Source organism: Copadichromis virginalis, linkage group LG7 (assembly GCF_057382275.1).
Source record: "Copadichromis virginalis isolate Kocher_CV1m ecotype Utaka linkage group LG7, C_Virginalis_male_GT1.1, whole genome shotgun sequence".
In the NCBI taxonomy this organism is placed as follows: Eukaryota; Metazoa; Chordata; class Actinopteri; order Cichliformes; family Cichlidae; genus Copadichromis; species Copadichromis virginalis.
In genome coordinates, this window is record NC_140624.1 from 64,213,947 (window position 1) to 64,482,332 (window position 268,386).

Genomic DNA, 268,386 nt, shown 5'->3' on the forward strand with positions numbered 1-268,386 from the left:
AAAAAAGAGATGAGGCGGGATATGTTTTGGAGGGCTTAGAGTGTGGCTAAATTCTAGGAAACTGGATCCATAATGTTCACTGAATTCAGCCTTTTACATTGTTACATTGTTAGCATTGTAACATTTAATGAATAGCACCATTCACTAAATCTGCAGCTGGTAGGAAATTAATTTATCCAAGAAAACAAACAAACAATTGGTCCAAACTTTTAAAGCTAGCAGTGATAATGATGACTAAGCAAACCCATTATGGACTGAACCTCTGAGGCCCTGAATACAAATGATCACAACAACGCATGACTGTTTGCTAGCTTCGTTTTGCCTTGACAAAATTAAAGTATGAACAGCTCAACCCAAGATCAATGGACCAGGCTGGTGAGGCAGAACAGAAACACAAATAATTGCATGCAGTCAGTAGTAATTTGATAGAAAAATAAATTGGTTGCTGGTAAAGGGGCAGCAGAAAGAACTGAAAGTTGATCACTTGCTCCGTCTCCAAATGCCATCTCAATTATTCTATCTGGCAGTAGTGTTGTGGATTTCATACTGTTCAATCTACATTTGAAAGAGATTTTTGTTCTTATTAATTCTGTGAACTAAGTTATTATTTTTTCATGCCCACTCTCAACATCTATTCCAACACAATTAAAAGACTTAACTATGTTGTATTTTTCTCACGGCAGTCATTAATTGGCCATCAGAAGGCTTGGGCAACCTGAGGTGAAGCCTTTGGCTGGGTAAACACAGGATGAATATAAGCCCGAGTCATTACGTGCTTCTCTAGCCTGTGGTTACTTTAAGTCACTCCTTTGAATCTGTTTCTTGGTCTTTTTCCTTTTTCCTCTCGTTTTGAGGGCAGTCACCAGCACATTTCCTCCCCCACCTTCCTCCACCCCATCACTGCTTCCTCCATCTATAGCTTGTTAAATTTGATTGACAGAACCAGATATTTGTGGTGAGTGTCAGGGCGCCGAGGGTTTGGAAACGGAACAGAGATGTCCACGCATGGGGTCCGCATGAAAGTCATCTCCATATATGTTCTTTCACGCCGTTTTATCTTCACCATTTGTCATGAATGATTTAACATGAGCACGTGGAAATTACTTTTCAGACATTAAAATATTTTTGAATAAGTGTGGCTGATTGACATCTTATAATAGATGTTCAGCCCCTATAATTTGTTGGCAGACACACTGTTGCATAGCCATCAGCCGTTTCAGAGCAGTGATTTTCACTGGGCCCAAACTGCTGCAATCCAGTGAGAAGTGAGAGAAAAGAAGCAGACTCTAATATAGGACTGTGTGTGTCCCTGTTTCTGGTAGAACAGACTGGTATGTCACTGGCCTATCATCATCTTCCACAATTCCACATGAATATCATGAATTCAAACTTGTTTGCTTTTGGACAGGCAGTCATCTCCAAACAATTTCCATTTTATTTTCTTTCAATCCTATTTATGAAACCAATCAGTCAGAATCCTGCGCTGCAGTTTGTATTATGCATACGACTAATCACAACAGTGGACATTGCTTGAAATATTTGTCGAATTAATCTACATGCAAATGATCATTTGCTTATGTCCACAGACTGTAGCTACATCCACTGCTGCAGGTTTAGGTTTTTTTTTTGACGTTCTCCTTAAAGTTTGCTGTGGTGGGATTTCAATGCCCTGACTGATATATTTAATGATTCTCTTGCAAATATACCTGCAGTTTGGACAACTGATTAATGGCCTGGAAGACCATGAAAGAAAGCTAAAGCAGATAATGACAGAGCTCTAAAATAAATAAAAGTCAAGAATACATTTAAGGAGGTAAATAGTCAAAGTCTACAATTAAGACCCCTCCTTTGGTGAACATTAATACAAATAATACACCTCAACCTGGTCAGCTTGGTTAGCTAGACCAGTAGTTATGAAATACAGTAAGTCCACTTGTGTTGCAAAAGTGACCCTTCTTATGGGTTTAGCTGGAGCAGGGATGCCAACTGTTCCATTGCCAAATACATCATTCGGTAATGCTAACATGATGCTAAGGAAGCTGAAGAACTTGGGTTTTAATCAGAGGTGGCAAGACTGTTTAGTGGATTGTGTCTGATACACGGTGGGTGTCACACGATGTCTACATTCAGCAAATAGACCATCTGATTGTTGTCCAAAAAACACAAACCACAATAAAAAAGAACCAAATACATGTCAACTAACATGAAAGCAATTTTGTGCTACAAAGCATGTTCGGTGCAGCTTTCTTTAGCAGACCTGGCAAAACCAGAGATAATAGGTATCATGATTGGTTATTAGGTTTTTATTTTAACCCAGACTTTTTGCTTGAGCCTAAGTGGTGCCCTCATAAAAGAGGGTGTTTCGGTGCATCAGTTGATGCCCCCCCCCCCCAAAAAAAAACAAAACAAAAAAACAAAACAAAAAAACAACAGTAACAACCGCAACAGTATCAGGTACTATCTGCTGCAAGAGGAGAAATGCTTTATCTCATATTTGGGAAATTCTGGGTTAGAACAGATAATGGATGGGTATCCCAACAAAAAGCAACATTGGTGCCACAAATGAGGCTGGGGAAGAATGCCTTACAAAATCTGTAAGCTTGTAAAGGTTGTAAACTTCAAAACTGATGCATTTATACATGATATTCAATCAAAGCATTTAAGCCTGACGCTGTCCCACAATGAAGGAGATGCAGAAATTACTTTAGCATTACACAAAATCATTATTTTTCTTAATGTGATGTTCTCTGTAGTGCAGCATCAGTGGAAAACAGCCTCAGAAAGTACATCCATCCATCCATCCATTCGCTACCGCTTATCCTTTTCAGGGTCGTGGGGGGTGCTGGAGCCCATCCCAGCTGTCATAGGGCGAGAGGCGGGGTACACCCTGGACAGGTCGCCAGTCTGTCGCAGGGCTAACACACAAGGACAGACAACCATTCGCACTCACATTCACACCTAGTGGCAATTTGGATTATCCAATTAACCTATCCCCACAAGCTGCATGTCTTTGGACGGTGGGAGGAAGCCGGAGTACCCGGAGAGAACCCACACAAACACGGGGAGAACATGCAAACTCCACACAGAAAGACCCCGGCCTGATGGTGGAATTGAACTCAGGACCTTCTTGCTGTGCAGCAACAGTGCTAACCACCGTGCCACCGTGCTGCCCTGCTGTATATTTCCACTACACATGTATAGTTCCATACATACTGGGTAAAACACACAAACACACTGTCTGTCGTAATTATGTTTCATTGAGTCTGATCGTACCTGTTTGATCTTCTTTTATCTGTGCAGTGATACGATCAGTGATCACTTGTCAGTGCTTTGGTGGTGCTGATGGTGTGTGTGTGTGTGTGTGTGTGTGTGTGTGTGTGTGTGTGTGTGTGTGTGTGTGTGTGTGTGTGTGTGTGTGTGTGCCTGCACTCTACAGTGTTCTATCCTTATTAAAGACATCATGACACAATGATGAATGCCTCTCCAAGAGAGCTGAGATAACAGATTTTGCTGCTTGGCCTTGAGGCCAAGAGGTTACAAATGACATTTCAACTAACTTTATACAAGAGAAGCCCATAGTCCTCAGCTTTGAGGGTTGTTTTTTTTTTACTTAATTCAACTTTTTTCAATTTGCTTTCAGTAGTAGATACACTGGATTTCATCAAGTATTTTAATTTGATAAATAGATCTCATTTGTCTCTGATGCCTATCTGGAACCATCCACGGTTTCAATGTGGAAAGCCTGTGTCCTACATTATAGTGGGGCAAGTCATCATATAATCTGAAAAGATCAAATTGCATCGGAGTTTAATTTAAAAGCAAAGCTTTTAACCCTAAATTGTTGCTTAATGACAGCAATCATTAAATAATGTCACAATGCTTTTTAGGATTTTAGTGAGGTTTGTTTTAGACATTTTCCAGTATAAAATATTAAAGAAGGTTTTTAAACTTTTTTACATTTAGATACATAGTCTCCATCCTTCCCAGGTTATTCAATATTAAGTATCTGTCAAACAAAAGCATCACATTTCAATTAGACACACATAAATTAAATAAATTAAATAATTGCTGTCAATCCATGACAGTAATCTAGTGCTGTGCTTGTGCAGCTTAGCTCTGGAGCCCATTTAATTAAAACTTTCAGATACTGTCTTATTTCGCGGTGTAATCTTCATACGCTTTATCCAAAGCACACTCTGTGTTGAATCACCTACTAATTATATTCACGGTATTTAGGGATTCACTGTAGCTGACTCGCTAGCAGCATAGCCTCTTCACCTGTCCTTTCTGCACCTGCATGTGCAGTGCAGAGCAGCTCCCTGAGTCCTACTTATACAGAGGTCAATTATCTTGGTAATAGTTGTACATCTTCACTCTATACGACTCTGGATACTGTGGGTCTGCTGAAAAAGAAAGCCTTGAATCAGAAGTACTTGATGTGGTATAACTCTCAAATGTGGACCTTAAAGCAGATAACTCATAAGCTGGAGAGTAAATGGCATCTCACAAATTTAGAAGATTTTCATTTAGACTGGAAACATAGTTTGTTGCTCTACAAAAATACCCTCTGTGAAGCCAGAACCTCTTGTTATTCATCCCTGATTGAAGGAAATAAGAATCCTGGGTTATTCTTCATCACTGTAATGAGGCTTGCAAAAACTCAGAGCTATGTTGAGCCAAGAATTTCTTTAATCATAACGAGTAATGACTTTATGAATTTCATTTTTTTTTAAATTACTCATAACCATCTCACAGACATAAATGGCACTAGTGAAGGTTATAAATTATCTTCTTGTGGCTTCTGACAGTGGACTCATCTCTTTCCTCGTCCTGCTAAAACCTCAGTGCAGTGACAGGGACTAGAAAGAGAGGTTCCTCTTCATTGACTCCCTGTCAAATGCAGTTTTAAAACTCTTCTCATCACATACAAAGTCTTGAATAATCAGGCCCCATCTTATCCTAAATTGTACTGTATCACCCTAGTCCAGTACTTTGCTCTCAGACTGTTGTTTTACTTGTGGTTCCTACATGGGAGGCAGAGCCTTCAGCTTCCAGACCTGTTTTCTGTGGGACCAGCTCCCAGTTTGGATTCAGGAGACACCTTCTCAACTTTTAATATTAGGCTTACAACTTTCCTTATTGATATTTGTAAATTTAGAGATTCTTCCCTTACTTACGCTGCATTGGGCCTAGGCTGCAAGAGGCGTCCTATAATGCAATCAGTGTTTCTTTTTTACTCACCTTTTTTGTTCACTCACTATGTGTTTATCCCAAAAGGTTGATTCTGTTCATCTGCATTTAATCGTTGGTCATTATTTATCTGGCTCTCTTCCACAGCGTGTCTTTGTCCTATCTTCTTCCCTTCACCCCAACCAATTGCGGCAGACGGCTGACCCTCTCTGAGCCTGTTCTGCCTGAGGTTTCTTCCTGTTTAAAGGGAGTTTTTCCTTCCCACTGTCGCCAATACGCTTTGTCACAGGGGGTCAAATGATTTGGGGGGGTTTTCTCTAGTTTTTTTTGGATTATTGTAGGTCCTTTTCTTTACACTATAAAGCGCCCTGAGGCAACTGTTGGGATTTAGTGCTATATAAATACAATTGAAATGAATTGAATTAAATAAAGAAAATGCTTTCTATGTGCAGAAAAAAAGCTTTGTAAAATGATTAGAAATTCTATTACACACTTGAGCATGATATCAAGAGCTTTTTTAGAATCTTTATGGTCCATTAGAGGAAATGACTTCCACACTCTAAGATCAGTGCAATTTTCATATTTAATACACCCTTTTGGCCTATACTTCCTGCATTAGAACCTTATTACCTTCATGCAAGTCTTATTTAGGCAGGCAGATTGACTAGACAAGACAGATGCAGTGGCTACAGGACTTTTTACACAAAGGAGATATTTTACACTCTCGTATTAACTTATAGTCAGGAGACAAAGGAACTCATTTCATACTACTACTCTGCTGAATTCTTCTGACTTCACTGGTAAAACTTGCATAACCACATTTAATGTAAATACTTAATGAGATTAAACTGCTTCTTGCTATTCTACAGTATTAAGAAAAACATGTTCCAGAGGACCAGACTAGGACATTTTACACCAATACTCTCTCCTGAAAAGCTTTGTTTCACTGCAGGAATGTTTCTGGCTAGCATACAAGCAGGCTGTTTTCATTCTGAGAGGCTGATGAGTTGTTCGGACTCCACATCTTGGTCAAAGCTTTGCTACAGACGTCAGACATCCGTCAGATAGCTTATAAAGCAGAGTACCTCCAGATGGGCTCTATCACAGGCAATACCGTTTAATTTAACTATTTCCAGCTCTACTCTGAGTTAGGTAATACTCCCTAGGTATGAACACATGCACACATATTTGGCATGCAGATACAACATGTCAATTATAATTGCATGCAAGTTCAGTACAAGTTTATTTTGTCCAGCTCAATTCTGTGTGTCATCTATTATTTAAACACACACCCACGCGTACATTTGTTCTCCCAAAAAGCTGTCATTGATGATATCGGTTAAATAAAAGCAGAAATTAAAGTTACTCAGAGTTGCTTTATATGTCAGACAGAATAAAATGAGGGCTGTAAAATGTCATAAAGGAACAAGATAAAAAAAAAAAAAAAGGGAAATGGATCAAAATATCATCTAACTTAAACTTCTTGCTTCAGCTGAGTCCAAACTACACATTTAATATGAGCCCTAAAACCCACACCCCGCCGCATTTCCATAATCCCTCATACTTTTCTCCATACTATAATAAAACTTGACGAGATGGAAGAAAAGTGCGGTGATGAGAAGAGTGACAAGTTTACCAAGTAGCTTAAGGCGCAAAGATACTTTGGCGTCACCTGCTGGACGGAACAAGCTGCCTCCCGGTTTAACTGACTGGCTTCCATAAATAATTAGAAAGCGGTTGTGGTTAGTGTGTTTGTAGATGCAAGGGGAGATGAATTGGTGCTTTACACGAACTAGATGTGTGAGGGGGAAAGATGGAATAAAACAGTGAAATAAATTATGATGAGAATGACGCAATTGAAACGATCACTTACGCATTTTTACGGTTCATTGTTGTCTGACGGTCAAGCTTCAGAGACTTTAATGTTGTGTTTATGTGTCACATGTGTCATTCATATTAAACTACAGGCAAATGGACAAATACACAAAGTACATGAAAGAAGCAAATGATATCGCTCACATTGGGCCAATGTGGATAAAATGCGCATAGCATTTCAGGAAAAAGACTCACAGGTCTGTTCCTGCTTCACTTTGCAAGTAACTAGACTTTTACGGTTGTAACGACTTCCTGGTGTCTTTAAGAGTGTTTAAAATCTGTTTTTACATTAGACCACCAGGCAAAACATTTGTAATTTCCCCCACGAGAACCACACAGACTGAGTGTTACTGTGCGTATTTCAGGCGAACGGAGGAAGGAGGGTGGGAGGTAAACGGTCCTCATTAAGCTACCGTTTGGACTTTCCCTCAAGTCCTTCAAGTCTGCTTTCAGTCTCTCTATCAGCACCACTGACTGATTTAGGAACAGCAGCAGCGGCAGCAGCTCTTCATTCACTCTCCCCTCTCAGGACCGCTTTACCGTGGTGCGCCCCAGACGCGCGCTCTCCTCACTTCAGGATGGACTCGTCTCCTTCTCTTCACCTTTACCACTGACTGTGACGCTGCCGTAGTTCAGTGGGAGTTCCCGGGGGAGGGGGCAGGAACTGTTCTTCTGTCCGCTGTTTCGCCTTTCCCCTGCTGGGTTGTGTATTGTTTTGATTGAACTGCCAGCGTACGCTCCATCTCCGGGCTGCAGTTCCGAGATGGGGATGTATCTGCATCTGCTGCTTTTGCAGTACTATTTCGTCTCGAGTTTTGTGTGCAACGCCATCGCGTTCGTGGAGGAGCCCTTCGGAGGGAGGTCGGACGGGTACTGCGGGCGGATCCTCCGGGCGCAGACCCACGGGACCCGGAGGGATGGGCACCATGAGTTCAGGCTCAGAGTGGAGGGAGACCCGGATACCTACCGGCCTGGCAGCACTTACAGAGGTAGAGTTGGCTTGTTTTGACACTTTGCGCAATTAGCGCGCAATCCTCAGAAAATTTAGCAAGTGGATTGTTTGCCAAGTTGAAACAGAGGCACGTGTACTTTTCAATTTCTGCTGTGTTTCACTTCCAAAACCACAACTATGTGTAATCACATGTTCTCACTGGCATCAAGGTAATAACCACAGCAATCACATTTTATTAGAAAATTGTAGCCTGAAGGACGCAATTTTCCAAACCCAGTCTGCTTCCTCTGGCCCCTTCTGGGAGAGTACTGGTTTGATAAGGATACTTAGAGTTATAATGTCTGACCTATATTCACTTCCTCTTCTCTCGTTGCCAGGAAATGGACGCAAACACACACTAACATACAAGTATCCACAGGAAGACTCACACAGATCTGGCTCCAATTAAGCTGACCCCTACAAATTTAAACTCCTCCTATCAGATGAATATGAGCACGTTTCAAAAAAGGCCTCTTTGGCCTGTGGCACAGAGATTGTTGATGAGTTTAGAAGAATCACTAATCAATTGTAATCACAATTCACTGGCATGTTTTAAGTACAAAGCTTCTTTTTTTTCTAAAAATTGAAATGAGTCCAGTGGAAGAGTGTTGGATGTGACCTGATGTGCTGCAGTTTTGCTGCAGGCATTTAAAACACGGATTGAAAAAAAAGGTCACCTTGTTTTAAAATCTCCCTGCTGTGATCATACCCCTGATCATGCAATGTTTTTGGCTGTGACACCACATTTCAGCAATCCATGTCTAAATTTGAATCAGCTATCAGGGTCCTATGAAGGACACCACCAAAGAAGAAATATCCCCCAGCCTTCATGGTGCTTAAGTAGGAAATAAGTTGACTAAAAAAACCAAACAGATAAAGCTGATAATATTGACACTTCTCCTCAGCGCCAGGAGCAAATTTAAGACAAATAGTATGAAAGTCAAGGTAAGGCTGAGCCAAATAAAATTTCACCCACATCTCATTATCTGGCTCCTGTTCCTGACCTGTTCCCCACACAAAACTCCAAAAAGATTTATAGTTTTATAGTCTTTTTTTATTCTGCTGTGAGATGCTAAACTAGTATTTATATCCCTCACTCTTCCACATCAGTCCAATACTCAAAGGAGTGCTGCTTTCACATGTTTCCCTGGGTGACCCTCTGTAACAGCAAGACCCTGATGTAACAATGTAAACGCCTCTTTTGTGTTATTGTTGAGTTTCAATGCACACATCTTTTACAGTGGTCCTCCTGGCAACCAGCCCTGCTTATTTCAGAGGCTTCACTCTCATCGCACTGAAAGAGGGCAGAGAGGGCACCACAGATGACGACTACACCGGCCAGTTCCAGGTAAGGCTAAGCAGGTGTGGAGAGAAGGAGGAAGGAGGTGGGATCGCTGCATACCGAATGTGCTCTTTGCTCCTTGGGAAAGTTCCCAAAAGATGAACTCATTTGTATGCTTTAATGCACATGGGAGTCGACTTAGCTGCTCCCTGCTGTCTTCTGGTACGGAGGTTAAAGGAGGTATTGCTGACAGATGCAACACAGCTTCCCTGGATGAAGCTAGAAAGCTGTTGTGGTGGAAAAAGAAAGAGATTCTTGCTACCGCTTTGGTGCAGCTCTTTCAGGGTGAGGCAGACATGGCATCATTCCCTGCTAAATAGCAGATATTTCTTTCAGCGGAAGAAGGGGAAGGCAGAGGAGGAGAGAAAGAGGCATATAGGGACGGAGAGAAAAGAGATAAACAAGGAGAGTTAAGAGAGCGAGATGTGAAATGTTTGGTTCAGTAGTAACACAACTCCCACTGAGCGGCAGAGAGCTCCTGAAGAGAGGGCCAGACTTCCTCAATTACCTCCTGCTCAGTGTAAACAGGAACACACATCTGTAGCTGTGTTTCAACATGCTGATCCTAACCAGACTCTTACCAAACATGAGCGAGAGGCCGCTTTCATGTAACCATGGGTTTAAAGAGAGGACTGAGAAGGTTTAACCACTTGTTTTAGCCAGTGAGTGTCAGTTATTTATCAGTCTCTTTGTCCTAAACCACAAGCTTCCATTTCAATCATGCTAGGAACATCTGTGTTTGCTGGACCTCCATGGCTTTGGTTAAACAGCTTAGTGGAAACCCGATGATCCCAGTAGAAAGAGTGAAAGTTGGAATCTGGACAGCCAATCATTAATGAACTTTCCCACGTTTGAAGCAGTTATCTTAAATCCGTAACACTGTGCGGAACGACTTCTCTCTCTTTTTTTCAGCATTTGTCTTATTTACTTCAAAACACACTAATTAAAGACACCCCGAGGAGAGTTTGACCACAAGGAGAGCAATGTTTTTAAAAGTGGCTTTTTTTTGAGCTGCTATCAGACGGTGACTGAAATGAAAACAAGTATGTGGGTGGTGCGATGCTTATTCCTGCTGCTGGTTTCACACTACAAAATCAAACCATTAGAATATTGTGACTCCTGACCACTCCACCACCACCGCCTCCATCTGCCCATCAGGCCTAATCACCAGAGAGTTTTCTGTTTTTTAGGCACAAGCTGACAAACTAGCTCATGTATGTAATTAGATTACTACAGCCTTTAACTGTTATTTATGCAGCCTAACAGGCTGAAAGAGCCTCGAAAGTTAGTAGAACTAAAGACCTTCACAAGTAAAATTAAAACAGTAAGTTTCAGGCAAGTGCTATGACTTAACACAGTTTGCCTTAACTTGTTCCGCTGATATTCATCCACTACCAATTATGGTACGCTGAATCAGTCACCGCTTTCTCTGCTCTGGCAGCGGTGTATATGAAAACTGAGTCAGCAAAAGCTTGACCTATGTTGTTCTGGTTTTGACACACACAGTATGCCTTATGGTGGGCTATCGGTTGTTAACCCCCCTACAGAGGTGGGTCTAACAGCTTCTCTGGTGGAATCCCAGCTTCTCATTCTGTTGAACTTGGAAAACAGAGGTCTGTTGGTTGTGCTCTTTTTAAAAATGTATTTAAGTTTCACATTCAAATGCATTTTTTTGGAAAATTTTGTTTCTGTGATTGAATTTCTAGTATTTACTGACAGCTTTATTGTACATTAACATTTGTCATTGCAATGAATAAGCAAATCAGCGACACAGGCGACCAAATGTGCTAATAAAGATGGATGTATGCGAGGCAGTCTTTAAACTTCCTAAACATCACTAAGGGCTACATAATGCTTCAGCTAAATACAGTGTTTAGGATTGTTATAATAATCTTAACGCTGTCTGCTATCTCAGTAGCTTTGCATGAATCACAATCCAAAATAATTCTTATGAATTGGGATATAATTAAATTAAATACAATTTTATTTATACAGTGTCAAATCACAACAACAGTCGCCTCAAGGCGCTTTATATTGTAAAGCAATCATATGACCCCCTATGAGCAAGCACTTTGGCGACAGTGGGAAGAAACCTTTGGCAGAACCAGGCTCAGGGAGGGGCGGGGCCATCTGCCGCGACGAGTTGGGGTTAGCATCTTGGTGCAGCCCCTTAGTTCACTCTTTGTCTGAAACGAGCCGTATTTGCCGTTCTTCATTTAAAGACACTCACTTTTTCCAGCTTGCCTCACTTCAACACCCAAAAAAGTTCACATCAAACAACAACAAAAGACGGTTTCAAGTTGAACTTTACTTGAATAACGGTCAGGAAATCCTTGCCTGTTTATTTTCTAAGAAAAAAAATCCTTCACCTTACCTTTACTTTATATTTTCCACCTGTTTGTCCAAGCCTCACCTGCGGTGTTTCTGCACCCCATCAGTGGGGCTGGCCCTGACAAAAGGATTCAAGAGAAGAAAAAAAACACCTTTATTTCTTATACTGCAGATGCACTTCAAGGTGCTAAAAAATACAAATAATTAAACCTAGACATAAAAATTTCACTTATCAGTTCATCCCCCACATGCAACCTGGGTTCTTGGTTGCACACTGCACACTGTGGTGGGTCCCAAACACAGGTGATTCTGAACATTATTCCATTTGTATTTCTATATTTTTTATAGACAAACTTTAAATGTACTTTTAAATAAATCCATGTTGTGACATTAGTTTTCTTTTAAAGCATCTTTTTAAAGAAATGCATAAAAATGTCCAGGCTTTGCTGAAATATCCGTTTTTTCCAACATTCTTCAGGTGAATTGTTAATTCACAGTCATTTGTTCTGCCCGCAGAGACTAAAAGAGAGGGAGAGATTGAACTGATACTTAATATATTTGTTTACTGGTTCATTGGTTCATTTACTGGGCTGCTTTTGCTCTGGTAATTCTATATAGTGTGAAGTCTCACATGCCTGTCTTTGCCTCCTGCAGCAGAGTTGCCTCTAGGTTTGTTCTCCAACTTCTCAAACAAGAACATTTTTAATGAACATTCTTTGCAAATGATAAATGACAAACAGCAGCCAGAGGATAAACAACAACACACACCCCCAAAAAAGTCATCCATTAAAAACATTGAACACGAAAGAGAAAAACACCAACTGTTGAAACTAGCTGTGTGCTGGTCTGAAAAATTGAGTTCTTGAGGATGAAAGTGTTGTGAAAACCTCTTAAGGCAGAAAAAGTAAACTTTATAAATGTGGATTTTTCTTTCTAGCTCACTGTAGGAAAACAAAGATTCCAGAAACACCCCACATTGTTTGGTCGCTCCCAATAGGACCTTGGTTTTGTCTGAATTCAGATGAAGGACATTCGGTGACATCTAATTCAGCTGGGCAGTCATGCAGTTCAGCTAACTAGCTTTTTGGTTTAAACAGTTCAAACTTCTGTGTGATTTCTGCTCCTTGCACCTCCCTGTCTCAACCTCAGAGTCCCAGCAGAGTCTGGAGTGAAGCTGATACCAGGGAGTAGGCAGAGAGCAGAAACTGGAACAGTGTGGGCTGAGCTTGAACTGAATTAAAGTTGACAATCTGCCTTTGCAATCTGTTTGATACATATTGGTAGAATCCATCAGATTCTCTTTGTTCTTTAATTGACAGTTGTGATTTCCACTTTTCCCAAAAATGTGGGAAATGATTAAGGACCAATGAGATAAGCTCTTGTCAAAACCTTGTCAAGACTGCTTGGTTTGGAAAAGTTCTGAAAAGTTAATGTGGGGGTTGAAAAACGGATACCTAGCATAGTTCACTTGATTATCGAAATGCAAACTTTACTTTGGATTCACTTGGTAACAGAAACAAGTTATTAAGATGACTTCATTCATTAAATACGCTGTCCTTTGTGTCCCATTTTATAATAGTGGGTCGATAAGAGAAGATGCAGCATGACAGTGAGTCTGGCTTTTTATCTAAATGACCTAAATCCATCAAGCCAGGCTTCTCTTTATCATTGAGGTTTACATAATAATACTTGAAATGAGTTATGCACAACAATGCCTGAAACTTTATTTTCCTCAAGTTAATTATGCTGCTAGTTCTGCAAAGTCATGATTGTTATTGCGCATAGAAAGAGAAGCCAAATGAACACAGTTGTGTTTCCCTGTACGGCTGTTCTCTCTCCTTGCTCTCCGGTGCTCCGTTGTCTCTGGCAGCTGTCCTGGAATGTGCCCGCCTGCTGCTTCACTAAAACACCACAACTGAGAGCTGCTGCTCATAGTTTTTTTGCTTAAGCAATAATCTTCTCTTTGTCCCCATTACTACCATTAAAAGACTTCTGCCTTAATGTGTCAGACCTTGGAGAACATGTGCTGCCAGTGTGCATCTGTGAGGGAGACTCGGTATCGCACTCACCCGGCACTCATTGTCTGCTCTGAAATGTGTGCCTTTGTGCTTATACATGCGCTGAATGGGCATACGGGTATAAGAGTGGGACTGCGTGTGTGTTTTTCCCAGCCCTCCTTGTGTTACTGTGGGACGTGGGTCATATTTATCTAGGCCAGCAACGTGTTATTGCTCAGGGAGACAAACGGAGCTTGTTTGGATAAGCGAAGCGTTGAGCAGACGGGAGATATTATCTTCTTCTTTTTTTCTTGCACAGATTATCCGGGGTTCTGAGTTTAGCTGGGGATAAACAAACTCAATCCGTTTAAAGCCATAGGCTTGAGACAGAGGCAATTACACAAGCCAAGTAGAACTTGGAGAGCTATAAAGAAAAGGGTGTGAAGGATGTGTGCAGGGTTGGAATGATGGTGACCTGATATGTAGTGTAATCACCCTCTAAAGTAATCCTGCAGTAATTATTGCTTCTGTTAGCACCCAAAGCCCAAGCACCACCTCTAACAGCCCGTCTCTGTTTTCTGATGGGCAGAAGATTACAAGGACAACTGTGTGCTTATTGACTTCAAGGAACTTCCAAGAGTTTACACAACTTCTATTTATTATGCCTGGCAAGCTGGTTGCTTCAGATGCTTGAGGTTTGCATAAATAATGCGCGCTGCTCTGATTAAGACTTATTAAATACATTATGCATCAAGACAATGAGTACAGGCCTCTTTGATTCTTTGGGGATTCAGTTCTAGCTCTTCGAGTGTCTGACAAAATGAATTGTCAGAAGTAGGTGACATATCATTTTAGGGCATTTTATAGCCATCCAAAACATATAAATAAATGATCGTTATGCAAATCTGCATCGCAGTTTAATCTAACATTATGGTTATTCAAGCAATACCCAAATACTGAGCAAGAGCATTTGCTGCACTTTGGTGTCTGATAACTTTATTCTGCTGCAATGAATGTGAATTTTAAATATCTGTCTGCAGGAAATATTTATTTGGCATAAGTAATTACAGCTCCATCACTGATTAAACTTAAACAACAGAAAACTGGTTCCCAGTAGGTTAATCTTCAAAAAAAAAGAACTGATCTCATACTTGGTTCCTCACAACCATCACTCTTATAAGAACAACTAGAGATGGCATTGCCAGGAGTCGGACTTACAATGCACAACAGATAATTGAAAATTTTAAGATGTGTCAGTTCATTTCAATGACTAATGTCATCGATCAAGAAATGCACAAATCTGATGTGTCACCAACAAGCAGCCCTGATGAGGGGGCAGCTAATCTACTGAAAACACAGGCACATATTATTATTTGGTAAAATTAAAAGTAACAAAGTATCAGATTTTAAGCACTAAGAGGAAGGCGGGGTATACCCTGCAAAGGCACCATATGTTGCAGGGCTCATATTGGCAGACAACCATTTAGACTCACCAGCTAACCTAACCCTCATGCATGTCTTTGGGAGGAAGCTGAACATACAGAAAGGACCCAGCCTAGATTTGGACCCACGACCAATGAGCCATTACTGAGAGGCAACAGTGCTAACAGTCAGCCATTGACGGGACTGTATGGGTCCTGCGGCTATTCTGAAGATGAAAACTGACAGCTCACATGGAACATAGGATTCATCAAGAGTGTGTCTGCTTTATTACAAACGTTCCCGACAAATAAATATGGAGTCTGTTTAACAGCTGACATGTTTAAAACGTAGAGAACACAGGATTATTTACCTTCAGATTCTGATCCATCCGGCGTAAAAGATTTTATTGCAAATGCACATATCACTCTTTGTTTATGGATGGTGTGTAATGCTGCAGGTATGTATTAAAATCAAAGGCAATAATCTGATTCACAGCCAGCTATGGGCAACAAACAGGAGATCCACTAATGTTTCTACAAACTCCCAAATTACATTTAGTGAACGATGTTATTCAAACAGGTTCAAACATCAAAAACACTTCATATTAGAAGCTTTGTGATGGATATTTCAGTGTTCAGGATACAATACAAGAGAAAAGTAGCCTAAAAGAGAAAAAACATACATCACTGTCCTCTAACATATGCACACCCAAAGCGCTATTTTTTATTTTTATTACCTAAATCAAAATATTATGTGCTCATGCTTAGATTTTTGTTATAAGCAATTACCAAACTGGTAATATTTCCTTATTGATACATTGGTTGTTTTTGAAATTTTATTTGCTGATAAACCAGAAAAACATATTGGACCCCAAAACCAGTAATAGAAAACACTACTGCAGCAACACCACTGCAAAACAACCAGTGAATAGCTTGTTTGATGGAACACAAAATAGAGGTACCAGGTCTTGCAATGAAACTCTTCTTCTTCTTTTGAAGTAAAGTTTCGCCCTCTGACATTATACTAATTACACTGTTTGACTGACGGTCGATCGCTGGGAAGTTGTGTGCAAAAAATAGCACAACGAAGCTCCAAAAATGAAGACCAAATTAGGATCCAAAGATTTCCTCCCACTTGACAAATTCCTAATAACACAGTATTGTGTGAAATTGTGGTTTAATCTACATTACTGGAATAATAGCTCAGGCAAAATTACTTGCAAAAGGAAAAACTTTAGCCCTGCGACAGACTGGCGACCTGTCCAGGGTGTACCCCGCCTTTCGCCCTATGACAGCTGGGATAGGCTCCAGCGCCCCCCGCGACCCTGAAAAAGGATAAGCGGAAGCGAATGGATGGATGGATGGAGGAAAAACTAATTGCCACTGTTTGCTGTCACGGAAATTATCATCACTTCATTTTTAGTGTTTGGAATGAAAAAGTGATCGAGGGTGACTGCAGTGGTCTCCACTCTCTGTGACTCACTTTGGGTCTGTGCAGGAGCCTGTATAGTTTGTTCATGCTGTTTCGTGCTGGCAATAGCCTAAACAATCTCTGTGGGCCAAAAGAGGTTGGAAGACAGGCACATGCATACATACACAAAGGGACCCAATGAATATGCATATTAAACATGTTTATCTGTTAGAAAAATGACTGGATAAGGTATTATTCAAGTTAAATTGCTACCGTGGACTCTAGGCGAGGCTTTCTGCCATTTGGAATAAACCAGTAACCTTTCATACAGTTATTCACCTTTTATGTTCCTCCCATTTGAACTGTTTATATATGCTTAATGTTCATTGTACCAGAGATTTTGTTTGACTAAAACTAAGGTCAGCTGCTTACTGACTGATAGATAAAGGTAACTTACTGAAAAAGTCTAATGTTCTGTTTTTAAATGTATTTATTTAGTTATTTTTGTTGGTTTTAACTTCTCCAGATTCACGCATACACAGAATGAAACAGCTGGTTACCATGGAAGCGAAGCCAGCAATCTGGTAACCCATTGGTTATCATCTGATGACTTGTCACTGAGTGCTGTCACCAGAAGCAATGAGTCTTCCTGTGTAACTATCACATATTCAGATATTTGATATCTAACATCATCAAAGCATCCAGGTCAAGACTTCCTGTTTGTGTGCCGGTCATTGTTTACAGCCTGACTGTAACAATGCAAATACATTCTTCAAAATCTACTGTGATATTAAAGCCAAGGGTTTTTGTGGTTGCATTAAGGCCCATGATTTCAATATAGAGAGTACCCAGAAAGCTTGCAGTACCGGGATTTTGCCTGCTGCCTACAGATTCTGCACATTGATATGCAAATGTATATTTGTAGAGATCGAAAAGTCAGTGACTATATAATTAAGTTTGAGAAACAGGTTAAAAACAGTTTTCTGTCATACAAAGTCTTTTTACTGTGGGTCAGTCATTAAGTGTGCCCCCTAAATATGCTGTTTTGTCAAGGTGACAGACTTGTCTGATGTTTTCAGCGCTTTTATCACCACATGTCAATAATGTGAGAAAAGAGAACACAACAAACTGAAAGAAGGGCAGGAAGCAAATCATTTGAGACTTCATAAAAAACCTGGCAGACCATTTCTAGTGTGCATGAACACAAACAAGAGATGAAGACTCTTTGGTCTGATCTTTGTGACAGCAAAACGGTTTTAAGAGTTTCTCTGAAATGACCCCCGCAAACCATTAGTGCTCTATAAATGTGGATATCACTGTAAAAGAAGGAGATTTTAAAAAGAGCTTTGGGGCTTTTTTTTTTATATGAAATAGACCCAATGAACAATGCACTCCCTCTTTTTCAGCGTTATTTTGTGTAATTGAATGCCAAAAGCCACAGAATTGGCTCCATTTGCTAGGAAATAGAGCCACACACACACACACACACACACACATATGTCTGATTTTTTTCTTTTACAGAGTAGCTGTTTGGATGTGTGACACTTCTCCCTTGGTTGGGTGGCTCAGACAAAAAATGTAATATGATGCAATATTGGTGATAGCCCCAAGATCTCGGCGGTGTTCTGCAGTAATAGCACAGCTTTGATTGATGGAAAGCTCAAGGCAAAATGCAAAATGTCGGTGCCTCCAAGGTCTTCATCAAGACAAGAGAACTTTGTTACTTTCTGAAATAAGCTCGTCTTCAAGTGTTGACGTGACATTTCAATCTATCTTTCTGTCTGCTTATGTTTTTCCTCTGAAAAGTTTTATCTTTGCACTCAAGTCCCAAATGTTTTAACTGTATTCATTCCTTTGTAACTGCTTTGCATTTAATTACTAACTTGCAAAGTCTGTGCACACACCAACCGAAACCAAAAAAAACGCCAACACGCATAGCATTGCACACTAATATCACTCTTATTGTCAGATTTCTCTGGGGATCGTGGGTTTGCATTGTCTGTCTTGAGCTCTCTGTCTCTTTGTTTTGTGTGTGTGTGTGTGTGTGTAAGCACAGTTCTGCGTTTGCTTGTGCAGGGACTCTGAAGCATCTGTGTTTACTGTCTCAACATGGAGCAAGAGATTGAGAGAGCGAGATTGAGACAGACAAACCGTGGCGTGGACACTCGTAGACATCGGGGTGTGCAGTGAAAATAAATGCTGCTTTGCGAGTCTTCTCACACGCCTTCACTCGTTCTTTCAGGGTCTTTCCATTGCTTGCACATTTTGGGTGATTGAACAATATGGGCTGAACATTCAATGTGTCTGACTTTTTTAGTAGCTTTACTGTTTACAGAATAGTCATGACAGAAATATCACCACTGTGTAAGTAGTTGTTCTTCTACAAGGCTGTCCGTAATGGGGATTTTATTGTCTGGACTTAAAGCCTCACTGCGATTAGTGCAGTTGCAGATTTGCATACTTGTCTTAATTTAAGACTCGCCTGTCTTCAGACTGTTTTTCGTGCAGTGACTTTAAAGCCAGTGTTTCAGACTGGAGTCTTTACTTGTGACCTTAACCTTCTTGACTTCTAACATTAGATTATCTTGAAGTGGCATTTCATTTATCTCTCTTAACTGTGTCCTTTTCCAGACTTGGGACTTGCCCTTTTTTAGCATAGCACTTCATATTGACATGATCGTATCCCACAGTTGCTGCATGTTTTTCAACTCCATTACCATGATGTGAATCTGCTGGTCCACCAGTCCCAACTGTTCTTTATCAGGTTTGGACTTTGTTACATGGCATATTATCACGCTGGACGTAGCAATCAGGTGATGGGCACACTGTGATCATAAAAGGATGCACATGGTCAACAACAATACTGTCATCTTTAAACAATGCTCATCTGGTACAAGGGTTACCAACTGAGCATCACCTCCGGCCAGAACTGTTAATACAGGGCAGGATGGAGCCACGGTTTTATGTTATTTATGTCAATTTTTGACCTTACAATCCAAATGTGGCAGCAGAACTTGAGGCTCATCATACCAGGCAAAATGTTTCCAATTTTTTGTTGTCCAAATCTGGTCAGCTTTTTCAAATTGTAGCCTCAGTATCCTGTTTTTACCCGACAGGCGTGGCATCCAACGCTGTAGTTCGTCTGCTTCAAGATTTGATGTGTTGTGCATGCAGAGATGGTCTTCTGTATAACTCATCTGTAACCAGGGTTTATTTGTCTTACTGTTGCCTTCCTATCAGCGTAAAGCAGTTTGACCATTCTCCTGACCTCTAACATCGTGAAGGTATTTTAGCCTAAAGACCTGCAGTCACTGGGCATTTTCTCCTTTTCAGACTGTTCTCTGTAAACTCTAGAAATGGTAGCATGGGAAAATCTCAGTATGTCAGTAGTTTCTGAAATACTCAAATACTCAGAGAAGTCTGTCTGAGACCAACGATGTTCAAAGTCACTTAAATCACCTTTCTTCCCCTTCAATGTACAGAGTTGCTGCCATGTGATTGGCTGATTATATATATGTTTTACAAACAGTTAAAAGCATCAACTTAACAAACTGTCTGGTTAGAATTAATTTTTTTTTTTTAAGTATTAAATAAAAAAAACAAAACAAGACATGACCGTGATGCTGAGTAAAGCGCTGGGTCAACATGACAGCACTGTTCTGAAAATAAACACTGCTGTGATGCATTCATTTTTGATCTGTTCTTTAGGCCATAATAAAAGGCTCATTATGCAGTGTAAACGCTGAATAGATCAATGGTGGAATGAGTGTTTTGAAAAGTTTGCAAGGTAGTCATGCTGGATATTAAATGCTCTGAAAGTTGTATTTCAGCCTGGATAAAATGAAGTTAAAGTGCTACAGTTTCCAACTTGAGAAACAGTGAATGATGTCATTTCTGTGGATCAACCTTTAAAGTCAACTTGAAGATTCACATTTAGAAATGAGAAAACTGTATTCTTGTCTTTCTGACATAGATCTCGGGTAGCACCACAGCCATCCTTTGTCCAACTATGATTTTAGCATCTTGTTTTCACTTACACCACTAAAGTAGAAGGCAAGCAGGGACAAGTTCCCCTTATAATTAGAGCATGTGCATTTACATGCAAATTAAGTATCTGAAGGCAGTCTTCACTTTACTCTGCAGAGTTAGCAAGTTCACTCACTCTTCAGACAGAGAGCAGTCGAGAACTGCCATTATGAGTTACAGTTGACCTTGGCCTGAAAATTCTGTCTTGACATGGAAATTAACTTTCTTGACCCAGGTGCTTTTTCCTTACCTAAATTTGGACTGGGTCTTCCCTGTGTTCACTTTGACAATCTGAAATATCTATCTTGACTTGTTTTGGGTTGGGTTAAGACGTAACTGTCTTAAATATGCATGGGATATGTTTTAACCTATAATGTACACTATATGCCAAAAGTATTGACTCACCCACCCAAATGATTGAATTCTGGTGTCCCAGTGGAAGTGATTAGGCATGCAGACTGCTTCTACAAACATTTGTAAAAGAATTGGTCGCTCTCAGGAGCTCAGTGAATTCCGGCAGATAGGATGATACCTTTTATAACCCAGTTATGAAATTTCCTCACTACTAAATATTCCACATTCAACTGTTAGTGGTATTATAAGAAAGTGGAAAGACAGCAACTCAGCCACGAAGTAGCAGCCTCCTAGTTCAAGTGAAAGGAACTCTTAAGAACTCGCTTCAGCATACTTAGACAGTTTGGAAAATCGCCTCCTTCCAACTTTGTGTGAACAGTTTGGGGATGGACCCTTCCTGTTCCAACACCAGTGCACAAAACAAGGTCCATAAAGACATGGATGAGTGAGTTTAGTCTAGAAGAACTCTACTGGCCTGCACAGAATCCTGACCTCTGTTCGGAAGTCTATGCAGCTTCTGAACGAAAGGACAAAAATTCCCATCAATAACTCCTAAACATTGTGGAAAGTGAATTGTGCGTCTATTGTAAACAGACTGCAGTGCTGTCTGATAGGCAAACCAATCTGATATAACATGAGGAGGATCACACACTCTGTAGCACTGTTGTGCTCTTTCTCTCAATGTTAAATGTTCACCAGCACTGTTACAGAAATTAAGCAGAGTTTTCCTCATGTCTAGACTGCATCTTTGCGCCATCCTTGTACATGTTCTGTTTTGAATCCACCTCGTTATTCTTAATATATGTTTAGATTCCTCTGTCAAAAAACTCTGCCTTTCTCTCAACCCAATGAAGAAGAGAGTCTGTGACTCTTGTCTCCCTCTTTTTGTCCTCAGGACTTTGGGACTGGGTGTTAGGTCATTGTTATTGTTGAGGCGAAGCAGCTGTAGAATGCTAGCTACTAGGTCAGAGGTCATGTGTGGATGTGTGCTTTTGTTTTTTGTGTGTGTTTAGTCTATTAAAATGTCTGACAAGGTCCAAGTACCGAAGGGACTGTGCTAGACATGTCATGAATACACAAGTTTGTTATTATCCAAAGCCTCTCTCAGGGACTCTCAAATTGTCTGCTTTCCCACAACTTTGCTTTCAGCCCAAACTGGTGTCATTTCTGTGATTCCGAGTAGCAAAAAGCAGCAATTGTCAATGTCATCAAAACTGCTTCTGATATTGTCTTAAGATTAAGCATAAATGGTAAAACAAATCATATTAAAACTAAATTTACACTCTGTTTTCACCATCATATAATACATGAAACATTTCATTTTTCTTGCCGTGTGATGAAGATGAGACCTCTCGTTCTGTGCATCAACTTATACTATAAGCGTATTCTTGTGTTCTGGCTGTCCTGTAAGTATAGTTTTGTTTTTTTGTTTTGTATCTTTAGCCATCAGAATTGTTGCCTGAAGGCCAAGAAAGATGCCAAGCGGATTTACCAATTGGATCATCATGGCCTTGCCATATTGGTCCATTTGATTGACCTTTATTATAATTATGTATTTATTTTATTTTATTTTCGGTTGTTACAGATGGGACAGACATGACTGGGGGATAGGACAGGGAGAAAGAATGAAAGAAAGAGAGGGAGAGAAAGAAAAATAGAGGGGAGAAGAGACGGTGAGAAAGTGGGGAAGAAAAAAAAAGAAACACAAGCAAAACACGTGGATAACCTGTATGGAGATAAGAAAGAACAGAAGAGAAAACAAACAAAAAGAGCAATACAATAAATACAAAGCCATCACAATAAACTAGCTAACAGTAGATAACAGCAGATACTAAATATTACATGTTATTGTGCAGTACGCAAGATTGACAGCACACAATGTGCTTTGAGGCAGCAGCCAAGAAAGGTGTAGTTTGTGTCTGTGAACACCCGTGTGTACACCTGTGTGCACACCTGTGTGGATCAGCACACTTGTATTCAAAAGGTTTCTCCGTGTAACGATCTGCTAGGGAGTGTGGGGAGCCATAGCCCCGTCCCCCAGGCCATGAAGCAGGTATGGAGGAGATCCAGGCCCCAGACATCCAGAGGCCCCAGAATGCGAGGACCCAAGGAGGACCACCAGAGGGGCAACCGTGCCACCCTCCTGGGAAGAGCTGAGGAGAGCCCCAAACGAGAGGTCACCCAGCAGCCCCAGAGCAGAGGCCAGAGGGGGTTGCAGTGACGTGCCCGCGGGCTCTGCTGGCAGCCAGCTGTGCCAGAGAGGACCGGGCCTCAGGCCCAGAGGCAGACACAAACGTGCATTCCCACCCCTATATACACAAACAAATACTCGGCACTCACCCGACGTGGAGACAGACACAAATAGACACTGTACACACATTCACACTCCCCAAACATACTCTATATCCCACGTCCGGGTATGGTTTGTCCCTCTGGGGGTGGGGGTACCCGGACCCAGGAGATTTAACCCTTTTCTCTGTGGTGGAGAAAAGCAGACTGCCTCCTTATCTGCAGTAGCAGGGAGGCCCCGCATCCCAGACCCCAATCCGACGGCCAGCACCTCCTCCCAGCCCCCCAGCCCCGACGGTTAACAGAATGGGGGTGAGTGAAGACCCCAAACCTCCCTCCGCCTGCTCATATGTAGTGTTGCTGCGTGCTGTTCTAAAGTGCATTTAAAACACAGGAGGGCATGGTGCTTCCTGCCAGAGAGCAGCACGGCTCCTCCCGAAAACCCTCAGTGTCTATATGCATTTAAAATTAAAGGGTAGGGCACCAGCGCCAGAGGGGGGTTTGAATACACCGACCATCCTCTGGATGCTGTATAATGTACCCACCCCCAAGCCCCTATATGTATGTGTGATGAGAGTATGAGTAATGTGGATGTCTAGGTTGCGGAATAAAATTGACAGTGTTATTTTTAGAAACTCCCACCATGCTGTTAGAGAAGAGCTGATGTTGACGCTTTTAAAGCATTCATGTTGTTTGATGTTTGAGCTGGTAAATGGTAGGTCTGAAATCTCTAGATTATTACATAGTGCCTGTTCAACATCTATCCAGGGTTCATCTAAGAAGGTGTGTTTTAACCATCTAGAGATGAACTGAAGCCTGTTGGCTAAAAAGTAGTGATTAAAGCCGGTCGGAGGAGGCACGCTCCGTTTTGCGTAACTATTTTTAAATCCAGGTAGCAGTGCAACCACATAAGCTAGCGCAATAGTTTTTTTTTGCATATGAAACCGGAGGAGTTGTACTTACATGTTATGCCATCAGCTTGTCCTAAGTCACAGTTTCCTTCCATATATAGCTTTGCAAAAACTGCATAAAAAGCACTTGCAGCAACAAAAACATAATATTCCAGAAACACGCTTTGCCGATCTGATCAGCTGTTTGTAACACTTCCTATGTCCATCAGCGCGAACTATTGCATGTCCGCCATGTCCTGGAAACCGGAATTGACGCCATTTTGCAGAAATGTAGTTTTTTACCATCAGGGCCTTATGAGCCTGTACTGGTGTTTTTAAAAGTTATGTTTGATTTTATGACTTTCTGTGTCGTTTCTCGGATGCTTAGGACTCATATTGCACTGCTGGAAATAGTTTATTTTGATGCATATGCTGTTTTTTTTTTTGCAAATTTGCATTATAATATTTATTTTCTTTTTGCCTGCAGTATATAAAAATTGGTGTATTTCAAAAATAAAACTATGGCGACACTCAAAATAAATTTCCTGTGGTGGGAAACTATTTTGTGCAACTTTTTGTATTTACAGTTTTGAGGGATAAGCCTCTTAAATTTCTCTAACTAGAAACAGGGCTCTAGAGTGCGACCAATTTGGTCGCAAATGCGACCAAATTTTTTAGTGGTGCGACTAAAAAAGATATTTGGTTGCACCTGTGCGACCAAATGTTCGGGTAGCAAAAAAAAAAAAAAAAATCTGCAACCTTCCCTGTGGTCAACAACAGACACACATTATGCCCCTATCGTGGACTAAACCAATCAGAGATAGTAAGGGGCGGGACCTCTCTGATTGGCCGTGGTCCAGTTGAAAGTGCAGGTGGAAGTGGGAGGTGAGTAGCTTGAATAAAGCGATATCAATTCATTAAATCCTGAATCGACTTTTAAATATAACTGTGTTTTGCCAGAAACTCCAGATTCTCAGATTAAAGCTCACAAAACGATTTCAACAACAACCAAACAGCAAATGAGAGCAGGTACACGGATTCCACACAGAGACGTAAACACAGAGCGGACCGACTCATCAGAATCAACTTTGTCTTTCTCGGCTTTCTCACCCGACGGCCCGCAGATGGACATGCTGTCGGAGCTTAGCGATTCTGATGCGTCCGGTCCGCGCTGTGATTATGTCTTTTTGCGCTGATTCTGAGCTGCAGGTTTTGTCTCTCCAACCAAAATGTTTTGCTTCCACGACTATTAAAATCACACTTCATGCACAGCTAGCTCTCTCCCTATGTCTCTCTGTACTTCAAGAACAGTTTCCCGTCTCCAATCTCTGTTTTCTGTATTATTCATTCGCTTATTGCCTACCAGTCTACCGTTGTTTACAGCGCTGTCGGCTGCTGTCTTTTTCTTTTCTTTTTTTCACTTAAATGACCTCGGACAAGAAAGCTTGTTTTTTCTGTTGTTCAATACTGAAGAAATTTTAACTTTATATGCAGAACATTGTAGAATATTTTAAGATTATCTGCTATAAAAAGCCAGACCAGGAAAATCTCCTTCATGTTTTTCTGTGTTTTATTCTCAGTTACTTTCACACAAAGGCATCTGCTGTGATGTTCACAATTCTGATGAAGTCAGTACTGATAAATGATCAGAATTATAATATTTCTGACTGTATGAAGCTAAGTTGAATCGAATCGGGACTTTGAAAACCGGAATCGAATGGATTATAGAAATCAGTGATGATACCCAGCCCTAGTGAGCAGCCTAGGCACGACAGAAGTGGATGTAGCTGTAATAAGAAAGGAACTATTGCTAACTTTTCTGTTAAGTTAAGGCCTGATCCTTCTGAAATTCATAGCCAGTGCTCTGACACGGTGTCATCAATCTTTGAATGCTAAAAAAGCACAGTGTATCCAGAAAAACACATTATATTATATAAATTATTATAAAATTTGTGTGCGCCTAACTTTGGTGCTGGTACGCCTAACTTTTTAAAGTTAGGCGTACCGGTACGCCCATGGCAAAAAGTTAGTCTAGAGCCCTGTAGAAATATATATGTTAAAAAAACAAAAACGATTATGGAAGGAGCAATTAAGAACTGTTGATTTTGACCAGTTAATTGTCACGGTTCTGGGTCCGTTGGACCCAGTATTTTGAGTTTATTGTGTTTTGATTTAAGTTTGCATCAGGGATTGTGTTCTTGTTCTCTTGTCGTGTTATGGTAATGTTTATGTCTATTATTAGAGTTCCATGTTCTGTTTATCTGGGTTTAAGATGTGGGTTTAGTTTCATATGTCATTTCAAGTCTGTCTAGTCTTTGTCTTAGTAAAGTGTGTTTTGTTTCCTGTTTTATTGTGAAGGTCTGCGTCTCATGTGAGTGTGTTCAGTTTTACCTTTGTCTCGTCTTGTTGATTATTCCCAGCTGTGTTTCCACCCTGTGTCATCTGTGTGTTTCCCTGCCGTCACCATCTTGTACCGTCGTCCACCTTGCTTCACGTTTGAGTTCCGGTTTGTATTCAGTAGTTTAGTTGTCTCCAGTCTAGTTTAGTTCGTGCTCCATTTGCTGTTTGTCTATATTTATTTCGTGTCCAATAAACCACCTTCACTCCTCCACTACTGCCTGCAATTGGATCCTCATTTATTATTTTTATACGGCTCATCTCACTCGCCGTGACATTAATTGAATAATCTGAGACTCTTGAGAAAGAGTTTATCAATGCAATTACCACAGAGAGATTGGTTTGTGAGTTTTGGAGAAAAAGTAACACATCATCTGCATAAAGGCTGATTTTATGTTCTACATTCTTACATTTTATGCCCTTAATTGTTGTAGCCTGTCTAATTGCTGCTGCTAGTGGCTCAATAAAAATTGCAAACAGTGAAGGGGAGAGTGGGCACCCCTGCCTGGTGCCCCTCAGGAGACAGAAGCTGGAGGATGTTTGGTCATTTGTTCTGACACAAGCTGTTGGGGAATTATATAATATTTTTAACCAGCTTACGAAAGAGTTTCCAAAACCAAATTTGTGTAAAGTTGCAAATAGAAATTTCCAGTTAACTCTGTATAGTTTATTATAATAATAGAAAAGCCAGCACACAATCTCACTCCTTATGTGCTGCAGAAAGTCATTAAATACAAGGACAGCACGCAAAAGTGTTTTGCTTCTATTTCACATTTTGTTGAAACCTCAATTTCTGCTACATTTCTTTTATTCTGAAAACCTACAGAATATTTTATGTTTTGTGTAATTGTTCGTCAGTTTCAATAAACTTGAAGAGTGTAATCTGTTGTCACTGATGCCTGCTCTGTTCTGTGCTGCTACTCTACCTGCCTCTGGTTTTTAATGCACGCTCTTCTAAAATAATATAAGTAATCATTGTCTAATAAGCTATTGTGTGTACTGTGTTTGATATATTGTCTATGCTACTTGGCAGAGCATAGAGGTGCAGTATTGCATTGTGAGGCTTGCTTGTAACATTGTTTTTGAATTCCCTTGCCTGGATTGATCTGGGTTCTCTTTTTCCAGGGAATTTTTAGGAACACCAACATTATATGATGCCATAAAGTTCAAAGTGACCTTTTCAGAAGCAAAGCCATTTAATACTGAATGCTCATCCTTTTCTTTCTAGATCATTGATGAAGACGAGACACAGTTCATGACCAACTGTCCTCCCGCGGTGACAGAGAGCACGCCTCGCAGACGCACCAGGATACAGGTCTTATGGACAGCACCACCCAGTGGGACTGGCTGTGTTATACTTAAGTAAGTTTTTTTTTTTTTTATTAATCCTTTATTTATCCAGGTAAAAATCTCATTGAGATTAAAAATCTCATTTACAAGAGAGACCTGGCATCATAGCAACAAAAGTCACATACCACATAGGTATATAACATTTAAAACAAATACAATATCCCATACAAACATGTGTAAAATATACAATGACAGATCAAATTTTGCTTTTACGATTATTCATCACAGAGACGTTTAGTAAAGTTAAAAGAAAAAAAAACCAGCTGCTTCTTGCGTCAAAACAGGTTTAAAAGTTCAGATTGATAACGCCAGTTAAAGCTTGAATAGTACATGTTTATGGAAAATCAAACCTTAAAGATAACACATAGTGAAAGATTATTTGAACTGTGATAGGCACAGGTGTCTGGATTTAAACGCCATGATGGCAGATTTTAAATCAGTCACTGCTAGCTGATAGGAGTGTTTTGTCTGTGTGTGGGTTTTTTTTTTCTTTTTTCTTTTGTACATGGTGACAAAACCATAAAGGTCAAAGTGACAGATAACTTTACTCAAGCAAGTTTGAGCAAGTTGGTTTTCATGCTGCTGGAAATCAACAGTATCTAATAGAAAGGAGCATAAGAATAGGTCAGATTAACATCCATGTGTCATCTTAAATAATTCTACAACATCAGGAGCACTTTACTCCCTTTTTACTTTTTCTTTTCCTTCACAAAACAACCGCAAAGCAGAATCTCTCCTGTTAGTGAATGTAGTTCACTGGTGTGGTCATTGTTGCTTTTACAGATACTCGTAATCGGTTATAGGCAGCACATTAAGTAAGCTGATGCCAGGTGTTTCTTTAGTTGGTGCGCGCATTAGCTTCTGTAAAGGGACCAGCTCTACAAAGGAGAGATGGATGGTGATTACTGGGGGCAATTTGTGGTTTGAAGCAGGTGGGGCTCTAAACCTCTGTGTAATTTCAGGAGTGTGTGTGACCTTAGCTTTATGTGCATGTGTGAAATGGCGCCAGCGACTCTGAGGAGAAATGCTGTGAAACTCTAAAGAAGGTGCACGGTATCAGGAGGTATTATTTTGTCTAGACACGCACTGGAGGAACAATAACTGTTCAGTGTTGTGCCTTTTATTAGTCATTTTAAAGCCTCCATAAAATAAGAGCTCTTTTTTTGATAACAGTGTTTCCTTAAATAAATAAAAAAGGCGCGAAAATGCACTGTATGTGAATTCTAATGATAGGAAGAACATGCATCGATATATGCATACCCGACATATGCATATATTGGTTGGGGTGTAATATGCAGATGAGCCACAACATTTACACCACTGATTGGAGGATGAAGTGTGGTCTGGCTTTTTCAGTCTTGGGGCTTTTAGGGCGGATCCCTACACAGCTGATGCTCGACAATAAGAACTTTGTTTTTTTCATTGTGTTCCTAGAGTCATTCCTGAGCAGTTTTTGAGGTGTAGCAGAGAGTGTTGGCCGTCTGGGTTGACCGTTGCCTTTGGGTAATGTTTTTATTGTTCGCAATCAGTCAGTAAAATGTTGTTTTTATGTCCATTTTTACAAATGCATTAGCAAAATGTACAGGTGTAGAAACAAAAGGAAAGAAATGTTTCTCTCTGAGATTCAAACTAATCAAAGGCATTTATTCTTATTAGACCATTTTTTTTAAAGGCTACTTGTTTTTCTGGATTTTAATGAAAATTATGGGAGAGAAACAGAGCGGGAACATACAAAGCTGATTTTAGTGAACGAAGGGGATGATTGTTATGCACAATGGCTACACTTTATGCTTCTACAAATTTAATATTCTCAGAAAACAAATAGCTCTTCCCGTTAATACATGATGGAGTGTGACGTATAATTCAAGCCATGTGCGAGGAAAAAACAAATGATGTGTGGGCTCAGACAGCTACAGTGACTTATGGCAATATGTAGCTGTGAGCCACTCTTTGACAACTTGAGAATACAAATGATAAACTGAGATAACTCAGAGGGAGCACACCTCTGAAGGCGTCTGCCTCTCTCCTCTTCTCTCCACAGGTATGCCTTCTTTTTCTTAGCTTTCTCTCTCTCTCTCTCGCTTGTTTCCATCTCTTCAATCCGACTTCCCAAAGGGAATAACCTCCCTGACATGCATCTCTTCCTCCACTGAGCGAGTTGCTATAACTTGCCCTCACCTCCACCGTATACTCACAGCTGTTACTTTTAATTTATCTGCTTTTGCTGTATGACAGATGGCACATAGCCATCCCGGTGTCTGCCGGTTCAATAAATCTAGCCCTATGTAGTGGAACATCTGCTATGCAAATTCACCTCGTTTTTCTGTCACTTTTGTCTGTCAGCTGCGAGATAGAGATTTAGTATTACTTCATTTAACATCTTCGCCTTCCTCGTCTCACTTCGTCTTCTTTCTTAACGGTCTGCTCTCTGCTGTTGTAACGTGCCCGTCATGTTATCTTTGTTCGGATCTATTCTGTTTTTCCCGTGATGCTTTTCACAGTGTCGAGGAGCAGATTCACATCAGCCAGGAAGGAGATACTTTGCAGTAGGTTTGCGCTATAAAACACCGCTTTAGTGGACAACACAGGCAGCTGTCTTAAATCATGTAGCTTTACCCTGGCCAATTCTGAGAGTGGCAAAAAAACCCCGCACAACTTCACTTCTTCTAGCAATCTTCACAGCAAAGCTACACATTTTCATCCCACTGTGGGAATGCTCTTCTTCTCTCCGCCTCTCTTTATCTTGCGATCTGTTTCATCCCACTCAGCATTCACTCGCTTGGAGAAAAAATATGCTGTCCGTCCACAACGTCAAACACATGTCTCTTGGCTCATTCCAGGCACTTTCAAATACAGCTTCCTGCAGTTGGGAGCGTTCCAGTACTTCTTCCCCCCCGTATGAGCCCACTGGTCGTTTCAGTGCTGGAGAAAGCCTCTGGGATTGTGTATTTCATTCGATGCCAACTTCAACACCTGCTATTTTGGAATCATTGCAATTATAATTTTTTGCAAGGGGGGGTGATAAAGCTGTTAGTGACAACTGTAGCATTTAAAAAGAGGGTCTTGTTTTGTTTTTTTAAATTGCAAAATCAGCTGCAGGTTTTTATTTCTTCTTTTATTTGTTCTTATTGTAGTGTACTTAATTGCTATTACATCCACTCCTGTATTTTGCGTGCTTTGTTGCTGGGAAAGTGAACACCCAGTAAACTGACAGGTTTAGAAAGATCTCCAGTGTGTCCTGGGTCTTCCCTGCAGCCTCCTTCCAAAAAAGATGAGGAGGGGAAAAAATGTCAGTGTCCTCCACCTGTAAAACCACTCCTGTTTTGCAGGTTGTCTCGTTGTTGCCCCTCTTGTGCACCTGTTTTTAATTTAACACCAAAACAGCTGAAACGGATTAAAAACAGCCTCTGCTACCTAAATGAGCCGATCAGATTCCCAGAAATTTAATTGATTTGTCACTATACTCGGACTAAAAAGTGTTCCTCTGATTTTTTTGAACAACATATTATTTATTTGTTTTATTTTGTTGTCCAAAGTCTGTCAGACTGTCAGATTAATTTTAAAGAAACTCCCAAGAGAATAAAAATCGTGTCTGTTACTCAAACTGTCAATTATAAAACTCCATCAGAGTTTTGAGCTGTAGTGCATGTAAGGGATTATGTCTGAGGTTGTGAGTGTGCCTACTGTAGCTAACCTGATTGAACTGTAGGTTTGCTTCCTTTCCGTCTGACTTTTAGTGAAACAACTGCCAGATCTTAGCGGTTTCTATGGTAACTACAGTCCTATAATAATCAACATTGATGAATTACAGTTTGAATAATCAATTAATAACTAAACTAAACAATTAACAACTTTTCTGATTCCAGCATCTAGTTTTGTTTTATTATAAGTGATGGAAATTTAAAATGATATTATTGCACTGTTGACTAAACACCTCAGATGCACGTCGTGCCATCACAAAACAGGGGCTCAAAGTGTCGGGGTCAGTTTTACCCGTTACACACTACACACACAGACTCACGTGATAAAAACATTAGTAGCTACAGTGGCGTGGATAGTAATAGCAAACTCAGTCAATAATATAATAATACATTTTGAGAGTTTACATAATAAATGATAAGTAAAAACTGTACTGATTAGGCAATGATGAAAATATTCATGTTATCACGACTGCTATGTCCATACCTGACATCGCTGCTTCTTGGAAAAAGCGATTTTCTAAAGTTCACACAGTGAAGGAATGTGTGAGCTGAGAACACCTGAAAGAAGCCGGCTGTTAAACACGCTCATCGGTTTCTTGGCAAGCAGAACATGTCTGCAGCTTTTAAATAGCGCTCTCTATCATGTGCTATACCTGCTCAGCTCTCGCTGGCAGTGGAACTAACAACAACTGTGTGTAACTTCTCTCCTGGAGGCAGGTAGTGTACCGTCAGGCCTGCCCTCCTCCCCCTCAACTGGTCAAGTTGTCGTCATTCATCTGGCTTTTTTGTCTGTCTGGAAACAATGTGTAGCCTCCGGCTGAGGGAAACAAGCTGTAAAAACCCCTCACAGGCACTGTATGCGTTATTTTCTACTGCATATTTAGCTTCACTGTATTTATTTTTAATGCTTTGGCTCTAATACTACAAGTATAACACTTTTATAAATAAACTATTTGTATACGCTATATACTTAGTGTTATATAAAGCACAAAACTGTGTCTACCATCGTCAGTGTCTGAACGCCTGAAAAGAGGAAATGTTTAAATATTAATTTTGCCAACGTTTGTTGAGTAAGTTTGTTTTATCACTGAGCAGAATTAGCTCTGGTGGAAACGCTGCGTTTTTGTTTGTTTTTTTAGTGTTGGCCTAACTCGTGTTTATCTGTGATGACAATATGAGAACAGCTGTGCAGAATTTCAAAATCCGAGGACATCCTGAACTATGCTGTGACATCGTCCAAAGTGGCCCTTTCCTACATGTACACATCTTCCCATCAGATGCATTCTGACAAATGGAAAATGCTCTTGTTGGTCTAGGCGAGGGTGCTGTCTTGTTAGAGAGCGCAGAGAAGCTCTGCTGGGAAATGTAAGAAAAGTATGGGGCGGCCGTGCAAGTGTGAAAGCAGCTATAGTTAGAAATGTATGGGTGGACAAAAGCTTTACATAGCAGCTTCTACAGGCTTGCTCATACTATGATCTGCACTCAATGTGTGCTTTAAAATGTCTCACTTCTCTTTGTGGTCAGTTGCAGAGGCCGTGACCCTTTCATACATTCAAATCCAAAAAGGTATCCCTTTTATCATTTCCCTAAATTTAGGGATGTTTTGTTAAATATAAATAATAAATTTTTAAATGTACCTTACATCACTATGTTTAACAGCAAGTTGCTTACTTTGAACATGTGACATCTTCTGAAATGTCAAAAATCAAGATCCATTGGCAATAAATGAGAACAGTAGCGTCACTAGTTAGTAAGGTTTTACTACTCTGGACCTTATATAATGTCAGTGAGAGTGGACATCCCTCACATGCTCATCTCAGGGACAGAACCCTTACCCATCTGTTGTTCAAATCTGTTGTTTAGAAGGGGCAACCTCCCTTCAAGCCTTCAATGTGGCTTGAAGGGATCTGGGGAAGGAAACTAAAATGCTTTTTTTAGACAGAAAATGAACTGAAGAGCTGTGTTGAGGTCTAACATAAGAAAATAAAGTTTATTTGTTGAGATTATCATTTATTTTGAACTGTGATTCATCGAAAAATAGAGTTCATGAATGAAAATATGGCGCTGGGAAGGAGAATAATACGTGCCCTTTAAAAATAAAGCATATTCAATCAATATCTTCTACTTTCAGCTGCTTCCTTTAGTGATCATCTCAGTGGATCATCTGCCTCCATCTCACCCTAACTGTAGCATCCTCCTCTGTCACACCAACGCTCTGCATGTCCTCCTTCAGTTCATGAATCTTCTTTTTGGTCTTCCTCTTATCCTGCTGTTATTAGGAGGCCTATATTCACTATCCCTCCTTTGCACACGTCCAAAACCCTCTAAAACTTGTCTCTCTAACTTTGTGTGCAGGCTCAATATATAAATTGGTCAAATCTAAGAAAAGTTATGACTTGGCACTTGACTCTGATTTATATATAAAAATGCTGGAAAAAATAAGGTAACTGTGTAGCCCACATCTTTTTTGTGCTCATAATGCATTTTTGCTCACAAGTACAGGAGGAAACTACATGAGATTTTCAAGAATGAAAAACACATTTGAAACAACCAAAATAACCTTATCAATTTGAAACACTTTTTCCAAACAACTTTGTTATATAGCCAACTTTGAGCTTGAATATAAGAGAATATTTCAAAAGCAAAAATGCATCACTTTAATGTCTGAAATGCAGTGGAAGAGAAACGAGCATTGATTTGCTGCATGCCTTATCTGTTTTCTGATAATTCAGTGGAAAAAAGAGATTATAGCAACTGAATGATCTGCCTTTTACTTATATTTTGATAACAGGCTTATTCCTCTAGCTTTCATTTCTTTCATGGTCGAATAATTGGCTAATATAAAATATCAGATTCTATTTACTCAAAGAATTAAAACCATGATATTGCTGAGTGAGTCAGGGCTATATGTATATACGTAGCTTGTACCGATCAACTTTTACCATTTGCTGATGACATGAGCCACATGCTCAGTCCTGATAATCATGATGTCATAAAAATAAGATTTTCCCAACACCAACTTAGAGCAAAACACGTTGCGACAAAATATCATTGATTTGGAAACTTGAACAACTGTTGTTTTCACAAAGGAGATTTGCCAGAAAACTTCCAATTGCCAGAGTTTTCAACAAACCCACAGGCATCACATCCTGTCACCACGGCAACTCTTCTGATGGTCTAATTCACACATCTCTGGAATTACTCAGTTCAGTGTTTCAGCCAGTGATGTTGTTGACAATAAGACATCGCTCTCTCTGAGACAGTCCAAGGAACCCACAGCCCATCACAGCCAAATCAAACAAAGCTTACTGCTCCAGGTTTACATAGAATTTGAATTTTTAATTATGGTTTGAGTTTCTTTTGAAGTTGATTTGGTTATTTTTTTAACTGTTTCTCAGCCCTGAAATTTTTATGTTGCAATGATTTTTCAGTGAGCTTTAGTGATTTCCCCCGCTGACACAGCAAAAAGCTGTCACTACAACTTTTCATGTATGACATGTAGTTATTTGAGCCGCAAGCCGTAGTTTCTGTAACTTTTAAGGTTTTCGTCTTCTTCTTTTGGTGCTAATATTTCCATCCTTTGAACCAAAAAGCAAAGCTCCTAATCTACCCACATAAACTATCATCAACTATCAAAAGAAAACTCACAGCACTAGAGCACTCGTCGTTTCGAAGTGATCTTCAAACCTCAGTAGATGAAAACTCTTGGCTTTACAGGGTTTTGTTTATATCTTGAGACTGTAGTAAACATGACTTGATTGCATTTCTTTTTTTGTAGGGAAACTGTCAAATCATATCAGATTACTTTAATAATGGTGAGCCACCCATATTTCCCCTCCTTTTCCGCATCTTCAAAGCATCATCCAGACTCAACTGCTGCATGTTATGAAGAGAGCTCTGAGGAGAAAGGTTTTCATATTTCTGCCTTGTTAGGACTTTTATCTTTCAATAGAGTGAGGAGCCTGTATACTAATAACTGTGGATGTAGGATATGTGTTTGTGTATGTGTGTGTTTGTCTGTTTTCCACACCAGGTCACTAAGGTCCTTCTGTATCTCTGATGAGCTCAGCCTGAATCTGTTCTTTAATCTTTACGAACTCCTGAAAAAAATCTTTTAGTGTTGGGAGACGTTTCCCCCGAGAGCTGAGCTAGACAGAGAGATGGATAGCGATGAGAGAAAGTGAGTGTGCATGGGGGAAGATGGGGGGTTGATCACTTTGTTGATCGGGTTTACACTTAAACATCTCCCTCCTCTCTCCAATTCTGCCCTTCGGCCATCTGTTCATCACATTGTCACCTCACATTGACCTCCTGCCTGATCTTTCCATCAGTATTCCAAAGCCGTTAGTGGAAGGACTCCAGGAAGGGGATGAGGCCACAATTCATCTGCTTGCTCAGTGATGGCACGGGTCTGACTGCACTGAATCTGTTTGACAGCAGAGTTTAAACTCTTGTGTCCTGATTCTCTGAGAAACGAGAGAAAATGCTTTTTCACTGATTATAAAACTAGACTATTTAAAGTATGGCCAGCCTTTAAAAACACAGTTCTTGTTAACGTTGTGCTTCTCAGAATACTAAAACAAATACATTCATAGAAAAAGAAATTGATCATTTCTAGATTGATTTTTGCTTTGCCTGCTGTGAGGCCCAAACATGTTGGTGGGTTTATTCAACCTTCACACTTGTCCCTGATTCCTGCTGGACTGTTTGACCTCACATGGGGTTTTGGACCCCCCTGTGTTTAGCCAGCACCACAGGCAGGCAGTGGTGAATCCTGACATCACAATAACTCCCCGTATTAACGACTTGTATTAACAAGTTTTCGGTATAGGCTGCTACAGCAATTAGATGGACTGCAAATAATTCCCATTCAGAAATTTATAGTAAAAAATGGTTTATATAGTTCCTTTTGGTTATTCCCTGAGTTCACCAGATCCACCATAGTGCAGTCAAGGATCGTCTTCAGTTACGATCCTCGCTGTAATGTGCTTCGTGTAACACACAGCTCAAAAACAACACTTAATTTCTCATTAATACAATGGGCATTTAAATTGGCCAGAGGTCCCCAAAAAACATAATGATGGCATTAGAGTTGTGGAGTTAAGTGTATGAAATGAACTTACCCACTTTGACATGCCCTCCAGCGTTTTTCTTACCCTTTAAATTACTAAGTTGAACTCAATTTACAGACATGTTTTCTGCTTTCACTTCCACTTTAAACAAACCAACAAATGCAGCCTTATATAATTAAAAATGTATTCCTGGTGCACCCAATGCGATTCATAGTCGCTTATCTGCAAACTGTAACATAATTACTCTTGTACAAAACGATGTTTCGTCAAACGTTTAATAAAAAAGAACAAGCACTGAATGGTTAATTCATATTTTTATGGATTCGCTCTCATCCTTGTTCATCAATTAACAGCTTCCTATTTGCAAACATAAATACATCATTATGTAACTTATGCCTTACATTTTATTGGATTGTTTCCTGCACATACACAGTTTTTGCTTATAGTTGAATAAATGCTCAGAGTAGAACTGAACAGGATAATTGATTCTTGATCTTTTCATCTAAGTTGAGTTTCTGTGTTGTTTGTTATTGTTCTATCGAGCATTTATCATGCAGTGAAATTGATATTTTTGTGTGAATAGTTGCACAGTTGTATGTATTGGTTTTGCCACCTGGGGCTCTCCCCACATGAATCGAAACAGCATACCAAAGATTCAGCGGGGAGCGCCAATGAAAGCCTCCCAGAAGAAGAGTGAGCAGACATTAGAAGTATGATTAATAAGAAACCTGAAGAGAAGAGAGATGAAGGAAAAGGAAATGCCAGACAGGAGTATAGAAGGCTGGAAACTGTAGCAAAAATGCAGACTGTGTGCATCAGTGATTTTTTGCTTAAAGGTCAGCGGATGTGTAACCCATAAGTAAAACTTTCTCACTAACAGAAATGCTCACTTCTGCAGTATTCACAAGTGCCAGTGTGGTGTTAGAATCATCTTTCAATGAGCCACACGGAAGGAAGAAGGCAGACTGCCCCTAATTTCAAAAGGTGTTGAACACAACCTGCACAAAGGTGACGTAAAAACCTGAGAACAAAGAAAAACCAAAGAAAAACAAGAGAAATGACAAATAGGAAGCCTGAACTAAACTCAATGGGGAATGCAAAAATAAGAGGTAGTTCAGTAGACAGCCTATGGGGCTGCAGAGAACGGACAAAAAACGCACTAGGAAGAGAAAGGTAATAAAGAAGAGGTGGATGCCCTAAACTTCAAAATAAAACTGGAAGTAGCCTGAAAGGGAGCCAAGAATGAACAAAGACCCAACGTGGAAGACAAGAGAAAGGAAAAACCTTCAGCAACATAAAGGGAGAAAGAGACTGTTGATCATTAGAAAGGCTGTAACATAATTGCTGCAGGAGTCCAGACTTAAAAGGTCACTCCCATTAAAAAAAATTAAAATGTTTTATTCACGTAAAACGTATGACAAAGACTGACACTATTGTGCCACCTGCCTGTAAGGCGTGTTAATAATTGTGGTACGCAAAGAACAGCAGAACTACACGTGTTAACTAAACAGGTGACGTTGAAAAAATGTCATCATTCAGCTACCGACAGTAGTTTTAGCGTTTTGCATAAATTGTCCAGCAGATACGTTGCAACAGTTTTCATCCGGTGCCTATAGTGTGTATTCTACCATATAGCCCCTATTTGTACACTGCTGGAATGTTGTATTTGGTCATCTTTGACCTTTTTAGGACCAGCGGGAAAAGCAGCAACAGTGTTACAACTTGTTTCCACCCACACATCTCTAGTACTCTTTTCTGAGCTTGCACTGGCCTGAAATTGACAAAATTTTGCAACTAAATTGAATAAACATGCAGACTTGATTGCACTGAAGATGTACGTCTAGTAGAGGGAGGATATTATAAAGTGAGGAAAGTGTAGCTGGAGGCAAGTTAAAATGTATCTTTTCATATTATCAGATATATTGTTGTTTATACATTTAACCAACTGATAATTAATGCCAGTCAAACTATTAACACATTTACTTTAAATCTGTCAAGGGCGCCTAAATAATAGTCAGCATATTTCACTTTTGTTTTTCAATTTCATGCCCAGGCAGTCAACCCGTGTTGCAGGGTATATTGCACCATTTAGCCTGTGTAAGATTTATAGGAGCAATATAACCGATAACTCCTACTTAATATCGCCCGTCCCTCCTCTGTCTCCACCGTCACTGTTGTTCAGCTCACTTTCTTTCGGTTTATGTCTCTCTACAATATGAGGTGGAGTCGCTGTGAAATTCCTGCTACTGTGAGACATTATTTAGGATAATAATGGGTGTATGCTGTGTAATTGCATAATATCTGCAGAACCTTAGGCTTCATGACTGAAGCTTGATTACCTCCGTGTGTAGGGGGGAAGCTTGTATAATTTCAGTCCCATAATGCACAATCAAGTTGGTTCATTTTCTCAGGACAATCTATGCAATCAACATGTGTTGCTTTTAGAGATGGCACGATACCACTTTTTTATGTCCGATACCGATACCGATATCATAAATTTGGATATCTGCCGATACCGATATGAATCCGATATAATGTTTTTTAATCAACAAAACTGTTTTTTAAATATCTTGCTGCATTTTGTATAAGTTCATACTCAAGTTTAAAACAACAACTACACTAAAGCTATTCTGTTATACCTGTATGCAAAAAAAAATATTTCATAGTTCAGCAATACTGATCAATCTAATAAACTTAAACCTGCACCATCCTCCCTATTCTGGTATTTTAAAGAGTACTTAGCATAAATATTAAGCAACCTAACTAATAGGGTTCCAACTCCCAGCAACAACAAAAATAAATAAATAAAAAATAGGGAACCACCCCTCACGCTCCACCTCATGATGCTTAATCGACGTAATCAACCTTAATTTGATGCAGTGTGAAAAAAAATGCACAGAAATCAATTATTTTTCAAGAAATATTAAATAGATTCAACATCTTTCTTCAACAAAATTGCAGACTGCACAGATGGTACCTTCCCAAAGGAAAAAGTACTATAGCTTACTAGGGTATATATATTAGACGTAATAGTTACTATATACAGTAATTGACTTCTATTCATTTTACATCAAATTAAAACTTTGGGTGTCAGATAATTATTTATTAAAAGCTAGACATTTTAAATGAGAATAAGAAAGAAAAGTATGTCTTTGTGCCCCCTTTTCCCTGTTAATGCCCTATCGGCCCCCCTGGCTAAACTTTGCTAGATCCGCCCCTGCACAGTTACCAGCGTCAGCTACGTAGAAAAAGATCCTGGAGTAGAAAGTAATATTAAATACATTCTAACAACAGCTGATCAAGCTTAAACGTGCTGCTGTTGTTCAGCCGCTGGTTTCCTCTTTCTGGTGCAAAGTGGGCCAAAAGCAAACAAGAGACACGGACTCGCGACAGAAAAGCCGATCAGCTGATCATTTAAGCAGTTTCATGATTGAAGTAGCAGCAGGAGAGGCAGTCGCTTGTTAAGCTTAACGCAGGAATGCTTTACAAACATTCAGAGATGGACTTACACACTTGCTTTACTTCTCTCGGGGATAACTTTGTCGGAGATGAAATGCCGGGTTGCTAGCGAAGCTCCAAATGCTATCCAGACCACCGACAGGTCCCGCATGCCACAGCCGCTCTATCACGTGATGCATACTGCTCCGACTGCTAATGTTCTGAGGTGAGTTACGGTGTGTTGCAAGTTTTGCGAGGTGCTTTCGTGATATTTAATGGATCGGATTACATTTTTTATTTTTCTCCGATATCCGATCCAGTAATTTAGGTCAGTATCGGACCGATACCGATACGTAATATCGGATCGGTCCATCTCTAGTTGCTTTTATGAGGTTCTTGATGTGTGTGATTTTTGGCCTTTGAAAATCATATTTGTGGGGCTGTGGGGCGATTTGAACACACACAAAACAAATCTTTTTTTGTTTTTCTCAAATTCTGCACCACTTCTCTGTGTCTCTGTTGAAGCCTCGCTGGAGAGTACAAAACTATCCCTGGTTAGGAAGAGGTTAATGCAAAGCAGTAACATACTGTCCATTCGTTTTCTGCTAGACCTTTTTTTTAATGTATGAAAGAGGAATGAAAAATGGCTGCATTTAGTGTCAACGTTATGGATATCGAGTGGAAAGGTTAGAGGGAAAAATCCAAATCCCCAAATTGAAACCTGAATACCTACCTAACGAGCAGATATTAAAACCAAGACACTAAAATCAGACATTAAAGAAAAGACCCACAAACTTAATGCAAGTAATTACATTTTATAATTTAAAAGCCTCTGCATCCGATCGACACAATTTCCATTAAAATGTAGTCGTTCTGGTTTTTTTAGTCAGAGAAAAAATATGAAGCTTATAACTTATAACTAATCCAGTGATTTATTTTATGTGCAAGCAATACAAACATGAATTACTGAAAAAGCACTGCAAAGTCACAGGACTCAAGATCATCAAGGCAGTTCTCATTCTTTTTCCTGTCCTTCAAAATTTGACCAGGAAGATTTTCTGGTTTTCTGGCAGAGGAAGAAAATCAGAGTTACTGTAATCAAATATTTAAATGCAATTTGAAATTTGACATTGGTATTCATTACTCTGTACTTGTTAACAATGACCTGTTGTCAACAATATGCCTAATTATATATATATTTTTTATTTATTTGCCTCTCAAGTCAAGGGTAGTGTGTCTTAAATGATGTGTCTCATTCTTTTTGGCAACTGGTTCCTTCGAGTACATTTATTATATGTATGTAAAGCCATTGATGAGCAAAACTATAGTGATTTAGTTAATTATAAATAAAATTTATATAATACATAAACATTGTTTATTCAATTATCTGTTTGTCTGGAGAGATAATCAACCTTCTTATCCTCTCATAATAAACTACATAAAGCAGTTATGCTTCTTAACTTTTTGATATCTTTTTTTGGCTTTTTCTGGCAAGTTATGCTCTTTAGAAGGGTCTTGTGAATTATTCCAGTTAATGATCACCTTGGTCAGAACAGTTTCTTTAAAATGTCACTTGCAGGTTGTGTGAGAGCTTCGTTAACCATAACCATGTGTTGATCTGTTCTGACCTGTTCCTGCCTACGAAGATGTCCTTTTATGCTGCACTGAACCATTTCACAGACCAATAGTTTAGCTGTGTGAAAACACACCCAGTGTGAGATAGATGCCCTTCCAGAGACCAAGACATTGGAAAAGTAAGTTTAGCGAGTTTTCTTGGGAAGAACAAGTTTATTAAGGATAAAACGTGTCTTAACTCGTAGTTTGCAAATGTAATGGCAGCAGCTTGGTGTTCGTGATAGTCAATTTTTCATCTATGAAAAGCTGTACTAAATATATAAGAGCATAGGAATGATTTCGAACTCTATATAACTGTTGCAAATCTATTGCAAAAGTGTTGTAAGACCATCATGCCTTAGTGTTCCTCCAACAATTTCTTCATCCTATTTTCCTGTCCTTTTCCTCAGAGATTCAATAGCAGTGCCAGAGCACACAGAGTTTTATCTGTGCAGTGTGAGTAATGCAGTTCCTTTCTCCTAAAGAGAAATGTAAATAGTACTGGTAAAACAGCCTATTTTCACTGGGGGAGTTTCATTTTCAGCCAGTATTAGCTCATAACTTAGAACCGGGCTTCATCTAAAATCCATGGAAAGATCTATATTCCTTCTCTGACTGTAATCCCTGCTCTCTCTTCTTCATGTCCATGGGCATGATTGCTGTGATACATTTCATATTGCAGCAGGATGACTGTATCATGGGGTTTGGAGAATAGGACGTTGCTCCTGTGAAAAGATGTGTACTCCCTGTCTAACCTCGGGGAGCCCATCACCCTCCCCCTTCCGCTGAAGATTAAATGGATCATGTAGTGGAAAAAACACTTCGGTCACCTATTAACCATCTACTACTCTTATTGCACTCCTCCCACAATCAAACTTTCTCTCTGTTTTCTTTCACTTTTCTTCTGCTTCTTTGCCTTTCTCACTACATGTCTCTCTGTGTCTCCAGGGCAAGTATTGTCCAGAAGAGAGTCATCTATTTCCAGGATGAAGGCTCTCTCACCGTTCAACTGTGCGAGAAAGGTAATAACAGCTGCCCATCCAGTCTTTCTTTTCATTCTTGATTGCGTATCATGTTGCTAGTGTCCTGTGCTCTACGTGTAGTTTACCCCCCCTCCGTCTTTGGAGCACATTACCTCCCTTTATTTCATACTATATTTAAAAAAATCTCAAACCAACAAAGCCAGCTGGGGAAAATTGTGAGGACAACAAATCCTGGATGTCATGGGAATTTAAATATTGCTTTCTGTTTCGCTGCAGAGCCCAGCCACTGCTTTCATGCTACCTGTGATTTCATTGCAGAGAAAAATGGCACTCTAGCTTCCTAAAGCTCACAGCCAGCCTGATAAACACTGCGCTCTTGCGAGACAATAAGGCGTCAGGACTCTCTCAGCTCTGATGCACACATTTATTGTACAATAAAAAAAGAGAGCCTGGACGAGTGGTTTCTCAAACTTAATCTCAGGGGAATTTTACTTTCATAAAATCCTCCTTACCTCTCCGAAATCTAATTTTCCAGGCTATTATGCAAGCCAATCAAGCCGCCCTGTTTCAATTTGCTGACGTAAGTTAGGTCTTGTGAGTCATCCTGCTATAACTTAGTTGTCAAGTGAGGCTTTCTTTTTTTAATAATTTGGTGATTCATAAATATTCAAGAAATCCCCTTGACCTACCTTTGCAAAACATTGGTCCTGGGCAAAATCTGAATATTTATAAGCCTGAGTTAAAGCTAATGTGTCATTTTAATACCGGTTTATTCCGGGGATGTAATTTTGTGTCATTCTCGGTGATTCCAAATTGTCAGTTGCCAGGTAATTTATGCAGGTGTGCATTTATATCAAACCTTGCACCTCGGTGTGTCTGTTTGTTTACTCCAGAAATGTGTTTTTTAGGATTAATCAGGGCCCTGCGTCCCGATTAACCTTAAATTTTTACACCCGAGTGTCATTTTGTTTGTGCTGTCATCGTCGCATTCTGTCTCCTCGTAGAGGGTGAAGCTACACAAGCTCCTGCCATTGAGTGCTGTGCCTGTGGAACCGCCAAGTACAGACTCACCTTTTATGGAAACTGGTCGGAGAAAGTACATCCTAAAGATTATCCAAGTGAGTTCAGCTTCTCAACATCTTCTGACTGATGCATACATGTACACAGTGCACTGTGGTACCTGGAAATGCTCTGTAGGTCTGCATGAAAAATGTATAAAAGTATTGTAAGATGGCAGCGTGATGACAGAAACGATAAAAAAACTGTTTGATAATTTGACATTTTGACATTTTTTTAAGTTCAGCTCACAGTAAATAAATAAGTGAATAAATAGGTGGAAGGTGCTGGGTTTGAATCCAGTTTACATGTTCTGCTTGATAAAAATCACTTTTAGCTAGGTAGGTAGAATTAGCGCTTTCTTCATCTTGATGTCTGAAATGTGATTGATGTGTAGCCCAGATGGCAGCCACTGAGGATATGAAGTGTATAGCATTCCTATAACTCAGCTTTAGGATATGCTTGCCTTATACACTCACAACTTGGCAAGTGTAAGTACACTGGTATAGACACAACAAACAAGTCTGTGTTCTATGAAGGTTTAGATGACATATGTCTATATAGTATTTGGCTTATAAAGGTTTCCTCGTGGTAAATGACGAGATTTCACTAAGTCTCTGTACACAGTCCAACACATAACGCGTGTACAACTGTAACTTAACCAATTGTGGTAACTTCTGGTAACTGAAACTGCTAGTAGAAATAAATTAAAGATGTTAAACATGAGCACAGAGTCAGGATGAGTGAATGAAAGAACTGAAACAAAAGTTTTCTTTTAAAAAAATCATAAACATGTTGTCATAAGCTTCAGTGAGTTAAGAGTGTTCCTGACTTCCTGTGTTGTAGGACGTGCCAACCACTGGTCAGCTCTGATTGGTGCATCCCATTCCAGAAGTTATGTGCTGTGGGAGTACGGAGGCTATGCCAGTGAGGGAGTCCGTCAGGTGGCTGAGTTTGGCTCCCCCATCAAGATGGAAGAAGAGATTCGACAGAAGGTAGGATTACCATCATACGGATTCTCTGTGGGTTCTCACCCACTCCGTTTTTGAAGTGTCAGTGTTATTTTCCTATCTTTTCATATGATCCTTTCCCATCATGTTGGATTAAAAGTTCTAGTGGCACGACACATCAAAAGTATAAATAAAAACCACCAATTCTAGACCATAACAGTGTATATGGTATAATCATCATTTGAGGCGCTCAGGTTCGAGGGTTATTACAACATACTGTGAGATTAATGACAGGTTGCTCGAAGAACAAGCTGAAATATTGCTCACACACACCAACACGCACGCTGAGCAAACACGCATTTTCAAAGCTGCAGCTGATGAACGTGCAGCACCACAGTGACACTCCCATCTCCACATCATGTCTCGGCATTATTATCTATGATCTTTCTGCTTATTAAAACAGATGCATATTGACAGCTTTTAATGCTAGCCACTGCATGAAATCAGATTCCTTTGGAAACCATCAGCAAACTTCTTTTGACTGAACTATGCCTTTAGGGGATCGGATATTTTTGGAAGGCATTCACTGGATAGCACACTGGGAGGACGAGCTGTTGTCTCAGCTCTTCTTCTTCGTGTGTGCGTGTGGCAAAACTGAAACATAGCGCAGATAGAGAAGAGTGCATAACAGGACACAGCTGACAGGTTTGCTTGAGCGTGTGTGTGTATGTGTGTGTGTGTGTGTGTGTGTGTGTGTGTGTGTGTGTGTGTGTGTGTGTGTGTGTGTAACCCAAATGCTTGGATGTCTGTCAATATAATATATAATTTCCTATAGCTATATGCTGGACTACCAAAAGGCATTTTTTTCATACATTTATGTACTGCAATTCTTAAAGGAACAGTGATTTTTACATCTTGGGATTAGTCCCAGCAACTATAAGGTGGCGTGGAAGGATTCAACTGCAAATTGCATAGCTTCATCCTGAATTAGAATTCAACCTGCCGTCTATAAATGATATTCATTCATTCACTTGGAGTTTACTTGCTGCAATACGTGACTGAGAACTGCATTTCAGACATTTATAATCAGCACAAGACCTTATTTTTATCCTCAATTTTTCCATTCATCATGTAAAATCTTATATGGATGAATTTGTGAATAAAAGGTTCTGAAAACCAGCCTATAAAAGCCAAAATCTTTACCCAATCATATACAGACCAGATCATATTCAGACTTTTGTTTTTAGATTTTTTAGTTTCCGTTCTGATGACTCGTGCTTGTGTCTCTGCAGTCCACAGTGTTTCTGCTCTGTTGTGTCAAAACAAGTATTTAGCTTTGATTTAGTAAAGTATAGCTGAAATGTAGAAAAAGGGTAGTGTTTAGAAAAAAGACTTTTTAAATCACTGAATTTCTCAGTGGCTACAGCAGCAAAATTAAGCAAAAATTTGTGAATAAAATGTAGTTATTTGGAAGTTAGACTCTTTAATTACTCAAGAGATTCCTGGAGATTTCTTCCTGTTAAAAGGGAGTTTTTCCTTCCCACTGTTGCCAAACTGCATGCTGATAGGGGGTCATATGATTGTTGGGTTCTTCTCTGTATGTAGGGTTAAAAAGCAAATGCAAAAGTGTCTGATGAGTCCTTCTGCCTTACATGCTGGGACATTAAGGGTATTACTGGTCACAGACTTTCAAGCGCAAGAGAAAAGTAAAAGTTGAGTTCTTTTTATCTTATAACGTCAATAAAATTACATCATCTCGCTGCATCCCCCGCAGGGGTCCATCGACCACTCCTGGATGAACGAGTGCAGCAGCAGGTTGGGTCATTGTAAGGCACTAATGGTAACAAAGCCCAAAGGCTCCCTTGCAGGATCCTGCAAGCGCTGAACCCCCAGTCTAGATTAATTCTTCTTACCATGAAATTCCATTTAAGCTCCTGGTACAAGTAACTGTTGTGTTGGCTACACAGGTAGCTAACTGCTGCTGAATGTAAAGATTTAAAGTGGATTGCATGTGGTGGAAATCTGATACATTTGATTCTGACTCTGGTGAAAGGACCTAAAAATCTCGTTTTCCATTTCCCTGTTCTGTTTTTTATTTCTTATTTTGGTTGGGGAATATAGCCTCAGTTGCAGCGTCATTTGCCAATAATCATTATGCAGTAACAGAGGATGAGAAAACAGGATTAATGTTAAGAATATAACTTTATGTAATTATAACTAAAGTGCATTAAAGTTACATAAGCAATCCTGCTCTAAGGAGAATAGCTGGAGCCCATCGTTCTCTGTCCAGCACCACTACTATGAACACAATGCCCTTTCTTCCCCTTGCCTGCAATGCAGGTGTGACTGTTTAGGAATTTTGTGAAGGCTTCTCTTCGCAAAAAATGAATTAATAAATACAATTTTTAAATAATACAATGATATAGTTCTTGTTTATTTCAGCCGTTTCTTTCATTAATTCCTGTCTCCCTGTTTGCTTTCCAGAAATATAGAAGGAGCAAAGAGCTGATTTGTAAGACCTGATTATAGGATATTTCCAAACTTTAAGGGAATGTCAAACTGAATTTTCAGGTCTAAAGCACAGAATCACACGATGTACTGTGGAAACAAAATAAGGTTATAATAAACAGATGTCATAACAGGTAGACTGGGGAAAAATAAAATGATGTCAGTGATTGCACATAGCAAAAACGTTGGACTGCATTAAAAGAGCCTATTTTGCTGTATACCACTAACACTTTATAACGTGCATTTATTTTACACAGAAATATTCAATATAAATAGTATAAGCTCTCTTGTCCATCTCTCAAAAGAGCTGGCAGTCATTTTAGTTTACACAGTGTTTCAGTTTACATTAACATTAATGTTCAGTATGTTAGTGTGTTATAAAACTGTGATTACTGTGATAGTGCATTTTAGTCTTCTGTCTTCTGATTAAAATGTTACATTAATGTTGCTTGTGTGAACTGCTTTGACCTAAAGTATATGGATGTCTCTGCGTGTTTTCTTTCTGCCTCACGCTGTTTCTGTGGGCACTGATAGGTGCGTCCTGGCCATTTGCGAGGGAACAATAGCGTGGTGCTGGTGGGCTGTCAGTGTGGTGTGTGCCTGTCAGTTTAGGTTTGGGCTGTTGTGTGGAGACATTATAAGCTGACAGACAGCCCTAACTCCTCTCTTGGCTGGCTCTGTCTGTCTCTGGGGCTAATAACCACCCTGAGACAATGAAAACTTCAGCCTGTCTCATGGTAGAATGAGATGGCTTGATTGTGTACTGTAGACTGGAATGTTAGCTATTGAGCTGTTGGATGAAACAGCCCGATTGTACACTGGAATGTCAGCTATCAAGTTGCTGGACTTTGTACCAAGTCTTAAAAACTTTTTCTAATACGCCCATGATTCAAAAGGTTGTTTTTTTTTTTAATCGGTATGTCCTGTTCATGTGAAAATGTACTGTAGACCTGCAGTGTTTCAGTCTTTCAATATGCTAGGCTGGCTTATTTTTATTTATCTAAGATTTTTATATTCATATCCGTTAAGATACACTAAACCTATAACATATATAAGTTAAAAAATATATAAATACAGTATCAACCCAGTAGTTCAAAAATACAAAAAATGAAAATAGTCATATACAGTAAGAATATATTATAATTGTACTAGTAATGTATACTAGTAAATTTAATAATATGGTATAAATTTATGGAAATGTCATTTGGTTTCTGTACCTTTGTCTCTCATTTCTAAAGAGTTTAAAAGATCTGTAGAGTTATTTGGAGGAACAGATGCTAAATGCCTTTATTTACAGTGTTAACACAAAGCTGACATTTCCACTTGGATTTAAAAGTGTTTCCATACTTGTGTTATATGATTCAGTGAATTCAGGAACACATTATCAACATTTTCTTTATTTTGCTTTCCCCAAATGATGACTTGCCTTTGTTAGCTGGTCTTTCAAGCATGCAGTGGTTGAAGTTGCAGTGTGTTACACTTTGTTGACTGCCCATGGTCCATATCATCATCCTGTTTGAAAGCTACTTTTGCGCTGTTTTGGACTGGCAGCGTGTCAGTCGTATCCTGCTCCTCATCCAGTGTGAGCTTGGATAGCTGAGACAGAGCGGCTACACTACTTCAATAAGTGGCAGTGAAACGGATATTTATGTATTGTACAGTATTTAAAATTGATTCCAAAGGAAAAGTCCACAATATGTGCTGAATGCCAAGTGTCTGTTTCTGGTTTTGGCTTTTGTCAGCATCACAAACCTAAATCTGAAGTGCTGTAAACAGCAAATCATCAGCAAATGATCAGGATCTGGTACAGTTTTTTGGTTTTTTTTGGAAAACTTCTAACGCTCTCATTTATATGTGCACTGACTAAGATGAATTTTTATGTAGTTTTAAATGCACCTACTGACTGCCTCAAAATAGCAGCTTGAAATGTGTTTTGATGTTACACTGACGCATAAGAGGGAGAATGGCACCTCTTTCATGTTGCTCTTTTGTTGTTGTACTTTGCTTGAGGTTGTCGATTCGCTAGTTTTTAATCATAAGCCAAGTCAGCCCATTTTTACACTGCTAGAGATGTTGATGAAAAGAAAGAACATCTGCTTTACTCAGCTTGGAATGGAATTTTGTGATACTGGCGTTTACTATACATGTTAAACTGCAGATAAGTATGAATGACATTTTTCCTTCTTTTCAGTTTGAAAGAATGATTTCATATCCTAGTAATATCCTAAAGGTGAACGGTAAAGAGTATGGACAGTAATGGACAGTAAACTGATGATTTTGAGTTTGTTGCATGAGCTGTGTTCCAGATACAGCATCCTTGGCCCCTCAACAATCCTGGCCTTTATTGACATGACACCATCACACAGTTGCTGCAACTTTTCTGTAAATCTTCCATATCATCCATGAGGAGCTCTATTGAATAGAGATCTGGTGACTGTGGGAGCCATTTGAATACAGTGACCTCATTGTCCAAAGAACCAGTCTGAGATGCTTTGAGCTTTGCGACATGGCACATTATCCTGCTTGAAGCTGCAATCTCAAAAAATGTGCTTGGTACCAAAATACCAATACCACACAGGGCCCTGTGCTTTGTTATTTTAAGCTGGGTTATGTATAGTTGGGTATCTGTTTCAAAAATATATATTAGTTAACTTTCCAAGGTTTCAGGCACAAGAAAAGTAAAACACAGATACACACATACACATTTTTCTTTCAATTCGCTGGGGCATTAAGGTTCAGACTGGGTGAACATCGAAGTGGCTGCTGTAAAGGTGGGAAGCCGACATGGGTCAGTAATCCCTGTCTTAGCTGAGAATCCCAACCATCCAGAGGAGCAATCAGCTGTGGTGATGTGTGGACAAAGCCTTAAGACCAACCTCTCCATCGCAGCGCCAGCCAATGCTCCCCATCTAACAAACGCCTAAGCCCGGCACAAGACAAGCAGACTGGCAGACAGAGACACAGACAGGCCGGGGAGGGGAGATGAGACCTCAGGGCTCTCACTGTGATGATGTACCTACACTGACATGAGATTTAATAACCTATTGAAAGTTAAACACAGGGTTTTCTGTACATAAACATTTAGATGCTAAATATGATGTTGACAGAGCCGCGTGTGTCGCATTACAAAAGAGTGAACAGCTGTGACATTTTTTCACAAGGCCTCTGCGTTCATTAAAGACACGACTTACAACAGTCCTCTCCTGCTTGGTCAAGCTGAACTTGCCGATCTTGCCGTCCGTCCTCCTCCTGCACCTGGCATCCACTCCCGTTTGCACAAATGCCCTGCGGGCGCAGCCCAACATGCATGAGCCTGTGGAAAATTTGCTCATATCACAGTGCACATAGAGCATTATATTGCAGATTTAAACATGCCAGTAACCTCAAGTGCTGTTGGCAGTTTACTGAAGTTAATAAGCCGCAGACCTTTTATAGTACCTGTAATCCTACGACTACACTCAGGTAGAGTTTAAAGGATTTTATTCAAATTTTTTAAAACTGCCATTCCATTGTTTGTTTAATCAGCATCATTAGCAATATTAGGATATATTTAATGCAAGTTGAAGGAATTTAATTGGTAACACATGCGAATCACCATAAGGTAGAGCTGGGCGATAGAACGATAACGATATCTATTGCGAAATAACTTTTTCTCGATAGAAAAATTAAACTATTGCGATAGACCTCACCGCTCTTGTCCTCTTAAAAAAAAAAAAAGAACAGCCAATCCAAATTAAGTAGCAACCAATCAAAGCCGCAGCGTCACGTCACATGACTTGCTACGTACAGCACAAGTGCCAAGCCGCACATGTGTATTTGTTTGGGAAGCAGCCAGCCGCCGTGCCGCCCGGGTAATGGAGGAAATGAGTGTGCCGACTAGAGAAAAATCAACCGAGAATGTGACCGAAGGTTACCGAAGAGAAAACAGATGATGGTTCCAATGCCGGAGAGATTGTCGAACGGAAGAGCCATAGAAGTTCTGTAGTGTGAAGGTATTTCGGCTATTTCAAGTCTGACAAAAAACAGAGTAGCGTGCACTGTAAATTGTGCCGAAAGCAAGTCTGGAAATACAATAAACCGGTGCATGCTCAATCTCTCACTGGAAGCGCTAATTCGCCATTTGGCTTTTGTTTTAAGTAACTGTTAAAACTGTTGGAAAAGCTAAGCTATACAACAAGGAGAGATTGAGAATTTCCTTTTAGTTCTCAGTTTATTTGATATTGACAAAAGTTAGTCAATTTTGTCTGTTCTTCTGTAAAACAAACTAAGATTTATTTTTAGAATTAATATTTTGTTTCCAAGTAGAATTGACAATTTAGTAGTCTGTTTTGGTTGTTCTATTTTGAAACTTAAACGCTTTAGCGGCTGCCTTTTGTGTAGTTTGCAATATTTGCCTTTATTTATCTGAAAAAGTCTCATGTTCCTTAAGTACATCTACCCTGTTGAACTTATTATGGGAAATAAATATTTAAATAAAAACAAGCTGCTGATTATTTCACATTTTACTTGTGAGCAACGGCACATTTAAATCTTACAAATATAGTTATTTGGCTTATATCGTGATATATCGTTATCGCCTGAAATGAAAAAAACATATCGTGAAATGAAAAAATCTTATATCGCCCAGCTCTGTAGTTCCACAGCACAATGTGTTTAATACAGATGTGTGTATAACTACATTTTACCTGGTCTGACTACTTGTATTGCAAATGTTTGTTGTGATTAATGCATTGAATTAGAACACTTTCACAAAACCTGCTGCCTACATTACAAACGATGCAATCTGGGAACCCATTATCGGTCACCTGCTGACTTTGCTTCTGGGGACGCTGGACAATATTTCAGGGCTTTTGGTGTGGCAAGCACACGCGTTGCTGGCACTCTCTCACTGTTAGTGGATGCAGAAACATTTTTTAAAGCTAAAAAGTTATCCATTCCTTCTTTTGTACTTCACACAGACTGTTTATGTGGATGCAACATAATCAAAGGTGATTTACAAAATGCTTCTTAGACTACAACACGAATTAAGAAACGTTGAAGTATAAAAGAATCATATGTTCATATGTTGATAGATGGTTATCAAGATTATCAAAACGCAATTCACCTGGCAAAATGTGAAATCCCTGAAATTCAGGGGTGCTGTGCTACCGTCAGCTGTTGTATCCTTTTAGCGGTAAAGCACAGATGCAGTGTTTGCTTTGGAGTGATGATGGGAACATGGAATCTCTGGGCTTTGTGAGGGCTTGGGCTTGTTTAAAGCTCGATGGGATTGAGATCTGGAGACTAGATTAGCACCTTGTGTTTTTTGTTGATTTTTCTCATTCATAAATTAACCAGCAAGTTTCCACTGTGATGGGGTATGTTATCCTAATGGGAGAGCTCACTGCTAAGGGGAATTGCCACTGTAATGACAACATGCTCTGCTCATGCTGGCTACAGAGACATTAGTTGAGGAATGAGGTCTGCAGCAAACTTTAGGTGGGTGATGCATTTGAAAGTGACATCCAGACAAAGGGTCCAAGTTTTCCCAGCAGAACATGGCATTGTAATGAGATAATGCATATCCATTTTGGGGTTTCTGGAGGTCTTGAGCTCGGAGGCTAGAGGCGGGATTCACCCTTATTATGGGCGAACACAGTGCAGGCTCCAGGAAAATATGCAGACTCCACACAGGCCCCACTGAGCCACTGGGTTTGGACCTCCTTACTGTCGGGAAACAGTGATAATCACTGCACAGTGTAATCCCATGTCAGGTAGTTTTAATCTGATCAGTGTGTGTTTTTAATGTTGACGTTTCGCTTATGGTTTGGCTGTTTAAATCCTGTTTAAAGACGTGGAATCTTCTTATTGGCAAGTTGTATGGGGCAGCTTATTAAATATGCTACAAATTCTTGATCATCCACAAATGATTCCTAAATAACCTTTGGTGCCACCACTGCGATAATAATGCTAAGTGTCTGGTTTTTACTTTAGTGAACTAAAGTGAAAATCACTCATGTCAGCAGGTTAAGAGCAGACAAGTATGAGAGATTTTTGTCCCTTTGGGACCCAAAAGTATGTTTTAATGTCACCACTCTCCAACTCAAGAAACAAAATTACACGCCGCATTTAATTATTGATTGGTTTCAAATGTCACATGAGGCAGAGAGTTTATAACCATCACATGAATGGAGGTTGTAAAATGTAAAGTGCTGCTGGCCAGGGATTACGTTCTCATCCTTGTTAATGCCACAGCTCACGATAGAGGACACAAAAAAAACCTGCAGCTACCTGATTTATTACTTCCACTGAAATGCCACGTACTCTCAACCAGCTGTGATCACGTCAAGATCAGACAGAGAAATGTCAAGAGCTGCTGGCCAACAAGAAATTTGTATCAACTTTAAAATGAAGAAGTGTTGGTCACATTTTAATTACCTTAATTTCGTTCTTTGCCTTAATGGTGATTTTACTTGTACACTCCAGCTTACCTCTGAAAGGATTTGTGAATCGCAATCTTCTTCTTTCCGCATGCATTGCTCAGCAAGCGCTTCAGGGCACTGTGTGTTATGACTACAGCTGTTGTTGTGGAAACCATTTTTTTGTTCAGCTTTTAGCACTGTAGGCAGCAGCCAGAATCCATGTTTTTTTTTTTTTTCCTTTTAAAACAGGGACACAAAGGAGGCAGGGGTATAAAGAGAGGTGGACAGAGGTGGTCACAGACACAGGTTTTCGCTCCAAACGTTGCCCTGAGCCATAGACCTGACCATTTACTGCCCTGAGCTACTACCTATCAGATCTCCCTGGGGAAAACTGCATCTGACATTTTCTCTGCCCAAAGTGACGCTTTTAAAATCTCACTTTCACAAAAAGTTTGAAATGTGTCACAGTGACCTCTGTGCCACAGAGGATGGTCATGGCAAGAGGTTTGTGGCTTTCTGCTGCTAGTCTGAACCTATTTTCATTATTTCATTTCATTAGGAATTGCCTTTATTAATATCTATTTTCTTTTTTTCCCCATTCCCTCTTCAAAGTGGAAAAACTTTAGTTCCTTAAGTTACTTATCTTATACTTTTATCTTCTGTCTCGCTTTTTGTTTCTCTTTGCAGTTTCTTTTTTGTCCACTTTGTTCAAAATTTAATTATTAAATTTTTTCATCCATCCTTAAAACATGTCAGGAAATTTTATACTTTTTTTTGAAAGTTCAGTTTAAATACAATTTAAATTTTTTTATTATCAGTTTACAAAAACAGTGATCTCATGGTGCTTTATATTGTAGGTTAAAAGTCTTTCTGTTGCGAGGAAGAAGTCCCTTTTAACAGGAAGAGACCTCTGGCAAAACCAGTATCAGAGAGGGTGAAAAGTTGGGATGGAGTGGGGGAAAGGGAATGCTGACCTGCTGTAAAAGGTTACTTTCTTCCTTTGCTATTTCAGCTTTTCCAACTCTGATGTTAAAAGCAGGGACGTGCAGAGAGGTTTAAAGGGGCGGGTGCTCAAAGTTAAAAAGGGGCACATTGAACCATGCTGAATAACAACAACACACATTCATCAAGAATCTAATATGGGAAGGGCAGGGCTGTGTTGATCTGAGACTGTAGACATTAAAAAGTCCACAGGAGAGATGGTAGCTGATTAAACAAGTGTCATGAGATAATAACAAAATGCAAAGATTGGTGACAGCGCTTGGAACCATAAGGCAACGAAAAACTGTGACATAAACTCGGCTCTGCCTGTGAATCACTCTTTGCTTCTCTTCTTCCTTCCCATCATTTCATATATCACTCTCCACCTGCTGTCTATCTGAGAACAAGGCACAACTTGCTATTGCAATAAACTATAATCTAATTATCCACACCTAACAACTCTTGCACTTAATCTATAATAAAATGATGACAGAAAAATGTTATAGCCCTGCCTTTAGTAGCCTCATACAGCTCCTACTGTTTCCTCCTCATGTCCTTACCAGCCATGTCTGCACAATGTTATATCATGAGTAATATTTTTTTAAATCCAGCTAAATAAAACACACACATGCACACACAGTGACATTTTAGACCTTCTTCAGAATACTGTATATACTATGGGCATCCTTACATTATTATTTATTACTAGAGCTACAATAATAAAGCAATGAGGAGGGGGAAGTAATAAATATGAAATAATGTATTTATGATGATTCCATTTGTTTCACTATCCACTCTGTGCAGGGCAAAGCTTATTACATTTTTAAACTGTAGAGATACAATCATTTTACTGCTGTAAAATCCAACTTTTGTCTTATTTAAAATATAAATCTAATATAATCTGCTTCTTAATGTATGTTCTTTAAAATACAGCGTGTGTTTTTTAATATATTATAATTATAATAATTATTATGTGGACATGCATATTAGATCGTTTTTTAGTGAAATATAATCCCTCCAGAAAGGCAGGAAATGCCCAGAAACTTACTTTAAAACTAAATATGTTCCCTAAAACGGTGACAGAGCTACAGACCCATGACAGCCTTACACAGGTAGCCAGCAGCTATGACCAGCACTACTTGTGCAGTTAATAAAAGGACAGGTAATGTTTGTCGCGCTGTTGCACACACAGCACGCTCGTTTGTTTCAGTTCGTCAGTTGCAACAAGACAGCTTACCAACGTGTACGTAATAAGCTAATACTCCTGGGTGCTACACACTACAGTGTACGCTGTACACCTACTTACTGGTTTTGTCGCATCAGTCTGTGTCTCTGAGTTAACTTGTGTTTCAGCAGAGTGAAGCTGACCCCCCACCCACTTGAAACGTAAAGGCAAATAGGCGGAGCGGTTAGTGCTACGTTTGTGCTGATTTGTGCAGGTAAAATTAGCGTTTGTGCTGCTACGGTTTCCGAGATATTAAACTTTATTTTATAGGTCATTCAAAGGTCACCATCCCCCCAGACTGCTCCAAAACAAACCAAAATGGTCTACTTTTTTAGTGCTACGTTTGTGCAGATTTGTGCAGGTAAAATTAGCGTTTGTGCTGCTACGGTTTCCGAGATATTAAACTTTATTTTATAGGTCATTCAAAGGTCACCATCCCCCCAGACTGCTCCAAAACAAACCAAAATGGTCTACTTTTTTAGTGCTACGTTTGTGCTGATTTGTGCAGGTAAAATTAGCGTTTGTGCTGCTTCTGTTTTAAAGATATTAATGAAAATGTAAAGGTCAACCAGCCCCCCCACATTACCCAAATCCAACAAAAGTGGTATCAAACGTTTGTGCTACGTTTGTGCTGGTTTGTGCTGCAAAGATTTTCGTTTGTGCTGCTATCATTTTAAAGATATTAATAACAATTTCTAGAGGTCATCAGAGGTCAACCAGCCCCCCCACATTAATTAAATCAAACAAAATGGGTGTCAATCAACTGTGCTACGTTTGTGCTGGTTTGTGCTGCTAAAATTTTCGTTTGTGCTGCTTCTGTTTTAAAGATATTAATGAAAATGTAAAGGTCAAAAGGTCAACCAGCCCCCCCACATTACCCAAATCCAACAAAAGTGGTATCAAACGTTTGTGCTACGTTTGTGCTGGTTTGTGCTGCAGAAATTTTTGTTTGTGCCGTTATTATTTTAAAGATATTAACAAAAATTTCTAGAGGTCAACCAGCCCCCCCATATTAATGGAATCAAACAAAATGGATGTCAAACGTTTGTGCTGGTTTGTGCTGCAAAAATGTTTGTTTGTGCTGCTAACATTTTAAAATGTTTAATAAAATAACGTCTTGATGCGTGCTTAATCATCCAGGTAAGTAAATCCCAAAAGGTTGATTCTGTTCATCTGGACATTTTCAGTTGGAGAAACGTTTCGTCACTCATCCAAGTGACTTCTTCAGTCTCAGCTGACTGCAGGTTTCCCCAACCTTATAAACACCCGTGAGTGAAGTTGCCCCCCCTACCTTCTTCAAATCGAACAAAATTGATGTCAAACATTTGTCCTGCAAATTATTTTGTTTGTGCAGGTTATGTTTCCCTAATTTTATAAACAGTACATGTACAGTGAGAGAGAGATGTTACATCTGTCTTCACTTGCATCCCAGTCATAGAAGCGTTGGAGGTCGTTCATAAGAGATTACAGGATCATCCCAACCTCAGCAACAGGACCACTCTCAGCACTGATCAGTTGTGTTTGCTTTTGGAACTGTCTTAATTCCACCTATTTTGCATAAGGGTCAGTACAGGCAGAAATCTAGGTGTGCCATGGGTTCCCACAGGCCCCTGGTCAAAGTCACCAAACCAGTTCGTAAGCAGGTACAGGTGTGGCCAGAAGGGTCCTCAGAGGCACTGCTTTTCCACCACAGGCCGCCACACACGACAACACCACAGACTTTCAGGAATATACAGAAACTGTCACTGCCTACATCCCAAAATGCATCGATGATGTCACAGAGACCAGGACTATCACTGTCTGGGCCAATCAGAAACCATGGCTCACAGGTCAGGTTTAAATGCTCCTAAAGTTGAAAAATGCAAGCCTTCAGAGCCGGGAATTAGGTGAGTCTAAGAACAGCAAGGGCAAACCTGTCACGTGGCATCAGCTACAGCAAAGCTTCAGCGACAGCAGAGATACTTGGAGGCAGTGGCAAGGAATACAAACCATCACAGACTACAAGCCCACTCTACAGACCGTGGTGACACAATCCCCAGACAGTGTGTGGAGATCCCTCCACCATCATTACTGAACCCAAGAAGTCATCTATCTCCTGCTTTAAGGACTACCGTCCTGTCAAACTCACCTCCATCATTATTAAGTTAAGTGCTTTGAACGGTTAGTCATGCATCAAATCAAATTATTGCTTTCCCCCAACCTGGATCCATTTCAGTTCGCATACCGGTCAAAACGCTCAACCGATGATGGAATTTCAACTGCCCCTCACTCAGCCCTCACACATCTGAACACTAGAGACTCATATGTCAGAGTGCTGTTCATAGACTTCAGTTCAGCATTCAACACCATCATTCCCCAGCAACTCATTCACAAACTGGATCTGCTGGGGATCAGCACCTTGCTGTATAACGGGCTGCTAGATTTCTTGACAGGAAGACAGCAGACAGTACGGGTCAACAGCAACACCTCCAGCCCAAGAACACGGAATACGGGGGCTACCCAAGGATGTGTGTTGAGCTCCCTTCTCTTCACTCTGCTGACCCACGACGAGATCTACTACAGGGGTGAAGTTAACCATCTGCCAGAGTGGTACAGCAACAACAACCTGTCCCTGAATGTGGAGAAGACCAACAGTGACTCTACTTCCTCTGCAAACTGAGAAGCACAAGAGATTCAACCCCCATTATGAGCACCTTTTACAGAGGCACAGTTGAGAGTATCCTCACCAGCTGCATCACTGGTGTGGTATGACTCCTGCATTGGGTTCTGCAGGAAAAAATGACAACGGGTAGTGAGAGCAGCCGAGAGCATTGTGGGGACCTCTCTTGCCTCCCTCCCCAGGAGATCTACTGCACCTGCCTCATCTGGAAGGTCGTCTCCATTACAGGTGACTCCACTCATCCCTTCAACAGCGTCTTCAGTTTGCTGCCATCAGGAAGGATACTGAAGAGCCTCCGGGGCAGAACCAGCAGACTGAGAGACAGCTTCGTCCATCGGGCTGTCAGGATGCTGACCATCTCTGGATCGAGAAGGGGGGCCCAAGGGTACATCTTTCGCCATCCTACAATGCTGTGATTGTAGCCATTCCCCACTTTCTGTGAATGGTACTCATGGCCATTGATCAATAGGCTTTGATTAGTTGTCATTGATCAATGGTCATAAGAATTTGCATACTAACAATCATGGAATTAACCCCCCGGCACATTGTTCATTCAGTGGCGCTAGTTTCCTTCACTATGCAAATGTACTGTTTATATGGTTGGGGAAACCTACAGTCAGCTGAGACTGAAGAAGTCACTTGGATGAGTGACGAAACGTTTCTCCAACTGAAAATGTCCAGATGAACAGAATCAACCTTTTGGGATTTACTTACCTGGATGATTAAGCACGCATCAAGACGTTATTTTATTAAACATTTTAAAATGTTAGCAGCACAAACAAACATTTTTGCAGCACAAACCAGCACAAACGTTTGACATCCATTTTGTTTGATTCCATTAATATGGGGGGGCTGGTTGACCTCTAGAAATTTTTGTTAATATCTTTAAAATAATAACGGCACAAACAAAAATTTCTGCAGCACAAACCAGCACAAACGTAGCACAAACGTTTGATACCACTTTTGTTGGATTTGGGTAATGTGGGGGGGCTGGTTGACCTTTTGACCTTTACATTTTCATTAATATCTTTAAAACAGAAGCAGCACAAACGAAAATTTTAGCAGCACAAACCAGCACAAACGTAGCACAGTTGATTGACACCCATTTTGTTTGATTTAATTAATGTGGGGGGGCTGGTTGACCTCTGATGACCTCTAGAAATTGTTATTAATATCTTTAAAATGATAGCAGCACAAACGAAAATCTTTGCAGCACAAACCAGCACAAACGTAGCACAAACGTTTGATACCACTTTTGTTGGATTTGGGTAATGTGGGGGGGCTGGTTGACCTTTACATTTTCATTAATATCTTTAAAACAGAAGCAGCACAAACGCTAATTTTACCTGCACAAACCAGCACAAACGTAGCACTAAAAAAGTAGACCATTTTGGTTTGTTTTGGAGCAGTCTGGGGGGATGGTGACCTTTGAATGACCTATAAAATAAAGTTTAATATCTCGGAAACCGTAGCAGCACAAACGCTAATTTTACCTGCACAAATCTGCACAAACGTAGCACTAAAAAAGTAGACCATTTTGGTTTGTTTTGGAGCAGTCTGGGGGGATGGTGACCTTTGAATGACCTATAAAATAAAGTTTAATATCTCGGAAACCGTAGCAGCACAAACGCTAATTTTACCTGCACAAATCTGCACAAACGTAGCACTAAAAAAGTAGACCATTTTGGTTTGTTTTGGAGCAGTCTGGGGGGATGGTGATGTCATCAGCAAAAAATATAACTTTTAATATCTCAGATACTGTAGCAGCACAAACGCTAATTTTACCTGCACAAACCAGCACAAACGTAGCACTAACCGCTCCGCCTATTTGCCTTTACGTTTCAAGTGGGTGGGGGGTCAGCTTCACTCTGCTAAAATGCGCGTGCTCTTTGTGAGCTCGTTCCCGGCTCGTAACCAGTGCGTTCTGCCGTCGAGGGCGATCATTGGTTAAATGTGATCATGTGACTGATGCAAGCCAGATCCTTTTATTTAGCAAAACTATGATTAATAGTTAAATATTATTGTTGAGGGGCACAGACAGGACTCCGCACGCACACACACATAAAAAAAATAAATAAATAAATAAAAAAAATTTAAAAGTTGCCTCAACAAAAGGGCACTTTGGGCACTCATCAGGAAAGGGGCGGGTGCTCAAGCCCCTCTAGCCCCCCCCCCCCCTCTGCACGTCCCTGGTTAAAAGCCCGACCTCACAAGTACTACTGTTGTGTATTGAGTGAGAAAAAACTTAGCTGATCAAAATTAGCAGGCTTATAAGAATAAAAAATAAGAAAGAAAAGTTAAGAAAAGTTGTTTGTACAAAGGGTAACAAAGGCCATTAGATGTTGTTCACAAAGCAACCATGGGAGCCCAAATCTGTCAAGAGACTGACGACCATTTTTCAAGAAATTTAAGAGGAAAAGCTGTTGCTAATGATTGGGTCATAGACTCGGTTCTAATAAATAATTAAAATATTTGTATTTTTTATTTTTGGGAAATTAACATGTTTTAAGCCATTTTTATGTGTTAGTTTCTTTTCCATGTCCCAGTCGCCAGTCTTGGCGACCAGTGACGAGGCCTCCACTCCTGGCCGCCACCCGGCACACAATGCACTCAACCCCTAAGGCCCCTCCTGCGGGTGGCCTGCAGGAGGATGGGCTCCCATGATACAAGCAGAAGAAATTAGCTTTCTCCGAAGGGTGGCTGGCCTCTCACTTAGAGATAGGGTGAGAAGTGTCACATATGACTGTGTGGCCACTACCAGCTCCACCACCATCATCAAGTTTGCTGACGACACCGTCGTGGTGGGCCTGATCTCTTATAACAACGAGACGGCCTACCTGAAGGAGATTAGGAATCTGGAGAACTGGTGCCAGAGGAACAACCTCCTTCTAAACGTCAGTAAGACAAAGGAGCTGATAGTGGACTTCAGCACTAAGCAGGAGAGGAACTACCAGACCCCTGTCATCAACGAGTGCCCAGTGGAGAGAGTGGACAGCTTCAAATACCTCGGAGTTCACATCACGCAGGACCTGTCATGGTCCTGTCACATCAACACCGTGGTGAAAAAGGCCCGTCAGCGTCTCTACCACCTCAGACGCTTGAGAGACTTCCAACTGCCCTCCAAGGTGCTCAGGAACTTTTACTCGTGCACCATAGAGAGCATCCTGGCGGGAAACATCTTAACCTGGTTTGGGAACAGCACCATGCTGGACAGACGAGCTCTACAGAGGGTTGTGCGGTCAGCTGAGCGCACCATCCGCTCCGAGCTCCCTGACCTGCACTCAATCTACAGCAGGCGGTGCTGGACCAAGGCCAGGAAGATCGTGAAGGACCTCAGCCATCCCAACAACAGACTGTTCTCTCTGTTGAGGTCAGGAAAGCGATTCCGCTCCCTGAAGACCAACACAGAGAGACTGAGGAGGAGCTTCTTCCCGCAGGCGATACGGTCTCTCAATCACACCACCACACAGTACTGACCCACACATATGGTTCTTACACACACACTGGACTTTCTGGACATTGTTTTTGCACAACACTGGTCACTATATTCTTCATTTCCGGTTAATACTTGTACAGCTGCTGTTATTGTGTATATATTTATTTATATTTAGATTTCTTCATACATTCTTATATAGTTCTATATTGTGTATTGTGTATTTTGTTGTACAGTTATTTTATTTTCAACTTTAATTTATATATTTTATCTTATTCTTCCCAGTTAAATTTACCCTTCATTCTAATTTGTGTTGTACAGTTATTTCATTTTTAACCTTAATTTATATTTTATTCCTTCCTTGTTAAATTTACCCTTTTTAATTTTTCATATTTATTTCCTATCTTATTCATAGCCTTTTCCTTTTTTGTTTTCTTTAGGTCACGAGCAGTTGTCCAAGCATTTCACTACATATCGTACTGTGTATGACTGTGTACGTGACAAATAAAATTTGAATTTGATTTGATTTGAAGTTCAGCCATCTGGGAGGGGCTCAGAGTAAAGCCGCTGCTCCTCCACATCGAAAGGAGCCAGTTGAAGTGGTTCGGGCATCTGATAAGGATGCCTCCTAGGCGCCTCCTGGGTGAGGTGTCCTGGTCATGTCCCACCGGGAGGAGGCCCCGGGGCAGACCCAGGACACGCTGGAGAGATTATATCTCTCGGCTGGCCTGGGAACGCCTTGGTGTTCCCCCGGACAAGCTGGAAGAGGTGGCTGGGAGAGGGAGAGGGCTTCTCTGTTTAGCAGTCTACAGATTTTATGTGTTGGAGATGCATTATAGCATGACAGTAAAGTCCAAACTATTTCCAGACCACGGACAGCTATCCGTCTATAAAAGTGAAGGTAATATGCTAACCTGCTCCATAGCCAGTCCACAATGGTAGTGCAGAGCTCGAGGAAAATGACCCAGCAGCCAAACAGTGTAATATAATAGTAACAACCAAAGCTTCACTTTCAACAGGTAAGAGAAGCAGAGCTGTACAGGCTTGAATGTTGTAGAGGAAATGTTGCCCTTTTCTGCAGTAGAATTGTTGCTGCTATCTTTCTGCTGCCTCTCACCAACGTTGCTGCCGGCTCTGTGATAGAATTCAATACATAAAGTCAAACTGAAAAAGATGTCACATAATGAGCAGTGTAGCAAATGAATTTCTAGAGGAACTAAAGAAGTTCATTAATTATTGTTTGTTTTTTTTCATGTAGCGTATTTATTTACAAAGGGTAATCTCAGTGTTCCTGGAACAGGCCATGACCTTAAATTTGAATGTCATCTTTTAATTGAATAAACTCAAAAAGGCTTTGTGGCTTCCTATTTTTATTCTATTTTCTCAGCTTGTCTTTTTTTATAATGTTACTGTTTCTTCTCGGGATTTTTGCTTCCTTTTCGCCCGTTCATTTTCTTCAAACACCTCACTGCCTAACTGACTGGCATCCCCTCCCAAACACCCAAAAATGTTTTCCTTTTTCTCATGCTCTTATGAGCATGATCAATCAATCAAAGGCATATGCTACATTCCTTTTATGTAAAGCACACAGCATTTACGTGCAATAAAATGTGCATCCAATGTCTTATCGGTTTTCCAGTTTCTTGACATTCTCATCCTAATGTCAGTACTTTTTTTTCTTGCTTTTTCCTTTCTCTGTAATCTCATAGTGTTTGCATTATCTCTCCCTGCTTTGAAGGTCCTTATTTCAGAGAGAATGTCAGAGAAAGAGGGTGGGGGGTAAGATGAAGATGAATAGACAGAGAGGGAGAAGAGGACCAAGAACTCCATCCTTCACTTTCCTCTCTCTCTGCAAAACACTTCACAGGAAATTGCTACAGACGTGCCACTAGACAGAAGGACAGATAGGCAGGCACGCATGCACTCACACACAAAACCACTCCCTACATCTTTATTGCTTCCCATAGAAGTCAGGAGCGCACCGCTGAATAAAGAGAGACAACGCAAGGCGCTCGGAGAGTGCTCCAAAGCTCTCCTTCCATTCCTTTCTCGTTGCTGACATCTGTCACATTTAGAAGCGAGGAAGTAATGCTAAGTGATGTACTTTCTCTGCATGTTCACAAACCGTGACGCGTTGACAAAATGTTTTGTCAACTCGTCACAGCCTCTAAACTCCATTGAGAGAACTGTCTTTTGGCTCTGCTCAAAAGGCCTCAGTGGGGAAGTGAAAGCTCTCACCTGTGAGGGTACCACGCAAACACTCACATGTGAGGGTAAGTAGTTGTTGTGAATACACGTCATCTGTTTCACATCGTGTGGTCCTTTCAGGGAAACGGGTGATAGGCAGCTGGTCAAGCCTTCCAGGTACAGCGTTTCTTGATGGAGACGTTGGATAATTCAGTTTTTATTACAAGATTGTTTTTCATTGTAGTAGGACTCTCACCTTGATATCTCTTGGTGTCTTGGACGAATTCGCGCTGCTGCCGTACACCACACTGATAATTCACACATTTTCTCTGCCTCCAGGCAGCTTCTTTCTTTAGTCAGATACATATCATCCTCAGTAAAATACAACTAGAATATCTTCTCCTTTTATCCCCAGTACTGCTGCTCTAGAGAAAACAATGCTTAGCTTGTGTATTTTTTATAGTTTAGACATTTTATTTCACGCACTTTATCACCTCATGCATGTTTGTGCTGTATGTGCTCTTTACTGGGTGTTGGGGTGATTTGACAGCAGGTTACTGTGAAGGGTGTTGTCAGCTGCACTATCTTTGGACTTCATTTGTCTGTGAGAGCAGGAGGAGGCTGGAAAAATGAGAGACAGCTCAACCCAGTGTTGGCTGTATGTGTGTCTGTGTGTGTGTGACTTTTCCTCTGCATGTATCTTGATTTGTGAACTCGTGGGAGTAATATTATGGATCTTGCGTTAGGTTTGTTAAGTTAGAGAGCAGCCGATAACAATAGGACGCACACACAGATGCACACATCGTGTTCACAGAGTCAGTCCTGGGGGATTTTTGAAAAGCTTTTGGTGGCTGACAGACAGACAATGTCTCTCAACTGGCTCTAATTGGCTGAGAGTTGCAGGAGGGAGACAACTGGACGAATGAAGTGGGGACGGTGACAGGCAAGACACATCCTCCCTAGTTTTAAAAATTATTTCATGTCAATCTCACTCATGCATCAGTGTGTAATACCAATTAATGACTGCATCTGGCATCTCTCGTCTTTTTGTTTCCTCCTTATACTGACTGTGGAATAATCTTGTTAATATTAAACACAGATCCTTGTCTTCGTAGTGAGGAGCCGGCTTCTTCGAGGTAGCGTGGCATGTGAAGTGAATGAGAGGATGAGAACAGTGTTTCTTTTTTCAGGGTGTTTCTCTCAGACAGCACAATCTGACAATTTGTTTTTACTATAAAAATGTTCATACGTTTGGAGGAAGTCGTTTATTAAAAGCCTCCTTTTTGCATCAGCTGATTCATTTTAAATCCAATATTTTAGTTTGGCAGAGACTTGATTTCCACTGATGGCAACATGAGGCTGCAAAGCAACACCTGTTGACTGTCTGAAGGTTCTCTGTCATCCAGGTCATCGTAGTCTAAGGAGCTTGGAAAGAAAAGCATCTGGACTTTCACCTCTCACCTGAGAAACTTCTTCAGTTCTAAGAGCAACTGGTGGAGAGTCCCAAATTTTAAGCCCTATGTGAGTGTCCCCCAAGAGGGTCATGGGCCCCCTATTGATCCTCTACCTAATCACACGAGCCAAGGTGTAAAAATCGGAGTGAAAATGGGTATTGACTGCAATCCCGAAAAGTTGATTTTGTTCATCTGGACGTAGCGTTTTCAGTGGGAGAAGCATTTCATCACTCATCCAAGTGACTTCTTCAGTCTCAGCTGGTTGCAGGTTTCCCTGACCTTATAAACAGTACATTTGTACAATGACTGAAAGGTCAGTTCTGTGATCATTAATATGCATTAATATGCAAATTGTCAAGACCATTGATCATCACTGATCAATGGTCATGAGTCCCATTCACAGAGAGTTGGGGAATGGCTGCAATCACAGCATTGTAAGGTGGTGAAAGATGTACCCTTTGGCCCCGTCCTCAGTAGTTCACAGATGTTTTTCCCTTTTCACGTCGTCTCTCTGCTCAAACCAGCGTTCCTCCCTGTCCAGGATGTGTACATCCTCGTCATTGAAAGAGTGTCCACTGGCCTGCGGGTGTAAATAGACTGCAGCGTACTGGCCTGACGAGGTGGCTCTTCTGTGTTGTGTCATCTACTCTGCCAGAGGTTGTTTGGTTTCCCCGATGTATAAATCCTGGCAATCCTCCTGGCACTTAACAGCGTACACTATGTTACTCTGTTTGTGTTGGAGGACCCGATCCTTGGGGTGGGCTGATTTTTGGGGCACCATTTTTTTGGGGTTTGAAAGCCACAGGTACGCAGTGTTTCATGTGTCTCAGCTGTTTCGATACTCCTGACACATACGGGCTCACTATGGTGGACCGACACATCAAGTTCACCATGGAGGATATATGAAAAATGACAGGCTAGCATTCTTAGACTGTGAGATTTCCTGTGATGGGGATTTCCTGCAATATAAAAATGCTCAAGTTAACCCTGCAGAAAAGACTTTCTAGAGTCCAGGGCAAAAATACAGTTTTGGTCAGTTTGAGCTAATTTCCCCCTTCACAACGACTGTAGCGTGTGACCTTTCAGGCTTAAAATTACACGCGCTGCCAATTCGATTAACTCGTGTGCTTATCAAACCTGCCAGATGTTCACTAGGCCTCACTTCTACTAATTTGAGTCATTGACCTGGACTCTAACATTAAAAAGCCGATCAAAGACAAATGCAAATAAATAATTTGCATTTTTTTTAAATACTTTCCTCTCTGATTGAGGCAATCTGATGTACCATTCGGTCTGCTTTGAAAAATGTGTCTCCATCACAGCTTCATCACTTTCGGGTTGGAATATTAGGAATACTTTTTAATGTAGCTGCCTGTCTCTTTTCAGTTATGTCTATAGACTGTTCCCTGCCCATTACATCACATCTCTGCTGGTGTGTTGTTTTGAAATGACAACACTTTATTCATTTATATAACAGTGCCTTGTTTCTTATGGATACATGGGCCCCTCTTTGCTGTACTCAGTCCCTCACCTGTCTTGAAATTGTCTACATTCAGCACAAATGTTACTTTTTTCTGTCACTCGTCTATCTCAATGGTAAAAATACAGTTTGTACACCTACAACATCTCTGAAGTTAGACCCAACTGCACCATCCGGGTTTAAGCTTTTTAAAGTTTCAGAGCTGCACAGTGAGTAATACATCTTAGTTCATTTAGCTCTACTGTAGTTGCAGCACTTTCAGACATTTATCAAAACTCTAACACATTTATTCAGCTTACTGTCCTCCACCCACAAGCGTGTGCACGTTATAGCACCTCAGTTGAAACTTGCTGAGTTCACAGCAACACTGTTGGGTGTAAATTGAAACAAAAGAAATCGAATCATAAGCTCTGTTGTATTCTTCCCAATATTTAGATTCAATGTTCTGTGTAGTAAACAAATGTTTGTACGAACTTGAGAGAATTTAAAAAATTCAATTACAGCTACTCAAGCAAAATGTGCTTGCAGTTATATTTAACACGTGGGCTATCAACAATACTGTGATTTAAACTGGCTGTGTTTTATCTGTGTAGGTGGGATGTAATTATGTGTTTTTGAATACGCGAAAACATCAATGTGTTTGCATGCTGATTTTAGCATTTAGCTCAAGCTACAGCTGTGCCTAAGTACGCCCTCATAGTTACTATTGCAGTTTTAAGCTCTTGGACTGAAACATGCTCTGTGCCTAAATTGAATTCTGGTGTCAGGTATAGATCCTTCTACCCCCCCAGAGGAAGAGACCAATTCAAACTTGAAAAGGCAAATGCAGACTTTCACTAACAGCACTGGGCAGAACTCCAGAGACAGCTGGACTCTCTGACATGAGATATTTCTCACCTTCATCCCCTTTTGATATAAAGCGGGACACATCAGCTAGCCCAGTGAACATAAATGTCCATTTTATGGACATCAGCACCCCGATTTGAGGCATTAAAATTCACTTTCCACTTCCTGCCATATGGAGATTCCGACATGAAAGCTGTTAGTCAGGCTTTCAAAAGTCTTTAATGCAGAATCCAGAGACTCCCTGAGACAAATAAAGTTTAGACAGACTATGTAATCCAAATGGGATTTTATAGCATAGTTATTAGCAGCAGTCATCAAAGAAGGTTTACAATTACATTCTAGTGTTAGGCAGGATGACGACGGCGCTCATAGCACATCTCATGCCTCTGTCTGTCTTTCATCTTACTTTGAAAGGCTTTAATGCTTCACTTTGCAGTGGGACTTCATTTAAGCTCAATGCTCAGATGCACTTGGGGAATTTTCGCGTTCACAGGTCTCTGCTGTAACATATCCTCTTTACTGTGGAGATGACTGCTGGCTCTAAAGGGCCCTTTATTCTGCAGTTTTCCCACATTTTAATTCTTTAATGTTTTTTGCGACACTTCAACTGTCTGTTGAATTATCTCCTATCAAATGTGATATGTCACAGTGTTCTTTTTTTTAAATATACAGTATGTGATCCCTATAAATGAGTGATCTTTTTAAAGGCCACTTTGAAATTCAGTCTGTAAAGATAATGTGACAGCACAGCCGAATGGATAATCCAGTGATGTATAAATGATGAATTAGATTAATAGAATTGTGGTTGTAATAACGTGTGCCTGGTCATAAATGTTTAATAAGGTATTTCAAAATGCACAGCACTGACAGAAACCGGTGTCCCCGATGGATTGTTTTTACTCAGGGCTAAAGATCCCCTGTCAGCAAATCAATGGGGGAGATTGAGGCTGTGGCGAGACAGTTTGTTAGGCTGGCTGGCACCGCAGGGCCTGTCTTGTCCTTGGCATGTCTTACTTTGTTTTATTTTGTTTGGTCATTTTATTTCACTGTCAGGGTTTCTTTTCCCTGTTTCAGAAGAAAAGGGAGGGTGGTAAAGGGATTTTACCTAAGCCTCATTGGAACGGAAAAGGCTGAAAATGAGAGCGAGAGGAGAACAAAGGGCATTGAGTGTTCCAAAATTTGCCATTCAAATGATGATAAATCCACAAAACCAAAAGCAGAGCTGTGTTTTAATGTTGTGTCTTTTATTGCAGTTCTAAGAGTGCAAAACTGTTCACACTGAACACATCACATTATAGTCCAAAAAAACCCCCCCAAAACATAAAACCTTCCTTAAGTTCTCCAGTAAATGTCTGAGAGGACCCCATGTACAACTGGAGTATGAAGATTATGCTGCATGGTTTGAATTTTTTGATGTGACTGAAATCTTAGAAGCATTAAAAAAGATTTGGGCCTATAGTGACAAATGCACAAATGTTGGGGACTTGAATCTTTACAAAAAGGCAAAAAGCAAAGGATCGCTTTGTCGACACCTAACAAGCAAATTGTGTTTTTCCTTCCTGCGTTTTCCTTTTGTCCCTCTGTTCTGACTGTATGCCCCATTCTCATTGGTTCTCTTGTTCCCATATGGATTTATAGTCCTGTTACCTTTGTACTTCGCCCCCTCCAAACTTTGTTCTTCTGGAATTCTGGACATTTTTGTGAATTATGAAAAGCTTGCCTTTTGGTCCGTGTCCCTGCTTTCAGTGTTCTGTGTTTGGGCTTTCATTTTGACATGCACATAACCTGTTAATTGTTTTCTTGACCTTATCAAAGTAGCACTGGCTGCTTGTTGGTAGATTGCAGACTTTAATACAACAAATTGCTTAACACAAGTAGATTATTTTGATTGGCTAGTCCCTTTAAAAAAAAATCAGCCTCAATGATGTCACCATTCACTTTGAGTACTTTTTTTAAACCTTCTAATAGTGGGAGTAATCCACATCCCTTGCTGCAGTAGTTTTTAATTTGCCTGCAGTTTCTACTTGATGTGTCCTCTTGTACTCCAGCTGTCATAAACCAGACGCAAAAAGGTCTGAGTCTACTTTAATTGCTACCCTGTCCTAGTAGCAATAAGTTTTACAAGCCGTGGAGGGTGAGTGACTGACTTTCTTCTAGGGGTTGAGCACCGCCTCGAGGTGGTTTCAAACTTTTTGTGAAGTGAATTTTATCTGCGGTTTCATCAAGCTATCAGAAGATTGCCTCCCAGGGTGCAGGAATGAAGTCTCTGGCTGACTGTTGAACCAGACGCAGGAAGAGCAATGCTCATTCTGTGGAGCAGCTGTTTTCCCTCCAGCCCCCTAAGTAAAAACCCAGCACTCCCCAACCCACCCGACCCCAAGCATCTGATTATTGGACTTAAACCATTTTGTCCGCAGTGTCTCACAACAGCAGACAACCATTATGTCCTTTTAGTATGGCCAAAGTGAGAGCTGTGTCTGCTCATCATTAAGTCCTACTACGAGCCTAGATTTTGTGCTTTAGTTTAAATATTTTTAACATGCATAAATGCTGCCTCATTTGCTGCTACACAGGGTGAGTTAACATCTTCTCATTAATTTTGTATGAAGTTGCTCCCAGCCAGAAGTTTGCACTCAGTCTGAAAATGTCTTTAAACTAAGATCTGCAAACATTCAGCTCGACTGAAGATTGAGCTGTAAAAACACACTACAATTATAACACAGGGACAGATAAAATATTAAATGTCATTCAGCAGTTAGGTCAAGTAAATTAACTGTGAATGTGAAAATTTGATTAAAATTGTAGCTGGAATAGAATTGCAACGATAAAGCAGCTCTTATTATAGACGTGAACCAAACAATAATTTAATCATCGAGTTCATAAACACAACACTAAGCAGTAGCATTTTTTTTTACAATCAATTAATTGTTCAAGAGAAGCTAACAATAAAAATCTATAATAACGAATGTCAGGAAATTGTTGCTTTTACTTGCAGTAATAAGCAGATTAGTTTTGGTCTTTCAGAAAGAAATTCAAATTAAAGTTGCTCTTCAAGAAGATTAGCTGAATGTCCTTCTTGGGCTTTCTGCCTCGTACGTTGTGCACAATGTCCTTTTGTTAATTAGAACTTAGAAAAACAACGAGTGCAACGTGGGAAGAGGAGGAAGCAAGAAAACGTGCCAGGTTTAATCACACTCCGCCTTTCACTGTCAACACTTAACGCTACATATTTTAAATATTGTGATGTGTACATGTTTTAAATGCAAACACCGCAGGTTTTTATCATTTTTAAGTAGATATACATTATTTGCATAAATATGATTTTCTAAGTATAAAAAATAAACGTCACTAATATCTGTGTGTATGAAAGAAAGACATGTTTGGGGTTTTTCTTGTATTATGTTTTTTTTGTCGTTGTGGTTAGGGCTGCCACGATTAGTCGACTAGTCACGATTACGTCGACTATCAAAACCGTCGACGACTGATTTAATAGTTGACGCGTTGTTTGAAGCTTTGAAAGATCACAAAAGACGCAGGAATAAGCAGTTGGATTTAAGAGTGTAATAACGGACTGAAACAGAAGATGGCAGCACTGCATGTACAAGGATGCCAGCTGCCGTTAAACCCCGAAGAAGAAGTAGCTCTGTCCCAGAATTCATAGCGCGGCCCAGCTCAGTTTCCAACAATGGCGGCAGCTAGTTAGTTTTAAAATTACTCTTATTATTCTTTCTGGGTCACAAAATAAACGTTTAACATACTTTCAGGCGAGAATGTAGCTGTGTAAACCTCAAATATCTGCTCAGTTTATCAAGACACCACATATTTTCAAAAGCGCTCCGATGTTTTCAGAGACGTCTGTTACCCACTAGCTTGATAGCTAGCCGGGTTCAAGGCTCACTAGAGCCCATGAGAACACCGGACTCCCGGCAAATCATTTTCAAACCCACCGCCGTCTTTCGCTACTCAGGTTAAACATATATAAGTCACTTAGATAACTTAAAAATGTTATTCTTTGGCTTTTTTCAGTATTTTATTTGTTCCTGAGTAAATCGGTTTGGCTGAGATCAAAGTTATAGTTTTTACACAGCTGAATAAACGTCAAGCAGACAGCTGATTATCAGAAGTGTGAGATGCTGGAGAATATACTCCGGTGTCCTGTTATATTTTAGATAGCAAGGAGTTTATTAAACTTCACCAAAACAATCTGCAAATTTCATTAAAATGTAATAAACTATAATCTTTTCTTTATTTTTACCTTAAACACTTAAAGCTGTAAGCTAATGATAGTTATATAAGAGCAGATGCTGCTGGTGCAAAAAGCTGTACGTTTTACGTCCAATGGATGATGATTAGTCGACTAATCGCAAAAATAATCGGTGACTAGTCGACTATCAAAACTATCATTTGTGGCAGCCCTAGTTGTGGTAATATGTTCAGTATCTCCTGGTTTGTAAGAGAGTGTCTGACTACACCACCACTGCATGTGGAAACATTTCCTCTGGCCATCTGCCTCATAACAAACTGCAGTTTTTGATATCAGACCTGGACTATTTTTGGCCAGTGGAGCAAATGATATTTACTGGTTTCTTTTTTTCTCCATATGATACAGTGAGAACAATCTGCACTTAGCACCGGTCTATTACAAACCAGCTGGGTCTGCACCTGTGATTTTTAGTTATATTTATTTTTTAGGCAAGCTGTAAGTGGTAATGTACCTTACTGGGCTGCGCTTCTGTTTACTTCTCCATATAAAAAAAAAAAAATCACATGGAAAAAAAGCTATAAAGAAGTAAAGAACCAGGCAATTTTAATGATGTTTAGCTGACCGCATGTCTACATGTTGAGTCATTGGTGTATGTAAATGAAGTTAAGGGTGATTGTGTGCTGTCCTGCTGGGATGGACATGCTGGAAATAAGAAACAATGCCACCATGTCCCTCTTCTCTCTTCCTGCACATACGATGTCCCACCTCATGCGTGCAGGTAGTGCTACATGAGCTCATTACAGCATTACATGTTTCACTTTATTCCCCACCTTTGCGTTTATTGCACCCTCCCTTTATTGCAGCTGCCCACTTTGGCAACTTTTTATCCAAAATGTAAGAAAATGACAATAAACACTGATTAACAAGTTCACCAAAATGTGTCATTTTCTTGATTATTCTGTTAAACTTAATCGCATTGTGGTGAACATCTTTTTTTTACGAACTACCACATCCAAGGTCGCCTCAATCTCTGCACTCACTCGTAGCCACATCTTCAATTTTAAGCTTTCTATCCAAAGTCAGCGTCGACCTTTTTGAGGCTGAGGACAAATGATTACATACCTTCACTTCCCCTTTGTTAATCCTTTGTTTCTACTCCACAGGGAGCGCCGTTGCGTTTTTACAGCTGCCACTTTTCTATGTTTGCATCTGCAGCTTTTGTGTGTTCGTGCATGTGCGTGTGTGTCCTCTCCTAATTGGGAATTTGTATTCATTAAAAGCCATGAATGGACGCTAAGATGCAAGTCCACACCTGTTGTTTATGTCAGCAGCGTCTCTGTTGGAGGCGGGTCAAGATTAACAGTGGCCAACCATCCCCTCTCCTCTATCATCAATAGTCACAATCACATCATGAATCTCCAATTATCTCCCAAGCTGCGGGCCCCGGGGCGAGACCCGAGTCTGTCTTCCAGTCTTGAAATAATGAGCAGATTTTTTTTTAACGTATTAGCATGCTTCCCACCATAGATTTTCATCCTAATTATTTTTTTTCCATTGTATCTGATTAGGTTGGAGAAGAGAGATTAAGTTTTGATCAGGAGACGTGTGTTTGGGTGTGTGGCTTTTTGCATGCATGAGAGAGACAGAGGTGAGGTGATCAGTTGTCTAGTTGGTAACAGGAATGCACAGATGACTAACAACAAATAGGGAGATGTACAGTAGCTTGTTAGCTTCACACGCCTACCAGGTAGCAATATGTTGGGAGTTTTATAATGAGGCTGCTTCTTTCATGTGGACCGAAGCTTTAATCCCCAACACATCAGCAGAATGACATATGGTAAACAGTGCATTGTTTGTCACCTTCTTTCTTTGATGCATTTCACTTATTCTCCTCACTTTCTTCTCAAATCAGCTTCTGCTTTCCTTACTTTTTGCTTACATATTATACTTTTCACTCCTTTTTTTATTCTGGATGTTTTACTGTCTCTCTTTTCCTTCCTTATATTTTGTTTTGTATCTTTACCCCTGACCATTTCCTCTTCCTTCCTGCCCTGTTTTTATCAACCTAAAAACTTCTTACCTTAACTTGTTCTTTCTTATTCTTTTGTTGGTTTTCAGATAAAATTGAGATTGTGATTGGCTTTGATTGCTGCTAGAGTGTTTGCTCAGAAGAACATTGTCTTAGAGCCTTGCTTGTTGCTCTTGTATTCAGCCTAAACATATGACTTGGTTTCTTTACAGAAGTTGTAGACAGCACTGTTGCGATTGCTAAATGGTTAAATATTACCTATATATATCACAGGTTCAAAACAGAGTAAATGAAATTAGCCTGTGATTACTTGTTCTTTCTCCCTGTGATAACAATTTAACATTCTGTGCATGCCAGTAGTTATATGAGTATTAACACCTGCTGTCCACAGGTGCCATGTAGTCCTTGAAAGGCCACTTGAGACTTTATTATTGGCTTCCAAGCATATCCAGCTCTCCAGGTAGTCTCCTGCTGGAGGTCTTTTAAAGTTTTTCTTTGGGCATTGGCTGATTTTTTTTTATCATTTTCAGATTAGTATTATTTAAGCTACTTATTCAAGCATAAAAAAGACACCTAACACAAGTGATGAACCAATGTTGTGTCTACACATAACGGGCAGCTTGGCAACGAAACCCATTTTAAATTATATCTTTAGGCACTTTTTTACTAGCAGGCTGTTGCCAACACATCATTTTTTCCCGTAAATATTTTAACGAAACTGTTGGACGAAAGAAGTTGATGCCAAAAAATATCCGCAGCAGTGTCTGAAATGTCCTAAAGGGGAAAAAAATCTAGCAAAGACCTGACACAGGACCTGAGAATGCATGTGACCCTTCAGTTTATCCATCTACTGTTTGCTGAAGCTTCATGAGAGTGGTCTCAGTGGAAGGGTAGCATACAAGAAGCCATTCCTAAGGAAGGGAAACGCAAGTCATTGTCAGTGTGTACAGAGGAGGTCGGGTCAGGAGGAGAGAGGTTCAACAGTAAGTGTCTACACTGTAAAACAGTGAAAGTTCTGCTGTGGTTTGGAACTGTGTTTGGGGATTTTGTCAGATTTAATGGAACTATGAATGCAAAAATGTGCTCTTATATATTGATCCATCATGCAGTACCATCTGGAAAGCATCTAATCGGCAACAGCTTAATTTTTCAATATGACAACGATAGAAAAACACACATCAGTCATGGATTGGCCCAAAGTCATTTATGTAAAGTATACACTAAATCTGTCCTCACAGTACTTTTCCCCTATATCTCAAGAAATTTAACTTAAAAATAGTCATCATTTCATTTTTGTTGGCTTAAATAATTTGTTCACTTTTCATACCCTGTCACACGCAGACATTATGTCTTCCTCTATGCTGTCGACGGTCTGTGCTCTCCCATTTTCTGTCTCCATTTCTTCCACAGATTTCTCTCTTCCATGTTATTCCTGTCATTCCACTGTTGTTTAACAGTTATCAGTCGGATATTGGATGATAAGGTGTACTCAGGGCCATCATCTCAACCTCAGTGGCTGTGTCATGCGGGTTGACATTTACTGCGTGACAGCAGCTTGACACCAGTTCACATCCCTCTTCATTAGTGACGCTGGAGCCATTTATATTTTGCGCCAATCAGCCTCGGTGTAATCAGTTGTGTTCAACACACCAATCTAGCCCCATGACAAGATAATTACCATGGGTTCCTCAGGGAGACAGGTAGTACGGAGGACCCAGGAACTCAAGTACAAGTTGTAGCAGCAGTCGCATCTTTAGAGAGCAGTGTCATTTCCATCAAGTTAATCAGGGATTTTTAGTGGCTGTTTTTAGGAATGCGTAGGTAGAAATGTTTTCAGTGGTGGTCAGTGTAGAAAGTGCAGAGTACTTGGCAATCTGCAAGAGTGTTCGTAATATGCATAAGAGTGCCCATAAATAATGAGACTAACATGTAGTTTACGGAGTAATTACTTTTATAGAAACTTGTAGCCCTCATTTCAGAGAAAAATATGGCCCCGCTATTTATTTCGGGTAACTTGGGACCTAATTTAATCTGACAGGGTTAAGGGGCCAGAGTAATGAAGCCCTAGTAAGTTTGGTTATAATTTAAGTATTTTAAAATATATACAACGTAACCATATTCCCAAAAAGCTTTTGACAGAGGCGCTCGGAAACGGGCAGTAATCCTGCAGAGACATTCAAATATTTTTGTTGTTGTGAATTTGCAGGTCAAAAACGTGCATTTAACCAAACTGTAATCTGTATCTCTAAAGTTTGCTTATTTTTCCCAGTTAGGCAAGTATGTCGCACACCTGTGTTAATAGCAGGTTTGGTGTTCCACCCCATGCAAAAGATGTGCCTCCTAGGAATCTAAGTAGTCCTATCCTTTGCTGAACAAGTTCTAAGTTCTAATTAACAAAATCTTTTATTTGGTATAATATTGAAGCATGTTAGCCTAGCTCACTAACTTTAGCAACGCTGTGCTGTTTTGACACATAATAACAGGGAGGAAGATGGTCCAGGTGTGGTGGTAAATTGCCCAAACTCCTAGTAATGGTTGCGTCTGCACCATCAGCACATTCTGCTAACAGTGCTGACGCCTCCCAACTGACTAACTTGTAACAGGTACGGCATCAGTTGAGGATTTCCTATCGAGGTTTCAACCTATAATAGAGTGAGTTGTCTGTGATTAGAATCAGGTGGGTGATGGGGTTATACTTTTTCAGTATTAACATCTGCTGGTAGCAAAATTTGCAAAGAATCAGCATTTTCTGTTTGATTCATTTTATTAGGTACAGAGTTTGAGAAAATAAACATGCGCTATATTTCACATTTTTTTAAGGGTTTTTCGTATCAAGTAAAATATGTGTCTACATTTTGGCGTTGGTCATCATCAAACTCTTGCGTATTTGTTTATTAGAAAAAAATGAAGGAATGAAATTGTCTCGAACTTCAAGGACTTTTTACCACTAGAACAATGTGACATCATTTATGTGCTCGAAACACTATGAAAAGCAAGTCGTATAAAAGGTCATTCTTCATACAGTGGGTGACATGGTATAAGGCGTTCAGAATATGACATTTTCCTGTAGCTGCTATAAGACTTATGGAAGTTTAATGAGCAGGAAAAACCTGCTAATGTGTGCTGGAGCTTCTATAACCCCGGAAAGAAAGTGAAGAGAAGCTCTGCGAGTGCCGCTTTCTCCGAGTCCTTCTCCAGAGCTCGGTCTGTCAGTGGTCATAAACATTCGTCTGACAGGTCACACAGCCAAAATAGATCTTCCCCAAACGTGTTACAATTATTTCTACTGCACTTCGTCTTGTTTCTCTGGCCTTTAAGCAACCCCTCCAGCTCACCGTTTCCATTTACTGGTTTCCCTCTGCGACTGTGAAAGCTGCCCAGCAAGGCTCTCTTTCAGCGACTCTTCTGTCCTCCCTCCATATTTTTTTCCAAGTGGTCATAAACAAAAATCCCTGCGAGCGGTGGCTTTATCCCCGCGACAGGGCCGAGGGCATGGAATTCATCACTCGCTTTGACTGAGTTACACCTCAGCTCAGCTCAAGGTCAAAGCAATTACTGGACTTTCACTCCCTCTCTGACCTCCCCCCTCTCCCTTTTCTTTGCTCTCCTCTTCACAAAACTCTACTTTTCTTACTCCCCACCCTGACCTCACTTCCTTCGCTCTCATCGCGCTGCGTGGGCTTTCTCTCCATCGTCTGTTCTTACTTGTGCTTTGTTTTTCTTCCTTGCGCTTTTCTTTTTGCACCTTAGTGAACTTACTCCCCTCTACTTCCTCACTCATGTCTTTCTGCTTAACAAGTGTTCAAAATGTATTTTTTTCAGTCACATTGATGCTTTGATTGTACTCTGTAACACAAATTCAGTTGCTTTTAAATCACACTTTGTAGTTCTGGTTCACATGACTTTTACTGCTGATACCACAGCAGTAAAAGTCAGCAGCAGTGACCTTGTATCTGGAGTGTAAATCAGTCCCTGATTAGATATAACAGACAGATCGCAGCAGATTGGTTTGATTGTGGTAAAAGATTTCCAGCTACTTCATCCAAACAGACCCGGTGATAGCCTCAGAAGAAGTCTGCAGGTCTGATTATCTTAACATACAGCTTGTCATTATCATTACAGTTCAAAGTAAAAGATTTTTTCAGAGGTAACTTTTGACAGAGAACTAACCACTCAGACACAGATTTATGTGATAATAGCTTGGTAGCCTGCCAGCACTACTTTGACTGTCAGGGAGAGATTACTTTCTACGTAAAAGCAGTTGTATAATGTCTTTAGTGGCTCTAGAGGGAGCTGTGTGAAGTGTATATTGCCTCAAACAATGTCCCTTAGTAAACATTAGTTTAACTTCTACGTATAGATGCACCAACCAATCAGTGAGTGACTGCTGTCTGTCAGTTTCTGTGTAGCCTCAGGTGTATCTTATTGCCTGCTGATCAAATTAGCCATGCGTCTGTTGAGCAATATAACAAAGTCAAACCGGAACAACTTGCATCGTTCCACTTGCTAGAATGAGCTGTGCAAATATGCAAATCAGTACAAACTTGGCAGCTTGATTTGGGCAAAGAGATTTTTTTTTGAAAAATGTAATTGTGTCTAGCTTTCTCATAATGCTAATGCAGCAGCCGGCTGTCCGACGTTTCCTTTGTTTTCGCAGCTTTGTGACTCTAAGTAACTCTCAGCTCTAAAGATTAAGCTTTTTTGTTTGATTTCAGTAAAAGTAGTGAAATGTTCTGCCCGATCTGCATGGCATGAAGCACACTGAAGAAATCATTTTGTAGAAAGTTGGATATACAGATTTTATTTGTGGAAAGATGCCCTGCCCCTGTAACCTGTAGAATTTTTGGTAGGAAAAAATTGAAAAAAGGATAAAAATTATTTAAATGGTCAGTGTTTTATTCGGTACGTGGACTGATATTTACATTAACCCTTTTACACAAAGTGGTCACTACAGTGGACAGCTATTCAAAGGCTGTTTTCTTGTGTTTGTGTCAGTGATGATGGTATACTTGCACATAAACCACTATATTGGACATTGATGTCTCACTCCATACCCTGCCACCTACTGGTCAGCCAGTTGTCCACCTAAGTGGACATGTAAAAAACTCTTTGAAAAGTACATGTTTAAAATTTTTCATGCCTAAAGATGAATAAAAATACTTTAAAAAATCCTGATTGCGGCTGTCACAATTCATGCATGAAAGGGTTAAAGAAAACGTATGAAAATGTTTGATGATGCTGAAAATCAGAGTTATTGTCATGATCAGATTTAGATAATTAGATCAGACTTGGGAGGAAACTGGAAATAAAATTGTACCTGGTGCATTTCTACTAGCAGACCTTAACATCTGCCCTCACCGGCACAAACACGACTTACTGTGAAGACCAAACAGGTTTCCTTTTTTTCTCTGGTGTTTACAAAAACCCGATTCAGGCTCCAAAGAACGAATGGAACAAATGTGTTTAAAGGCAAGGCAAGGCAAGTTTATTTGTATAGCACAATTCAACAACAAGGTGATTCAAAGTGCTTTACAGAGACATTAGAAACAAGAACAAATAAAAAGCATGATTTAAAATTGAATAAAACAAGCAAATAAACTAACTAACTAATTAACAAACAAACAAACAAACAAACAACAGTATATAAAATCAGAACAGTAGATAAAATCAGTAGTTAAATGTAAGTTTTGAAATTTAAGCTTAAAGTGTGGATTTGGTGCTTTATTCAAATGCAGCTGAGAACAGGTGAGTCTTCAACCTGGATTTAAATAAACTGAGTGTTTCAGCTGATCTGAGGCTTTCTGGGAGTTTGTTCCAGATATAAGGAGCATAAAAGCTGAATGCAGCTTCTCCGTGTCTGGTTCTGACTCTGGGAACTGATAAAAGACCGGATCCAGATGACCTGAGGGATCTGGATGGTTCATACTGGGTCAGGAGGTCATTGATGTATTTTGGTCCTAAACCATTCAGAGCTTTATAGGCCAGCATCAGAACTTTAAAGTCTATCCTCTGACGGACAGGCAGCCAGTGTAAGGACCTCAGAGCTGGACTGATGTGGTCCACTTTTTTGGTCTTAGTGAGGACTCGAGCAGCAGAGTTCTGAATGAGCTGTAGTTGTCTGACTGATTTTTTAGGTAGACCTGTAAAGATGCTGTTACAGTAATCAAGCCTACTAAAGATGAATGCATGGACTAGTTTTTCCAGGTCCTGTTGAGACATCAGATCTTTTATCCTTGATATATTCTTGAGGTGATAGTAAGCTGACTTTGTTATTGTCTTAATGTGTTTTTCTAAGTTTAGGTCTGCATCCATCACTACACCCAAATTTCTCGCCTGGTTTGTGGTTTTTAGATGTATAGATTGAAGTTCTCTGGTGACCTGTAATCGTTTTTCTTTGGCGCCAAAGACTATTACCTCAGTTTTGTTTTTGTTTAGCTGGAGAAAATTGTGGCACAACCAGTCATTGATTTCCTCAATGCATTTACCAAGAGCCTGTACAGGGCCTCGGTCTCCTGGTGACATTGTGATATATATTTGTGTGTCATCTGCATAGCTGTGATAGTTTATTTTGTTGTTTATAATCTGTGCCAGTGGGAGCATGTAGATGTTAAACAGAAGGGGTCCCAAGATGGAACCTTGGGGAACTCCACATGTGATACTTGTCTGCTCAGATGTGAAGTTACCTATTGATACAAAGTATTTCCTGTTTTCTACATATGTTTTGAACCAGTTTAGTACAGTTCCTGAAAGACCTGTCCAGTTCTCCAGTCGTTTGAGTAATATGTTGTGGTCAACTGTATCAAATGCTGCACTGAGATCCAGTAAAACTAGGACTGACATTTTTCCACTGTCTGTATTCAGACATATGTCATTAAACACTTTGGTCAGAGCGGTTTCAGTGCTGTGGTTCTGTCTAAAACCTGACTGGAAGGCATCGTAGCAATTATTCTGTTTTAAGAAGTAACTGAGCTGTTGAGAAACTGCTTTTTCAATGATCTTACTTAAAAACGGGAGATTTGAGATCGGCCTGTAGTTGTTCATTTGTGTCTTGTCAAGATTGTCCTTTTTCAGTATAGGTTTGATTACAGCAGTTTTTAGTGATTCTGGAAACACACCTGATAATAAAGAAAAGTTGACGATCTGTAACAGGTCTGACTCTAAAGTCTTTGAGACCTTTTTGAAAAAACTTGTTGGCAGGACATCTAAACAGCAGGAGGAGGAGTTCAGTTGACCTAAGATGTCCTCCAGGTCTTTGCTGTTAATAGGTTGAAACTGTTTCATGGTGTTTAAACAGTTTTTTGGTGGACACAGTACATATCCTGGATCTGCTGTTGATGTACCAATTGCTTGTCTAATTTTTTGGATTTTTTCAGTGAAGAATTTGGCAAAGTCATTGCAGGCCATGGTCGAATGAAGTTCAGCTGCCACTGGCACAGGAGGGTTTGTTAGCCTGTCAACTGTAGAAAATAAGACCCGAGCATTATGGCTGTTTTTAGTGATGATGTCAGAGAAGTAGGACCTCCTTGCATTCCTCAGTTGTAAATTATAATTGTGAAGTTTCTCTTTATAAATGTCATAATGAACCTTGTTACGACCCCCTCTGCTAGGCGTCAGGGAGGGAGTAACATACACGAGCCCCCCAACACAAAACTGAGTAAAGCAAAAGGTTTTAATTCCAAACTTTAAACAGAAAACCGACAGGGCTGTGCAACAGACCACTGGGCAGACAATTATTACATAAAGAAAGAACAGTCACGAGTAAAAGTTAAAGGGTAACTAAGGCAGGCTGGCCGCACACAAAATAAAAGCTAGGGTTTTAACTAAGGCAAGCCAGCTTCACGCAATCCTACTCACAGCCAGCTAGCAGCTCAAAACTCTAATCAGGCTAGGTTTAAAGCATGCACCAAGGTTCGACAAAGGTCAGCAATATGAATAAGTTCAACAAAGATCGACGAGGGAGGCATGAAGGGCAAACTGCATGTTCAGTCCTAAGCAGCCGCCACTGAGTGAAGGACCTCCAGCCTTTTGTAGCCACAGGTGGGTACGATCAGCCACTGATTGCCTCTTGGAGCATCATGGGATCCCGGGGTAGCCAATCGTCCGTGTGGTCTGGCACACTTCATTCTGCATAAGTGAGGGTTGGCACGGGTCTCCCAGTAACCAATCACACACGAGTCCTGGAACACATTGATTTACCTAGAGGAAGGCGGGGCCACCTGAGGCCAGAGGCCGTAACACCCCTCCCCTTAAAACACCAACTAGGTCGGGCAGAAGCGGACGTTGCAGAGTGTGAACAACAACAAAGAACAAACACAGTAAAACATGTTTACAAGCGGGACAGACCATCAGCTAAAACATTTTCAGACCCCCTTTTATGGCGAATACTTAAGTTGTATTCCTGCAACAACAAAGCCCAGCGCATAAGGCGCTGGTTATGATTAAACATACGAGCAAGGAACACAAGTGGGTTGTGGTCGGTGTACACAAGAGGCAACATGCTGGACCCCAGGTACACGTGAAAGTGCTGAAGAGCCAACAACAAAGCCAGGGTCTCCTTTTCAATGGTGGAGTAGTTTAGCTGATTTTTATTGAACTTGCGGGAAAAGTAACAAACGGGGTGGTTCAAACCCTGCAAGTCTTCTTGCAACAGCACTGCCCCAGCCCCGACAGCACTGGCATCAACCTCAAGTTTGAATGGTCGCGTCAAATCAGGTGCAGCTAACACAGGAGTATGGCAGAGGAGGGCTTTTGCACTCTCAAAAGCATCCTGACACTCACTTGACCAGCCAAACTCAACCTTCGGGCTGAGTAGGTCAGTCAATGGCTTGACTACAGAGGAGAAATTCTTACAAAAGTTTCTGTAGTAGCCCACCATCCCTAGAAACCTACGCAACTCACGCCTGGTGGTAGGTGTGGGAAACTCTTTAATCACTGCCACTTTGGCATCTATGGGCCGGACCTGTCCACGTCCCACCTCCCGGCCTAAGTACGTCACTGTAGCTTTGGCAAACTCACACTTAGCTAAGTTGAGAGTTAGAGTAGCTTGAGCCAAACGGTGAAATACCTGCTGTAACGTTTCCAAATGATCTTGCCATGTTTCAGTGTAAACTACTAGATCATCTAGGTAGGCACTGCAGTTGGACAAGCCACGGAGGACTTTATTTACTAGCCTCTGGAAGGTGGCAGGAGCGTTACACATGCCGAACGCCATGACTGTGTATTGTAGAAAATCATCAGGTGTAACAAAGGCAGAGATGTTAGAGGCACGTTCAGTTAAAGGGACCTGCCAGTAACCTTTAAGAAGATCTAACTTTGAGACATACTGAGCAGTCCCAATACTGTCCACACAATCCTCAACTCTTGGGAGAGGATGTGAGTCAGCCACAGTCACAGAGTTCACCTTCCGGAAGTCTGTAATAAAACGGGGCGAGCCATCTGGCTTAGATTCCACTATACAAGGCGAGCTCCAGGGGCTTTGACTGGGCTTCGCTAAGCCATGTTGCAGCAGATAGTCAGCCTCCTGTTTCATGAGCAAGCGCTTATGGGGGCTGGCTCGATAAGGATGCTGCTTAATAGGTTTAGCTCCCTGGACATCGATGTCATGCTCCAGCACCGTAGTGGAAGTTGGCACATCCCCCAATGAACAGGGGTGTTCCCTAATCAAGGCAATTATGTCTTCTTGCTGCTCTGAAAACAGATGCTCAAGCAAACTCGGCAATGCCTTTAGCATTTCAGAGTTAGGCAGACGGGGTCTAGAACAGGTGGGATAACGTAGTTTTAACCCATCAACCTCGTCCACCCCTCCTTCCTCTAGGTGGCTTGAGGCTACAATAGGAGCACAGAACCCAGCAGGCTCTGGCGTTGACCGAGGATGGTACAGTTTCAACATGTTTATGTGACAGACGCGTGTTTTGCGTCTGCGGTCGGGAGTGCAAATTACATAATCTGTCTCCCCTCTCTTTTCACAAACTTTAAAGGGGCCACTATACCTCGCAGACAAGGCTGAGCCTGGAACAGGCAAGAGCACAAGAACCTGGTCCCCCACCTGAAAGGTTCTTTTAACAGAAGCCTTATCATAATGGCGTTTCATCTTTCCCTGTGAAGCGGCAAGGTGCTGTTTAGCCAGAGCGTTGGCTTGATTCAAACGCTCACGGAAGTGCTTTACATAACTGCTGACATTCACTTTGAAGACCCCATGTGGGCTTAAAAACGCCTCTTTCAGAGCTTTGAGGGGTCCCCGTGGCCTATGGCCAAATACCAGCTCAGAAGGACTAAAACCAAGTGACTCCTGAACGGCGTCACGGGCAGCAAATAACACAAATGGAACACCCTCATCCCAGCTCTTTTCACTCTCCAGGCAGTATTTGCGTAGCATCATCTTTAAGGTCTGGTGCCACCGCTCTAATGCACCCTGCGATTCAGGATGATACGCAGAGGACACGACATGCTTGACTCCTAGAGTGCTAGCCACTTGCTTGAACAGCTTAGACTGAAAGTTTGAGCCCTGGTCGGTCTGTATGACCTTTGGCAAGCCAAACACTGAAAAGAATGTTGTCAACGCCTTAACTACTGCTTTTGCTGTAACCTTATGTAACGGGACAGCCTCGGGGAAACGGGTAGCTGCACACATGATTGTGAGAAGGTATTGCTTTCCTGATTTTGTTCTAGGTAGTGGGCCCACACAGTCTACTATGACATGGTCAAATGGCTGATCCACTACAGGAATGGGACACAACGGAGCCAGGGGTATGACCTGATTAGGTTTACCTGCAACCTGACATAGATGGCAACTGTTGCAGAATTTAGAAACATCACGCTTCATACCAGGCCAAAAGAAATGTTTTAATAGTAGCTGGTATGTTTTCGTGATGCCCAAGTGTCCCGACCACTGGCTTTCATGGGCAAGGGCCAGGATCTTTTGCCGGTACACAGAGGGAACTACAATCTGCTTGACCTTACTCCAATCTGCACCTTCTGCACCGGGTGGAGACCACTGACGCATTAGAACATCATGTTCTACAAAATAGGCTTGTTGCTCTTTCTCGACTTGCTCAGCACTTACCGTACGTTTGAAACAGCTCTGTAGTGTTTCATCAGTTAATTGAGCTGCTGATAGCTGGTCTCTAGTCAAGGGCAGCAAAAAGACCTTAGGAAATGGATCAGGCTCCTCAGGTTTCACAGAGTCTGGGGGTGACAGAACATTGTTTCTGTTAGTGGGCACATCATTCTCCCCGGAAAATGAGGACATCAACACAGAATCAGAGAGGGCAATATCAGTATCTTTACGAGCTTGTGCTCGAGTTATTGCACAGGCTGGATACAGCCCAGGGTGCATAGAAACATCAGAGGCTTTCTGATTCAGGGGGTTGTCTAAAACCTCCAGACGAGGGAGCACTACCCCTCCTGCGATATCATTGCCCAACAGCATGGCCACACCCTCTATTGGCAAGGCCGGGCAAACAGCAACAGGGAAAAATCCTGTAGCAAGGTTTGATTTAATAAAAATTCTGTGAACTGGTCTGGGAGCGTAACCCATCTCTATCCCCCGTAGAACAGAATTAAAACCACATTCACTTTCAGCAGAAAATGGTAATACACTTGAGAGGATGACAGTTTGAGAACCTCCAGTGTCCCTTAAAATACGCACAGGTTTTAACTCAGATGGATTGTCTGTTAGCGATACTGAGCCATCAAAAATGAATTGTTCGAAACAGGGGTCTGGCACCCTACCACCACAACCATGGACCTCATGACGGGCCTCAGCTTTTACAAAACCCACCCCTTTGGGTTGCTGAGCATTTGATGTTTTGCGTTTTAAGGCTAAACAGTCAGCAATCACATGTCCAGTTTTATGACAGTAAAAACATTCACGGTTTTCCCTAGACCCAGACACTTTAGCTGTGTGGCGCTGTTGCACAGGGCTAACCCGTGGCTTCTCACTGTCAGTAAACGAGGCTTTATGAGTGAGTACAAACTCATCAGCAAGAACAGCAGCAGATGCGAGTGACGTCACTTTCTGTTCATTCAAATATAGCACAATACGCTCAGGAATGCACTTCTTAAAATCCTCTAACAAAACTAATTCGCGCAGAGCGTCATAGTCACTCGCTTTTGAAGCAACACACCACTTATCAAAGAGAACCCCCTTTTCTCTTGCAAACTCCACATAAGTTTGAGTTGGCAATTTCTTTTGCTGGCGAAACCTCTGCCTATAGGCCTCGGGAACTAGCTCATATGCCTGCAAGACAGCTGTTTTAACGCACGCGTAATCTAAACTGTCCTTTAAAGAAAGTGCAGCCACCACCTCTTGGGCTTTGCCGGACAGTTTGCACTGTAGCAAAAGAGGCCAAATCTCACTAGGCCACTGCAGCGCGCCAGCGATACGTTCAAATGCTGCAAAGTATGTATCAACCTCAGTTTCTCTAAAAGTGGGCACTAAAGAAATGCACTTATTAATTTTAAAAGCAGAAGCGGACGAGGAGGTGGGACCGGAATTGTCAGCAGAGACAGATGAGGCTTGAGACTGAGACTCCAGCTCAAGCTTTCGGAGCCTAACGGCTTTGTCTGCCTCTATTTCCAGCCTTCTTATTTCGAGCTGAACCCGCCTGTTCTGAGCCTTCTCCTCAGCCTCCAAGTGGAGACGTGCCAGCCGCACCTTCAGCCGAGCTCCTTCTCTGCCTTCTGAACTCCCAGAAGAGAGTGGGTCATAGCGAGGAAGCGTGCGCGGCGTTTTTCCCCGCTCATCCCCCTCACCATCCCCACTAGAACCATTTTGGCCCTCTTCAACTACGGCAGCTTGGCTTGGCACACCAGAGACCACAGGTGAAACAGGCACTTGAAGCACACCAGCTCCCACCAACTTGTCCACCACTAAGGCTTTTATATCACACTTACGGAGGGTTTTTGAAACCTGCAGCTGAAAGTGATCCACAATTTGCAGCAAATCATTTTTGCGACAGCTATTAATAATCTCAAGAGATGGGGCAGCTATAAAGTGCTGTAAACAAAACGCAGCCGACATAGTGCTTAATCTCTAGTGATTTTTTTTTTTTTTTGTTTAACCCCCACTCCCAGGAACAAAGACCCCCTATGAGGGATCCCGGACAAGCTCCCACTTATGTTACGACCCCCTCTGCTAGGCGTCAGGGAGGGAGCAACATACACGAGCCCCCCAACACAAAACTGAGTAAAGCAAAAGGTTTTAATTCCAAACTTTAAACAGAAAACCGACAGGGCTGTGCAACAGACCACTGGGCAGACAATTATTACATAAAGAAAGAACAGTCACGAGTAAAAGTTAAAGGGTAACTAAGGCAGGCTGGCCGCACACAAAATAAAAGCTAGGGTTTTAACTAAGGCAAGCCAGCTTCACGCAATCCTACTCACAGCCAGCTAGCAGCTCAAAACTCTAATCAGGCTAGGTTTAAAGCATGCACCAAGGTTCGACAAAGGTCAGCAATATGAATAAGTTCAACAAAGATCGACGAGGGAGGCATGAAGGGCAAACTGCATGTTCAGTCCTAAGCAGCCGCCACTGAGTGAAGGACCTCCAGCCTTTTGTAGCCACAGGTGGGTACGATCAGCCACTGATTGCCTCTTGGAGCATCATGGGATCCCGGGGCAGCCAATCGTCCGTGTGGTCTGGCACACTTCATTCTGCATAAGTGAGGGTTGGCACGGGTCTCCCAGTAACCAATCACACACGAGTCCTGGAACACATTGATTTACCTAGAGGAAGGCGGGGCCACCTGAGGCCGGAGGCCGTAACAACCTGGAGGTTTGTTTTTCTCCATCTGCGCTCAGCTTTCCTACACTCTCTTTTTTCATTTTTCACCAGTGTGGAGTTTCTCCATGGAGACTTTTTCCTTCCAGAGATAACCTTCACCTTAATGGGAGCAATAGTGTCCATTACATTTAACATGTTAGCATTGAAGCTATTGACGAGCTCATTGACTGACCCTCTGGGCAGGTCAGGTGTTAATGGGAAGACCTGGTTAAAAATTGCACTACTGTGTTCAGTTATACACCGTTTTGTGATCATTGTTGTTGATATATTTGTGTGGGCTGAGATTTTACTTTCAAAGAAAACACAGTAATGATCAGACAGGCCCACATCAGACACAGTAACCTTTGAAATGCTCAGGCCTTTGGAGATCAGTAGGTCAAGAGTGTGTCCTCTATTATGTGTGGCCTCTGTTACATGCTGAGTCAGCCCGAAGTTGCCCAGAGTGTTACTCAGGTCTTTAGTCCCTTTGTCCTGAGGGTTGTCCACATGGATGTTAAAATCCCCAGCAATAATTACACAGTCAAAATCAACACAGATCACAGACAGCAGTTCACTGAGGTCATTAAAAAAGTCTGTGCAGTATTTGGGAGGCCTGTAAACATTAAGAAACACAACTTTGGATGGGGCCTTCAGCTGTAAAGCCACATATTCAAAAGACTGAAAACTTCCAGGAGATAGCTGCTTACATTGAAATGATTCATTAAATAAGACAGCGACCCCTCCTCCTCTCCTGCTCGCCCTGACCTCACTGATAAAACTGTAGTTAGGAGGGGTCGTCTCGATGAGAACAGCTCCACTGTTACTTTGGTCCAACCAAGTTTCAGTTAGAAACATAAAATCAAGGCTGTGCTCAGTGATTAAATCATTAATTAAAAATGTTTTCCCAGCTAGAGATTTAATGTTTAATAAAGCCAACTTAAGTGTTTTAGAGGTATTACTTGTCCCCTCGTGTTTGGGAGCAGTCTGTGGCACACAAGGTATGTTTACTATATTTAAAGATCTTTTAGAGTGCAGCTCTCTGTGTTTTGACCAGGCCACATGTCTCCTTCCGTCACCTGAAAGTACAGAAATTTTAAAACCTTCTAGTAAACAGGGTCCCAGCTTCTCCTGGGAAAAGTCATCACTGCCATAATCCTCACAGCCCGGACCCTTCACACATCACACATCAGACTGCGGAGACAGGGCATGAAGAGGAACTAAGGGGGGCGAGGCTGGGCAATGTGACTTCGATTGCTCTGTTGAGGGTGGGGCTCGATGGCGAACCTTTGGCCGCTCTGGTGGGGGGTTTATGGGGGACAAAAAGGGATTGGGACGGGGGGTAGATCTGAGCCCAGCATTGACCCGCTCCATCATCTCCTCAGTGAATTTCAGGTGTGGGGAGGAGGGAGAAAGGGAGGGGGAGGAGGGTGATGGCCTGTCAGGGGTTTGGGGGACTGGGGAAGGTCGTGGTCCCTTGTCCTGGTCGTTGGTGTTGTTGAGAGAGTTGGAGGCAAATAGGGACCCCTTTTCTTGCCTTAGATGTCTCTCCTTTCTGAGGCTCTTCCTCAGATGCCATGGATGTCTCTCCTTTCTGAGGCTCTTCCCGGGTGGGGGCAGATGGAGCTCCTCCTCAAGGTTTCTGCTGGGCTTTGTCTGTTCTTGGAGTACTGTTTGTTCCTCTTTATGAGATAACTCCTCGTTTATCTCAGCCTTGGCACCGGCCTGTCTCAGCTGGCTTTGTCCGAAAAAATATGTTAACGTTAACCTTAGTAAGGTTCCCAGTCCTACGTCAGGGCTGTGGTGTAACTGGAAAATATTGCCCACCCCTCCAGCCAATCGTAGCAAGGCAACGATGCATGAGAACAAATACTAAATCCTGAATGCTTAAGCAAAAACTAGGCGTTAAAAAAATAGCAGCATGTTATCTTCCTTCTTTTATATAAAAAGGTTTCTTTCAGGTCAGTCAGGGCTTTCTTTTCCTTCAGTCTACCATAATACAGCACAAAATGAAACTGCCAGAGGCGCTTTCAAAATAATCACCTTAGCTGCCAGAAGCAAAGAACCAGTTCTCAGCTGAGCACATAATGACCTTTGCCTTCTTCCTAAATTACAGCTAAGGAAAGGTTCAAGATTGCAGTTTTGATCAATTATCTGTAGCCCACTATGCTAAAAGCAACATTTGTAAGCTTGAGAAAATGTCAGAACCTTTCTTTCCCCGGAATGCAGAAACAAAAGAGCCAATCAGTTGAGGTTTACTTGAAATGAGTGATTGCAACAATATGGCAAGAATTGGCAGTCACCACAGGGACCAAGAGGAACAGGGAAATGGACAAACAGTGTGCAGGAGAAGAGGAGAAGCCCCCTAATGGTACGAGACTCCCATTACACAAGACAAGGTACTAAATTACTCAGGTTAATAAGATGAAATTTTCTACCTCTTCTCGGCTACCCCTCCTCTTCTCTTCTCATCTCCAGTAGATCTTGATGATAATGATGTTTCAAATTTAAACCTGAGTGCCTAGTCTAAAAGCCTTTGAGGTGTCTTGGATGAGTGCTCGCAGCCTTGTATGGATAGAAGTCTTTAAAACGTCATTTCCAGATCCACTTCAAATGCAAATTCAAAAGGCTTCGTGCCAAAGCACCCCCATTTCTGCTACTGCAAGAACTCACTTTCAAACGTGCTTTCATGTCAGTCGACTTATTTTTATTGTAATGACAACATCTAATTTCTCATCTGAGCTTCAAAGTATTTTTCTCTTAATCTGTCATAACATGTTTTGATGTTTTCCTCTTTTTCCGTGGATCCGGTGGTGAAAAACAAATTCCTTTCTGATTCAGTAGTCATCCATTTTCCCAAACTACCTCACAGTTAATGGCACGGCAAACACATAAACAAACGGCACGATAGGTGTGTTAGCACTTTAAAGTGGGATGATCTGTGGGTGTGCTTTCGCTCGCATTTTGCTCATGTAAATATAAAAGCTCGTGCATATGCTTTACCACGGAGCTCTGTAAATCATGCACGGCGTAAAAAAACCTCGCTCTTCAGCTGTTATTAATTGTAGCTGTTTGGTTGTTTGCGACAGAGAGATTTTCCAAGACAAAACTCAACATTGATCCACACTGACTAATGTGACAATGTTTCCTCAGGTGAACGTGTCACATATTACACCTGACACGGGTTTGATGGATTACCAGGCCTCCGGGTTACAGGAAATGTGCACACCAACACACAAACAAACATAGACACACAAATAAAAACATTTTTGGCACTGAAACACTGAAACATCACACTGTTGTGATGCCGGTTTTGTTCTAAAATACCAAGCTACACCAGTAGGAAGCAACCACAGTTTAAATGTCATGAAAAGCTACAGTTTCAAATATTTTTTAAAAAAAAATATTGCCTTTTTTCCTGTGCCCTTAATGGTTTGGAGAGGGCAGGCCCATGTGAAATCACTTTGGCTGCAGTCAACAAAATCCTGGCTGCAATCCTACCTGCTCCTAAAACAATCAATTAGTCTGCCAAAGTGTGTGAAGTGACTCTACCTGCCAGCCTTTTTAGCCTCAGTAGATTGTAAAAAGACATCTTGGACAGTACAAAAGACTGACACAGCTAGTCTCATGCTGGTTTGTGGATGAGCATTTTGAAGCCTCTGTGCTGTAGCTTTTGCCACTTTTATGTAATTAGAAAAAATTCAGAACAGATTAAAATTAACAAGCTACATCCATAAACTGCACCGGCTAACAAGATACCTTAATTTCATTCATAGAATCTGGAGCTTAAACTCATTTGTAGGACAGTACCTCATAGCAAACCATGTTAATTTTCACGTATTTCTAATAAAAATGCTCCAGAGTGCTCCAAAGGCAGTACTGGTGAATAATGGAGACTGGACTTGATTGTCTGACCAGTAAGAACTTGGTCTGGAAAGCATAACAATTATTGTTTTTAAATATTTGCCTATTCTAGAAAAATTCAATTTTTAAAAAGTTCCTTGGGTTGACATCAGTACTTGAAGGATATAGTAATGGAGCACACAGGCCTCTAAAACTACACATTATGGATGCCGTGAAGACAGACATGGGAAGTCATGCTTTTCTGAGAGAGATAAAGGAGATGCTCACTGACTTAGGGCCCCTGTCAGGGTTCACCACTGCCCAACCAGAGGTGATTTGCACTGAGTGAATTCTAGATCTGGTCACACATCACTGCAACTAAAGTATACTTAAAACTGTCACAAATTTACAAATAAAAAAATTGGTTTCTAAGTAGTTTGCATGGCAAATGGATAAATTATACAGAGCCATTTTACTTCACTCAGCTGTGCTTTCAACTCTTTACTCTTGCCTTCCAGTTTTGAAATAAGTTGCTATGTCAGCTCTTATAGGACGAATGCGACATACAGCCTGAACAGGTCGCCAGTCTATTACAGGGCTGACAGAACCCGGAGTATTCGGAGAGAACCCACACAAGGATTAGAAAGTAAGGGACAATCTTAGGTGACTTTGCTTTACCAGCAGCTGCTCAGCTAATGCACGATTCCACTGTTCCTGTTAGTAGAGGGTCTGCAAACAGAAAAAGGCTTAAAAGATATTTAGTTCCCAGGTGACTTCTCAAGTTGAGTAGCACCCAGACATGTTTGGTCTAAAAGCAGCTAGCGTGTCTCTAATATGGTTCTCTGGGTCAACCTTGTGACTGTAAGTGGAAAGAAAATGGGGTTTTTCTGACAAAGGAGATTGCTTAACTAATTCAGTGCATTTGTTCTACTCTACTCTGTCAAACCATCTCTAGATTACATGTGACACTACATTCAGCACTAGGTTTTAATATTATTGGTAAGGCTTCCGACTGGGGGCCAGCCCGCATTAAGCATTGTTTTCACAGCTGGAACTGTGTTGCAGAGTTTACCGGAACAGCCCATTTATCAGCTCTTTCAGGGCCGTCTCTTTGATTACAATGTGGGACCCACTGATCTCATGAGGTTATGTTATAATTTGCAAAATGGTTATTAACTGTGGAGCTGTGAGATCGAAACAAGGAAACCAAAGTGGAGGGAACTGAGATAGTTGCTGTTTTGCTGTTTGTTGTGCCAACCCTATATGCTGATGTATCTGGAAGAGTTTTTGAGTCTGTTCTAGCTTCTGACAGGATGTTGGGTTTTCAAAAGATGATCTTTGTTCTGAGTTAACAGGAAGTTTTGTATTCATCTCAGAGAAGGCTATTCCTGAGATCCAAACATGCCCAAAGTAAGCTACTAGTGTTTTTAAATTAAAAGAAGTAACAAGGATGGAACTAACAACTTTAACTGGATCAGAAAAATGATTCAGAGGCCTAGTCGTCAAATAATCTTGTGGTTGATAGTTCTGGTCCCAATCTACTATCCTTGCTAGGACCTTTTCCTCTTCAATGTGACAAATCTCTGTCCCCTGAGATTTTTTTCCAGGCTTCAGTAAACCAGCTAGTGCGCTGTGCCAAAGCTGTAATTTGCCTGGTCAACCACCCCCTTCCCCTTGCTCTTCTTCTTCAACCTTTCTTGTGGATACTCAGTGTTATCGGTTATTGCCTCAGATTTTAGATTTTGTGGCTTTAAAAACAGTGGGTGTGGTTTTTGCTGTCACAGCAGATCCAACGCCTATAAATCCTAAACCATGGGGAATTGTTTCTCTGTACTAACACCAGGATTTTAATTGGCAGCGTCAAATAAAACAGTGTGTTTTAATGTGCTGACATTACAACATTTGCCAGTAGCATCATTACAATTAGAAACAGTCGTAAAGTCTCACTTCTAATGTGGTTTCTATTGCTCCATTACTTTGATTTTGAACGCTGACATCCAATATGTGTGTTTTATGTGAAGTATTAAAATTTAACTCAAATTCCTGTAATATGAGTTATGGTGGGTTTTACATGTACACGGAAATGAACAAACTTTCCAGAAGCAAAATTAAAATGAGAAACATTTAAAGCACAAAACATTTCACTGTCACAGTCCATCAGTTGTCTTGGGGAAAAAAACACATTATATGATTGATTTGGAACTAGTGAGTCTTCAGGGGAAAGGAGATATTGGCTTTGTTTATTTGAAATCTGTTCTTGGTTTTGCTGTAGGGGAACACTGGTTGCTATATTGTATAGTACAATTACAGCACCTAGCTTGAGGGACAAGTAAATTACAATGTAATTGGACAGATGATGTGAAATGCCCCATGGCTTTATATCGACGTCGCAGATGGTTGATAAATAACCTCCTGAGCTGAGATACTGTGTGTGTATGCAAGATAATATCTGAGAAATGACTGAAGATATATCCTGTAAGATGATGAGAATTGTTGTTTCTAAAAGGTTAGATTGTTTCATCGTGCACTCACCTTTGCCTAAAACCAAAATGGGTTTCCTGAGTGCGGTTTTGTGCAGCATGTGCATGTGAGAAGAGGATGTGTGTTTGTGTGTGTGTGTGTGTGTTCCCACACTTTGACCTAAGCTGGGAATTTTATCCGACTGAGTTACAGTTCCACAGCCCCTATGCAATTGTAATTGCATTAGTGCAGTGTTGATTTTTTATTAGACACCTTTTCCCAGAGTCCCCAGGCTCATTTTCCTTATTAGACCAAGTTTGGAAAGACAATACAGAGCCTCTTGTCGCAGAGTCCCTGCAGACAAAACTTCATTCCAAACTGAGCTGAGTGATAAGTGGGCAGAACTGAGATCACTGAGGGGATTTGGGAAGGAATGCTGCAGGCTGCCTGTGTGTCTGCCTCTGTCCTGTGCACACGAGTATGTTTCAATCTAGCTGACAAACAAAATGTACTCGAAAATCTGTAAGTGTTACACTTATTATTATAATACTTGAATAATCTATTGGTTATCCCATCGATTAATCGAGTAATCGCATAAGAAATTCTTATTCTTAATAATTATTGTGTTATTAATGAGCAATAATAAATATTCAAAAGAGAAAAGAAACAAAAATTACAGTGCTTTAAAGTTTAACAACTGCAAATAACTCAATCCTTTGATTGTTTTTACATGCTACATTCAAATAAATGTTTTTAAGAAAACATTTTCTTAAATGCAAAAATATATAAATAATCTCAAGTACAATGAAACTCAAGTAAAGTACAGATACCTAAAATCAATTCTACTCAAGTACTGAAGTGTTTGTACTTCTGCAGCTCTGTTTTTAGTCGTGAATGTGGGTGAAATGCTCACGTTTACATCGTTTAATACATCGGCGCGGTACAGAGCCATGTGTTAAATGAAGCATCGCAGCAAAGAATTTGTGTCCAGAATTGTTTATTATCGAATTCTTTGAATTGCTCAATGAAACGTTGCAGCTCTAGTTACAATGCAATGTTCCCCTCGTGCACGTTAATCCCCTCTGCTAATTCGTGTTTTGATCAAGTTAGAAAAGATGGATATTTAATACTACGCTTGACTGGATCCATTTTTGGGTGCTGGGCAGCTTAAATGTAGGAGCATCAAAGTTTACTTTACACATTGGAAATGGATGTTTTAGTGATAACGTTTGATCGGATAATTAAAAGTGATGATGTTCACAGGGAATAACTCTAAGTTCAGTTTGTGCAGGTTAAAATGAATGAGCTCTTACTTATTTTTGTTTATGTATTTATTTTAAATAAACTGCTACAAGCTACTCTTTCTAGAGTACGCCCTCTTCCTCCATCAATGCGTTTCCCAATAATTGCCACTTACGTACTGAACTACTAACTGATTTGCTGAGATGAGGGTTGTCCCACCTGTCCCTAAAAAGTTATCAAACTATTACAAGTAGGAAGGATGTTAACCAGTCGTGTTGTTGTGCTGGGAATAAAACCTTTAGAACTGCTATTTTGTGACTTTTGACGTTATTTTTACCAGGCTTGACTGGTGATCCTGTAAAAGAAGTTGTGTCCCATTGGATAGTGTAACAGAATATATAATTCCCTCCCAGTTGAGAGACTGTCTTGCAGATAACTCGCTGGTGGTGTATCAAAGATGGTTGATAAGTGACAGGACACATATTGCCAAGGATCATTATTTTATGTTACTACGTTATCACTCAAACAATGTGTAATATCGCCATGGCAACTAGAGCCTATATATGGGGAGGGTGGCTATATCGGTCAATATTAGCCATTTACCAATATCCTGGACTAATTCATGTGTCTAAAGAAAAAAAATATATAAAAATTATATTGGATTTTTAAATCACCAAGTATCTTTATTGATTCCAGTCTTAAAAATCCTACTCAAAACACTTTGGTTATTGTGTTATTTAAGTCTAGGATCCTTCTGTATCTTTGTTTCTTCACCTTTCGTAATTTTTTTTGTAGTTTAGTTTTTGTTTTTGTAGGATTGATTTGGCATTTTTAAATTACCAACTAATATCACTGGCTGTTTTTTTTCAGACCCAACTGGTTCAATCTGCATTATCCAAATATTTACATGACCTGATTTCAGCTGAACACCTGGTAGATGTACCAGTTGTATGTTGTCTGAACAATACAAAAATAAACATATATTGACAACAAAATGAGAGCAGATGCTGGGCTGAAAACAAGCAGACGACAAAAAGAAAAAGATGAATGGGTTGCACATCAACGGGGCTCCAGTTCTACCTTTTTATTGCACCACAAATATGAAAATTCAAGCACAGCTGCTCTCCACCAGTTTACTCAGCTGGTGTTGTCACTGTCAATGGACCCATAATCACAGTATCCAAAGAGGCAAATTTGTGTAGCCAAAACTCAGAAAGGACTAACAAAGTGTAAAAAAAAAAAAAAAAAAAAGTAATCCCCTAAAGGACATGGACTTTTGTTTCTGCCCCACGTGCCCCAGAATGTGGACTTTTGTAGCTTTTTGTTGTCTTGGAAATCAGTGCTGAAGGATTACTGTGTCTGTGAGAAAATTACACTAAATATCAATAAAATATAATCAAAATATGACCCCAAGTTCCTGCCCAACTGTCTGTGAGTTGATTGGTTATGTATTTTGGTTCAAGCATTGTTTTTAGCTGTAAAAGGCAGCTGATCATTACATATATATGTAGTGGAGCATTTTGCAATCCCACCTAGTTTTGGTGGAGCTGTGGACAGGTAGACAGGAACGTGACTCCAGATAATAACTACGGTACTGCAACTGTTTTCTTGCAGAAAGCAGACACAACCCTAACCTGAGATTATTTTAAGATGCTTTACATACATGCTTTAACTTCAACCTAACCTTCTCAGAGACATTTCTTCAGCAAACACTACCCAGCTCATTGACTCCTCCCCCTCCTTCCGAGCCCAGAAGACTTGTCTGACATACGTCTCATTTCTTCTCTCATGTTGGAGAATGAGATGAAATTCCTGGTTGGATTCATTTCTTTCCTATACTTGTATTGTATAACATTTTCTCTTAATAAATTAAATTGTCTTTTTAAAAACTGCATTTTTTATTTACTTACTTTCTGAACAATGTGACAAATATGCCAACAAACAGGACAAACACTTTTTCACTGCAATATTAAAATGACTTTTTGCTATCTGAGAGTAGTGTGTGTACCTGAAGTGAATGCACTGATCGTAGTCATTTCATAATCCAAAATAATAATAATAAAAAAAAAAGGTTGCATTTGCATTTTGATACAACAGTACAGGAGTACAACAAAATTGCTTGCTGGTTAAATATGTATTGATTTATAAAATTAAGCTGAATTTAAGTCTTTGTTAAAGACTGAAAAAGTCTTATAAAAGTTTGTGTCTTCTTTTGATGCTGATGATTATATGTGGCTGTAAAATGTAATGTAAAAACGATGCATTGGCAGACCAATGCTTAAAATCAAAACTTGAAACTCCTTTCTGAGAAACGGTTAAAAGGTCATAAACACACCCGACACTGGATGAGCAAAGATTGCGGCATCTCTCCCTGTGCATCAAGTGATCAAATCTTCACACTTGACTGGCATAACTGATTAAGACCTTACAGCCTTCATCAGCGTATAGGCTGAAGGTTGAAGTTCTGCTATGTCAACAAGTCTGTGAACATTTATGAACCTCCTTGGCCATTGAGCTATTGTGATGCAAGCTGCAGAAACCATTCTGGACAATCGTGGGATGATTTTCTTAATTATTATACTGCAAAAACATTTCAACCCCTGGCTATTTCCTGTTTTATTTATTGATGGCTGAACTGACTTTAAAAGCTTTTTTTGCCCTAATGGGAAACATTAGTTCTCGATTTCTGCCTTCATCATTCAGTTTTTAATTTGGTAAAAATATGCAACACACCGGCTCGTCGGGTGCGCTTCCATCTCTGCTTTTATATTTATCCATTTTGTCGGCATCGCTCTAGATCTCCGTCGCTGTCTCTTGCTTTTACCCTGTCACCATTTTCCCATCCATCAGTCTGATTGTCCAGATATAGACGTTATATTTGCTGTCACAGCTCAGATGCCGCATGGACAGCAGTGAGTCACAGCACTATTTTCCTCAAGCTGCTCGCCTCGGCTCCGTGTGCCCGAGAGTTTGCCAGCAGTGTCACTCACTAATCTTTGTAATTTTGCTGTAATATGTGTCCTGGGCCTCAGCTTTTTCTTCACTGCTGTGACACCTGCTGCTGTACAGTCTGACAGAACACGAATGACATTGAGTCTCTGACAGAGCAGCGCTCACCCAACAGTGTGTTCTCAGTTCAACACTTTGCACAGATGAGTAAATGTGCATCTATGTGGAAGACATTAAAAAATGTTGTGATGTTGATTAGGCGAAAAGAAGAAATGTATTGTAATAAAACTATTATAGTTCTCTGCATGTATGTTTTTAGCCAACCTGTATGTGTGTGGACGTCTAATACTGTGTTACCCTGGCACTTCAGTACAGTAGCCCATTCAACTCTCATTTTAAGTGGTAAAATTAGCCACCCTAGCAGCTTAACAGAGCAAGACTCTAATTCATTTACAAAAGGCTGTGGCAGAGAAGATTCATTCACCTGCTAACTGTTTACTTCCCAAAGGCGTCTCTTCTACCTTTCTGTTGCCTGCATTACTAATGAAAAGACTGTAGGAGGGAGCTTTCATCAGCCAAAGTGTAACAATAGTTAGTTTCTGGATAGCTTTAATTTAATTTAACTTAAAGATAGATTAAGTTAGAGTCTAGACAAACCAGCAAGCGGTTTTGTCTTCAGCCCTGACACACAGAGAGAGAACCGACCTGTACTTTTACACCAGTGACATTTGTTAAAACTATCGCCATGAACACTCTGAGGTCATCGTAGGTAATAAACCAAATTCTTACCCTGTCCTAACGCTATTTGTTTTTACCCGAACTCTACTTTTTTGGAGAGAGGAAATAATAAAATAGTTTTTGATGGATTTCAGTTAGAATTATTATTTTCTTTGTTCTGCAGTGCTAAGACTTGAAAGAAGAATTTAATAAAAACAAAAATGAAATATTCTGGTGGCCTAAGGTGAGAGTTGGGGTTATCACCAGTGATGACTGTCAACATGAGGTTGACAGTTTTGAGATGTCTGATGAATTATTGGTTCAAATGCATGAAATCCAGCTGAGACTGGATTCATCGATTTCCAGTATTGTAGTTGATAGTAAGACCTTTTATAACTCATTAGCCTGCGCTTTACTTTAGGATTAGTGGGGTTAGTAAAATAGGATACTAAACTTAAAATTGAATCTTTCTTAACTTTTCTCCCCATAAAGATAGGTTTTGACCTCCTCCCCTGTAGTCTTAATGGTGAGCTTTGACACCTCGGTATATATTAATAAAGACGTGGTTTGATGACCATTTAATGACCACCTCATTCCAAGAGAAGCCCTTGTAAGCTGTATAAGCAGAGGTCAACCTCACTAACACCCGGTTATTTTGTTCAGGAATCAGGCCAGAAATATGACTGAACCATTCAATTCAGAAAACAGAAACAAGGGTTACCCAAAGTAGGCGTCCAAGGCGGACAAGTTAAATATTAAAGAGAAAAACATTGATTTCTTACAGTGAACATCTCAACATATTTACTTAAGCATTTAACTAAACTTGAATACAGTTTGTTGGAGTACAGTTTCCACTGGGTCTGTAGTGTACACCGGTCAATCATCATCATAAAACCACCTTCCTTCTATTGCGGAGGTCCCTCTCATTTAGCCAAAGCAGCTACATGCTGACATGTTGAGATATGGGGGTGTTCCATCATAATTTGGTCCTTGTCAGAGTTGCCCAGATTCTCATATTTGTCCATTTCTTTGGGCTTCTGTCACATCAGCTTCAAGAACTGACTTTTCGCTTGCTGTCTAATGTAATTCACCCCTTGACAGATGCCATTGCAACAAGATAATCAGTGTTAGTCACTTCACCTGTCAGCGGCCTAATCTTTCGGCTGTTTAGTTCATCACCAGCCACCTTGCTTCTTGTTTCTCACTTATCCTAATTCCTGTTTGTTCCTGCTGCCTGCTTTTGAATTTTCTCCTTCCAAAAATTAGATGACAACTAAATTGCAGTCTCATATCTGTACATGACATACAGTTGTGGTCAAAGGTTTACATACACTTGTAAAGAATAGAATATAATGGCTCTACCGAGTGTCCTGTTATTTCTAAAACTCTGATTTTTCTCTGATAGAGTGATTGGAACAGATACTTCTTTGTCACAAAAAACATTCATGAAGTTTGGTTCTTTTATGACTTTATTATGGGTTAACAGAAAAAAGTGATCACATCTGCTGGGTCAAAAATATACATACAGCAGTGCTAATATTTGGTTACATGTCCTTTAGCCATTTTCACTTCAATTAGGCGCTTTTGGTAGCCATCTACAAGCTTCTGGCAAGCTTCTGGTTGAATCTTTGACCACTCCTCTTGACAGAATTGGTGCAGTTCAGTTAAATTTGATAGCTTTCTGACATGGACTTGTTTCTTCAGCATTGTCCACATGTTTTCAATGGGGTTTAAGTCAGGACTTTTGGAAGGCCATTCTAAAACCTTTATTCTAGCCTGACTTAGCCATTCCTTTACCACTTTTGATGTCTGTTTGGGGTCATTGTCCTGTTGGAACACCCAACTGTGCCCAAGACCCAACCTTCGTGCTGATGATTTTAGTTTATGTTGAAGAATGTGAAGGTAATCCTCCTTCTTCATTGTCCCATTTACTCTCTGTAAAGCACCAGTTCCATTGGCAGCAAAACAGCCCCACAGCATAATACTCCCACCACCATGCTTGATTGTAGGCATGGTGTTCTTGGGGTTGAAGGCCTCACCTTTTCTCCTCCAAACATATTGCTGGGCATTGTGGCCAAAAAGCTCGATTTTTGTTTAGTCTGACCACAGAACTTTCCTCCAGAAGGTCTTATCTTTGTCCATGTGATCAGCAGCAAACTTCAGTCGAGCCTTAAGGTGCCGCTTTTGGAGCAAGGGCTTCCTTCTTGCACGGCAGCCTCTCAGTCCATTGAGATGCAAAACACGTTTGACTGTAGACAATGACACCTGTGTTTCAGCAGCTTCTAATTCTTGGCAGATCTGCTTTTTGGTGATTCTTGGTTGACTCTTCACCCTCCTGACCAATTTTTTCTCAGCAGCAGGTGATAGCTTGCGTTTTCTTCCTGATCTTGGCAGTGACGAAACAGTGTCATGCACTTTATACTTACAAACAATTGTTTACACTGTTGCTCTTGGGACATGCAGCTGCTTTGAAATGGCCCCAAGTGACTTTCCTGACTTGTTCAAGTTAATAATTCGCTTTTTCAGATCCATGCTGAGCTCCTTTGACTTTCCCATTGTAGCGTTTGTGGGCGTTTCTATCCAATGAGCCCTATTTAACTGGCCTAAGAGAAGTCACCAGCTGTAGTCACTCATAATCACTCACAAGAAGTTAAGAGGCCATGCTATGAAGCTCAGTTCACTGACAACTTTCTAAGTCACCAAAATTGCTAATTCATGTTGCTGTATGTATAATTTTGACCCCGCAAATGTGATCACTTTTTTCTGTTAACTCATAATAAAGTCATTAAAGAACCAAACTTCATGAACGTTTTTTGTGACAAAGAAGTATCTGTTCCAATCACTCTATCAGAGAAAAAAAATCAGAGTTTTAGAAATAACGGGACACTCGGTAGAGCCATTATATTCTATTCTTTACAAGTGTATGTAAACTTTTGACCACAACTGTAGGTATGTACCTAGAATCAGATGGCGATCAGCCTAGTTTAACTGTGCAGAGAATTGATTCATTGTGTCTCAAGTCCTCAATAAACTACTCCCTGAGATGCTGTTTTACAATAGCAAAATCCATCTTTTATGATCATGGCACGGTCAAGATCACCAAAAATTTAGGCTAGTGACAAATTTCAAATAAAACAAAGCAGTCTTTACTTTAACCTGCCCCCAAATAGCTTATGCTATTGTTTTTAAAAGGCTTCCCAAACCTGAGGAAATGTAATATAGAACAAAACAAGCATGGAGGGAGTAGTTATTATGCTAGGGAAGTGTGATGAAGGTAAGGTCATTTTAATCAAACTAAATGTATGTGTGCATCTCTTTTTAAGCTCTATCCTGTCCGTAGCCTCTCAGATTGTCATTTTCTTCCACCATTAAATTCAGTCTTCTCATTTCCTGCCTTGCTCTTTTTAAAATCTCTCTCCTTTCATCCTCCTTGTCTCACTTCACGAATGCTTGTCGTTTTTCTTCTTCCTCCTCCAGAATCTTTCCCTCCTGTTTTCTGTCCTTACCCAACAAGCGTCTCTAAATCCATGTCCTTCTGTTCTCCTGTTTCTCTTCTCCTCGAAAACATTCGTGAAAATGTAATGTGCATTTAAACATTACTAAATCACAGTCATTTTGTGCCATTACAATAATTGCCATAAACAAACAAGACCATTACAGGAAGATTTGCATCTCCTATGAGCCTCCACAAAGCATTTTGCATTATGCGATATTGGCTGAGGTCTGCCATAAAATGTGCGGGAGTGTTTCACAAGAACAGGGTGCTGTTTCTTTTAGCCTAAATTGAACCAAAACATTCAGAGTGTCTGGTAATGGCAGATGGTGAAAGAACGACAGAGAAAATTGCCTTCATCATGTTTATCCTGAGAATGTGTTTCTTGAAAGTATAAATTGTGTAATTACTGAGTTTCTCATGTTTAAACAAGAAAGATGAAACATAGACAAATGTTTAGTCATGTTTAGTTTATTCATATTAGGAACTAGTAGCCTATTATCTGTCATTTGAACAGAAAAAAAGTACATAATGTACAGAATCTTTCACCCACTTTCTCCTTGGTGTGAAAACCTATGTAAACAGCACCAGTGTTGAATACCTCAACCTTTCCACAGACGACTTTGTTGTCTCCTAAAGCCTGGACTGAATCATTACATTACATGTAATGTTGAAATTTTGACAACTTGTTGGGCATAAGAAGTCTGCAAAACTATATGAAAAGATGCTGAAACTGCTTTTCAAAATGAGCCACATGCATTTTTCTTTCCTTCTTTGCTGGACAATTTTGACCCATTACCATCTGAGGCAGCTGAATTCTTTATGCAATTCACAAGATCACGAGAATCCCTCTTGCCAGGTCAGCGAGCCCTGTGTCATTTCCATTTAGTCCAAGCTGCTGATGTCTCAGAGATGCACACAAGGTGCAAAAGTGTGACCAGTCTCACTCCACACACATCATGTTTGAACCAAAAACCCAATCTTTTGAAAAACTTAACCAACGACTTTTTGTATGCATGGATAAATAACTAGTAAAAAGTCTTATAAATGTCTGGTTTACCTTTAAAATAACCTTACATATTTATAAATGTTCTACACAGCATTTATTAACTTTTACAATAAAAGAGATATAATAATCTTCTACAAACTGATTGGTAACCAGTCAGCAACTCAAATAAACTGTCATTTTATCAGTAAGAATACGTTTTAGTTGTTCTCTCCCTTCAAATCTTCTGTAAACGTTGGTCTGCTTGCAAACTGACACTAACTTTTGTCTATAACTTGTCCCTAATCATCCAAAACTAAATGGCTCTAAATGTTGGTAATTAAATGTGTTAATGTTTTTCCAGTTCTCTGTACTTGGCACCCGAACACACCATGTTTTTTTGGCAATAGTGAGACGGCTTGGTCACCCTGAACTCATCAAATGTGGATCCTTGTAAAGTACTCCTTGGCTTGTGGTGTGTAAACCCAAACACAGCTAAACAGAGCGAACACAAATTAAAGGGCAATACTCAAAGCACCCAAACGCTGTGGCTTTCTCTATTGCCACCCAGTCGGCTTCCAAATCCAGACTTTATCAGGCTGTTAAAAAAGAGTTATCTGTGTCCAGTTTTGCCATTGCCATCGTATCAAGGCTCTAATGGAAGCCTTTTTGCATATCTCTGTGCTACCAGTTGATGGGGACACTGCAGTTTTGTTTTAGACTCTGTGATGAGGATTTGTTGGATTTTCCTAAACCATCCTCTGTCAGTGTGAGAGCAGTAGCTAAAGTTAAACTAAAATGACACTGAAAAGTGAAATGAGTCATTGCTCTGTGTCTCATTAAAGCAACAGAGAAAAAATGTATTCAGTGACACACCAAGCTGCTGTAGCATGGATCATTTCCTATCTTATATGACTTTGGAAGAAAGCGCCACATAAACGAGGAGAGCTTGTGTATTAATATGCTGATGGATGATAAAATCAAAGCATTCTGTTGTCTATTATACAATCAAGATACTTTTTTTTTTGTCATCATGACAAAATTGTTTTTCTCCTAAGCTTTTGTTTTTAATTGAACTTTGTGGAGCTGCTGTGGATTCGTGAAAGAAACACAAAAAGCAGATTTGCTTCAAGTGAAAATATGAAAAAAACGCATATATTATTGCTGTCTCTGTGGATGACGCCCTTCCTGTGTTGTTATCCGTTCATGGCTCATGTGTCCTTCTATTTATGAGTCTGTCTCTTTTGAGTCCATCATGGCAGCTTTTGGAGATGGCACTGCATTTCCGCTCCTCTGGCTCTTTGTAGTCATATAAATATCTGCGCGTGTGTGTGTGTGTGTGTGTGTGTGTGTGTGTGTGTGTGTGTGTGAGGGAGAGGAGGTTGGTGGGGTCTGAAGCCAAAGAAGTCACAGAGCCCCGGGCGACTCTCAAGAGAAGATGGACACTTGCTTCTACACCAGTTTTCCTCCATGTACATACACATGCAAACACCCGCACACCCAACAACCAACCGACCAAGATACACGCGCGCACACACACACACACACACACACACACACACAACTGAATCAGTTTGGGATATGCCAAAACAAAAAAAAATCCCTTTTTCTGGTTGACTGAAGGTTCTACAGTCGTCTTGAAAGCCTCCTCTCTTCCTCTCTTCCCTGGGGCAGTGAGGAGAAAACAAGAGTGTGTGTGTTACTGCGTGCGCGCGCGCGTGTGTGTGTGTGTGTGTGTGTGTGTGTGTGTGTGTGTGTGTGTGTGTCGGTGTGTGTCTGTGTGTGTTTGTCTTTTAAGGAGAAAGAGACAAAAGATGAAGGTGGAGAAAACACAATAAAGGCTCTTATTAAAGCAGAAAGGGCACATTTCGACTTTCCAATTCAGTTCTAATCAAGTGCTGCGCCACACTAAATTCATCATTTGTCTTCCTGCTTTTGGCTGAATAATTGGATGAGATGCATTATGATAGATAATGTGTTGCGCGGTCCATAAAGTGGCCATAATGCTACCGAGAGACTATAGAGAGTGGTGGGTGCTGCACAGAGTATAAAGTGTGGCTCTGTGCTAGAATGACAGACAGCTATTATAAGACAGCATCGAGTCATTTTGTCCTGATAAGACACACTTTGTCCAGGCTCTTAAGCCTTTGAAAAGTGGAATACGCTTTGCTGTCCTTGGATGGGAGTACTCACCCTCAGTCATGTCAATTTGTCAATTTTGTCCTTTTCTCTTTCAATGTTTCTTTTTTGTCCCTTTACAGTCATCCATTTAGTGACAAATGACTTCTTGTAAATGTCTCTCTATCTTTCGCTCTGCAGGGAGATGAAGTACTGACCGTCATTAAAACGAAGGCTCAGTGGCCTGCGTGGCAGCCTCTCAACCTGTAAGTATATCTACAGTGTCAGTTTTGCTCAAGGGTGAGATGCATCTTGGAAAGATGTGGTTGGAAATATTGAAAATTTAAATTGAACCTGTGAAACATCAGCCATAAAATCAAATTCTTGATTAAAGTTTTTGTTTTACTTTATTATTACCTAATTATTTGTGTATTATTTATTATTTACCTTAACATTGTATTAGCTGACAAAATGATAAAAAAAAAGAACCCCAATCAGAGACCTTGGGTATCCTGAACATAGTTATTGACTTTTAAACCTTTTTTGATCATCTGGGTTAATATGACGTTTGACTCTTCTTCTCTACAAAATAGACAGATGGAGCGCTTCAGACACAATAGGCGATATAAAGAAGGTCAAACAATTTAAAAACAATAAGCAACACTGGTTGCAAATAAGAGAACAGTGTTGCAGAAAATTCTTAATCTTTTGAGTTTACAAGTGAACATATTTATTTTACTGTTTGTGTGAAAGCTGAACGTTGGAGTGGAAAATTCGAAACTTGAACATTGATTATAGGCTATTTGATTCATTCAATTCAAAACAGTGGAAATCAATTTAGTTCTTCACTCGATCAAAGTGAAATTAATTGTATTTATTGTTTTTTTTTTCTTCTTGCTGATAGATGGCCTACCTTTAGTTAATAGCAGTGTAGAATGAAAGCAGCAACTTTGGACCAAGCGAAAACAAAACAAGAGGACGCTGCTAATAAAGTTACACAATTACACAGTGAATTTGCATTTATTATTATATTTACAAAATACAGCACCACAGTTTTTGCCTTGGTCGTATCATTTTATTTTGTTGTATTTATCTGCGACACCATAAAGGCCGGTCCGTGAAAATATTGTCTGACATTAAACCGATTGGGGACTGCTGCTCTAGAGGACTGAAAGTCTTTTTGCAGCCACAGGTATCGCCACCTGGTGGCCAATAAAAGGCTGTCAGGTTTTAGCCACTTCCATGTTGGCTTCACCTTTGAACCAGAAGCTCCATCCATCCTTTATACCATCTGTTTGTGACTCATACAGTTTGCCCTGCTGCAAGGTTCCATTTGTGTTGATACTAATGTGTGGCTTACCAGGTAGCATGTGTATTCCTTCACCAGGAAATATATACTTGTCTTACAACATGTCCCCAGGAAAGAAAACAGTGAAAATGTGGTGCTTGGAGCTGATATTAAGCCAAAATTGGGACTGGGTTATGTGTTTACCGTTATTTATCATGTTGAGTTAGCCAAGTTTAAAGGGAGTCTCCATTAGGAGACAAATCTCACTAGCCCATTAATCTCACTTCCTCGTACATTATACGTGCAGTATTTGCTAGGGAACATTTAACCAGACATAATAGTGCCGTTTGCATGTTTTTTTTCCTGAATGTAAAATGTTGTCCCCATGTTTATGTATCTTTGGCTTGGCCAACTCCGGCCACTGTTGTTGGTAGGTGCACCGTTGTTTTGCAGGGCAGTTTGCATCTCCTGTAGTTGAAATGCCTGGTTTTGTAAATTTATAAAAATATGTTACTTTCTAGGCCCTAAATCAATCTGTCCAATTGAAAAGATTGTTCCTTCAAGCCAAAATCATTTTAAAGTGTCTGTTTTGTAAAGCATAAAATAATCTGTCTGGTTTGAAGCAACGCAGCAAAGAATTAGTTTTTATTGATTTACTTCTTTGTCTTCAAAAGACAAAGCGGAACGAGATTCATATTTCTGTCTTTGTTACTGATTACCAGGTGGCAATTTCAAAACATCGTGACCTCTCCGCAAATGACAAAAAAACGAAAGCTAATCTTCCTGATGAGCAGTATTAAATTCTTAATTTGCAGGATAAGTATCTAAACGTTGGCTAAAAGTTTCATTTCTGACACACTCAGTGAACTTTGTATTATAATTAAAATTCAGATACTATTGTAATGTAATGCATACATTTTAATAAACATACTCGTAATTGTTTTATGACGGTTTTCTTTATGCGCCTCTCCAAAGCCAGGCTCACTTGAATAGTTCCACACTCTGGCATCCTGTGCTCTCTTTGGAATTAGTTCAAGAGCAATTAGAAACTTATCACAATTGTAGCCCTCAGCACTGCATGAGCATGAACACACGCACACGCATACACACACTAATGTACTGTATCTTTCACTAAACATCTGTTTAATTACCCCTCCTAGCGTTGTCTGTCATTTGCGATATATTGTGCCACTATTATATTTACTAATGAGAACATTCGCACACATGCTTGCACAGCTATACCTCCACACACTCACTGGGCGTCTGAAGCATTGGCTCATTTTGTTGTATTTTGTTTGCAGACTTGTCAGGTGATTCTGAAATATTTGTGTTTGCACATATGTCTCTGCTAATACATGATAATTAAGAAGATTTGTTTTGTCTTTTTAAAAGAAAGTTCAAATTGCTTACTTTATTGTAATCAGAGTAGCTTTAGTGCTTTCACTACCGTTTGGACTTGCAAAGCGAATATGTAATGATGAGCAATTTTCAGTCGCTAATTAGACATTTTAGAGCCTCAATTATCGAGCAATTAGCAGTGCAGCATAGATCAGAGGTCATGACATCAAAACTGGCTGTTTTTCACTGAAACTGCAACAGCTGAATGTTGGATATAATGATGAGATTATTATGCTCTGCCATTACAGTAGTACTTAGGATATGCTTTGAATTATTTACCTTCTGTGATTTCTTTCTCCACCACCATTCCTAGGCGAGCAGCTCCCTCAGCAGAGTTTTCCGTAGACCGGACACGTCACCTGATGTCCTTCCTCACCATGCTCGGGCCCAGCCCAGACTGGAATGTGGGGCTGTCAGGAGAGGACCTCTGTACCAAGGAGTGTGGCTGGGTCCAGAGACTGGAGACAGACCTCATCCCGTGGGATGCAGGCACTGACAGTGGCGTCACATATGAGGTGGTGTATCCTGATTCTACAAGTGTGATCTTTGCTGTTGGTTAGCAAGATGCCTCATTCTCCCATTCATACAAGCACTTTTTCTATGTAAGTGTATCTCACATTTGCAAACATTCAACTTGGGAATAGTATGTTTCCCAGGGATATTTGATCGACCCGCCAACGTTACGATAAGCAAGTGATTTGCTCTACCTCCTGAGCGACATCCACCCCCGATTGAGGTGATTTCATCCCATGAAAATTTTCTGAGTATCTGGATCATTTTCGCTAAAATTGTGAAATAAGGCATTGGCCTTGGTTGAAAACACTCTCGGAGAACCTTTCTATTTATTTCAAACGTTTTTGCCACTAGAAGACACCTGTAAAGTGCGACAGGCAGAAGAGGCGTCGAAGATTTGTCACAGTTTAACAAAACTGCCACAGGAATCATTAAGGAATTATGGGACAATTAGCTTTAAGAAATATGCCTTTTTATGTAGCATCAAATGCTCAACATCAGCTCGTGCAGGAGGGCAAATGTGGCAGATCAATCTTTAACTTTTCTTTAATCAACATGGGGTCCAGCATGTAGGCTCCACTCTTAGCACGCTGCACCTCCAGCAGACAAGCTTGTGGCATACCTCTAGACATACTCCATGATGTTCTGACCAGACCAAATATTTACATATATTTTTAACACCAGATCAGATGGACTACGCAGATATTTCTTCAAGTGAATTCTAAGAGATAAAACTGTTTATTGCCTGTTATTAGAAGGTTTAGTGCTGTGCGGCTGTGCTGGCATTAAACAGAATTTATAGCAAATTGTCTCATCACATCACAGCACTCTCGACTTTCACCTGTCTGTTACTCTGAGAGACTTCTTTAGTTTTCTTCATTTTTGGAATGAAAGGTGCTCATCCATATTAACCCACCGTTTGGAGACTAAAGGGATTTATTTATAGTTTACAAGCTCATGAATAAGCAAGGAGCTTACCCTGCAGAGTGGAGGTGGTAAATACCTTTCAAAAACCTCACTTACATAGAACCAGTCCTCTTTCAACTCACGTCTGTTACTTTGTAAACATGGAAGTGTTTCTTCTTAGTCTTTTATCACATAGTCTCTACCTAAGCGCTCTAACTGACACTGACACTCACATTCATATAATTCAAGGTTTTTGTCTGTATATGCACGTGTATTCGAAGTTATAAAATTAGGGACATTAATAAAAGTGTCGTCAATTTACTCACCATTTTCAAAAGGAAGTATACACAAAGTATACAGTTTCCTCATTAAAAACATGTAACTTTGAGCAGTAGTGAGCTATTTTTGTAACCATGTTCTTTTATTCTGTGTATGAGTCAGCCTTTGTATAAAATGTGGGCTATAACACAAGTAATATATGTAACTATGCATTGCCTAGACCCTGCTGTTTTTTTGGTTTTTTTTGTCCTTAAATGGCACACATTCCAAGCCGATAATGTCTTCTTGGGTAAAAACAATGTATTGTTGTAAAAGTTTTACTACGAGATAATGAATGCATCGTCCTGTACATCAGACATTGAATTCCTGCCACCCACATGCAGACATATGGAGGAACGTAGTCTTCCAGACACTTTCTCATAAACTATACAAAAATGCTTTTGCAGTTTTTGTGTTTGCAGACATTAGTGAAGCTGTTTTTATTGTTTTTTGTTTCTTCCACAAATACAATTTTTTTTTCAACCAAAATGTAAGAAGAAAATGGTTTTCTTTTTACATTTTGGTCTTAGTTAGATAATCCAGTGGACATGTAGGAGAAAGTAAGCAGGGAAATGACGTTAAGCAGATGGAAGAAAGCTATTCAGTTTAGCAAATGCGAGGATAATATGAATTCAACCAGTAACCAAGGCAACAGAGTCTTTTGTACATGGTCATTTAATAAGCCAACATTGCCAAGCTTGAACTTGATACATTACAGTGGGGCAAAAAAGTATTTAGTCAGCCACCGATTGTGCAAGTTCCCCCACCTAAAATGATGACAGAGGTCAGTAATTTGCACCAGAGGTACACTTCAACTGTGAGAGACAGAATGTGAAAAAAAAATCCATGAATCCACATGGTAGGATTTGTAAAGAATTTATTCGTAAATCAGGGTGGAAAATAAGTATTTGGTCAATAACAAAAATACAACTCAATACTTTGTAACATAACCTTTGTTGGCAATAACAGAGGTCACTATTTACTATAGGTCTTTACCAGGTTTGCACACACAGTAGCTGGTATTTTGGCCCATTCCTTCATGCAGATCTTCTCGAGAGCAGTGATGTTTTGGGGCTGTCGCCGAGCAACACGGACTTTCAACTCCCGCCACAGATTTTCTATGGGGTTGAGGTCTGGAGACTGGCTAGGCCACTCCAGGACTTTCAAATGCTTCTTACGGAGCCACTCCTTTGTTGCCCGGGCGGTGTGTTTTGGATCATTGTCATGTTGGAAGACCCAGCCTCGTTTCATCTTCAAAGTTCTCACTGATGGAAGGAGGTTTTGGCTCAAAATCTCACGATACATGGCCCCATTCATTCTGTCCTTAACACGGATCAGTCGTCCTGTCCCCTTGGCAGAAAAACAGCCCCATAGCATGATGTTTCCACCCCCATGCTTCACAGTAGGTATGGTGTTCTTGGGATGCAACTCAGTATTCTTCTTCCTCCAAACACGACGAGTTGAGTTTATACCAAAAAGTTCTACTTTGGTTTCATCTGACCACATGACATTCTCCCAATCCTCTGCTGTATCATCCATGTGCTCTCTGGCAAACTTCAGACGGGCCTGGACATGCACTGGCTTCAGCAGCGGAACACGTCTGGCACTGCGGGATTTGATTCCCTGCCGTTGTAGTGTGTTACTGATGGTGACCTTTGTTACTTTGGTCCCAGCTCTCTGCAGGTCATTCACCAGGTCCCCCCGTGTGGTTCTGGGATCTTTGCTCACCGTTCTCATGATCATTTTGACCCCACGGGATGAGATCTTGCGTGGAGCCCCAGATCGAGGGAGATTATCAGTGGTCTTGTATGTCTTCCATTTTCTGATGATTGCTCCCACAGTTGATTTTTTCACACCAAGCTGCTTGCCTATTGTAGATTCACTCTTCCCAGTCTGGTGCAGGTCTACAATACTTTTCCTGGTGTCCTTCGAAAGCTCTTTGGTCTTGGCCATGGCGGAGTTTGGAGTCTGACTGTTTGAGGCTGTGGACAGGTGTCTTTTATACAGATGATGAGTTCAAACAGGTGCCATTCATACAGGTAACGAGTGGGGGACAGAAAAGCTTCTTACAGAAGACGTTACAGGTCTGTGAGAGCCAGAGATTTTCCTTGTTTGAGGTGACCAAATACTTATTTTCCACCCTAATTTACGAATAAATTCTTTACAAATCCTACCATGTGAATTCATGGATTTTTTTTCACATTCTGTCTCTCACAGTTGAAGTGTACCTCTGGTGCAAATTACTGACCTCTGTCATCATTTTAAGTGGGGGAACTTGCACAATCGGTGGCTGACTAAATACTTTTTTGCCCCACTGTATATTTAAAAGAAAAATCCCCTCTCGCTCCTGCAGGCAGTCTATCCTTTAAGCTCGGGTCCTCTGCCAGAGGCCTGGGAGCTTGAGGGTCCTGCGCAGTGTCTTTGCTGTTCCTACGACTGCGCTCTTCTGGACAGAGATCTCGGATGTTGTTCTTGAGATCTGGTAGAGCCACTTGCCTAGCTTGGGAGTCGCTCACCTAGCGCTCCGATTACCACTGGGACGACTGTTACCTTCACTGAATCGATGTCTCGTTCACTCCTGGCATACAGCTTGATGTCATCCATGTAGAGGAGGTGGCCTACGATTGCATCATTCCACAGTCAGTATCCGTAGCCAGTCTTGTTAATGATCTCATACGGGTTCAGGCCTATGCAGAACAGCAGTGGGGGCTGAGTATCTCCTTGGTAGATCCCGGACTTAATGCTGACTTGTGCTACGGGCTTGAAGTTGGCCTCTAATGTTGTACGCCACATCCCCATTGAGTTCCTGATGAAGGCTCTTAGGGTCCTGTTGATCTTGTACAGTTCTAGGCATTCCAGGATCCAGCTGTGGGGCATTGAGTCATAGGCCTTCTTGTAATCAATCCAGGCAGTGCACAGGTTGGTCAGTCAGTGTTTTGCTCCTCTGGTATTCTTGCCAATTCCTTTCTGTGCCCTGCTCATGTATTGTAGCCATGTGCCTGATCATTGTCCCGATTTGTGATTGAGGTGTGAGACAAACAACCAATGATTTTATTAAACACACGTGTGGGAAGAAATACACCATCACAATCCTCAGCATAAATCCCCACTAGAAAGCATACTTAAAATGTTTCATATGTCAGGGTGTCACACCCCCTCTTGCGTTAAGCAGATACATAACATGCATAAGTTACAGTAACCACAATTCTTTTGTTGACAACCTTTAGCCACTATGATGCCTGACAGGAGCTGCCATGTGGTACTGAGGTAGGTTTTTGGCTGAACCATGTCAGGGCCTGGTGCTGTCCAACTCTTCCTGCCTTTCTTGGATGTCTGCCACTGTGATGGTTACTGGACTCTGTTCAGGGAGGTTGCTGCTGTAGCATTTGTGTTGTACCTCATCAATCTCCAGCTGTGAGAGCAGTTCCTTCTTCCTAATGTTGGAACACTGAGCTACTAGTTGTTTTGCCGTCAATCTGGATCCTGGGTGTCTAAGATTCCATAGGTCACTCATGCTATTCATGTAACCCGTTCCTCTCGGATTACTTGTGTAGTAAAATTCCAACAGCACCCTATTTTCATCTCTTACCCACCTATGCCATCTTGTTCCAGAAGCGCACTTCTCATCAGGGTGTCCTGATTCCTCAACACCTGACGCGGACCTTGTTAATCTGGGCGACATCCAAGCCAATATGGACCTGTACTGGATATAATATATGTATAACTATATCAAAGTGGAGATTTTTTTTATGGCTCTAATTCCTATAACCTTTGAATTAAAAGTAAAGCTTAAATCATTTCCTGTTAATTTTAACATCTTCTGTGGTGGCAATAAACAACTCTAACATGTAGATGTGCACCTGCAAAGCTCTGCATAGCTCCAACACAGCGCCAAAGCGTCACCATGCTAGAGTTATGAAGAGAATCATTAACACTATTGCAGTGGAGATGTGAGTGTAACTTTGTACCTCCTCTAATGGCTTATTTACTGGTGCTGAATATATTAAAATACATCAAAACAGGACGGTGTTAACTTGAGAGAACACAGAGAATAATTCATTATTGTTACATGTTTTTATCTCCTCACTGAACATGGCAACACATGCTATGACACACACATACCTGGAAACAAAGTATCTCCTATTAAGGGTCTGTTTGAATGGATATAAATGATGCATGGTGAGATCAAACAGAAATGAAGCTGTAGACCAGGTGGTTTATGGGAAAATCTGCGACTCGATAAGATCTTTCACGCCTTTTTTACTTCCCCACCTCTCCATTTTGGAACAGAATGGAAAATCAAAATCAAAAAGCTATTGTGTTGCTATTCATTTTTTAAATTATTCTACTATGAATAAGCCACTTCTGTATTGTTTGTTTCACTCAAGAAGAATTATGTTGTTCCCGTTTTAAACGCCTGTTTCACAGACATGCATTCACAATAGGCCGCTATTGGATTAGTATTCTTGTCCCACAAGTAATTGCCATGCCCTAAATATTTGCTGTTTAACTTTAATTACTCTAACCATTCCTCAGTGGAGGACTGGGACTCTCTTCTTTCTGGCATTTTGGATGCACAATATAGGAGAGCAGATGTTTTCCTCTAGGACACCATCTCTTCTTAGACCAAGTGCTGTGCTCAATCCTAATATGGGAGAGTGTGAATAGCTCTCTTTCAGTTCACGACCCGTTCTTTAGCCATTGCATATTATTTGGACACGTCCGCTTTCCCCTGATTGTTAAAGAGCCGTCAGAGCTGATTCACCTTTAGATTCACGTTGAAACTCTGTGACATCTACCTAGGGAGATAAAAGTGAAAAGTAAGAGCCCTTTGATTGGGATTTCAGTATAGCAGGTCTGCCTTTAGTTGGGCGATAGCATCTGTCTAGTTTTGCTATGGTGGAATATTTTTGCCCAGAGAGATTACTAAAAGCATAAAAGAGGGATGCAGCAATCTATATAATGTTTAAACCAATAAAACATCTAAAACATAATAGAAATTAATATCATTAGGTTTGTCAGCGTGTACATGTATTTTATCACTTATAATATAAATGCTTTATTATTTTTTATAGTTCATGTTAAACACCTTATAAGCTCATCGACACCCTTTCTTCTGCCTCTTTTAGTCACCAAACAAGCCCACCGTTCCTCAGGAGAAGATCCGACCTCTGACCAGTTTGGACCACCTCCAGAGCCCGTTCTATGACCCAGAGGGCGGAGCAATCACCCCTGTGGCCAGGGTAGTGGTGGAACGCATTGCTAGAAAGGTAAAAATTTCATCTGTGTGAATGTGTTTAGGGCTTCAAATAAACACAACTATACATTGCAGCTTTTTACTGTGGTGAGACCTTAAAGGGACCGATTCTTACACTGTTGTTTAATATAAAAATTTGGCAGAAACAGATGCCTGTTAGGTGAGGGCTGTGTGCGGACAGGGATAGGACCCAAGGTGCAGACTCCCGAGACAGATGTGAACTCAAAACCGCTTTAATGTTAAACTCAAATATAACATAACTGGAAACAATCAAAATAAACTAACACCGGAGGACTGACAGAACACACAGCTTGGTAAACGGTAGATCGCGACACTGACATAGAGAAACACAGGGCTTAAGTACACAGAGGGAGCAATCAGGGAATGGGTAACAGGAGGGAAACACAGCTGGGGCAAATCAGAACTGACGAGACAAAAGGAAGCGTAAACTGAACACACTGAGATAAGACAGAGACCTTCAAAGTAAAACAGGAAACACATAACACAGACTCACATGCAGGCACTACAGAGGGAACAGAGACGTGGGACCAGGACAGACACAAACACTGACTGAACACGGGGATATAGGAACTAAGGATACACAGAGACGCGAACTAGACAAGGGGATACAGGTGATAGGGGAGACAGAGCAACTAAAGAAGACAGAGACATAAACCATAAGACAGAACTTAAAGAAACCAAAGACTAAAAAGTATAAATAATATAATAAACTCAAATACCCTGGGTCAACGACCCAGGCATCCTAACAATGCCAATAGCGATTTTGACTTTGGCTCTTATCTATTTTACATGTACTATTTTATGTGTACTATTTTACGTGTACTATTTTACATGTACTATTTTGTGTACTATTTTACGTGTACTATTTTACGTGTACTATTTTATGTGTACTTTCACGCCTAACTTATTTCATGTTGAAATAAGGGAAATTTGAATCCCAACCACAAATAAAGGCACACAGTTTAATTCATAGGAAATTATGTGAAATTCTACTGTGGTTGATGCCTTTGCTGTAGATCAGGGGTGTCAAACTCAAATACACAGTGGGCCAAAATTCAAAACTGGAACAAAGTCGCGGGCTAACATTAATATTTATTGAAAAAAAAAAATCTCCCTCCAGATATAAGAATGAATCTTTTCTTATGGACTCAAATAAGTTTTGCTGGAAAACTGAATATGGAACAAACAAAGCTTAATACTAAACAATATAAATATTAGCTGTATAATACCAGTAGGCCAGCTCTAATAGTAATTTGGTGTGGCTTCGCGGGCCAAATGTAATTAGGCTGCGGGCCAAATTTGGCCCGCGGGCCAGAGTTTGACACCTGCTGTAGATGGTTAAACTTTAAAGTTAACATAAAAAAAGTTTTGAATCTGACTAATAAAAATGCCAGTCACACACACACACAGCCATCAGTGAGCTTTTTATGTTAATTGTGGGATTTGTTAGAATCTGAGTTTGTGTTGTAATAATGGTTAGCAAAGCCAGTGAAGGTCAGCAGATGACAAACCTGCTTGCAAATTAGCTCACCAGCACAGGTACTAGTCTTGCCTCATGTGACCCATGCAGTTTTTCCACTGCTTTTTGAAGTATCATAAAGCATCTTTACATTCCCATGCAAAGATACTTCACTGCAGTGAAGATACTGAAGTATCTATGCATGACAATTAAAATTATCCCTAATTACAGGGACCTTTGCTGGACCTTGTTTTAGCTCCTTTTCCCTCCCTTTAGGCCAACCTTTTTCCTGATTGGCTGGCCCTCATAAACAAAAGATTTCAGGAGTAGGTGGGCGGCTGTAAGTGTGAGATCTCACTGAGATCATAGAGAGCCAACTGTAGAAAAACTTTTTGAAATGAAGTACTTTGAAGTAATTTATTATTTAAAATTCATATAGTACGTACATACACAGCAGAAAAAAGGGTAAATGAATAAGCGGTCTGCCTTAAATTAGTGTTATTCATCCTATGTTAAACTACTATTTTTAACTTCAGAAATAAAGTCTCAAAGTCACGCTTTGTCAACATGCTTTTGATAGTGTTTAAGTGTGTGGTCACATCTTTCCTCGTGTGCACAGGGGGAGCAGTGTAATGTGGTCCCCGACACCATAGATGACATAGTAGCAGATATCGGACAAGAGGAGAAGGAGACAGGTAAACACACACTCACATACATTCTTTCCTAATTAAAGTTGTTCAGGGAAAGACCCCAAACAAGACATAGTAGATTACCTGAGAGCCTCAGTGTTTAACTAATTATTCAAACCCCATGATTATAAGATATTGCATTCCTGTGCTTTGAACTTGCCTCTTTGTTCGCAAAACTTTTAATTTAACTATTAAACCTTGTTCCTGGCAAAATGAGCAGCCACAATAGGGATTCAGTGTCTTCAGATTATCAAGGACGCACGCACAGCTCATTACAGACACAACTGGTATCATCTGAGACTCAGATGGAAGGTCACACAGTCATAACACACATCTGCCAGGGCTTTGTCTCCACCCTGCTGTGTGCAGGTGGGCGCCCCACAGCTCCAGACCCCCACAGTTGCGTCTGGAGCAAGCCCTGCCCTTATCAAACATACCTGATATTCTGTGATGCAGCAGAGATGCTTTCAGTCTGGACACTGATGGCTGAGGCTCTGCACATGAAAGCTGTTTGTGAGAGTTAACTGTTTGGCATAAAGTCATAAGACGTTCATTATGACGGTTATGACAGTAGTTCTATTTTTATTCAACCATTAAACTTTATAGAAAAGACAGTTATGTGAAAAAGTTTTCACAGGACTCTGTTGCGTCTTCTACAAATTGTTAAGAAGGAGAATTAAGATGATAAGTAGAAGCAAGGTGTTGCTATTTAAATCAACCTGATCACGAGGTTTGCCTTCCTCTGTAAAAGCACAGGTTTTTGTTTTAATTCAGACTCTACAGGACTCAGTCTGGATGTTAAATCTTAAAGTTCATGATAGTAGGAAAAAGAAACATCAGCATCTGGACAAACCACAAGCGTTTTGTAACAATGTCCTTTGGACAGATGAGACCAAAGTAGAGATATTTGGCCAGAATGCACAGCACCACGTTTGGAGCAACCCAAACACATCATTTCAGCAGAAATGTTTAGTATCAACTGTCAGCACGGTGGTGGAGGGGTGATGATTTGAGCTTCTTTTGTAACCACACGACCTGGGCAGCTTGCAGTCATTGAACATAAATTCCTCTGGACGCCAAAGTATTCCAGAGTCAAATATGAGGCCATCTGTCCAACAGCTTGTTCCAAACAGGACAATGATCCCAGACACAGCAGCAAATTTACAACACAATAGCTGACAAAGAATTCAATTACCCAATCGAAGTCCAGACCTAAATTGAAGTGCTGTGATGGTACACAGATGCCTGTGGTACCTGTCATGTTTGGGTCAAATCTAATAGATTTACAAATTAAAACACTCATAAATATTGTGTTTTACGTCTGATTGCCTCAAGGCCTTATGACATCCTGCACACTTTGCACTTGAACATTTAAAAAAGTGATGATCACCCCCCTTTTGTTGAATTTTGAGTGTTTTAATCAACCTTGTTGCATCTGTGGTGTTCATAGGAAATGAATGGGAACTGAACGACCAAATGAAAGACCCACTGAACTGAATTTGGTGGTGAAAAATGTTTGTTATGCTAATTTAAGAGCTATTAAAACAAACTGGTCAAATTTGACCGGACCACTAAAGTAAGGGGTGGGGACCACAACTGAGAGGTTGTCCCCAGTCCACCTCTGTCCCAGTCCACATCAAATGACTGACTCAACTTTGTAAAGAAGAGTGGGCCAAAATTTCTCCTCAACGATGTGAGAGACTAATAAAAGTTGTATAAAAAAATGACTTCCACTTTCAAATTTGAGATGCCCGTCAATCAAAATGAGATCTAGATGAATGGCTGCACGGAGGGTGTTTCTTTTTTTCCACCCAGTGTACAGTTATTAAGGAGGAAATTACAGAAAGGAGGCTGTAAATATGTTTTCAGTGCTGTTTTAAATGGCAGTCTGTAAGGACTGACACATGTTTGTAGACACTGAAGCAGTTTTTCAGATCCAGAGGTTACTGCCTGCTGTAACCTGTTTTTTAAATCCTGTTTTTTAATGGTTTAACGGTTTTTAGCCCATATATGGGTTGTCGCATGACATTGTTTATGCTGCACGTAGATGTTTTAGCCTATTTCTACTAGAAGTGGCTTTGAGAAGAGGGAAGGTTTTTGCCCACACAGCAGAATTCTGCCACCTAATGAATGTCTTCCTCAGTCAGTCATGAGCCATTTGCTTCTTTCCCCTCCTCTGTTCCGCTACCTGTCCTCGCTTTCTCCCTTATCTCTGCATGAGATGACACTACAGAGACGAGTATCTATTTGGGCTGATCCCCCAGGTCCACCTGAAGCTTTGACGCTTTCGCTTACACATCAGCTCAACGCTCCTCTTACCTTCCGCTTAGTGTTGGCAGTTCCTTTCTTCCCTCATTCTCCTGTCATTACACTTTATCCCAGAGAATTGGACCCACTCACGTTTGTCTCTGTGGCCTGGCAGTATATTCTCTCTCGCCTCTCGTCTCATTTTCTCTGCCTTTCTGAAGCCCTGAGGGAGCATTATTAATTGAAGCCAGTACCCCTGCTACTTCTTATAGCTCTGCTATCACTGATAATTGGACAGGACATTCACAAATCACACTCCTCTCCAGCTTCTCCCTTCAGCTCCTTTCTCTCCCCCTCAGATGTCACTTTGTGGCCTCTTGTGGTCGACTACCTGTGGTAATCACCTTTGGATGCAGTTTTTATACAATCAATGTCAGTGCAGTCCCTCATCCCTCACCCCTCCCACTGCATGTGACAAATGACTTCAGCAACTTTGCTGGAGTGAAAGGGAAAATTAAGTTTTGCAAAAGAAAATTTATTTGCTGAAAAAAATGAAATTATTCTTCTCCCAGTCATCCCGATCTTTCTCTCGTAGATGACACACCTGAGACGTGCATCTACTCAGGATGGTCTCCCTGGTCAGCTTGTAGCAGCTCTACATGTGAAAAAGGTCGCCGGATGAGACAAAGGATGCTGAAGGCCCAGCTGGATCTCAGCGTGCCGTGTCCCCACACTCAAGATTTCCAGCCCTGCATGGGCCCAGGATGCAGCAGAGAGGGTAAACACACACACACAGACACACACAGGTATTATTTGACAGATAACTCATGCAAATACACTCTGCAGTTTTTAAATGGCAGTTTCATTTATTAAGGGAAGAACATTATTCAAGCCTACCTGGCTCTGTGTGATAAAAGTAATTTGTTAACTCATGAATTAAATGTGACTAACCACTTTTTTTCTTACTTTCACTAGCTGCACCTAAGACTGATTACTGTCACTTGAACCGAATCTAACAAAGTAAAGTAGGTTAAAAAGAATCCCTAAAAGCAACACATAATACCACAATCGAAAGAAACAGCTGAGAATATTTAAGTTTGAGATGTAGTGCTTAAGTTTTCTTGTGGTTTCTCTGAGCACCGCTCCGACCTTGGAGTGAATTTGCAAGGACGTGAATACCTGGGAAGATTGTAGCATTGCGTCAACACACCCTTAAATTCTTCACACCAGCAAACTGCAAAAGCTTTAGCTTTTATAGAGATCATCACACTTACTGATGATCAGTTAATCAGGCGCATTTGATTAGCAGCACCTGGCTGCTACTTAATACTACTTTATGGTAGTTTCATTCTATGGCCCAGAATAGATTACATAAAAGTTTTAAATTGATTTGCATGTCATTAAGTGAAATAAGATCCCCAAGCAAAGCATAACTAGTAAATAGGGATGGGTATCGTTTAGGTTTTATCTGATACCAGTACCAAACCGGTACTTTTGAAACAGTGCCGGTGGTTAAATGGTGCTCGAACCGGTGCTTAAAGAATGGAGAACACAAACTTTGTTCTAAAACGTCTTATGTTTAGCTGTTTTTTTGTAAAAAGATAACAATGTTAGCCTTTTCTGCAGCTAGAGGGCACATATTGTATCACTCTTGGCTGGAAGCAGTGCTTAAACAATGGAAAAAACACAAACTTTGTCCAAAAACCTCTCATGTTTAGCTGTTTTCCACTTTTTCTTTGGTCATTTTAGCCTTTTTGGCCAGGGTGAAGGGAGTATCTGCCATCAAACAAGAAGACAGCCGCATGTAACTTCGATGGTGTTTGCTAGTTCACCTTACATACCGTTAGCTTGATAGCATAATTGCCCAAGTCATTTTTTTGTGTTTTCGGAAAACAAGAAAAAACAAATTTTCTAAATATCACATGCATATTTTTAATTGATATTTTCACAGAACATTTAAGTATATGTGAGGAAAAGTATGGAAAAAGAACAAAACCCAACATCATTTCTTTTGTCTAATAAAAGTGACTTAGGCAGATTATGCCTATGACTTAGGCAGTTTTTCTTCAAACTATAAAATGAACATGACATACTATAATGTAACCATAACACACTGTAACTTTTCAATTTTAATCACAAAATGGCAGCTAGAGTAAGGAGACTTACTCACTTCACCTCACCCACCCATTAATTTGCAGAGGAGGCCTGTAGGCTCATAAAAGAGGTGTGCGTGTGTCTATGTGTGTTTGTATCTGTCTGTGTGTGTTTGTCTCTCTCTTCTCTCTCTTTCTCTTCGTGTGCGGGTGTGTGTGTGTGCGCGTGTGTGTGTGTGTGTGTGTGTGTGCGTGCGTGTGTGTGTGTGTACTATTTGGTAGGCTATGTATACTACTGATGAGGAAGATCATCATAGTACTTGTGGGCCACTCTTGGTAGTACATTTTTCATTGACTGTAAGTCACTGTATTTCCTCAGGGTGATGGGCAACTGAGCAGGAAAGAGTGGGATCCACTTGAATGGCTTGTTGTCGGGTATGCTGATGCGCCGAGGCAGGTCTTCCCAGTCAGATTCAAAATCCAGCTTGTACCTGATCCGTCCATCAGTCAAGTACTGCAAAGCCCGGAGGTCATGGACTGTGGGGTCCCCAACTTTTTTGCCGGGTCGAATATTGGTGACATAGGTGCCAGATAACTTCATGAAGTCATTGTGGTATAGTTGAGTCACCCTGTATGGCGATGGATTAATGCGTGCAGCCTCAAAGATGACAACGTAATCTCGTGGAGTGTAAATGTCTTGCACAATGCGCCGTTCAATTAGACTGTGCATGGAGTCACACTCCATCTGTGTGTGGCCTGCAACTAGAAATTTCTGCTCAATGCTGACACCATGCTTCATGGCCAGGTAAAGGTAGGCGTTGCTGATGGTAGCACACCGGTTCTGATACCCGCAGCCATCACTCCAGACAATGACTTTCTCAATGTTTCTGTTGGCCTGTAGGACAGACTCAAAGTGGTTGGACTGCAGATGTGCAAAAACCTCACTGCTGAGGGAGCCTTCATGTTCTTCCCAAGCATAACAGTACCCATCTCTGTTGTTCATGTTGAAGCAGGTAAAGTTGTGCATCTGTAATTTAGTTTTGTAGTACATTGTACTTGCTTTTGTCTGGGGGCAAAGAAGAACGCGTTGAAGGTCCATTGTCCACACTGAAAGTGTGTCACTGGATTCATTTTTGTCTGCAGCCTTTTCAGCTTGAGCCTGACTCTTCAATCTCAAGTGTGTAGCAAGAGCATCCTCATCTGTATTTCCTACCTTGGCGCTTACACAGATGTCACATTGGTCTTTTTTTGGAATGAACACAGAGTAATCCTGCTCTCCAAAAACCTTCCGAAAGTATGTCTCACTCACAGCACGCTTTCCATTCTCATTGGCAGCATTCTGGTATTCCTTGTGAAGCTCTCTCAAAACTGTTCCTGGCTCCAGGAACTTCTTGTTCTGATAAGAGGGAACCTGGCGGCAGTAATGGGATGGGACTGTAGGTATTCCAGAGAGCCACTCTTTCAGGAAGGCCTGGTCTCCATCTGATATTGGCATATGAGGACCAGTCTTGTTGATCTTGGGGTTGGGCTGGGTATGAGTGTTGGGTTTCATGCCTGCAGTTAACCATGATCCAATGGTTCTCAGGGCAATACCAAGTGTGGAACAGAAAAGATTTTTGCACACAGGTATTTTGCATCTATCTGAGAGTTGCAGGTGGTATAGCAGAGATGTTGTTCTCCTTGAATCAACACCACCTTTCTTCTGTTTTATGGGCACATTTTCAACAACAGTCTGGATATACACCTTGCGTGTCTCCCAGGAAGGCATGGACCAGAAATTGTTGAAGATTCCTCTTCTCTCAACTTCAGTCAGTAGCTCACAACTTCTTTTCGTTGACTTGAAGCAGTGCTGTGATGTGCATGGTGGGCCCATGGCCTTTGGTGGTCTCTCCTGTCCCATTGTATTCTTGTAATTCTCTCCCTTCAGACGCTTTTCTTTGATGACATTTTTCTTCCACGTATGGGGCAGTGGACGCTTGTGACGAACAGCAGAAGTGCTGGGGGTTGGACTGGCTTCCTCTTCCTCTGCTTCCACCTCCCCTCCTTCCTCTTCCTCCCCTTCATCTTCGTCTCCTTCCCCTTTCTTTTCCTCTCCTTCATCTTCCTCTCCTTCTCCTTCCTTTTCCTCTCCTTCCCCTTCCTTTTCTTCTCCTTCATCTTCGTCTCCTTCCCCTTTCTTTTCCTCTCCTTCATCTTCCTCTCCTTCTCCTTCCTTTTCCTCTCCTTCCCCTTCCTTTTCTTCTCCTTCATCTTTCTCTCCTTCCCCTTTCTTTTCCTCTCCTTCATCTTCCTCTCCTTCCTCTGGCTGCTTATCAGTCTGTTGCCCCATATCAACATAATTTCCTCCTTCTCCCTCATCTATATCCACCAACTCCTCTAAGTTCACATCAACTTCCTTTCCTGATGATACAACAGAAAATAAAATGCTGTTGGAGTATCTTAAAATGGTAAATCAAGATGACATCTAAATCTACTTGTGTAGTCAAAATGTCTGCTATGTAAAAAAAAAAAAAAAAATCAATTTGTACTATTAATATCAAATCAAATCAATTTATTTTTGTATAGCCCAAAATCACAACAACAGTCGCCTCAAAGGGCTACATGAATATTACTGGCAATAGAGTTCAACCAGTATCAGTCATTTGAACACAGTCAATATAAAGTCCAATTTAACAATTAACAATGAACCCAGGGCGTCCCCCGTCCTTAGACTCTCCTCCTAATAAAAAGCAAATGTTTGAAACATAATATAATTTGCAAACTTGCTGAAAATGCTCAAATTGCCTTTGAAATTGCCAAAGATTTACTCTGGTAGCATGCTGCTGTTAGCTAGCTGCTAGCTTGTACTACATTACTATGCTAATGCTACACTACTAACGCTAATGTTAGCTAGCCATCATACTTTGTTTGCAACAAAAAAGTAATCTTTTAACATGGTCATAACCTCTTTGATTGAATGAAAATACATTTAGTGACCAAAAAACTAAAAAAATATGAACTTTTACCAGATGTAAATGAATCAAAAAGAAGAGCAAGGGCTTCACTTGCGGTCAACCTCTTCTTCTTATCAGCCATTTTGCATACATCAAAACTGCCTAAGTCAAATTGATTGTAGCAAAACTGCCTAAGTCCAATGGTAAAACTGCCTAAGTCAAATGAATGACTTAGGCAAGTATGTTTTTTGACTCTTATGAGTGTTGTGATTGGCCAATGACATAGGCAGACGGACAGGATGATGCAGCAGTGGTAGGGGAGTAAAGTTAGGCAAAAATCTCAATTTGACCAAAAAATGACTTAGGCACTTATGCTATGAAGCTAACGATACATTAATGTAATAACGTGGTTAGCCTACTCAACGTAAATTACACAAAACAACATTAAGCTACTCACGCAGAGAAGAACGGCTGCTGCCATCATCATCATTTCTGCTACACTGGCAGGGCTAGGGGCCAGGACTCTACTCTTCGGGTTCTTGGGGGATGTTGCTAACTCCGGGTCCGATAACAGGCACCACACCAGCAGTAGGTACGGCGCATTTCTCGGCTTTAAAAAAAAAAAACGCTATGCGTTGCCAGGTGTTTCATCAGTTACCTCCTTTGCACAGTATCACAGTATCAGCTTAAAGCACTTGTTGCAGGCTGCAGAGTTTGCATCTTTTGCTGTGAAGTACAGCCAGACTTTTGACCACTTCGCCTTGGGCATTTTTAATCTGTAGCTCTGCTCTAAAAGAACCTACGCACCGGGGCCCGCCTACTATACTTGGAAACGTAAAATGATTGGCTAGAATCTGAAGTGTATCACAGCTCAGGAAAAAAAAGCACCGAAATAAAGCACTGAAATGTGCGCTGCTTTTCGGTCTGGTTACTACCGTTTATGTCAGAACCGGTGCCATAATGGCACCGGATACCGGTACCCATCCCTACTAGCAAATGGTGGCAGGAAACCAGGAGGGGTTCTGGCACACTCCTCTTTATAGAAGGTCTCTAAATCTTTTATGTTGCTTCAGCTCTCTCTACAGATTGTCCATAGGATTGAGGGCTGTTGAAGTTTTGTCTGCATTAATAATGGAGGCTTTAGAAGAGATTAAGATTTCTCAGCCAGATTTATTTCAGTAAATATCGGGTGACTGTAGCTCAGGAGCAGGTCAAATACTGATTGGAAGCTTGGTGGTTCGATCCCTGGCTCCTCCAGTCTGCATGTCAAGTGTCCTTGGGCAAGATACTAACCCCAAGTTGCTCTCCGATGCATCCATCGGACTGTGAATGTGTGCGAATGTTGTTAGAAAAGCACTCAGTTTAGAGACAGTACTTGTGTGATTGGGTGAATGTGGCATGTTGTATACAGCACTTTGTGCACTCCGGGAGAGTAAAAAAGCGCTATATAAGAATCAGTCCATTTAAATAATATTTATACAGTTGTGTAGAAGGACCTCTAATAACCCTGACAAAATGCAAATGCACATCATTTTTCATCTTCCTTATTAAATTTAAAGTAACTGCTTTTGAATTCCTTCTTAGGACGGCCAAAAGAGAAGATTTTTACCTACTAAAGAGCCCTGATTCTACAATTCTACAAATAACATTATAAAAATGATCTAAAATACAAATTCAGAAGTAAAAAAAAGATGTCCTTCACAGTGTGGAAAATAGACATTTATTTCATTTATTTGTTTTCTCCTACTGTAAAAGTTAAGAGCAACTCTTGAGTGGCACTAATTTAGATTTCTTTAATGTCTTTAAATTGTGACACCATTACTTTTAATTAAATACCTTCTTATACAGTAAATTAGGCATTTTAATTAAACATCGTCCATCTGTTTTTGACACGTCTGCCCACATGCTGTGACAGCAGAATAATTAAATGTCTATATTCTTTCCAAACACATGCAGCACACGTCAAAACAAGCTTAAATTGTTCTGTTAAAGCTAATAAGAACAACTGGAGGACTGTTTAAGTATCTGTGCAACACAACTAAATGAACTCCCTCTTAAAAATGTGCTTTTAGAGTTTTGGACTTCTGGCTTCCAGTATGATCTTGTTATTGGTCCTTTAAGCCAGTACAACAGAAACAAAAGATTTAAAAAATTAAAAAACATTTCTGTTATATAATGTCTGTTTATTTTTGTGTTTATTGTTATATTCTCGACCCTTGTTTCATTTCAAAAAGGTACGTTATTATGACTAGTAAGTTTGCCACAAGCCAAATCAGCATTGTTTGTGTCTTCCTGCTGCCCCCTAGTGTAAAATAAATTAAAAGTTGCTGTTAATTCCTTGAGTGACATAAATCGGCTCAAATCTCAGTTTCAATCTGATCTTCAACTAAATGTACTACTGCAGTGAACACATTCACAAATCCTTTAAGCATCTTTTAACCAAGTTATCAACATAAATTACGATCTGTAATAATAAATAAATATAAATTTGTCAGGTGTTAAGATCCCCAGTATGTAAAATGGCACTAATAATGCTGATAGTGTATTTATAAGGCCAAATGGTATTTAGTTTGCGACTTTCTTGGGTCCAAAAGTTTGAATAGAGATTTCAGGTTAACCACAATTTTGAAATTTCATTCAGTTGTTAAAATTATTAAAATTTATTAAAGATGCTAAAGTGTAATTTTTGAACTCTGATTAATCACTAAATCACTAAAATTCCAAAAATGTTAGGACACTGTGTAAAAAGTAACTATAAAGAATTCAACGATTAAAGTCCAAACTGTACTCACAAAAGAACAAATATTTAAACTGAGACATTTACTTATGTCATAAAATATATTGGTTTATTTTGAATTTTATGACCGCAACATGTCTCCAAAGTTGGGATACGGAAACAGTGTAAATGAAAATGTAAGTGGTACTGAAAACCAACTCATTAGCTTAACTGGCAACAGGTCAGTAACATGACTGGGTGTAAAAAGAGCATCTCAGAGAGGCAGTTTCTTCTTTGCTTTATGCACATCCACATTGTGCCTTTGCAGATGGTCAAGCTGCCAATCAGTGCTGAAAGGTATATACAGGTTTTAGAGGATATGCTCCCATCCAGACATCATTTACATGGATGTCTGTGTGTATTTCAGCCAGAATGAAAACTACGACAAAGAAGACTCAGTGCTGTTGAAAAGCTAGAATCCTGTATCAGAAAAGAATGAACTGTTGCTAACTGTGGTTAAACAATTTCTAACTGTGGTTAAACAGTTAGCAGGTGTTTTCTTGACATTTTACACAGGTTGTATAACCAGAGTTATATTCATTGATGTTAAATTGTTAAGCATTTTCAACCTGTGCTCTACGACAGCAATAATCAAAGCAGCCAACACTCACTTGTCTTCTGCACCCAGAGGAAAGCTGGGGAGTGCTGAACTGTTTTTTACCTCACTCTGCTCCACATCATCAAACCTTAGCAAAACCAGTATGTTGGCATGGTTACACATCAGTGCCCCCTTAAAATGGTAATGCCAGATAGATAAGTTGGTTTCTCGTGGCTGGTTTGGAAAAATAAATCTCATGTCCGATGGAATAGAAATTGTAATGTAAGTGACTGAATGTATAACTAACATGACAACAACCATTTTTAAAAATGCTTCAACAAACTAATGAGTCTCTTCTCTTCACAATTTCAAATTCAGTCTGTTAAAAAAGCTCATCACACTATTCAAAGATTAGCTTTAGCAGGAAGTTTTTGTATTCTGTAAAGGTGTCCTGACCTAAAAAACACAAGTGAAATGCATTTGTGTTCCCCTGAAGAGAGGGCAGAGACCTCACTACAGGAAACCTGGACACTACACCACCTGGGCTCATTGCTTTTTCTCTTTGCCATTAAGCCGAGTCATCATTTCACAGCTACGACATTGACTACTCTGGCTCTCAGTCTCATTACTGAAATGTTCAGCTTGTTTCAAGTGGACCTAAACCTAAACTTAATAGCGACGAAGTTAAAAATATAATAATACACAAACAATAATTACAGAAATTAACAGAGCAACGACACGTGGAATGTCACAGTCACAAATTGTACTAAATGAATCAAAACACAATTTTGTAATATTGCATTAAAAAAAGTTTGCATTTCCTGTGTCCTAATCCTTTTAGAGTTTGAGACATTAAAATCGGATCAACAAGAGGGGCAATCAGTGAACTCTCGAAATAAGCAGATTAAAGCTTCGCTATTTATCTTATTCCAAAAACAAACCGCACTCAGTGACTCTGGGTGGTTCATTGTGGCTTAAACCAATTGAATTTTGTTCCCTTGGTTATATTTCACAGCCCGGTGAAATTATTTTCTACCTAAATTCCATTGTGACAGTTTAGGTTATTGTTATGAGGGATTACTGTGCGCTTATGGAAGGAAACAGGTGGCACCTTTGTCATTAAAAAGTGAATCTCCAGCTAGCTACTATGAAAGCTCCATTTGAGAAAAAGGCCACGCATATCTGAAGATATGTTTATATAGTTTCATCAAGGGAATATGTGACAAAATACAGGAAATCCCTAATCACACAGAGTAAACACTGGTAACTGGATACCCTAATTACTTCACTCAAACATAAAAGATTATGTGGATCAGGTCTTGGTGCCGGATGGCCTGCTGCATCCAGGATACTTAAATCAGGATTTGATTGTGTTTATCTCTAAAAGAAATCAAAGCACCGTGCTTTCAATCTTATGTTAAAGCTAATAAGAGCAAGTGGAGGATTGTGTATGTGCGGGAAGCCAATTATCAGTCTGACACAAAGTGAGGGCCCACACACACAAACATATTTACTAAGCTGGCAGTTCACGCTAATCTAGGTTATCAAATTACTTTCAACTTTTTCCACATTTCTTTCCTCCTACTCTCAGTTTCTCTTTCTTCTTGCCAAATGAGAAACTTTTTCGTCTGATTTCAGTCAGAGTTGATGGACCTTTGCTTAAAAAAAATGACAGCAAGCACACAAACGAGCAGAAAACCTCGGAAGTTTGCTTTTACCCGTTTTTCGGTGAAGTTGTCAGTTTGGAACAAATACTGGGAGGCAGTAAAGTCAGCGCCTGTCTGCTCCCCACCCACCTCCTCGCTCTTCTTCTTTTGCTCCCAGGATGTCTACAAGGCCTCAAACTAGTGAAGCTCCAGCTGTTCAAGGCTCAACAAGCCTCTAACACACACATGCACACACTTCCACCCCTCACTATTCCTCTTATTGATTACCAGCCAGCAACATGGATAGCTTTTTGTTCCTGAGCGCCTCTCCTTTGTTTTCATTTAGCGCTCCGTTAGTGTGCAGTGGGAGATGGATAATTGCAGGGTTCATGCTGGGGCTGGATAGAGGCCGCCTCCAAGGGTGATTAATATTCCTGGGAAATATTTTGGCTCTCTAGAGGCCTCATCCAAGCTTCAAATACCTGTATCTTTTATTAATGATTCACTTCGCTCTGCTTTATTAGGCCACCTCTGATAAGTAACACTATTCTCAGTTTGGTAGGAGGCTTATACATTTCCAAAAAGAAGAAAAAAAGAAAAACCCATGCTAAGTTGCTTGAAGTTCATTCGCTCCTTCTTTTAAAAAAATTCTTACAAAACGATCTCTTTGTATCTGACTCCCTTTTGTCACTTTTGATTCACTGTCTTAGTCGCTATTCTCAGAAGAGGTGTTGGAACAAGATGGCTCATACAGCGTCTCTCTGTAAGTGAAGAACAGGGAGATCGCGAAGCACCATTCTGGCTAATAGTGATAAAATATACCAGAGTGGAACCTTGTTAAGTTCGAGAAGCTGCAGTTCACTTTTCAGCTGATACACAGCGAGGTCATACATATTGACTTCCACTCCCTGAAGGCCCCTGCTGTGAATAAGACTGTCCCTCAGGCAACTCGCCTTATTAAAAGAGAGTTAAGGCAGTGTCCGAGGAAGGGCTTTTTTAAAAGTGACACTTTCAACTCTGAGATGACTGAACAGTCTGAAACCTAAGCAGCTGTGGGGGGATTCTGGTTTGGTGTGTAGAGAGAGAATCCTGTGACTCAAGTGCTCCTGTATGGATTCTTTTTGATGAGGACCTCTTGACTGAGATAGTGAAGCTGAAATAGCTCACTTGGGAGAGTGCTAGACTGAAGATCTGAAGGTCCCATTCCAATACTGGGTTTTAGCAGCAGAAAGGCTGCTTCTGCAGAAGGCACAGGTGGGACAATAAAACACGTTTCCTATTGAAATTACTTTTCTTTGCATGCAAATGTTGGGAATTTTTGAGTCTTTTTTCCGCAATGGTTTAAATCTTCTAGGATAAAATGTAAAACATCTAAAGAAGCTGACATTTCAAAAGCATCTTCTGAAAAAATGAAATGCAGTGATTTGTGTAAAATTTAGGAGAGCTATTCCTGAACTTAAAAAGAAATTACACAAAAGCTTGTCTAAGAGAATTCAGGCTGTGACAAAGAATAAAGGCACTCATATCAGATACTGACTAAACTTATTAGAATTATACAAACTCTGGTTTTGCCTTATATACAGTATTTCCATGTATGTTTGTAAGTTTTCAATCAATAGGTTTTTCCATTTCCCCAAAGGTGGGTAAGGTGAGCTGCTTGTTATTGTTTTAGTGTTAATATACAGATAATTTAGCTTTTAGGCTCCGTTGATCTCATTCCAGTAACCAGCTGTGCTTTGCAGCGGCTGATATCAGCTACCTCACTGTCATACAGGCACAGGACAGCATGGTGGCTTTTTGTTTTCATGGCTGCCACTTGTAAGTCAGCAGATTTAAATAAGGACTCTCTTTAAAATTTAAAAAACTGATTTCCAAAAATCTGACCTTTAACCTCTCCATGTCGCTTTTGAAACAAGGAATGTTCACAAGGAAAAGTATTTTGGCGACAGTGTATGTTTTATGACGTCTTGTGGAAACAGACTTCCAGAGTGTTACTTTTATACTGCATACACTGCGCACAAATTACAACACTGAATTTTGCTCAATTACAAATGCTGGTGTTTACTCAGTAAGAAAAACAAGTTGGTGGTCATCTGCTTTCTCTTCCTGCTGGACAGAGCCCTCGACGTGCATGATGTCAGAGTGGATCAGCTGGTCGGCCTGCAGCGTGTCCTGCGGGATGGGGATGAGGTCTCGAGAGCGATATGTCAAACAGTATCCCGAGGACGGCTCGCTCTGCCAGCTCAACACTGAGGAGACAGAGAAGTGTGTTGTCAACGATGAATGCTGTGAGTCTGTTTTTTCTCCCGTATGAACAGATTGACCCAACCAACCAAATTAACAATGCCTTTAATTTGAGCCAGCTGCTACATTTCTTTTTCGCACAGAGTTTAATGTAGCCTGTCGTCTTTAAATTAGAGCATCTAATTTCACCGTGTTTAATATGCAAAATAGTCCAACCAAAAAAAGAAAAAACGTTGTCAAAGAAGCATAAAAGAACAAAGTGAAAAAATAATGACATAAATGAAATAAATAATGCACATTTAATTGGTGAATAAGGTGTATTTCATGGCCGTAACATAGTTTAGAACACATGTATTTATGCTCCTAATAAAAACATGAAAGTAGCAGCGAAGTTACTTCAGCAATTTTATCTGGATGTTAGCATTAACATGCACTGGTGCCAGAAAATGTGTGTAGCTGATAAGGAAGTTGTTCCTATAGAGCCGATATAAGGTTGCCAGATCGTATCTGTTGGGTAGGATATATGTGATTTTTCTCTGAGGGCATTCAGGCAGCCATTTCTGATATCCATTTTGAAACAGAGTGGGGGGACTGGACTTCTCTTAATGCAGTGCACTTTCTGCAAACATCCATCTGTCCATCTATCCATCCATTATCTACTGCAAATCCAGGACTAGGTCATGGGGCAGCGTTCTAAGCAGAGATGCCAGACTCCCTCTCCTCACCAACACCTCCAGATCACCTGGGGGATGTCAGTGGTTGCATTACACCTACTTTACACACCAAGAAATGTTCTCCAACTCTCACTTTGGGTTACAAATGTAATAACATAAGTAAAGTCACTTACATTTTTACATAAAAACAGGTTTTAGAAGTAGTAAAAAGTAAAAATGATGTGTTTTGTAGTCTAGGAGGAGTCTGACTGGCTCAGATCTCTGAGATCAACAGACAGAGGAAGCTTTTTATAATTCCCCCTGTAGTGTGGCTGAAGAGTGTGTAACTTGATAAACAGTAATAGCAACAGAGGTTATGAGCTAACTGACCCACATGGATGCCTTTTGTGCCTGAGTCTTGTTACACTGTCCATGCCAGTGGCTTCATTGCCGTAGTGTCTGTTGCTTCTTTGTAGTTTGATAGGAGTCGATATTGCACTAGTTGTGATCATCTTTGTTTGAGATGTTTTTATTGAATTCATGAGAGACACGCTGAGCAGATATGGCTATTCAAGGTCGTCAGACTTCTAGCTTTGTTCCTGGTATTCACTAAGTGAATGATGGGGAAGGTTATCTGTCTTGTATAAAACATGTGCTCTGTATTTGTAAATTTGGAGAGTAGCCTGTTTTATCTCTTGAGTACATTTGCATATTAAAGGAGCAAGGAGTTTTTCTTATTAATGGTCAGAATTAAGTGGAAACTGAAGGAGAGGCAGATCTATAAGCTCTTTATAAAAATACAGAGTAGAAACCATCGTATTTACATCACAGTGATGGCTTTTTTTTTAGGTTTTTTTAAAGGCAAAAAGAGTGTTTTTTCTCCTACTTGTCCTCTATTATTGATCGGTCGGTCAAATTTGCACAGTAGTTATTCCACTGTGCTTAAAATACTAACATATATTAACTGAAAGTGAACTAACGATACATTTTTGCCGTAAATGTTCAATTTTGAGCTGAAACTGATGGATGGAGATGGTTTTTGTATTCTGTCCTTCCAACAGCACCCAGCAGCTGCGTGGTGACTGAGTGGGGGGAGTGGGATCCCTGCAGCGTCACCTGCGGGATAGGCATGAGAAGAAGGGAGCGTATGGTAAAGATGCCCCCTATAGATGGATCCATGTGTAAGACCGAGGTAGCTGAAGTGGAGAAATGCATGATGCCAGAATGCCGTGAGTCAACAGTTGCTGTTTTGTCATATGTTGTTTTTTTGCATGAGCATTTGTTGGTATATTAGCACTTCATTTGCATTTTATTTTAGCTGACTGTAATGAATGAGCAAATACTATAATTACGTGTGTGTATCACTTAAACCAGATACCATCCCCTGCATGCTGTCGCCTTGGTCGGAGTGGAGTGAGTGTAGTGTCACATGTGGACGGGGGATCCGAACACGGCAGAGGATGCTGAAGTCTGATCCTGCAGAGTGCACTGAAGAGCTGGAGCAGACAGAGAAGTGCATGCTTCCTGAGTGTCGTAAGTGCTCTTTTGTTGTTGTTGTTCTTCTTCTTCTTCTTCTTCTTAGGTAGATACCGGGTACAGCTCACACTCTCACATCTAAAACCAGTCAAACACAAAAGAGCGCTGAAGATTAAACGATCCCTGTTTGCATTAACTGAACAGGATTACATGAGAAAAGTGGAGACTAAATATTTGAAAGTAATACAGAAAGCCAGAGTATATTAATATAGTAACTAGTTACCTATTAATGCTAATATCTGATCACATCAGCTCAATGCATTTGGAAATTTGGAGGTGGTCAAGATAACCTGCTGAAATTCAAACTGACCATTAAAACGGTGACTAACATTGCTTTAAGTGACTTTATATTTCAGAAACTGCTGATCTACCAGGTTTTTCCCACGTAACTATCTCTACGGTTTGCAAATAATAGTGGGAAAAAGAGATCCAAATATCCGATGAGCAGCATTTCTCTGTGAGAAGAGAAAGGCGAGAATGCTTTAAGCTGATAGGAAGGCAACAGTAATTCAAAATAGCCACTTGTTACAACCATGGGATGCAGAAGAGCATCTCTAAACTCGCAGCACATTGAACTTTAAAGCAAATAGGCTACAAAAGACCACATCGAATGCCACTCCTGTCAGCTAATATTAACAAACTGAGGCTATTTTGCACAGACTCACCAAAAGTGGACAATAGAAGACTGGATGTTCTGATGAGCTCACCGAATCTATGCCAGAAGGAGTTAAGGCAAAAGAGATCCCAATATGATAAACTGTGAACTGATTCCTGATTTTTTTGTGTTTTCATTTCAACTACAACTTCAGCTGATATGTAATAATGGTGTCCTTTCTACAAAGATCCCTAAGAATGCAGGAAATAAGAGTCTCATCCTCCATATTTCCTCAGATAGGACCCTGGACTTCATCTGTGCCCCTCCTAATGCTCAAACAAAACCTACCCCCTGAGGTATCAACCTCAAAAGTCACATTTTGGTCAGGCTTTAATGATATTACTAAGAAAGGTGTTAAAACGTTTTTTTTCTTTTCTTTTCTTGTTTGACTATAGAAGGGGCTAGTTAATCAGGGTGTCAGTGATTTCCTCCAGGACTAAAACAGTGGCGCTGCCACACTTACTAGACATAAATCACACACAGCACAGAGTCATTCCCATCTTCATAGCCAAAGAGTAAGATTTATTCTCCTTGCCTACAGTGTATTTCAGTAATTATTTAACATGCCCCCATCACTTTTTCTCAGACTTGGGGACTATGTGGAGTCATATGTCATTGCTTAAGAGCTGAAACTTGCAGAGCAGGGGACTGGCAGAGAATTGACAATAGTAATCACTTGCCTTTGAGCACAGCAAAAATTTTTGGTATGATAAATTAGTCACAAACCGTTTTGTCGTGTTGAAGATGTAGCAACTTTGCATGAAATGAATTCAGCCCATTCACCTAAATTGACCACATGCCACATGTGACTAGTAGCACTATAGTGTGACAAAAACATGACTGAACACCATATTGGATTGGTCATTTCCAATCACGATATAGCATGCACTGCTGGCTTTTAGAAATCTTTTATCTGCATTAACTTTATAATTTTGGTATAAAAGTGAGCAGCTGCCGTGCTCATTAGGAGTTGATCTGTTTAATGTGAATACACTAGTTGCATGTACATCCAGACAGACACAAAAGTTAAGTCTTAGGCTACGTTCACACTATAGGTCTTAATGCTCAATTCCGATTTTTTGATCAAATCCGATTTTTTTGTCTGCTCGTTCACACTACAAATAAAATGCGACAGCAAATGCGCTCTAGTGTGAACGCTCAAAGCGGCCCGCATGCGCAAAAGAAGACTTCACACACAACGCGCTCTGTTTAGACCCAGAGCAAACAGTATTGTTTGACTGATGGCCGTTAATATAAAGACTTCCGACTTTACGTTTCCCAATTTTTGCTTTAAGTTATTTTGTTATTTACATAATAATGTAAATAACCTAATAATTATCCTTATTGCTGTTTTAGAGGAGCGGTGCTTCAAAGGATAGTTGCAGATTTCTGTCAGAATCTGCAGATTATACAGTACAAATAAAGTTATCACGTTTCTCCAACGTTGTCTTCCCAACAGTTTCACTGACATCTACACGGGATGGCCAGGAAGCGTTCGCGATGTCTTCTTGGGCGCTTCTCCGGTGCTGATAATTGGCGTCTGTCTTGTGACGTAAAAGACAGATTTAATGCGACATGACCGTTCAAACAGCAGTCGCTTTCTAAAACATCGGATATGTATCGGATTCAGTACCACATACGAAAGTGACCCAGATCGGATTTGAAAATATCGGATTTGCGCCGTTCACACTGTCATACCATGATCAGATATGGGTCGCATAGGGTCAAACAAATCGGATTTGATGCGCTTTCGCCTGCAGTGTGAACGTAGCCTTAGTTATCAAATTTCAAATTCAAATTTTATTTGTCACACACACACAACCATACACAGTATGACATGGGGGTGAAATGCTTGTAGCTGTACAATGCCCGACCATTAAATGACAGAAGAAAAGTTTTACAATATTTACAATTTACAGTTTACTACAGAATTTACAAATTAACTTAGGAATTTACAGTAAAGAATGTGCAAATAGCAGAAGAGATTATAAAGATTATAAATTATAGGAATTATAGGATTATAGGAAATGTGTGGTGGTGCGTGTGGTGACGTGTGTGGGAGAGTCCAGTCCTACACCTGGTTCAGGGCCCGAATAGCCTGGGGGAAGAAGCTCCTCCTCATTCTCTCTGTTTTGGCCTTAAGGGAGCGGAAGCGCTTCCCAGACCTCAACAGTGAGAAGAGTCCATTGTTGGGATGGGAGAGGTCCATCATAATCTTCCTAGCTTTGGACTTGCACCGCTTGGTGTAGATGGACAGCAGGTCAGGGAGCTCTGATTGAATGATGCATTCGGCTGAGCGCACCACTCTTTGCAGATCTCGTCTGTCCTGCTTGGTGCTGTTCCCAAACCAGGTGCAGATGTTTGCCGTCAGGACGCTCTCGATGGTGCAGGAGTAGAAGTTCTTGAGCACCTTCAGTGGCAGATGGAAGTCTCTAAGTCTTCTGAGGAAGAAGAGACGCTGACGGGCTTTCTTAACCAGGGTGTTGATGTGACAGGACCATGACAGGTCCTGAGTGATGTGGACACCCAGGTATCGGAAACTGTCCACTCTCTCCACTGGCGTGCCACTGATGATGAGGGGTTTGTAATTCCTCGCCTGCTTTGTAGTGAAGTCCACGATCAGCTCCTTAGTCTTGCTGATGTTTAGGAAGAGGTTATTCTCCTGGCACCAGGTCTCCAGGTTCCTAATCTCCTCCAGGTAGGCCGTCTCGATGTTGTCGGAGATCAGGCCCACAACAGCAGTGTCGTCAGCAAACTTGACAATGGAGGTGGTGTCGGATGTGGCTACACAGTCATAAGTGTACAGTGAGTACAGCAGGGGGCTTAAAACACAGCCCTGAGGCACTCCAGTGCTGAGTGAGATGGAGGGGGAGACTTGTTTTCCCACCCTCACTGATTGGGGTCTGTCTGTGAGGAAGTTGAGGATCCACTGACACAGTGATGAGCTGAGTCCTAGATCCGTCAACTTGGTGAAAAGCTTAGAGGGAATTATTGTGTTGAATGCTGAACTGTAGTCCACGAACAGCATCCTAACATAACTCCCTCTGCCAGTGTCCAGGTGACTCAGGGATGTGTGGAGCAGGTGAGATATGGCATCGTCTGTGGAACGATTAGTCCGGTAAGCAAACTGAAGTGAGTCGATGGTGGGAGGAAGTGAAGAAGTGATGTGATCTCTCATCAGTCTTTCAAAACACTTCATTACAACTGAAGTCAGTGCTACTGGACGGTAGTCATTGTGGCAAGCGGGCTGTTGTTTCTTTGGAACAGGAACAATAATGGACTGTTTGAAGCACGTGGGAACCACAGCTTGGGCCAGGGAGAGGTTGAAGATCTCCGTGAACACTGGTGCTAGCTGGTGTTCAGCTCATCAGCCAGTGAAGCATCTGCATTCATCATTGAAGAAGCTGGTCGTTTATAGTCCGTTATAGTCCGCAGTCCGCAGTTAGCATGGTGTGCAACACTCTCTTTTTTCCAGACTCTTTGTTCTGGGCTGTAACTGTAAATGTTCATCAGCACTCATGGTGTCATGCTGGTGACAGCACTGAATCAGGATCCAAGCAAAAACCAAGAAAGAAATGGATATAGAAATAGAAAAATGGTATAATAATAATATTTAAGGGCTATGTAACAATGAACCGACAAAGTCAAGACAAAAGCACACTAAGTAAACGCCAGGGAGAAGATAATAAGGTCAAGTGAGCTCACCAATCCTGGAGTAGCTCTTTTTAAATTTTGTGCCTTTATTCCTGTCTTTCCCTCCATGTTTACCTTTTCCTCTTCTCTTCCTTTTTTCCTTCCATCTATCTAGCTGTCGACTGCATGGTCTCAGAGTGGACAGAGTGGTCAGAGTGCAACAAGACCTGTGGTAAAGGACACACCATTCGGACCCGTATGATCAAAGTGGAGCCACAGTTTGGAGGCAGCTATTGTCCTGAGACCATCCAGAGGAAGAAGTGCAAGCTCCGGAAGTGTCGGCGAAAACCGATTAAGGAGGAAGAGGTGCCAGGTTGGTCGTGGTAGTCTGTTGAAACTGCTTCATGTAGCATTTAGACATTTTAACGAGCCGATGTTTTTGATGGTTAGTTGTTTTAATCCAGCAAAGCAATTTAAGTCAGGACTGAGATACTAGACAAACCCTGATATGTCCATCTGCAGCTGTTTGTTTTTGGTGGCATGGCTCCATGTGGGACCTAGCTAGTTAGACGTGAGTAACCGTATCAACAGATCCATGAGGTTACATTGGCTCGCGATGACATCGCCTGAGTTTGATTTTGTGACCTGTTTTAACTAAAGTGGTTTCCTGATAGAAATATAGAATATGTAAATATACCACATTAACAAATGTGACGCACAGACATTAAGTCTTTAGCATCCATGTCCACAACAGAAGATAGTCGATGCAAAGGGTCGAGCAAGAGTGCAGACAAGCATGAGAATACACAGAGCAGAGATGTTCAGTGAAGCTACTTTCAGCTGCTCCCTTATTCACAAGAGACTGTTAAAGTAGATAGCTCCACATGTTTTGATTTGGCCGATCATTCTTTTTGCTCTTAAAAAACACGAGATGCCCTTCCTGACGCAACCGAAGGGATTTGTCTCTCCTTCTGAGATCGAAGCCTCTGTATAAGAGAAATAATGAACAAATGTTTAAGTTCATGCAATTTCGGGATATTTTGCTTTTCCTTGTAATTTTTTCTATTAACTAAGAGTCTGTTTTATTCCATCAGGTTGCAGGATGCAGCCGTGGTCTAGCTGGACAGAGTGCACCAAACCGTGCGGGGGAGGGATCCAGGAGCGTTTCAGGGTGGCAAAGAAAAGAACAAAGTCCAAAGGCTGTAAGGACAGGAAGGAGATCCGTGCCTGTAACGCTCGGGAATGCTAGGGGGCACTGCTAAGCTACAGAGAGGCAGGGAGGTGTGCAGTGGATTAAACATGAAAATCAGAATTCATTAAAAACAGTGGTGACAGAGATTGATTTTTTTTATGTAGCTGGGAGGAGACGTACAGGATTATTATGGGTTATTATTGGAAAAATCGGAGGATTTAAGTAAGGATTTAAGAAAGGGAAGGAATAAGAAGAATAAGACATAATGACATGCTGTTTTAGTGACGATTTTGTGGACATTTAGTTAGCTGGGTTGATTTATTTTCCTTTTAGAGCATAGTGGAAGTATTAGAGAGAAAGCCTGTGTCCTGCAAAAAAAAAAGAAGAAGAAAGAAACCTGACGCTAAAGTAACCTAATACATATTTTGCAACAAACTTTAACTTTTTAGTTGGGTTTTGTTTACTCCTAGTAGGAAAGTATTTTCTGTGTATTTTCACCAATATCTCCCTGTCCTCTGCAGCACCTACAAAACATTGATTTAGCTACTAAAAATCAGGAGCTGAGCATTTTAATGAAAGCTGGATACTTTTAATGTACTGTTTATGTAAAGGCTCTACTGGGGAGAATTTAAAATTAGCATTAGCTAAGTGGATTACACGCTCTGTATTGGAAATATGTTAACCTGCTTTGTCCCTATTAAGATGCCTCCTATAACACTACCAGACAACTTTAATCTGACCATTAAATGCCATTAATTCTGTGATACTACTTTACTTTGATTTAGTGTTTCATCCAGTGCTACTGTAATATTAAGATTTCTTGCACAGGAAAAATATTAGTTCAGTGAGAGCTATTATACTCAAAAGAATATTAAGTACATCTGTACTATAAGGTCAGACACATGGTAACAGGAGGAGCAGGGTGGAAGGCAGTTGCAAAGCAGCTTGTAGTGACAGTGGAGAAGCTGGATGGATGAATGTGTAGAAGGGAATCAGCCGGGATTGTGACCGAGTGTGAAGTTGTGATCTGTCTGGAGTAATGCCATGTTTAATTATTACTCTTAGTTTGTGTGGTAAAAGGATGCAACTTCTACCTGGTTGGCTGAGGGAAAATGAAAACTACATAAAAGACAATGAGAAAACGCACTGAGTGGCTCTGTTCAAAAAGCACAAAATCCATCTTCTAGTGTGTCTAGTTCAATGACACATCACTCATTATGTAAAATGTTTAGTGCACACCAGTTTCCACTGGGCTCTGTGAAGGGCTATTTTTTGGACATGTGCAGTCACTGTAAGGGTGACAGTGAAACAGCAATTGCATTGCAGAGCCAGGATAAGTCTTCCCCTTGCTTTCAGACTTCAGGCTAAACAAACTAAGTTGGTTCTCACAAACATCAGAGGATGAGTTTATACATCCAACACAATTGGATCAGTGTAAAAGAAGCCTGTTTCTCAAAATGTTAATGTGCTACTCCAGTGTTATTGTTGTATGAAATAAACTTAACGTCAGATAATGGAAACAGAAACATTTTTAGGATGTATTACCCACTGCTTTAAAAATGAGCTTCGGTTCTAGTGAGAAAAAAATCCCACGGATTGAATAATTGACTGCAAACTAACTGTGAAAATCTTCTTCTTCTTTTTTTTTGCAAGACATAGATGGTAACACAGAAGTCTCTAAAAATCTGAGGATATACGTACATTCACTATCTAACCAACGCATATAAATGACACTGCTATGTAATTACTAAAAACCACTTTCCTTATGAACAGACCATTTCAGTGGAGATGTTTTATACTGTTAAAATGAGTCTTTATATACTGTACTGCTGTTTATCTGTCATTTCAGCTGATGTAGCATCAAGCCTGCGATAGCTCTCATTCTGTCAGAAGAGTTTATTTTAGCATGTTCAGAGGTGATTATGTTTTATTTGGACATCACGCTTTATCAGCTGTAGTTGTGGTCGTAAAACACTAGCGAAATGACTGTATCTGCTTTGTTCAGACGGAGCCTTAGAAGTGTCTTAGACATCTTACACATCTGCTGGCTGTAAAAGGCATATGTACTGTAGAGGATATAGAAGTTTCTACAGTATTCAAACCTGTAGGATAGATCAATGTACAGCAGACTGTTACTGGGACCTTGGTTACAACACATTTTTCCAATGTATTGTTTTTACTGCGCTTTGTGAAGATAAAATCGATCTGTAAAATCTTTTGGGGATTTTTTATTTTTATTTTTTTGCATTACTTAGCAGATTTTGTTGCATTTTTTTTATAAGAATGTCAACACAAAGGTGTGTTTTCTGTAGATGTTTTCTCTGAAGTCACTTTCTTTTATTTACAGGGCTCTTTCTTTTGTTTCTTTATGTCTGTACCATGTGACTCTTTTGTAAGAAACCACCTTTACAATAAAAAAAATGGTAAATGTGAGAGTCATGGTGTCATTGCACTAATGAAGCTCTTCCTTCAGCATGTTGTGTAAGAACCAACAATGACAGCAAGGTGACAAGTGAAGATGCAATATTGTCCTTCAAATAAAAAAAGAAACACATACAACTTTATAATAACCACCGCTAATAAATAGTTCCTTGATAACTAATATTAGGTCTTGTATAAAGTGCTAAGTGATGACTACAATACTACAAAATTGATCTAACTTAAACTATATTTGCTGTATTTAAATGCCTTAAGGATGAGAACAAACTTGCTGATCAGTAGTGAAACATTGCAAAACACCAATTTATTATTCTTTTAATTCATGATAAGAAAATGACATATTTTAACAATACTACTGGTAAGTGGATATTAGTTATCATACTGCTGTTTAATGTTAAATAATGTTAAAAGTTATATAAATAAATAGCAATAATAAAAGTAGTTATTGCATCCATGAGGCATAACATTATGACCATCTGCCTAATATTGTGCTAATTCCTCTTTTGCTGCCAAAACATTTCCAGCCTGTGGAGCCCTGGACTTCTTTAGACCCCTGAAGGTGTGCTGTGGTATCTGGCACCAAGATATTTCCAACAAAGTTGTGGAAATTCTGGGGCCATTATGAATCTGACTTGTTTTTTCCAGCACATCCCATAGATGCTCAATTGGACTGACTGGCCTGGAGAAGATGTTGTCAACACCTCAAACTTGTAGTTCTCCTCCTCCTGATACACTTTTGCTTTGTGGCAAGGCGCATTATAATGCTGAAAGAGGCCACAGCCATCAACGAATACCTTCTCCATGAAAGGATGTACATGGTGCGCAAAAATCCTTTGATTATACGTGGTGGTATGTGCCAAAGTAACATCCACATGGATGGCAGGACCCAGTGTTTCCCAGCAAAACACTGCCCGGAGTCCTGGTGCCTGGTCATCACAGTTTGGTCCTTGTCAAACTTGCTTAAATCACTGAATTGTGTCCATTTTTCCCACATTTCACTTGCTCCCTAACATATCCGCCGGACTAACAGTTCTGACTACCAGATGAACAGATGACCAGTGTTACTCACTTCACCTTTCAGTGATCATAATGTAATCTGGAGTCAGATGCGAGGTCCATCAGCCATGGCTGAAACTGTGTGATGCGAAAGGACAACGATCCTAAGTACAGCAGCAACTCTGGACTTGTGCTGTGGTGGGACCTCAAGATAAAGGTGCATAAATGGATCCTCACAAACCTCAATGAACTGACGCAATGTTGTAAAGAAGACTGGGCCTGAATTCCTCCACAACAATGTGAGCATTTGATAGTCGTACAGAAAACAATTAAGTTATTGCTACTAAAAATGGTTCTAAAAGGTTGAAAATCATTGCTTTCACACACTGCATCTACATTTTTGGCTCAGTTTTTGTTCAGTAAATAACACGACTGTGTAATATGTCATGTTGTTGCTCAAAAACGTTGTATTTGCCTAATTTTAGCACCGTTTTAAGACGAGATGATTTGTTTTCGGGGTGTATTTGCTTTTTAATATGACTGTATGCATGGATTGAAAAATATGACACAAAGAGGAGTCCAGGTTCAGTGAGAATATGTATCTTCATTTATTTATTATTTATTCTTACCATAAATAATAGTCTTTTTCATAGTAATCAAGATTTCTGGTTCTTTCCTCACCCCAAAGTTTGTAATTAGTACAGGAATGAGTGCTGAGTAGCTCATAGTTCTAATATAGTTACATTTTTGGGTGGTAGTATATCAGCTACACTCATAGATGATATAATAGCCAAACTGATTTAAACAAGTCATTTTGGCTTGTAGTTGACTGTTATAACTGCACAGAGTTTGGGGCCCTAGTCTAGTCCAGCCAGGCTTATTTGATGAGAAGATACAAGTAATCCAGCAGATGAACTTCAGTGACAGGGTAATTATTCTGCAGTCGGTTTTGTGGTATTTAGTTCTTGTGTCTGATGTACTTGCAATTTAATTCCACTAGATGGAGATACAGGCATGAGGACGGCAGTTCTTCTGTAGGAGTGGACTAAAAATGTAGTCCGATTTATTCAGTGTCTGTTAACATTGTTGGCTTATAGTCAGATTAACAGCTTCATAATGGCTATAACCCTACTCTGCATCTGCTGTCTATCATCTACTGAAATGCTTATACCTGACATTAAAACATGGCCAAAATAAAAGCTGAGGTAGAGCAGTCTGCGTCATTTGTTTTTAAGTTCCAACACATGAAATTATACATTTCCCATAATGGCTCCTTTTGCTGCACCTGCATTGAAAACCAGTTTCTATAAAACGCCACACTTTCACAATGATAGCAGGCAAACCTGACATGTCCTACAATGACATTACTATGACTTCAGCGGAGTTGGTTTTCTCTGTCTAATAAGAAGACCACAGTCATACAATCTGTTATTTCTAATATTCCAGAAAAATGTGTAAAAATTATTATTATTATTATTATTAATTAAGATAAAAGGCACAAAAACTACATATTTAAACTGACTTAACTTAAAAATATAATAACCTCATAAAACCTGAAGCCTCATAACTTGCAACTCTGAACTTTGACTGCTTGTTTAACAAACCTGTGCAATCCAATGAGACTTTAAGTGTCATCAAGTCAGCCCACATATCATATTCTTATGAATAAGAGATGCTAGAGAAAGTACAATATAGCTTTTTATGCACCAAAGATCAATATTGAATGATGTTTTGAAGCTGCTGGGTTTCAGCTCAAACAGTGAGAGCAACAATTAGACATGCTTTCAGCTCCGAACAGAGCACAAGCACTTTATGACAGTTCCCATGACAATGACTGCAGTCACTTTCCTTTAAAACCTTGGACCCTGAAAAGTTCATCTGAGGATAGGTGTCCTGATGCAGTGATAACATTGCTGCAATATTTAATAATTTAACTCCCAAAACTCATGTTGTTATTTTGAATTCTTAGCAACAAGCAGAGGGGCATTGGCTGGGCAAGGGTAAATATATGAAATGATGCCTCCTGTACAATTCTTGAGAAAATCTGGTGTCCTGCACATAGGTGCAATATATATTCTAAATCAAAAAGGCTTACACTAGATGCTGTCTGCCTGCACTATCACTTATTTGTTCACTCAGGCTTGTGTGTTTGCCTTTTTCCTTCATTAGACATAGAGGCTCTAATGAAGCCTCATAATAAATACATACATTCACCAGCCACTTAGATACACAGGTTCACTGCAATTTCCTGCAAATATCTAATCAGCTAATCAAATGGTAGAAACTCATTCCATTTAATCATGTAGACATGATCAAGACAGTCTGCTGAAGTTCAAACCGAACATCAGAATGGGGAAGAAAGGTGATTTAATTAACTTTCGTGCCAGAAGGCTTGTTCTGGGTATTTCAAAAACTGCTGATCTACTAGGATTTTCCCACACCAGCATCTCTGGAGTTTAGAGAGAAGGATCGGAAAAGGGAAAAGATCCGGTGATGTCAGAGGTTAGAAGGCAATGCCAGACTGCTTCAAGCTGGTAGGAAAGCAATAATAACTCAAATTTGTTAGAATAAAGGAATGCGAATAAGCATCTCTAAATACACAACATGTCAAATATTCTCAAAACTATGGCAGTTCTGTTCTTCTGTCTCCAATACAGCTGTTTTGCTCTCCTCTGTAATGACTAATCTGTGGATGCCGTGATAGACTTGATTTCTGCTGCAACATTTGGAAAGTAGAGATCGAAGCTGTTGTATGCATGAAACATGAAAACATACAGTACTGTGCAAAGGTTTTAGGCAGTTGGAAAGCGAATATTTTCAAAATGGAAGCGTTAATCATTCATTTTCATTATTAGCAAAATGCAGTGAATGAACAAAAGAGAAATCTAAACCGAATCAATATTTGGTGTGACCACCCTTTGCCTTCAAAACAGCATCAATTCTTCTACTTGCACACAGTTTTTGAAGGAACTCGGCCGGTAGGTTGTTCCAAACGTCTTGGAGAACTAAACACAGATCTTTTGTGGATGTAGGCTTCCTCACATTCTTCTGTCTTTTCATGTAATCCCAGACACACTCGATGATGTTGGCATCAGGGCTCTGTGGAGGTCATACCATCACTTCCAGTACTTTTTTACGCTGAAGATAGTTCTTGGTGACTTTGGCTGTATGTTTGGGCTCGTTGTCCTGCTGCAGATTACATTTGGGGCCAATAAACAATCAGTTATATTTCTGAAAGCATTCTTTGTTTACAGCATTTTTTCACACCTGCCTAAAACTTTTGCATAGTGCTGTAGCTCCATCCTGTCCTGTGTCAGGTAGAAAGGTAAACATGCAGTAGATTCATCTACCTTGATAAAAACTCAAGGTAGATAATCCAAATAACTTGGGTCAACAATTCAAAGCAATGGCAGGGTGAAAAAGAGAGTGCGGGAAGGGTGGAGTGGGTGGAGACGAGTGTCAGGGTGGATTTGTTACAAAAGGATAGCGGCAAGAGTGAAAGGGAAGGTTTACAAGATGGTAGTAAGACCTGCTATGATGCATTGTTTGAGGAACAGTAGCAGTGACAGAAAGACAAGAGGCAGAGCTGGATCCTGTTATTTACCCTGCTGGATTTACTCTCCATAAATGCTTTCTGCCTTCTGAGGCTGACCTTTTCTCAAGTTTTTCTCGAGTTAATCTACCTGTTTGTTTTTGAGTTGAGATTTTTAAGTTCACCTTTCCAAACGGAGCTAGAAAATCTTCAAATAGTTTTAATGGTTCAGGGAACATGCTCAATGGATTTCTTGCTGTGAGCAGAACTGTAGTGTTGGAGACCCTTCAAAAGCAGCTGTGGAGCATTCAAAAGAGACGTTGGGATGTCAGCATCTCTCAAGGGAAGGGGGCGTGAGAGGGAACACAGTGTTAGAGCAATCCGATTAAATATTTGTATAATATGGTTAATTCTTGAAGGCAGATTTAAAGGGACAGTGTCTTATTTGTATCTGTGTCTGATACTTCTTAAGAGTTTTGCTAACTTGCAAATTTAAGAAGTCAACTGTTGTTCTACTGTTTGGGTGTCACGTGCACATTATCTCAGGCCACACTCATTCCTTATTGGAAGCAATATTCCTTCTGCACCTCCATCCTTTGGAAGCAGGACACTTCTAATCACTGACCCTGCAATTAAGGGGCAAACTAGCAATAAACTACAATATTTTTAATGAAATAAAAGATGCATACATTTGATTTTTTTCATGGACTTCACACTCATCCTTTATAAAAGTACCTATACTCACAGCAACATCACATACTGTAGAACATTTTCACTAAAATACCCACACCATTTTGCACTTTTGCTTCCATCTCTTTGCCACTCTCGTCCCACTTTTGCTCCATATCTGCTGTGCCCATCACCGCAGTGCTACTCGGACATGCAGCAGGTAATATGTGAATAAATCGAACCGAGCTTGCTTTGTGTCCTGTGTCATTGTGGCTTCTGTGTGGTTCACTGTTTTCACTGAGAGGACAAGCAGAAACTGATGTGGTTTCCACAAGAAAGAAAAAAACTGGGACACAGCAGCATCAACAGTAAGATGACACAGCAAAGAAGAAAATAGAACACAAACTAGAATATAAACATCTGAGGTTATGCAAACTGAAGCTGCTTATTCAACACTCAAATTTTAAGCATCTATTCAAGATTTCAGGTCAAGCTGCTCAACATTCTAACAGTAAGATATGAAGTGACTGCACTTTCATGACTTGGTGTTCCAGTAATAGATACATTGTTTCCATATGCCACGTGGGTAATGCTTTATTTAAGAGACTGCACAGCAGCTATGAGTACAAAAAACTTTCTGCAATCATTTAAACTCAATAAAAGTAGGCACTGTTTTGCAAAGTCCAGAATTTCAGAGGCACAGGCCTTTCACAGTCCTGGGGAAATTAAGTACATCCCATGATTTAGTAGCTTGTAGAGCCAACATTAGCAGTAAAAACATGACTAAATTAATTTCTGCATGACTTTATTAGTTCACATCATTGTGGGGGATTTGTGTGGCAGAAAGCTCTTTCCTTTTTCAGCCATTCTGTTGACTCAGATTATTGTTCGACCTTTATCTGTCACTGAGATGGCCTTACATTTGACTCTAGGATATTTGGTAAACAGAGAAGTTTGTGGTCGGCTCAATGACCACAAGGTGCATAGGTCCTGTGTTCGCAAAACAAACCCAGATAATCACCCCTCCACCACCATGCTTGTCAAATGGTATGCAGCATCCAAACATCTCCACCTTGGTCTCATCTTCCAAAGGATATTGTTCCAGAAGCCTTGTCATTTCTATGGAAGCAACTTTTCAAACCTACCATGTGCTACCATGTTAATGTCATGTGCATTTGAATATCAGTCCCTGGCTACTACTTACCTTCTTGATTCCTATGGAGGAAATATGTGCTAAGTTGAAAACGTTCTTTTTACATTATTGTATCTAAAGGTGTAAAATTTAAAAAACCTGGAGAGGAACAGGACAATCAAGCAGAATCCCAAGTTAAGCTATAGGGCAGGTGCTTAGGATGATGATATTCACCACCTAGGTTTGGAATGCTAGACTGTTGACATTTCCTGATTAAAATGAGTAAAATCTTTATCATGAGTTCACCTGTTATGTAAGCAGTGGACGTGTTCAACCCACTCACAGTCAGTGAAAGATTGTAAAATACCAAGATAGTGACCACAATTTCTTTTTATAGGAAAACGTGTGTGCTAAATTTAATAGCAAAAATATTTTGTCGCATTTTCATTTCATTGAATTACATAATTGTAAACCTCGTGGTAGTGCTAGAGGAAATGACAGAGCAGGGGACCCTCCTGGGACCAAGGATGCAACTGCATCCCACTTCACTGAATAAAATGCACTTGCTGGTGATGCCTGATATGAACTCCCAGCAATCCATCCAATTAAAACAAATAAACAAGCAAAAACCCAAAACAAACAAACAAAATCCCAACGATAATCCACTTATTTTTGTGATGCCAGATGCTCAGGCTTATGATCAGTTAGTAAGAACACTACAGAGAGCAAGTCATAATCATGATCTCCAAAGAAAGAACATACATAAAAATACTGTATGCGGTTCCCTGAACCTCAGAAAGCATTTCTTGAAACCCCTGTTTTATTCAGGGTCATCAATCTGCCTGTCCGTCTGGGCTCTGCTTTATCCAGTTTACTAGCGGACAACTGAAAGACACCAGGAGCTCAAAGTCTAGAGATCTGACTTGCCAGCAGATGTGAAATATGCATGATCTGATCTCATCTACAGAAGTCAATCGAGTCTCTCTGCTTTTCATTTCATGTTCTAAAAATAACATACATGCTTCTTTGCACCTTTGATGTGCTTGAAAATTCATTCGAAAAGATTTATGTGATGCCTATTGCTGAATAGAAATGGATGAATGAATATGTTATTGGCATGGACTGAAAATGACGCTAGAAAGGGACAAAACTGAAATGTTTTGCATGCAAATATTCAGGAAGAGGACTTAACTGGATACAACTGTGTTGTGAACTAAGACGAGGAGAAGTGGACTGCAAATAAGACATGACACAGCTGGAGATCAGATAGGGTAGGTAAAGAGACAGACTGAAAACAAACGAAAGGCGCACATGACTCGGAGCAAATACGACACAGATGCAACCAATGAGGGCAAGGAGGGACAAGTGTAGGAAACAGACACAGACAGGAAGTAAAAGCAGCCATGAAGAGCACATGTGAACAAGGAAACACAGGTGTTACCTGGAAAGAGCACATCTAAAGACACAACACCGAGTGGTAGTAACCCAACTTTCCTGTCTATGAGTCATTCAAGTCACCCGTGAAATTTTAAGAAAAGGCTGATTAAAAAAAAATTGTGTTTTAAGATTTGGGTTTGGTTAAACTGTATTCTCACAGCTCTGAGGTTCCTCCGATTTGGACCCACAAACTGGCGAACAAGTTCAATAGGAGATGTGGCAAATGTGTCAGTTTGCTTTTTCTCTTGGTTTTATATTCGATTGTCATCCAAAATGCGAGAAACATATTAAAAACATGAGTAAGTTTGGAACTTTTATGCACTCTGTGATTTTCTTCTGATTTAAATTAATGTTTTAACAACACTTTCTGTTACTCCGCACTTAGAGGGCATCAGCTCAGGTTTCTGCATGTGTTTCCACCCAGAGATCACAAACAAGTTAGTAACTCAATGTTCAGTGACAGGAAGAATATAATAGATCTCCATAGTGGTGCCATTAGCATGCCTGAGCAATTACAGTATGTGTGCGTCTGTGCACATGTGTGTAGCACAGCTGATGCTTGTTTAAATCCCATCGGTGATGATGTGGTTGCAGACAAGTGACCTCATTTGCTGCTCTTTCAACTAAGTGCTTCTTACTGGTGGGATGATCCCGGAACTGCCTCCCAACCCCCTTTACCTCTCTTCTTCCGCCCTTGTTCTTCCACAGATCAAACACATGCATGCAGTCTCTATTTAATGAGAAGGTAAAAATGGAGCAACATTTACCCCATCCTCTGGAAATGAGTTCTCGGTCAGAATAGGCAGCATTCGTTCACTCAGTCGCTCCCTAACAGCGCCTTAAAAAAAGGACAGTTATGTTCTGCTTTTGCTTGTTTACAGTTATAAGCCTTATTCAAGCAACCAGGATGACCATAGGATTGAGGATCAACTAAGAATGGCTACATGCATGCACAAACCCAAACTTGCAGAAATACACAAAATAATATCATGAAATCCAGTATTTATTCTTAGCCCATGTTTTATGTGCAGTGAATGATTATAAAGTTGATTATAAAATCCTCTTAGGCAATTAAAGGTTGATTTTGCAAGTTCATCTGATTTTGGTTTGCTTCAGCCCGCCTGTAAATGTTTGGCTGAATGAATTAAATGAGCCTTTCAGGTTGAATGTGGTATCCTTAGTGATCTGTTAAAATGGGAATGGGGAGATAAACGGCACAAAGCAACAGAGTGTGGGAGTGTATTCAAATTAAGCCATAGCTCGACACCTACATGTCTGCATGAGCAGAATGAACAACTCTGACAGCATTTGTGATGAGTACCTCCAAATTTCTGAAGATGTCACAATTTAAAGCAAATTTGTAGTTTAGGTTAAAAATGTTTAAATATCACTATAAAAGATCAGATCAGCCGGGTTGAAGAGCAGAGATCTCCCTAAGCAAAGAGCAAAAAGAGGGTGTTTGTGTTTTTATAGACATTATTGAATCTTACCTGATCTGTTAAAGCCAGTATTCATTGGAGACATGGTCTAAACAGCAGCAATGTTAACATTGGTGGCTTTTGAGGTTTTCCTCAGGCAACGTTTGAATTAAATGTTAACAGCTTACAAAAGAAGGAAATGGTGATTGTGAGCACTTGGAATGTTTAGCCTTTGTAGCATACTTGCCAACCTTGAGACCTCAGAATTAGGGTGACATTCAAAAAAAAAAAGGGGGGGGGGGGGGTATACAGCTGTGTGGAAACCCTTCCGAGGGATCAATAAAGTTTTATTTAATCTAATCTAATCTAATAACTTTAATCTCAGCCAAACCGATTTACTCACGAACAAATAAAACACTGAAAAACGCCAAATAATAACATTTTTACGTTATCTAAGTGACTTATATATCATGTTTAACCTGAGTAGCGAAAGACTGTGGGGGTTTGAAAACGATGTGTCAGGAGTTTGCTGTTCTCGTCGGCTCAGATATTTGAAGTTTACACAGCTACATTCTCGCCTGAAAATATGTTAAAAGTTTATTTTGCAACCAAGAAAGAGTAACAAGTGTAATATTAAAACTAAGTAGCTGCAGTAGTAGTAGCCATGGTTGGAAACTGGAATTGGCTGGGTCAATCTGCGATATGATTTTTCAATTTTGTTGTCCGGGTGAAAAATCGGGAGAAATTCGGGAGAATGGTGGCTCAGGGAGATTTTCGGGAGGGGCACTGAAATTCGGGATTCTACAGGAAAAACCAGGAGTGTTGGCATGTATGTTTTGTAGTGACGCTATACAATCAGCTTTTTTGGGTAGATATACAAATGTCTTTATGCTTAAGCAGCCAATAGTTATTTTATATTAAGATAAGAGATAAGATAAGATAGAACTTTATTAATCCCTCGGGTGGGTTCCTCTGGGAAATTCGACTTCCAAAAAAAAGCACAGCAACGACCGAAGTTACAGTTACAGAATTGTTATATATATATATATATATATATATACACACACACACACACACACACACACACACACACACACACACACACACACACACACACACACACACATATATATACAGAGACAAATATAAATAAAATATACAAAGGGGATAAATAGAATAAATAGGAATAAAAAATAAAAATACAAGTGAATTGCACATTTCAAGTATTGAGTCTATTGCACTGTTGACTATTTACAAAAAGTATTGCACAAGGTATTGTACAGTGAGGTGAAGAGGCACTACAGCTTAGTTGTTCCCCCCTCCTTTGTCCTCCTGTTTCCTGTTTCCCCTCCCTCTCCCCTCCAGAGAGGAGTTAAACAGTCTGATGGCGTGTGGGACAAAGGAGTTTTTAAGTCTGTTAGTTCTTGTCTTGGGGAGAAGCAACCTGTCACTGAACAGACTCTTCTGATTGTTTATGGCCGTGTGCAGAGGATGCCCAGCATTGTTCATAATGTCCAGCAGTTTCTTTAATGTCCTTTTCTCTGCCACTGTCACCAGAGTGTCCAGCTTCATGCCGACCACAGAGCTAGCCTTCCTGATCAGTTTCTCCAGCCTGGATGAGTCCTTCTTTGCTGTGCTGCTCCCCCAGCACACCACAGCATAGAAAAGTACTCCAGCAACCACCGACTGGTAAAACATCCTCAGGAGCTTCCTGCAGATGTTATTATTATAGTGTATATATAAGTTTGAGGATGACCACAAGTTGTGATGTTGTATCCTGTGAGTATGTTCCGTTGACTGTGTAGTAGCAATCCATCTATACACCCATTAATACAGGTACCTTAATAGCTACAGGTACCTTGTTGTTCATCTGAACAATAAACTGGACTGGACTCATAATTCAGATGCTCTCTACAGCAAAGGGCAGAGCAGGCTGCTGCGGAGACTCAGGTCTTTTGGAGGGAAGACCTTCTTTGACTCTGTGGTGGCCTCAGCCATCTTTTACGGTCTGCTGGGGTGGCAGAATCTCTGCTGGGGAGCACCCACGACGTGGGACGGAGAGACTCTGCAGGTCTTTCCTCCCAACTGTTGTCAAACTCTACAACATGGTCTCTGCAGATAACCACACATGTGTAGACAAACACACACACACACATCCCATACACAAATGTAACTGTCTACCTGATGTGCAATATTACCAAGTGCATACCATTTTTTCCTACTATAACAGAGCATTTTTATTCTATTTTGTACATATTTTATTCTATTTTTTATAGTACTTTATTCTATTGTATAAAGTATTTTATTCTTGTTCTATATTATGTTATTCTATTTTATCTTATCTTATTCTATTTCTTAACTTTTACTGATCTTAAACTTGTACTTTCTTGTACTTCTTATCTTATCTTATCTTATCTTATCTTATCTTATTATACAATCCCACCAAAATCTGTGAATGTGTGGCTAAAGGGTCCCCATGCTAGCTTGGTCAAAAGCACATAGCAGCCATCTGATGCCAGAAGTGAGGAAATTATTTAAAAGCTGCACAGGAAATACATGTGGTATCATAGTATTCAGAAAAATAAATTGTCCTGAAATGACTGCAGCTGTCTTCAAACCAAAATTGCACTTCAGCCTGGGCCATACACCCCCAGGACTATCTCCTGCTTTGCTTCTTCTATGGCATTGCCATTACAGCTCTGCTAGCATCTTACTTTGAAAGGGTTTTTGTTTGCATTTGTACAAATGGATAATACATTCATTGTGATATATTCTTTAAATCTGTCAACTGTACTCATTGAGGAAAATCAAAAGTTAGTTTGGGCTGAAACCTATCGCAGCAGTCACAGGGCTAACAGAGAGACAGACAAACATTCACACCAACGGGCAATTTAGAATCACCAGCTAACCCCACTGAGTCTTTGGACCCCCCAAACTGGGACCAGTCCCAGCTTGGAATCTGAACTTATTAGACTTATTATTATTAGACTGATTAGACTTTAATTTTCCCTTTTTTCATAAAGTTAATAGTGGATCAGGGTTATCTCATCGTAGTTATGCTACTATAGGCTGCACAAGCTGCTCAGGGACATCCCATAAAGGAATTAAGCTCGTCTCCACTCTCTCTGTCTTTAACGCCAGTATTGCAATTTGTCCTTTAATTATGCCGTGTTTGTTGTTTTCTCATCTGTTCTCTACTGTGAGAGAGCCTGAGGCTGGCTCTGCCAGAGGTCTCCTCCTGCTAAAATTGAATTCTCCTTTCTTATTGAAGTTCTCACTCTAATGTTGTAAATCTTTACCTTAAAATATAACGTGCCTTGAGGTGACTATTTTTCTGGCTGGTGCTATGAAGATAAAACTGAATTGCGTGTAAGTACTATTAGTTATGTTTCATTATTTTCCTCTCACAACTCATGTAATACTGTTGTGTAAGATATAAAATGTTGGTTTTTGTTTTCTTTTTTTCCCTCTCCAAGGTGTTTTATCTGTGCTCAAAACAAAATAACGTTCAATCACAGCACTACAAGCACAACACTTCAGTATTTCAGTAAAAAAAAGTTGGTGTTCGATTTATCTTTATAAGATAAATTCATTCATTCGAGCATGATTGTATTGAATGTTAGTGGAATTAGCATTTGTATACAGTAAAACTACAAAATCACAAAGGCCAAAGGCTAAAGTCATGATGATGAAAGGCATATTACAGTAAAATGTAAATGTAACTGTGCAGTCAAGGTTAGTCGATATTGATGGTAAAATCTTCACAGGCTGTTTTTTGAAAGAGGCAAGACCACGTGTCAAGGAAACAGTGCTACGCTTTTCAACAGAGGAGCTTCACCAGATACTCTGGCAAAGGTGATTTTCAAAGGCTAATAGCAATACATGCATACTGTATATACATATAGATTAAAAAGATGCACTTTAGTGTTGAATTCACCTTTTAGACCTGGAAACTAAATCCGTGTTTTATATACACTGTTTGTGAATTAGCTTTAGCATTGCAGTCGACATGTGCATGTGCTGGGGGAGCCAATTAGAGGAAGACAACTTTGTGTGCAGCTACCATCAGCTATTTGGGCAGCATGTTCACTCGCCTCATACTTGATGGTATAGGCTCAGTATTACAGCATTTTGTTGGTGGAACTGATGTCCACCAAAAAAAAAAAAAAAGACAAACATGATCACAAATTACTGCAGATCTTGATATTTATCTTCTGTTTGCATAAATGAGCAACTATTTGCTGTATAGACTTCATATGTCAGTGTTGTGCTCACAGGTTGTGTCTGCTGCCCCCAAGAAAAAAAAGAAAAGAATTTGTACCAGTTTATGCTGTGCGAGGTGTGGTGGAAGATTGATGACCTAAATACAGGATGCAGTAGATGACAGTTATTAATTCCGGTTCTTTTGGATTCTTCAGGGCCAAGAAAACACGGCTCAAAGTGGTTTTTTACTTTAAAAATGATCTTTATTTTACATATCTGGGATATGGAGACATGAACACAAAACACACAACCCCAGGTCTGAAGCACAAACGGAAGCCTAGTTATTTATATGTAAAGCTAAGTGTTGATTTATTAAGAAAAGAACAAGTACAGGTGGTAGAGAAACAGGTAACAACAAATCTATAAAGCATGGGAAGCACGGGGAAAACCAATGGATACAGCAATGCTAGTGGGACGACTTGATAATGGGCGAGGGGAAACAAAGACAATAAACACACAAGGATATGGGAAACAGTAGGGGAAGACAGCTGAACCTAATCACACAAAAAATCAAAAATGAACACAGGACACACTGGATGCAGCTTACCAAAATAAAACAGGAAATAACCAAACGTGGGGACCATCACTGGTGGAAACTTTACACAAAGGTAGGAAACACTAAATATAATATTTAAAAAAAAAAAAAACAAGGACCAAGGAGAGAACTAATACACATGGGAAAAAAGACACATCAATATTTACCCAAAGAAATACCAAGAATCACAAAGTCCAAAAGCCCCTCAAAGTCCCTGGGTAATAAAACCCAGAACCAATAACAGTTTGCTTGTTTGTAATTAAAAAAAAGAAAACAAAAAAAATAATGAAAGCAGCAACAGTAACGGTGGCTGTCTGAATGTATTCCCTGTTTTCTGAAGCGACAGAGTAAGAAAGAAAATTCAGTGTGACTGCAGACAGCATGCCAGTGCTGCCCAACCTATGGTGAGACGTGTTTTCTTAAGACTCATCTTGCACTTATGCACCCATCGCAGCCATCACAACAACAGGAGCGATCACCAGAGTGCAAAATATCCACAGAGCAACACATACCTCTCAGAAAGTGCTTTGCAGCCGCTTTCTACAAATTGCCTTCAAGAACCCAACAGGGATAAATTAAGCAGACAAATTGGCACCATATGCAGCCTGAAGGTGCCGTGCTATTGGATCATTTCTAGTGCCTGTTGATAAGTTGAATTACATCCAAGAAGCACTTTATCTTCCCTAATGCACCTTTATTTTGAAATGGGCCCCAGATTTGATAGTAATGAATGATCTGCGTCTTGAAATTATAAATCCAAATGGTTGATGATGTTGCCATGATCAGCATAAATGCTGTATCAGCATTCTGTCTTTGTGGTTTCATCTCTCTCACAGTTGAGAATCTTTTTGGCTCCCCTGGTGCCGTTGTACGCTCCAAAATGGAAGTGTCATCCCATTGAACGTGTAACACAGGAAGCCTCAAACAGAATACATCACTCCACACCGTTGCTGCTTTATTGTCTCGCTGTTGAATCAGCCATCTCTTGTCTTTCTGCTGTGTTTCTGTTTGGTCTTCATTGTCAAACTCTCAGCAGCAAGACAACCAGGGAAATCTGGTTGATTGGCTTAATAACTCATTTTGTTGAAACATTTTCTTCTCATTTTGCTTCAGCAACTTGGCAAAGAGTGTCTCTTCACCACATCTTTTTCAACAGTGAAAAAAATAACCTTTATGTTTTTGAACGTAAACATACGTAACACACAGTTTTAGACTATAAAAGAAATCGGCAACAAAAAACAGTTAAAAAACTGTACGCTTAACTACAGGTATTTAAAACAGGGGAAACAGGAGGACAAAGGAGGGGGGAACAACTAAGCTGTAGTGCCTCTTCACCTCACTGTACAATACCTTGTGCAATACTTTTTGTAAATAGTCAACAGACTCAATACTTGAAATGTGCAATTCACTTGTATTTTTATTTTTTATTCCTATTTATTCTATTTATCCCCTTTGTATATTTTATTTATAATTGTTTCTGTATTTATATGTGTGTGTGTGTGTGTGTGTGTGTGTGTGTGTGTGTGTGTGTGTGTGTGTGTGTGTGTATATATATATATATATAACAATTCTGTAACTGTAACTTCGGTCGTTGCTGTGCTTTTTTTGGAAATCGAATTTCCCAGAGGAACCCACCCGAGGGATTACTAAAGTTCTATCTTATCTTATCTTATCTTAAAATTATGCAATCTCATTCAATCACAATAATGAATGACAACTTAGGAAGTGCATAGTACTTGTACTTGTTCTTACATGTGAAAAATCACATGGAAATGTCATCGTATACACGCAAGTTACACACTTGAATTCTTATTTTAGTGCATTTTATGATAAATATGCTAAGAAAATGTGAGTGGTCTAAATTAGTAGACATTCGTACACAATATTGAGATTTTGTGCGACTCAGATACATTTTTGTCACATTCTTGTGCCCCGAACACCACACACTTACAGGAACACAGATTTAATTAACATTTTAATATCCCTGAACACAAACATTGACCAGGCGTCATTGATCACAGCACTGCTAATTTAAGGAACTGAGGTTAAACATTAGATACTTGCATTGCACACTTATTCTGCCCTCAGAAAAATTAAGCACATAATAGCAATAATAAATATGCACACATCAACACAAAGGCAGATAAAACAGATAACTCAATGTAAGCAAAAGTCCTTCTATAAACTACTGTACATGATTAATTAAGGCAAACTAATTAAAATTGAGTAGGGACGTGTTTGCTTTTGCAGTGGGTTCTGCAGGAAACCCTTTCTCTGTCTCAGTGCAATCTGTGTCTTCATCTTCTTCTTCTTCTTCTTCTTCTTTGTAATTATTACACATTACTCGTTACTTTTTTCAAATGTAATGCAATACTTACTTGTCAGAGAAAGTGATTCATAATTTGTGCCAATGAATGTTTGGGGTTTTTGTACGTCATAACAGAGTTTAGTAAATTGTTTAGCCATCACACTGCAGGAGGATTGATATAAGTGTCTCCACAGTCAGAGAGTTGGTAAAAATTGTCAATTACTACAGTAATTATTTAGAATTCATAATTATCCCTGACACACAGAGATAAGATCGATCAGGTCCCACAGCAAATGACATCCTTTACTGCACGGCTATCTCATGAAAAGTCTTAGTTACAGTCAAATTATTTGAAACATAAAGTGGCTTCAGGTGATGTAATCATAAATAGATATCAACTATTGCGTGTTATTTATTTTTTAATTATGCAGGGGCTTTTGTAACACCGGCAGATTAAGTTAAAAAAAAAAAGGAGGGGGAAATCAAATCATGGCAGTAATGATCTGAGCGTGAGAAGCATCACAATAAACTTGACTGGCACACTAATGAGATGTACGTCTGTTTGGGTTTCTCTCGACTCCAGCTACAGCTCTAAATTGATTTGAAACTTTTGAGAGCCTCACCAGAAAAGGAACAACTTTAGCCGTGTTTTTCCCCAAATGCTTAAAATAAACTACCTTCAGGCTGATCTAAGGAGAGACTCCCTGTGTTGTTATGTGAATTTTCTTCTGTGAAGAACAAAATTGAATTTTACCATTGGACACAGCCATGGTTTCTTGTAAACAACATATAAAAATAGTTCCAACAGGGGGTAATTTTACACACTTTGTGGACAATTTTTTCTTTCATATTTTTTTTAGAAATAGTTGCAAAAGAATGAAACGATAGAGTCTGAGAAAGAAGACTTACAGGATGCAGCTCCCCCAGTTTAGATGATATTAAAGTGTCCTTTAAATGCTGACTGCTTTGGCTATAACAGGCTTATACTTGAACCTCCTGGAAGCCACTTTCAAGTGCCCATGTTATAAAATTCTGTGGTAAAGTTTTGATTTAGGCTTCAATAAAATTAAATACAGCTTTGTGGTATTGTAGGAAGACACTGACAACTTCCTCCACCCTCAAAAACTCATCTTGGGTTAATGTGGAAAGCTGTTTCCATTTTGGAGAATGTCGCTGCCACCAAGAGAATCTTAACCGTAGCTGCCAGATTGTGCTGCAGTTGCTGGGATAACTGGAAATGAAACACCTGCACATGAATCCAGGAGTGGCAGAGGAGACCAATGAAAGTTTGAGTTTATGAGGGACTATAATCACGACGCAGGGTTTAGGGATCATTATATTTTCATGATAGACAGGCATAAAGCTGCTGTGGCAAATATTGCCACTTTAACAAATGCACAAGACGAATAATTTGTTCATAAATTACAATAGCCTGAAATAACTTTTTCATACTGACGGTAACTGCTGGCGGTAGCACCTTGCAATAACTCCAGCAAATGTAGTTGGAACCTGGACGTCATCTCCCCAGTCAAAACTGCTCATCTTACAACAGACAAAACTCAACCTTGGGCAGATGGATAACAACATTATTTCCACACACAACTGAGGCAGCATCAAACCGCTTACTGAGTGAGATATACAGATCAGATTATTGCAATAGGGATTTAAAGGCGGCAGCACGGTGGTTAGCACTGTTGCCGCACAGCAAGAAGGTCCTTAGTTCAATTCCAACACCAGGCCGGGGTCTTTCTGTGTGGAGTATGCATGTTCTCCCCGTGTTTGCGTGGGTTCTCTCCGGGTACTCCGGCTTCCTCCCACCATCCAAAGACATGCAGCTTGTGGGGATAGGTTAATTGGAAAATCCAAATTGCCATTAGGTGTGAATGTGCGAGTGAATGTGAGCGCGAATGGTTGTCTGTCCCTGTGTGTTGGCCCTGCTACAGACTGGCGACCTGTCCAGGGTGTATCTCGCCCTGTGACAGCTGGGATAGGCTCCAGCGCCCCCCCCCCCCCCCCCCCCGTGAGACCCTGAAAAGGATAAGCGAATGGATGGATGGATTTAAAGGCATTGATATTTTTTTTAAAGAACAACTAATCACTGTGAACAGATGTCGGCACAACGTGTCCTGCACGCATTGAATAGTTTTACCAGAGCTTGTTTTGAAAAATAAATTAGTTCACTAACCTAAATGAAACAGCATAGTGATTAAAAGCATTGTGAGCTAAAAAAAAAAAAAGAAAAGAAAAAAAAGCGATTAGCTGATGAAAATTGGAATATTTGACTTTGTAAGATTAAAAACATGGCTCCAGTGCTCATGGGGCCTGTTTAATCATTGTTTGGTCTAGCAAATCTGAAATTATATGGAAATGTTCACTTTGCAGTTTGTCTTTAAAAAAAATTAAATCGGAGCCTTGATATGCTATCGTTTAATGTGTCCAAATTATTGCTAATTGGAAAAATGTTCAGAGGAGGAACACCAGACCCAGACATGTTGATATTTTAAATGTTGACTTTTGAGTGAGCGCGAGGTCCTAGCGCAGCAAATGCATCACTGAGGGTGTGTGTAAGAGAAAGTGTGTCTGTCACAAGGTTTTCATAGGTCTTTCAATCACAGCACTCTGTTGGGAGAGCTCACAACACAGGTGTTAGCAGAAGGCCTGAGGGGGATACACGTCTCTATATCTGTCTCATTCATTCTCTCTCTGAAGCATCTTCTCGCTGCATCTCACACTACCCATAAATCAATCCATGCTATATATAGAAATATTTATTAATAACATCTGAATGGACAATGTACACACTCTGCCTTAGGTTCATAATACATCTTGTGTTTACAATATGATGAGTATCTCACAAAAAAAAGATATTTATTAAAAATGACTCATGAAAAAAATGATGCATGCATGGTACCTACAAACACAGAGGAAACTGTTATTCGTGACAGTGTCCAATACCGAGCCATAAACAATACTGGTATTAATCTGAAATTAAACAGATTTTAGTTAGAAAACAAACAAACACTGGCTTATTAAATTACTATCACAGAGTATGGTTCCAGTTAAAGAAAAGCAACATTGAGTGTCATAACAGTGGGACAGGGCAGCTTCACTGTGGAATCATTCAATTAACTTAAATGGGACCTGTAATGCTCATTTCCAGCTTTGTTTTATTTTATCAGACTTTACTAAAGTAGCTTTGCATGAATCAAAGTTTTAAAACCATCTCAATTCATGCATTGTCTGAAACAAACCTTTTTAGCTCCTCCCTTTCAGCCAGATTTCTTCTGATTGGCTGCCCCTCATAAGGAATGACTTGAACTGTCAGAGCTGTGTGCTAAAATGACCACATTATGGAGATCCCCTCTGTCTGACATCATACAGATCTAAGAACAGATACATCTTTTGGCACACAGGGATTACTATTTTAAATGTTGGCCATCTTTATTATAAACACCTCCTATTGTATATTCTGTATATAACAGAAAACAAACAAACAAAATTTATAGGACCCCTTTCATTGCAAAAGCTCCTCATTTCTCGCAAATTATTAAGAGTTACCACCTTTATGGTCTTCTAAGCACCTCTCTAAATTGGAACACTGAATGGCAAAATGGCAAAGCACATTAAAAAGGCACAAAGGAGTCCCAAAGGGGTTGCACAATAACATCTGCAGTCATTGTGTAGTCCCTAAGGATAACTGATTTGTTACAACATGGGTTTTATTTTTTGTAGCATCTGGGAACATGGTGACATCACTACAGGGGACAGAAAAACATGAGCAGTCACATAATCAGACAAACTACAACAAGCCAGCTGTTTATTCAGAGTATTTAGATCGCCTAAATTCAGCATGTTGAAGCAAACTGAGCTCATGTTGGCAGTAATGCCTCCTGTAAAAGACCCTTTCCATTCACCTTGCAGGACACCGGCCCTCGAGGCCTGGAGTTGGGGACCCCTGCCTTAGCTACTGAAAATAACAACTGAAGTTTACAACCCCATTTTGCTCTGCAGAACTTCTTTAGATCTTACAGTCCACAGATTCCTGTTTATGTTTTGTTTTCATGGCTCATCAGTCTTGTTTCCAGCAGAAGCGCACAGCTGTTTCCAGTGCAACAGCTTTAAAAACAGTCAAAACCTTCAGTCAGCATTTATCTGCAAAAGTGTAAAACATTTTCCAAAAGTAACCATGACAGACGAGACACCAAGTAGAGTACAGTGTCAACCATAAGTCATACAGTTTAATGTAAAACTTTTATTTCATGTTATTAATGTTTGTGCTGAAATTGTAATTGTAAATTCTTGTAAAGCCAAATAACATTAGTAAGTAACGATGACACTTATGTCTGGTTATCAGGATGATGTCTAAAAACAATCATAATTCATTTCCCTTAGATGAGATGAGTGGACTGCTCTTTTTCCACCGATGACAACTTATGTTTCCTTTATTATGACCACACCCTGTTAAAAAAAGGATGCCAATTTAACATGCACTAAAAATGTTCATTCTTACATTTTACAAATTCTTGGATCAAATCAAATCCTCTTCAATTTTACTTCTTAACAGGAAATCGTCTTCGCCCAGTGAAGTAAAACTAAGGTTTGGATTTGAATCTCCTCTGTTCGTGTCTGCTCCGGCTGCCAGTGATAAAGGCAACACAAGATATAACCAAATGCATGATGAGAATGAATCTTCAACACAACAAATAAAACTTTTAAAAGAGCTGAAATGTGTTGATCTGAACAGTGATGCTTTCTAATTCTGCAACTCGCCTTTCTAAATCCTACTATTGAGCAAATATGTTGCCTACGATAGCTGATCACTTGCACAAATCAACCGTCACAGCTGTGCATATTCACCTAAAAATATAATATTTTGGTCCACAAACTGCAATTTTCCTATAAACAAAAAAGAGGCATAAGCTTAATCTGTTAGATAATCTGTTAATACTGTCAGTAACAGCTCAATAAGTACTGTACTAGTTTAGCTGGAATGTAGTTAAGTGTTTATTTGGTTGTGAAGACACAAGAGGAAGTGGGAATCAGACTTTGCTCCAGCCTTATCACACTAACACCTAGTTCAATCTAATGACACACAGTTTGAGTATTGGCTTATAGCTGATGTTAGCCCACTGCTGCAGCCACTTCTTAGCCACACTTTGTACTGTATGTTTTAACATCAAGTAGGACTGTCTGTTGGCCCGTTGTTCTACCACCCTGAGGCTCTATATCTGTGTGTGTCTGTGTGTGTTGGTGTAAGTATACTGGTGCGTGTGTGTGTGTGTGTGTGTGTGTGTGTGTGTGTGTGCGTGCGTGCGTGCGTGCGTGCGTGCGTGCGTGCGTGTGTGTGTGGTTATGGTGATGGTGGTGTCTTCAGGGAATTGGTGGATCCTCCTTGGCTTCCACTCACCGTCGCTCCTTGTCCAACCCACTGAACCACAACAGAGAAAGAGAGTTTTAGTTAAAGACCAAAGGGAACGAAAGTCTAGAAACTTCCAAAGACTGGATTGACATACTAAGTAAATATGCACTGTAAGCCAGGATGGTTTGCATCCAGGTTTGCTATGACTGTTGGGTTAATTGGCAGACCTTAATGTGCTTTGAAAGTTGTGGCAGTTTTTCTAAATAAGAAGATTTTTCAGAAGTGGAAGCCTCCGCAGCTGAGAAATCATGAACTACATGTGGAAATGCCCTTCAAAATTAAATGGGGGTGGCTCACCTGACACATACAGTGGGGCAAAAAAGTATTTAGTCAGCCACCGATTGTGCAAGTTCCCCCACCTAAAATGATGACAGAGGTCAGTAATTTGCACCAGAGGTACACGTCAACTGTGAGAGACAGAATGTGAAAAAAAAAATCCATGAATCCACATGGTAGGATTTGTAAAGAATTTATTCGTAAATCAGGGTGGAAAATAAGTATTTGGTCAATAACAAAAATACAACTCAATACTTTGTAACATAACCTTTGTTGGCAATAACAGAGGTCAAACGTTTACTATAGGTCTTTACCAGGTTTGCACACACAGTAGCTGGTATTTTGGCCCATTCCTCCATGCAGATCTTCTCGAGAGCAGTGATGTTTTGGGGCTGTCGCCGAGCAACACGGACTTTTAACTCCCGCCACAGATTTTCTATGGGGTTGAGGTCTGGAGACTGGCTAGGCCACTCCAGGACTTTCAAATGCTTCTTACTCCTTTGTTGCCCGGGCGGTGTGTTTTGGATCATTGTCATGTTGGAAGACCCAGCCTCGTTTCATCTTCAAAGTTCTCACTGATGGAAGGTGGTTTTGGCTCAAAATCTCACGATACATGGCCCCATTCATTCTGTCCTTAACACGGATCAGTCGTCCTGTCCCCTTGGCAGAAAAACAGCCCCATAGCATGATGTTTCCACCCCCATGCTTCACAGTAGGTATGGTGTTCTTGGGATGCAACTCAGTATTCTTCTTCCTCCAAACACGACGAGTTGAGTTTATACCAAAAAGTTCTACTTTGGTTTCATCTGACCACATGACATTCTCCCAATCCTCTGCTGTATCATCCATGTGCTCTCTGGCAAACTTCAGACGGGCCTGGACATGCACTGGCTTCAGCAGCGGAACACGTCTGGCACTGCGGGATTTGATTCCCTGCCGTTGTAGTGTGTTACTGATGGTGACCTTTGTTACTTTGGTCCCAGCTCTCTGCAGGTCATTCACCAGGTCCCCCCGTGTGGTTCTGGGATCTTTGCTCACCGTTCTCATGATCATTTTGACCCCACGGGATGAGATCTTGCGTGGAGCCCCAGATCGAGGGAGATTATCAGTGGTCTTGTATGTCTTCCATTTTCTGATGATTGCTCCCACAGTTGATTTTTTCACACCAAGCTGCTTGCCTATTGTAGATTCACTCTTCCCAGTCTGGTGCAGGTCTACAATACTTTTCCTGGTGTCCTTCGAAAGCTCTTTGGTCTTGGCCATGGCGGAGTTTGGAGTCTGACTGTTTGAGGCTGTGGACAGGTGTCTTTTATACAGATGATGAGTTCAAACAGGTGCCATTCATACAGGTAACGAGTGGGGGACAGAAAAGCTTCTTACAGAAGACGTTACAGGTCTGTGAGAGCCAGAGATTTTCCTTGTTTGAGGTGACCAAATACTTATTTTCCACCCTGATTTACCAATAAATTCTTTACAAATCCTACCATGTGGATTCATGGATTTTTTTTTCACATTCTGTCTCTCACAGTTGAAGTGTACCTCTGGTGCAAATTACTGACCTCTGTCATCATTTTAAGTGGGGGAACTTGCACAATCGGTGGCTGACTAAATACTTTTTTGCCCCACTGTATCTATATAATGAGTCATGTCAGTTAGTCAACTAGCCTCAGATTTAACAGGTTGCTCTCAGTCCCATTTGTTATATCCCTTGTCTGCTGCATGAGACAGGGCTGTCACTCCCAACACGTTGAATATAAAACCATATGGTAATGAGTGCAAAGTGATGTTTTTCAACCCAAACCACAATATCTTTGTTATGGTAATCCAGTATTTTTAGTGCCTAATCCATTCCAGGAGGTAAAAGCAAAACCAAGTGCAAAACACAAAGGTGCAGGTCATAATTTTCCGTCTAACAGGCATGTTCCAACAATCACATTTACATTACATGCTTCTGTAAAAGGGACTTTACCATACAATATAAAACGTGTTGTGATTTGGTGCTATATTGAACTGAAGTGCAAACTGCATCCAAGACATAAACTCCACTGCTACTAACACAAAATCGGTTCTTTCCAAACATCTGCACAGACAGCATGATGACCCCAGCAGCCCGAGTCAGATCTTCAACATGTTTTTTTTTTTAAACTTTTTACCCCATTAAAGCCATTAAAAGGCCGATGGGGTATTGTTGTTACCCTGCTGGGTGGGCAGGCAGACAGGGTGAGTTTCTAAAAATCTTGTGAAATACTCACTGTGTCATGTTTGGTTATGTGGAGCAGTTTAAAGCTTCACAGATGAAGATGAATTAAGCGCCAGTCATCTTTTGTTTTGTAAATTCTCTTTTAAATACTGCTATGACAAGTGCAAAATGTGAAAAATGCATAAACCACAAATTTGTTCCTCACAGAAATCCCATGGAAATCATGCTATATAATTAATTGGTTGGACTCTGTCAAAGTGAGCCTTTTTATCTGAGAGCTGGTGTTATGATTTTGATGTGGTCCTCTTTGATGTGAAATGAACCTGCCCGGGAGCAGAATGAAGGTGCACACTACCATGGAGAAATGTTTTAACCTGAGCCAGCCCTGTGAGACTGAAAATCCAGAGATATAAACTCCAAAGCTGGCTTGGGAACACACTTACCTCACTTCATGAGAGCAGCCCCTTCAGTGTGCATGTCTGTTATCTAGTTACTCATTCATGTGACAAAGTGGAAGCAACCGAGCTTTCAACTTTCTGCATTTACTTTACTTTCTACTCAGTAACGTCTGAACTGTGTGTGTGTAGTGTGTGTGTGTGTGTGTGTGTGTGTGTGTGTGTGTGTGTGTGTGTGTGTGTGTGTGAGAGAGAGAGAGAGAGAGAGTTTACAGTCTGGGCCGAAGAGTTCAAGCTGCTGAATTATTAATGCTCTCAGTGGTCAGCGGGTCAGTCCAACACTTTTGAAAAGCCGTAAACTAAAGTGGACAGGAAACCAGCAAGTGTTTGTGTGTGTCAGAAAAACACACACACACAGACATGCACATGTCTGTGTGTGTGAAAGCCACGTGTGTGTGCATGTGTGTGAGTGTGAAAGCCAACTTGTCAGATGTGTTTAGTTTTATTTGTTGAAACATAAATTTTGTGCGAATGTGTGAATACTCATTGCTTACATATTATGCATAGGCTTCAGCTACATATGTGTGCATAACTGTGTGCAAGGATGTGAAATATCCCCCGAGCCAGTTTCCCTTAGGTCTTCTGTGTGGATCTCTACACAAATAAGCCATTAGATGAGATCTCAGACTCTGCTGCTCTAGTCCAGAGCTGCTGCTAATGGCCTTAGACAAGAAATGCTACTGGTGAGTGTTTGACACAGCCCATTGTTTGTGTGGATGGGTGTGTTAGTGCTACACAAATGGCCTCAGAGACAGTGAAAGAGCTCCTCTGGCCTCAACACTGTTGGAAATATCAGGGTCATTGACCTCTCACCAATACTGAAAGTACACAGTGTGACAGCTAGTGCTTCATTTACTTTATTTTAGGATGGCTTCCTTTATGGCTTTATGTGGTTCTTAGTACAACACTTAGCTGTTAACTTGGAGAAGTGGGGACTGACACTGTGGTGTAAAACGAGACTTAACAACCTGCATGTTATTTTCAAAAAGCAGTTGAATTTTGTTTAATTTTACAATATACACACTCAAACTTAGAGGCAGCAAACCATTCACAGGCAGATTATGAGATAGAAAAACTAAAATTAAAGCATCAGAGCTTCAAAAATGATTGACAAGAAAAACAAAATGCAATGAATTACTACTAATCTGAAGCCTACGTTTAATTGACAATAACACAAAGACAAAGTGTTGATACAAAAAAAAGTTTTGATCTTAAAAAAATCACTGCTGAGCCTTTCAGGAGTAACAGAAAAGAATAAATCGAAAAGAATTTAGAGATTTATTCTAAGAATCCCAAGAAATCGGTGTACATAGCAGATAAGACTAAAAACAATGTTTTTTAAAGGGACATGAATTGGTACTTTTCAAAGTTCAAAACTCACCTCCATAAAATACACAGTGTTAAACTAAAGCATAAGACTACCACACAATATAAGGAGCCCAGCTGTCCTAATTCAAAAGTATTTCTACTTACCAAAATAGATTCTTATGTTTATGTTTTTTATGACAATTTGTTTGCATTGTATATAATTGCATTGTGTTTAGCCTCTTTCACTTTGACAGGCAGCTTAACAAATGAAACCATGTTTTAAAAACTGCATTGTGTATTTGCGTTGGTCATCTTTGTCTAAAATTAAAATTTGTTTGATGATCTTGAATTATAAATGAGAAAAAGAAAATAATAGGAATTCATTAAGGGGCAAGCACTAAATTGATGTGCATTTTGTTCTTTTATGCTAATAAATAATTTATGTAAAAATTCAAAATGTATATATACCAATAGTTTTAAAGTCATTGAAATGTGTAAAGTAAGCAACCAGTTAATAAACATAATATTAGTGAATAGGATATTTTATCATCCAGAGGCCCTTTCTAGGGAAATATTAAGTTATAATAAACATCTTTGTTTCATTTAAAATTTATATGTATGCTCCTGGCATCAAACCCCAAAATGATTAAAGGTATCATATAAAAGTCTGTTTAAATTGACAATATCGTTGGAAAAGTCAGATGGTACCGCTGCAGGAGCTATGACGTAACAAATGAATGTTATTAAAAACTCTAGAATCACACATTAATTCTTTGAAATAGTTATTATTGGTTACCATGTAAATTTCCAGGCTTCTGATTTCATAGTGACCATTCTACTTCCTGTGTTAAAAAATCTACAGATAGCTAAATCCAGTGTCAGTAGCTAGCAAGTTAGCCTTTAGCTAGCTGCTAATCACTATAAGGTGCTAAAGTTATCTCATTTCAGTCAAAGTCCTTCTTTAAATTGTGCAAATAAGTGACAGGGCACATGAAGCTGGCAGTTGCTAATGCACGCCATGGCTGATGCCAGTCATTACATTTGCCTGGACAGCTTTCCATTTTGAGGTGTTTTTATCTTGTGACCCCCTTTAGCTGAGTACCAAAATGTTTGGCTTTGACAACTCACCATAAATTTACATGAATCAGTCCAGCATCTGTTTTAGCTTGCTCTGTTTTTTTTAATGAGTGTGGGCTGGGAATTCAGAAATAGAAGCATCTCACCGAATGTAGCCACCTCTCTGTATGTCTCCCTCCCTTTCTCTGATAGCTAGGCGCCTCTGCTGTGGCAATCACAACAAAACAAGTCAAGCATACACAGGGGTTGTGGAGTACTTGTTTTATTTCTTTTTCATTCACTATATCGTCAAATGAACTATACAAAACATAAATTTAACACGGAATGTGAAGCTTATTTAAAATAAGTTTTCTTTTTATCGCAATAGTGCGCTATTCTGACAGAACTGTTTTTAGGTAAGAGAAGCATTTAAAAGCAGTTGTTTGGGACTGCCTCAGACTACTGTAACTCAATGGATCTCTGTATATATGGTTACTTGAGCATTACACAAGTATATCTGGCTTAAGCATTGCCTCAGAGTGACTTTAAAGGGATGGAGGGGCAGAACATCCAAATCAGCCACTTGAGGCTGGCTGCTAAAACTTTGTAGCAAACATAAACATCTTTAGAGCCTGGTGTCTGCCAGACATAATCTATGGTTACAAAACCTGTGGTTACAAAAAGACTTCTAGTTTTATAAGTGTGTAGGAAATTTCTCTTGGCTATTTTACTTTGTGACATCAATTTAGCTAGTTTCATAGATGGTATAAAAGACATTGCCACAATAATATATTAGGATATAATCCCAATATGTGTACAGTTTCAGTCAGATCTACACCAGGAAGGCAATGACGAAAATGCTGTACTATATGGTTTTTAATGGGCATTCACAAATCAATGGGTTTCATATAATTTCATAAAATATATTTCTATATTTTATATGCAATTCATAGTGCCAAGGCAGGCTGTGTCCTAAGCATAAACATATCGAGCACAATGTCTTTTTGTTGCCTTCTGAATGAAAATTTTCTGCAAATTATGTCACTTCATGTCCTTTGTACTAAAAATGCTAGCACTTGACTGTCTGTGTGATATGTTCACAAAGTTTATGGATCTTGCTAACAAAGCTAGCAAATACTAGCTGATAGCTTAGCTCTCCAACCCCCTCCATTGCTACTGCTTGCCAGATAGAGTGTACAAACCATCTTTTATGGACAGTATATTATGGCGAGTCAGAGATGAGCAGTCAAGCCATATTTGAAATCAAAGCTAATAGAGACATTAGTAGTGAATGGCCACTTAGAAGCCTTAATATTGATATGCTAAATTGATTGTTTTCTATGGCAAAAGCTTTCTTGTCAGGAAACCAATGCCAGTTAGTTGATCCACAGCTTTCCTGCTCAAATGGCATTTGTTTGATGTCAATTCATCCAGAAGCTAAATATTAAATTCTGGACCAGAGTATGAATCCCTTTGACTGGTGATTCCCTCACCTTTAATCCATAAATACATAAAACTCTCTTCAGTAAAATATCTGAATGCATATCAGATATAGACTATCCATTTCTTTGGTTCAGAAATGATTGGTACCCAGAGGATAGATCTTAATGATTGTGGTGACTACTTAACTTTTATACCTTGCATCAGAAGTATGGGGGAAATCTTTATATGTGTGTTTCTCATTATACAGTATAAACCTTCTTCTGGCTGCTTTCTTTAGTGGTTGCCATAGCAGATCATTTGCCTCCATCTCACACTATCCTTAGCCTTCTTATTTTTATGTCCACAATTGTCACATCCATGAATCTTCTCTGTGGTTTACCTCTTTCCTCATGCCTGGTAGGTCCATCTTCAACAGCACTTGAGCAATATATCTGCTATCCCTCCTCTGCACTTGCCCAAACCATCTCGGGCTGACTTCCATCATACAAACCTTCCCTTTCAATCTGGATCTTATCCTTTTCTCACAAATCTGTTGGAGTTGGTGGAGATAACACTCATCTTCACCAACTCCAACCTGCCTGCATTCTTTACTTCATCTCTCTTGCACATTATCCGTTTTATTGAATGGCTGACCCCAGGTATTTTAACTACGCTACCTTCACAATCTCTCCTCAGTTTATCTTCACTTTTTTGTTTCAAAAAAAAAAACCAACTGTCACACCTACCGCACACCTCACCACTGTTCTGCTGTCCTCATACATTTCCTGCACCACCCTCACATACAGTACTTCTATGCAACTCCCAACTTCTTAAAGCAGTATCACATTTCCTCTCTTGGCATCTTATCATATGCTTTCTGTAGATCCACAAAAACAGTGCAACAGCTGACCTTCTCTATACTTTTGCCTCAACACCATACCCTATACCCATGGTGTGCCTCATCCTGCTGCAGTTACTCTGCACATGGCCGTTGCTCTTAAAACAGCACACTTCATCTCCACTTTTTAGGGAACCTCTCACTCCACATGATTGAAACATCAATCCGGTTCAAACAGTCCAGTGCCTTCTCTCCTATACATAGCTGTCATTGTATATCTAAATTATTGTAGATTGAGCCACACTGAGCCTTGATATTTTCTTTTAACAGTTAAATGTCTCTACATTGTAACCATTTATGATAAAGAATTCGATTGATGGCCATAAAATTTGATGGACACCTTTCTACTCCCCTCAGGACCAACTGAAAAATGGCTTATGGTTGTTCAACCTTTCATCCACCGCCTCATTAGGGACTTTGTGGTTTCTAAGTTATGTCTAGTGCTATGTTAAAAGATCTCATTACAATTAAGAAAATATTCCAGTATCCTCATGAAAAATAATTATATTTTTGCTTTATTTTACAAGACTTTTATCAAGTGTATCTTCAATTTAAAACACCTAGTACACAAAGCAGGCCATACCTCTATGAGCGGGTGCCAGTGTGCGATTGGCTTCCGTGGGTACGTCAGCATCTCATTCCAGTGGTCTCGCCCAAGGCTCTCGGCCTCACTGCCTACCCTGCATACCCCGATCACTTCATTATGCCCAACCCTGGAGGACAGAAAAAACAGCACCCACAGAGACTCTAAAATGTTCTAAAATGCGCTGGCATGTCACATGAGAGTGCTAAATGTACAGAGGTAACTCACCGATCATAGTCCATGACAGCTATTAGCAGGCTGATCTGGTCAATGCTCTCAGGAGGAACATCAAACACAATGGCCTCATTGTACACTGGATTCAGAGTGTTACGCTTAGTCGATGTCTTTCTCTTCTTTAGCCTTCGACCATCACACATCAGAGACACTTTCACATATGGATCTGAGAAGAGAAAAGGTGTTAAGACTGAAGAAATAATTAAACAGATATACACACACTAATGCATGCATACCTCATCTTCCTACACCACCTCTTATTGGACACACTGTACTGTTGATCGGCACCCACCTGAGGCTCCAGTGATGTCCATGGCTTTGAGGTTTCTGGCTTTGATAATTGTGATGGTAAGCCTGCCAGCCGTTGGGAGATAGCACAGTGAGAACATCAGCTCTCCAAGGTCCACATTGTCCTACAAACAAATATATTGTGTTCCTATATTAGCACTGCACATCATCAACTTTAATTAACTTTTTAGATTCAACAATACAGTCACAGATGGAACACACAGGGATCTGTATATTGGCAGTTAAGAGGTTTGGTGATAAAATTATACTATATGGGTAACGAAAAGCACAACTGCTGTTAGAACAAACATGAAGGAATAGGAACCAAACAAAAACTAAGAGACATCTATTTCAGGAAACTGATTATGGATAAAAGCAGCTTTGGTTTATAATGAGCAGCACAGTTAAAGCGGATCCAACATGTAACACCAGAGGAACTTCACATATGGATCGTGGCTGAAACGCGGAAGCCTTTCAGAATCATGTCTGGATGATTCATCATTAATCACTAATAACCACGGCATTACTGTATCCCAGTATCAGTCTGTGCTAAAATGTGTGGAATCTACAATCAAGTTTGAGCTACTACTAAGATTATAAAAACGTCACTGCTTCCGCTTCTTATTCACATTCATGCATATGCCAGACTCTTTTCCCAATTAACACATCTGAAAATAACGTGTGATGGTGTGATAGTGAGCAGTGCGTTTACGAGGTACAAGCACTGACAAGATTTATCACAGGGAAACTCTGATTTCTATTTTTATGCCTCCTCTCACATATCTGGCTGGTAGTTAGCTTCATGTTAGGAAACCTTAGAAATTAAGTGATATATTTACAAAAAGGTTTTTTTTTTCTTCAAAAGACTGATTTGCAGTTTTTAAAATAAGAACTAAAAATACAAGTTTCAATGGATAGGGTAGCAAAGCAGGTTAAGAGTGATTAATACAGAGGATACTAGCGATAATGTGTTTAAGATTCGTCAGGAGAAACCAGTCTACTAGAAAGACTTGTTAAAGATGTAGCAGAGACAGTGGAACACCATTGTTTCACTTGGAAATTAATAAGTGCTCCATCGCATACTGTACAAGATGATTTGGAGTCTGATTATGAGAGCAGCAGAAATGCCCATTAAGAAGCTACTGCTCAGAGTCTTCAGCTGAAAATCACTGAAAATCAAATTGAACAAAATGAGTTAATTCATCATAGATGACAGCATATGCATGCCTGCAAGCACACTGACACACACGCGCGCACATGTGTCGTCCAGGACCTGTGACATTCTAAGTGGGCGATGAGTTGATTCATCACACGTGTTGCTGAGGCGAAATCTACCTCCAACACCACATTATTGGTGTAGCTGTGAGCCTCGGGCATTAATGATATGCAGCTTATGAAGCCTTCGAGGTTTAACACACAAATTGGGGCACAAGCACAGGAATGTACACTCTGACACTCACATAAAGGTAAGCGTGTGCGGGGAAGGTAGATCAACTAGCCCTTCAGCTCACTACAGGATAATGTGATTTCCTTCTCCTATTTCACACATACACACACACATACACACATACTAAAGTTTTCAGACTATAGGATGTCGGTCACTACTCTTATGAGCACTCAAATCAAGCCTGCGGTCAAGATTATGGTCACTTGCGCTCGGCCAATGAAATTAGAGTGGTGCTTTAAAGCGCTCCAATAAAGCAGAGAGAGCATATGGACGGTCCATCTTCTCCAATTATAACACTAACACCTGCTCTCCCTCAGGAGCAGCCAGGCTTTATCTATGAGCCTCTCTCTAGCTGTGTCTTTCATAATCACGCAGTCTAACTTGATCACTCTCCTCTCGTTCATCATTCTGCTTCGTCCTTCCACTTGTAGCCGGTCTTTAAAGTGTCATGTTTAACATTCTGATATGATGAAATAAACCACTGTGTTTGATATTTCTTAGACATCCAGACATAAAAAAGCATATGAAGCACTTTCTTTATGTGCTGCACCAAAAAGCAACTTTTTCTACTGGTAATGAGAAGCAAAGAAACATCCATCTATTCGCTTGTGCTTCTCAGGGTTGCTGGAGCCTATCCCAGATGTCTTAGGGTGAGAGGCAGGGTACACCCTGGATAGGTCGCCAGTCTGTCGCAGGGCCAACACATAGACAAAGACAACCATTCATGCTCACATTCACACCTATGGGCAGTTTAGTGTTTCCAATTAACCTATCCTCATTAACTGCATGTCTTTGGACTGTGGGACGAAGCCAGAGTACCCGGGGTGAACCCACACAAACATGGAAATTAAACTCAGGACCTTCTTGCTGTGAGGCAATAGTACATGCTAACATGTCACCGTGAAAGAACCACGTCTTAAATATATCTTTTATGACACATGGTACATAGACTGGTTCTTATATAGTGCTTTTCTACTCTATCTTGAGCACTTTACACAACGTGCACATTGCACACAGTACTTTTTTTCCACTGTTTCTGGGTGCTTCCTAACCAACATCCACACTCCGATGGATGCGTTGGAGAGCTACATGGGGTTAGCATCTTGCAGCGTCTTGTACTTGGCATGCAGACTAGAGCAGACTGGGACCGAACCATCAACCGTCCAGTTAGTAGGTGATCTGCTCTACCACCTGGGCTACAGCCACCAAAACAGCACATAGTGGAATGTTAAACAACTTTAAACAATCATTTTGTGCTGTGACAATAAGAGTCTCTGTCAGTTGCTGTTGTTGTGGTAGTAGACCGTACTGTTTGGCTGCCTGATACTGCAGAGCATCACAGAAGTACTGAACAATTGCACTCCAAGGCAATAGAGTTAGTCATTCCATTAGACAAGAAACGTATTCCTCTTTTACTTTATTAAGCAGATTTGCTGTTAAATTATTCATCTAAAATAAAGTGGGTGCCCAGAAAATGCTATCCTAATATTTAGGACCTGTAAAGTTCTCATTGCTCAGCCATATATGTATTTAAATAATTTTACAAACGTGAACTGACTTGACAAAGATTTTGTTTTTACTCAACTTTATACGGCCTACCCATTTCACATGCTTTATTGACATAATTGTATTTTGTACTTCTATAAACTGAATCTGACTGCAAGCAGCTGCAATCTGTACTCAGAAATTTCCATTCCATTTGTAGATTGAGAGTAACTTTTTCTACCACTTAGATGCCACTTAGACTGTGAAATACTCCATTCTTCTTTTTTTAACAATCACTGTATCCATGGCAAACTGATTACAGTTTTACTGGCTCATTAGATCTCCACAGCTTTAAACAAAGCTTTCATTCATGCTTCTTCTACTTTAAATTTTACTGACTATATAAAAAAAAACTAAAAAAAAAAACTCTTACGCCCCTGCGGGCGGTTTATCCTTCAAGCTCGGGTCCTCTACCAGAGGCCTGGGAGCTTGAGGGTCCTGCGCAGTATCTTAGCTGTTCCCAGGACTGCGCTCTTCTGGACAGAGATCTCCGATGTTATTCCCGGGATCTGCTGGAGCCACTCGCCTAGCTTGGGAGTCACCGCACCTAGTGCTCCGATTACCACGGGGACCACCGTTACCTTCACCCTCCACATCCTCTCGAGCTCTTCTCTGAGCCCTTGGTATTTCTCCAGCTTCTCGTGTTCCTTCTTCCTGATATTGCTGTCATTCGGAACCGCTACATCGATCACTACGGCCGTCTTCTTCTGTTTGTCTACCACCACTATGTCCGGTTGGTTAGCCACCACCATTTTGTCCGTCTGTATCTGGAAGTCCCACAGGATCTTAGCTCGGTCATTCTCCACCACCCTTGGGGGCATCTCCCATTTTGACCTCGGGACTTCCAGGTTATACTCGGCACAGATGTTGCATCTTGCACCCTGCTGTTATGTGCTGGATTGTCTCTGGGGCATCTTTACACAGCCTGCACCTGGGGTCTTGCCTGGTGTGATAGACCCCAGCCTCTATGGATCTTGTACTCAGAGCTTGTTCTTGTGCTGCCATGATTAGTGCCTCTGTGCTGTCTTTCAGTCCAGCTTTGTCCAGCCACTGGTAGGATTTCTGGATATCAGCCACCTCCTCTATCTGCCGGTGGTACATACCGTGCAGGGGCCTGTCCTTCCATGATGGTTCCTCGTATCCCTCCTCTTTCTTGGGTTTCTGCTGCCTGAGGTATTCACTGAGCACTCGGTCAGTTGGGGCCATCTTCCCAATGTATTCTTGGATGTTCGTTGTCTCATCCTGGACTGTGTTGCTGACACTCACCAGTCTTCGTGGTGGTCGGCTTTGATGATGATGCTCCTCGGCCTCGCTGCCCATGCCCTCCCAGGCTAAACCTCCGCTGTCAACATTATCGGAATCTGAGATCGCTGCGGCGGGTTTCTGGACCTCCTGAACCCCGAGCGCCAACTCCAGCTCCAGCTAGGATTGGCCTGGTGAACGCCAGATCACTTTTAAACAAAACTTTTGTTCTTCGGGACTTCTTCAGTTCCCGTGATCTGGATTTTCTGTGTGTGACTGAGACGTGGCTGAGTGTTGGTGAGTCCAGTGTTCTATCTGAACTTTTACCTGTGGATTGTTGCTATTTTAACTCGCCACGGACGTCAGGCAGAGGTGGAGGCACAGTGACTGTTTACAAAAAGGATTTTAAATGTAAGCAGTGTTTTCTACAGCCTTCGTTCTCCAGCTTTGAACTTACCTCATTTGAGGTGAGTCGTACAAACCCGATTTTCTGCGCTGTCATCTATCGCCCCCCGAAATACAATAAGAACTTCATAAATGACTTTTCTGATTTTTTAGCTGGGATTATGCCCAACTATGATAGTGTTCTTATTGTTGGAGATTTTAATATACATGTATGCTGTCCTGATAAGCCACTGGTAAAGGACTTTTTAAGCCTTATTGACTCTTTTAGCCTGGTACAGTCCGTACGTGGCCCTACACATGAGCACGGACACACACTGGACCTTGTTCTGTCATATGGTCTGCCTGTCACTGACTTGGAGATTTGTGACTGTGCACTCTCAGATCATATGCCTGTGTTATTCAACGTTGGTTTGACATATACCGCAGTTAAACCTGGCGCTGCTACTCGGTGCTGTCGGGTTATTAACCCCGCCACTGCTGCGCAGTTTTCTGCTGCTTTTAATCAGCTCGGCGGGCCTTCTGACTTTGTTTCCTCTGACACAGAAGACCTACATTCCTGCTTTAATTCTTGCTGTCAAAAAATCATGGACTCTGTGGCTCCTTTAAAAACCAGGCAGCTTAAGGCTAAACCTGAGCCTTGGTTTAATGAGAGCAGTCGTGCTGTTAAGAGGGAATGTCGTCGAGCAGAACGGAGGTGGAAAAAGGATAAACTGCATGTATCATTTCAAATTCTCAAAGACTGCTGGCATCGCTACCAGAACACTGTTAAAGAGGCAAAAAGGGAATATTTTGCAAATATTATTTCTTCCAACTGTCATAACCCACGTGTGTTATTTAGGACCATTGACACTGTTCTTAATACTCCTTTGAATGTCTGTTTGGAAGTTTCTCCTGAGATTTGCAATGATTTTCTGAACTTTTTTATTGAAAAGGTTGTCACCATCAGGGCTCTTATCACAGCTCCTGACTCTGACCCCTCTGTCTCTGTCCCTTGCGCTGCTGTTTTCACTCAGTTTGAGCTTGTGACGCTCTTCTCTTTAGAGGATGTGGTTCGCCATATTAAGCCCACAGGTTCCCCACGGGATCCTGTCCCTCCACAATTCTTTAAAGAAATTTTTCCTAGTATACAACAGTATGTCCTTGACATTATTAACAGCAGTCTGTCTTCTGGTGTGGTTCCTGCAAATTTCAAACATGCAGTAGTACAGCCACTGCTTAAGAAACCTGGCCTTGATCACACAGTTTTAGCGAACTATAGGCCTATTTCCAAGCTGCCTTTAGTCTCCAAGGTTTTAGAGAAAATTGTTTTTAGTCAACTGAAAGATTTTCTAGATGAAAATGGAATCTTTGAGGTTTTTCAGTCAGGTTTTAAAACCCTTCACAGCACAGAATCTGCATTACTAAGGGTTTTTAATGACATCCTTCTGGCATGTGATTCTGGTAACCATGTTGTTCTTGTCTTGCTTGACCTAACTGCTGCCTTTGACACAGTAGACCACAATATTTTAATTTCTCGATTACATGATGTAGTGGGTATTGGTGGCACTGCACTCAATTGGTTTAGGTCTTATTTGTCAGATAGAACTTTCTCTGTCAGCCTTCTCGGTTACGAATCATCTTCTGCTCCTCTGTCATGTGGTGTCCCACAGGGCTCAATTTTAGGGCCACTGCTCTTTTCTCTGTATCTACTGCCTCTGGGTTCTATCCTTAGAAGGCATGGGATCTCATTTCACTGTTATGCCGATGACTGCCAAATTTATTTGTCTAGATGACATTAAAGCTTGGTTGGCTCGAAACTTTTTAAATTTTAATAAAAAGAAAACAGAAGTGTTGGTGTTTGGACCCAGTGGTCCCTGTGAGTCCTCCTCTGTTGTTTTAGGATCCCTGGAAGTCTATTTTAAATCTGTTGTTACTGACCTTGGTTTTAAGTTGGACAGTGATTTTAAATTGGACAACCAAATCAGAGCAGTGGTGAAGTCCAGTTTTTATCATTTAAGGCGACTGGCAAGACTAAAATCTTTTCTTTCGAGGCAGCACCTTGAAACAGTGATCCATGCTTTTATTTCTTCCCGCCTGGACTACTGTAACTCACTTTATGTGGGGGTCAGTCAGTCATTGCTCTCACGTCTGCAGCTGGTTCAAAATGCAGCTGCACGACTCCTAACAGGAACTCGAAAAAGAGAGCATATAACCCCCGTGCTGGCCTCTCTGCACTGGCTGCCTGTGTCTTTTAGAGTTAATTTTAAAATTCTTATGTTTGTTTTTAAATGTCTACACAGTCTTGCCCCGCCTTACCTCTCTGAGCTTCTTCATCCCCACATACCCTGTCAGCTGACCAGCTGCTCCTGGAGGTACCGAGATCCAGGAGGAAGCTCAGAGGGGACAGGGCCTTCTCTATTGTGGCTCCAAAATTATGGAATAATTTGCCCATGCATGTTAGAGAGGCCCCTTCACTGTCCACTTTTAAATCACGTCTTAAAACCCACTTTTATTCCTTGGCTTTTAACCTCAGTGAGACTTAGTTTCTTTTTTAATGCAGTAGTTATTTAATTAATGATTTCACTCTTCTTTTATTTGTTTTTTATTTATATCTCATGTAATTTTATTTTACAGTTCCAATGTACAGCACTTTGTGTCAGCTGTGGTTGTTTTAAAGTGCTTTATAAATAAAGTTGATGATGATGATGATGAGAGAGAGAGCGTCGCCCTGTAACCATGGCAACCGTAACGCTGCCGCCTGGAACAACAGAACGTAGCTGTCAAACAAAACCAAACAGTCCTGACCCGCGACAAAATGAAACAGGAAAGTACCGCAGTGTAATCCATTTATTTCAACAAAGTAACTGTATTCTGAATACCACCTTTTTAAACGGTAACCGTAACGGAATACAGTTACTCATATTTTGTATTTTAAATACGTAACGGCGGTACATGTATTCCGTTACTCCCCAACACTGACCATAAAGCTGCACTTTCTTTTTGCCTTATAGTCTGATTTGTCATAACTTTTCCGTTTTGTGGTAAGCTTTTCTTTGGCTGTCACTTATTCACCCTGACCTGTCTTATTTGGCTCAGCAGAACTAAAATATATATCCTGCTGCTTTTACACACACATTCACATAAGCTCAGCGATTCTCTGCATCCTCTCACATGTTTAAGCTTGCTGCGGGAGATTTCACTCGTCATGTTTGCGTAGTAAGCTAACGATTGATAAGATGATGTCAGAGGAATTGGTGCGCAAATTATCATCACTCACCAATCAGTACTGTCGCTCTCTATACACAGTTCGCACAATTGCAAAGTGAAAGCAAAAAACAAGCGCAAATTCAAACGCGATTTCAATATGTCACATATTGACAGTGGCTCACCGATGCCAATGACATAATTACTAGGGGTGCAACGATATTCGTATCGATATTGAACCGTTCGATACAGTGCTTTCGGTTCGGTACGCATATGTATCGAACAATACAACATTTGTAATTTATTTTATCAATTTTCCTTCTGACGATGCTGTCTGTGTTGAGCGCTCAGTGAATCTGTGTTCGACTACTCCGCCTAGGCTGCACTGTCGAGCGCAGATCCACTGAGCGCTCAACACAGACAGCATAGTCAGAAGGAAGAGCGCAGGGCAAGCTAGCGAGACAGAAGTTAAGCTCTCCTTGCAACAGGCAAATTGAACGTCATTCAGATCTGGCGTTTGGAATTATTTTGGTTTTCATGTGACGTATGACCCTGAAGGTAAGCGAGTCATGGACTAAAGTAAAACAGTATGTTGAATGTGCCATGTAATGCTCAATTACATTGGTGTGAACTAGTGTGTTAGCGCAGTTAGCTCGTTAACGTGTTGGCCGTCTAGCCCCATGCACGGAGTGATCGGCGGTAGCTCGTTAACGGAGATTTGCCGTGTTGTGGCGTTAAGGTTATTTCAACGAGATTAACCTGAAAGCACTAGCGGGAACACAACGAATATGACTGCACATTTACGCCGACATCATCGTAGTGCAAAGACAAGTGGAAGCGGACAAAAAAAAGCAAGCATGCTACTAACTTTAGCCGAGTCATTTAGACAGCTGTTAGCACATGATTCTCCTTATGCTGCTGAGAATATAGCCCAGAAGAAGCGGATAGTATAGCTTTTATTTTGGAAAGAGACATTTCTCTGTAATAAACTCTCTTTTCCAAAGATGAGTGATTCCTCAATCAGATACAGGGCTTGCAATATCGCTAGCCCGACGTCCCGGAGCTAGCGATTTTTTCAGTCGGGCTACCAAAATCTATCTCTTCCCTGCCCGTCGGGCTATTGTAGGAAGGAAAAATATATGTGAATGCTTTTGCATTCTTTCAGAAATGTAGCTGGGTAATTATGTCATTGGCATCGGTGAGCCACTGTCAATATGTGACATATTGAAATCGCGTTTGAATTTGCGCTTGTTTTTTTGCTTTCACTTTGCAATCGTGCGAACTGTGTATAGAGAGCGACAGCACTGATCTGTGAGTGATGATAATTTGTGCACCAATTCCTCTGACATCGTCTTATTAATCGTTAGCTTACTATGCAAACATGACAAGTGACAGCATATTAAACATATCAGGTCCCCATAAGGAGAATCATGTGCTAACGGCTGTCTAAATGACTCGGGTAAAGTTTGTAGCATGCATGCTTGTCGTTTTTGTCTGCTTCCACTTGTCTTTGCACTAGGATGATGTAAATGTGCAGTCATATTCGTTGTGTTCCCACTAGTGCTTTCAGGTTAATCTCGTTGAAATGACCTTAACCACAACACGGCAAATCTCCGTTAACCAGCTACCCCTGATCGTCCCGTGCATGGGGCTAGACGGCCAACACGTTAATGAGCTAACTGCGCTAACACACTAGTTCCCACCCATGTAATTAAGCATTGCGTGGCACATCCAACATACTGTTTTACTTTAGTCCATGACTCGCTTACCTTCAGGGTCATACGTCACATGAAAACCAAAATAATTCCAAACGCCAGATCTGAATGAGGGTGGGGGTGGAGGGTGGGGGGTGGGGTGGGGGTGGGGGGTTCAATTTGCCATGTTGCAAGGAGAGCTTAACTTCTGTCTGGCTAGCTTGCCCTGTGCTCTTCCTTCTGATGATGCTGTCTGTGTTGAGCGCTCAGCGGATCTGCGCTCGACAGTGCAGCCTAGGCGGAGTAGTCGAACGCAGATTCACTGAGCGCTCAACACAGACAGCATCGTCAGAAGGAAATTTGATAAAATAAATTACAAATTTTGTATTGTTCGATACATATGCGTACCGAACCGAAAGCACTGTATCGAACGGTTCAATATCGATACGAATATCGTTGCACCCCTATATATATAGAGAGAGAGATACATATATAGATATGTCAATGAATCATTGCGTTAAGGTTATTGTGCTCTGTAATGGGAGGTTTTCGGTTTCCCCAATTCTCTTTCTTCTCTCCCTTTATCTCCTTACTCAATTACTACTCTCAGGGGTAGTAATGGGTCAGGTTCTTTGGATGGCCTGCCCTGTGAGTAGTGGGGTGCTGGGCTCTTTAGCGGTCAAACTCAAGCTATGCCATATTTAAGGACCAGGTGGTGCTCATATTTCTTGCCAGATCATTATTGCCTATGGTGGTGATCGGACCCTCTGCTGTAAATCAAGTTTTCCTTGTGTGTGTTCGGTCTGAGACCATGCTCTTTTGTTTCCTTCCCAGTGATACTTTGAAGAACAACAGCTGAAGACAGAGTCCTCCATCTTCCCCAGCCTGAAAGATCTCTAGTTTCTCTCTGCCACACTTACCTGCTTAACTCCAGCCAGTCACCTTCTTTTTGGAGGAAGATGTGCTTTGCTCACTTGCCTGCCTGCTCTCTTCTGCTTATTCATTTCTTTCTCTTTCCCTCTGGACTCCATTGGCTGCCTGTATACTCCCCTGCAGTCAGCTGCTAAAGATAACCAAGTACTTCATACTCACGTGGATCTCAGCTAACTCCTGTTTCCCTCTCCGACAGGAAACTTTGACCCATTCCTATAGAGCAGCACTTACCCGATTCGGTTACTTTGATTAATTATTTGGTATTGTTGCTGTAATAATGATCTGTAAACTGACGTAAGAGTCCTCCTTTTGAGTCTTTTTTCCAATTCATTATGACAGAACGATTTGGCCATGCGTGCAGCTGTGTCCCATGTCATGTTGTTGGTTGGCCAACACGAGCAGATTCAGAGCTTGTCAGCTGAGCAGCTACAAGTAGTCCACCAATGGCTCAAATGAACAGAAAGAAATGGTGAAATAAATGAAATGAACAGTGCAATTCAAATCATGAGCTGACACAGCCTTGCCCCACTGAACCCACAGGCACGCCTCAGAGGGTTGAAGCTGAACCCCTGCCCTCCATCTGTTCCATGTCCTGAGCCCTTTGGAAGTCATTTGGGTTATTGTGGATGGTTTCTGTTGCAATGGTTACTGTTGTTTAGCTAAACATCTTGCTCCTTTACAAATGATCCCTCTTAAATGCACCACTTAATGAGGCTCTCTTGTGGGAAGAATCTTACCCAAACAATAACCCTGTTGAGTCCTTCATTTATGAATGATTTGTGGAGGATTCAGGATGGTGTTTGACCATCCTTTTCATGAGGAAGAGGCAGCAAGGAGGGTTTAAAATTTATGTCAAGTAAGTGAAAGTGTGCAGCAATTTCTGTTGAGTTTTGGATGCTGAAACGAGAGTATATGTTCTATCAGGTATGAGCTATCTTCTCAAGGTGACCCTGCCAGTTTGGATCATTTAATCTCATTAACCATAAAAGTTAACTATCACCAGCAGAAGCAGGTTCTGGAGAGAAACCTTAAATTCCAGTTATCCGCGGTTCCTACCACCTGATCCTCTCTAACTTCCACTTCCGGTGTCAGTGGACAGGATCATTCTGAGGAGTCAGTGCAGCTCAGCCGTGCTTAAACTAACTTTGCAAGAATTGCAGAAAAGGATCAAGGCTGAAGTCTGCATCTACTGTGGCCAACCCGGCCATTTCATTAGCCCCAGGAGGCCAAAAGAAAATGCCTCCCAGGAGAAGTGGGGATGTTGGTGGAAAGCACCCAATTTAAAACTGTTTCTAAAATGTTGTTGCCAGCATCCTTCTGTTTTATTCAGGATTCTGTGACTTTCCAAGCTGTAATTGACTCTGGAGCTAAACAAAGCTTGTTAGACAGTCAATTTATTCAGAAACTTGGAATACCACAAAGCTATTAACCACTTTTCTCTGGTCAATTGCTATCCCTGCCAGTTCCTAGTCACTCTCTGTCACACATAGCTCTGGATCTTTTTACTGGTCTGCCCTCCTCTGAAGGCAACTATATAATGCTCACCCTTATCAATAGATTTTCTAAAGCTGCTCCTTTTATAGCATTACCCAAGCCCCGTTTGACCACAGAGACTGCTCAACTACTTGTCCAGCACGTGTTCTCCCATTTCTGTTGATACAGTATCAGATAGAGGCCTTCAATTAATCTCCTAAGTAGGGAAGACTTGTTGTGGGGCATTTAGACCTAGTGTTATTAGCTTGTCTTCAGGGTTCCATCTCCAATCAAGCAGCCAAACTAAGAGACCAAATCAGGAGTTAGAAGTTGGATTACGTTGTCTTGTTTCTTCAAATCCTACCTCCTGTATTAACTATCTAACTTGGATTAAATATGCTTTTAACACTTCCACCTCTGCAGTTACTGGAAGCTCTCCTATCAAGACCTCTTTAGGGTAACAACCCCCTTTGTTTCCTGCCCAAAACTCATGGTCCCTTTGAGCCAAGAAATTGTTTTCCTTTTAGAGATGTGGGCTGGGTTACCTTCGCTTCAGTGATCACACCTGTTGCCCGTTCCTGTTCCTGCAGAGGAGTACCCGAGTCTGTTATTCCAACCTTTCATTAGATGTTAGATGTTTCTTGTTTCTGGAATAAATATCTGTAAACTGCCACAATCTGATTGTGACAAATTCTCTGTGTACTATATGCACTGCAGTGTTATTTATGATTACAATCAAATTTTCAAGATTTTTCTTTTCTTTTTCATCTTTTCAGTTTGAATAGTAAAAGAAATGAAAACTACAAGGACCAAAAAGTAAGCATCAGAGCATTTGACTCCCTTAAACACTGGAAATCCTGTTACATGAGAGCCAGTCAGAAGTACAATATATCTGCCTGGATGAACATGGTGGAAATAAATAAATCACTGACTAGGCTGAACTTCAGCTGCATAAATAAATACACCCTGGCAGAATCAGGTTAGGCAAAAGGATCCTTCATAATGTCCAGTCGAGTAAGACTAGTGTAAGACTTTAATCTGTAAAGAAGCAAACTAAATCCATTGCAACTTATAAAGGAAAAGTTGCTCTGTCACATGGGTTCCAGCAGAGATGCATCCATAGATCTGAACATTTCTTCCTCTGGCACACTGTGCATAAAATGCATGCTTACTCTAGTCAATCTAAGATTAACAGACTGATTTGCCCATTCCTAACTTTTTTTGCTCTCTCTTTGCTTCTTCAGCCTAATGACTTGTGAGTTAATTGTCCAATTACCTCTGAGATGTTAGTACTAGAAAGTCCATATTACCTTTTATAGCCACTACGTTACAGCTTTGGCGATTTAGCTTTTTACCCTCTTTAACCCTTTAAGACCTACCATAGAACCAAGCCCGCCAGAGCTTATATTATATTTTTACATGCTGTGGAGCCATTTTTGGGAGCATTTCAAGTTGCTATACATCATTACAACCATTACAGCCTAAATTTTAATAATATGTATGCATTAAGTGCATAGTAATTACATAAATTGCAAAAAAGTGCAATAAACTACAAAAAAATTGAAAATCGTTTTTTTTTTTTAACATATATTTCTAGTTAGAGAAATTTAAGAGGCTTATCCCTCAAAACTGTAAATACAGAAAAGTTGCACAAAATAGTTTCCTACCACAGGAAATTTATTTTGAGTGTCTTCATAGTTTTATTTTTGAAAAACACCAATTTTTATACACTGCAGGAAAAACGAAAATAAATATTATAGTGCAAAAACAGCATATATATCAAAATAAAATATTTCCAGCAGTGCAATATGAGTCCTAAGCATCCCAGAATCAACACAGAAAGTCATAAAGTCAAACATAACTTTTAAAAACACCAGTATAGGCTCATGAGGCCCTGACGGTAATAAAAACTACATTTCCGCAAAAATTGCGTCACTTCCGGTTTCGGGCAGGTCATGGTGGACATGCGATAGTTCGCGCTGACGTCTATTCCAACGTAGGAAGTGTTATGAACAGCTGATCGGATCGGCAAGGAGTGTTTCTGGAATATTATGTTTTTGTTGCTGCAAGCGCTTTTTATGCAGTTTTTGCAAAGCTTTATGTGGAAGGAAACTGTGACCGAGGACAAGCTGATGGCATAAGATGTAAGTACAACTCCTCCAGTTTCATATGCAAAAAAAATTATTGCGCTAGCTCACATGGTTGCAGAGCTACCGGGATTTTAAAGTAGTTGCACAAAACGGAGCGTGCCCGCTCCGATCGGTTTTAAAGGGTTAACAGGATATTTTAGAGGGTAAAAACGTCTGCTGAGAATAGAGGACTTGGAATGCCAATATCCTATCTGCTCCTCTGAGGAAAGACTGCTATTATTTATATATATATATATATATATATATATATATATATATATATATACACACACTGAATAGGATATTATTTGTTTCCTATGACCTTCATTGGTGTCTGAACAGGACAAGCAAGCCTAGATTTCACCTGCATGGAAAGGGTTTGAACATTAAACCAGGTGAGGATGTCCAAGACTGTTTTATAGAATAGATACATACCTTTCAGGTCAATCACATACACTCTCAGCGTTTTTAGCAAGTACACGTTTTGAGTGCATGCATGAACATGAAGTAGAATTTACCAGTAGTTGTTTGCTTTGTATAACAAGCTACTGAACAGTTTGGGGGGCATTTCATACTCTTATTGTCTCAATATAAATACATTGTACATGTACGTATAAAGCATATACCTTTACAGCAAGACTTAAGAAACGTAGAAATCTTATAATGAATCAGGAAAAATGCCATTATTATGGATAAAGGACCTTGTCGGGAAATGGAAAGCTCCTTTACTGAATTAACAACACACACACACACTCACACTTTGAATGTACATGCTGACCCCATTCATCATTGTCCTAATTACAGGCCAAGCAGATTGCAGTCAATAGTATTGACTGGCCCTGCAGACGCTGCAGGTTACAGTGGCTCTGAGCTCTTTATTGTCCTTGCTGTCCCCAAAAATCTTTCGCTAAGAAGAAAGAGGACAGAGACGTCTATCTGGCAAAAAGTCATCTGCTGGAAAGCAAATAATTCAAGGAAGCTGCATAGCTCAAGGGAGAAAATGCAGATAACATATAGAAAGGGCTTGTCAAGGTTTTGAGTCCCCAACCCAGAATTTTGAGTTTTCTTGGGCTTTAAATTTTTTTTTACTTTTTGGTTTTGTTCTTAGTTATTTATTGTTTATATCAGATTTTCTTCTTCTTTCGGAACTCGAGTCTTAGCTCTTTGTTCCAGTTTATGTTTCCATTAGTATAGTTTAGCTGGACAACATGAATTTTCAAAATCTTATTACATTTAAATGTAAAGGTAATAGTGGGGTGGCTGTAGCTCAGGAGGTAGAGCAGGTCACCTACTGACCAGTTCAATCCCTGGTTAGGAAGCACTCAAAGTTTAGAAGAAAGTGAATGTGGCATGTTGTATAGAGCGCTTTGAGTACTTTGAGAGAGTAGAAAAGCGCTCTATAAAAATAATGTAAGGTAAAGACCCAACAATAATATAGAGAAAACCAACAATCATAAGAGCATGTGGCAACAGTGGGAAGAAAAAACTTCCTTTTAACAGGAAGAAACCTACGGCAGAACTAGGCTCAGGGAGGGGCGGGGCCATCTGAGTTCAAGGTGAGGGTGGGAGCCAGAGATAAATAATAACTTGTGATTAAATGCAGAGTGGTCTGTAAACACATAGAAAGTGAAAAGAGATGAGTAAAGACAAAACTCCCAAAATAACTGAAGCAGTTCAGTCAGTAAGCTTTTAGTTTTAGGACAATGTTATGCAGAACTTCCTTTTCACCCATTTGGTAATCCACTGATGAAAACGAAAAGTATGCGTCTTGATATATAATCTGGCCATTTTAACCTTTTCCTAATTCATCATCGCTAAAATCCCCGTATGTATAATATCTTTTTTTTAATATGACTGAAGTCCTTTGCAGTGCTACTGAAAAATAGAGGACAAAGTGAAGCTGCATTCCTTCCTGTGCCAGCAAAGCATTCCAGAGTAGGATTTCAAAAGCTGCTCCAGTAATTAATCACATTAACAGCAACAACAACAACATAACAAGTGTTATAACTCTGACACAAATTCACAAAACATCTTTCTATTACTTGCTTGGGGCTATAAAAACTCTAGAAATATGTTAATTTTAATTAAAAATCAACATGCTAGAGTAACAGGTTCAAGATCTTGAGAATTTGCTTTTATGCCTAACCTTATATACATAACCATAACTTATAGACATCATGGCTCTGATGTCTATAAGCATGCAACTCAGAAACATGTATGCATTAGAGTCCAGTGCATATGGCCTGCAATGGCTAGGGGTTCATTCACTGCCAAGAGCCATGATTAATGCACAGACACTGTGAGAAGACCAACACGGGGTCCCAATCTGTAACCTCAAGGGAGGTAACCTAGTTCTGCTGGGGATAGTGAAAGAGGTAATAGAAACTTTATATTTTTCTTTAGACCTCCCTCATAGACCTAAAATCCTGAGACGCTCACATGGCTGTGCAGACACAAATCTGAGTAATCAAACTGATTCTCTGTAAAAATAAGAGAGAACAATCATTATCTATGTATTTTGTGCATGCATATAAAAACATGGGATTGTTTTAACAGATTTCTGGGCTTTGACTGCTTTCTGGAAACAGAGAAGCACAGTTACACGTGTAACCTCGTTTATGGATGCCTAATCTGAAGGCTAAGAGAGACTCAAGTTACAGTTTGGATTAACGTTACTTGCTGTACAAGCCGTCAACGTCATATTTTTTAATTTTTTACAAAATTGACATGAATGCAGCAAAATAAAAATAAAAGACCTGCCGAGCAACTTTACAAAAATCCTTTTTAATCCTGTGAAATTTAACCAGCTAAAAGTCAGATTGGGTCATATTAAGATATATGGAGAAAATACTTTGAAAACATTTACAAAATGTTCAGCATGCAACTCAGCATGATCTCGCTCTCTTCCTGTTCTTGTCACATTAAAAAAATAGAAAATGCGGTTTCCACTGTAAATTGATAGAATAGTGTATAACTATGATTTCCTAGTGATAAGCAAGAGTGAGATAGTTTTACCCTCTCTGTTTACCCACTGTGTGACAGTGGCTCTCAGAGAGTTGAGTCAGTGGACACAATATAAACTATGTGATGGAGGCCTTTGTGTTTAAATGTATCCATTTACCAGTTGATTTCATTCATTTTCTAGAGGCTGACATGTCCGTTGTTTTACGTGTGTTGAGTGTGATCTTTTTCATAGTACCAGGGCTCTTTCTGGTCTATTCTTGACTTGATGTGACACAGGTTAAAAATATACTTCAGTGATAACCAAACTCAACCTAATAACGACCACATACAGCTTCACCAATCCAAACTATCCATCTGCCAAAGTTGGTGTTCTTGTTCAAAAAACCCATTCACCAATTCAAAAAATAGAAAGTGACTTCTAATTCAGCCTTGCAGCTTGAAGTACAGGTGATTCAGTCAAATAGAACCTGTATTAATGGCACTGTTTCATTATAACTAAAGTTCACGTATGATTGAGTTTGACATCTTGAACTATACTGTATATCCTCTTGCTTAAAACGAAAATAAAGGTAAAGGTAAACTATGCAGAGTTGGAGATGTCTGTCAGTGTCCATTTTTATCTATGGTGTTAAGGTGGATGGTTAAAAAGGCATTATATCTAGAAAGTGGACGCCTTATGACTTGGACATACAAGACAGGACAGCTATACATCACATATTGAAAGTCTCAGAGGAGGGCCTGACCCAATTAGACTGACCTTATTTAGTTGGCAATGCTGTTGAGTCTGCGCAGTGTGGAAACAATATTTGTGAACCAACGAGATTAGTATGTGTGTGTTTATGAGGTGGGAGTGTTGTCCCACTGCGTCTTCACATCACTGTAGTTAACGAGGCACAAACAGGTCAGAACTGGTTTAACGCTGGCCCAGCTAACGATCATTTTCTCTCTTTGAACTTAATTAGTTGATGAGGAGCAGCTGCGTTGGCCTTGTAAGTTTCAAAGCCTCAAAATTAGACTGAGTGGTGGTCACAATCCTGACACTTTGGCACACATGTTCATATGCACTGTATTTGTCAGATGCTTTTCTAAAGACGTGCAAACGTATGGGCCTCTTTTATAAACAGAATCACAGATAAAAGCAGGAACACAAGTCTAATACCATCTTCAGCTATGTAAACACTCTTAATTAATCATTTGCATGTAAAATGCTGCTTGCAACAGTTATTAGACAAGGGAACAGAAACAACAAAGAAAAATCACAATTGCACTGAATGCTCAATTGATACAGGAGTTGCATAATAGGACAAAAGGACATGTTCTGTTTGGTGGACACTTTGGTTCTGGAATTGCAATCAGGGCAAAATCTACTAAACTGAAAAATGTAACTCACACTATCATGTCTTTGGTTTCAGAGCAAAGGGCTGCGGCAAGAGGTAAGGGAAAAAGTAAATGGTTTGACTACAAATGCATCAGCAAGGTACCTCAACAACTAATATCAAGGCACTTCATTACAGAAATGTTACAGTAAACAGTTTACGAATAGTTAATAAGAGGGGTTTAAAGCATTTCTGCACAAGCATCACTTTTCACACCCAGAAGCTACAGCCATCGTTTACCTGCCTGAGTGCATCTATTCAACTTGGCGCACAACAACCTCTACACTCGTATGGTAACAGTGAGGCGTTGCTAACTGAGCTAAATGCAAACATCATCATGCAAGCAAGCTTACAATGACAACTGATTATGTTTTGCAGGTGTATAGCATCACCGCCATGTTGGTTGCGTGTTTTATTGTGCTAAACACAAACTATTTCTGTACGACTAATGGATATGTCATTACAAAGACAAAGCACAGAAAACATCGACTGCATCCATAATCAAGAGCCTTGGCCTATTTTTTATTCTGTAAATTGTTTACAGGCTCAAAACGAAATTAATTATTCCACCCTTGTCCTTGACTCACTTGTCTACCTGACTTCAGCATCTCTTTGTTCAAATGGCCTAATTACAGCAGCGTGACTAAGACTAATATGAAGATAAAGTCTGATACCAGCTTTAAATAAAACACGGAATTTCTCATTTGGAGTTTTTACTCTGCTAAATCTATTTGCATATCTCACCAGCCTAAAAATCAGATTATACACTAGTTTGTTTTGAGTATGTTTTGAGGAATAAATGCTATGATTTCTGTTCAATGATTAGTGTAAGGCTTAACTTCTAAACTTCCGTACACAATGAAGCAATGCTTCACTTACAAATGACTAAATATGCAGAACGGTCTTTTAATCCTAGTCCGCCCATTACGATTCCATAAACAGATTACATTTGCTCATAATCAGTGTGATCTGACACTATTTGCCCATAAACAACAACAAAAATGTCTATCCCATACTGTAACTCTTGCTCAACAAGGAGGGAAGATATAACAAATTCCCTGATAGGAGGATCTAACTTCCTAACTGAGTTACTCTGTGTACCAATGCTGTAGATTTATTCCAGTGAATAATGTAATATAGACAGTGTCACTGTATCTCTGTCAAACCGACCCTAATCTTATGTGTAGATCTGGGTCACTATCCCCAAGTGTTCCCTACTGGTTTCATTAAACATTAACTGTGTCTAAGTATATTTTTATGTCTTTGCCTCTTGAAACCACAGATGAGTTCCACTTGGAGGGGAAATGAGATACAAGTCCGCTGACTTATCTCCTTCCCTCTGCTGTTATAACAGGGTTTTACAGGAGTTCTTGCTCTTTTTGATTGTTTGAGCAGATTTGTTACAGACTGAAAAAAAGACAAGGGATTTTGGGAGCTACAGATAGTGTCGGTCTCGCCATCAAGTCTCATGGTACTGACAATAAATAATAAAACGTTTAGTAAATGTAATAAATGTGGCCTTAATATGACGAAGAGAGAGTAAATGGACAGTCAAAGAATGTAAAGAAGCTAGTTCTCACCGAGGTTACATATTGTATGTTCCGGCACAGTTTTGTCTCCCGGGGAAAGTCGGAAAGATCCAAGAAGTTGTCCACCACCACTTGGCCAATCAAATCATGGCGAGAGAACCTGTCAAAGTCGTAAATACTGAAGTGTAGCTTACGATTCGACAGATCTGCGTACGCCACAGGAAAGAGGAACACTTCATCAAAAACCGGGTTGAGTGTCTTCCGGTGCACCTTGGTCTGGTGCTTGGTTTTGCGGTCGGGCAGCAGGTAGATTTTGACGTAAGGATCAGAGGTCCCTGAGAAATCCTTGGCAGGAAGGTCCTGGGCCTTGTGGATCTTCACGATCAGCTGCTCCAGGTCAAAGTCAAACTTAAGGATAAAGTGAAGGCGCCCACAGTTAGAGGTTCTATGGCCATCTTCTGCATCTATTGAGCGCTGCTTGTAAAGTTCTGGTTTGATCCGACCCAAACCAGACAAAGACTCCTGGCGCTGGAACTGAGCAGGGTTGAAGTCGGGATTGGATAAGTTCATTTGACGACGGAAGGAGTTGTGCCTGTAACAAAGTGGTGTAATTGGAAGGTATATAAGGCAATTCAAATTATTCAGCAAATATATTCTTAAATCTTTGCATCTACTGTGTTCTCTAGCAGCTGAGGCCTGTACTACAAAGTAGGATTTTGGGTTTAACAGGCTAACTTAAGGTCTAACCCTTCGTTTTCAGTGTTACAAGATTGGTACAAATTTTCCTTGATAACTTATACTGCACATGTAAAATGTTCTGGAGGGAGTTATTTTTGAGAAATGAGAGCAAAATATAAAAAACTAAATATTGTCACCGTTCCTTAAAGATTCCAAAGATATAGTTTCACTGACAGTAATAGGTCCTGTAGTTCTGACAAACTATATACAGTCTGTTGTTCCCAGATACGCATCAATAAATATTAAAAACACCTTTATTTCTATGCTAAGGATGTCGTAGTGTAATCACAGCTGATGTGAAGCTTCACCTGGCATTAGTTGAATGAATGATGTCACGTTGGAAGTTAACATTTGGTATGAAAGAACCAACAGGGTAAGTGAAAAAGTTAAGAAAGTTAAGAAAAAGATATCCTGGATATCCCGAACTTGCTTTGTAGCACACATCCCTGATGTATACTGTCACTTTCCTAATTAAGAATCTCTGAACTCTGTCTGTCATCTGTATTTAACCTGTCAGCAACACTAAATACTGGACAACAGTTTTAAGAACTACTTACCGTACAGAAGAGGTAGGTTCAGTAATCTGTCTCTGAACCCTGTCCCTGGCCAGAGTGTGAGCATGGTTTTTCTCCACCTTAGTTTGCGTCTCCAGTGGGATGTCAGGTGATGTGTGGCTTATCTTCAAGGCCGACTCCGGGACAGGCACACCCGAAGGGGGCCCCGAAGGCTCCTTCACACAGCCATCTTCACTGTATTCCCTTTCCTCCCCGTCCACCTGCACAGCACACATCAGTGTCTGCATTACTGCATGCTATTAAAAAAATATAATGTGGGAATGCTTAGTTGGACTGTTAAATTAATTTCTTGGCTGTATTTTTAAACAGAAGTGCCTTAAACCTGAAATGCTTCCACCTCTTTAAATACTTGAGTCATTATCCTTTTTCTTATTTTAAGATAAAAAAAAATTTAAAAGACATGTACTTTTTTGAAACATGATGTGTTTCTGTTGTAGACTTATTCCTGTAGCACGACTGCCACTAATCACGGTTAAAATGTTATAATATGAAGCTCTAAAGACTGCCCTTCTTGGAAAATAAGTAAAAAAAATAAGTGCATGGCAACAATCAAATAAAGAGATTGATATCTGCAAGGTTGTTAGCTTAGCATTAGAACTAGGTGAAATAAAAAATAGGTCAAGGACAGTCCAGTAAGTCTTTCCTAAGTTTCTGGGATCTTATCATCGATATAAAGTTGGCAGACAACCACCAAAAAAGAAGCAAATCTTTTGACTGTAGCTTTGATTGATTAAGCAAACAATTGTTTTAGCTTCCCTTTGCGCTAACATAGCTCAGACGACAAACACTCAGGATGAAATTTGTACACAATTTGAAAGTAGTGGTGGCAGTGTACTCGCACCAGTACAATGCCAAGTAGAAAACCCCAGTCAAATAGAAAATACACATTATAAAAAGGGCTTCCTGTTTGTGTGTATAATTATACATAGTTCAAATAGCACAACTGCTTGAAACAGATGCAAAACTATGTTACTAAGTTCTCTCTTTAAGGCCATTAATAGAGAACAGGACATTTTGGATCACTCTGGGTGATTAGATCTTTAGTCATGTAAAAGTTGAGTAGAGCTGGAATTATTTTAAGTGAAAAAACTCTACAGACCAAGAAGAATGATAAGGTTACACTGCCCAGTCCCAACAGCTTCAACAAGCCCAACAAAACATTCAAAAGAGCAGACTCTCAGAGACACTGCTTCTTGTACCTGTGCATGACACGTGTGCTTCTTCGTTAGCACCAATATTAACAGGTTAGTCTCATGTGAGTTGTTTGTTTTGTAGAGATTGGATGTGACACATTTGTCAGCAAAAGTAGACCACAAACCACTTTTCATAGTCATATCTATATCATGGCAATAGCATTACATAATTTATGCTTTTCATTACATTTTTAATATCTAGAATATATAAGAAGATAGCTGTAGCCCTGAACCGTTTTATACATTACCTTGGGTATCTGCATTCTCACGCAAAAATTCCAACATAGTATAGTTAGTTATATAGTTATAGAGAAAGTTGGATGGGTTTATAAAGGGTTTTCAACTTTTCCAGCTTATCTGTCTATTGCCAATGTGCAAAAAGTACAGCAGTTGCACTGATCCCAGAACCTGGGTATTTCCATTCCATGCCACATGTGAGCTGGTGTCACACAGTGGAAATTTGTGTATATCTTGTATATGGGTTTTATTCTGATTTTTAGTGTTTATTTATGAGTGTCGTTTTATTTGCATGGTTTTATTCTGTTTCTATTGCTTTTAGTGTTTTATGTGACATGGTTTTTATCCACTGTGGACTGACTGCACATGGGCATATGTGAGTAACGCTTTCCCCACTGTCATATGCTGGGTGCAGCTGTGCTGGGAAAGGGTTGCCATGGCTATAAGCCAGGGTCTCTTCCGGGACGAGTTTTCTGGCCCCTATTTGTGTATTTGCAGGGTGCTGACGCGAGGGGATCCATGGTGGCATCGCGTGGAGGATTCCGGTGTGAAATGGAAGCTGGGCTGGGATGTGGTGGGCCCAGTGAGTGGACAAGAGGGGGATAGGAGGCTCCTCCTCGTCGGCCTAAGACAGGGCTGGCATGGACCCAACTCATGCAAGGGAATCTCTGGCCTGCTGGTGGACCCATAATGCATCCAGGGTTGTGGGACATTACATCAGGGGATTTTAGTAAATGTAGAGAATTGTATTTTTACTAGCTTTAGCATTGGGTTTTAGCTGGGGGGGCTTTATCTGTCAATAATATTTCTATCGTGTGTGTTTTTAAGGATGGTTTTTATTGGTATTTTCTGGACTAGTAATAAACTGTTTCTGATCAGACCTGCTTCATCTCTGTGCCCTTGGTATCTGACTCGCTTGCTCCCCCTTGTATTTTAAAGAATCTTTCTTTTTAGCACGACATTCTGGCGCGACCGCTTTAGTGTCCCCGTTTGTTACACTGGCACAACTGTGACTATAATTGTCAAAGGTAAACTCAATGTAGAAAGACATGGCTGGCAGTAGCAGAGCTGCAGAAGCGACACTGATGGTATAGATGACACCTGCTTGCAATCAGCAGCATTTCAGTTCAGGTTATCATCGTGTACCAATTAGCTGAGCAGCTCTAAATATTGCAGTATGAGGTTGTAGTATGACCTTTATAATGGATTTTAATTCTAATTTGGCAGTGGCTATCTAACAACATCATTACAGTTTGACAACATAAGTACAATATCAAGTATTAAACTGTGTTGTATAAGAGTTTTATATAAATTATATTCTATAAAGGCCGTATTATTTTAGGAGTAATCTTGCAGTGCAAGTAGACTGATTACATACAAAAAAGCGGCAATAAGACAAAGTGAAATACAATTTTCACTGGAGATTTTTGGAGTATCTGGTTGTCGAAGATGCAGACCATATCACTGTAACAACCGGGTTGGATTTTGGCCGAATATGACGTTGGTTGCATGTGATATCCTCTTGTGACCCCTGGTTTCCTATCTGCATCTGTACTGTGAAATTCAATACTGGCAAATTCAAAGAAAAGTATTCTTTAAAAAAATGATTTTTACTGCTCCTTTCTGTTTACATGATATTCCCATTAAAACTAAATGTTGCTCATACAAGTAATTAACCTTCCTCCTTACCTCTGTGAGGACAGGTTGTTGGTCTCCTCCCAAGAAGTGTGCCCCCTTGAGGACATCTGGGAGGAAACGACCACTTAGTGGCACCCAGCACAGCTTCCATGAGACAAAGAGGGAGACGCTGAAGAGAGCCAGACCACAGGTGGTCACCAGCAGAGACAACAGGCTCACCGATACATCTAGAGATGGAAGAGAAAAAGGAGGCGGAGATGCTCAGCGAACGGTGAACGCAGCTTTGCCTGTGAAAAATGCTGGCACAGATAAACCAAGCTCCCTACGGAGGACAGACTGTGTTTATTAAGAATGCAAAGTTAAAGAAGAAAATATAACATTTTCTCATAGTAGGCTAAAGTTTAAGAAAAAAATATGTTTAATGAACTATCCAAAAATCCCAGCAATTAGACAGAGATACATTACCATGTTGATAAGGTGCTAAAAGGCCACATCAAAATATTCTAAACAATCTTGAAAGGGAAAAAATGATCAGGGAGAGATGACCCATTTAAATTATTACCTAATTCTAATAAATAATTATTATTAATTATAATTCTTTTTCAACAGTCATATAATCTTTCCTCTTATTAGGATGTTTTAAAAACTGAATAGATAAAAGAAAATGTGGAAAGATGTCACTCATTCTTTTTTTTAAAAATCCAAATGCACAAATCTAACAACTGACACTTTCAGTGCAACACACATAATTATAGGTGCGCAATGGATGGATATTTTGCAGGTGAACAAACCAATGTATAAATAATTGCAAATAACCTACAGTCAGGAAAACATGTGCAGGAATGTGTTGTGGCCAGACACTGCCTGGTCTGTTGAATGCACAGAAACATAAGAGGGCTTTTAATTTGAAATGGACACCGAACTGTTGAATTAGTGTTAACAGCATAATGCTGAAAAACGAGAGTTTGTCTAGTGGAGGATACATACACTGCATACACTAATCACATACTAATAATAACAAAAGCTTGCTTCAAATAAAGCCCAGCTGCCTTTGAAGCTGTAGTAAATAAAAGATGCTTTAAGAAAATACAGCTTACATAAAGTAGCGGGAGTGCCACTGGAAGCTGCAGAAGCTGCAGAAAATGTATACAGGCAAACAACTGTATACATAAGTATAAGCACAAGTGTATTATCGTATCTTATATCACATTACATGACTTGTACACATCTATGCTAACTGGTCACTTCATTAGGCACACCTAGTTAGTACCAAGTTCCCTGGTGAAACTGGCTAGTTGAGCTTTGTGACATGGTACACTGTAGTCATGAAGGAATTTACATGGTTAGCTGAATAAACAGGCAGGCTGTGGCACTGAAGTCATGCTCAGTTCGTACTAAGGGGCTCAAATTGTGCTGGGAAAATATCTGACAAACTGACCGGACTTCTGCATGAGTGAGGGGCTCTGAATATGACCCAGAAACCAAAGCACAGAAGGTTGTACAGGGTCCAAACAGCCATAACCAGGAGCATGCTTATTCAACATTTACATGTTTACGCATCTTAGAATTCAGACCGAATGTCAATGAGGAGGTTTAATGTGAAACACCTGGATTTTGGTGGGTTCCATTGTGCAAACAGAAATTGTCAAATTAGGTATTGTTTTACATTTTTATCGTTAAATTAACAATTAAATTAACAATTGTTAAATTAACAATTAGGGCATTAAATAAACAATGACGCAAATGCTTCAGTTCTTAAAGCAAACTTGAAAGGGTCTCTGGTTGTGACAAACCCACAGAGAATGATTATCCAAACTGTGGTTCCGCACTGCAATGCATTTTAATGTCTCTCACTCATTGTTTTAGGGTTATTGGCCACAAGTGTATTTCTTTGTCTCACAGTCCTCATCAGTGCTGTTTCCAGCCATTAAAAATTGTAATATCCCTGTGTATCCCTCTATTTACAGGGCATCTGTTCTGTATTTCCATCTGTATGGACCACATAAAATATGCAATATTTATTTCCAGACTGCAGTAGTGATTGATGGACGTTTGAGACAACTGGATAAAATGTTGTCGTCCATTAGCTAAGGAGAGAGTTTGCCTCTTATCTGCTAGCACCCTGTAGCTTCAGAGAGATAATGTTTGTTGATACCTCTTTCTTGTGAAGCAGCCTTTTCAAACTCATCTAAAAGCTTGGCTAAGAATGTCTGCTGAGATAAGATGCTTTAAAGAGGAAAACTTAGAGACACGACTGAGCGCTCTGGATCTTCCTTTTTTTCTTTTTTTTTTCTTCCTGCAAGTCATTTTGAATCAAACTCGCACAAAAACAAAGGTCTGAAATTTTGAGGCTCCTTGCTCAGTACAATGCCCTGCAGCCTTGATTATGCTTGAACAATAGCAGTGATAAACTCAGCATTCACAATGTCTGCAGTAGTTGTGTACCAGTGGCATGCCATCACATGAGCAAGAATCTGTTCTACATTTTTAACAGCTGCCGAAAGCCATGTTTATATTACATTTCATCTGTGGTCGTGAACCCATTCTTCTTTAACAGTGTTTATTATTTGTCGTTCCTGCTAAGCAGAGCTAAGAGCTTCTCTTAACAGTACAGCAGAGAATGCTTAAACCAGGGTTAGATCAGCTAATTTATGGATGCCATTAGAGTTTAGTACTTGATGTTTTTCTTTGCATTGTACTGTGCAACTTATTTCAACTTCTACTTTTACTTTATACAGAATCACTGAGGAAAGCAGCCTTGCAGAATGATTTATGTAGAAATATTTGAAATCAATTTAGCAGAAACGGGTTCTAAGCACACAGATGAAAACAGCATCCTGAAGTTTTGAAAAACATTTAGATGAGTTTTTTCACACTGTGAAAGTGATTTGCACACAACACCCCATATTTTCTAAGTAATACATATAATTAGTCTTTTATTATAAATATTTATAAATAAAGCTTTTATTTCACGCTTATTGGCTACTGGATGCAAATATCTAACCATCCTCATCACCAGCAACTCTGTGCATTTAGACATGTAGACGTGTTCAAACCAAGCATTGGGTGATTTAAGTGATTTTGAACGCCGACATTGTTGTTGGTGCTGGTCTGAGTATTTGAGAAGCAACTGATCTACTAGATTTTCCCGCACAACCACCTCTAGAATTTACAGAGAATGATCTGGAAAAGAGAAACTATCCAGTGAGCAGCAGTTCTCAAGAAAAAAATGGAACAGTAACTCAACAAAACACTCATTACAAATAAGGTATGCAGAATTCTCTGAATTCACATCATGTTAAACCATGAAGAAGATGGGCTACAACAGCAGATGATCACACCCGGTGACATTCCTGTGAAGCACAGCAAACAGACTCAACAAAAATTAAACAATAGAAGATCTGATAAGTCTCACTTTCTGCTTACACATTTGGATTGTAAGGTCAACATTTGGCATAAACATGGTGATGGTGGTGTAGGAAATGTTTTCTTGGCAATGCTTTAGGCCCCTTAGTACCAACTGAGTATTGCTTAAACACCTACCTGAGTATTGTTGCTGAACATGTCTATCCCTGCTTTGCATGATTGCTTGTTATTGTAAATGAGTATTTTGATACCTAATCAAAAAACAGTTATGTACTGTAATCACTTAGGAATAAAAGCAGTATCATGACAAATGGAAAATCACTTTCATAAAGTCCATATGTACCTATGTTATTCAAAGTGCCCAGTGGGGTGCTGGTTTAGCTTAGTGGGTGAGCAAGTGACCACCTGCCCAGAATTCCCCATGTCTGACCTGTGACCCTTTGCTGTGTCTTCCCCTCTGTCTGTCTTCACTGTCACTATCCAGTAAAGGCAAAAATGCCCCCCAAAAATATAGATTAAAAAAAGAATGTGCACACTGGTTAATTATGCTACACAACTAATGATTTACCTTGGAGATGCTACCTTCATCGAGTCAGGTTATAGGACATTAAGTGGCGCAAGATACAGAGATTTCAGTTCTGAATGGTTTCCTTAGCAACAACTATAATTGGCTTCTTCAACAAAGCCAGTGAATGTGAACATGGTCACCATGTGCTCAGGATCAACTTTGTGCCAGTTTCAATCAGGTTGTTGCTGTTGTTTACCTTCACTATGGCTATAACACATCACTGTAGCATCACGTAGGGATAGGTTGCATCCAACATGTCGATTGCAGACATTAGTACACTCATTACCCGCTGCGTTAATATTGCTGACCTTTATACCTAGTGCCACATTAGATCAATACGATATCACTGTGCAAGATGCATGATGCAAATACACTTTCACTCATGGAGGTTTTCAGCTTGCAGAATGCAAACACTGAAGGAATAAGCTGCTGTGACAGTGAAGACCATTTTAAAGAGAATTTATCTTTTTTTTTACTTTCCAGACTCCCTGCAGTTTTAATCAAGGCTGAAATTTGAATGCAAATAAGTAGGAAATAAGAAGAATCCTGTTGATGAGTTTAATATAAGCACATATTTAATTTCTTTACTGCTTTCATCTAAGCAATCTTAAGATTTACCACTTATTTTTGCCCCTATGTTTTGTTTTATTATCCATGTGTCATATTACTTTATCCCCCTGAATCTGAACAAACAGAACAGCTTTATACACTCAAGAATTCTGCTACTTCCATCATGATCCCAGTGACCCAGTTCCTCCGACAGCCATGAATTAACACTGTCTTCATCATGTTTGATAGATGACGTGATGATGTGCTGTAGATCACAAACCTTTCCTTCTCCCTACTGTCTTTTATCATATGATTCTGGTAGTTTCAGTAACGATGAGCAGTTCTTTCTCCAGAACTGGACATGCATTTAAAAAAGTTTTCTTAAAGCCTAATTTGACCTTTTTCTTACCAAAACCTAGTCACAGTTTACATTTTGTGGGTAAATCCTCTGTATTTACAATCACAAAGGCGCCTCTGAGTTTTGAATTTTGACTCTCCAAGTGAGTGCTTTTAATTTTTTTTCTAAGCCTGTCACTGGTAGTAAAAGTAGATGAGTTAAAATACCTAGGGTCAGCCATCGAAGGCAACAGGCAGTGCACAAGAGAGGTGAAGAAGAGAGTGAAGGCTGGGCAGAGTGGGTGGAGACGACTGTCAGGTGTGATTTGTGACAGACGGATGGCAGCAAGACTGAAAAAGGTTTGCAAGGTAGTGAAACCTGCTATGATGTATTGCTTGGAGATGATACAGACATTAAGGAAGAGCTGAACATGGTATTGATGATGATGAAAAAGATTTTCATTGTGAGTTCCCAGGATGGACAAGACTAGAGGTGAGTGCATCAGAGGAACAGGTCCAGTTGATCAGTTTGGAGATAAAGTTATAAATGCAAGGCAGAGCCAGCTCCCACTACTTTTAAGATTAGCCTTAAAACTTTGCTTTATAGTATATAGTTAGGACTGGATCAGGTGACCCTGAATCTTTCCTTAGTTATGCTGCAAAAGGCCTAGTCTGCTGGGGACCTCCCATTATGTAGGCGAGAAGGAAAGGGGCAGCCCACCTGCCCCCCAAGCATGGTTCTGTTTAAAGGGAATTATTCTTCCCACTGTTGCTAAGCTTGTTCAGAGGCCGACATGTGATTGTTGGGGCTTTAATTTACAATATAAAAGCACCTTCAGGCGACTGATACACTATATAAATACAGTTGAACTGGGCGACCCACCGTGGCATCACATAATGGTGCCGAAAGAAGGAAAAGGAGCAAAACCTGTTACTAAAATAGTTAATTATTTAGTTAAAAAATGTGGATTTAGATACTTTAAAAGTTTCTGCTCTTTATGTAAAAGGCTTTTTTTTTTTTTTTTTTTAGCCTCCTCCATATGATTCAAGACATCTTTGAACTGCACGTTCCCATGAGCACCTATCAAATGAACGCCCAGCTTAAACATTAAATTCAACACTCAAATTATAATGGAAAAACTTACTTTTGAACCTATGAAAATAGAGGGACAACGTAAAAAAAATCCCCACTTAATGCCATGCAATATTAACAAATTAATGGTGTGACAAGGCACTTTAATCCCATTTTATTTGCTTCACTTGAAATTCAGTGTGGTGGTGTACAACAGTAAAGACATGCCATGTCACAATAAGACGGGTAAAACATAAAGCTTTCTGAATGTGTCGACAAAGCTCTGCATTACACGGACGTTAGAAGTAGAGCAGAGTCAGCACTATGATTTGTGAAATGAGGCAGGTAGAACACAGTCCTCCTGTGCGCAGCTCTGCACTTTGCAAGCAGCTGGGATGAACTGAAAGCAGAAAAAAATGATCTACAATATGTGTCCCCGACACAGTGCCTGGCTTATGCTCTCAGCTGGCACAAATACAAAGCGTGCAGCTTGTTCTGCTGTGCTCTGGCTTTGATGTGCCAAATAGGTGATGCATTTGCTTCGATATTTCACACCCAAAATCCTGCTTTTAAAAAAACTGAAACACAATGCAGCTCAGAATATCTTTATTTTGTACTCAGATCAACCGTGTTAGATTTCGAGGCTCACCGTGTTCCTTCCAAACCCACTTCTGCTCAATATTTGAATTTTTTTTAAATACTGAAAACACTGTTGTTCTTTGATCTAGTGGTTTCATCCAGTTACATTTGTTACAGCCCTTTCTAAAGCCACAGGGTGTCTCAGCTTGTCAGCTTCTCGTGCAGGGTGCAATCAACGCGCCAAGGCCTCAGCTCTATACAGCTGGTGGCAGTTAATTAGATTCAGGAGCTCCACTAATCAGTAAGCTCACTCCTCACTAAAGGAAGTTGACAATTATAATTAAAAAAAGGTCAGAGAGGTTCTGATTAATATAATTGTCTGAGTTGTGGTTTCTAGGGGGGTTTTTTTTATGTGACTATACATAAAGGAATTACAGGTACACCTAAAAAGTTTCTAATAGCTGCTGGGATTTAAGGGGTGGCGTATATCAGTGCAATCAGTGCAGAAGTGGATGTTAAAGCAGTACAACATGCTTCCTGTCAGCCCACCGCTTCTCTTTGTAGCCTAATTCATACCTAGGCTAATATATTTATTCCTCCTGTCAGAATTAGACTTCATAAGTCATTATCTGGACAACATTGTGTTCATTTTCCCTTGGAAAAAGTTACAATGAAGGATGACTCCAGCCACTGTGTTGCTTGACTAATAAAGTAGCTAGACAGGATTGATCTTCCATTTTTGCTTCTAATATTTTTTAAAGACTTTATTTTATTTTATTAGATAGTGACAGCTGAACAACCAGAAGGTAAGATAGTGATGGATGACATGCAGTAAATGGCCTGCGGTGGAAGACAGAATTAAACCCAGGCTTCTGCTGTGAGAACAGAGGCTCTGCTACATGGAGCACACTCTAACAGGTACTCTGTAGCACACCCTGACTTTTACTTTATCTCATATGTTATTTTTTTCTTTGTTTTTTAATTCTGAAAAAATGCACGCTTGAATATGCCTAATTCAGTATCACTGCATAAGTGGTAGAAAATTGATAGGTTAATGGATTTTGCAAAAAATGACTGCATGATTTTGAAGACAAGAAGGAAAAACATGAAGGATTTCAGAGTATATTTATATACTATATATGCACTTTATTTAAATAGTATATAAATATACTATATAAGTGCCTCTAGACACTAGATACATAAAGTTGACATTACAGTATAAAACATGGATGCAGTGAAATTGAAGCCACTATAAAAGTGCCTAAAAGCTTGCATGGAGATAGCTGTGGTTTAAAAAGAAAATACCACTTCTCCTATAGAAGACTGAGAAAAATTGAATCTATTTTGCAACTATTGAGCATTTCATGTTTCAAAAAAGAGAACTACCTATGCTATGAAACTGCACTCTTGACCACTAACACTTTAGGGCAGACAAGTGAGCGCGCAGTTTCACTGTCAGTTCATTCAACCATCCTGAAATCTCGACTTTTGGAACTAACATGGTGACAACAGAAACGCTCATCTTGAGGCTTCAAAACAATATTTTAGAATGTGTCTATGTCCACCTGTCTATGCTCTGTATACCTGTCTATGATGTCTATGTTGCCTCAGCCATTTAGTTAAAAATGAATAAGAAAAGAAATGCATGGTGTTTTAGACCTTTGTTTGAATGCAAGGTTTCAAAGAATTCCAGGCTGTGAGGCCATTAATATTCTACAGTAAATTCATTCACATGAATTAAAAGCAGAGGTGCTACATGCTGAAAATCAGATATTCATAGAAAAAAAGTATTTCAAGTGGAAATAGAAGCAGCTCTGATAGTCAGCAGAGATGAGATTGGATCCACTGTCATCCCCAATAATGCATTACTGCCATGGTAAGAGGAACAGTGATGATGGAAATGAAAGAATTAGGGCTCATGCTTAATACAAATGGCTAAATATGATAATTATTATGCACCTGGCAACAGCTTAACACCCATAGTAAGAGTAATTAAGAGATTGGTGTGTTTTGACAAACTGATTTTGTTGGTTGCTGTTTTGTTGCTCACTGGATGCTTTTAATGACAAGCACTTTGCAAATCTGGTCCTGAAAGGTGCCATTTGGATACATCTTTATTACTTTTAATTGCAAATGAGCCACAAGGCATCTTCACGAGTCCCATCAACCACTCGTTGCACAGGAAATGGTGGAAAAAAGCAATGCATTTCAGATTGTGAAACAGAATGCTTTACCAACAGGAAGCACATCAGCAGAAGAGATCAGAGTTAGATTTTCACTGCCCAACAATGCAAATGGATTGTCCTGATAGAAGCCTTGGCGGAGGCGTACTCCTGCCTCTGAACCAATTGAAGCTTAAAACCCCAAAGTGAACACACAGATGGCTGCTTTTATTGATTTGGACTAAATCTCTCTTTGATGAGGCGTTGTTTAAATCAGCAAAACACTTAAGGCCGCCCGACCGTTCAGAAAGGCTGACTTGTTTTGAGGCTCAGAATAAGCAGAAATTGAGGTTTAAAGAGGGCCTCCAGCACTTTGAGACTTGAATGCTCCTGCCAGTTTCATATGTTTAATTTAACATACGTTATTTTGACAGTCACTCACATTTGCATGTACATATAAACCACGTTACCCCTTGTTAAGCAAACACTGTACAGAAATTGAATAATGCAATGTTTAAATATAAATTTTTTTCTGGAAATGTCAGCGTATTAGCCTAAGAATCATGCTAACAAACCCTTAAATATCTGTACAGACTTTTGTGTCTTGCAGGTATCTTGCAGCTATTGAACTATTTGACTGGATGTCCAAAATTTCATGACACTCCATCCAAGAGATTTTTGTAAGATAAATGGCTGATAAAGGAGAAACATCAGTGGTTACAAAAGTATCTAAAAGGCTTTGAGACTAACAGAGGCTGCAAACAAACAGCTAATAGCTAATAGCACAATCCAAATAGAAGCATGGCTCAACTAGCAGTTGTTCAAAACCACAAAGCTTTTACACAGTGTATGAACTTTTTCCAAGTTTTCTTTTTTTGTATTGTTTGTTTTCTCCACCTCTTCCTTTCTTTCTTTGAAGCTGTCCACATCTTGTGAGAATGTTGCTTTTGTGAGACCAAATTAACTGTATACTAAGCAGTACCTCGTTAATCAGGACCTCTGCCTCGCAGTATGCAAAGTTTCTCTTTATCTGTCTTTGTTATGTGATGGCTGAAACAAGCTTGCAATCAGAGCCTTTTAAAAGGAAGTGGTACATTATATATGGTTGATTTGGGGGTGCTAATGTAAATGAGACTGGGTCTGTAGTAGATCAGACATATCTTTCTACAAACCATTTAATAATCATGTTTAATGTGAATCCTTTAAGACACAGGGCTGTCTAAACATAGCCTTCTCTCTCTCTCTCTGCTTCATTTTGCAGTTCATTAACAGCTCTATACATCCTGATAATAACCTTAACCCTTTATCACCTAAGTATCACACGGGCTGCCTGGACTTATTTGGTAATTTGGGCTGTAGAATCACAAAATAATGGGCATCTTTTAGGAAACATTTGAATTTTCTCCACAGCCCAAAATGACTGAGACGTTACAGTAATGTGAAGCGCACATGGTAGAATCTAGGTGGGGCCGATTCTTGTGAAATAAGCCTGCCATTCACTACTCTAACTGATGTTAACTGTTAGGGGACTTTCTACTCTGGCTCATTATTATTGGCTTTGTTTTTGCTCCTCCGGTGCATTACCGTCTCTGTGGTTGCATGCATTAGTGGTGAAGAGTGGATACCAAGGTCCCTATGCCTCTGAAGAAATCTGATTATCGCCCTCTGTTTAGTCTCTGTACAGAGCAGACGCCAATCAGGGGCACATAAAACACTGTCATGATGATTTCTGTTTAGTCCTGTATACTATCCAGCACACCTACGCAGACAATAACCTGCAATTACACTATTGTACTGATGTAAGCATCACCAGGAGAGCATTTTTGCGTCCTACACTGAAGCTTAATATCTTCGTCTATAAATATCTGTATATAACTGACACATGCTAGCTGAATAGAGGCAGTGTTAGTCAGTTGGTTGGATAAATATCCATGTGATTTGATACAAATTTTCATCTTCTAAGAAAGATCAGTTCTGATCATCTGTTGATCTTTAAATTCTTTTCGTTTTAACCAAAAAGACTATAGTCTCGGGGTCGACTGGTCAGGTGTTTGGTTGATATGTGCTCATCTGACCAAATTATAACTGGCCATTAATCGTCAGTGTCAGGAACAGAAATCAGCCAGGTCGTTATATTGTAAGATATAAAAATATGCTTCTGGAAAATTACGTAAATAACTGACCATTGTTTTGTTTTTGAACTGTTGGTTCTGCTTTTGTTTGGTAAGACAAAATATGTGAGGTAAAGGTGGGAGTACAGCAACTCATTTTCAGTTAGTAGTTTTTAAATCTTTCCAGTAGCGGAGCATTTTATTTTGAAAGGAGAGAAGATCTCATAACTTATTGCAGTTTGGTAGAAATTGTAATGCTGAATCATTTGTCATTAAAATAATATTTTGTATCAAAAAAATGTGTTTGTGTATGCTGTTAGTTGCAGTTCTCAGAATTAAAATCAGAGTAGTCAAAAATCTGTATTGGTTGATCACATGGTCATTGGATGGTCAACTGGAACTGACCGAGAAAACTGCAGTGTCTCTCTAGTTAAGTTCATAAGTTGAAAATTGGAAGACAAACATTAAATTTTCACATCTGTGGAGTCACCCAAAGATTAATGTAAAATTTGGCAGTAAGTAAGTAAGTCTATGATCTATGAAATTGTTTGTATTGTGAGTTCAGGTCTTCTAGCTTTCTGCTGCCTCACCATGGATATTTAATGTTGAGCATTGAATATCCATGAGATATATATATATATATATATATATATATATATATATATATATATATATATATATATATATATATATATATATATATATATATACACTCAACAAAAATATAAACGCAACACCTTTGTTACTGCTCCCATTCCCCATGGGATGGACGTAGAGACCTAAAATTCATTCCAGATACACAATATAACCATCCCTCCCAAACAGTGGTCACAAATCAGTCCAAATGTGTGGTAGTGGGCACATCTGCCATATTGAGATAATCCATCCCACCTCACAGGTGTGCCACATCGGGATGCTGATCTGACATCATGAGTAGTGCACAGGTGTACCTCAGACTGCCCACAACAAAAGGCCACCCTGGAATGTGCAGTTTTGTCTCACAGCAAAATGCCACAGATGCCACAAGCAATGAGGGAGCGTGCAATTGGCATGCTGACAGCAGGAATGTCAACCAGATCTGTCGCCCGTGCATTGAATGTTCATTTCTCAACCATAAGCCGTCTCCACAGGCGTTTCAGAGAACATGGCAGCACATCCAACCGGCCTCACAACCGCAGACCTCGTGTAACCACACCAGCCCAGGACCTCCACATCCAGCAGGTTCACCTCCAAGATCGTCTGAGACCAGCCACCCAGACAGCTGCTGGAACAATTGGTTTGCACAACCAAACAATTTCTGCACCAACTGTCAGAAACCGTCTCAGGGACGCTCAACTGCATGCCCGTCGTCCTCATCGGGGTCTTGACTAGAGATGGACCGATCCGATATTACGTATCGGTATCGGTCCGATACTGACCTAAATTACTGGATCGGATATCGGAGAAAAATAAAAAATGTAATCCGATAAATATCACGAAAGCACCTCACAAAACTTGCAACACGCCGTAACTCACCTCAGAACGTTAGCACGTCGGAGCAGTATGCATCACGTGATAGAGCGGCTGTGGCATGCGGGACCTGTCGGTGGTCTGGATAGCATTTGGAGCTTCGCTAGCAACCCGGCATTTCATCTCCGACAAAGTTATCCCCGAGAGAAGTAAAGCAAGTGTGTAAGTCCATCTCTGAATGTTTGTAAAGCATTCCTGCGTTAAGCTTAACAAGCGACTGCCTCTCCTGCTGCTACTTCAATCATGAAACTGCTTAACGATCAGCTGATCGGCTTTTCTGTCACGACGAGGCCGTGTCTCTTCTTTGTTTTTGGCCCACTTTGCACCAGAAAGAGGAAACCAGCGGCTGAACAACAGCAGCATGTTTAAGCTTGATAAGCTGTTGTTAGAATTTATTTAATATTACTTTCTACACCGGGATCTTTTTCTACGCAGCTGACGGCTGTAACTGTGCAGGGGTGGATCTAGCAAAGTTTAGCCAGGGGGGCCGATACGCAGGTACTTGGTGGTTGCAGCTTTTCTAGCGGCCTCTTCATGGTTCCCATTCGCCTGCGGGATCCCCAAGTACTTGTAACTGTCCTCTATGTCTGCAATGTTGCCTTCTGGTAGTTCAATCCCCTCAGTTCTGACTACCTTATATATATATATATATATATATATATATGTATATATATATATATATATATATATATATATATATGTGTGTGTTATATATATATATGTGTGTGTTATATATATATATATATATATATATATATATATATATATATATATATGTATATATATATATATATATATATATATATGTGTGTGTGTGTAATATATATATATTACATATATATATATATATATATATATATATATATATGATATATATATGATATATATATATATATATAATATAATATATAAAATATCATATATATATATATGTAATATAATATATAAAATATCATAATATAATATTTATAATATGATTTCATATATATATATATATATGAATAATGAATTATCAGAGCTTTTCACAAAATTCTTTTGATTTTGAACGACTTCCAATGCAACAATTCTCTGCATGTGTGATAGCTTATCTAACTTCAGTAGGTTATACTAGAAGTGTATTTAGATCACATGTTTTATTTTGTCACTTACACACACATTCACACATAATATAAACACAATTAATCAGTCTTAGTGTTTTTGAACATTTGAGCACGGCTTGTCGTAAACATCAAAGAGTGTAATAATCCAGAGCGTTCTCACTCCCGAGGCGTAACATGTCGACGTTTTGTCACGTCCCGCGGCGTTCCTGAGGAACGCGAAAGGAGACCTTCGGCGTTCTTATGGTACGCGGCGGGTTATTGCTGGAATCCAGTGCAATGACGCTCCCGCGGTAGTAGACGTTCCAGCCCTGTATTTCAGCCCTAAACCTAACCTTATCCCTAGCCCTGACCATAACCTTATTCCTGACCTTAACCAGGACTTTAATGATGTTAAATAGCGTGTTTCTAAGCGATTTGAAGAAAAAGAGCGAACATGTGTAGGTTCAGTCCAGACGGTTCGCATATTTCCTCTTTTTCCGAGGTCGTCATTTAGGAACGTGGTGGGTAGCCGAAAACGTAATATGGTGACGATTTGTCACCTAGCGTAAAATGTTACGCTTTGGGAGTGAGAACGGGTTGAATAATCCAAGTGTGCAGTAACCACTACTCTAAATTCTGACGTTTGATTTGACACTGAATCTTAAGTTAAATATTTGTAAAGAGATCAAAGAAACTAGCCTATATATCCATATATATCACTATGCTGATATCACAGCAAAACGTGTAACACCGCTCAGCCGCCTAGACTAAAACAGTAAAACTGTGGCTGTGTGTAACACCTCCCCATCTCGGGTGTACACAGCAGATAGTGGATTGGTCAGGACGGTGAAACACAATCTTTATGTTGGAAATCCTCGGCAGTATAAAGGAGCTTGAGGCAACTGTTACTGGGATTTGGGATAAACTTGAATTGAGTTGAATTAGAAGTAATTGGCTGTGCAGCTCTCTTGCTTTGGGGACACACATACAGATCCTTAAACTTAACTCAAACAGCTGAAAGTAACAAACACAGCTTTCATTTGTTAATGTTAATCATACATCTCAATCTGTACGTCACTCCGGTAACTCAGCATATGAATTTTTGTAATCTGTATTTTGTGTTCTCGGGTGTTTATGCTGAAATGTTGAAAAATAAACCTGAATTTGTGCTGCTTGTTAAACACAGGGCTAATAAATAAAGTGCATGCCACGTTATGTGACAGACTCATTTCATTTAGAAAAATTGTGAATTCTTTTTTTAGTCGAATTTTTTTTGTTGTTGTTGTTGACTGCAACTTCATGGTAATCAGCTGAGGACGAAGCCAATGTTATAACCGATTTATTGAGTGTTGTAAAGTTTCACACTGTCAATAAGCGATCTTAGCATTGAGTCATCTTATTAAACTCTTCTATGTACAGTTGACTTCACTCCAGGGAGTACAGTACTGAGTACAGTTCAATAAGCTGCTACGTTCAAGTCAGCAGTGGGTCAATAAGAGAGAATAGCTGTGGTGAAAGGGTGGAATGGCACAGGAGTGAGGGTTTAAGGGGAAGAATGGGGATAATATCCTCTAAAACACTCTTGAAGTGTCAAGCAGTAAACGGTTGTAGATGGGGTGGTGTAAAAACAGATGGCGTGCATAGGAACAGGGTCCAGCTAAGAGGCAGGGGAAGACTTTGCCTCAAGCTTGTTTTGATGCTTCCAGCTGATAGAGGTGTTAGATTGGGATCCAGGATGTCTGGAGGCTAGGTCAGTGCCCCGAGGTCTTTATTGCACTGCTCAAACCAATCCCAAATAGCTTTTGTGGTGTGACAGGAGACATCATCCTGCTGGAGTAGGCTGCTGCCAATGTTCAGGTAGGTCAACGTAACATTCGCTCGTGAGCCAGGACCTGAGGTTTTCTGAGCACAACGTTGTTTTGCAAGAGGAAGATCAGTGTTATTCACCTCACAAAGAAGAGAAGAGACATTAACTTTATTGGGCTCATTCGAGAAAATCATCAGAGATTTCTAAACCAAATTTCCAATAATGTTATGTTGCCTGGCAACAATACCTTGAAAATGCAATCATGGGTGTAATGAACCCTAACCTATTTCTCCTAACATTTAATCAATCACTCTTCTTAGAAAGCATGGAAAATAAAGCTTTTCTGCTTTCGGCTGAACATCGTTCCCATGACTATAACTTGTATCTCCTGTAATTCATTATTATCAGGATGTCCTAAAAACTCCCTGAAATGCCTTCAGTTGATCCGAAATGCTGCAGAAAGAGTCCTGACAGGGACTAGAAAGAGAGAGCAGACTTCTCCTGTATTGGCTTCCCTTCACTGGCTCCCTGTTGAATCCAGAATTGAATTCAAAATCCTGCTCCTCACATACAAGGTCTTAAATAATCAGGCCCCATCTTATCTTAATGACCTTGTAGTACCATATCACCCCATTAGAGCACTTCGCTCTCACACTGCAGGCTTACTTGTTGTTCCTAGAGTATTTAAAAGTAGAATGGGAGGGAGAGCCTTCAGTTTTCAGGCCCCTCTTCTGTGGAACCAGCTTCCAGTTTGGATTCAGGAGACAGACACTATCTCTACTTTCAAGATTACTCTTAGTAGAGATAGGCTTAAAACGTTTCTTTTTGCTAAAGCATATAATTAGGGCTGGATCAGGTGACCCTGAATCCTCCCTTAGTTATGCTGCAATAGGTGTAGGCTGCTGGGGGATTCCCATGATGCATTGAGTGTTTGTTCTTCAGTCACCTTTCTCACTCTGTCTCTCTTCCACAGCATGTCTTTTATCCTGTCTTCCTTCTCTCACCCCAACCACTCGCAGCAGATGGCCCCGCCCCTCCCTGAGCCTGGTTCTGCCGGAGGTTTCTTCCTGTTAAAAGGGAGTTTTTCCTTCCCACTGTGGCCAAAGTGCTTGCTCATAGGGGGTCATATGATTGTTGGGTTTTTCTCTGTATGTGTTATTGTAGGGTCTACCTTACAATATAAAGTGCCTTCAGACGACTGTTGTTGTGATTTGGCGCTGTATAAATAAAATTGAATTGCATTGTATCTGTCTCTCCCGGTTTTAGTGTTCAGTGTAAGACAATAAAACAGTAATGTTAACATTCAGAGGCAGAAACTGTTGTGTGACAAAAAAATCAAGTCATTTATTAAATGATTAAAAAGGTCATTGTGCATCTCTGTTTCATGTTAGCAGTACATTTGAGCATGAAACGGTTATACAAATAAGGGTGGAATTTTATTTGCATTTTTTATTTAATTTTGTGCATGTGACAACATTTTCTGAGCAGACCACAAGTTTCTTACAAAGCTACTCTTGTTACATGTAAAACCATAAAAGTCTGAGACAGCAGCACTCGATCTCTAGCAATATAATAATCTAGTAATTACTTTCTAATAAGTCTTATTAAAAACAACATGAGTTTGAGTTCATAAAATGTGTTTCTTATTAAATGGTAAATGGCCTGCATTTGTATAGCACTTTTCTAGTCCTTATGCATTGACGTGGGACTAGCACACATGAGCATCTACGGCCCCTCATTCATCATTTCCGAGTTCAAATACCAAACTTAAGGCTTCACAACACCTCAATAACCAATGGGTGATGTCACAGTGACTTCACTTTTACACACAGTGTATAATATCTGATCGTTATTCTGCACCACATGGGTGTGAAAGAATAAGGCATCACAGCTGGCTCATTCTCATCTTACACAATCATACAGGGAGTGCAGAATTATTAGGCATTGAGTATTTTGTCCACATCATCCTCTTCATGCATGTTGTCTTACTCCAAGCTGTATAGGCTCGAAAGCCTACTACCAATTAAGCATATTAGGTGATGTGCATCTCTGTAATGAGAAGGGGTGTGGTCTAATGACATCAACACCCTATATCAGGTGTGCATAATTATTAGGCAACTTCCTTTCCTTTGGCAAAATGGGTCAAAAGAAGGACTTGACAGGCTCAGAAAAGTCAAAAATAGTGAGATATCTTGCAGAGGGATGCAGCAGTCTCAAAATTGCAAAGCTTCTGAAGCGTGATCATCAAACAATCAAGCGTTTCATTCAAAATAGTCAACAGGGTCGCAAGAAGCGTGTGGAAAAACCAAGGCGCAAAATAACTGCCCATGAACTGAGAAAAGTCAAGCGTGCAGCTGCCAAGATGCCACTTGCCACCAGTTTGGCCATATTTCAGAGTTGCAACATCACTGGAGTGCCCAAAAGCACAAGGTGTGCAATACTCAGAGACATGGCCAAGGTAAGAAAGGCTGAAAGACGACCACCACTGAACAAGACACACAAGCTGAAACGTCAAGACTGGGCCAAGAAATATCTCAAGACTGATTTTTCTAAGGTTTTATGGACTGATGAAATGAGAGTGGGCCAGATGGATGGGCCCGTGGCTGGATTGGTAAAGGGCAGAGAGCTCCAGTCCGACTCAGACGCCAGCAAGGTGGAGGTGCAGTACTGGTTTGGGCTGGTATCATCAAAGATGAGCTTGTGGGGCCTTTTTGGGTTGAGGATGGAGTCAAGCTCAACTCCCAGTCCTACTGCCAGTTTCTGGAAGACACCTTCAAGCAGTGGTACAGGAAGAAGTGCACACTTCAAGAAAAACATGATTTTCATGCAGGACAATGCTCCATCACACGCGTCCAAGTACTCCACAGCGTGGCTGGCAAGAAAGGGTATAAAAGAAGAAAAACTAATGACATGGCCTCCTTGTTCACCTGATCTGAACCCCATTGAGAACCTGTGGTCCATCATCAAATGTGAGATTTACAAGGAGGGAAAACAGTACACCTCTCTGAACAGTGTCTGGGAGGCTGTGGTTGCTGCTGCACGCAATGTTGATGGTGAACAGATCAGAACACTGACAGAATCCATGGATGGCAGGCTTTTGAGTGTCCTTGCAAAGAAAGGTGGCTATATTGGTCGCTGATTTGTTTTTGTTTTGTTTTTGAATGTCAGAAATGTATATTTGTGAATGTGGAGATGTTATATTGGTTTCACTGGTAAAAATAAATAATTGAAATGGGTATATATTTGTTTTTTGTTAAGTTGCCTAATAATTATGCACAGTAATAGTCACCTGCACACACAGATATCCCCCTAAAATAGCTAAAACTAAAAACAAACTAAAAACTACTTCCAAAAACATTCAGCTTTGATATTAATGAGTTTTTTGGGTTCACTGAGAACATGGTTGTTGTTCAATAATAAAATTATTCCTCAAAAATACAACTTGCCTAATAATTCTGCACTCCCTGTATAAAAATCATAGAATACAATTAAACTTTTTGGTATTGCCCACTTTTAAATCTTTGATCTTTTTAAACAATGTTTAACATATCAGTTTGAAATAGTGTCCTATGCTCATTGTTTTGACTGAGACTTGACCTAAACGCGACATGAAGGTTAAATAGGCTTTATAAGTAAAACTGGACTGGATCTCCTCGTTTTTGCTCTGTTTGAATTTAGCAGTTGATCAAAAGTTGAAAGTTGTTGTTGGGAACAACTCTTCACAAAGGATGAAAGGAGAGGAAAAGAGATATTCCCTTAACTTTGCATGAACATGAACCTGCCTTTTTTTCTTTGTCATAGCCCAGTAATGACAACATCTGGATAGCTGCTACAATGAAACAGCATTACAGGACATTAGAGCTGCCTAATCATACCTCCCAGTAAGAACTTCATAATGGGTGAAGCAGCTTCTCACGCAGTCCGACTGCAAATCTTCCACGACAGGGGAGATATGTCACACAGCCATCCTGCTGTCATGGAACATATCTGATCCTGTGCCCATCTACCTGTAAGCAACCCTTACTTGCACCATCTCTATGAATAAATTCACTAAACTCTTCCTCCTGGATTGGGACTTCTCTCATGAGGTCAAATATAAGGTTTTAACAGTGTAACCAGTTACAGAAAAACACTAGTTAACAACTAAACTAGCTAGTAGTAACTGAGAATGTATACACAAACATAAAAAATAGGTGCATCCCTGCCCGGATGAAGCAAATTGCAAATTATTTAAATGTTTCTTGTCCAACTCTTTTTCACACACATGTGAGTCATAGAAGTGCTCGTGGGAGTCATAATATAATTGGTTTATCTTGCACATAATTATCCTGAATGAAGCTTCACTGGAAACTAGGCATGTGTGAATTAGTGCCTCATCTTCCTCGGAGATTGGATCTCACAGTACAGCACCTATGTGTACATATTAGTAATACATCTGTTTTGCATTGCAGAATCATAGCACATGAAGGATGAAGAAATTAGTTAGGTTAATCCTGCTTTTGCATTTTATTGCATTCAATACCATTAACATACATTAAAAGAAGTTGAAGCTTGACTCCAAAAATATTTTAAAATCTAAAAAGATATCCTTTTGTTGGACTGTTCTCATGGGCAGAAAGAAGCAGTTTTAGCAAGTGCATAAGAGACGGCAGGGAAGAAAAAAAGCTTGGTGATTGCATCACTAATCTTGCCCCCACAGCTGGTTCCATTATGGAGGTCCAGCATGGAGCAGGCTGCACGCTTAAAAATAGAGATACAGGAGAAGTTCAGTTTGAAACTAAGAAGCATGCTTTTCAATCTAACAGGCACACAGGCCAGCAAGAGCACGGGGGTGATTTGATCCAAAAGCAGCCTCTGATTTCATGAGCTTTTATTCTGAGATCATTACTGTTGGGTAGAGCTGTTTTGCTCAGTTCAGTACATGTGCTTTTGATATTTAAGCTGGATTTATGTGTCTAATAGTTCAGTTTAGTGTCCCCTCAAGCCTTTGAGTAGAAGGTAGAATTACTGGTAATCTCCCATTAACTAAAATGTAAGTTTAACTTCACATTTTGCCTTTGACTCGTCAAACTCATGTCAGTGATAGTTGTGGGTAAGTGTGAAGCGATAAAGTCATCTGCACAGTTCATCCAGCTCCTTTTTTGTTGTCTTTACAACAGAGACATGCATGAAACAGAAGAGAAGTTCATTCTAAGTGGGACAAGTTAAAAAGAAAATGCACTAGTGGAAAATCCATTTTAAAATGCATTGTTTTGTTTTGTTTTTCTCTCTGCTCATTTAATTAGGATCTCATACATATGCTGAGTGGAAATTTCAATATAATTAAGAAAGAAAAAACGTTTTTTGTCTTGAGGTGTGTGCTCTTTTTGTTGTTTTTGGATGTTTTTTTGTCATTTTTAATATATCGTTTCTCTGCAAGTTTACTCAGCCTTAGCCTCTTGAGGGCAAGTACTGTCAGAGGCAGTCTAAGAAAGAGAAATGGCATTCAGACAATTTTGAAAAGAAATTGTTGCAGAATTCGGTAAGAGCAAAGTTGAAGGTTATCCTGTCGTCTTTCCCAAAAGAGAGCCAGATGAACTGAAATCATTTGAGCCAATCAGGTTGTTGCACCGATGCATTCACACATTAGAAATTTCTGACTGTTTAAACTGTGTGGTAGCGTATCTACACATTATTAAAGCAGACTACTGTGAGTATAATTGAAAATTCCTGCTTTTTAGACTTTTGATTTCATAAAAGCCCTCACAGGGTCCTCGCAAGATAGTCTAGATTGAATAGAGCCGTATTTTATTCAATTTTTAGATAATATGATACATATTCTGATTTTAAACATAAAACAGCCGGTTGAGAATTTCAGCAAATTTCACTTGATGTTAAATAACAGCAGCTCTATCTGTACTGTGCTGTAACAGCCAGTAAATGAAAAGTTAAAAACAAAAAAGGAGAGACTGAAAAAACATCCTTCAACGCCTTAAGAGTGGCGATGTTGCAGAGTTTGTGCACTAGAGTGCAATCTGCAACTTTCCTGTTGGCAACACACATAATCAGCAGATCCATGCAGAGTCAGGTAGAGCATAAAAGATGGGGAATGTTGGGGAAATCAGTTTATTCATGTGTTTGAAAGAAAAAAAAATGCTGGCTGAAGCATCGCAATATCAAATTTTTAGCTTTGCAAATATTGGTATCAGCATCAGTCTTCAAAATCTTATATCAGTCAGGCTCTAGGCGTCACCTTCAACCACATCAGAGAGCTGTTTCTTTCACACATGTGATTTTTTAATGCACCAATCAGCATGCATTACTGAAATGCTAGTGATTTAAGGGCAAAATTTGCTTCACGGTGAGAAAAACTAAAGGATATCATAATATTTTTTTATTTGAATTCTGATTTAAATGCAAAGACTAAATTAAATGTGGAAGGGTTTTGGTTTTGGTTTTGTTTTGTCTAGAAGCAGGTGTAAACGTGTCATAATAATGACACACTATTCATCGCGAACTATCCTGAGAGCGCCCCCTGCTGTGCCACTGGCTGAATTGCAGTCAATTACTGTACAACAGAATTATTGCGAAGAAAAATGGATATCCTTGAACTTCTCTTTTAATACTTCCTGGCTTATTATAATCATGATATATATATATATATATATATATATATATATATATATATATATATATATAAAAACCACCCAGCACGCCCCTGCGGGCGGTTTATCCTTCAAGCTCGGGTCCTCTACCAGAGGCCTGGGAGCTTGAGGGTCCTGCGCAGTATCTTAGCTGTTTCCAGGACTGCGCTCTTCTGGACAGAGATCTCCGATGTTATTCCCGGGATCTGCTGGAGCCACTCACCTAGCTTGGGAGTCACCGCACCTAGTGCTCCGATTACCACGGGGACCATCGTTACCTTCACCCTCCACATCCTCTCGAGCTCTTCTCTGAGCCCTTGGTATTTTGCCGTCATTGTGGATGTTGGGTATCGAAGAATCCATAGGTCCCTCATCCTATTCATGTAGCCCCTTCCGCCGGGGTTACTTGCGTAGTAGCATTCCAACAACGCCCTGTTTTCGTCTCTTGCCCACCGATGCCTTCTTGTTCCAGTAGCCCACTTTTAGTCAGGGTGCCCTGGTCCCTCAACACCTGACGCGGACCTTGTTGATCCGGGCGACGTCCGAGCCAGCATGCCTTCATATTTATCTGTCTCGCTCATGTCTGCGGTAGGCTTGCTTAGCATAGGGGGTCTAGCCTTAGGACCCTTACTGGATACAGACGCTCCAGGCAGGAATCGAACTTGCGATCCTCTGCTCCAATATATATATATATATATATATATATATATATATATATATATATATATATATATATATAACGCAACACTTTTGTTTTTGCTCCCATTCCCCATGGGATGGACGTAGAGACCTAAAATTCATTCCAGATACACAATATAACCATCCCTCCCAAACAGTGGTCACAAATCAGTCCAAATGTGTGGTAGTGGGCACATCTGCTATATTGAGATAATCCATCCCACCTCACAGGTGTGCCACATCAGGATGCTGATCTGACATCATGAGTAGTGCACAGGTGTACCTCAGACTGCCCACAACAAAAGGCCACCCTGGAATGTGCAGTATTTTGCGCTATTGGGGGTCTGGGGACCCAGAACCGGTCAGTATCTGGTGTGACCACCATTTGCCTCATGCAGTGCAACACATCGTCGCATGGAGTCTATCAGATTGTCAATTGTGGCCTTTGGAATGTTGGTCCACTCCACTTCAATGGCTGTGCGAGGTTGTTGGATATTCGTGGGAACTGGTACACGCTGTCGTATACGCCGGTCAAGCACATCCCGAACATGCTCAATGGGTGACATGTCCGGTGAGTATGCTGGCCATGCAAGAACTGGGACATTCTCAGCTGCCATCTGCCCTGAACAATGTGAACCATGATTCATCCGTGAAGCGCACACCTCTCCAACGTGCCAGACGCCATCGAATGTGAGCATTTGCCCACACAAGTCTGTTACGGCGACGAGCTGGAGTCAGGTCAAGACCCCGATGAGGACGACGGGCATGCAGTTGAGCGTCCCTGAGACGGTTTCTGACAGTTTGTGCAGAAATTGTTTGGTTGTGCAAACCAATTGTTCCAGCAGCTGTCTGGGTGGCTGGTCTCAGACGATCTTGGAGGTGAACCTGCTGGATGTGGAGGTCCTGGGCTGGTGTGGTTACACGAGGTCTGCGGTTGTGAGGCCGGTTGGATGTGCTGCCATATTCTCTGAAACGCCTGTGGAGACGGCTTATGGTTGAGAAATGAACATTCAATGCACGGGCGACAGATCTGGTTGACATTCCTGCTGTCAGCATGCCAATTGCACGCTCCCTCATTGCTTGTGGCATCTGTGGCATTTTGCTGTGAGACAGAACTGCACATTCCAGGGTGGCCTTTTGTTGTGGGCAGTCTGAGGTACACCTGTGCACTACTCATGATGTCAGATCAGCATCCTGATGTGGCACACCTGTGAGGTGGGATGGATTATCTCAATATAGCAGATGTGCCCACTACCACACATTTGGACTGATTTGTGACCACTGTTTGGGAGGGATGGTTATATTGTGTATCTGGAATGAATTTTAGGTCTCTACGTCCATCCCATGGGGAATGGGAGCAGTAACAAAGGTGTTGCGTTTGGAAGAGGAAGTGGGTCAGAGCTCAGAGGAGCCAGTGGAAGCTTGAACTTCCGCCTCATCATATATGCTTAATGATGAATGTGTAAAGGATGCGGTTATCTACAAAAAACAACATATGTGTACACAGACACAAGGACAAGAGGAGGGAAATACACTGAGCCACAGCATTAAAACCACTGACAGGACTAGAGGAGAAAATTAATCACCTCTTTATAGTGCAATGCTCTCCCGTAAACCCTCAGGTCCCGGCCTACGTGTGGATGTTACTTTGACACGAACCAGCCACCTAAACACTGACATAGAGCAATCAATATCTGAGAGACTGGCCACTAAAAGGTTTGGAGGAAAAAAAGTGTTATTTTCAGACTAATGGAAGTTTGAAGTGTCTGAATCAAAAAGAGGATAATAATAGTTTAATGCATAATGACATCAACTGAGTTGATTTTTCATACGCTGCTGCTTGGCATTCGTTCTAGCCGATGCCACGGAGATACTCACTCAATAAATCACAAAGTAATGTGTCTCCATGTTCCAGCATGCACACTCTCCACACATCCTCTTTTCCTTCTCATCCCTGTTATGCATTCATGCATTCAGATCTCAATAAAGTTGTGGCTGCAGTACATCAGCGTCTAGCAACTGCAGATAGAGTTGAGTGAGTTTAAAATGTGGTGATTTTTTTTGAAGCGAACCACACAAATGGCTTAACAAATATCACCAAATACAGTATTTTATATGCAGTTTGGCACAAAATCTGTCTGCAAGCTAAAGGCACAGTAATGATATTTGAAAATTAAGTTTAAGTTTAAAAAGTTAAAGTCAGATAACTGTGATCTAAGTTTGCTCGATTTTTTTCATCAGACAATTAATGCGTAAATGTTGTGATTCTGAAATTATGTGGTGATTTTACTGCAAATGACCGACTTTGGCTGAAAGGTTATACAGGACAAGCCAAACTTTTCAGTAATGGGTAGGGGAGACCGGGGATAGTTGTAACATTTTTGACATTTCTGTCTGTAAATTGGAGCTCTTTTAAGGTAGTGGATTCAAAATGTAATGCAAAGTATTTACATGTCTCTGCTATTAAATAATGCAGCTATTTTCTCTGCAGCACAATTACCCATTGCATGGTATGGCCTCAAACACGAAGAGTGAAATGTTACAATTAACCCCATAGTCTGGGTTAGTTGTAACATATCCTGGGGTGAAATGTAACACAATGAAATAAGGGTACTGACAAAACATTAACATGTAATCTTTGTTTATTCAACACATGAATGCACTTACATCCATTTATGTAGCTATGTGTGTGTGTGACAGAATGCAGAAATCTAGCTTTTGAACATATTCCAACCCCCCAAAAAAGACAAATTATGGAAATTTCTGCAACTGAATATTTCATTAATTTTGGTTGGTCTTCCTTGAGTTTGGCCTCATTGGCTCAGTGGGCATTATAACCTACAACTCTTGCACCAATTTTGAACATAACAATGAAGCTGAAAAAATGTAGTTGTGCACCAGCATCGCAATTCCATTACTTTTTATCATGGCTTACCTTGGTGTGGTTTGCAAAGTGCTTCAGAAAGATGAGGAAATCTGTTTCTTGCACCCATCCTGACTTATTTCCACTACCAGTACTTCCTATACTGGTCCATCTCTGACACAGAGGTCTGCATAATGTATGTGTGGGAACACAAACAGTGGAGGAATTGTGTTGCCAATGGCATTAACCACATATACAAATGCGACCAGTGAACCTCTCTCTGCTGATGTCATTGCCCCAACTTGTTTAATATAAGTTAAAGTAATAGTGTGGTAAGTTGTAACATCTGCATTATTGTTACAACTGACCCAGACTGTTGCTGTTACAACTGACCCAGACTCCTATAGCCATGAACTAGCTAACATTATAGCCAACGGCTAAAACATTAGCACTAAAGACCTACACAGAATATATCCCCATAGACATACAAATAACATAATTTAAGTTTGATGAGTTTAACTGCAAAGCAGATAATGCTATTAAACATTGAAATAAAGTAGAAAAACTTACTTTTTGGCATACAGATTACTTTTTTTCATGTTAAATTATCTGTGTTTGACAAAATGTGCTGATTTTTCACATGTGATAGCAGAACTGAGTTGGGCATGTACAGGATGAATCACATCATTTGAAACTTAGCCCTGATTGGAGAAATTGGAAGTGTTACAACTGACCCACGTTACAACTATCCCCGGTCTCCCCTACTGTAGATCCGGTGTAGGGTAGACTGTGTTTACTGTCCTCTCTGCTCAGTTAAGTTAAAGGTAGGAGTTATTCGATGAAGTGCTTCAGCAACACCAAATTCCACCTTTATATTATCTTTTTACTGGCTAATGGTTTAAAAAGAGCCCACAATGACTCATGTAACATCTGCAAGACCACAAGGAACAATAAATATCAGAGTTTGCTGCAGCAACACAGGTCAGATGATCACAGCCTGTCCACAAAGAAAAATCTACTGCAGCTTACAGTAGAGAAGATTAAGTCAATTATTTTTCAGTGAGTCATTTCACCGCACTTCACCGCTCCATCAGATCTTAAGGAGTGCACACCTGCCAAATCCCACTTTAACCCCTGACCACATGGTATTTAAAAGAAAGAAAAAGAGTCAGTCAAACCAAACCAAGATGTGGGAGGCACTTCAGAAAACACGGTGTGAAAGTGACAGCTGCAGGGGTCTGCGAGGCTGCGATGGCTGCAAATGGATGATTCTTAAAAACAAACAAAGATTGAAGGACATCATATCAATATGTAGTAAAAGTAACTCTCTAAACTTTCAAATTCATTGATTTTACACTTCATTTTATCTCTAAAGGTTTTGCTGAAAAACTTTAAATTTATTGGGTGTGCCCAACAGATTGTGTAAAATACAGTAACTAATTTAAGTTGTCGATCCTTATTTCCTTTTGCTGGAGCTATGTCTGCACAATGATGGCAGTTATGTGGAATTATCGGGTGGGGCTTTCTCTCTGCCTCTCTCCAGGCTGTCAGAGTAAAAGAGAAATCAAAGCAGCACTCCCTTTCAGTCTGCGTGAAGAAGCTGATGGATGCCGCCGGAGCATTTGCAAACAAACACTCACACTCACTTATAGATCCGAAATGTTTTGTGGATTCTGCTGGCACTAATGGATGCAAGCAACAAGTTCACAATTCACACTCTTAATGCATTTGTAGTGAACTGGAAAAATAGTGAAATACAATTATGTGCATGGAGCAAAAAAGTTCTTTTCTGTTTAGACTGACTACTACTGCAAAAATACAATTAAAAGGAAAAGGTTCAAATGCTTTTTTCCCCTGAACGTTTCTCTTAATGTGGTGATTGTACAGAGCAACCGTTTTTCCTACAGTTGGAGTCTTGCACACACACACACACACACACACACACACACACACACACACACACACACACACACACACACTGGAGGAATAAGGTTTGAGGGTTTCGTGTATTTTGGGGAAACTGGAGTTTGTTTAGTGCTTTCCTAAAGATAAAAGCAAAAACTAAAAAAAACCTATTTGTTGGAGCTCCTGGAGCTCATAATAAAATTAAACTGCCACGAGTTAGTGTTGGATATAATATAACTCTATCCTACTTTATCAAAGAGAAGACCGTGGAGCCTTACCTGAGTCCGTGTAACGGGGTCTGGCCAGATCCCTGAAGTAGTAAATGAAATCCAGGCAGTTGTCGTCCTGCACCTCTCCCTTGGAGCAAAGGTCCGAGAGCAGTTCCAGCGCCTTTCGACAAATCTCATCCTCTCTTTCTGCAGGCATTGCCCTCCAGCATCCTTCTGGCTGGTCGGCCACTCCGGCTGATCCTCCACCTCTATCTGTATCCTCCTCTCTCACACACACTCAGTCACACACCACCTCTAACAGCGCAAAGACGCACGACGGGAATCGCGGCTACACCCCTGGATAGCTCCGGTGCGCATCCGTCAAAATCCGCTGCAAACCGAATTTCCCGGAGTTTAATTGTTTTTTAAGTAAAATCAGAAGGTTTTGGCCGCGATGGGAGAAGTTTTCACCGGCTTCTCTCTCTCTTTTCTTTAAATCCCCTTTCACTCCGTGTTGTTAAGCGATGAAAACGCGGCTCCAAATCGGCGCGCGGCTCACGTTGTTCACCTCCTTCTTTTGAAATTTCCTTTTCTCTTTTTTCCCTTTATTCCTTCCTTCTCACCACCACTGTCTCCTAAGCGCTGCTCCGCTGCTGCTGAATCACTACTGAGCCTCCAGGCTTCAGTAGCGCCAGTCAAGGTCTTTGAATGAATGCTCGGCTTTCACTGCACTCAATTATTTCTCCACGCACTGGGATGCAAAAAGACAGACAGGAAGTTCTGCCTCCATCAGCGCCCCCCTTCCCACACCAACGAAGTCCTTTGAGGAAGAAAAGCCGCCAAGAGATCTGTGTACCTCTTCTTAAACAACGGAAATGTCACGGAATCTCACCCTGGTTATCTCCTTATTCTCTTTTATCTCATGCGTAAAGTCAAAGATCGGATTCCTTTCACCAGGTAATCACATGAGTAATGTGATATCCGCTTGCGCTCCTGGGTAGTAGACGTAAGTGCCTCAAACACCTGCGAGGGCCCACATGTACGAGCCTGACCTTTACTGATGGAAGTAATGAAGGGCGAGAACGACGGATAAATGTCACATTAAAGCCTTGGCTAAAAACGACCTCCACATCTTAGCCTCATTCTCTGTGTTTAGAAAGTGTTAGAAGAGAACCTTTCAGTATCTACAAAGTATCTCCGGTGCTTATATTATATTATATTATATTATATTATATTATATTATATTATATTATATTATATTATATTTGTTGAGGGTGTTTCAGTTGCAAACTTGGAACAAAACTGTTGTAAAGAAAGAACCCAGAAACCCAGAAAATTAGGGGAGAAAAAATGTATCATAGTTTTGCTTTTGCACTCTGTTCACATGAAGATAATCACAGGAAAAAACTAACGCAATGTCATATTTTCAGTTTTTCTACAAATGTATTTCAATTTCATGCTAAATTTTGATGGAAACTTGGCTTTAAAACAAGCTTCTTTCTTTCGAAATGACTATTTGGTTCCATGTCAATAGTAGGCAGCTCTTCTCAGTGGAAAACAATTACTGACACCCCACCAACGCAGTACTCTTGCCTAATCTAGGATGGGTTCCATGCATTTCCACCAGCAAAAAGACTGGTGTTGGTCAAAAAAGCTAGCAAAGCGCCATAACTTTGTAATGCATAGTTGGATCGAGAGAAATGAGTGAGCCTGTTAAGAGTTACTGCAAAAAACAAAACAACAAATAAAAAAAAGATTAGCCAGTGATTAACAGATGCAGGGGCGGCACTGTGGTGTAAAAATGCCCTGAATTCAAGTCCACTGGCCAGCAGGGGCCTTTCATGCATCTGCATATCCTACATGCCATGCTCTCCCACGGTCCGAAGACATACTTGTCAGATTGAGTAGTAATTTTAAATTGGCCATAGTTGTGAATATGGGAATGAATGATTGTCTGTCTCTGTGTGAAGCCTGCAATAGACTGGTAATCTCTCTAGGGTGTACATCTCTTTTTGCCCAGTGACAGCAGGGATAGCATTCAGCAGCACTGAATAAGCAGAACATGATGGATGGATGCACAGAAGGATGGCAGGTTGTCCCGATTTATGTTACAGCAGAAATTACCTCAAGTTCTTCTAGTTACTCTACATCAGTTGTCAAAGGTCTGCCCAGGCAACAGTGACTTTAATGTGACGCTATAAGTGACCACAGAAAATAATCAAGTAAATACATTCTCTCTTAAGTTGGGCATTTTAACATGTGATTCCACGGAAATTGAAGCAACATCATTTGGAAGAACTTCTGTGGTGTTTTTTGGCACTTAAACAGTGGCTTTATTTTTCACGCCTTGAAGTTTCTGCTCAGTTGAAATTTAAGAAGAAGAAAGTTGCAGCTGGAAAACCTTTGTGACAAACACAATCTTACCTCCAGCACAAAGCACAAAGCCAAAAATTACAAACTCCCCAGAACCCAGCGTGTGGTGCCAGATGCAGTTTCTAACACAGAGTACCTATCAAAATTTGACACTTTCAAATAGGTAGGGTAGCCTTATCACACCTTTTATTGTTAGACACAGCTTTAGCCCGAGCTCACATGGATCCAGTTTTCTGGTAATAACATTACTTCAAATTTGACCAGCTTTCTGAAATCAGAGTCTTTGGAGACGTGATTAATTTGCATCTCTGAATGAAGCTCGCCGACTAACCAGGTGTTTTTTTTAATGAAAAACATAATCCGTTCATCTTTTCAAAGTCTGAATGAAAAGGTTGTGTTTTCAAAGCTCAATTGATTTATAGTGCTGAGAGAGAGGTTACACCATCATTTAGAGTACAAATAGAGTCGTTGATGCTGACATGCCATCACGGAGTGGCGATGAAAGTGCAGCAGCAAGTGAAAGTGCTCCCGTGTGACACTACTCAAACTTTGATTTTTTTCACAACCGGGGGTCATGTGGAGTGTTTTCAGTGTAGAGTACCTGTGTGTCCCACTTCTCAGCACATACATACACAAACTCATTGCACCACTCAAGATATTATCTCCTTATATGAGCCAGTTGATGCGATCCTGTCAGCCTTAATGGTCAGAGGCTCCAAAATTTCAGTGCATGATCAAATAGCAAGTGCTGTGCATGGCAATGCTCTGTTCAGCTGTGTTCTGCAGCTTGATTTGTGTGTGTGGGAGTCTGTGTGGGTGCCTCTGCTTCCCTGTTTGCATCTCTGTACACATGTGCACATTACTTGTTCTTTTCTAAAGTCTCTGTACTGCGTTTATGTATGCGCATGGACACATTACTGCACCTGTGCGTGTGTTTGTGTGTGTGTGTGTGTCAAACTGGGGTGTGTCTGTGTCTCTCGTGGATGTGGGTGAGTTTGATTTAGCATTATTTGGAGGATCCAGCCAAGGCTCACAGCCAGCCCAGCTGCCTCAGAGAAACAGAGGGCATCTGTTCGGCCTCCACACCAGTCTCTCTGTTCTTAAACGCCTCTCGAAGCAGAATCCGCACATGAACTTCTAACTAAGGTTAAAAGGATAGTCACTATGATTCTCAATGTCTTTCAGCTAAAACAAAACAAAACAGCAATGTATCTAGTAGTTTTTGTTTTATTGTCAAGCTTCTGTGAAGCACTTTGTGATTTTATCTTGAAATGTGCTATATAAATACGATTTTACTTACTTACTTTACTTAGTAGTACTTTGGTTTATAGCAGGATGCTATTGTGAAGGGAAAAGCCCACAGCAGCCATAATTCAGTAGTCAGAAAAGATGTCATGAATTGGAAGTGAATATAATTTGACACTTGACAAATTACAAGAATCAACAGCCGCAGTTATTGCAAGATCTGTGATGTAGGCAGCATGTGTTTGCTCACATGTGAAAACCCTGTCACATTACCTGATCTTAATGCCAGCCCACATGAGCTCATGGCTCAGCTGATACCCTTCTGCACATCCATGCATCAATTTTCTTAACTTCTGCTGTGCGACATGTAATAATAACTTAGATTTGTATAGCACCTTTCGAGAAACTCAAGCATGCTTTACAAAAAAGTAAGTAAATAAAAAAAGGTTAGAGGTTGAAGGTCTTGTTGAAGAGGTGAGATTTGAGGAGAACTCATTGCTGGGCTCTCTGCAACGCCCCCAGTGAACAAGCATTGCAGAGCACAGATAGGAGAGAGGGTAGGCGCTGCCACACTGAAGGCTCCATCCTCAAAGCTGTGGAGGTTGGTGTGAGGCACAGAAAGCAGAGCCGTGGCTCGGCGTCTGAGGTTGTGTGGTTGGGTGAAGGAGGTCTGGCAGATACTGAGTAGCCGGGCCACTGGGAGATTTGTAAGTGAGAATAAAGATCTTCTAAGTGATGCATGACTTGACCAGGAGCCAGTGGAGATCTGTGAGGACGGGGGTGATATGTTGCCAGAGTTCAGTTTGTGATAGAAGCCTGGCAGCTGAGTTCTGGCCTTGCTGGAGCCTTTCCAAAGCTTTGCTGGAAATCCCAAACCTCATTTAAGCTGCTTCAGCTTGACTGTACAGTTGCTGTATATCTGCTAGCTGCTTTGCAGCCCACCTTTGTGCTGTCTCAGACATGAACAGCGTCATATCTGTTGTCACTGACACCTGCTCTGTTGTGTCATGAGAACTTGCACTTGGTGTACATGAAAATAAGTATTCTTTTCATTTTAGTGGTGCTAACCAAATATAAATGGGCAACACTGTGTAGCCTGGTGAAACTTAGTATAAGCAGACCACTTAAGAGGCTTGAACAGGCTGACAATCCCCCAAAATAGTCATGAAAACATTATGTTGAGACTGTGTAAATGTGCTGGACACCCACTGGTTTGAACAGGTAAGTTTGGTTTCTTTGTTTGTACAAATGTGAGCCAGCAAGAGACACAGGAACTTATATTTACTGACTGATTCAGCATCATTGATATTTCCATTGGGTTATGTATATGTGTGATGTGTTGTATAGTGATTCAGTCTTTTTATACACTTATTCACTCCTTTAGGACTTTATTCGAAACATCATGCTATAACTTGGTAGGCCCTCACGCTGTTCTTTGTGATATGGATTACGTATATTACGAGTATTCGATATTATTTTGAAATTGGATACATGGACTCATGTTGCTGCTGTCCAGCCACTTCAGTCTTCTGAAGAAACTGAGATTCTGCAGCTCAGGGTAAACATTTTGAGTTCACTTTTGACAACTCTGTGTCAACAGCCGCCTCTCATTCTGTTCTTGGCTCACAGCAGTGGAACTCTACTCAGTCCTCTGCTGTTGGAGCTCATCTTTCTCAAGGTTCAACATGTTGTGCATTCTGACAATTTTCTGTTCACTATGGCGGCTATTATAGCATTTCTGTCAGCCCACACCAGTCTCATCTTTTCCCTCCTCTCTGTCATCAAAAAGGCATTTCTGTCCACAGAACTGTAAAGTTTTTATGAGAAAAATATCTGGCTCTTTAGCTTCTAAATGCAACTCTGTGTTTATAAGGTATAGGGCAGGTTTAAGGGTCTTACTGCATGTGGGAACAAATGAAAGAGCTCCTTGAAGTCACATGATAATTAGGTTCATCATGTATTGGTCAATTAAAGAGGGAAAACACTCACAACATGGTACAGGGTTTTTCATTAACAAGAAAGATGCAAAGACCTCTGGTCAAATCAACAAGGACTCTATCATATGTAATTGTTAGGTATGGCTGTGTGCAGGCAGGAATAGGACCCAAGGTGCAGACTCTGGAGACAGACGTGAACTCAAAAAGGCTTTAAGACTCAAAATATAACATGACTGAAAAAACTCAAAACAAACTTAAACTAGAAAAATGACAAAACACACAGCTTGGTAAACAGTAGATCGCGACACGGACACAGAGAAACACAGGGCTTAAATACACAGAGGGAGCAATCAGGGAATGAATAACAGGAGGGAAATACAGCTGGGGCAAATCAGAACTGACGAGACAAAAGGAAGCGTAAACTGAACACACTAAGACAGAGACCTTCAAAGTAAAACAGGAAACACATAACACAGACTCACATGCAGGCACTACAGAGGGAATAGAGACGTGGGACCAGGGCAGACACAAACACTGACTGAACACGGGGATATAGGAACTAAGGATACACAGAGACGCGAACTAGACAAGGGGATGCAGGTGATAGGGGAGACAGAGCAACTAAAGAAGACAGAGACATAAGCCATAAGACGGAACTCAAAGAAACCAAAAACTAGAAATTATAAATAATAACATAAACTCAAAAACCCTGGGTCGACGACCCAGGCATCCTAACAGTAATAGAGTACTGTGTAAAAGTATTGAGCTTGTAATCGGAAGGTTGCCGGTTCGATCCTCGGCTCTGACTGTCTTGGTCGTTGTGTCCTTGGGCAAGACACTTCACCCGTTGCCTACTAGTGGTGGTCAGAGGGCCCGGTGGCACCAGTGTCCGGCAGCCTCGCCTCTGTCAGTGCGCCCCAGGGTGGCAGTGGCTACAATGTAGCTTGCCATCACCAGTGTGTGAATGTGTGGATCACTGGTTGTGTAAAAAGCATTGAGGTCCTTAGGGACTAGTAAAGCGCTATACAAATACAGGCCATTTACCACAAAATATATTCCTATTTTTTAGCTGAATCTATTAACAAGGTCAAATATAGCATCGTTTGGCAGGTACAAAATAGTATTTTTTGCACCAACAAGCTGCGAACAGCTAAATATTTGGCATATGACAGTATGGTGGAGGACAGAAGAAGAAATGATAGGGCTAACTATCTACAGAGTCTGTTTGGTAAGGACACCAAACAGGTAGATTATGCTGAGGTGTGCCAAAATACACAAGACCTGGACTGAGAATCGGTGGTTTATATTGTCAGATATTATGGAACGATTTCAAATGTTTGGTTCAAATCTTTGTCACTATGTATAGAGGAGATAATGAGAGAAGTAAAGGCTCTGTAATGGTTTGGGCCTACATTTCAGCCAGTGGTGTTAGGGATCTTTAAAAGTTAATGGAATCATGAAAACAGTAGAGTGCCATCAGATTTTGATACAGCATCCAGCACCATCTTCAAAGATGGCTTCACTTGTCAGCATGATGCACTGCCAGTGCACTTATTACATCCTTTTATTTTTGGATTTTCTGATCTCTGATAAGATGATTGGCTGGTACCACTGCTTGTGGGCTGGCCGTTTGTTCAGATCTCTCTTTCTCCGCAGCCTGCAGTAAATATTGTCATGTAAACTTTCATTGTGGTGTTGTGTCCATTATTGTGTTTGGTTTGAGCCGGCTTTAATATAATAATGTGGTGGTGAACTGTTCCTGAAGACTGCTTAAAGAAATGACACAAAAACCTGCCTGAGAGCGATCAGGCTGTGTTAAAGAATAAAGCATAAGAGAATTGAAGAAACTCTCACTATTTCTTTGCACATTTCAGTAAATTACTGTACCTATTTCCCATTTTGCTGGCAAAATAAAAAGAAATTATGGGTGACTCATGACATTGTATATATTAATATCAAGATTCTAAACATCCACATGGGTTCTTTATCCCAAACCTTGCTACTGCTCATACAAGCTAAAGAATAAATAACCCTTTATATGGTGCAATGATAAAGGTTTGTCTGTGTATGATGGTTTGAAAGAGGAGTGAAAGAAGCCATCTAAGTCCACTGTAAATGACAATCCTTGAACAGAGTGGGTGGCTTACATCAACTGCCTGCCACCTACAATCCAGTTTTGAGATCCCGTCCCAGGCGCCTAAAACCCACCAATGGTTACATGATAGGGTAAGGCAGTTCTCCAAATGGTTTCACATGAAACACCCTTTTTCACCCTTTGGCTCATATAAAGATAGACTCTCAATCGCTTTTCTTTCCAATGTCCTTAGAGCGGTAGAGGTTTGACTAGGTTTTAGTCATCACAGCTTCTTTATTTACAGAAGCACATGGCAGGAATGGAACACCCAGAACCCTGACAATTTCATGGATTAAACATAGAGATAATGATTTCATGGGAGTTACAATACTAGAGAATGCCTAACTATGGCTGTTAATCAGATGGTTACACAAAATCATTTTTCTGTTCCCTATGTTAGACGATCTTGATCTGAGATTTTATGTCCAATCTATGTCAAAAACACCCTGAAGACAGATCCTTCAAACAAATCCTTTCAGTAAAATCTATTTTAATATAGTTTGGAAATCTGCCACTGTTTAAAAAACACTCAATTTGCTGAATTCATAATTGAATCTGTTCACCTGTCCCTATCTGTCAAAGGATTTTACTAAAGGTTAACAGGAGAGAAAACAGGAAGAAAGGCAGCTATTATAGAGAGGTCAAACGAGGAATAAGGAGGTAGGACAGGAACCAAGCGCACAGTGAGCAAACAAGTGAGTCTTTGAAGGCCTTGGCATTTGACAGCAGGATGTGAGAAGGTAGAAAAAATCCGAGGTGATTTGCTTTAAACAATCGAGACAGACTGAGTGAACTCTTGAAGCGCTTCTATCAGCCGTCTATCAGTCTGGAGCTTTTATCAGCCCAGCGATCAGCATATTCTCCTTTAGAATGTTTCTGAACAGCTAAAATAAAAGTTCAGCAGTGGTCATGAAAGGGTGAGTTTTATTCTTTTCTTTTTTTGCTTTTTGGCAGCACCGTAGGTGCTTCAGATGGCTAAAGCTGATGAGCCAAACAATGAAGATATGGGAAAGAGTTGTTAAAATTAGGTTAAGAAGAGAGGTGACAATCAGAGGGCAGCAGTATGGCTTCATTGAGAGAGCGAGCGCTACAGATGTGATGTTTGCTCTGATTTAGAACTACATTATCATCCGTAGCGAGAGCAGGGACCGGGGGAAGAGAGGTGGACGTATGCTCTGAGAAGAAAAGGATTCAAAAACAACAGAAGCAAGACAGAATGCATGTGCGGGAATGAGAAGGAGTCAGGTGGAAACGTGGAACTGCAAGGGTTAAAAGTAGCAAAGGTGTGTGAGTTTAAATACCCGGGATCAATGGACCACGCACAAGAGAGGTGAAGAAGGGAGCACAAGTAGGGTGGAGTGGGAGATGTGTGTCATGAGTGATTGTGATACAAAGGGCTGTGGATAACATCCTGAACCATTCTTTTTAACTTGTCAGACGTTCAATGCAAACACGACAACAGGGAAACTTAGTTTTGCTCTCACTCTGAGATTTGTTCCCTTTTTTACTCTTTTTTAACTTTTAAATTTCAAAGTTTATAGAAAGATTTAAGTTTAACAATACTAAGCCTGTGATAACAGGTCTTCATACGTACAAGTTTAAAAGGTCGATCTCTCCCTGTCTGTAACCTTTTTTTGCCATGATTGAAAAGACACTTTTTTTGATAAAATGTCAGTATTTGACACATTGAAAGTGAGAATGGGCTTAAAGCTGAATTCCTCATATAGTTGTACCTGCACAAAGCATTTCCAGCATTTAATGAGACCTTTTCCTGCTAAAGTGTTTTCGACTCTGGACGAACTAAAGACTTTTAAAGAACCCAGCAGCTTTTGGAAATGTTTTCCTGGAGTGCAGACTTCCAAACTTCCCCTGAGGAGTCTATTTTACCATCCTTTGACTTTTCTGCCATTCAGGCAATGTATTTAAATTCACCCAGGAAAATGTATCCAATTATTAGAGTTTGGCCTCCAGGCTTTGAGCTAATCACTCCCCAGAAATATGTTACATATAGAGACCGGTGTAAACACTCCACAGTGCCTACAGATGGAAACTGGGGTGGTGAAGGTAGATACAGCACGTGCTGAAGCAGCAATGATGTGGCAAGGGTAGAAATTATTTCTTTTACTTTATTATTATAGTATTTTGCTTTATAAACAAATGTGCACTTGCAAGTTCTGAGTTCCAGGAATGAAGCTTTAAAAGATTAAACCTTCATCGGATATCAATTTGACTAAACTCGTGCTCAAGGTTGTTTTATCTTGTCCTTCTGTGCTGTTTGAAGTATGGCATGCTGGATCTACTCTGGATCCCCTGCAGTATGTTTTTCTTCTTGATTTCCATTTTTGAGAAGTGGATGAACTTACGCTGAGTCAACTTCCCCCCCTTCCTGACACCATGACACCCCCCTCCTCCAATCCCTCTCTCAGCAGCAAGACATCTCCCCCCCCTCCCCTCTTCCCAAACATCTCCCAGTGTCACAGTGGATCAGGTCAGGAGACAACTGAGGAAGCTTCGCCCCAGAAAGGCAGCAGGCCCAGACAAGGTGTGTCCTAGGATGCTAAAGGCGTGTGCTGCTGAACTTGGGGAGCCGCTACAACGAGTCTTCAACCTCAGTCTGCGACTGGGGAGAGTGCCCGCCCTATGGAAGACATCCTGCATCGTCCCGGTCCCCAAAAAGAACCGGCCCAATGAGCTGAATGACTTCCGACCGGTGGCACTGACGTCACATCTTATGAAGACTCTAGAGCGGCTCTTCCTCAACCTCCTCCGACCACAGGTACAACATGCCCAGGACCCACTACAGTTTGCATACAAGGCGGGTGTCGGAGTGGAGGATGCCATCCTGTACCTCCTGCACAGAGCCCACTCACACCTGGATGGGGGAAAAGGCACGGTCAGGATCCTGTTTCTTGACTTTTCCAGTGCCTTTAATACCATCCGGCCCTGTATGCTTCAAGAAAAACTGAACAGGATGGAGGTGGACCCCTGTCTGGTGGCTTGGATCTCCAACTACCTCACCGACAGACCACAGTACGTCAGGCTGAAGGACATCACGTCTGACACAGTGGTCAGCAGCACAGGAGCACCACAGGGAACTGTGCTGTCCCCTCTTCTCTTCACCCTGTACACCTCTGACTTCTGCTACAACTCTGAATTATGCCACATTCAGAAGTTTGCAGACGACACAGCCATCATGGGGTGTATCTGGGATGATCAGGAAGAGGAGTACAGAAGTCTGGTGAGGAACTTTGTCGCATGGAGTCACACAAACCACCTGCAACTCAACACCTCAAAGACTAAGGAACTGGTTGTGGACTTCGGGAGGTCCAGAGAAGGTCCACTGCCGGTTCAGATAGAGGGGGAGGAGGTGGAGGTGGTCAACAAGTACAAGTACCTCGGGCTGTGGGTGGACAATAAACTGGACTGGTCATGCAACACAGAGCACCTGTATAAAAAAGCCCAAAGCCAACTGTACTTCCTCAGGAGGCTGAGGTCTTTTAACATCTGCAGGAAGCTCCTGAGGATGTTTTACCAGTCGGTGGTTGCTGGAGTACTTTTCTATGCTGTGGTGTGCTGGGGGAGCAGCACAGCAAAGAAGGACTCATCCAGGCTGGAGAAACTGATCAGGAGGGCTAGCTCTGTGGTCGGCATGAAGCTGGACACTCTGGTGACAGTGGCAGAGAAAAGGACATTAAAGAAACTGATGGACATTATGGACAATGCTGGGCATCCTCTGCACACGGCCATAAACAACCAGAAGAGTCTGTTCAGTGACAGGTTGCTTCTCCCCAAGACAAGAACTAACAGACTTAAAAACTCCTTTGTCCCACACGCCATCAAACTGTTTAACTCCTCTCTGGAGGGGAGAGGGAGGGGAAACAGGAGGACAAAGGAGGGGGGAACAACTAAGCTGTAGTGCCTCTTCACCTCACTGTACAATACCTTGTGCAATACTTTTGTAAATAGTCAACGGTGCAATAGACTCAATACTTGAAATGTGCAATTCACTTGTATTTTTATTTTTATTCCTATTTATTCTATTTATCCCCTTCGTATATTTTATTTATATTGTCTCTGTATTTATATATATGTGTGTGTGTATAACTCTGTAACTTCTGTCGGTGCTGTGCTTTTTTGGAAATCGAATTTCCCAGAGGAACCCACCCGAGGGATTAATAAAGTTCTATCTTATCTTATCTTATCTTATCTTATCTTAACTCTGACAAACGGGGTGTGTGGCTAACAAGGATTACTTGCACTTTGTACTGGCACACAATGGAACACACTGTAGTTCAGAGTAATGCTCTGACAGTCTCACCCTGGGGGACCAATTCATGGTACACAACCACCTGAGTGTAAGAAAAAATAATGATCATTCTCCTTGTCCCAGTCTTCACGTGCAGCGTGCAGCTTTGGAAACTGGACTCTTCGATTGAAACTGCTGAAAGCTGCCCAGCCATGGCTAGATCCTCCACATGAAATCTGGCTGACTTTGAAACAGGAGTTGAGGTTTACTCTTTGCAAAGGTTTAAAGTCAGTGGTGAAATAGGTGAAATAAATTTATATTTACATGAATTTCTTTTGTGAGCTTCCTCTTTATCACCTGCTTTGAGCCAGTTCGTGACAGACTTGGTTCTCAGGATCTGGAGGATGTGTTGTGTGGTTTTGCCTTCGCCTCTCTCTCATCAGGGCGGAGCTGGACCTAGCTCCCCGCCTCTGAACCCACCTTCAATGCACACTGTTGCTCATCTGGCTTCTCTTCGTGACTCTTCAGACTACTTAAGACGGCAGGAGGCTAAGCTTCTTCACTAGATCGTTGTGCTAACTAGTGTCAGTGTAGCCCCGGCCTCTCGACTATTTTCCCTTGTGGTTTCTCAGTGTTTCCCCAAACGACCTTCTCTTCTTTGTACAGACTTTCCAGACCAACCAGTCTGCCTGTCTCCCTGCTTTTTGGACCCCTGTGGATATGAGTGAGCGTATTGGATTGGACTGCTTGAGTTTTGAGTCAAAGACGGTGTGAAGAAGATGGTGAGCATGTGCCTGCCCTGGACCACCCGCCCCACCCTTGGATTCCCTGGACCCCCGTGTTCTCCCATTACACTATGTATATATCTTTACCTGGTGCTACACTGTAAATAAACCGTCCACTTTTTCACTAGTTCTGAGTCCTGCAATTGAGTCCTCCACCAAACATACTGTGACACAGAAGCATTCTGGACAGCAAAAATTAGATTAACTAAGATATCTGATTATTTTGTGTTCATTCCCAGAAATATTTGGATATATTTCACAGATCAACCAATTGGCTATGAAATGTAACTCTGTAACTGCTATTACCATTTTAATGGGATAGGTCCTCAGGGCACTTTGTGTAAGATAAGGGATAGATCGTGGTTTTAAAATTGATGGGGGAAAGAGGCATTTAGCTAAAACTGCTATTATTTGCTAACTTAACCCAAAGTGCTTTTATTGGCTATTTCTAACCACACATGGACTCAAGTTCCCAGCATAAAGCATAATGTAACCTTTGCAGCAATTATGTTTCCCTCATAATGTGACTGGCTAAACAAATGTAGATAAAAGTACTTTCCAGGAACAGGTTTTCTCTGGGTTCTTTTATTAAATAGCTACAGTAGAAAGGAGACAAGTAATAAGGGAGAGAGAATCAACAGAGGTCCCCATTTGAACTGGATATGTCATTGTTCATAGTCATCACCTTAACCTGTATGTCACAGAGGACAGGAGGGTGCTAGCAGGTTAATCAGTTCCCTGTTGTTTCTGTAATGCAAACAGACACTTTTAAGATGGATCACTTCAACCAGCTATAAAAATAAAATAACAATAATCATCAATTAATGTGAAATTGTATGTTTCTGTCAGGGGAAAAAATAAATCTTTTATTTTAGAAACTAATAATTTAACAGCAGTTTAAAGCTCTTCTTGGAAAACCAGAGATGGAGCACTTTATTTTGTGTTAACCCTTTCAGGTCCTAGAAACAGGATATATATGTCACAAAAACCTAACCTGCCAATATTTTTGAAGGTCACAGACTTTCAGACTTTGTTATATTCAAAGTCTGTGATATTATTGTACTTTGTTCAGTAGCTGAAAGGTTTTATTATGTCTTCACATTTTCTTCATTCCGATTTAGTTATGAGGAGAAATATGTCGTTTTCCCATTTGTGTCCTGGTGTTGGAGATGAAGGTTGTTAATTCCAGGAATAATTTTTTTTCAGCTTGTCTTAACGGATGTATATTAACAGGAGCTGAGGACAGAGTTTGGAGATGAGTGCTTAAATGAATCATCCAGGTGTGATTTACTTTGTTCTGTGGTATTCACTTTACTGCAAAATGCACAAATATTCAACACTAAAACAGAACATTGGGTCATCCTCTCTGCATGTGTCACACTGTGCGTTTCACTTACCCGTCAGTTACACCGATCAGCATTTAGATACAGCACACTTGTTTATAATAACCCAGCTGTTCTCTGGAATCATGCACTCCACCTCACCTATCAGATTTATCCAGAGAATGGCTTTCTCCAGTTTCTACGACCCAGCACCAAACCCCTACCTCTCATCAGAACATATCTTCAGCTCTCTCTTCTTGATCTAAAGAGAGAAACATATGCACAAAAACAACTCTGCTCATACAGCATTATTGTAGCTGGTAGATGACTCGCTCCACGTTTTTGACCCATTATTTTGCACTGCCCTCAGTAGATTGTGCAGGTCATTAATGGAATGAAATGGCTGCATCAGTGCTCATAATTGTGTGCATTGTTAATAGATGACTTTCAAAAACTTTCTTCTCCCATCCCAGTCTGCATTAAAACCCCCACTATAAGTTACAACAGTCTACACTTCTCTGAAGAAAAGAAAGACACTAGAATTTCTCACAGCGGCAACTGTGTTGATAAAAATTTGAAAGGCTGCATTAGAAGAACAGGGGTATGTCCAATGGGCGGAGTGTGTTTTTTTTCCTGCTCAACATAAGCTGAAAGGGCTGCCTCTCAAAGGAATTCAGATGAAATGAGGAAAGACAAAGACAGTGCTCCCTGCTTCTTCTTTTTTTTTCACTGTTTCTAAGTGGGAGTACCTGCATGTTGACATTAGCAACTGAAAGAGCTAAATAAGTAGCAGCACCATTTCTGTTTTAGTGCACTGTGACATAAGAATAGAAACAGCCATACAGAAATAAAGCAGAATCAAGCTTACTTTCTTTGTGTTTGATAGATAAAAATGTCTTAGCAGTTTGAGTTACACAGCTATGCACAGCAGCCAATGAAAAGCATAGACATGCTTTTCATTGTTGAATTTCATGTGTTTGCAGTGCCATCCACTTTAGGGACAACATTACAGTAGTTACAATATTCCAGTACAATGCTAATGTATCCAACTGATGGCAGGACTATACACCAAGGAGCATTCACATGGGCTGCTGAGACACAAGCTATTTTGTCATTTAGTTATAAGGACTCCTGACCTGGATCACCATCCTCCAGCAGAAGGACAGATGCATTATTTGTGCACAGTCGACTGTCAAGTGAAAAGCATTTGAGTTCTGCTGACAGGAGACGTGATAAATATTAATCATTCTCCATTTTGCTGTCTTCACCAGCTCCCGAGTCTGAGTATCCCTGCAACTTAGGGGTTAGTGATTACAGGGTTCAAAAACTATAGACCTCTCTGGTAGATTCTATGTGAATAAAGCATTGTATATTTTCTGTCAGTGTCTTCTATATTCTGTAAATGCATTCTTTATTGTTCATTCAGTGTTTAAATCAGTGTTTGCTAGCTAGCTGTCTTTTTCTCTCTCACTTTAAATTGGTCATTTCTGTCAGTCAGAGGTCCAACAACCGCAATTTGTATCACATTACTTTTATGCTTTGGAAAAATTGCCTTAATGTGATACAAGTTGTTGAAAAATCCTCAGCTCACCTTAATACACTTCATTATGGCCAGTATTAAGTTGCTGACTTTGTCTAGGAGCTTTCCATCAAGATGCAATAGCAACACCGCCTACCACTCTAAAAACCTTTTTCTATTTCATATTTCTATTTGCCTTGCACCAAATAGAAATATGAAATATAAAATATCTTCTGAACCATGCAAAGCATGTGAACTGCACTATCCAGTGTGGAAAACTGTGACCCATGCCTTGCCAACAGAAACAAGAAATCCAGTCAGGAGCGAGCAAGAAAAGCAAATCAGAGGGAAAGGTTACAGTGTGCTTGTCTGAATTCTCCAAATTATAACACACAATTTAGCATTTGAGATCCTGGCAGGAAAGTCCTTCTAGATGTGTGTGTTAGATGTGACTGTCTCCCTAGACGGAGATAATATGTAAATATTAATTTTTTCCTACTTTAGTACAAACATTAGCCTAAACAAGTTCCAGGCCATGAAAAGATCAAGTTTATCTGAAAAAAGTGGAGGAGGTGTAGATGTACTTTTGACTTATATATATTATTCATGAGGAAATGTGATTTTGATCCCCAAAACTTCACTAAAAAACTACTAAAAACTTAAAAGCATTTTGTCAATTCGATTTTTGTCCTTTTGCTTTTCTGGAACCTTTTGGCATCTTGTTGCAGCAGCTCCAACCCTAACCTTAACATCTTGACTTCCACCAGGTCACCTCCCTCCAACTTTGGGAGGATCATATTCCTTAGCCTCTCCTGGGAGTTCTGTGTCGGGGTACTGGAGAGGAGAGCTGAACATCAGATTCAAAAGATTAAGTTCACCTATACAAGCAGAAGAAATGAGGATCTTCTGAGGGGAATCAAGAAATGTAATGTGATTACACTAACATGTTATTTTTAACACCTTACATTGTTCATGAAGTACTACAGACCCGCTACTCCTCCACATCAAAAGGATCCAGTTGATGAATCTAACTAGGATGCCTCCTGGACACTTTTTACGGGAGATTTTTCAGAAATGTCCCAATGAGAGAAGATGGATGGACAGATGGATGGATGTTACCCTAATCCAAATCTTCTAGCAGAAAGCTAAGTGCATGTAAACAACCTGATCTGAAAGGTAATACCTTCTAGTTTCTGAAACTATGCCTGTTCAGCAGGTGGCTAAAATGCATCCTAACCTGACCCTACTCTATTGTAATTTCTGGCCAAATTACTAGATGAACATAGTAAAAAAGAAAAGAAAAAATAGTCAAGGGATGATTTCATAAATTTGATGGTGATTGCACTCCAGTATAAATGATTGCAAAACTTCACAAATCAAAGAAGCTTCATGGCTTCAATTTAAAGGCTACTTGCATGGCTTTTTTCAGCTTTGTGAGTCCTTTTTTCTAGACAACAGTCGATGAGACTCAGTTACAGCAGAACATAAAATAATGGGTTGATCATCCAGCTCTCTCTCATAACAGCATCAGCTCCACGTCTTCCAATGCAGTGGCCAAACACACTTCCTAGTGCAGAAATTGTTGAGCATGTGTGGTCTGTCACTGAAGAGAATTCAATACATAGACCATATGCATAGATGCTGTTATGTGCATCCTCCGCAATTGTTCCTGGCTAAGTATTGCAGGAAAGTGCTGTGTGCCACATTATGTTCTTAGAGAGCAATGGAGCATTAAATTATTAAAGGGCAAATCAACAGCAAATGACGTATGAGAAAAAAACTGTTGCACGGTTACAGGATCTTTATCAATCTGTGTGCTTTCTCTTATTTCAGTACCTTCTTTGGACCTTAAGAGATAAAACACATGCTGTCACATGCCTGGTTGGGTTGTCTATGGAGAAATGGTTTCATCATATTTGAAGTAAAATAATGAGCTTGTGTCCAAGCCTTTAACACACATGCTACATCACATTTACGATGACATCACAGTCTGGTCTCCCTTATGGCCTGTTGGTGTGGCAGGTCTCGTTTGTGGGCACTGGGGAGTTGTTGTGGCTTCTTTCCATCAGTGGCACCGGCAGCACCTGGGTCCAGTCTGTCAGCATTCTATAAAAGCCCTCAGAGCTCAGTTGTGTGGTGATTTTGATTTAGGTTCTTGCACCAAACAACATTGCATGCACGAATTCTACACCTGCTGCACTGATTATACTGACTCAAAAATCACATTTTAGATCATCTCAACAGATATTTGAGATTCAGGTATTTGTTTTTGCTTGATCTTTAAATGTACAATTTTCTACTGCTCTGCTCTCAACGTGTGAGGACCTCAGAGTGTTAAAGGTGACAACAAGGTAACTGTAGGTTATAATAATAGAGCAATCTCTACAAAGCAGTTGCTATAGAATTGCAATCTCTTTAGCTGTATTTCTATAGAAAAAATGTTTTCAACTCTGCACCGACTGTCCTGGGGTCTGCACATAGACATCCAGAGCCACACACAATGACACAGGAATGTCATTTACACATAGATCTATGTATGTGGAGTAAAAACTCAAATGTCAAGGTACAAAGACATGTTATTTTAACTGACTGGACTAAACTTGGGCTATTTTCAGCACTCAGACTCCACATGTGCCTAACCTAGAATCTCTCCAGCTAAACATAACCCACAATATGATTGAATGTTTTTTTGTAAATCCCAGGATATGTTTAGATGTTTTGGGAAAACAAATAGAAAATGTAATATCACTTCACGTTACATTAATTAAACTGGTGTGATGTGAAAGTGATCTTTATTTCACCAAAGCGCTTGTTAGATCACACCTTGTATTTGGTCTATGATAGTTTGTTCAAATGTTTTAAGTTGTGAGTGAACAAGGTAAAACAGATTGGCCTAATTCCCTCGTTCAGCTATTTTTTGTGACTTGAATGTCTCAAAAGAAGCCAAAGAAATTGTGTTGCTGTTTTGTCAGACAGAGAACTTGTGGCTTGACTGTTGTTCTTTGGAGAACGCTGTTCAGACAGAAACTGTTACCATTCATAAAAATCTTTCCTTCAAGTGGTGGTTAGCACTCCCGTTCACACAAAATGACCTTCAGTGCAATCAAAACCCTTCAATGCCTCCTTTTATCCCTTCAGCCTCCAGTCTGATTTGGACAATGGCCACGGTGGATTCATTCAATAGCCGCTGAACCATCTCTCTGATTATGTGTAGTGTTTTGTGTGAATGTCAGAGATATAAATTCCTCAGTCTCACCAACCTTTGTATTCTTGAATAAACCTGCAGATACATTTGCAGCTCTTTAATTGGAGAAAATGTCTAATTCAGCTCAATAAAACAATATCACAGCATTCATTGGAATAAACTGGAATACTTTCATAATTTTATCGTTTCCGGGAAAAGCTTCAGCCCATCCATTATCTCCAGTATCTGACACACCCCATGAATTGAAAGGTTCTTTTCTTATGGCCTGGAGTGAATTCATAATGTAATCTAGACAGGATTTGAATTAGATTTTCCTATTAGCCATTCCCTGACTGAACCAAGACCTCTGCTTTGAATCTGACCTAATACAACAGAATTATCACTGACTGTTCACTTGATGTCTTACCCTCCCATATTTCCTTCAAGCACAGCTCTCCTTTGTGATATTCTTTTCCTCCCTTTGAATGCACTACTGTTGATGCTGTACTCATTTTAACATGCACTTGTTTTGGATAATGAGCAGGTAAAAGTAACAGATTTTACTTCACTCGTGTCCTGATAAAATTATGGATTGTCTAAAACTTTCATCTGTGAATATATCCTGTTGATGCTCTACATCATGCCTATTCAACTACGAAGTTAGTTGGGCCAGATTTTCAAACCGAGGAATTTATCTGGGCCAGATATTTTTTTTTTGAAGCCAGTAAGCAGCAGATCATGATCAATTTCAAACCCACACAACTGTACTGAAAAACAAGTATTTTTTTTATTCCTTTTCCCCTGTAAATCTGGTGGTGTTGTTTACGGAAGCGGTTGTGGGATTCATCGGGAAACTAGCGGATGATACCGTGGAGACAAAGACTATCACAACGTTTCCCAACCAGAAGCCGTGGGTGGATAAAACCATCCGCGACGCTCTGAGATCCCGCACCGCTGCCTACAACACGGGACTCATGACGGGGGACATGGACCCGTACAAAGCCGCGTCATATAACGTGCGGAGGGCGGTGAAAGAGGCGAAGCAGCGCTACGGGAGGAAACTAGAGTCACAACTCCAACAGAGTGACTCTAGGAGCCTGTGGCGGGGACTAAGGACAATAACGGACTATAAAGCACCAACAACCGGTATGACGAACGCGGCCGTGACTCTGGCAGACGAGCTGAACACTTTCTCCAACAATGCTAGTGTTAGCGGCGCTAACGGCTGCAGACAGGAAGATACTGCCAGCACCGGAAACGTGCTCGTCATCTCCGAGCATGAAGTAAGGAGAGCCTTCAAGAGAGTGAACACCAGGAAAGCAGCAGGACCAGACGGCATCCCAGGTCGTATCCTAAGAGACTGCGCATACCAGCTAGCTCCTGTGTTCACTGAGATATTCAACATCTCTTTATCTCAGTCGGTGATCCCCACATGCTTCAAAGAGTCCATCATTGTTCCTGTCCCGAAGAAACCCCACCCTGCTTCTCTCAATGACTATCGCCCTGTAGCCCTCACCTCAGTAGTGATGAAGTGCTTTGAACGCCTGGTCAGAGACTTCATCATTTCTTCACTACCAGACACACTGGACCCACTACAGTTTGCTTACCGTCCAAATCGTTCCACAGATGATGCCATCTCTCATCTCCTCCACACATCACTCACTCACTTGGACACGCTTTGAGGTGAAGGGACCAGAGGCAGCAGCAGCAAAAACATCGGACAGCAGCAGCCCAAGCCTCATAGTGCAGGAATATGAGGTGAGGCGCACACTGAGGGCAGTGAACCCCAGGAAGGCCACCGGACCAGATGGGGTAACCACAAAGGTCCTAAAAGAGTGTGCAGACCAGCTGGCTGGGGTCTTCACTAAGATCTTCAACACTTCACTGTCCCAGTCCTGCATCCCGCCGTGCCTAAAGTCAGCCACAATTGTCCCACTGCCAAAGCGTACTAACATTAGCAGCCTCAACGACTACCGACCAGTTGCTCTAACACCTGTTATAATGAAGTGCTTTGAGAAACTGGTCCGACGTCACATCATGTCCTGCCTGCCACCCACACTCGACCCGCTCCAGTTTGCATACAGAGCTAACAGATCAACTGAAGATGCCATTGCTACAACGCTCCACACCACCATCTCTCACCTGGAAGTGCAGGGCCGTTACGCCAGGCTGCTCTTTGTTGACTTTAGCTCTGCTTTCAATACGATACTCCCGGACAGACTAATAGATAAACTGCTGGAAATTGGACTTCCTTCCACCACCTGCCGCTGGATCAGAGACTTCCTCTCAGACCGTGTACAGAGAGTTAGAGTGGGGCCTCATCTTTCCTCAGCCCTCAGCCTCAACACCGGCTCTCCACAAGGCTGTGTACTGAGTCCCCTACTGTACACTCTGTACACACATGACTGTGTTAGTTCCCACCCAGACAACACAGTCATCAAGTTTGCAGATGATACCACTGTGGTGGGGCTCATCTCAGGGGGAGATGAGACTGCATACAGAGCTGAAGTTCAGAGGCTGTCAGATTGGTGTGCAGACAACAACCTGGACCTCAATACCACCAAAACAAAAGAACTGGTAGTTGACTTCAGAAGGAGGAAGTCCGAGCTGCAGCCTGTCAGCATCAACGGGGAGTGCGTGGAAAGGGTCTCCAGTTTCAAGTTTCTGGGTGTGCACATAGACACAGACCTCCAATGGAGCTCTAACACCTCTGCGGTCTTAAAGAAGGCCCAACAGCGTCTCCACTTTCTGAGAATCCTCAGAAAAATGGACCTGAAGAAGGAGCTGCTGACCGTCTTCTACCGCTGCTCCATTGAAAGTGTGCTGACATATTGCATCGGTGTGTGGTTCTCCAGCTGCACCACAGCACACAGAAAGGCACTCCAGAGGGTCATCAACATGGCCCAAAAAATCATTGGACATCCTCTTCCCTCCCTGAAGGACCTGTACAGCACTCGCTGTCTCAAGAGGGCACGCAGCATCCTACGGGACTGCACACACCCAGGACACCGGGTGTTTAAGCTGCTGCCGTCTGGCAGGAGGTTCAGGCTGCTGAGGTCCCGAACAAATAGACTCAAGGACAGCTTTTACAACAGGGCAATAGCCCTGATCAATGTAAATAGCTGACCTGACTGGATACCTCCCTGGACTTTTTAGGGGGAGGTAACAATGTTTAAAACGATAACAATAATATTTATATTTATAACAAGGTGCAATAATAATTAATGTGCAATAATAACAGTGTGCAATACACATACACTTATTCTTCTTTTTTATACTAAGTTAATATACTGTGTTGTGTTGTTTGTTACGTTGTGATGTGTCATATCGTGTCGTGTTGTGTTATATGTAGTGCCGACGTAGGACAGTTTTTCCAATTTCATTGTACTACTGTACTATGTATGACTGTGCAATGACAATAAAGAGTTATCTTATCTTATCTTATCTTAGAAGGGGGAATTATGTTAAAATGCTCTTCATAGACTACAGCTCTGCATTTAACACCATAATTCCCTCCACACTCACCACCAAGCTGGAGCATCTGGGACTCAGCTCATCTATGTGTCAGTGGATCTCCAACTTCCTAACTGGCAGACCACAGGCAGTAAGGATGGGCGGACATGTCTCAGCCTCCACCACTCTCAGCACTGGAGCCCCCCAGGGGTGTGTTCTGAGCCCCCTGCTGTACTCTTTGTACACATATGACTGTGTGGCCACTACCAGCTCCACCACCATCATCAAGTTTGCTGACGACACCGTCGTGGTGGGCCTGATCTCTGATAACAACGAGATGGCCTACGTGAAGGAGATTAGGAATCTGGAGAACTGGTGCCAGAGGAACAACCTCCTTCTAAACGTCAGTAAGACAAAGGAGCTGATAGTGGACTTCAGCACTAAGCAGGAGAGGAACTACCAGACCCCCGTCATCAACGAGTGCCCAGTGGAGAGAGTGGACAGCTTCAAATACCTCGGAGTTCACATCACGCAGGACCTGTCATGGTCCTGTCACATCAACACCGTGGTGAAAAAGGCCCGACAGCGTCTCTACCACCTCAGACGCTTGAGAGACTTCCAACTGCCCTCCAAGGTGCTCAGGAACTTTTACTCGTGCACCATAGAGAGCATCCTGGCGGGAAACATCTTAACCTGGTTCGGGAACAGCACCATGCAGGACAGACGAGCTCTACAGAGGGTTGTGCGGTCAGCTGAGTGCACCATCCGCTCCGAGCTCCCTGACCTGCACTCAATCTACAGCAGGCGGTGCTGGACCAAGGCCAGGAAGATCGTGAAGGACCTCAGCCATCCCAACAACAGACTGTTCTCTCTGTTGAGGTCAGGAAAGCGATTCTGCTCCCTAAAGACCAACACAGAGAGACTGAGGAGGAGCTTCTTCCCGCAGGCGATACGGTCTCTCAATCACACCACCACACAGTACTGACCCACACATATGGTTCTTACACACACACTGGACTTTCTGGACTTTGTTTTTGCACAACACTGGTCACTATATTCTTCATTTCCAGTTAATACTTGTACAGCTGCTGTTATTGTGTATATATTTATTTATATTTAGATTTCTTCATACATTCTTATATAGTTCTATATTGTGTATTGTGTATTTTGTTGTACAGTTATTTTATTTTCAACTTTAATTTATATATTTTATCTTATTCTTCCCAGTTAAATTTACCCTTCATTCTAATTTGTGTTGTACAGTTATTTCATTTTTAACCTTAATTTATATTTTATTCCTTCTTAGTTAAATTTACCCTTTTTAATTTTTCATATTTATTTCCTATCTTATTCATAGCCTTTTCCTTTTTTGTTCTCTTTAGGTCACGAGCAGTTGTCCAAGCATTTCACTACATATCGTACTGTGTATGACTGTGTACGTGACAAATAAAATTTGAATTTGAATTTGAATTTGAATTTGGTGACCTCTCACAAATGCACACCAAAAGGTCCATTTAAAAAAAAAAAGGGAGCTATAACTAAACTATTTTTTGCACATTTGAAATAATAATAACAAAAAACATTTTGATAATTCCCTTTCAAATTAAAATAAATATTTCGCTGACCACTCACTTTTCCTGCCATGGATGGAGCCCCATCGGTCACAAGTATACAGACACGCTTCATATCCAGACCATTTTCCTCAAAAAGAGCTTAAATCTTCTCAAACATCATTTCGCCAGCTGTGTGTCCCTCTAACGGTAGTAAACCGAGCAATTTCCCATCCAAAAAACGGACATATACGCACAACTGTGCATTATCAGTTCTGTCTGTGATCTCCTGCTATAGACATTACATCAGTTTTCTTCAGGTCATCTAACAGCATTTCAAACTCGTCTGACGCCAGAACTTCAATTCTACTAATATTTGAACTGTCCTACAGGGGTACGTTTTTAATAGCAGATGTCACCCTCACTTTTCACCGCATCCACCACGGCCAGCATGCAGTATTTCATTGTTTCAGAATCTGTGAAAGGCCTTTTCTTCTTCGCCAAGAAGCAAACACGAAGGGAAGCTGCTGCAGCTCTCTCTTGGGCTGTACAGGACCCTCACCATGGTAGTACAACTCCGGTTGTAAGATTATTAAACTCGGTAAAATGAATAAGTATTTGTCAGTCCAGGCAGGGTTAAACCGACAGTTTTCATTGTCAATTTTGCGCTTTTGGAGTGAGAAAGACATGCTGTTGTCGCATCATATATTACGATGATTGTTTAATATGTTTACATCACGGTGCATTGCGGGTTAAATATTGCTAGGCTACTAGGAGTGTTGCATTCACAGTCTACACTACGCTGTAGGAATTTTTAATTTTTTAAAAATTAATTAATGAATTCATTTTTTGCGTTTTCTCTGTGTTTCTGCCAGGACCACTCGCAGGTTGCTTCTGGGCCGCATTTGGCCCGCGGGCCGCCATTTGAATAGGCTTGCTCTACATGAAAGGTGTTTGTTCTTTGCCCGTCTCTTACTCTCATTCTGAAGAAATGCAGCATTTGCTTCATGAATACATCAGTCTCTAAATTATCCAAGACTGTTTATTCTTTTCCTTGGCATGTATATAAATAAGATTAAGGATTCTCCATATTTCATACCACTAATGATGCCTCTCTCATGCAAACATGAGACCTAAAGTTAGCAGCTTTTAAACTACTTAAATGTTTAAACATCCTACAGAGATAACATGTACACAAGGGTTTTTAAAGCAGCAGTTAGTAATGACTTTCTGAATTGAAAAAGCATTAATAATTCAGTACGCTGTATTCAGGGATTTTGGAAACGTGCTTTCTGTAACACAGCCATTAATAATTATCATTTTGAATTCATACTATATAATATGATACACTATATAAATAAATTAGTTGAATTGCAGCTTCAACATTGCCAAACTGCACCTCGATGAAGAATAAATCAGCATATTCTGCAGATTCACCTGTTAACGCTTAGCCAGGGAGCATTGTGCCAACTTATGGAGCATTTATGCATTTCACCAAGAACACAGTGTCTACTCTGAGCAACGAATTCCATGATTAAAATATTTTTATGCTAATAGCATTTTTGCATTAAATAGTGCATTAAAAAGACTTTGGCTTTCTGCCTCATTAAAAGCAAATGTGGCTGCTCAGGCAGGTGCAGGAGTGTGCGTAATGTTTTGTTTTTAGTATCAGAATCAGAATCAGAATCAGAATCAGAATACTTTATTGATCCCTGGGGGAAATTATTTTTTGTTACAGTGCTCCATTTTAAACCAACATTAAGACAAGACAGACAATACGCTAACTAAGAATAGTACAATATATACATATATATACATACATACATAAGTCACTTATAAATAAATATTTGGAAAAGAAACATGTGTAGTTGTAGCAGCAAACAGTGTGTTAAGTGGATGCGTTGTACAGGGAGATGGCCACAGGCAGGAATGATTTCCTGTGTCGTTCAGTGGTGCTTTTCGGTAATCTCAGTCTCTCACTGAACGTGCTCCTGTGACTGACCAACATGTCATGGAGTGGGTGGGAGGTGTTATCCAACATTGTCTTTATCTTGGACAGCATCCGCCTCTCCGACACCACCTTGAGGGAGTCCAGCTCCATCCCCACAACATTGCTGGCCTTACGGATCAGTTTATTAAGTCTGTTGGCATCTGCGACCCTCAGCCTGCTCCCCCAGCATGCAACAGCATAGAGGATCGCACTGGCCACCACAGACTCATAGAAAATCCTCAGCATTTTCTGGCAGATGTTGAAGGACCTCAGTCGCCTCAAAAAATAGAGACGACTCTGGCCCTTCCTGTAAAGTGCTGTGGTGTTTTTAGCCCAGTCCAGTTTATTGTCAATGTGTACTCCAAGGTATTTATAGTCCTCCACAATGTCAACACTGACCCCCTGGATTGAAACAGGGGTCAAGTGTTTCCTGGTCTTCCTGAAGTCCACGATCAGTTCCTTGGTCTTTGCCACGTTGAGCTGCAACGTGGCAACGTAGTAGTAGACAGATATCCTAAAGTTCGGAGCGAAACACAATTTTAAGTTCACCTTAATAATTTAACCTGACATTGTGTTGATACTGTAAACAACAAAACACTAAAAACTGCATCCTTCTAGTGGCTCCAAGGATATGGTCCCCCATTGTATGCTTCAATCCGGTAATGGGCATCGAGGTCATGGAGGAAGGAAGCAGGAAGGCTGTTTTTCCACATATTTGAATACAATCAAGTCTCTTTAAAAAAAAAATAAAAAAAAAGACACACACACACACCAACAACTTCTCCGTTGCCTTCACTTTTCAACCTTTGTATTTCTGTGATATACACAGAGAAACCCATTAATTTGAGCTTTTCACTTTGAGAATAAGGCTGACATTCAGTTGCAAAAGAGCTATAGATATAGCTGTTACGGAAGACCAACAGAGCTTTTAAGAGAGGCACACCTTTTGAACTCGATGCTAGATGTGCTCATCATGAGTACATCTAGCATACTTTTATTCCTCTCTGCTTCTTCGGCCAGACGCACAGGACTCTGCAGAAATAATGCTGCTTTAGTTCATAGAGCAGCATATAGACATTTTCTGGCAGAAGCTATTCTTACGATGCTTGTATGTAGTTCATGTCACATGAAAGAGTCTTCGCTGTTATTAAGATGTCAGCTCTGTTTGTTGCACTAAGACTTTGGAGTTCTCGATCCCACACAAGTGGCAGGAAGAGACTGTACAGAACAATAATTGGGTGCTAAATAAAAATACATACTGGGCTTCCTGCTGTGTGCTCATATAGGATGTGTCGTATATGTGGTCAGTACCAAAACTGGACAGAACAGAGACAACAGGTGGTTTTACAAAATATTTATTGGTTAGACAGGAAAGTAGCTTTTTTTACTAAATACTTTTTTATTCTTACTTGAGTAATTTCTTGGACAGATACTTTTTACTTTTACTTGAGTAAAACTATGTTGAAGTAGTGCTACTCTTTCTTGAGTACAATTTTCGGCTACCCTACCCACCTCTGGTTGTGGGAAAGTTGGCAACCTACACACCCCAAGCTGTGTGAAATTTTAAAAAAGCATGTACACAGCCAAGAAAAAGTGTTAAGTTAAGTGAAAATTGTGTGTATCAGGCCCCCAACGATCAGCACAGAGGTGAGGAGTCAATGGAGGGGGACTAGGCTTACAAAATGCCCAGTTTTTTTGTTTGTTAGCTTTGGGGATTTTTTTTACACTGACATAAACTATTCAGTAGTCCAAAAGAGTCTTTGATTGAAGTTCCTCTCTTATTTTATTATGTGTAAAATTATGAAAGGCAATACCTGGAGTTTAAATATTTAACTTCAGTCAAACACTATAGAGGACCTTTTTATCTGCCAAAGCTTTGGCTTCCTGGTCCCTGTAGGTATGCTACCATCTGGTTTATGCAGGAGGTGTAATTAAATGGAAGATAAAAGCCCGTCATTTCACTATTATAAATATATTGTGAGATCCAATACTAATACTGAAGAGGTTAAAGGGGCCGTGTTGCATAAATGTAAACTAAAAGACATAATGAGACTTAATCAGAATGTAAAGGAAATGAATGACCATGTTTTAGCTTTCTGTTTCAGACTTTACTGAAGAATAAGGAGGAACTAAACCTTTAAAGAATTCATTGTTTGCATGCTTTGTTTCCAAAGAGGATGTGCCACTATAGTCATTTATAATAACTTACTGCAGGTGCATGAGCACATCACTGAAAAATATATAAAAACATATTTAAGTCTTATTTTTTATTTCTTGGTTCCAAATACAATAAACAGAACATCTGTCGTGTGATTACCTCCCACTCAAACTCACAACAGGGATCAGTGGCTACACCTGAATGCACACCACACTTCGGTGAGCTGCATTCCCAGCTGATTGTGAGTTTGTTTGTCCCTGAACGAGTAAGAGCATTTGCTTATTAGCAGGGTGTGGTTTCCTGCGCAGCCACGGTGGAAATGAACTCCTAGCACTTTGCTGGGAGTGCTGTGATGGATTAGATGCAGAACCAAAGCCTTTGTGGAGCTCTGTTGAAAAAAATCTCAGTGTAAGGGGATGACTCCGTTTGCTTGGTGTTTCTGTTTATACGACGTCCAGCCAAGTAAGCTTAAAAAAAATCACCCAAGGATTTCTCCTCAGTATAAGGCACTGGAAAGTACAACCAGTAAAGTAAGTGTATAAGCTGATTATGTGTTCTTAAGCATCATGCACTGGCTCTTAAATCAAGTGGCAGCAAGTACAGGAGCAGGTTCAGTGAATCTCTGCAGAAGCATTTAATGCAATTATGACAATGTAGATTATGAAATTATCTTGTTATCCTTATTGACTTTTGCTTTAATTAGTTTAGCATTTGGCTACAACGAAGATAAAGCACAATATATACACACACTCGGACATTCTGTAACCAGAATTATACTACATAAAGTGGGCTTGTTGTTTGCCAGTAATCAAGGTTCATCATCGTGGGGAGTGATCACTCTGTTTTGTAACCTTTCAGAATGTTTTTAACTAGTACAATCAGCAAAACTAGAAACTTAGTTTGTGCCAGTTGCTAATGGAAGATCTGTTAACTGAGCCCTCTGTGGCTACACTGCAGTTTCTCCAGAAGCAAATCAATCCCCACAGACTCCATTTTTTGAGCATTACAAAAACACTACAAAAATAGTTTTTATCTGAGTGGAGTGATTTTTTTTATATAACTCTTCTCCCACCCCCATTCTCTGCGGCCTGCTGGAGCGGGAGGGCTAGTAGGAGGAGTTGGCCGTCCGACTGCGGTCTGGGGTGTGGGGCCTCCCTGCTGCTGCGGAGTCGGGGTGGTCTGCCTCTCCCCACCGCAGGGAAAAGGGTAACACCACCTGGGTCTGGGTGCAATTCCCCCCTCCAGGGGCAAGGGTACCTAGACCCGGTTTGTAGAGTACGCTTGGGGAGTGTGATTGTGTGTACAGCGTCTCTTTATGTCTGTCTCCACGTTGGTTGAGTATGGAGTGAGTGCATATGAGAGCATGAGGGTGGGAATGGATGTTTGTGTCTGTGTGTGCCTGTATGTCTGTGTCTATATGTCAGGTTGGGTATCAGACGCCACCTCTCTGGGGACACCTCAGGCCCTCCAAGGTTTGGAGGCCTATCTCCACCCACCACCACTTCCCCTGCCGGTGGCGGACTCCCTCAGGTGTCGGTGTGTTGGTGGTTCTTTGTGTCTGGGGGTGGGCGTCCGGGTACACACCGGCTCACTCCTTGGCGGCCGCTTGTCGGGGCCTGGGGCCTGGGGCTCGCTCGGGCCCCTTTGGAGGTGGGGTGCCCCCGGCCTCTCGGCCTAGGGCTCGGTCACTCAGGCGCAGCTGGGGGCCGGCGGAGCTCACGGGCAACTCCCCCTGACTTCTGCTCCGCGGCTGCTGGGCGAGCCCTCATCTGGGACTCTCCTCAGCTCTTACTGGGACAGTGGCGCGGCTGCCCCTCTGTTGGTCTTCCTTGGTCTCTTGTGTTCTGGGGGCCTCTGGATGTCTGGAGTTTTGATCTCCTCCATACCCGCTTCACACCCTTGAGGACGGGGCTGTGGCCCCCCCACACTCCCTAGCAGATCATTACATGGAGAAACCTTTGGAATGCAAGCATGCTGATCCACACAGGTATGCACACATGGGTATTCACAGACGCGGACTAAAGCTTTCTTGGCTGCTGCCTCAAAGCACACTGTGCGCTGTCTATCTTGCGTGCTGCACAATATCGTTTATTACTTAGTAAATACTGATATCTATGACTAGCTAGTTTATTATTTTCAACATAATAATAGAGAAAACAAAGCACCATCACGGTGCTTTGTTTTCTCTATTATTATGTTGCTCTTTGTTGTTTGCTGTCTCCTCTGTTTGTTTTTGTTTGTTTGTTTGTTTGTTTTTTTTCTCCATACAGGTGACCCAGGAGTTTTGTTTTTTTTGTCTCTCTTCCCCCCCCCTTCTCACCGTCTCTTCTCCCCTTTGGTTTTCTTTTTTTCTCTCCCCCTCTCTCTCATTCATTCCCCCTGTCCTATTTATTTAAAAAAAAAAAAAAAAAAAAAAATGACAAAGGATGAACTGAAGCTCTGCCATCACGTAATGTCGCATACTGCTGTTTCTGATGTCATTTAGAAAAAAAAAAATATATATATATATATATATATATATATATAACTCATCTCCCTGGATACTGGAGTTAGGGGCTGCTTTGTTTGGAAGGTATCCCCATATAGGCCATTAGAGCCAATCCACATCTGCAAGGCCCTACCTCTGCTAACTGGAGTCACTAAACTGAAATTATGTAACAATAATATGGCTTGGTGTTTGGTACAGACTATCCAATATGTTTGTGCTTATGAAATTCTAGTTTTTTATTAATCTGTTACTTGGCACAAAGTCTTCAACCAACTTAAAGAAGTTGAGATGCTTTTCTTTCCAAGCTCTTTAGACTTGGAACAAAGTAGCAGGTATCTGCATTTTCCCCATATCATTTATATATGCAGCTAGTTAATGATAGCTATCTCTATCAAGTCATCCAAATATTGTAACTTCTGGGTCAAAAAAGGGGGAAAAAAAAAACACTGATATGGACACTGAAGCATCAAAATGGGTGAGATCACAATTGTTATGTCCGTTTTTTCTGTTGTTCATTTACATGACCACAATCAAGCACTGAAGCAATTGATGTGAATCCTCCCTACTCAGGATTTGTAGACACTAATCATATCTTAATTATCTTAATAAGATCCCAGTTACACAGGCAGCCACTGGTCATAAGGAAAAATATAGCTGGTTTGCACTAATCTTCTTTGGTTGCTACAACAGCTGCCCAAAGTTTACATGGTACACAACTACCAGCTGCTCTAACAGAAGAAGTAAAACAATGGAAACTGAATGTTGCATGATGAATGCAGTGCTAAGGTACAACATTTACTTTAAAGGTGATCATTGTGCAGTTACTGTTACGATATTACTTCAGGGAGCAGACATGACACCGTCTTAGGTTTTAGCCATCACTTTTTTGTTATCTCCCTCAAGGCAACCTATCCCCTCAAACACATCAGCAAATTCTTTGAAGATGTCTTTGAAGAGTAATATCATCTTCTCTTAACAGCCTTTCTCTCATTGCATCCGATGTAATTCCACACACTACGCGATCTCTGATGAGGGATTCTTGCAGTTGTCCAAATTCACGTGACTTGGCCCTTAGTTTTAGCTCTGTGATGTATTGGCTAATTGGCATATCCCCTTGCACACACGTGAAAAACTTGTACCTTTCATAGGTTATGTTCTTCTTTGGGTTACAGTATTCCTCAAATTTCTCCATTATTTTCTATTTTCGTCAGCTTATGCTCATCACCATTTTCCGCAAACGTGAAGGTATTGTACACTTCAACCGCTTCCTCTCCAGCAACGTGAAGAAATAGTGAAGACTGTACCTTGGGTGGCTTGCTAGCCCCTCCTGTAGCCGCGAGATACAGCTCGAACCGTTGCCGAAACCGTCTCCAATTTTCCGAGAGGTTCCCTTGCAGCAAATCAAGTCCAGCTGGCGGCTTAAGCCCTTCCATGTGTGCGACACTCTTCTATAGCCTTATCAGTTCACTTCTGATACCATGTTACGATATTACTTCAGGGAGCAGACATGACAGTTACAGTTTGCACAGCACCTTTCTCAAGTTTTTTCAAGTGAGTCTTGGCAGACAACTTGGTGTCATTCATGCAAATGACAGGCAATCGTGATCTACTAGTGACCAAAGAAATCACAAAAAGTTTGTTCTGTTTATCTGGATGTATCGTTTTCAGTAAGAGAAACATTTCCTCACTTATCCCAGTGACTTCTTCAGTCTCAGCTGACTGCTAGTTTCCCCAAATCTTTAAACAGTGCATTTGCATAATGACTGAAACTAGCACCACTGACTAACAGTGGGCTGTGGGGTCAGTTTCTTGATTACTAATATGCAATCACAATATTCTAAGATTCTTTAACTGGATGATTAAGAATGCACAGGACAATGTGATTTTCTGTTTTGTTTTTTTGTGCATTGGTTTTCTTATGATCAGTTTACGAGTGACGGAAACCGCTCACCAAACAGTGGGGGAATGCACAGTTTCCCCTCATGTCCACTGATTGTATCACACTTAATGTGCAGAAACCTCTATACTGTATATCCTTTTACAGACATGTCCATTCAAAATGTGTTGGGACATGTTTTTTGGTGTTATGTCCTAAAATTTTCCATGTAATCTTTCTAAACTTAAAATGTAGTTTTCAGTGCCTAATAAAACTTACTGGTTCTTAATGATATGATATGTGTTTGTTTCCTGGAAGCATTAATCAATCTGGATGAAACTGAATTTAATAAACTGCCTAGGTCATCAGGATTATCAATACCTAAACAGCTTTTGGGAATTACACCCAAATCCTTACAAAGTATATTATATGTAGTACTGCTGTCAAAACGAATGGCATGATTACATATACCCTGCATGTAGGATTCTTGGAATTATGTGTCGGTGTTGGTGTCTGTAATTGATTACTTTGTGTTATACAATAAACCTGTTGTCATGGTCCGCGGCCCGGCGTCTGAGGTGCTGATGGGATGCCCACTCCCGTGGGCGTGGCCGCTGACTCCACACCTGCATCCCATCCCAGGCGATCACCAGGTGGACCATTTAATCCTGCCCAGCCTGCTGCTCCACGCCAGTCCGTAATCGTCCTTCAGCGGTAACGCACACCTACGGGAAAGTCCTTAGGCAATCCTATCCGTGTGAACTAGTACTAACTCTGCCTTGTATACCCAGATCACTGCTCGGCGTGTTTTGAGTCACCAGCCTGTCCACCTGCCTGTCCAGAATTTGGATCACGATCAACCCCAGCCGCCTCGCCCTTTCTGGAGCTTCTCCCCACGGACCCTCACCCCTCCCTCCGGTTCCCTTGGCCCCGCTATCATCGTAAGACGCGTACACTACCTCCCCTCGTATGCTGCCGGTTTACCCGCACCCCAATAATCCTTTTTTCTTTTTCTGTTTCAGCCTCCCACGGTCCCGCTCTCGGCGTTTCCTGCGCGATTCTTCTCCCGGTCCCTCGGTTTCTCTGGTTCCGTGTGTTTTCTCCCTTCTACTCTCCCGGGACACTCTCAGTTATAATAAAGTTTATTTTTTCTCTCGTACCGCTGTGTGTGTGTTCTGCTCCTGGGTCCAGCTTGTGTGTTGAACTTCGGTTCTTGACACCTGTAGCTTGTAATAAAGAACAGCAATGAATATATGCATTTATTATTGATTTGTTTGGTTATGAACAGGAGTTTTTGTTACAGTAATATAAAGAATATATAAGAATATAAAAAAAACATGATAAATTAATATACATGTCTGTGTGTTCATACAAGTTTTTTTTCCAACTCTTGTGTGAAAACACAGTTTGTTTTTATAGTTTAGTTTTTAGTTGAATTTTTTAAAGTAGATTTTTTCCTTTTCGTCTTTGTGGGTTCTCTGGTTTCCTTACACTTTGTTATATTTCTCATGTTCATGTACTGGCTTTCTCCATTAATCAGCTGATGTTTTCTTTCTGTAAAGTTCACCCACTCTTTTAATTTTGATTATAATAATATTGTTTATACCTTTGTCTAGGTTCTATCCCATTTCCACTTTCCTCCATACCTTCCCCTTTTGAAGTCCCCCCACCCAGATTGCTCTTGTGCTCAGTTGTCATCTCTCACTTGTTGCAGGCAATTTTATCATTCTGTAGTTTTAAAAAAATACATTTTACACCTTCCTTAACAAGCCATCATTCTAGTTACACAAGAAAATCATTCCAATTAATGCAAATCAGTACTATGAAAGAATGTGTGTGTCTTGGGGGGGGGACCCTTTGTGTTCCCAATTAGATGCCACACCATGAAAGCAACATTTTTTCCTTTGCAAAATAAGGTAGTTTGTCTTTCCCAATGTGATTTGTGGTTTGCGAAAATCTTGAAAAGGTCGCTCAATAAATCTTCAGATTATGTGTTGCTGTTCATACCGATGGCTGTTTGTGTGTGTTTGGAGAGGTGTGTTGCAACCTTACCATTACATTCCTTCAGCCATACACCTATACACCTTACTAGTCTCTATGGTAACTAATGTCCTGAATGGAGACAGTGCACTCCATTTTTTTCTGAAGTCTACCTCTCTTTCACATTCCACTTGGTGATTAGGCATCACTTTCTTCAGTACTGCTAGTTCTTTGTGTGCTGCACTGTGTTGAAGGTTTCTAATATTAATAGCCTAATGACATGATCCTGTCCACCCCTAATGCATGTCTGATGTCTCCTGTGCTTTTAGAGCCTGTTATCCACAGAGCCACAAATTGAGGTGAGAGAGAATAAGGCGTTGTAACATCTCTTACAACGGGGCACTGTAAAAAGAAACTACTCACAGATGGAGACATGGTGGGAATCCCCTTGTTTGCAAAACTAATCCAAAGCATAACTTTCCATTTACACAAGCTAGGCTGCAGAAAAAAGGAGTATTAAAAAGGCATGACTAAGCACTGAAATGGGCATGAAAAGTGTCTTAAGCATCACTGTATTTGTAATGCCCCTGAATTTCCTGTGATTTTAGCACCGCAGTGTGAAGATTGTGCCGTAAGCTAAATTCAATTCAATTCAATTTTATTTATATAGCCAAATCACAACAACAGTCGCCTCAGGGTGCTTTATATTGTAAGTTAGACCCTACAATAATACATACAGAGAAAAACCCAACAATCAAATGACCCCCTATGCGCAAGCACTTTGGTGACAGCGGGAAGGAAAAACTCCCTTTTAACAGGAAGAAACCTCCGGCAGAACCAGGCTCAGGGAGGGGCGGGGCCATCTGCTGTGAGTGGTTGGGGTGAGAGAAGGAAAACAGGATTAAGACATGCTGTGGAAGAGAGACAGAGATTAATAACAAGTATGATTTAATGCAGAGAGGTCTATTAACACATAGTGAGTGAGAAAGGTGACTGAAAAGGAAAAACTCAATGCATCATGGGAATCCCCCGGCAGCCTACGTCTATTGCAGCATAACTAAGGGAGGATTCAGGGTCACCTGATCCAGCCCTAACTATATGCTTTAGCAAAAAGGAAAGTTTTAAGCCTAATCTTAAAAGTAGAGATAGTGTCTGTCTCCCGAATCCAAACTGGGAGCTGGTTCCACAGAAGAGGGGCCTGAAAACTGAAGGCTCTCCCTCCCATTCTACTTTTAAATACTCTAGGAGTTAGTGGCAGTTGTGAGTATGTGCACATGCTTTACTAAAGTGGAAAAAGGCACAGTTCTTGCAAAGTGGGATTCATGTGAAAATATCAGGATGGTACTGTTGAGTTTATTGACTTGTAAACAATGTAAAATTTTAGTTTCAGCACTACGGACAGCTCTGGGGGTTACAGTATACTTAATGTGACCACATAGTCAGCTAACATACAGGTACAACACTCCAACACACATATATGCTAATAAGTGCAAAGTAGCACCTAAGTGCCAAAAAACTGGAACAAACTTCTGGAGCAGTCCCCCACACAACTGATTATATCATTTGTCAGCAAATGCCATTAAAATGTTCCAAAAGACACAAATGTAAATGAGAGGTTCAGTTCAGTGACGCCAGCAAGCAGACACAGAAGAGCTCTGTGCCTCTAATTCCAGCATCCATGTTATAAAAGAGCAAACTGTCGGTGATGGCCAAAACAGTTTGTATACCAGATGGTAAACATGCTTTTAAATGCAGTAAACTGTGTATTTTAAAATGGGAGTCTATGGAGATGCACTCACTTTTGGAGGAAGCCTTAAGTGGCCATTAAAGGAATGATGAGCATTTGTATGGAATGATTCATTCTTTCCACCTTATGAATGTAAGTCCCGCTGTTCTCTTTATTGGCACAGTTGCCCAACTTCGTCTGTCTTGTGGTATTGGACAAAAGGGGTAACAAGGTGTAACGCATTATAAATTAGAGGCTTATGGTAATCAGATTAATCAGTAGTCAGATTACTTTCTATTCATTGTAATGCTATACTTTTGCTTTAGTCAGTTTTTTATTTACACTTTCCAATAAACACTGATAAAAAACATTTTTATTTGCAATACAAAAGTGGAAAAAAAGTCTGACACATTTTATGCGTTTGCCTCCAACTATTTGGTTCACAGCTGAAATAGCTGTATCCAGGAGCATGCCAGGGTCAGCTAGTGTGAGCGCAGAGAGAGGACAGCGTTCAATTTTTGGAAGCTACTGAAAGCCATCAATCTGGTGGAAATTAACTTGTTGTTGGTTATGTGGTTGAGAAAACGGCACAACTCTCTATGCAGTGAGTGACATACAAAATCATACTGTTATGTGATCATACAACCAACACGTGTGTGCTATTTTTGTTAATAAACTCATATTAAACCAGTAGGTCACATTGTGACATAACAGAGGACTTTGTAATGGCAGAAACACTGTAATTTAAGATTTAAAGAGTAACATAACAGTATGCAAAGATTTCATCAAAGCTTTATTTACAGAAAACAGCTGACTGATGATGCTGGGAACAAGGCAAGAACTTTGAGACAGAGCATACACGGTTGAAAGCAAAACAGTGAATTCATTTCATACTTCAGTCTATCAGTATTATTGAAATATTATTGTATGTGCTTTTATATGTGCCAGTGTAAGCATTTAAAGTTAAATTATCTACACAGCAAATGGAATTTTATACTTTATATAAATCTTGCAAGATGTCAAACTTCAAACTATCTCTCAGTTTACCATCCAGGAAACAAAGAGCTATGAGGCTGATGAGAGCTGACTTAGTGCAGTGGAACAAAAAAGTGAAAGCATCTCCACATTATTCTGGGATTTATTTTGTGTTGGCAGATATACTCACTGCCCTTCCCTGAGCCTGGTTCTGCCTGACGTTCCCTCCCGTTCAAAATGAGTTTTTCCTTCCCTCTGTCGCCAAAGTGCTTGCTCAAGGGGATTATATGATTGTTGGGGTTTCAACCTTACAATGTTAAGCACCTCGCAGTATCTGTTGTGATTGGGCATTATATGAATTGAACTGAACAAAGCACAAGGGACAACTGAGACATTATATACATACCAGGTAATTAGGGAGATGGGAAACACCAGGGAAGACAGCTGCAACAAATCAGGATAAACAAGACACAGGAAGTCAAACTCAGTGTAAAGCACACAAGACATGAGACTATCAAAATAAAAAAGGAACTAAAACACGCACACACACACAGACCCAAGGACAAAAATGGAGATATCAAAGGCAAAAGCAGACAATCAGGGAGGCAGAACACAGTGAGACAAGGTAATGAAGTTGCCAGTGAGTGTGAGAAGACAAAATAGAAACATCCATCCGCTTATCCTTTTTTTCAGGGTCACAGGGGGTGCTGGAACCTATCCCAGCTGTGAGGGTGAGAGGCAGGGTACACCCTGGAAAGGTCGCCAGTCTGTCGCAGGGCTAACACAGAGAGACAGAAACCATTTGCGCTCACATTCATTCCTGCATTCACACCTATGGGCAATTTGGATTAATCAGTTAACCTATCCCCGCAAACTGCATGTCTTTGGACGATGGGAGGAAGCTGGAGTACCCAGAGGGAACCCACGCAAACACGGGGAGAACATGCAAACTCCACACAGAAAGACCCCGGCCTGATGGTGGAATTGAACGCGGGACCTTCTTGCTGTGCGGCAACAGTGCTAACCACCGTGCCAACCACCGTGCCACCATGCTGCCAAATAGACACATAAACCTCCTATTTCCATTGTTCTCACAATAACCTGTAATTAATATCTTAGCCTGAGGTTGACACAACATTCACTTTGACTCGTGGCAGCAGGTACCATCCTGGTAATGAAATTTTTAGAAGGGGAGCCATGGGAAGTCAGATGACCCACAGAGTGAGAGAGAAACAGATGAGGGGAAAGAGTGCGATAAAACAAAGGTCAGGGACCAATAGTGAAATAATGTTAGGAACAAAGGGAGCTTTGGCACGTAGCAGATTATTTCTTTTGCATTCTGAATGATGGCGAGTCATACTGTGAGGAAAAAATAAATGCAAAGGACACTAGGATCTACTGTATTGCTAGCTGTTCTGCAGTAAGGCTGCCTTGAACTGAGCATTTCCACAACTGCCTATGCTGATGTTATGCAGATGTATGCATATGGTACTCACCGTTATATTGATAGTAAACAAAACAAAAAGCCAGATTTTTTTTTTTTTAATCTGATACAAACTGTCTAGACACAGTACTAAAAACCAAAAATATCACTGTAATGGCAAAGCGGGTGAAAGGTTAAAGCATTTATTCAGTTACTCTTGAATATTTGTCACACAATCTCTCTCTCTCTCTCTCTCTCTCTCTCTCTTTCTCTGTATGTATTTAAGTGTTTTGTTACAGGGAGCAGTAATTTCCTGGAGTCTTGTCAACAGATTCACCAATTTGTTGTGACTGCTCTGGCCTGTCTAAACAACTGCTAAACTAAAAGGGCATCAACCAGGAATGTGTACTTTAAATGTACTCTAAAAAGTAGGAAATAGGAAAAACTGCAACTCTGTGTGCAACTGCAAGGAAGCCTAACGCCTTAGAAATACTGACTTGGGTACCTTCTGTGCTAGCTTAGCTGTTTCACCATGTTTCATATTTCATATTTATTTCAGTCTGTGCACACAGTTCAAAAGCTATTCTTTACCATACAGTCATTAACGTGGCATTTGGCAAGAGTAAATAGTGCTATTCTGTGCATATGAATTACTACTAAATGACAAATTGTGACTATCCATAGATGACCAATTTCAAAACCAAATATTCAAGATAACATAACCATCTCAAAATAACATTTAAAAAACACGGCGTCTGTGATATATTAGAAGGAATATCCTTTCTATGTCGTCCATCTATAGTTCTACTCTTGTAGTTTAAACAGCAGGCTTATTAGTTTTCATCTTCCACTTTACAACCCAGTTATTGTCTGCCACCCCTTTAAATGGAAATGCAATCAATACACACTCTCCTCAATACTGTGTTGCTCTCATTCTGTTGCTCATTCTGTACAACTTTCTCATGCTTGATCTCGTCAGATCTTACAACTGAGTACAAACTGTGTCTGCTACCTTGACATTGTCTGCGTTTTTGACACTGATTCAGTCTGATGAAAGTCAGGTGAGTCTCATAGATCCTGAGAACACCAGATGATGTAAAATATATTTAAATATATTTTACATCATTAAATATATTTTCACCTACTGATCAGAAGGTTAGTGGTTCGATCCCTGGCTCCTCCAGTCTGCATGTCAAGGGTGAGAATGTGTGTGGCTGTAGTTAAGAAGCACTCAGTTTAGAGAAAGTGTGTGAATGTGGCATGTTGTATAGAGCACATTCAGTGTCTGAACAGAGTTTCGTCATGTTACTTTTGCACTATCATGTTACATGGCTTGATTAACCCTGGAGAAACCATGGGGTCAAATTTGACCCCATGGTTTCCCTAGTAAACCAATGGGGTCGGCTCTGACCCCATGGGTTCTCCAGGGTTATGGTACACATTAGGCTGACATCTGGGGCCAGAGCTGAACACACTGCTGGCACAGGGCCAAATTTATTAATTTGTTGTTTTAGTGAAAAATCCAATTTAAATAGAAATCTCTCATTTAAGAGAAAATTGGGAGGCCAGATTACAGCTCGTTCATCATTGGTGAAATAAATGGACTGGTATTTATTTTGCACTACTATAATTCTCGTTCACACTCATACTCACACTTCACATGATGCATCAAGGGCAACTAAGGGTGCACTACCTCGCCCAAGGATATTTCAGCATGCAGACCGGAGGAGTCAGGGTGCAATCCACTGACCTTTTGATAGGTAGACAACCTGCTCTGCCACCTGAACCACAGCGGCTTCTGATTTCCACTTAGAGCTGATTTCATACATATACTCTGTGTTGTGAAAAACAGGTCAGGTTAAAACCATTTTCTACATAACACACAACACATTAAAATATCAAAATATTATCAAAACACTGTTCTTAAATTAGACAGCGCCTCCATACAGTGTCGCAAGAGGTAGGAGGCAGGACACAGAAAAACCACTTGCAAGCTGTGAATCACATTGCTGCAAATCAGTGCATGCAGACATGAGATGGACTTTTTATAGTGGTAGCAGTATATCAATGAATAATGACAAAAAATATGAAAGAATTGGATAGGTACCTTTATACACAGTTTGTGTACATTTTTTCAAAAACGTTCAAATCACTGTTACTGTTACTTAAAGGTTTAAAGAAGAATTAAAAAGTTCAGCACTCATCTTGATTAGGTACGGCCCACGAGGGTATTTGTAGTGTTGTTTTCCAGGCAAACACACATATCTTGATTAAGAGGGAGTTTTTGTCACCACCCTTCTTAATTCCTATGATTCTGTTTTAAAAGTATGTAATGATGATCGTTGATCTGTTTTCCTCATCGAAGTAGCATTTTGTATTTTAGATACGCAAGCTCAGACTTGAACCATCATCTGTTTGCATTTGTTCAGTCTATTGTTTTATAATTGTCCATTCATTTACATGACTCAATTGAAATCTTGAAAAAAGACTATTGTACATTCACAATGAACTTTGCAGAAATTAAATTAGCTTCTTTTTTAACTAAAAGAAAAATCTACTGGATGTTTACTTTAGAAATGAGAATGTCGAAATGTCAATGAAAACTCAATTTTAAAGACTACCAATGACATGATGGACATTTCTTTCCCGCTGTCTGCCTCCCGTACTGCTCAGTGTAAGCTGTATCCTGATGGAACCTGTCTGCACTGGCTGGCATTAAAATCGCATCATCTGCTAAACACAAAGACTGGTAGGAAAGGTCAAGAGACAGAGGGTGGTGGGAAGCTGGCATCACTCAATCAATCACTCAGACACACATACACACACATTCAAGAACACACACTAGTGCACACTAGAAGTAACATACATGGCGGAATACACATAGATGTTGCATATGTGCATGCACACAAACCTACCCAGCTTTTGGTATGGTGCTTACATGTATTTAAAGACACTGTTAAAGTCAGACGATGTAAATGAATGCATAGCTCATATGCACACATGCATAGAAAAGTATAAACCCATACAGTATAAATGAGCAAACATACTGCAAACATGCTCCTTTCTTACATAAATACAGACTCATACAGAGAAACATGCACACACACACACACACACACACACACACACACACACACACACACACACACACACACACACACACACAAAGCTCTAGGGATTACTTCTGGCAGCCCTGAATGCAAACTCAGATGTCTTGCTGTGACTCTATGGATATTTTATAGGACTCCTGCGCAAATTGTAATGAATCTTTCATGAGGTTACATCGCATTGTGTGTTTATGTGTGGTTGGGCTGTGTGGGCCCACACGAATGTGTCGTGCACAACCAGAAGATTATAAAGTCGTGGTTAAGAGAAATGAGATCCACTTAAACAGGGCAAGAACCATTACCTTACTTCACCTCACATACCTAATTTTAAAAAAGATTAAATTCCAGCATTGAACTAAATATGCTATGCCTGTTGTTATTGTCTGTGTCATGTTGTCAGTTTTTTTATGCATTGTTATGTGACAATGAGAGCTAAGAAACATCTGGAGCCCAGTATCATATATGTGTACAAAAAAAAGTCAAAAAAGCTGATTATGATTTAAAAATGTAATAAAAGAATCTTCATATCTGCCTATAATGTGGGTTCAGCAGGGGTAATATTAGGTGAAAGAGATCCTGAATAATTATTTCACTTTCACTTTATTTCTAAAGCACTTTAGTGCTGTACAGAAATAAAAAATAGAAAAATGATAGAACAAGAATAAAAGAATATATCAGTAGAGGTACATACAAAGGGCAAGACGAAATCGAAAGCATTACATAATCCTTTCAAATAATTAAGCGCTTCACTGTGTTACACTCCAATAAAGTGAATGACAGTGTTTGTCTTTGCTGAAATAAATTACTAGTGATGAAACAGTGAACGATATATGATAGGTAATTTGTCAAATCGTCATGCAGCGTTAACAGTAAAAAATAATAATAATAATTAGGAAGGAATAAATAGCAAAAAGCTCTTACAATATGAGATTGAGTTGATTATGTGTAATTTTTTTATATTTTGATCATAACTTCTCTCTTTGAGATAACGAAGAGTATACCTCTTAAGATATTCCAGATGGAACCATCCAAGAAAGAAAAAGCTGTTAAAGTGCTTGTGACCTATAGACATGCAACAATAAACCATGATTTGGAGTCACTAATGGGCAATGTTTTATTTTTTACAGCATGCAAGCCCCCAAAAACCGTGGTAACCACAGCAATGAGTAGGAGCCTCATTATTATCACTGCACCACACAGAGGATTTAGCAGCAGGCTGTTATTATAGACCACAGGTGAAGTGGTGGGGGGAGTGGGTGTTTGACATGGGGGTGTGGTGTTAAGGGCCAGTGCCTACTGTCGGGTTGTACTGTGCTGTAGTATTGTGTGTATTCTTTTTATGATGTGGCGCCATCTCATGGTTAAAACCTGTAATGATGACAGCATGATATAGTGTTGGTGTTTTTTCACAAATAGGTTGGGTAGAAAAAAATTTTTTCTGTCTTAACATGTTAGAAAGCTCTCCTCTATCATCTTTTATTGTTCGCATGTAGTTGATACTCTAACCAGACCTCTGCGTTCCATGCAGCCCAGATCGGGTGTTTGAGAAAGCTGATAGCCAGATGTTGTCTGTCACCACAAAAGCCAAGAAAACAGTTTCACGTGCCTCTGAAAGGCAGCCAATGGAGACTTGTGGAAAAACAGCAGCTAAGCAAGAATTATCTGGCAGCGATAACATTTGGACCTAAATCAGTCAGAATATTACATGGATCAACAGGGATGGGAGCAAGGGCAGAAACCTCGCAGCTGAAATAGTTTAAACTTGGAACCACACAGTAAGATATCTTAAAGGAAGATGTCTTAAAAGCTTATCATTAATATGTCTGCATGATAAGTGGCATTGATTTAAAGTTTTCCAGAGCAGCACTTACATCAGGAAATGTTAATGACATATAATTATAGCGTAATTTTAACAATTGAGGGTAAAGAAAATTGAAGCCAATACAGAAGTGAGGCTGGCTACAAAAGTGAGTTAATCCCCAAAACTCCCAATTTACAGCTAATTAGCTTATAGCTAATTTCCATCCTTCGTATTCATCTGGAGTGATTTTTTATTTTATTTTAAATAACTCACCTGTTTAGGTAGATCTCAACACAGACACCTGTAGCCACTAACTGTGTGCCTCACATTTGCTAATCTCAAACGTGTTTGTGGTGCAAATGAGTTTTACAGCATTTTTCATGGAGTTATCTGGCAACCAGTGAGCCCTCGATTTTGGTGATTTCAATTACTCAAGTATTTTATTTTTTGTTACTAATTGGCAGCGATCTGTGTGTTCCATCTATAAAAGCATCTTGGTAACAAAGCTCATTGGCTGATAACTTAACACTCCGCCTTCTCGTCCTAATACGGTCATGAGGATAAGATGGCCATGATGCTAAAATGTGATGTAATGGTGGCTACTTCTATTTTCTGTACAGAATCTGATTTTTTTTTTTTAAGTTGTAATGCGTGAAAGAGTTCAAAGTTTTGTTTTTAACCTAACTTTCCTTCATTTCTTCAGAATGTGGGCAAGGAGCTTGTCTTTATATTTATCATCACCAAAAGACTGCTACAGCCTAGAAATGATCCAAAGCATGACCTACATGGTGCCTGATGATAGACTAACAGCCTGTGTGGGGTGCACCTTTCCTTTTTGCTCAGTGGCACCTGTGACACATTCCAGCTTCCCTGTGACTAT

The 268,386-nt window shown here is 40.5% G+C and overlaps 3 protein-coding genes and 1 long non-coding RNA gene across 4 annotated transcripts; 2 read left to right on the forward strand and 2 right to left on the reverse strand.

Annotated features, from left to right (window-relative positions):
- The first annotated feature begins 7,513 nt into the window (after positions 1 to 7,513).
- Positions 7,514 to 142,082, forward strand: spon1b (spondin 1b). The gene is made up of 16 exons (XM_085464736.1): positions 7,514 to 8,054; positions 9,298 to 9,404; positions 27,743 to 27,876; positions 42,638 to 42,711; positions 43,677 to 43,790; positions 44,575 to 44,723; positions 105,856 to 105,920; positions 108,654 to 108,855; positions 115,207 to 115,347; positions 117,434 to 117,509; positions 120,346 to 120,528; positions 131,854 to 132,024; positions 133,695 to 133,862; positions 134,008 to 134,166; positions 138,633 to 138,830; positions 139,552 to 142,082. The coding sequence occupies exons 1-16, from the start codon at positions 7,829 to 7,831 to the stop codon at positions 139,704 to 139,706; spliced, it is 2,322 nt and encodes a 773-aa protein (XP_085320862.1). The 5' UTR covers positions 7,514 to 7,828; the 3' UTR covers positions 139,707 to 142,082.
- Positions 122,136 to 125,139, reverse strand: LOC146706544 (uncharacterized). Its single transcript, XM_085465093.1, has 2 exons — positions 124,849 to 125,139; positions 122,136 to 124,243 (listed from the first exon to the last, which is right to left on the reverse strand). Exons 1-2 carry the CDS (start codon positions 124,916 to 124,918, stop codon positions 122,136 to 122,138), a joined length of 2,178 nt encoding a protein of 725 aa, XP_085321219.1. The 5' UTR covers positions 124,919 to 125,139.
- A 19,048-nt stretch (positions 142,083 to 161,130) lies between the features above and the next one.
- Positions 161,131 to 225,032, reverse strand: syt9b (synaptotagmin IXb). The gene is made up of 8 exons (XM_085464737.1): positions 224,304 to 225,032; positions 196,870 to 197,045; positions 193,733 to 193,950; positions 192,489 to 193,029; positions 172,522 to 172,642; positions 172,224 to 172,395; positions 171,996 to 172,125; positions 161,131 to 163,806 (listed from the first exon to the last, which is right to left on the reverse strand). Exons 1-8 carry the CDS (start codon positions 224,449 to 224,451, stop codon positions 163,729 to 163,731), a joined length of 1,584 nt encoding a protein of 527 aa, XP_085320863.1. The 5' UTR covers positions 224,452 to 225,032; the 3' UTR covers positions 161,131 to 163,728.
- Positions 225,033 to 256,501: 31,469 nt separating this feature from the next.
- On the forward strand, positions 256,502 to 257,581 carry LOC146706546 (uncharacterized). The gene is made up of 3 exons (XR_014921769.1): positions 256,502 to 257,208; positions 257,286 to 257,435; positions 257,517 to 257,581. It is a non-coding gene; the product is annotated as an uncharacterized LOC146706546 (long non-coding RNA).
- Positions 257,582 to 268,386: the final 10,805 nt, after the last annotated feature.

Bases quoted from the DNA above. Each gene is read 5' to 3' on its own strand.
- spon1b (XM_085464736.1), top strand. From the start codon at position 7,829: ATGGGGATGTATCTGCATCTGCTGCTTTTGCAGTACTATTTCGTCTCG. The intron at 120,529-131,853 runs GTAAACACACAC...CCTGCTGGACAG, and splicing joins CCCAGGATGCAGCAGAGAGG to AGCCCTCGACGTGCATGATG. The intron at 134,167-138,632 runs GTAAGTGCTCTT...CCATCTATCTAG, and splicing joins GTGCATGCTTCCTGAGTGTC to CTGTCGACTGCATGGTCTCA.
- LOC146706544 (XM_085465093.1), bottom strand. From the start codon at position 124,918: ATGGCTGATAAGAAGAAGAGGTTGACCGCAAGTGAAGCCCTTGCTCTT. The intron at 124,244-124,848 runs GTAAAAGTTCAT...TTGTATCATCAG, and splicing joins TTTTGATTCATTTACATCTG to GAAAGGAAGTTGATGTGAAC.
- syt9b (XM_085464737.1), bottom strand. From the start codon at position 224,451: ATGCCTGCAGAAAGAGAGGATGAGATTTGTCGAAAGGCGCTGGAACTG. The intron at 193,951-196,869 runs GTAAGGAGGAAG...TGTGCTGTGCAG, and splicing joins AACAACCTGTCCTCACAGAG to GTGGACGGGGAGGAAAGGGA. The intron at 172,126-172,223 runs GTGAGTTACCTC...TCTGTCCTCCAG, and splicing joins GCTGTCATGGACTATGATCG to GGTTGGGCATAATGAAGTGA.